This window comes from Uloborus diversus, chromosome 4 (assembly GCF_026930045.1).
Source record: "Uloborus diversus isolate 005 chromosome 4, Udiv.v.3.1, whole genome shotgun sequence".
Classification (NCBI taxonomy): Eukaryota; Metazoa; Arthropoda; class Arachnida; order Araneae; family Uloboridae; genus Uloborus; species Uloborus diversus.
In genome coordinates, this window is record NC_072734.1 from 23,596,220 (window position 1) to 23,874,306 (window position 278,087).

The 278,087-nt window shown below is 32.7% G+C and overlaps 5 protein-coding genes across 8 annotated transcripts in view; 3 read left to right on the top strand and 2 right to left on the bottom strand.

Annotated features, from left to right (window-relative positions):
* The window catches only part of LOC129219945 (ubiquitin carboxyl-terminal hydrolase 1-like), a 57,909-nt gene extending 27,362 nt beyond the window's left edge, over positions 1-30,547 (bottom strand). The window contains exons 1-6 of the mRNA XM_054854261.1: positions 30,384-30,547; positions 20,773-21,252; positions 18,464-18,520; positions 10,397-10,497; positions 2,607-3,043; positions 393-564 (exon numbers count right to left, since the gene is read on the bottom strand). Of these exons, the coding sequence (XP_054710236.1) occupies positions 393-564; positions 2,607-3,043; positions 10,397-10,497; positions 18,464-18,520; positions 20,773-21,192 (1,187 nt within the window). The 5' untranslated portion in view covers positions 21,193-21,252; positions 30,384-30,547. The remainder of the gene's footprint in view (positions 1-392; positions 565-2,606; positions 3,044-10,396; positions 10,498-18,463; positions 18,521-20,772; positions 21,253-30,383) is intronic.
* Positions 30,548-40,710: 10,163 nt separating this feature from the next.
* LOC129219746 (transcription factor CP2-like protein 1) lies at positions 40,711-121,533 on the bottom strand. 4 transcript variants are annotated; one of them, XM_054854038.1, is made up of 21 exons: positions 121,345-121,533; positions 110,786-110,886; positions 92,687-92,820; positions 90,257-90,319; positions 89,401-89,583; positions 88,300-88,541; positions 84,277-84,344; positions 84,086-84,191; positions 80,593-80,699; positions 77,770-77,916; positions 76,687-76,755; positions 76,495-76,536; positions 71,697-71,827; positions 69,144-69,270; positions 62,779-62,823; positions 62,566-62,668; positions 53,665-53,755; positions 52,278-52,327; positions 51,146-51,288; positions 48,970-49,024; positions 40,711-41,015 (listed from the first exon to the last, which is right to left on the bottom strand). In XM_054854038.1, the coding sequence occupies exons 3-21, from the start codon at positions 92,800-92,802 to the stop codon at positions 40,963-40,965; spliced, it is 1,941 nt and encodes a 646-aa protein (XP_054710013.1). In that variant the 5' UTR covers positions 92,803-92,820; positions 110,786-110,886; positions 121,345-121,533; the 3' UTR covers positions 40,711-40,962. The 4 variants fall into 4 exon arrangements, with proteins under 4 accessions (XP_054710013.1, XP_054710012.1, XP_054710015.1 ...); XM_054854037.1 differs by having other exon boundaries at positions 69,144-69,288; XM_054854040.1 differs by lacking the exon at positions 62,779-62,823.
* Positions 121,534-121,731: 198 nt separating this feature from the next.
* LOC129221653 (proliferation-associated protein 2G4-like) lies at positions 121,732-171,711 on the top strand. Its single transcript, XM_054856181.1, has 14 exons — positions 121,732-121,868; positions 124,352-124,480; positions 135,310-135,415; positions 138,286-138,355; positions 138,438-138,530; positions 144,674-144,737; positions 149,403-149,481; positions 149,611-149,689; positions 160,151-160,229; positions 163,275-163,326; positions 165,433-165,527; positions 167,298-167,425; positions 168,963-169,105; positions 171,013-171,711. Exons 1-13 carry the CDS (start codon positions 121,781-121,783, stop codon positions 169,098-169,100), a joined length of 1,200 nt encoding a protein of 399 aa, XP_054712156.1. The 5' UTR covers positions 121,732-121,780; the 3' UTR covers positions 169,101-169,105; positions 171,013-171,711.
* Positions 171,712-191,009: 19,298 nt separating this feature from the next.
* LOC129219949 (uncharacterized) lies at positions 191,010-196,112 on the top strand. Its single transcript, XM_054854264.1, has 2 exons — positions 191,010-191,804; positions 192,720-196,112. Exons 1-2 carry the CDS (start codon positions 191,010-191,012, stop codon positions 196,110-196,112), a joined length of 4,188 nt encoding a protein of 1,395 aa, XP_054710239.1.
* A 47,962-nt stretch (positions 196,113-244,074) lies between these two features.
* LOC129220116 (acetoacetyl-CoA synthetase-like) lies at positions 244,075-278,052 on the top strand (the record flags this gene model as incomplete). Its single annotated transcript, XM_054854458.1, is given in 15 exon segments — positions 244,075-244,133; positions 250,806-250,930; positions 252,047-252,150; positions 258,425-258,542; positions 259,073-259,183; positions 260,858-260,955; positions 265,330-265,444; positions 266,616-266,697; positions 267,821-267,959; positions 270,370-270,447; positions 271,408-271,588; positions 272,402-272,521; positions 272,849-272,962; positions 275,954-276,079; positions 277,983-278,052. Coding segments are annotated over 14 exon segments (1,568 nt in total), but the record flags the coding sequence as incomplete, so codon positions are not given.
* Between the last annotated feature and the right edge of the window lie 35 nt (positions 278,053-278,087).

A 278,087-nucleotide genomic window follows, 5' to 3' on the forward strand; every position in this document is an offset into this window, starting at 1 on the left:
TCCAGCAATCAGATTAAAAATATCTACTTATTTATTCTTGTTTTGTACAAATTAGTGCTTGAGTGGTCAACTACTGGCAGGCGGTCAACCACTGGCGAATCACCTTACCTGATATGAAAACTCATCAAAAGAAACCAATGGGTTAAAGTAAAAAAAGGGAATTTTTATTAGATGGAAAAAACAAAAACACTTAAGTCGTGTACAGACACTTAAACGAAAACCTGAACTTAAGAGCAGCTTGGATTAAATATTAACTTGATTTTTCAAAAACGGACAAGCAAATAAAATTTAAAAGGAGAGACAGAGGAATTTAATGTATTGTTCATAAGAATCTCTAAACTTATTTAGATCAATAATTAAACTTGAACTGCATTAGGAATGTAAAGTTATACCTAGAGCAACTGGAATCAGTCAGATGTAATAAAAGCACAGGAGGTGTTGAAATTACTTCTGAGCTCATCTTGGTTTCATTTTTACGACAACATTCATCACAATTAACTTTATTTTCATCCCTCATGACACTATGACAATGCTGTGCCAGGCAATTTCTAAGATCAACAGTATCTAAATTTAAAAAATACACATATATTAGAGATGTACTAAACCCTTTTATACACAAGCATTATAATGAGAAAACATATTAAGAAGCATCATATGTTTATTTGCTTAATATTTAACTAAATCAAGTTTTATTAAATTTAAATAAACTATTCATACTTCACACCAGCAAATTCATTATGTTAATATTGATGATTGCACAAAAAGTTGAGAATTTGCAAATTCCAATTCTCAGGTAGAATCTCATCTATATCTAAAAACTACACAATCAATCAACTTAACCGAAACAAAGTTAAATAAAAAAAATAATAAACATTCAATTATCATTGCTTTTTTTCCTTTTTCAACTTTGTTTGAAAAATGAAATTACTTACATTGAAGAATTATACAAACCCACAGCTATATCTACTGTATTTATTTTTATTCTAACTGCGAATATCATTTCTTACAAAACAGTATAGCGTTTTCCTTCAAATTTTGAATTCCTGAAGATAACAATAACATCAAAATTCTTCACATCTGAAAGTGCCAAACTCTATATCCAACATATTATAGAAGTTAAAAAAATATGAATTCAAGAAGTGTTACTTAAAATGCGAGTATATGAGTACATCCATCTATTCTGTTGAGTTGTTAAAAAGACATCAAACCAGTTGATGAAAAGACATCACATGGGTGAAGTTATGTCCGAATACACATCAGTTTTTCCTTCATTTAATAGACAAGTCATCTTTTATACTGCTCATGCTATAATGACCTTAAAGCAGCACCCCCTCATCTCAATAACCTGTAGTGACAAAAATGAGTAGAGTATACAAAGGATATCCAATTTCATTGGCCATATAGATTTCAAGAGAACTGTTTTGTAAAACCCTTTCCGAAACAAAAACCTGGTTACGGCTCTGTTGGAGTGTGACACTCAAAATGAATTAAAATATATGACAGCAACAATATTAATTCAAGTACATGATAACAATAATAAAAATAATAAAAAGATGCTAAAAAAATTGATTCTTCCCAAATTTTAGAATGATTTTTACTTAAGTCAATTTTAAATTGAGCAGGAACCTCATGAACATTTATGCATCTAAATGTGAAATTCCTGCTCAGTGAATAACATTTTTATAAAAGCTCAGAGGAAAAAAACAATTACAAGTATACCCTTCCAAAGTTTGATAAAGTCGACTCTCGATAACTCTAAGCCCTGTAACTCGAATATCCTTTAATCTCCAAGTTTTCATTTGGTCCCAAAATTACTTAGTGTTTCCTAAACAAAGTTGTCTTTATATCTCGAAGTTTTTACGAGAGTTTCATTTCCATTTTATGCATAAAAATACAATCAAAATAAGAAAGAAGAGAAAAAACGTTTTCCTCCCTGTAACACATTGCTTTGCTTATCAGCTTGTATGAGGGGTATAATTTATTTACAATAGTGCTCCTTGATGCACAGTATTGGGAGATTACGTGAGAAGTAGCCGACTAGGCTATTTTTTGCCATGGCTGTAAACCTAAAATTTTATTGCTGGCGAAGTTTTGAGAGAGACCTAAAAGTTTGGCAAAAATATAAAAAAGTCGCCCTTATTTTCTGGATGACTCAAATTATTGCTTTTTGGACAAAAGAACGTTTTTTTTAATCAAGAGAAAAAAATTCTGACTACGACAAATAAACTTAATGACGTTTTAAATTGCGACAAAAAAAAAAAAAAAAAAAAAAAAAGTAAGCAGTCAAAAATAACTTTTTTTTCTGAAGTATCTTTAGTACAATTTATTCTCTGTAAAGATGTTTTTATGTAGAGCTAATGATTAATTTTATCTAAACTTGTGTTATAGTCTATCCGTTATGCACTATTCCTGGAGAATGAAATAAAAATTATTGTTGAGAAGGCTGGGATAGGAACTTCCAATAACTCGAACTACTGATTACTCGAAGGTTTTGGCCAGTCCTTTGAGACTTCGAGTTATCGAGAGTTGCCTGTATTTAAATAAACAGTAAAAAAGAAATTTTAAATTAAGATTTAAAAGAATAAACATTGGAAGAATTGCATTACCTTCCGTATCAGAGTCATGAGCAAATGGAAATCCCAAGTCATAAAAAATATCTTCTTTTTCTCGTCGAGACTCACATTCCAAACATTTTGCAGTGATACGAAGTTTGCCTTTAAATCCAAGAGTCAAGTCTTCGACATTCCCTACACTTGGCTCACAAACTAACCTTGGAGACTTAGGCGACCTTCCAACTGCTTTCCTTTTAGTAAGAATATTTTTTTGCTTCACAACTTGCTCTATGGTAGCTAGTTCTTCCATTAAATTGTTTTCAATTTCTTGGCACAGAGTCGTGACATGACAGTCTAAAACTTTTTCTTTGCTAGAGTTGTCCCTTATTTTTTTAATTGTTTTGCAACTAGATGCAAAACTAGATATTACAGTTAGTAAGAATTCGTGAGCATCATGTTGTTCACCTTCTTCAAACAGCAGACATATTTCTCTGAAAATTATTATAATGTATGTCAAAGACAAATAGTAATATGATGGAATTTTAATTTCTTGTCCAAAGCACAATGGAATTTTAATTTCTTGTCCAAAACACAATGAAATTCATATTTCTTAATAAAAGCAAGATTTACCAGATTTTATTCCTTCTGTTGGAACACAAACATTTTTAAGTAAAATAAATATCTTTGTTCATAAAAAATAAAAAGAAGAAATAACAACATTAAATGGCACAGATTGTAGATTACTGCAGACATGTGTTGCAGCCTGAGATAACTCCTTTTTCAATGCAAAAGAAATGATCTTATGGATATCCATTGTTATTTCTTCCTTTACCAAACAATCTTGTTAATCGTGGTTAATCTCATATTTAACACTAATTTAAAGTACTATCTCTAATCTAAAGTAATATGTTTAAATTAGAAGAATATATATATATTCAATGGATTTTTGCTTAAACTGAACTTAGAATTGTGCCTGTTGAAAGACAGGGTTTGAGATTGAAATCAATACTAAGCACGCTTTAAGCACCTTTTTTAAAAAATTAGCACATATGGGTCATTCTCCAGAAAACGTAACTTTTGAACGCAAATATTTTTCATTTTCGAAACCTTTTGTTTTCTTTTTTTTTTTCATTCTTACATGAAAGTTTTACCTACTAGAAGTAACCATAAACAACGGCGCAGTTAAGTTCCAATTATTTTACTCATAAATAAAAAAAATTTAAAAAATGCCTTGTTCACGGAAATAAAAAAAAAACTTAATATTTAAAAATATAGACCAATTTAAAATCAAAGTAGTAATTTTGTTAATTGTGTAAATAATCAGCTATTTTAATGATTAATGGGAACATAATATTATGCTCCCATAATTAAAGTACAGCTTAATTAGTAGTTTCAAAGATATGTTAAAAATAGTATTTAGTAAATTTGAGGCAATTTATAATTTTGGTAGAATGCCTATTATTGATGTAAGGTCTGTCACGCAGGTGAGGAATTTTCCATTAATATAGGCCTAATAGATACCTTTTTCAGGGAAATTTTTTTTTTCTTCGTAGCTACAATCTGCACATGTTAAGCATATGAAAACATGCTCACTTCTTTTTTTTACTTTAATTTACGACCCTGAAATTCAAGTTCACGGAGGTGAGAAATCGGAGTAACCACACTAAGTTTTTAATGCAAAATCTATCTTCTTGTTTTTTGAAAAAATCTCACAACTTCTTTATGGCTGGTAAATAAACAAGGAGGCTCCCTTGTATCACGGAAAATAAAATTTGATGTCATTACTGCCACATGTTAACAAGGACGGATCCAGAATGTAATCAAGGAGAGGGCGATTGATTTCAGATACTTGCCCTTTTATTAATTCCCAAACCTCTGCCCCCTAACAACAAGGAAAATCGTCTCAAAATACTATTTTTTTTCTTTTTGGAACTTCCCTTTATGAAAATTTTTGGAGGAGTGCACCGAACTCATTCCTTACCTTAACATCAATAAAGGTGTCGTAAAATTGCTTTTTTTTTGACCTCAAATTAAAAAACTTTTCAGAGGATAGCCCCAAGACTCATCTAAGTTTGTCTAAAATTGAGCTTTTGGAATTTTGAAAAACTTCCTGTAAAAAGTTCCGATCCCTATCACTGAAGTGTTAAGAGATGTGCTACAGATGCATTTTCAAATCTACAATATTCTGAAAAGAATAAGAGAGGGAGAGCAAATGTTTTTCCGTAACATTATTGAAGATCGTCTAAAATTATGTTTTTGGGACTTAAGTATCGAAAATATGGCGAGGGAGAGTTCCTGCATCCCGGCTCAAGGAGGGGGGCGATTGCCCCCATCGCCCTCCTTTGTATCTGTCCTTGCATGTTAATGAGGTATGGCATTTTGTGTTTAGGTAATTGAGGTGAGACTTTATTGTGTGACATGATTCCTTGTTATACTAAAACGAACTAAAACACAATATTAAAAAAATTAAATATACTTAAATAATTAATATTTGAGATACTTGTGAAAGGAATACTATATAAATAGGTATATACTTTTAATTAAACAAGTTATTATGGAACATAAACAGTCACACAAGGTGTGTGATGTTGCCAGGGAGGTGAGAATTCACATGTTGTGAACCAAAAATATACTAAAATAAAAATTATCATTAAAAAACTGTTGATAGGTTTAAATAGATATATTTTTGATGAAATTAAAAACCATTGTTAAATGAATTGTTCTTTAATGTTTTTACTGTAAAAGGTGTGTGACAGAAAAGTTACACTTTTTGAAGAATGACCCATAAATACAAAATGCAAGCTATTCCATAAATTCTATTATATACTGTTTAGTCTTGCACAAAATACACTTTAACGTGAACTAGTTTAAACCCATGGTTGGCAAGTTTTTGACAGTTTTTGGAGTTTAAACCATGGTTTAGGACTGTCCCATCAAAAATGTCAAGTACCAATTTTCTACACATTACAATATTTAAATTAGTAAGAAAAATGTATTTATAATTAAATTTAAATAAAGAACTATATTCAACCTCACATTATCTTTATGCAACTAGAAAAGAGAACAATTTTGAAGTAAAATGCAAAAACAGTTATCATTGTCATTTTAGTACTTAAATGTAAGATTAAGGTCATAAGATTTTGAGCAAATGAAACTCCATAACTGAAAAGAAAGTAACTAATAAAAATCTGAGAAAGTCCCCTGCCCCCAACTCACTAAAACATAAGAAATTTAGTTGAATACTTGGTTTATAAACTGAATACTGAGTTCAGACCAAATTTTAGGAACACAGTATGTTGGTATCATAGCTAGATAATACAGAGGCATACGCACCTGCCGTACATGGACACATTTGCTGTAAGATATGTGAATTGCCTGATTTTTGTTAACTAATATCAATATTAAACATTGATTAACTTCACAATATGTTGAAAATAATGCAAATATTCATGTAATATATATAGTTGTTCTTTACATTCGTAATTCATGTCAAAACGAATGTAGTTATACATATTAACTATACTAAAAATGCATGCTAACTAGGAGTTGCTAAATATTAAGAAAAAAAACTGCAAAATTTTTGTGCACAGGCATGTAAATCTTGGATATTTGAATTCTATTATGTTACCTTAATTTTTATTAATAAAGAGGCTTGCTAATAACAAACACGAAAATTAAATTTTATCCTAATGTAGGAAAACTTACTAGTTCATACCTCATATGTTTCTTCAGTAAGCTCTCATTCACTCCTGAAGGTTTTTAACAGGTTTTTGTCAGTTTAAACCAGTATTACACTCTTAACACATCAAAAAACCATTAAACATGATTAGTTAAAAACATCAAAATTTTTTAGCTTGCAATCAGAAGAAGAGGGAAATGATTAGAATCCAATTACAAATTAGTCTCCTTGTATTTTATGTTATTCCCTAATTTTTTAATGTTTGCTTTAATCAAGGGTGACAGTGGTCTCAGGTAAAAATTTCTGAAGACAATGAAAATTTCTGAAACTATGTGAAAGCTCCCCCCCCCCCCCCTCCGTGTAAAAACTCATCAAATATGCATTTACAAAAAACATTATTACAAAAAACCTTTGAAATCATTGAAAGAAAAAAAAATATTTTAAAATGTTCTTTTTTCATAATTTTTCAGTTTCAGAATGTGTTGTCAGCCCACAATTTATTCGTCTATCTTCCAAAAATAAATAATCTGAACCTGTCCTGATCGGCTTTAGTTCAGATAATTGGATAAGCAGCATTTGTGGTGCATCTTGACAACACTAAAACAGCTGAAATATACTCTTTTATGAAATAAATTTTTTTAACACAGCAATTTTTTTTTTTTTTTTTCCAAATTCAGTAGTTGATAAGATTTTAAAAAATATTGTGCACGCATAATTTTCTTTCACTCTATCCAGTGTAAGACTGGCAGCTACTAGAGCAGACATTTTGATTAGATTTTCGGGTATTTTTGAACTGTTAACTTCAATCCAGGACAGTATGAGGGGATAACTGTTTAAATTGTCAAAAATACTGATTTTACTGATAAAATTTATCAAATACTGACCATATACTGACTAAAATTTAAAAAAATTAACAAACTTTGGCATAACAAAAAAGAGTATCATACTTAGTGATATAGATCCTAGCTTTGTTTGTAATGCGCAGCAACAAAATGAACAGCTAATTTAATGAATGGTGGCTAAATTAATGAATGGTTAAAATGACGTGGTGACAAATGGCTGTCAACAATATTTAGTACTGAGAAAAGTGGAACTTGGCTGGACCGGATGAATAAAAATTTTACTGGCATGATTTAAAAGGCGAATGAAAACATTTTTTTTTGTACACAGGAAAGATGCAGAATAAGTAATGACTTCAAATGCTTATGGATTCTAGCAAGAAAATTATATGAAAATGGAAGTCACTATTTTTCAAACAGAGAATTGATTTTTTTCACAGAAATAAACACTAAAAAGTGCAAATAAATGGACTTTTCTTATGCTGATTCATAAGAATGAAACTTTGAATTGGAAGGGGGGAGTTTATGGTTTCCATCTGTCCTGATTTTTGAGGCCACATTCCATAATACTTTTAGAGGTATTATATATATATATATATATATATATATATATATATATATATATATATATATATATATATATATATAAATAAAATAATAATAAAAGTGAAAAATATTGAAAAGACCACACCAAGAGCCCATAGATGCGCAACGCAGCAAAACTAAAAAGCCAAGTAAATATAAAATTAAGCAAACAGAATTACAAATATTAAACAAATTATAAATAACAAATGATGATAAAAAGGAAAAATGCAAACAGCTATTAAGTAGGAATAGAAAAAGAGTGAATCCAGAGCTCATCAGCCGTGGAGGATTCATTAATTATGGTCAAAAGACCAAAATTTTAACTATAAACTAAAAGAGAATGTTTAAGCTCCAGTACATGTAATATAGAGTAACAATGGGCAAACGCACCACTTGCTAAGCTAAAAACAATAAACTAGAGCTCAAACCTATATATATATATATATATATATATATATATATATATATATATATATATATATATATATATATATATATATATATATATATATATATATATATAATAAAAGTGAAAAATATTGAAAAGATCACACCAAGAGCCCATAGATGCGCAACGCAGCAAAACTAAAAAGCCAAGTAAATATAAGATTAAGCAAACAGAATTACAAATAACATGTTTTCTTCAAATTAATGGCATAGCAATGGGAGCTAATTTTAGCTCTACATTAGCCAACCTTTTTCTTTTATATTATGAACGAAAATATTTAATTGACAATCCTTCCTCTACACCTCTTTGTTGCAGATACATTGATGACCTTTTGTGTATAAATTTTCCTAATTTTTCTGAACTCAGCAAAACTATTTATCATAGTTCATTAATGCTCGAAAAGACCAATTCTAATCATAATAGCTTTAATTTCTTGGATATCAACATACAAATTGACTCAAATTGTTCCACTACAATCTATGATAAAAGACGTGAATTCAATTTCACAGTTAACAGTTTACAAGATTTTTCCTCCTGCCTAAGTAAAAAGGTTTTTATTGGCATTATTGTTTCGCAAGCTATCAGAATTAAAAGAATTTGCAATACCATTTCTGCATTTAAGCAAGAAATTTCAGTACTCAAAAACTTACTTTTTAATAATAACTTCCCTAAAAATCTAGTTGAAAACATCTGCTTAAGTATAGCCTTCGATGAACATTTCGCTTCTTTTGAAACTGTTTAACTGTGTAAATGTATGATACAACCGTGACAAACCATTTTTTTATGAATCACCGTGGTGGATGAATTTTACACGTGCGAAACAGGTGACTCGGTATGTCTATGGACCAATTTCCGGATATGTTTTTAATGTTTTGTTGACAAATGGATTGGCTTTTTTATCAGGCTGAACAATGGACAGGATTTGTTTACGCGGATTTCAAGGTAAGACAATTTTGTTATTGGCAGGTACTGTCCCGTGGAAGGCTAATTATCGGAACTTGTTTTCCCAATTAGTCGAGGCGAAACCCCCTGCTTTTAGTTTTAGGTTTGAGCTCTAGTTTATTGTTTTTAGCTTAGCAAGTGGTGCGTTTGCCCATCGTTACTCTATATTACATGTACTGGAGCTTAAACATTCTCTTCTAGTTTATAGTTAAAATTTTGGTCTTTTGATCATAATTAATGAATCCTCCACGGCTGATGAGCTCTGGATTCACTCTTTTTCTATTCCTACTTAATAGCTGTTTGCATTTTTCCTTTTTATCATCATTTGTTATTTATAATTTGTTTAATATTTGTAATTCTGTTTGCTTAATCTAATATATATATATATATATATATATATATATATATATAAACAGTAAAGTTTTGCTAACATCTAAAACTATAGCATCATTTTACAAAAAAAAAAAAAAATCAGTTACAGAGAGTTGCTGCCCAAAAACACTCCTCCCTTGAGATCCCCCCCCCCCCCAAAGTTGTTTGGTGCACCACTTGCCTATGCTAAAAAATGTCAAAATTCTGGGATACCCAATTTTTCTTTTCTAAATAAATTTAACACATGATGCAGGGGTGTCCACCCCCCTAGGATCAAGGGCACACCCCTTCTAAATATTGCAAAGAACTTCCCCCACAAGAAGTACCCTTCAAAACAACCCCCATAGCCCCCCATTCTAAATGGCACCCCTGCATGATTTTTTTTCTAATAAATTAACCTTACCTTGTGCTTTACGTACTTTATTTTTGTGTACAGTAAAACCTGTGAAGTTGACCACATTTGTAAGTTGACCACCTGTCTAAGTTGACCGCTTTTTCAGGCACGGAATTAGCCCTTCTCATGTAAATCAGCTTCTGTGTAAGTTGACCACCTGTTTAAGTTGACCACTAAAGTAGTGCACCGCAAGTGGTCAACTTATGCAGGTTTCACTGTATACACATATGAAATTGAATATCTTATCATCAGACAAGCTCTACGATCACGTTGATCCTCTTTAGAGAGTCCAATAAACAATCCAAAGTGTGAACTGGAGAAGCCTGATGACTTAGGCACTTGGTGCAGGTAGCAAAAAGTTTTCCTGCCCTCATAGAAAGTGAGGCACTTAATGTGACCACTAGCAAGTCCTGAGAGAGCAGTTCCGGGTACGTCTGTCATAGGGGAGGCCAAGGGACAAACCCGGTTTTGATCCCTTGTACCAATCATGGGTGGGAGGTGTTTTCCACTCCTCCAAGATTTTTCATTTTTCTCGGGAGTATAACTCCATAAAGGTAAGTGAGGATGTAGGATAATAATACTTACCTCAAACTTAAAATGAAAGCCTTAAGAGGTTTAGGAATCACACGAATTTCACGTCTCTTGTTTTTCAGCATACTTTCTCTTCTTTTCATGGCTACGTAGAGCTGGAAAAAATAACAAGCTACCGTTATATCTAATTCGATATTACTTAAGTAAGAGCAAAGATAATAAATCTTTTCAATGATAATATACCTCTAAGCAAAATTTATTTTCCAAAATTTTACAAGGACTTTCAAATACAAAATAGGATATCAATTTCAGAAATGCATGTAAAATGAAAAAGCTTACAACCCAAATAACATATTTTCCCCCCATACTATGTATAAATATTTAAAAAGGTAAATGTTTTAATAAGAAAGTTAAGAAAAATATTTAACTTCATTTTGTCCTAGTTACTAAGAGAAATATTGTGAAACAAAAACATTCTCTACATATCGTAGCATGTGTCAACATCTGGCCAATGTAGAAATTTCTACATTGTGATGTATCACTAATGTTACATCCTGAAGTTGCAATGCATCATGATGTATTTCAAGTAGTTAAAATTAAAAACATATTATAATATTATCACTTTTAATATAAATAAGATGAATGCATAATTTCATACTTAACTCATAAATTATTAAAAAATAAAGAAGTAGTAAAACTATTTTTATTCATTTAAATGATAGTTAGTAACAGTAGAAAAATTCTAATTATTTTTTATAAATATTAGCTGTACTTGAAAATGGCTTGTTTAAATTTCACAAACATAAATGTAAGACACATAAAAGATATTTATTTACACACAGATACTCTCGCACTAGCAAGCAAAAATTCAGGAGTTAAAGCACAAATTACCAATAAATATTGCAGACATGTATTTTGCAGTTACAAGGAACCAATTTTTTAATGCAAAAATAGTTGAGCCTGCGGATGGAATGCAAAACTTTGGTTTTATAAGCTCATGTCTTTCTGCATTCTTCTAGTAACTAAAGATACGTCTTCAATTTTTTGTTAATTTGCTCTTTCAACATTTTTTTGTATTATTATCTTTTAATTTGTGAACCATAAAAAAAAATTTTTTTTTTAAATCTCACTTTCAGGGAAATTTTTTAAAAAAGAGATTTGTGATTAAAATTAGGAAAACAATATATTTTTTGCTATGAGCTTAAAAAAATTGCATTCCTGCATGTTTCGAAGAGGTAAAGAAAGACCTTTGGTTGTTTATAAGGCTTCCATCAAAGCTAAAACCTCACCTCTTGCTGAAGGAAGACACATAACGCTTGAGAACGAAGATAGCTTATGGCTAATACAGGGGTGCCTAAATGCGCGGCATGGCGGGGGGGGGGGGGGATCATCAAAGTGCAGGCTGAACCATTTAAATCTTTAGCAGGGCTGTTTTTAGAGGGGTTTTTTTTCTTTTTTTTGGGGGGGGGGTGCTCTTGGGAGAAGAGGGCTTTTCCCCCATTAAGGCAGATTGTGGTTTTATAATCCAGCAAAATTTGTGGCATCCAAATAATCACATAGTGCCTAGGGGAAGGAAAGGGATCATAGATCCATGTCCCCAACACTGGTGCTTTGATTAATTTTTCAGTGCGGTATTGATGTATTGGTTTACAGAAGAATCGATGAAGATGAGAGATCTGCACTGATGTTTGGTGATGCATTTCCCAGCCCAAATATATATATACAGTCGGACCTCCATATATCGAACTTCCACATATCGAAATTTTCTATATATCGAAATTCCAGCACGTTTCCATGTTCATTAGATAGAAAAATTGTTTCTATATATCGAAAAAATCTCTATATATCGAAATTTTTCTCGAGACATTCGTAGATTTTTTTTTTCCACTTTAAACTGTTTGTCTCATGAAAAATGAAGGTTAGAGGAGAATATTATGTTTACTAAAGGTTGATATGAAACTTATATGGAATCTGGGGCTGAGAGGTGTGTAGATATGTCGTTGTTCCGTTCTGGAGTTCTAAAATTCCGTCAAGTTCATTTCAAATCTTATTACCAGTAACACTGTAAAATCAGTTTCAAGTTATCCCTTTTGTCTGTTGATTATCATTTTTAGTCTTTTAACTTCAGTAAAAATCATTCAGGTTAAGTAGATTGTGGTTTTTTTCTTTTTCTCTCGATCACATTGTCAAAACGAAAATAGCCTAATGTTGCGGATCAAGTTGAATTGACGAAAAATGAAGATGTGTGACGACGCAAAAGTATAATTTCTGTTAATTTTTCAATTCTTAACTTTTAATCTGATGCTCGTATAAATTAGAAATTGGATTTCATACACGAAAATGAGCTTTAATTTTAATGTTTTAGGAGATTTTTATGATAAAAACAGATTGTTTCTATACATCGAATTTTTTTCCGGCAATTTGCTACTTCGATATATGGAGGTCCGACTGTATATATATATATATATATATATATATATATATATATATATATATATATATATATATATATACTAGAGGACCCGACAGACGTTGTTCTGTTCAAACTTTGTAAATTGAAAAGTTAAAAAAATTCAATAAACTATCAAGTGTTTGAACCGTTCTGTTGAAAGAAATTTCAGTGACTAAAAGTACTTCTTTTGACTGAAGGAAACAACAACATTGTTTGCTATTTGCCTCTATCAGCAAGGCCATGGCCGAAGTACATTAGCCCTTGGTCTTTGGCGTCCAAAAATTTGGCGACAATTGGGAAAATTGCTAAGACTCCTAGTTTTCAAACTCTTCCCGCAATTTCTACATTGTCTGGGGGAATTATCATAACGTAGATCGTAAAATATACAGAATTCGCGAAAACATTTCCCCATTGCTTAAATTCCGTGGCGCCAAGTTTGTGGACCTTTAAGGAATTAAAATGAAGCGAAGCTAAAAGGCGTAACCATGGCAAAGCGAAACAAAACATCAGTAATTTTGATGGAGATTAGATTTATTCGAACTTTATTTTTAACAGTTTGTAACATTTTTCCTTTGGAGATAGAAGGTTGCTTTTTCGACCAAAGGTCAAGATATTTCTGGAGTAAAAAATGTTGCTTTTTCCAACGGTGTCAAAAAGAAAACTGTGGGACAATTCCTTCACTTTTTATTGATAGATTTAATGAAGAAAGTATTGCCAAAATTTCAGCTAAGCCTAAAAAAGTTCATGATTAAAAGGCAAATTGCTCTTGTCGTAAGGAAGTTAAAGCATTGAAAACGGAAACTCGGAAAATTCTACCCTTTTCAACGATATAAAATATTAGAGACGTACCGAGTACTCGGTAACTACTCGGTACTCGGCCAATTTTCCGAGTACTCGGTCAAATTCTGATCAGATACTCGGCCAATACCGAGTAGTTGCAAAAAATTGAATATTGTACTAAAATTTATAGAAAAAAGAGCAAGCATTATATTCTGCAAACATTTACAATTAAAATTTATAAGTCAAATTTTAAATTTTAAGAATAATGAAGTTTGTAATGCTTCAATGGAATAAATCTTTATTTTAATGTCCTCAAAGTTGATAAAAATTATTTATGTAAAATTATGCAAAAAAAAGTATAGAAAATATGGAATTTTTATGTTAAAAATGGATTTTTGTTACAAACAAAAATTAATTATAAAAAATTATGAAAATAACTTTGCTTAAAAAATAAAAGGAAATAAAACAACGATAAAAGCACAGTGCAGGAACACTGCAGACATGTGTTTTGGCATTGCAAGGAATTCCTTTTTCAATGCACAACATGGGAGCTCGTGGATTTAAAGGCATCCGACAAAAGTCAGATTTTTTTGTCGAATGTCTTAATATTCTTTAGCTCACATGTTATGCACTGAAAAAGATGTTCCTTGTAACGGGAGGGGGGGGGGGCAGTAACACATGTCTGCAGTAATCCTGCACATTTGTTGTATTAAAATTATTTATGTTTTGCGGACTAAAACTATAACTGATTGGTATAAATTTGTTTTAATTCCAACTTGATTAATCATACCTTTTATTTATTTATTTTTAATTTTAAAAATAATTTTTTTGTAAAACTTTTGACACAAACAAAATTGTTTATATAATGCGTAAATTGAATTTCAGCAGGAATTTAGTTTTAAAAACTGTTATATGGACAAGGAGGTCTATACTACTATTCCAATAATTTCAAAATTCATCACAAGTGTGTCGGGGGTTCTTCATAAAACATAATTGGTACTTGGTAACTCGGCCGAGTAGTGAAAGGCCGAGTACTCGGTAACTCGGTACTCGGCTGAGTAGTAAAAGGCCGAGTACTTGGTACTCGGCGAAAGTGCTACTCGGTACGTTGCTATAAAATATTAATATGTGTAAGTAATTTTTCACCCCTTTAATAGCCTATAAAAGGCAATTTACGTGGAATTTGGGTAAATTGGAATAAAAAAGAACTATTTATTGGATTTTTTTCGAATTATAGCCTATGTTACTGAGTAAGAAGGCACCATTCATACAGTGAAAGAATTTTTCAAAAAATTGCAATAGTTCCAGAGATTACCTTGAACATATAAACACACAAAAATTCGTCTTCTCTTTTTATAATATATATATATATATGCTCTGGGTCCCGTTTAAATGAATACCGTCGGTTCTAAGAAATATTATTCGATTAAGCAGGGTATTTTATTAAGCGGAAAAATTTTCTTTAGCTTCCCCAATAGACAGCATTAGTCTGAAAACGTAAGAATAATCCCACCAAAAACATTCTGTAAAAAACTAGCCAAGTCTCGATGGAGCTGCTTGTTTATCTCTAAAAAGTAGTGAAATCTAGACAAAGTCATGACAAGTCTAAGGTTCCTTACTGCGATTTCTTTATTATTATAGTTAATGTTGTGTGACTTGGCCGTTAGACATTCTTTATACCTTAATGGGTACAGGTCAATTTTGTTTACACGTTTTCCAAGTGGCAATTTTCCATCGTCAATGGGTAGTGGTTCTGGCGAAAGATTGGTGCAATGGTGTCACGGAGCACCTGGTTTTGTACCCTTGTGTACCCTTTAACGGCCAAGTCACACAACATTAACTATAATAATAAAGAAATCGCAGTAAGGAACCTTAGACTTGTCATGACTTTGTCTAGATTTCACTACTTTTTAGAGATAAACAAGCAGCTCCATCGAGACTTGGCTAGTTTTTTACAGAATGTTTTTGGTGGGATTTCACTTCTTTTTGTAGAAACATTTAATTTGTGTAATGTTCGAGTAGACTAAAGTTAGGCTAGATTAAGTTAGAAGATGGTGTCCTACTACGTTGGACTTTTGCAATGACAGTTGATTTTTTTATGTACCAATAGTAGAAGCGGGCATTACCATATCTCTAATACACCTGAGGGTGCTTCATCAGATACTTCAGCTTTCGATTTTTGACATCAAATGAAGTGGCCCGCCAAGTTGAATATTTTTTGTTAAGGTTGTATGTTGATCTCTAATAGATTGGTTGGGCTCTTGTGTTTTCTAATCAGGGTCACTTCAGATCTTCAATTAGCGTAGTTTTTATAGTTTTCCCTTTATGTGGCCATCAAACCCTAACTCTGTACCAAATTTCATCTCTCTGAGTTTATGGGAAGTACTAGTTCTATTTTGATGATCATGAGTGAGTGAGTGAGTCATAAATGCGAAACTTTGCTTTCGCTTAACTTCGGAACTAAATGACCTACAGATTTGAAATTTCGGATTTTAAGTATGTGATTATAGCTTACTGGATGACGAAAATTTCTGCGTTCTAGTCTCATCAGAAGGTTCTCAAATAGGGGCCTGAAAATGCGGCGAAATGGTTCCAGTAAAGGATGGTACGGCAGTGTTTGCTTCGCGCTCGACTTGGCGGGGGCAGTGCCGTGCCCCCAAATAAATCAATAGAAAATAATGTTAATGGTAAAGTTTTTGGAAATAAGATGAGTAAGCAACAAAATAAATACATGAGAAAATTACAAAAAAGTAACTTACAATCTGAGTTATAAAATTTTTGTATATTTGGTGCCTCTTTTCATTACATTACTTTTTGAAATGGTCAATAATAGTGGATTGATTTTGCTTGCTGAAGAGCTTTTAAAAACACTTTCCCAACTTTTCTTTTTACTCTTTGTTTTTCATGTTTTACATTTAATAATCATCAATTTGTTACTGTCTGCAATGTTTATATTTCTTTGTTATTTAATTATCGTATGTGCTATTTATTGCTTTTTTTTTTTTTTTGCAATGGCAATGACAAAAGAAATTAGAATAGTGGAAATGTTTTTATGGAGTGTGAATAATGTTTATCTCACCCTCTGTTGGCAGAAAATATTATTTTTATTGTAATGATAATAACTGTTCATACTTAATTTGTTTTTATTTTATTTAAAAAACTTCTTAGCAAAAATATTCGCAAAAGCTGACTAATATTATTGAATTAATCGGGGATCTTTTACGCTACGTCTATGGGGAAATATTTGGTTCTGGAAGGTTCTATTCCTATAAGCGGGGTATTCGTTTATCTGTTACCCCATCAAGCAGTGCTGACAGTGTTTATTATTATATTTATTTTAAGTGTTTAAAATACAATTAACATTTAAACTAAGCATGAAGTACTTTTTTATTTGCACAGGTGTCTTAAAATACTGGCACATTTTTATTTGATTAACAGAACTTGAAAGTAATGACTCAACATCATTTGCTAGTTCACAAAACAACAATACCTCTTTTTTGCTCTAAAGTGCATCAGATGACATCAAGCGTTTTTCTGACATCTATTGAAGGAGGGAAATTTGGCACTGCGGTTTTCTCATTTTCTAAGACTGGTTCGTACATTTCTTGGACTAACATATAACTTTGGAATTAACTATGTATTTTGCAATTTACTCTTAAACAGATGCTCTCCAAAATCTTGATTTTGTAAAACAGAAATAATGACTTTGTTAAAGGATGGTTTTAACATATTATGATATTGTATGATTCTGTTCTTTTAGAACTGATAGTAAAAAGCCATCGGTTTTATAATCCAATGATTTTGAAAGTAGCAGTTACTATACAACAGACTCCCGATTATCCGCGGAATAGGGTGCCATAGTAACTGCAGATAAACTAATTTCCAGTTAATCTGCAAATTAAATAAAGTGTGCGCAATAGCTCAAAAAGATCTATAACACTGGCCAAAGATCTCAGCCAAAATTGAGTGTAAAAAATTCAATTGAAAGCTACAAAAGGAGCACTCACTATTGCAAACTGATTAAACACATATACTCGAGAAAAATGAGCAAGCAAAAGTGCAAAAGATCAAGCTAGGTTACACCAAAAAAGCAAAAGGGAGGGGACATGAATTTTTTAAACTAGTCTGGTCACTCATTTATGCATGTCAATAGTGTAGATCTAAAAATTCGTCAGTGGGGTAGATCCAAAAATCTGTAAGTAGGGTAGAACTAAAAGCCAGTAAGTAGTGAAGTTCCAAAGCAGTATGATGTAAATTTAAAAATCAGGTTTCAACTTATCAGGTAACTTTAAAAGGTTTTATGTCATTGGAAGGGAGGGGGAAGAGAACAATTGGAATGTCTAAAAACAAATTTTTTACTTTTTCAGTAAAAATGCGTGATTTTATCTACATTCCGTTAATCATTGTTGGAAAAAAAATTAAGTGTGGAAGGATATTTGGGAGTTTACTGTATATCTGTTCTGCAACGTGGAACTATGAACTTCATTATTCACTGTGTAGTCAAATAAATGCAAAGATGGAGAATATGTTAAAATGTTTGAACTAGGTTTGGCATAAATTCCAGTACTCTGGGTAAATATTAAAGGAAAAAATCACGAAACAAAGAAAAAAATATGTATATGAGTGACTTTTCTTCAAATTTTGATGTTAAGTAAGAATTAAGAATTTTCTAAAAAATATAATGCAAATACAGATGAGGAAATCTTAAACTAAAGGGTTTATTCGAGAGAAATTGAGGTTTAGAAAATTGTTTGCGTGCTTCAACAATCCTCATTCAACAAATAAAATTTGAACAAAAAAAGTTTAAAAAGTAAATACTGTCAAAAACAACGATTTCACATTTTAAGGTGAAAATTAATTCTAAAACTGCAACGATAAATTATACTCACATCATGCAAATGGTCAAAGAATATGATTTCTTTTATTTCATTTTCAAAGGCTGAAAGCTGAAAATATAAATAATTTTTTTTAAAAATCCATCATTTTACATTGGTTTTCACATTTAGGTGGTGCAACATGTCAAATAGATAATACAAGTGAGGAAAAAGATAGATAGAAAATTGAAATTACTTGTGTGTCATCAACATCATTAACAAACAAGTTTTATCACTAAGTTTAAAATATTTTTTGTAATACCCCCCCCCCAAAAAAAAAAGGGTGGGAGGTGGGATGTAAAACCAATAGCAAAAATTGACAGCAGTTTTTCACATAAAAACAATTTAGTCTACTTTTCTTTATTGTACAATTTCATTTTATAAAATTCATATATAGCTAATTACTGGCTATTTTATTTATAGACATTTTCTCTACACATTATTACTTTCTCTGAAGTTTTGAAATTGAGGTATTATATTTATATTTTTTCAAAACAGAATACAATATTTAAACTTATTTGAATTCCCAATCCTGTGAATCAGAGCATATATTTTTTCTTAGGAATTTAAACATATTTTATCTTGTTACAATATTTAGAAAAATGGTAAATTAAAAAGTTTAATTTAAAAAAAAGGATCTTTTTATAGCAGAATATAGCTCAAAACTATTTTGCACAATCTTGATTTCTCCCTAGTACAAGGGCATGACTGAATGTATGAATCTTAAGAGACTTTCTTGTTGAAGGAGAACTCTTTTTAGCATTTCCAGGAGAAGCAGGTAGAAAAAGAAAATAATTTTCCGCATAGCAAGCATTTATGCTGTAGGCATAAGTGGATTTTGTAAGAAAAGCAGCAGGTTTAGCTGATATTCCACAAAAATCAATGAAATGCAGAAATAGGAAAACATGGAAATATGAGGCTAAAGTCAGGTCCCAGCAAAGGATGTTTAGTCCTGCATTTATTTATTACTTTTTGCTTTAAAAAATTCTTCTTCTGGTTCAACTTTATGCACATCATATCATTATTATTATGTCAAAAAAAAAAAAAAAAAAAAAAACAGGGTTTAAAATACTTGAAGAATTCAGTACTATTACGTCCAAGTTTTAAATGAGATTCAAGTTAAGTCCCACCAAACCACATAAAGAATTATTCATTAGTTTTAGAAATATCAACAAAACTTGTCAATCAAAGTAGTTTTGTCCTTGCGAGGATTTTCTAGTTAGTGTTATTTGATATTAAAGTTACAATATGCTTTACCCAAGTGAATCATAATCAGTTAAATATAAACCACATTTTTAATTAGTTACTGGTTTCTCTGAGATAAAAGTATGCAGTTTCTGTTGCATGTAGGAACGGAACTACATGGGCTTGCTTCTATCTTGTTTGTACAAAAATAATAGTTTACAAGATCCACAGTGAATTTTAGCATACCAAGGGCTTGGAATACTCATCTGCACATCTGCACTTACAAACAAATAGGAACTACAGAAAACTAGTGTTTGCTGAAAGTTTTGAGAGTAAAACACCAAAAAGCAAGACAATTCTTTTCAGTTGAAATATTTTGTTTTCTGTTATATAATGCCAAGCCCCAAGGTATGCTCTTAAAGTTGCCCTGGTTAAAAAAAAAGAAAAAACATTAGCAGTTTCAGCACTCTTATGTAATAAGTTTATTACATTCATAACAGCATAGCTTGACATGACACATGACATTCTAGCACAGCGTTTCTCAACCCTTTTTCCTCTGTAAACCAACAAAACTTTGAAAAAAAAAATTAAAATTAGGAATGTTGATTACAAAATTACTGTAAAAAATGTTAGTACAGTTATTTTTTGAACAAGGAAATTTTGTTTTACTCAAACAAGTCAAAACCAGTGGTTGAAAATCCCTGTTGCAGAAAATATGTCAGAGAATGCGCCTTTTTTAATTTAGTAAAACAAAATCTTTTTTAGAATAATTTCTTAATAGGGGTACTCGCATGGCTTTGCCCGTAGTAGAAAATTAAAAGGTCATTTGGTTTGCTCGTATATTTACAAATAATGGATGATGAATTTCTCGCCATTTTGCTTGCCCATGTTATGGTAATTTACTTGTCCAAGGCATGTTATGATAATTTGCTCGTAAAATGGTCTTAAAATTAGAATAGAAAAAGAACAAAATAGAATTTTCGAAAAATTGCTTCGAAGTGCTCCCCCCCTATGCTACAAACTAATTCTATGCAAAATTTCAAGAAAATCTGCCAAACGATCTAGAGGCTATGTGTGTAACAGACATCCAGAGACACAGACGTTTAGCTTTATATATATTATTAATGAAGAATACATACCTTTTCAGACTGACGGCCAATTTCAATCAACTGATGTAGGGACATTAAAAAATTAGGTGTGAATCTGAGCACTTGCAAAACACTATTGATGAAGCATGTATTTCCACAATTAGGCAAACCTAGAAATGAGTTTGAAGATACCAACAGATTGTCTGATACTGCATTATTCTGAGTCAAAGGCACTTCATTGCTTTCAGTTTTAACAGCTTCAGGAGGAACAGTTCTTGAGCTCAAAGTGTTCTCGAGGCACTCAGTTGCATAGCCAGAATCAAATGATTGTGATGCAGGCTCTACTTTGACATTATTGCGCGGGGGACAAAGGGTGGCCCTCTTTAAAGAAAGTCGACTACGCTTGGGCACTGGACTCCCCAGTTGAGCATTGTTGACAAGTTCAGTATGAAAGCTTCCTAGCTGAATCATGGTTGCACAATTGAAATGAAGGACTATTTTTTAATAGGTCAAATTTCATCACAAGAGAAGCTGGAAAAAATATAAAATAATAATAATAAATAAGAAACAAATTGCTTAATTCACAAAAAACACAAGCTATAATAAATACATATCATTTCAGTATACCTTTTCCCTTTGTATCAAACAGATTTGGTACTAATTTGGTTTTGAAATGGTGTGAAACAAATCAGAAATTTGGGGGGGAAAAAGTCCCCTTCTCTTCTAAAGGGGTTTTAATTCCATTTGAAAATTTTTTAACTTTCTGGCACGAAATGTATTATATTCTGAAATTTATAATATTTACATTCCAATGCCCTTTTTGTTTAAATATTTTTAATGCGGAGTATCCCACATGAAAACGCTAATTTTTATAATAATTTTCCAGTACACCAAAGTAATAGTAGTTAGAGTTCGACCATTGTTGTAATTTGGCAATCAACCAAGAATACAAGAGTACATTTGAATGAATCTAGCAGGGGAGAAAGGGAAAAAGTAATGGGATTTTGATGCACATGTTTTATAATGTCACTAGGGCCTTATTAGTTCTTTAAAATAAAATAAGGGGAAACAAAAAATTTTCAATTGAAACAACAAAAAGAAAAGCAAATATGTTCATTTTGTCCGGAAATGTAAAAGCAAAGTCAACGTTATACAGTCAATGCTTGTTATAACGTCATGCCGCAGGCCCTACCATTGCAATTTTTTTAGAAGTGGGGAGGGGGGGGGAGGCTCTTGTTCAGAGAGTGTTTTATGACATTTGAGAAGATGCACCCTTGCTCTAGAACGGGATGGGTGGCCCTGGAAACAGTGGTTAAAAAAAAATTCTGGAAAAAATAGAAAAGTTGATTTTTAGGGAATAATTGCATTAAAACTATATTTCCCTCAAAAACATAAAAATTGTTGAACATTTTAAGATATACGCAATTTATGCTTTTTCTTTTTAACAAAACAATGTTTAAAACTTTTACTTTTTAAAGTCAGCTTTCTCAGTTCAAAACACCAAATAATATCGAAATTAGTTGAATGGCCAATCAACCATGATTTTGAGTAATATTTTTTGTAAATTGCTGAATCAAGTTTTATGAGATTTTAAACAGTATTTAATGAGAAAAGTAGCAAATAATACTTTGATGTGCAGGGAAATTTAACTATCTTACAGTTTACAAAACCAAAGTTAGTGATTTCATGTGGGACACTGAACACAAAAAACTACTGACTAAGATGCTGTATATCCCCCTCTTGGCAATTTCTGCCAAATATTGAAGTTTTTTTTTTCTCTTTTTTGCCAGACATGATTATTTTAAACATGATTACCCTGGTACAGTGAAACCTGTGTAAGTTGACCACTCGCGGTGCAGTACTTTGGCGGTCAACTTAGACAGGTGGTCAACTTATAAAGGGCAGTAATAAATCTTATACATATAAAATCTGAGTATCTATCTATCTATGTCCAAGTTTCTTCTCCCGAACGACAGTGAACTGACCATCGAACCAGGTATCGATGGATTCATCATCTTCCCGTCTTTCTGTTTGGGTCTTTAACATAATCCTCCGATAATAATTAGCGGAGATATCAATTAAAAGCTATTAATTATGATGCTTGGATTTCGACATAAGATCCCTAATTTTTGAAGGCTTTCCTTCATTCAAATTATTATTCAGTGTTTCAACTCAACTTTCCGTAACAATGCTTTTATTAAAATTTGTAGCGTGAAGAAAATCCTTGAAAAGAAACATCTATTGCCATTTTTTTCTCGAACATGAAGAAATAAAATTTGGCTTTTGTTTTAAGGCTTTTCCTGTAATCGGAAGATTTAAAATGTTTAATTTTTGGTTATTTTTCCGCAATTTGCCGCAAAATTTTACTGATATTTTTTTTTTTTTTTTTTGTTCAAGCCTGATTGTTGAACACGCGTCACTTCACATAACTTTTATTTCCGAGGTAGACCGTGCAAAGCCGGGCGACGCAGCTAGTTTTTTTTTATTATCTGTCATTTCTTGCACCATGTATTCATTTTTTGAGGAATTCACCCTTACTCTTTCTGTTCAACTCACTTTCATTGTTTAACATTATTGAAAGTGAAACAATAATTAAAAATACTATTCAAATAATTTGTTAGTTTTTCCTTGTTTTTAACTATATTAGACACTTAATTTCTATGCCAGCTAATATTCTCTGGCTTTTTTCATTTTTAATATTTCATTAATCTCAAGTTTTTTATTAATCTCAAGTTCAGCTAACTTCCTTTTTAAAGCATTTTTATGTAAAACTTAAAGCACAAAGAACAACAAGCTCGACTCTCCCAGTTCATAAAGGCAAAATCAAAATGCCCTAGAGAGCAAAAATAGAGCAGTAAAAATGTAAAATAGTAGACTTATAGTTTAATTGTTTATATAATTTACATCATGATAATTTTATGTTTGCGATTGGTTTTGAGGATGTTTTTTTCCTTAAAATATCACAACTTGAATGGATTTGCTCTTTTTTGGTATAGTGTGAGAAAAATTTATGCTCAGTGAAATAAATTTAAAAAAAAAAATATTTCTATTGGTATATATTTATTTACTGAACTGTTCTAGAAAGTTGAATGTTTCTTCTTTGTATCCAAACAGTTTCTAGTTTTTGGCACTTTTAAGTGTATAGTTGCAATGTTTTTTGTTGTGGTTGTATGTTGTTAAAACAACATACAACTTCTGTATTTTGTGTTCTCAAATATTTATTGATCATGAATTTTTATCTCAATCTTTCCTGTTGGCACCGAAAGCATTGGAATGCAAGTATTATAAATTACTAAACACAAAGTTTTTGCTAGTGAAAATAAACGATGCTTTGGGCTTTCCCCCAAAAATTTCCAATTTTTTTCCCAACTATTCCTATTTTTAATCTTTAGTGGCAAGAGTATTTTGAATTAAATTTTAGCCTTGTGGAAAATGAAAAAAAAAAAAGAGAAAAAAAAAACATAACAATAATAAACAAATTAATAAAAAATAAATTCCAAAAGTATTCTGAATGTTTTTTTTTAATCCAAAATGTTAAACATTTCAAATATTAAAAATCAGAACTAGTGAAACCTGTGTATAACGATACTGTCTGTAACATTTTTTTTTTTTTTTTTTTGGCCAGAGCAAAAAGTTCCTCGTGAATAATCAAACTGTCTATATCAATAACCTGTCTATTACGATATTTTTTTAAGGTCCCAACAGTATCGTTGTAGACAGGTTTTACTGTAAATGTTTCTCTTCTCTTCCTGATGCTTATAGGAAAAAGATTCTTAAAAATCAATATGACTGGAATCATTGGGCTAGATCAAAATTATAGGTTAAAAGAAACAAAAGATGATGTCATTTGTACTGAAAGGTATAAACAAGGGTTAGCAAGTTTTTTGATCGTCGGAAGTTTAATCCGGTTTTAACCACGTTTTTTACCATCAGGACAAAAACCCCTTTTTGATAAGGTTTTTGACAATATTGTTAAAAACCTTAATTCCTGTCCAAAACCGACTTGAGTTTGATATTGATTCCACAAATACATTAAAAAATTCATCGTAGTTTTATAGTTTTTGATTTCAGACACTAGAACAAATTTTTGGTGTTTTCGAATTCTGAAATGATGTGCAATGAACAATCCCTAGCATAATTTTGATTCAACAGGCTGCTGGTCTGTAAAAAAAAGAGAGAGAGAGAGAGAGAGAAATAAATGAAAGAGCTATTATAATTAATTGTAAATTGCTAATAAACTTAATGACTATTAATTCCTTTAACTTTCCAACCCTGTAAGAAGATTGCTCATTTATCCAGTACACTTTTAAACTTACAGACTTAATAGAATAGACATCTTTATCAGAGACAGTTACTTGCTTCATTTAATCTCATTTTCCCTTGGAGCATGCGGTAGAAAACAGGGGTCTGTCCCAGGGTTGGCCAGATTGGACCCAATGGGTTTTTTTGAAAAAACCCACTTAAAAAAAAACCATTATTTAGCCCACTTTTGGGTTTTTTAAAATTTTCTAAGTTGTTTTCAAAAAAATTAATTAATTTAAATACTTTCACAATTTAAACTTCTTTTTTATTTGTTCTTCACCACAGACAATGAACATAAAAAAATGAATTTCGAGTTTTAATAGTATTTCTTAACTCTTAGAAGCATTAAAAAAATACTTCAAATAAATATATTTAACTTTTTTCTTTCACTGGTCTCAATAAATAGCTCAAATTATCTTGACTAAGTCCTGTCACTTCAGATTTTCTCAATATTTGTAGATTGTACAGAGGAAACTACTCTAGCTAAAAGGCTTTCATGTGAATTATTTTCTGCAAACCAACACGTCACAAATCTCGAATAAACAAGGTATATTTTTTTAAAGAAATTAACAGATTTTACAAACGGTCGGATAGAAAACAGAATAGGATGTACAGCATTTTTTTCATTATCTTACGAAAAAGTTTAATATTTCTTACTCCATACACAGAAATAGAAAAACAGGCAACATAAAATTCAAAGAAATGTCTTGATTAAGCTGGAATTCAGTAAAAAGGGATTTAAACTACTTGAGGTTTCTACAGTAGTTTTGCATAACAAAATGAAATACAATAAAGTAAAATGCAAAAAAAAAAAAAAAAAAATGTAGGTAGCAATTAAAAACAAACAAACAAACAATAGATTTTATCACTCGAGAAGTAAATTTGCCTTAACTGTTGGTAGTTATGGAAACTAAAAAACCTGAAACTTCACCATTCGTGGGTTTTTGTCATCTTTTATACTTTTCCTCAGAAAACGCTGAATTTTCCAGCTTTTTTTCCCCCCCAAGACAATTTTTGTGCTTTGTTTATATACTTACGCTACAATATCAGGGTTGGCAAAAACCTGGGTTTTTTTTAAAAAGCCCATGGACCCAGGGTTTTTTTTAAATAAAACCCAAAAAAACCCAACCGAAGTTGGGGTTTTTTAAAGGAAATGTGGGTTTTTTTGTCTTTTTTTAGGGAAAATGTGGGGTACTTGTAGCATATTGTAGCGTAAGTATATGGACAAAATGCAAAAATTGTCTTCGGGTGAAAAAAGACGAAAAACCCAAGAATAGTGAAGTTTCAGATTTTTTAATTTTCATTATTAACAACAGTTAAGGCAAAGTTATTTCTCGAGTGATAAAATCTATTGTTCGTTTTAATTACTACATTTTTTTTTTTTTTGCATTTTACTTTATTGTATTTCATTTTGTTATGCAAAACTACAGTAGAACCTCAAGTGGTTTAAATCTCTTTTTACTGAATTCCAGCTTAATCAAGACATTTCTTTGAATTTATGTTGCCTGTTTTTCTGTTTCTATGTACAGAGTAAGAAATATTAAACTTTTTCGTAAAATAATGAAAATACTGTACCTGTTCTGTTTCTGTCAACCGTTTGAAAAATCTGTTTATTTCTGAAAAATATACCTTGTGTTTATTCGAGATTTTTGACGTGTCGGTTAGCAGAAAATAATTGACATGAAAGCCTTTTAACTAGATTAGTTTCCTCTGTACGATCTACAAATATTGAGAAAATCAGATATGACAGAACTTGATCAATATAATTTGAGTTATTTATTAACCAGTTAAAGAAAAAAAGTTAAGTACATTTATTTAAAATCTTTGAAGTATTTTTTTAATGCCGTTAAGAGTTAAGAATACTATTAAAGTTCAAAATTCATTTTTACGTTCATTGTCTGTGGCGAAGAACAAATAAAAAAGAAGTTTAAATTGTGAAAGTATTTAAATTAATTTTTTAAAAATTTCTCAGAACATTTAAAAAACCCAATAGTGGGTTAAATAATGGGTTTTTTTTAAATGGGTTTTTTCAAAAAAACCCAATGGATCCAACCCAATTGGGTCCAATTCGGCCAACCCTGTACAATATGCTACAAGTACCCCATATTTTCCCTAAAAAAAGAAAAAAAAACCACATTTCTTTTAAAAAAACCCAGCTTCAGTTGGGTTTTTTTTGGTTTTATTTAAAAAAACCCAAAAAAACCCTGGGTCCATGGCCTTTTTTTTAAAAAACCCGGGTTTTTTGCCAACCCTGGTCTGTCCAGAATTTTTCACAGGGTCCGTTTTTTTGTGAAAAATCAAATAATTTTGCAAAAAAAAAAAAGGTTTTTTTTGTTTTAAAACGAAATTTTATAGAATTTAGAGAGTGCACAAACTGCATCATTTAAACTTAAGTTGAGTGTTTTCCTCTTCTATGTCGAGAATATCATTCTGGGAGGGTGTTTTTCTAGTATTTTGCAGGGGGGGGGGGGGGCATCGCTCTCTCAAGTAGTAATATTTATCTACCATTCTACATTATGTTAAATTATACTAGAAATATTTCTGTACACTATTTAAAATAATTGTAACAAAAAAAAAAAAAAAAATGCAGACAAGGGGGTTCAGCATTTAACTTTTTGACCCAAGACACTCCTAAAAAAGCACAGAATTTCTTTTAAAATTTATAAATTCCGTGATTTCAACAAAAATAAAAAGAGATTTTCTTTGTTTACCTCTTAACAAAGCGTACTAAAACATCAAAAATTCAAAAAATCGGATTCCCATAGCGGATGCAAAGAGATCGCAATTCTCAAAATGAAGGTATCAAAAGCATAAAAACAGCTTGTAAAAGAAATATTTTTGATAAAATTATTTTTAAATTGCATTCTAGAGTCTTATGATTAACATATCATTAATATCCGTAGACACAGTTGAAGCAAAGAAGAAAAAAAATTAATAAATAAATAAACCATTGATTCAGCATTTTAATTTTTGACTTATAAAAGAAAATGGAATTTTGCTTTAAAAACTTAAAATGAGAGTTCTAGCAAAAATAAAGAGACTTTTCATTTATTTGCATCCTAATAAAGTGAAGTTATCTTGAAAAAAGAACAAAATAACAGTTAAACATTGCACCGCAAATATGGACAAGCTGGTAAAATGATGAGAATATTTTCTAATCAAGCCATTATAAAGGTTTAACGCCAGATGCTAAATTGCAATAATTTTGAAGTTGGTAACCCCCTCTGCAGTTCTAAGTTTATTTCTCTGATATAAATTATTATTATTATTACTTATTAAATCATGAGCAGGAAGAAAAGTACTTACCAACACCCTTTCAGAAAAGTTTACAACAACACCGCTGCTAATTAGCTGTGATAAACAAACGAACAAAATTATTTAAAACCAAACTTATTTTCAGCTGTTAATTTCTTTCCAAGAAACAAGCAAGCATTATATTTATTTGGCAGTAGCAATTATTTATCGCTTGCAGGAGCATCACAAGAGTGCTGATTTTTTTTTCTGTGCAAAATTAGCTGATTTTGTACAAGCCGATCCCTCTCATTTGACTTTAAAAAAGGTCCCAAAAACTATTGGTTTAATATGCGTTATTTTGCTTTCAGATTTGCTTTTTCAATAAACAATTTGTGACAGATCCATTCTTGTTTATCAGAATTTTGTGAAGGGTCTGTTTTGGTTGATCGGGATTTTGTGAAAGGTCTGTTTTGGTTGATCGGACTTTTGTGAAGAGTCCATTAACGGACTCAAATATCCTCTGGCCAGACCCCTGGAAAAGTACCAATTTTGTATACCAAGTTTATTTCCAAAACACAGCTCTTGTTGGATGTCTTTTCGTTCATAAGCTCATTACTTTTTGCATTGAAAAAGGCGCCCTGTAATGCCGAAACACGTGTCTACATTAATCTGCAATTTGTGCTTTTTGGACGTTATATCTTATTTACTGTTCAGCACAAAGGTATTTACTTATCTTATCATTTTTTGTGTTTAGTGTTGTGTTTTCTAGTTTTTATTACATAGTCATCTATATAATTTTGCTGAAGACAAACTCTTTAAAGACCCACATCTTTTGATGAAAGACATTCATTTTCTTCAACAAATATTTTTTCACTTCTAGATTTACAAAAGAAAATAAATCACTAACTATATTTAACTGACTTATAATTAATCATTGTCTGCCAATCAATTTAGTATTGCTTTTACTCAAAAGAAAAAGGACATATCACATAAGTAATTACACATAGAAAGATTTTTAGACATACAAAATTACTTGTAACTAATTGTTAGTTATTAAAAAGTTTAAACAGAACCACTTTAAAAACTGGATTAAAGTTTTAATGTTTGCAACTATTTTTGCGGCACACAAATTAGTTTCATTCTAATGATTTTTTTTTCAAGTAAATTATGATGAAATCATGTTTCAGGATGAGGAATCTCATATATTTATAAAAAATGTCAATAATGGATGTATTTGAGTTTTCAATTTTTGTGCTTTATAACGTTGGATTACTGATTTTTAGAATTTTCAGCACAAAGGTATTTATTCATTATTCATTAAAAGAACTTACTTCAGGTGAAGAGTTCAATTAACTTCATTCTTTATTAAAACCATTTAAAAAAATTCAGTTACTCACTTACAAAACTTACTCAGCATTGAAAAAATAGCAATAAAATTTGTTTGATCTAACTGTACCAAGTGATTTTGTTATAAGATTTGCAGAACTTGTTATTTGATGGCTATAAATTAAAATGAAAAATATCAATAATATTAAAATTATTGAGCCTCGCGGTCCAACAAGCCCCATCCTCCCCCTACTTTCTTAAGTTATCAGTGAAATAAATAAATACCAGTTGAGTACAATAATGTGATGATTTAAGTTGGATATAAATTTCTTTGTATAACAGTTTTACTAAAATTAATAGACACATCAGACAAGATTTATTGCTTAATATCAGAAACTATACATTTTAGTAAAACCAAAATTAAATTACAGAATGTCAATGACAATAACTTTGAGCTTTCTTTACTTTGCATTCAGCACAATGAAATCCTAATACTTTTCAGCTAACTAAACGTTAGATAATTTACTGCTGTAACTCCAAGAGTTTAAAAATTAACTAAATACACAAATATACAGTATTTTTTAAGAAAGTAATACATTTTTCATGAAACATTTAATATGACAATTATAACGAATGATCAAAATAATATAACATACACACGAGCAGGCATGCAGTAAAGTGCACAATTAAACAGCAAAATAGTAATTATAATGTGTTTTAATTGAAAAATAAACAAACCAAATTAAGAATTCAATAAAAGTAAAATATCGAAACGTCGCGATTAGTCCATTACAACTTACATTATAATGAATTCAAACACTATAGCGAGTCACGATGTTGAAAACCAAATCAAAGAGAGATCATCTTCTAATACGGAACTTATTTAACCATCACTTGAAGAATGACAAAGAAACAATAACAAAAAACTTTCTACTTTAAAACTGCCCGCTTTTTACTCTATCTCCTCACCAGCCTCCATTCTTCACAATGAACAACAATATATTCCGTTGCCAAACGATTTTATCAAAACTTTCAAGTAAGAGCACTGAGGCATATAAACGTCTGGAGTGCTGCTGAAAATTTTTCATTCTTTTTTTTTTACTTACATAGAATGTAATCAGTTTCACATGCGCAGTCGCAAGTGATCTAAGCCCCTTTGTCCCCGAGAAACCACAAAAGAGACTTAAAACTATTTCACATCATTATTTTTTTTTATTTAAATGCAGGCTCGTAGGAAGGACATGAATCAATCTTATTCGCAACTCCAACGAACTATAGGGGGGCATGCAGTCACTGTCTAATGGCCGACTTAAAAACTAAAACAAACGCATATGGTAACGAAGAAAATGCTAAAAGTGTTGTGATTTTTGTTCGTATGTATGATATTTTTCGCTTTATTCTTTTTAAATTAATTTTCAAAGTCTTGTGGATATTCTGGCCCACGTAGAAAGAAATGAGAATTCAAGAAGCACTACTAAATGTCAAAGATTAATGCAAACTACGTAGTTCGTAGTTCTAAGCAGCTATTTCCACGATGTTGAATTCGATATTTATCAATTCTTGATAAAACTAAATAATAATTGTGGCCTGACAAGAACAACAATTAATGCTAGGAAATTCAATATGACATTACAAATTATTATCGAAAGAAGATTATACTTCTTTGCCTTGCTTGGCTAGCGCCTATTGTTTTGCATTTGTTGCTGAGTTATTTCTCTCGAATTCCCGAATCGGTTAATTTAAAATTTTTCTGTTTCGATTTTTCTAATTTCTGAGTTACGATTTAATTATGTCAAGTTATGCAAATCATCTACAGAATTCTTACGGATATATGGTGGTAGTTTTCTTTTCAGTTGATTGACCATTATTTCTTTTTACTTATCGAATTCTGTAATCTTACTACCATTTTATTCCACTCATGATAAAAATTAAAAATGGTTTAACTAAAAACGCGAAATCTCGCCAAGAACTACTTTGCACGCACAATACTAAAACTATATACCCTAAACAAATTTGGCGAAACCTTTCAGCTGAGAATAAAAGGAATAAAGTAAATTCTTTCTCGGTGAAACATTTTTCATTTTGTTCTACGATAATATATTCAAGAAAATATTTTGCATACCGTCCATTTCAACTAAATGCTGCTGTAAAAGATGGTTAATTAATTTAAGAAAATATTTTGCATACCGTCCATTTCAACTAAATGCTGCTGTAAAAGATGGTTAGTTAGATTAATTTAAGATTAAAAAAACTCATATTCTTACAATTTCACACAAAACAATAAAATTTTTTATCTTGTATAACGTTATCCAAGTTTGTTAATCCAGTTTTCGCTTTCACCATTTTCAATCAACTCATATTTTAGAAGGAAATAAGGAAAACTAACATTATTTTGAGAAGCTCGAGAATACTACTAAGGGACGAATTAATTTCTGTAGCTGAAAGCAAACTAAGACTCATCGATTGCGTTAATAAATACTCAGAACAAACTGCCTGTGTTTACGTCAACAGACACACGTGGAACGCAACGTGGCAATGTTTTAGTTTCATCGGCAGTTTTGTAAATCACCGCTAGGTAGCGTATTCGAGCGCTGGAGTTCCGAATTATTTCCTTCTGCTGAAGGGAAGAGGATTAACGTGCTCCGTAGTTTTAATATTTATAAAATAAAGTTTAAAGAAAGGGGGGGGGGGATGGTGGATGTTGTTGATGCCCCTAAAATTATGGTGCTCAGAGGACCTCCTCCTGCGACAATCAGGTTTATTTTCTTATCAAAGATCAGTAGGATCGCTAGAAATCGATCGGATTTGCTTTTTTTCCCCTCAGCATAGGTCCGGATCTCCGAATTTTACGAGATGAAGGCACTTGAATTCTGCATTTTCCTTCAAGTTTCTGATGGAGTTTTAACTATTAAAAGAAGAAGAGAGAAAGAAAGAATTTTATCGGAACAATAATAATATAACCGCAAATTTATCTCAGTCTTCACAATTTTAGACATTTTTTCACGAGGAGAATTCGTGGATCAAATTCACACCGAAATTTAGAAAATTTTATTTATTGAAAGCTTTTTCGGACGTCCATGCCCGACGAGAGGCCCCCGTTAGCCTGGTCAGAAACCAGGGGCCCGTCCCTTGAGAGGGCCTGGCTCCAGGTCCCGATCACGATATCGAGGGGCCCTAGGCCAAATACTTTTTGGGGCCACCTGTATTCAAACTTTATACCTTTAGCCGTAGCTTAAAACAATTTTAACCATAAACAAAAGTAATTTCTGCCATTTGGGTGCCCTAGGTCAGGCTCAGGGCCTAGTTGGCCTTTCAGTAATCAGACCCTGCCTGGCTCGGAATCACAGAAGTATAAGAAGGTCCGAATCTGTGTACCCGCAAGTTTCTAAAGGACTCAGCCGCTCAAGAAATTGAAAAAAAAGAATAAAGCATAGAACTAAGACTTATGCAATGTTGGCCTCTGGGGAGGGGCCAAATGGATTTTGTTGCAGGGGGCCTCGAAATTTATAAATTCGGACCCGAGTAAAAGTTTGACTTGTTGGCGGGAGGAGCCCCTGTGACCATAATGACAAGGGGATCGCACTTGGTAGCCCTGTGGGCGACACTGTTGGTCTTATATAAATCTTTGGTAACATTAGAAGGGGGGGGGGGAGGTTTTAAAGATTACATGGGGAAGTTTTTTGATATTGAAATCTAAGATGGCATTTTAGTCAGTCTATTAAAGTCTAATTTGAGGATGGGGGGGGGGTGCACCTGGAGAAATTTTCAAAACTGACATAAAATAATGCATTTTTTGGACTTTTTTTGGGGGGACCACGAAGAGAAAGGAAGTTCGGTGCTTCACCCCCTCCCCTCCCAAAACTTTTTTGCAATTAGTCAATTTTAGGCTATCTTTTGGAGACATACGGGGGTCGGAGGGAAATTTATAGAAGAGTTGTTTGCATATTGGTAAAGTACACAGAACATTTATTTTAAATCCGAAATTGAAGTGTTTTTTTAACTCTCAATTTAGAGCTATGTAATGACAGGGGCGCCGACTTGCAAAAATTATTGGGGGGGGGGGACGGACATCACCGGGGGTTTAGGGTGTTGTGTAATCCCTCAGAGGTCCCCCACCCCAAATAAAGGTCAGATTTTTGTACCTTGAAAATGCCCTATTTTCTAGTGTGCATAATTTTAACAAATAAACAGTATGTGACACGGCGTTTTCGAAGTAAAAGAATCTAAAAATTGGTTTACAAATTTTCTGGTTCAACTTTTAAATCATATCACTTGACTTAGTAAGAGATTTTTTTGTTCTGTTTTATGGGGAGCCGCACAGTGCGTAGCCAAGCATTGATATTATAAGGTAGGAAGGACACTTGTCTTGAATGGAAAGGCACTTCCAGAGACGCCGACTTTTTAAAAAATGGGGGGGGGGGGAACCAGGGGAAACTTTCTAAATTTGAAATGAAAAATAGTGAGTTTTAAATTTCCTTTTAAGCATTTTAAAGTCATATAATCAACATTAGAGCCCCAAAAATTCGAAAAGCCTGACACATATTTTTTGGCTTTGAAAAAAAGGAAAAAATAAATACAAACACGCACAATATTTTCGTAAAAAGATAATTTAATTTACGCATGTTTTTTTAAGACCAGTTGTGTTTTCATTAGTTATACCGGCTAACATATTCAAGTGTAAATGCAGTTTCTCAATATCTAGGTCATTTTTGAAAACTCAATTAATTTTTCATAATTTGTTTCACCTCTGTCGAATAAAAGCAAGCACTTTTGTTCAAATGCAATGATCCGTGTGAGTCCAGTTGATGTAAACTGCCCAATAATGCAAGATTGCACTATTTCACAAACCTCAATGTAAAGTGTCTTTGGGATTTTTAAGCATGCGGTGAGCTGGCTTCGTTGTTTCCATACTTTGGTGTACGTCGATTCCGAGGAAGCGAAGGATCATCATTTTGTGAAGATTTTTCTTTTAAACACAATTTTCAAAGTATTCAAAACTACCACGCCTCCCATTTAATACATAGCAACACTTAGAAGAGCTCGCCACAGCACTGCCCACCGGCAACAGACTTGACCCGTAAGTTCGCGCACTGGGACAAATTCTAAGTGTGCTTGCAGCACTATAACACCATCATTATTCATACTACTCGTTTTCAGTTAACCTGCTTACTACCATAATAATTATGTTTTAACTCATTACTGAATGTATTTTACAAGGTAAACTATCTTCAAACAAGGAAAATAAAAGACAAATTTATGAGTTTAGAAAGCATAATATAACGAATACTTTTCTTGATTTATTGGGGGCTCTCTGCCCCCTCAAAAATATTTTTGAGGGGGCTCGGGCCCCCTCATACCTCATGGAGTCGCCGCCACTGTGTAATGACGATAAAGGAATAATTAAGATTTGGTACTCTTTCCAGAAAATTTTCAACCTGTAAGTTTTAAGGACGGAATTTTAGGTTAATTTTGGTAACGGATAAAGGAAAAAGGAGGAAAATGTTCACTATTTTTTTTTTTTTTTTTTTTTGCATCTCAAGTCAATTTTAGGCTCTCTTTGGGAAAGATTTTGGGGTCTCTTCAGCCATGGCAGTGCCCAAGAGTGGAGTTCTAGCGACTAAACTCCTCCCATTGTAAAAAAAATGAATAACTAAATTAATTTTTTGAACGTGTATTGCTACAGTGCTCTTCCTCTTTTAATATTTTCCATTTTGAACATTAATCTGAACTGTAGGACTGTCATGTTTCTCGTTCCTTTGCTAAATACAGTTTTGTTTGATACACTCAATAATAAAAGAATGGCTGAATACTCAAGCAATACTGAGCATTCTGAGAAAAATATTACGATTGCTGCAAGAGGGATTTAGATAAATTTAGTGCTTTACATAAAATATATCTACATGAAACAGCAAAAAAAAAAAAAAAAAAAAAAAAAAAAAAATACATATATATATATATATATATATATATATATATATTATTTGGTATAAAATTTCAAGATAGATTCAATTCCTGTTTAATATTATTTGATAGAATAAAACTTTCTGTGCTGTAAAAAGAATGTGGGTGGATGATTCCTGCAGTGGGGGCGATGCTGGAAAAAATGTGTGCAACAAGGAGACTTATTCATAGGCGGATTTAGGTCGAAATATTTGGGGGTGCAACAATAACAGGGATCTGGGGGGGGGGGGGGTATTCCTGGAATAACAAGACAGAAATCAGGGCGAAATCAGAAAATAATTTTAGGGCGGGACACACTTTTAAATCTAAACAAGAAGTACCGTCTAGAACTATACGAGCCTACTTTTCCGTATACCCATACTACTTTCTAGTACCTGATCAATATTCTCAAAAATAGCTAAAATCGCAAATTGTTTCAAACATATTTTTTTCTATTTTCTAGGAATAAAGTATTCCTCACACATCTAAAAAAATTAGACGCGTAAATAAAAAAAAAAGCAGCACCTTTTAAACAAAGCAGCTAATACACTTTTTTCCCTTAAAAAAATTCTTTAACAGCTTTCAAAACGAAAAAATAATAATTAAAATTAATAAGCTTATTAAAATAAATAACATCATATCAAAAAAAAAAATCGTTTATTTTTCCCTTGTTGCCAAAAATATTTTTTTAAATGAATTAATGCACTTACCAAAATAAATAAAAACAATAAAATGTCAACTTAAAGAATAATTTTTCATTGTCAAAAAAACAAAACAAAAAAAAAGGAAAAAAAATCGTCTGCGCAAATCGTTATGTAGAATCGAGTTTATTCGCCGAAAACTGAATTCGGAACTCCAGCGCTCGAATACGCTACCTTGCGGTGATTTACAAAACTGCAAATGAAACTAAAACATTGCCACGTTGCGTAACAACGTGTGTCTGTTGACGTAAACACAGGCAGTTTGTTCTGAGTATTTATTAACGCAATCGATGTATCTTAGTTTGCTTTCAGCTACAGAAATTAATTCGTCCCTTAGTAGTATTCTCGAGATTCTCAAAATAATGTTAGTTTTCATTATTTCCTTAATAATTGGTGACAGCGAAAATTCTGGATTAACAAACTTGGATAACGTTATACAAGGTAAAAAAATTTATTGTTTTGTATGAATTTGTAAGAATATGGGTTTTATTTTAATCTTAAATTAATTAAACTTGCCATATTTTACAGCAGCATTTAGTTTGAATGGACAGTATGCAAAATATTTTCTTGAATATATTATAGTAGAACAAAATGAATAACCGAGAAAGAATTTACTTTATTCCTTTTATTCTCAGCTGAAAGGTTTTGCCAAATTTGTTTAGAGTTATAGTTTTTGTATAGTGCGAGCAAAGTAGCCTTGGCGAGATTTCGCGTTTTTAGTTAAACCATTTTTAATTTTTATCATGAGTGGAATAAAATGGTAGTAAGATTACAGAATTCGATAAGTGAAAGGAAATAATGGTCAATCAACTGAAAAGAAAACTACCACCATATATCCGTGAGAATTTTGTTGATGATTTGCATAACATGACACAATTAAATCGTAACTCAGAAATTAGAAAAATCGAAACAGAAAATTTTTAAATGAACCGATTCGGGAATTCGAGAGAAATAACTCAGCTACAAATGGAAAAAAAAATAAGCGCTAGCCAAGCAAGGCAAAAAAGTATCATCTTCTTTCGATAACAATTTGTAATGTCACATTGAATTTTCTAGCATTAATTGTTATTCTTGTCAGGCCACAATTATTATTTAGTTTTATCAAGAATTGATAAATATCGAATTCAACATCGTGGAAATAGCTGCTTAGAACTACGAACTACGTAGTTTGCATTAATCTTTGACGTTTAGTAATGCTTCTTGAATTCTCATTTCTTTCTACGTGGGCCAGAATATCCACAAGACTTTGAAAATTAATTTAAAAAGAATAAAGCGAAAAAATCATACGTACGAACAAAAATCACAACACTTTTAGCATTTTCTTCATTACCATGTGCGTTTGTTTTAGTTTTCAATTCCGCCATTAGACAGTGACTTCAGTGTCCCCTATAGTTCGTTGGAGTTGCGAATACCTAAATTAAAACTTTAGCGTGAAAATAAAAACAAATCATATCAACAATAATTATTTCATAGTTAAAACCATAGCTGCGGAGTCGGAGTCGATCTCATTTCGGGATAAAGGAGTCGGAGACGAATGTCCAAGAATCGGAGTCGGTCATTTGTACTCCGTGTATAAATTTTTGCCAAAGCTACAAAGTCGGAGTCGAAGTCAGGGAGTCGGAGTTCGATTAATTCTCGGGCACAGGAGTCGGAGTCAGGTGCCTCTAAATTCTCGGAGTCGGAGTCTGGAGTTTGGCGTCAAGAGCTATTTCCAACAAAATTTGTTTGAAATAAATCCGCCTTCAAGTACGGAATCTACATTGACTTTCAGTTTCCCCGTAGGCGCTAATGTTAAGTTTTTTTGAACTGTTCAAAATTGAATAAAAAATAGCTCAAATCAAAAAGTGAAATATGGGGATGAGGTGTTCTCGCCGAGATCTTTCGAACAAAAAAAAGTTTGTTCGAATTGGACTATTCATTCAAAAGTTATTAGGGGGGGGGGGGACCGATAGACAGACCGACAGACATTTTCCCCCATCTCAATACCCTACTTTCCAATTTTTAATTTTTCGATATTTATTTAATTATTTTATTATTTTTGATTTTTTTTTTTTTTGTTTTTCGCGACATTTTTAAGATGCATTAAGCCTTCTTTCATGCTTTTTTCTCTTTTTTCTGACTTTTACTGGGAAAGTAGGCTAAAAACGCGATGTAAACCATATTTAGTAAGATTAGAGCAATTTATAACATTTCAAACTGCAGAAAAAGTCTTAAACGAAAGTCGATATTAGAAGCAATGGGTGAATCCAGCTACTGGTTTGGAATGGGGTTCGTGCCCCAGAAAAAATTTGAAATAGTTTTGAAAACGCAGTTTTAGTTCTTGGTGATATTTTACGGGCAAGAAAGGTACGTGTTGCTCCAAGGCTATTTTTAGAAATTTTAGTCTTATAAATGTGATTATAGTCCATATTTATAGTTTGGGTTAAAAATAAGACTCATTGACTGTCTCCAATCGATTTTTTGAAAAGCAGATAGAAATACGTACCCCACTCCCCTCGCCCACGCTACCTCTTCAACTTTTCATAATTGAAGTTCCAAAAATACTACGGAGGACAATTTATGATGCTGTTACCGGACTGGGTGTTCTGGAGCTCTTCCCTGGAAATTTTTCGAAATTGAAGTCCTAAAAATGAAGTTATTCTACAATACTCCATGGTATTAAAAAAAAGGATTCTCCCACTTAAATATTTCGAAATAGTAGTTTTCAAAGCCAAAATATTTTTTCTTTGATGATATTAGAGAAAGGGGGTCGGAGGCACTTGTTCGAATATTTTCCAAAATTAAAGTCTTAAACACATGAGTGTAAGACCATATTTGGTAACGTTAGGGACACTGCAGTTTTTCAAAACTGAAGCTCTAAAAACGCAATTTTAAACGATTTTCGATGTATTTAGGTGATTAGAAGATCTTCTTTGGAAATGTTGCGAAAGTGAACCCCAAGAAACGAAATTTGAGGTAATCTGTAATAACTTTGGCTGCAGAAAGGGCTTTGGAGAAGAAAAATTTTGAGGACTAATAGAAAAAATGAAAACGAAATAAAAAAAATGATAAAAAAGGGAAGGAGGAGATATGAAAGAACAGGATCGTGCGAGGAGGGGGGAGGAGGCACACAATTCGCCGCCAATAATCTGAAGCTGTTGAAAAATTTGTCAATATTTCTTTTTGAAAGAAATTAAGATTTTTTCCCATCATTCTTTTGTTTTCGTAAAATAACTGCGTTTTCCCAAAATTAGATCTTTTCTTCTCTTTAATAATAAATAATATTTTTAAAAAAACCATCTACTCAGCATTTTGTGGGGAGGGTTACCAGTCTTGTGCCCACTCCCCCCTGGATACACCACTGCAGCAAAATGTCCGGGAGTCCTCCTTTAAAAATTTTTGTAAATTTACCTTTAAAATGTTGGTTTTCGGTTGATTTCGGTGTAGATTTTATTGATAAAGTTTTTTGCAATAGCCAAGTTTTTTTTTTGGACTTTATTAGCCATTGTTGTTTCAAAATAGAAGAATTGGTATTGATATACAAATAAATACCCAATTACAGTACTTGCAATTATTCTATACAATAACACAGCACTGAACAATGAATTGTTTGAGAAGTTTCTGTATTTGCATGAAATTATTTATTAGTTTTTTTTTCAAATGGATAACATTACTTTAATTCTTAATATGAGCACATATATGTTTTTCTTGCACTAGCAACGTGTGGTGATACACTGGATTCAAGTAAATTTACTAGTATAGCAGCTACGAATCCCCCCCCCAAACTGCGTTTCTGAGTGAAATATACAAAACTAATTTTTTTCAAAACCCAACCAAAAATTTTGGGGGTGCGGCACCCCCCCTGGCACCCCCGTAAATCCGCCTATGGACTTATTGAAAACTAACTTTGAAGGAGATCGCATAATGAAACAAAATCAGACCAGGAACTCAGGGTTGTCCTGATGGGAGGTCAATGTGACCTCCCAAAAAAATTTCTTACTTGCCAATTTTGTCTGGAAATTCAAGCAAGTTTGAAACCTCACAGCAAATTTACATTCTTAAAAAAATAATGGTGAATAATGTCAAATCTCATTAAGTGCAGGTATGTAGGAGTATTCAAATTTTATCATTCACTAAAGCTAGGAGTTTCATTTGTCAAGTTAAGAATACCCCTCCCCCCTAAATGTGAGGTCGAGGTGTCTCAGCAGGTGCTTTTGAAAGGTCGAAGAGAAAGGTCTTAGAATATCTGTTTGATTCTCAAATATGCCTAAAGTATTATTTTAATTCCATTACAATGCATTACTATCGTGAAGTTTCTTTGCAGGCAGAAAGTTTATATGCATAATGTATTCAAATGTCTGAATATAGGAACTTCAAAAACAAGTTTCAATAAACAAGTAAAACATTTTTTACATAATGTATAAAAATGTTCGAATTAAAGAACTTCAAAAAAGAAATTATTTTATTTTAAGCTAAAGAAATAAATGACTTCAAAATATAACCACAATAAAAATCATTTATTGGTCAACCACATAGTCTTTCTATGTGTAACAGTATAGTGTGATGTATTAAAAAACAAATGCAAACAATAAGTTCGAGGAAAAAAGGCAGTATAAAAATCTATGATGTCTTGAAATATTTTCAAGTAATTGAACATTTCCGTAAATGCTATGTACAGAATTTGTGGATGTTTCCATAAAATAAAGATGATGGATGCCTCCAATATACACATGATGAATAAAGATCTTGTCATTCTATGTTATTGCTCTCTATATGGCTTCAGTAAAAGAATATATTTATCAACAGAATGATCTGAAAAAAAAAAAAAAATTAATTTGAATTTTTGTCATCTTGAATTCAAATTATGTTTTTCGCAATCACGAGCGTGTGTGTATGAATGCGTGTGTGTTTGTGTAGGCGCATGAGTGTGCGTTTGTGTAGGTGCAAGTGTGTGGGTGCGTGTTGTGTATGCAATGCTGTGTGTGTACACGCATGTGTGTAGGCGTTCATGCGTGGTGTATGTAGGCATATGTGTTTGTCTTTGTTTGCAGGCACGAGTGTGTGTGTGTAGGAGTGTGTGTTTGTGTCTGTGCGCAGGCATGAGTGTGTGTAGGTGTGTGAATGTATGCGTGTGTGTGTGTAGGATATGGATGCAACCTGGAGACTTCGCAAGAGGAGCAGCATTGTGAGGCCAGTCGACGAGACGGTGGTGCTGCAGAGGGAGGTGGTGGGAAATAAAATCATAGAATTCAAAACAGTCAAATGAGAACAATAAGCAATCGTGATTGCTCAAAAAAAAAGTAATGATAAAATTAGTTTGATTATGTGAGAAACATAAAAAATTAAATGTAACAGAAATTTTTAAAGAAAACTACAATTAGAAATCGCAAAAACATTGCTAAATCTTTGGAAGTACGAAAAATTTTAAGGATCAGGCAAATAACTTCCCACAATTTGCAAGAAATTCACTGCATTTTGAAGCCAGCGTCTAACAGCTCACAGCGTTTCTAAGCCATTTTTGGCTTTACAAGGTTGGCATCACTACCTCGGTATTTTTGAGATGTTCACCGTGCAATGAAGCCAATAGAGAAGTTCGCCTCGTTTCGAAGTCACTTCAAAATTTGGTCTCCAACCACTCACCGCATTTTGGAGTTATTCATTGTGGCTTCAAAAGATAGGTTTTTTAGAGGTATACACTGCGCTTTGAAGCCAGTGAAATTTGCAGCGTTTTAAGCCCAATATCCTTAAAAAAAGTTTCAATGAGAGATTTTTTTTATGCTTTATTAATCTTTTATGGTTTATTTTGTGCCGTTTTAAAGTGATGTATGTTTTTGAAACAAAGTTCAGCATTTCAGTTTTTTTCTTGCCAATGTTTTATGAAATTTTCTAAAAAAATGACAAAAATTCTTATGCAGAAAATATCACAAAAGTTTGGATACTTTGGAATATTTTAATTTATGTTTTCAATAAAAGAGAAAATGTTGTCTAGTTAACCACAGTTACTTATAAAGACATTGCTAGTGAAAGTAACCTTTACAGTAAATTTTTGAGAGAAAAAAAAGAAAGTGGTTTTCAAATAGATTTTTGGTACATATTTTCCTGTTTATTTCAAAGTAAATAAAATGTAAAACATTTTAAAAGAAGATTCTTTGAAAAAATATTTTTATTAGTTCAATTTGTACGACAGAACTAATTTTTTTCTAAACACATTCTCGTTCCATCTGAACTATTAAATTTCGGTTTAATCGTATATCTGTTACCGTTAAAGTATATAATGCAGTTATTTTATAGAATATCTAGTTATTCCATGAAATAACTGATCGTGTTCGTTAAAGTGTGTAATGTGTTATTAATTTGACATTTTAATAGTTATTCTATGAAATAACTAGGTATTCTATAAATTAACTAATGAGAGACAGTTAAAGTATAAAATGAACAATTTATATAAAATGAAATAACTAGGTATTCTATAAATAAACCAATGATAGACAAAATGAAAAAGAAGCAATTTATCTAATTTATGCAGCATATAAATGGTATTTATGGAAGCGTACCATAAAATCATTTGTTACAACAAGGATTACTAAAATGATACTTGGAATTAGAATTTCTATAACAAAAACATTTTTTGTTGACACACTAGGTTTTATGTGAGCATTTTTAAATCCCTGACCAGTACCTAAACTTTGAGCTGTGGCAATCGACCGGATATAGATTATTTTATACTTTAACGGGCTGCTGATCGTTATTCTATGAAATAATTAGTTAAATCTTGAAATACAAGAGATTTTTACACTTTAACGGACACAATCAGTTATTCCATGAAATAACTAGGTATTCTATAAAATAATGGATTTCATACTTCAACGGTAACATATCCACTATTTTGCGGAATTGCCAAATTTAAGTTTCTCAAAATTTGGCTAGGTCATAGATAGCCTAAAAAGAGCAGTTTATCAAAAAACAAAAACTTAATGAATAAACAAAATTACGTTGCTTATAGTTATAATTATACTGGTGTTAGTTTAGAATCAAAGCAGCACTTAGAAAAAATAGCGCAAAACCTATCCAACTATATTGGTGATTTAAAAAGCAAGACTTTTTTTCACTTGTATATGGAATTGCATGTTATCAACTGTTAAAATAATTATTACATTCATTATTTTTCCTTTTTAGGATAGTTATTTCTAAATTCGTTGCAAAACTTTTCAATTTTTCCTAGAATTGAAAACTTGATTTGATTGTTATTTTTTTCCGATGCTCAGGGTCGATCCTAGGATGTCGGCCACCCACATGCAATGCTGCCCCTCTAGAGCGTTTTGACTAATACTTAACGTCTGACCATATTCCTTCTAATTTCTGTATCAAGTTCTAATTTTTTTTTTTTTAAAGAAGAATGAATTTATAAAAAGTAAAAGCGTTTTATAGAAAATATTAGTCTTTGGGTACACTTTATATCTTTGAAAAAATTTATAGATACCAAGAATTACTAGTTGTAAGAACATATTTTAGTCTGTCATCGGGGGAGTTGGGGGGGGTGGGAGATTTACCCAGAAAAGTTTTGAGATTATCGTAGGAAAAAAAATTAAACTTTGGTTGTGTTAGGTTGCAAGGAGAAAAGAGTTGAGGTTACTCAAGGTCCAAGGAGAAATGTTCAAAATTGATTTAGGAGCTTTTTTGAAACTCTTAGGGGAAAGTAATGTTGAGGTTCTCCATTATGAAATTCTATTAAAGTTGAAGTCAATTTGAGGCTATTTTTTGGGACCTTAGCTTAGGAAGTATCGTAGTTTTCGCCAAAATTTTTCCAAAAACGAAGTTTTAAACACGCATTTTTGGGCTATCTTTGTTGACATTACGAGAGAGAAGGAGATAAGCTCATTTTTTACCAAAAAATATCGAAATGAAAGTCTAAGACACAAATTTAGGCTGCCTTTGGCAACGGTAGGAGAACTGGCGGCTTTCCTCCAGAAATTCCTCGGCGCTGTAGTAGAGCCGTAGTTTTAGAAACACATTATTTGGCTACATTTGGTAACACTAGGGGAAGCGTCAGGAAGCTTTCAACCGAAATGTTTTTCGGAACTGAAAAGTTTTATGCTATTTTTGGGAAAGAAGGGTTTGGAGGCACCCAGGCAGATATTTTTTGAAGTGCAATTTCAGACTATCTTTGGTGAAGTTAGGGAAAAGATAGTCTGAAAGGGAAGTTTTGGTGGATGGTTCTGAATATTCTTCGACATTAAAGCTGAAAAGTACAATTATAGACTACCATCGGTGACGTTAGAGGGATGCCCAACTTTGGTAAAAGTTACATAAGCCAGTCCGTTCTTCTGAAATTTTTAGAAATTGAAGTTCCAAAAGGTAACTTTAGGCATTGTTTGATAACGTAGGAGGTTCTGTCCGTTTAAAACGAAAATTTAAGCTTTCCATGATTACGTTGATAGAAAGGGAGGATCCGGGCACACTTTCCCCAAAGTTCTTTGAAATTGATCAATCAAATGAAGCATGTATGTAAAGAGTAGATATTAATGGACAATAGACCAACATGCTGTGCACTAATGTTCTATTATTCTTAAAGTGTGCTATGATATGGGGAAATTGGGACTTACTCTGATTTTTCAATAAACATTTAAAATTCATCATGTTTATTCGACTTAAAATAAGTTATAGTAAAAAATTCTCCAGGAATTTTGCTTCATTAATAGAACTAAATGCAACCTGCGGCCGCTCCTTACTTTCGGTGGCTCGATATCGAAGCACTAGCTGCACGTCTGCTGGGATCGGCCCTGCAGATGCTTCTTCTTCACACAGGATTGCATAGGTACATTTCAATTCATAAACGCAAATAGGCCCAGAAATTAAAAAAAAAGTAACAAAATCATAAAGATGGGTGCTTCACATACACGAGAGAGAGGAGGGAGTTTTACAGAAATTTTTTTAATTAAACCAACAAACCACTTTGTTTTACTATAAACTACAACTGAGTATAACTGCAAAGACAATATTTATTTATTACTGTAGAAAATATTGTCTCTAAAGTCATGTTTAGTTGTAGTTCGTAATATGCTAAAAACCCAAGCTTTGCCTTCAGTTTACATGCCAGGTCTACGGAACCTCGCTGATGAAATTAATTTACTTCATCTACCAATCTATTGATAATCTTAGCTTCAATTAGAGGACATCTGCCTCTAGCTCAGTTATTGCCTATTCCTGAATGACGAGTCCAAAGAAGGACGAAAGTGCAATCTCAGGATGTGACAAATGGGCTGTCGGTATATTGTATTTAGTTTCCCCTTTGCCTTGTTTTAGGGATTGACGTGTGCTGCTGAACAAGCTTTTCCTTCAGATCCTCCTACTGCTAAGCTTTTCCTTCAGTTTAAGCACGACGTCTATGGACTCTGGCTAGTGAGATTAATTTACTTTATCTAACAATTTGTTTAGCACTTTCAGCTTCAATGAGATGACATCTGGCTCCAGTTCGGTTATTGCCTATCCCAGATAAATGAGTCCAAATAACGACGATAGTACAGTTTTTGGATGGGAAAACCAGGCAATCGGTACATTGCATTTAGTTCCCCGTTAGTCCTGAATTAGGGACAGTGAATTACTGCTCAATATCCAAGCTTTTCCTTCAGTTTATGCACCATGTCTACAGACTCTTGATGGTGAGATAAATTTAATTTATCGACCATTTTGTTGGCACTTTCAGCTTCAATGAGATGGCATCTGCCTCCAGTTCGCTTATTGATTTATTCCAGAAAGATGAGTTCAAACAAGGATGATAGCGCAGTCACTAGATGGGACAACCGGGCTGTTGGTGTATTGCATTAAGTTCTCCCTTCACCCTGGATTAGGGACTAACTTGCTACTTAACACCCAAGTTTTGCTTTTATTTTACGAGTTGAAGAGCACCATGGCTGGGGACTCTCGCTGTTGAGATAAATTAACTTCATCTATCAGTTTATTGCCACTCTCAGCTTCAATGAGGTGACATATGCCCGCAGTTTGGTTAATCCTTAATCCAGACTGATGAGACTAAGCAAGGACGAAAATGCAGTCTCTGTATGGGACAACAGGGCTTTAGATATATTGCATGTAGTTCTGACTTAGCTCTGGCTTAGAAGCGGTAAGTTACTGCTTAACACTAGAGCGACTGACATTTTCTGTATACCTAGAAAGACTGAAAGGGCCAGTGTGGCCCCTACCCATTTTTGGGGTGAATTGTTTTAAAAATTCTTCCTGAGAGAGTCATATGCCTAATGCACCTTCTGCAAAACAAAATTGAAATGCAAAAACAATTATTAATTTCAAAATTTATGTGTACATGGTTTTAAAATAAAAGAATTTTAAAGTCTGTAAAAAAAAAAAATCCTTCGTGTAATCGGAAGTGACAGAGAATAATACCATGGCAATAAAGCAAATTTGATTTTCAGTCAAAATTCAATTTTAGCAATTAAATAAAAAACGCCAAGTGATAACTTTTATGATTTTTTCAACATTAATTTAAAAAACAAAGATTTTTTTTTTGAAATCGTGATAACAGTATGCTAATTACTTCAAGACAATGAGTAAAGGCAAGGGAGCCAAGTCATTAATGACGGCTCCTTTGCCTGTAGGGTTGTTCATTTTATGTAGCATGGAATGCGTAAAAGGAAAATTCAAGCTAGGTAAAATAAACAACTTTACAGACACAGACGCAATATTAGGAAGCTCATCCTAAGATTGAATACTTTGATCTTGAGGAAAAAAGATGCACAAATATGCGGCACTGTGTAATCGCACCTCATTAATTTTACATTTTTTAAAACAAATAATTGGCAGAAAATTTGTAGGGAATCGAAAAAATTCATTTTGCACGGGAAAAAAATCATTTGATCATTTTTCCCTGATTTTTTGTTATTTTTTCAAAATTCCCTGATATTTCCCTGATTTTTCCCGGAGTGATAAAGTTCCCTGACTTTTCCCTGATCTTCCTGATCTGTCTCCCCCCTGTAATATCTTCACCTTTAAAATAAAAGTGCCATGAGAGCAGTGAGCAGCGAATTAATGGTGTCTCACTGTTCCTGCCTCAGTGTTTACTCATTGAAAAATATAAACTTTATGGCTGCTCGTCTCATACAATGAAAATTAACTTCATTGTACTGCTAAAAATATTGTTAGTTAATAGGTTGTTACATTAATAGCACCAGTCTGTAAAGTTAATCTAACAGTTCAGAGACAGTGTAACAAACAATGGGGATATTTTACTTTGATGGGTTCAAACTATGATGGCATAGTTATTTTTCTTACATGATACTTGAAACGAAAACTTTTAAAAATATTACTGTTCACAGTACGTCAACCTGAATTTTTAAAAGTTTTACCTGACTGAAAATATCTAAACATATAATATATTGCTGTTGTCTCACTGTATCCACTTCTCCCCTACATAGACTCTATACCGAGGGCAAAAAGTCCACCAACATTTAACGCTGTTGTAATGGGTAGGATTGACCGTATGTTTCCAGAGCTACATCCTTGCAGGAGCGTGCACAGCGAAGAGGGGGGGCCAGAATTGAAGGGGGCCCAATATTTTTAAAACTAGGCGTGAAATATAGGGGTAAACAACATGGAGGGGGGCCTGGAAACATGATTTGTGGCGGCCCCCGAAATTTCTGTGCACGCCCCTGCTTTCATGTTGTCGTCGAATTAATAGCTCTAGTACAACACAAATAAATTAATAGACCTCACCCTTTGTGCGATATCAATTTAAATCTTATGTCACTGGTACTATTTATGTTCGGTGTTCATTGTTAATGAATCACGCTATAATGAGACAAATTGCTCCTTTTTTCGGTTGAAATTTATTCTTCGGAACAACTGGCCCTAGAGAAAAGGGAAACAACTAGTCTCAAAAGCAATGTCTTTTAAAAAGTAAATTGTAGCAGAGTAGTATATTGGATCCGTAATCTATCTATTTATGAGTATAAAAATGGAGATTTATTTGTGTGTATGTGTTTGTATGCTTCTTATACTTATACAAATCAACAGTTTACGTCGGATTTGTTCCAAATTTTGCACAGGGGTCCTTTCGATTTTAGAAAATCACATAGGGTAGTTTTTGTCCCGCTATGGGGCAAAACGCCTCTTAGATAGGGCTAAGACACTATTTTCACATAAATTCCCTAATATGGGGATGAAAAAATACTTGCACATACTAACATTATGTGTCCATCGAAAGTGTTTCTTCAATCGAATTTCAAATTTAAAATAAAACAAGGCTGTAAAATCATCAGAAGGAAAGTTTAAGGCACATTTAAGCCTAATGGAGCAGAATTTTTTTTTCCAAAATTTTTTTGTTTGTGCGACCTCATTTTAAATTAGCGTAAATAAAACCATTCAGAAGGTTGCCACTTTTTCCTCTCGACTGTGATTAAATAAAATTTTGTTTTTGTTTTGGGATAAAAATTTCCCCTTTTGATTATTATTTCACATTTTTTTAAAAAAGGATTTTAGTTGCATTTATGGAGGGTTGGGTTTAATTTATTCAGGAATTTTTGATTTGCCATTTTCTTTTGTTAAGAATGATTATTTTGACTGGAAAATTTAGAGATTTTTTTAAAAATCCAATTGAAGCCTGATTTTTGAACATGCATCACTTGACATAACTTTTATTTTTGAGGTAGACCATGCAAAGCCGGCAAGGCAGCTAGTATTATATAAATCTTTTACTCTCTTATCTTATCATGAACAACTTAGACTGATAAACAATACTACATTTATTGAGACTTACCATGTAATAAAAGTTCTATGATGAATAAGGAATCTTCTTTAATGTTTGCTACAACCTGTGAAGTAGAAGGAAAAAAAAAGTAATAAGTAACAAATCAAAAAACATTTTTTTTTTTTGACAAGTATGTTTGGGATATTATATTTATGTTCTTGTTGAAATATCAATGTCAAGTTCAAATGCAAATCAACTAATGTTATGTTATTATGTCTCTTTAAAAAAAATCACAAGATGTGACACAAGGACTTTTACTTTTTATTCTGTTACATTAAAACTATAATATTGTGGGATGTAGTGTCAGGAGAAGCTCCCTAGCTTGGGGGCCCTCCAAAATTATTTTTTTTCCTAAACATTTTGTATCTAGTGTAAGTTTAAAAACTAAATTATTATTGCTGGCTCTCTTTTAACAAGGTTTATGAGTTCAGTGGAAAACTAATTCTCTTCCAATGGAGTGAAAAAACTATCATAAGTGACATTTAGCGTTGAATGAGACCACTCAAATGTCACTCCATGTTAGTACGGAGCTCACTATGAGTGCTTAAATAAGACATTTGTTTTGGTTCTGTTGATTTACAATATTTTTAGATGTTTGAATCTTTTGTAACTATTTATTTAAGTAAGTTTCAAATTACAATTATATTACAGTGACATTATCATATATATATAATATATATATATATTTTTACACCCTTGGCTTACTGCAGCTCATAGCCCTGCAAATGTCAATGGGGTCAACCTGAAAAAAAAAAAATAAATAAATGGTGCAGATTGCACCTTTTTTTGAGGGGGGGGGGAGGTTTTTTTTTTGGATGTTAAGTCCTTTTTCTTGGAGGATGGGAACCTCTGCAGTGACAAAAAGATGTGCGATTCAGAATGTTCTTTGGATCTGCAAATCAAGGGGGTCCCCACAAGTTTGTTGTGCTTATAGTCCCAAAATTTCTAAATCAGGCCCTGCTTCTTATAGTTTTTAAAATCTTATTATACAGCGAAATCATGTTGTAAGAGAACCTGTATTCAAATCAGAGAAATAGCTAAGGTTTTTTTTTTTTTTTGAGCAATGACGAATCGCTATTTATTCTCACTTAACCCTTTTTGATGCTCTTTTGATTTTTCAGAATACCATGGCGATTAGAATAAGTCTAGCTCCTTGTTTCTAACATATATTTAGAAAGACTTATTTTTGTTGTCATGTTTACAAATTGTCTGCAGTTTGCTTTTGTTCAAAACTTAAAAACTCGAGCAGATTTTATTTTATTTTCTTTTTCCAAAAAATCACGACTTTTTTTTTGGAAAAACACCTCTTTAAATAAATTTAATTACCAAATTTTCATTTAAATATAAAGATTCCAGATTACTAATTTCCATCATAATTCCACCATTTGATAAGAAATAAAAATACGTAACGGTATACACTGTAAATATAATCTTTATGATAAGTTCACAGGAACAACCTAGCCATAATAACTACATCTTGATTACCGCATCCTAATGATCGTTTCTTTTTTTATGGATATGCCTTGTTTAACCTAATCTAGATAATCACCAGTTATAATAAGACGGGTGCAGATTACTTCTTCATTTCCATTCCATTCCATTTGTAGAAACAAGAAACCTCACAAGTAGGGTCCTATTGCGAATCGTGGTTACGAAAACCATAATTTGAACTCAAGGCGTAAAAATTCAAATGAATGCCAGTGGCTGGTTGCTGGCGTTTTTTTTTTTATTTAAGCATTAAAATAATTTTTTAGAGAAGTGAACTTCATTTTGGAGGAGCAAAATATGTAAATTAGTTAAGACCATAATAACTACTAATTCCACAATAAGAACTGGGATGAAGTGGAAGATGGCAGGAAGGAAGATATGCGTACTATTTTGCTTTTTAAAGCTAATGATTTCGGATATTTTGTAGTTATCAAAATAACAAAACATTCGAATGCACATTTCTAAAATTCCAAATGCTTTTCTGCACATTATGCCAGTTTCTTATTTAAAATACGAAAAGTGGATACATGTATGACCAAATTTTTGAGACACATTTCTGATTTTCTATGCATAAAGACATTAACAGAGGCATTGATAATATATGATCCAAATCACTTAAAAGGTTTAAAGGGTTTGTAAAAATAAATACTAATTAATGTCACAAGAAATATAAATTTTAAATAGAAAGAAATAAAACCTCATCTGTGACGGTGTAGCTTGAAGATGCTCCAGTGCGAATTCTCAAATCATGTATATTTTCTACAGGGATATGGAAAAGATGAGACAGCTTGGCTATTAAGTACGATGCGCACAATTCATGTAAATATACAGCTTTAAAAACTGCAAAAATGATAATCTATTAAAAACATTACATCAGAGTACACTGAGACACACATATGTGGTAAATGAAAATATTATCTTGCTTTTATTAAGTTTAAGCATAAATGTGAAACTCAATACGAAATTTTGCATATTGTTAAGAGTTCGCGATACAACTTCAAATTTTCTTGAATGACGACACAGTTCTTGAGAAATCACAGGAGATTTATTTATAGCTATGTACAGGAAGCATAGTTACTGCTAGATTAACTAAAACTGCTAAATTAACCATAGCAATTAGGTAAATATTGATTACTACCGTAAACTCAATGGTCAACCACGTATTTACATCAAAATACGCAAAAAAAACACGGCGCAAGGCTAAAATGCACTTTTCAAAGCAAGAACTAAAACGAGACTGATCCGTTGGCCGTGGCTTTTTATAAATCTCAAAAGAGAAGTTTCCACAAAATTCGAAATGCTTCTTGATTTTCTTTCTTTTATTCATTCACAAACCTTATCGCTCAGAAATGGGGGACCGTATACTTCAGTCGAATGTTAGGGGGGTTGCATGTACATTACAAGAAACTATTTACAGGTTACGTTACTAAAATAATTTTAGATGAAAGATAATGGAATAAACGCCAAATTTAGCTAGATTATAACAAATTAATCACAAAAATAATTACTATTTACAGAACTTGTAACAATATTTATATTAAAATACCGTAATTTTAAGAAGTTGAAGCTTTACATATTTTTTTACAATAGTCAGAGAAGATATGAGTCAGAAAGTGAATTATTTTAGGATAATGAATGTTGGTGATCTTAAATTTAGTGTACAAGGCTAGGCAGCCCAACATACAACTAACCTTATACACATTAAGGCTGATTTCAAAAGTAGTCCATATTATTTTAAATTTGATTTTTAACAGCAGTTTTAACTGGATTCAAATATATGTACAAAAAATGGTGCTAAATTTTAAACTTTAGTATTAAAAGAAACATACCATCCTCATTAGGTAGTCTCGCAAATAAAACCTTTTTTGCTAAAACTGGCCTGAAAATAAAATAAATAAATATGTATAGAATAAAAATAAGGATAAAGCAATACAATGACATTATGAAAAGTAACGTTCACTTAACTTACACACAATGTGTGTAGCTATGAAAAATATTTGTTATTAGCATACTAAAATGACAAATAACAAAAGAAAATTAGCTTACCAATTGTTCTTTTAAGATTAAAACAGAAATAAAAGTATTTCTTAAACCTTTTGATTAAAAAAAAAGTGCAACTTATTTCTTCAAGAAAATTTTGCATACTAACCAAAAGTAAATAAACAAAATAAATAAATAAAAACAATAATAATGAGAAAAAAAAACATGCAAAGTGCACAAAATATTCGAAAAACACTAAAAATAAAGTTACAAATCACGTAGTGGTTTTACAACTTGATCAAAAGGTTCATTTTAAATCTACATTTTGAACAAATTCAAAATGAAAAATGAAATTTATCTGATATTGTCTCTCTGGGGCAAAATAGATACTTTATTTTTCATTAGTAAAAATACACAGTAAACAAAATTCTTTACATATTTTAAGAACTATTTGTTATTTATAATATTTTTTTTTGAAAATAGTAAAAACCTATCCAATTTTTGCAAAAAAATCAGCACCCTTAAACACTTGGCAAAAATTTACTTATTATTTATCTTTATCGGGCGTTCTCTTGATAAAATACTAGCTGCCAAGTTACCAATTGTTGTATTAACTGTAAAAAAAGGGTTTTCTCTAGAGCCGTTTCATCATAAAACATCATTCAGATGAACATAAAATTTTTATGAATCAATAATTTAGTGAACTGCATGTTCTAACACAGTGGTCGGCAACCTAAATTGACTGAAGATCTACTTTCAAAGTTTAATGTGAGCACAAGATCGACTTATGTGAGGGAGGTTTTTGATGGGTACACTTGAGACTAAAACGGATGTTTTGCATACAGGGTTAAGTTGAGACTATGTTGAGTCCAAATTGTAAATCATCTCTTATAAAAAATAATTTGATACTTATTAGGGCGTTGTTTTAAATTGCAAAAATAATGTTTTTTAACTAATATCAGAATATTTTCAGAAACAAGTATAAAATTTGCTTTGAAACTGATGAAATTGTGACTAAAAAAATTCTAATGACTATAAAAAGTCTGGAAAATTTTCAAATAACTTTTGATTTAGACATTAAACCAAATTTTTTTTTCTCCATAAATTAATGTTTAATAATTCTAGTCAGAGAAAAAGCAGTACTCAAAAATTGCCGCGATCGACTTATAACAGGCTCGAGATCGAGGGGTTGCCTACTGCTGTTTTAACACATATTTCTTGTACAGATATACATACCTGCAGTGAAGGGAATTATATAATCTTACACCATCAGTAAGACCACAAATTTTGATGCAATCATCTTGGCATAGCCTTAGCATGTCAAGACCTAAAATGAAATTTAACCAAATAATGTCAACATAAAGCATTAGTTTTCACACAGACACACACACACACACAAAAAAAAAAAAAAAAAAAAAAAAAAAAAGAAGGAAAGTAAGATCAGAAAAAATGCAACTATGAAATTTTAAAATATGTCCAAACTATAATTGTTTAAAAAAAGATGATACATACAAATTATTCATAATGTGAAATACAGCACACCATTGTGAAGACAGGGGTACCCACCTAGAGGGGGGGGGGTCGTGGTGCAACCTGCACCATTGAAATTTTTAAGGGAGGAGTGTTTTAAGGGGTATTTTTCTCATTTTTGGGGGGCTCTTGTTTTTTTTGTAGGAGGGGGGGGGGCATCTTTGTGATGTTGAGGGGGGACCTTAGAAGGAGTGGGCACCCCTGGTGAAAAACTAGATTTTTTAAGGGGGGCAGTCATGGCAGCTAATGTCTAAATCAAAAGTTATTTGAAAATTTTCCAGACTTTTTATAGTCATTAGTGAATTAAGCTTTGTTGTTTTGCTAATTTTACGCTCCGTGTTTTTTAATGATATTAGCAGTAAATTTTTGTTAATTATATTTTTTTCTGATGTAATCTGATGAAGCTTCCAATGAGGAACATGCAGGTATCTTTTTCTATGAATTTTGCTCAATTTTAAAGAAAGTACGTAATTTTGGAAAAAACACATTGAAGTTTGTATGATATTATATGATCGATAAATTTAAACTTACAATGACTTAGCTTCATGTCAAATGTGCTAATATCATTTGAAATTGACTTTTGCATTAAGCTTCTGGACTCACAAATTTACTTTGTGAAACTTTAATGTGTCTTAACTGTTTTTTCACATAACGAACTTTCATATTTTTACTTCTGTATGAACATTTCAAATTGAAATACTTCGTTCCAAAGATTGGCGGATTTTTCTTTTCATTGTTGGCGATATTTCTGCTTTTGCCTTAGCTTATGCAATTGCAGTATTTAATGAAAACAAATTTAAAGTACAACAATGGAAAGTGATTTTGAATTTCAGAAATCGCCATTAATTTCAACTGCAGCACTAGTACCTACTGTTAATGAGACGAAAATTCAAGCAATTGATTTAACATCTTCAGAAAATGATTCCTCGTGTGATAATGTGAATGAAACATTTTCTCAAAGAAATATAGCAGATTTGTTTGGCATTCAGCCAGCAGATAAAGTAGTTTTGAGACCAACTATTAAACACACTTCTAATGAATTAATTGATTGCATTAAATATATTATTAATGCCAAAACTAATGCAAACAAGAGATACTTCTTTAAGGAAGAATGCAGATCTTTTATTATAAATATATTAACAATTCTGCAGTCAAGAATTATTGACTCGGATAATATTTCCTGTCAAGATCTTATTTCATCTATAGCACAAAATAATAATTTGTCACCTTCTTCACTTATTACTAAACTGACAGGAAATGAAGATTTTTCCTTGAAAGGAGTTGCTATATCTGACTTTGACACTTTAAAAATTAAAAAACAGTATAAAGACGTAGGAACTCAAGAAGATCGAACTACCACAAACCTATTGTACACTACTATGAAAACTACCTCAACTTACAAAGATGCAGAAAACCAGGTAGGAATTGAAGAAGATAATATTTTCAACCTTCAGAATACTAATCATGTTATTTTCCCTACGCATTCCTCTGATGGATTAGACTTTCAAAATGAAATTTACGAAGTAGTCGACACTTCTCCAACACAGAGTGAGCTTGATACACCTCTAAAAGCTCATCTTCAAAATGACAACACTAAATTTTCTCCTGTTCATTCACTTAATAGTTTTTCTAAAACGTTTACAGAATTTAAACCTACCGATAATCAAACGGCTTCTCCTTTATATAAACATTCGTATGCTGATGTAATGAAGAAAAATCCAAAATTATATACCGTCTTAGTCTACCCTCTTCGTGAAAATACTTCTTCTTTCGATTTAAAATTACTTTTGAAAAAAGAATACAATCCAGCAAGCGACAACATACGTATTCACAAGTTACGTGTTATTAGGAATGGAGGTCTGGCTATAGATCTTTACAATAAAATAGACAAAGAAAAACTACAAAAAGCTCTCTTAACAATACCTAACATACAGCTTAATACGAGAATTAAAACTACAACTACAATAAACCCAAAGATTTTAATTCAAGGATTACCTAAAGAAACAACAACTGAACACATAAACCACATTATTTTTGAAAATACAGGAAAAAATTTAAACTTCAAAATTAATTTCAATTACAAAACAAGAAACGGTCGACAGAATTTTGTAATAGAGTGCGAACCTTTCACATTTAACATACTCATGAAATGCAAATTTTTACAAAATGAATGGGAAACTTACAAATTGAGAGAATATATTAATGTAAAAAGGTGTTATTTTTGCCAAGCATTTGGACACTTGTCTAGCAAATGCCAAAGTAATTTGCAAAAATGCACTTTCTGTTCTGGAAATCACCCTCAACATGAATGCAAAAGCAATTTCACGAAATGCGCAAATTGCGTTAAATCTCTTCCAAGCTCTTCGCCTTTATATTTGATTGATCACTCTGCTTCTGACTCATCTTGTCCATATTATCTTTCTGTTCTTCAAAAGTTGAAATCGAATATCAATTATGACGAATAATACTGTGTTTTCTATTAACTTTCCTTCCTCTCTTCATCATTTGTCTCATCCGAAATTGTTTACTTCATCTTCAATTTTTAATTCTTCTAATATTCAGTTCTCAAAGTATTCTTTTAACTCTTTGAATTGTATTCAAATAAATTTAGGCAAAAGAAGCATCGCTACTAGTTCTTTAAAATTTTTATCTACTCAAATGTTACCGAAGTTTTTCCTTATTCAAGAACCATATTTAAAAAACGATCAAATACCAGAACAACCTAGTAATTGGAAAAATTTTTATTCTTTAAGTAAAAAAGCTGCTGTTATAAGTACTGACTCAAATATAATAGTTTCTCAAATAGACCAAAAAGAAAACCATGTAGCAATATCAGCTGATTTCAAGGAAGATTCAATTGTTATTATTTCAGTTTATATAACACCAACAGAAGATGTTAGAATCCCTCTACGTAATCTCGAAAGTCTTTTGAGAAATATTTCAAATAAAAATATTATAATTATGGGTGATTTCAATAGTAGAAGTAAATCTTGGGGATATGCTGGTGAAGATCCAAGAGGAAGAAGAGTAATAAATTTTTACCAAGCAAATGACTTGCAATTAATAAATAGTTCATATGACTCACCAACTTTTGAACATGAAAATGGAAATGGCTGGCCTGACTTAACATTTATTAAAGGAAATTTAATTCAAAATGATAATTACCAGTGGAATGTTATAGATGATGTAGATTCCCTAAGTGACCATAAATTTATTTCACTTAAATTCCAAAAAGAGCTTTCGACTTATGCAATTAAACGCTATAAAATCACATCTAAAGGAATTAAAAACTTTGAAAAAGAGATTTCAGAAAAATTAACACCATTCATTAATTCTTGCGAGAATATTTTAACACCATTTGAACTTAATAAATTCTCAAATAATTTTATTACTACTATTCAGAATTGTTGCAACAATTCGTTTAAAATTAAAGATATTTCAAACAAATTTGAAGTAAAATGGTGGAATAATGATCTACAAAAAGAAAAAACAAATCTTAATAGATTAAAAAGAAAATTGAAGAAGCAGCCAACACCAGAAGAAAATGTTAGAGTCAAAATTGAATACAAAAAAGCCAGAGCCCAATATTTCCGAAACATCAAAAAACAAAAGACAGAAAGTTGGCGCAATTTTTGCAAGCAAGCATCTGATCCATTTGGTAAAGCTTATAAATCCTGTTTTGAAAAAATTAAGCGTCCAACTACTTTGCCAATTTTTAATGACGGAGCTACGCAAAAAGAAAATTTGGAATTCATTTTAAATGAACTTTATCCAATACCGCAAAGAAATCCATTATCTAACTGCCAGATCTCAACAACTACATATTCATCTTTCAATGATCTTTCAAATGTTGAACCAGAAATTTCAATTGAAGAAATTAAAAATTCTTTGAATTCTTGTAATAGTAAAAAAGCCCCCGGATTAGATTCAATAGATTACGCAATAGTTAAACTAATCTTTGAAAAACTACCACAACTACTACATTGCTTTTATAACAAATGCCTCAAGCTTTCTTATTTTCCAGATGTTTTTAAAATTGGAAAATTGATTTTATTTCTCAAACAAGGTAAAGATATTAAAGATGTTTTTTCATATCGTCCTATAACACTTTTACCAACATTAGGAAAACTTTTAGAAAGAATAGTTGTTAAAAGAGTTCAATTTTATTACCAAAATTTTTCTCCAAAAAATCAATTTGGATTCAAAAAAGGATATTCAACAGAGGATGCTTTACAAAATATTTGGGAAAATCTTCTTGATTATAATATAACAGGTCATAAATTAATAATTTCCTTAGACATTCAAAGAGCTTTTGATAGCATTCCACATCCACAACTCCATAACAAAATTTCTCAATTACAGTGTCCTAATATTTTGAAAAAATTCCTTCACAGTCTGCTTGAAAACAGAAAATTAATAATGGATTCTAATAATGAATTTGTAATTCATAATCAAATGATAGGCGTCCCACAAGGATCTTGCAGCGGTCCGTTTTTGTGGTCATTAATAGCAGAAGATATTCTACACACTTCAATGCCAAGAGGAGTTTTTATTCAAGCATTTGCAGATGACTTTGTGATTGGCGTTGTTAAAGAAACAATAAAGAGCATGGGAGATGAAGCAAACTCAGCTTTAATACAATTCAAAAAATGGGCAGATTATTATAATTTGAAAGTCTCAACAGATAAATCAAGTTTATTACTTTTTAGAAGAAAAACTAAGAATCAAAATATTAAATATGGGACTGAAAAAATTAAAAGAGTAAGGACTTTAAAGTATCTAGGAATCATTCTTGATGAAAACCTTTCATTCTTACCACATATACAACACCTAAAGACCAAATCAACCAATTATTTACAACATTTAAGACGCCTGGCAGGAAAATATTGGGGCTACAATATTCGTTTCAGAGCTCGCTTATATGATTCTGTTTTTCTCAGAATAATAGCTTATGCATCTCCAATTTGGGCAAGCAATCCAACTACAAGATTGAATTTAAATCTTTTGAAATTACAACGTCCTTTGTTATTACATTTAACAGGAGCTTATGCAACAACAGCAAATAGTTCTTTACAAATAATCACCGGTATACCTCCTTTAGATATTCAAATTTCCTACGAAGCAAAAATGGGAACATTACTCAGACTTAATAAGGACGTTGTCACATGTTTTGGAATTCTTCGAGCGTCTTCCTTTGAAAAGAAAATCAAAACAATTTTATTTCATCCCAGTGTTTCCTTAACATCTTCATTACAAATAAACTCACCAAATTTGGAAAATTCAAGCACTAATATTTCTTCCTTCCGTTACTTCACAGATGGCTCGAAAACAAAACAAGCTACAACGGCAGCTTTCCTTATTTTAAATAACACAACTCCAACTGACGAAACCACATTTCTTCTAAATGTCTCCAACTCTATTTTTCAAGCAGAAGCGTTAGCAATAAAAGAAGCAATAGATCATGCTGTAACCCACAATAACTTACCATCAATTATGTACAGTGACAGTCAATCAGTCATTAAATCAATTGGTAATCTAAACCCAACAAACTCTTTAATAGCTGAAATCCAACAACAACTAATAAATCATGATAATATCAAAATTTCTTGGATTAAAGGTCATTCAACCTCTGCTGGAAACAATAGAGCCGATTTTCTCGCAAACCAAACAGCAAATGGACTCTTAGTACCAACAAAACAGCATCCTTTGCCATTTCCAAGAAGTTTTGCAAAGCATAAATTATTACAAGATCTACTGACTGATTGGCAAGAACGATGGGAACAAGACATAACAGGAAGACTAATCTACAAAATCCGTCCGAAAGTTAAACTTACTCCTTTGAATTTAAATAGACATGAAATTTTTTTCTTTACTGGCCATGGCCCTTTCCCTTCATACTTGAAAAGATTCCATATTAGAAATAGTGACCTCTGCAGATGCAAATCAATTGGAAATCCTCAACATTACATACAACATTGCATTCACACTTCTTCATTCCATCTTCGTTCTTCTGGCAATTGGACTCAAGACTTAAAAAACTATTATTCGTTTCCTGCAGCAAAAAAGAAAATTACAGATCTTATTACATTTCTAATTGACCACGAACATTTTCTCTTTGGATAATTTTTTTTTTTTTACTTACTTACTTTTTTTTTTTTAATATATAGGCATTAAGCATTTTAATTATTTTTTTAAAATTATTATTTTTATTATTTATTTATTAATTTTTTATTATTTATTTATTAATTTTTTATTATTATTATTATTTTTTTTCTTTTTTTTTTAATTCATATAATTATTTTTTTTTTAAATATTTTTATTTTATTTATTTATTTATTTTTTTTTTTCTTTCATCTATTTTTATTTATTTATTTATTTTTATTTATCTTAATGTAAATATTTATATATATTCTTTCTTATTGAACAAAATTATTTTCTTCTGTATATATCAAAATTTATTGTTTATCAGTGTGGAGTATTGTTAAATTTTCTCGTACGTCATCCCATAATTTGTGAAATTTAACATTGTTGAATGTGTACAAAAGGATGACGTATTTAATAAAAAAAAAAAAAAAAAAAAGTGCCTAACAAGTTCTTACATTAGTATACTTGGATGTTTAATATAGCTTGAACTTGAAGCTAAGGGTTCTGAAGAGAGCAGGAGGAGGGTAACCCCAATCCCTTGGTGTGCTCCAGTAAAAATAAATAGCAAAAATATTACAGTTTAGATATATGCACACTAAACTGCTAAAAAAAAAAAAAAAAAAAAAAAAAACTGCCATTAAATTCACAAAATTTTACTGGGCCCAATATTGAGGAAGGCAGGTCCTTGAATAAATACTGGATTTATTGTAATATTTCTTGATACTATTAGAACTTGATTGAACATATTTTTATTTTTGATCAAACTGCCTGGTTCTTATCTTTTCAGAGGATTCTAGGCCCTTGGAAAGGCAAAAGATATTAAAAAATCAAAAAGAAATTATTTTACCCATTTGGTTTGTTTCAGGAGACAAGGTGCCTGCATCATAAGGGAACGATTGTAAAAAATAAAAAAACCTCTTTTCCAATATTATTTAGGGGAAAGTGGGGTAAAACTTGGAAGTCGGGAGCAAACCGGGTACTCCCTTCTAGCCCCTGTAAGCACTGCAATCACGTGGACAAGAGAGGAATTACCTTCCATCTTGATGAAAAAGCAGTGACCATTAAATTAGAACGCACTAGACTCGCTTCTTTTGTTCATGTGAAGGAAATTCTGTTTCAATGGTTTTTGCTTAAAATTTTTGAACAAAACTAGACCGATTATACTACAATCCTATTTCTGCAACAGTAAATGCATATAGCTCTCTTTGTACAACATTTAATTACCTTCATTATCATTCTAAGTAATTGTTTGTAACGTTCCATACGGTTATATGATGGCATTTTTTATGAAAGCTGTATGTGCGGGGCAAAACCAGGTACTACTCCCATATAAGGGAAAAGGAAAAACTGCCATTTTGATGGGCTCCCCATACAAGCTTTATCTTCAGGCAACATTAGAAGAAAAGAAAAAGAAAAATGATGGAAAGAAGACCAAAGATGGACAGAAGAAAAAAAACCCTGAAAAAAAGATAAATGAATCAAAGAAAGGGCAACATTATAAAGATGCCAAAAAGGAACAGACAGAAAATAAGTGTCCAAGAAAAGAAAAACCGAAGGAGAAAATGAAGGATGAGTCCAGTGAAGAGAAGGACAGTACTGCCTGCATTTACTGCAATGAGCTTTATTCCAACTCCAAGGGTGGTGAGGGATAGATCCAGTGCATCCAATGTCATCGTTGGACCCCATGAAAGCTGCTCTGGGGCCGAAGAGGAAGATAACTATTGTACTTGTGACAATAGGCCTTATATTACAGCAAAAAATTAAAGGTAAAGACAATTAAATTTACTGTCAACTCATCAATATGCATCTTTTATACTTATTCTAATATGTTATGACCATAGTTAACACATGTCATTAAATAAAACTAGAATTTTGTGGAAACTTTTTAAAAAGTTTATTTTTCCATAGCAATAACATGTCTACCCAGTTTTACCCCACTAGTGGGGCAAAGTCGGGTAAAATGACTTTTTTTACAAAAAAATTAATGAAAATTAAAAAACAAAAACACTTATGGTTTTGAAACTGTGGTTGCATTAGTGGGTAAGTAGTGCATACTTTTGCAAAAAAAAATTTCCTTTATGCTAAAAACTGATTTCTGGAAGCCTGCAAACCTTAGGGTCCCGGTTTTACCCTACTTTCCCCTATACATATATAAATGTTGAAATTAAAAAAAAATATCCATAAAATCATTTAATAATTTTGTTGTTGACTTTAAGTCAACTAATAAGCTGATTTGCTTTTTTCTCAAGACACATCTAATTTTTTTTTAAATTGACTTTAAGTCAAACTAATAAGTTGATTTGCTTTTTTCTCAGACACTTGATGATGTCCGTAACATTTTGATGAAAAAGCTTTTCCCTCACTTTTGTGTGCGCCTGTTCTTTTCTTTTTCAAAACCCTTTTACCTCAAAAAAAAAAAAAAAAAAAAAATGCTTTGAAAAAATTAACAGTATCATTAATTACCATTATAGCTAGCAAATGTTTCAACAAAGTCAGAAAAATTATTCTGTTTCAGCCATGTTGCAGTATCTGCAAGAGTTGATTCAACCTTCAAGTCCTCTTTGATCTATCAAAACAAAAAAAGTAAAGATAAATGCAAAGAATAATGCTAAAATTATTTGAAATGCTGAAATTTTTACACAATAATTCACTTTGGCACATGACAAAGTCACTTACCACTTTTTTCAATACACCAATTGATTCAGGTAATAGATCCTGTTCCTGAGAAACAGGATAAATTGTTAACTGAACAAAATTTCAGAATTAAAAGTACTCAATCGAAACACATATGAGGTAGTGAGAAGCAAAGGGATGTAAGTGGGCTATTTAAAGTTTTGAGTAAATCGCGTCCAAAGTTCAGATCCTAAGTAAGCTTTAATCAAAAATTTTTCTAAATCATGCTGTACAGCAGCACCAACCAGGTCTACTAGTACTATCCCTTGCCCCAAGACGGAGGAGAGGTTCCTCTACCATTTGTTCTAGTTATCTCTAAATTTTTAAATTTGTCACTTACATTCCTTTGCTCCTCACTGCCTCATATTTGAACATTTTAAATTATACTTTAAATAGAAATGTTTTCTTCATGCATTACCTACTTTTACTCTTGTCCAGCAAGATTTTCTCTATAAAATTCCATTTGTTAAATTAATCAAATAGGATGAAATATTATTTTAAGAAGCTTTATAAGAAGGCATTGGAAGGAAACATTAAAGATAGTCTGGCATTAAAAATATAAGAAACCAACTAATTGTAAATAATGTACTGTATGATATCAGTAGTGAGGTCATTATATTGAAAACATGAGTATTAGCTTTCAATAGAAAGAGTAATTTTATGCAAAGAAATACCTTCAAAAATCATTTTAAAATACAAAATTATGCAGAAACTTAACCAAGGTGTACCATATTTACTTTGGTTTTTCAATTTAATCATATTCATCAGCGCAAACTTTAAGTGATCATTCTTCATTTAAAGTGAACCTTGGAAATGGTTTTGAATGATTAAGCTTTGAAAAGAAATTATAAAAGCAAATTATATAATTAGCTTCATGTAATGTAAATTACATAATTTGCTTCATGTAGTTTAATTTATCATATCTAAAATCAGCGACGCCCCATTTGGAGGTCACAGGACATAACTGTGACTCCCCCAAACAAAAAAAAAATTCTTAGTCGGAATATTCTTCAAATGACACCACAATTTGGAAGATACAAGTGCAGAACAACATTTTTTTAATTGTCTATAATATATCTTCTCACTAAATATAGGTATGTGCTATATATGAATGATAGTATTTTATTATTCAGTAAAATTCATTTGCTCTGTTTCATTTGGCAAATTCAGTGTTTTCTCCTTTGTTACTATTATGTCACTAAATATTTCTTGAAAGTACAATAAAAAACTTTCTTTTATATAAGATATACAAAAATAAATAATTTTTAAGGTTCCAATAGAACATTATCAAAGAAGGTCTTTAGTCAATTTGTTCCACAGCAGTTTTCTTTTTGTACAACACTTGAATACTAGTAACGTTCATACAGCACATGGCAAAAAACTAACATGCTAAGAAACCACATGCAATAACTTCTACAATTAATAGTAGAGGCAAAAATTCTTATAAGTTCAAAAGGGGCTGCTTGGTTAGATGAGGTTCAGATTATTTATACTGTACTCTCATTTGAACAAGATACATAACAACAGGTGTTTTAAGAAACTAGTTAATAAACTAGAAATAAAGCGGTTTTCTTATTCAAATCTTTAAAAGTACATAAAAGATAAAAAGCACTAAAAAAAATTAAGATAGAAATTTTACTTCTGATTGAAAAATAATTTGAATAGTTATAGCTTAATTTGTGAAGTGCCACATTTATGATGGATTGTCATTCAAATACTAATTTTCTGCATTTTGTTACTACTGATAAAGTGAAATATAAAAACAAGAAATTCTCATGAGCTTGTAATTCTGTCTGTTTTCTTGCTACACAATAAACATATTCGGATTTTTTTTTCTTTTCGGGCGGGGATGGGGGATCTTTTGTTCTTTCTTTCTATTTATCTTTTTTGTTTTGTTACACATGCAGTAAATATAGGGAATCTATTAGATTAAATATTAGTAATCATGAATCACTTACAATTATTGTGTCTCCTAGTGTCAATAGAAGACAGTTACTAAAAAAATAAACAATATTTATTTTATTTTCATCTTTTAATAAATATATTTGTGGAGGAAATGTTGTCTCACAAGATTGAGAGGAATTGGGCATCACTGGCAATGAATTTTGAAGTGAAATATAAAACGTGAGCAATTAAAATTTTGATCTCACATTTTAGGGCTTCATAGGAGAACTTTGCAAACTACAGACTACATGAATAATTCATTTTCAACATAAAATATTTTCCATGTTTATTACTTAAGATACAATTACAAGTTCTTAAACCAAATGTCAAAAATTCTTCCACAAGCCATCAAACATTTATGTATCTATTTTTCTCCCCATAGAACAGTACATACAGTCGAACCTTGTTATCATGACATTCTTGGGACTGTCAACAAAGTGTCCTCATAGTTGGAAGCGACGGCGTAACCGGAATAGTTTTAAAAATTCATAATTAAACATTAGTTAACCATAAAATTAGACTTAACTAATGTAAATTTGAATTATTGGTGAATATAGCAAAAATTATTCAAAAAAAAAAAAAAAAACCTCTTCTCACTTATTATTTTTTCTTTTTTTTCAATTCTACAATACTTTCCAATAAAATGTTTGATAAATTTTTGAATCACATTTTTCACACTCCTTCTTCCACAAAATTACCAGCAGGAAAGAAACCAATTCAAAACACTTCACTTTTGCCCGCAATTTGATTAGATTTTGCCGGCTAAGCCCCACCTTTCGAAGGTGAAAAAACCCTTTCTAATTCTTTTATCCACTAAGAGTTGTGTGTCCCTTTTCAATCTAATGAGGAACCCCTTATCTCTTTTTCTATCATGGGAGAAGCTTGTTGTGACCCCCTACAGCTTAACGTAGCTATGGTCTTTCTCTTGTCTTGCTGTTTCCCTCGTACAGTATTGCAATCTACCTTTCTATTGTCCCTCATTGTGTCAAAATCTGAAACCTGTACCTTTCAGAACTTATTTACTCGCCCCCCACCATTCTCGAGGTGTCATGTCTGGTCAAATCTCTAGTCAGAGTCCGAAATTCCTACAACAAACCTTTCTAGATGTCTTCATTATTTTACTGAAAATTTTCAATTGCAAAGAAATATTTGATCCAGTCTGCGCAGCTCGAAGCGTCGTCATAACCAAAGTTGCACACAAAGAACTGTCATAAAATCCGGAGACACTTAACATGAAAATTATATGGCATAAGTTCGGTACTTTGAAAAAGTGACGTGACATCCGAAGTGTCATGAAATCCGGGTGTCACAATAACAAGGTTTGACTGTATTAGTAATGAGTGAGTAAAACATTATATTAACTTTCAAAAATTATTTCAGAATGAAATGCATTTATTGTTTTTATTTATTAATGCAATCTTTCACACCAATGTATAGAAAAAAATGAGAAAAATTTGCATCATCCATTGTAAATTTTATTATTAATTTTAAATTTCTGCATCCAAAGTCAAAGTAGGCAAATAAATTGTTATGTTTTTCAAGCAAAGGCAAATAAATTGTTATCTTTTTGAAATGCACTTTATTATGCAACAAAGCTTTCAAAATAGCATTAGCAAACAGCTTTTAAAAATAATGAGCTCTAGTTTTATGAACAGAAATCTAGTATATACTACCTATAAATAACAGTATATACTAGACCCAAAAGGGATCTGCAAGGTAGACCAGCATTAGATCAGTCAGACAAACTTTCAATGAAATACATTAAAAATTTAAGTCCTGCAGAACAATTTATCATAAAATAGTTAATTATTTTTATCAGCAAAAATATTTTTGCAGCTTTAGATTTAATTTTTTTTTTTCTTTTTATTTCAACAATCAAATTTTCATTAACGTCAAATTAGAAAACTTTTTAATACGAAAAAACAAAATCAATTTCTTGCTTTTTACAAATTTAATACTTTTTTTTATAAATATTTTTAAAACTAACTTTATAAAAAATTAAACATGAGATTCACCATTATGTACTAAAATGCAATTTAAAACACACACACGATAACTTGCATCATGATTTTGAATGAATTGCTCTTATAACCATTTTTTTTTTACACAGCTTACTAAAGTCAAATTCTAGATTTTTTTAAAACAGCATATTAAAGCCAAATTTTAGGTTTTTATTCCACTGGTTTCTTATTTGAATATGTATTTTCTATCTCTTTGATTCTCAAAAGTAATCTTGACATAGAGAACATCTTCAATTGAATATCATAAAACTAGGCACAGCGGAGAGGGGGGGGGGATTTTCCTTTCCCCCTAGAGCCCCTTAAGTTTTAAGCCATACTGCAAGTTTTAGTATGGTAATATTTTAACATTTAAAACTGCTATGATTGTTTGACATTTCATCATCATGCATAAACTTTTAAGAAAATTTACTTATAACTTGTTTGAAAGTAAATTCGAATGATGTATGCCACTGTCATTCTAAAAGTTATGATGGGCTCACTGAAAAATAGTCACATACATGCAAGGACTGTCAAACTCATGCAAGGAGAGAGTGGTACTCTTCTAGCAGAAAACTTGGGCTGCTGGTCTAATCAGCAAATTGGAAATCGACTTACACCACTACCATTCTCACCTCAATGGTCGGTTCGGTCAGTGGACAACTTTCATGAGCTCCAAGTAGGCAATCTATTTTAGCATCTTTTTGCGTAATTGGTACACTAACCACAGCACCTAAGGATGAAGTCTAATCCATGCTTAACCTAATTTGTAAACTGTTTCACTTCTGCTTCTATCATTCTAGTATCTCCAAACATAACAACACTAATTAAAACTAACAAAATTTAAACTTACAGAGCCAAATTTTAACAAGCAACCTTGACATTTTAATTACTATTTTTACACATCTAAATTTATGTGGTTTCTGTAGGACATTCAAAGCAGCTGCTAAGTTTTTATCTCCTTTCTTAGGATTCTCAGTAGTTAGTAATACACTGATTTTACATCACTTTATTCTGCACACCACAATGCTGAGTAGCATTTCTCTGAATATGAAGGAAATTCAAAAACTGCCATATTCTTTATGTTATGATAATCAATTTTTAAAGAACAGACAATTTTTGTAGATGGAACCCAAGAAAAAATTCTTTTCAGTTAATTTTTTTAACTATGAAATTTCAAGAAGTTTTAGTACAATCTCAGGTACCAAATTTATCATGGTATCAGAACTCCCATTACTTGTAGCTCCGTGTTAACCATAGCAGTATGAACTGAACTGTGTGAACACCATGCGTTCATTAAATAAAGTGCAATAAACACAAGGGAAATAAAGTGAGTAGAGGCACATATATCATTTGGTAATTAAAATGAAGTAATCTTAAGTAGAAGCATTTCTGCACTCTTTTTGCTTAATACAGATTTTAAATGGAAAACCAAACAAGTTAATGTAGTTCTACAAATAATAAAATGTTAATTTAATATTTTTTAAGATGCAAAAGCACACATACAATCAAACCATGCTAACATGAAATTAGTATTTGGAACCACCAAACTTAATAGCAGTATTATATTAAGTATTGCACTAAACATTAAGTCAACAAATTAATTTGTAAAGCAAAAGAAATATTTAATCAGATGAGACAATATATATATATATATATATATATATATATATATATATATATATATATAATGAGATTAAAATTTAGTAACTCATGAAACAATTATGAATCGTTTTATATATGAGGGATTCTCAGCAAGGAGGAGGAGGGTAATTCTGAAAGAGAATGAAAAAACTACAATGTGAATTTGATTGAAATAACTGTATTTCCTTGAAAAATTTTCACAATAATATGTGAATAAAGTTGAGCACAACATCCTAATGACGGATATTTAGACAAAAAATGAAATAAATTTGAAAAAAAAAAAAAACAGCAAACTTTGCTTGTTTGATAAACTAGAATTAGAATTAAAATTATAACTAGAATTCATAAAATAGATTGGGGAGGGGGGAGGGGGCATGAAAAATATTTCTGGATTTTGTAATTAAGTGGGATAAAATTTCTCTACACTGTGAGCAAACTAAATTGCATTAAAAGTTAAAATTTCAAAAAAAAAAAAAAAAAAGAAAAAAATTAGTCTAACAACACATTTTATACTATTTTAAAAGCTGATACAGCATGAGTTCATGTAAATCAGCAAAGCAAAGTAAGAAATGTTTTGCAAAAATGTGAATTTTTAGAAACGCTTCTCATTAATAACTCAAATTAAATGTAGCATGAAGAATCAACAGATGTTATAAACCAGTTAACAAGAAAAAAAATGTTGGTTCATAAAATTTCATATTAATAAGGTTCAACTGCAAGTGCATGTTAAGATAAAACGTTTCTCAAGTTATCTAATGGTAAAGTACAATAAAACATACAGACCTGTTTCACAGAAACAGTAACAGGTATTTCAACACTTTCAATGGATGGAGATTTTTCACGAGAGTGATTGGAATGATCTGATAAATCAAGAGATTCACTTTTACGTCTTTCATTTCTTGAACAGCGTCTGTAAGCATACATTAAACTACTTTGATAAGCAACATTTTGATAATTGTGGGTTTCCATAAAAATATTTAAATATAACTGCAACTAATAATAATAAACATTTTGTTTTATTTCAATCATTTTTGCTTAAATTGTACTTATTTATTTGTTGACTAGAAGTAGGCCATGTAATATCTTCTTAAAGAACAACAAAACTAACGAGCTGATGTGTGTGTATCACATGCCTTCCTTTTACTCCAATTTAAAGATAATAGTGCCTCGGAGAACAAACACTTTAAATACTTTCATTCCAAGTGTGTTGCGAACCGAAGCAAAGAAAATATTTTATACAGATAAATTTTCCCGATATTGGCAGTTTTAATGTGATTCAATTGTTAACTTCCTAAATATGGCCAAATTGAAACCAAATTAAAAAAAAATAAAAATAAAAATGCCAAATTCGTCGCCAAGTTGGCGACAAAACTTGACGACCAAAAGCTTGGCAATATATTGCCAAGTGTTTGCCAAATTATAGCACTGCTTGAGTTTACATTGAAATTAACAATGATTTTACCCCAGAAAGGTACGAAAGTCCCCCTTTGGAACATCCGAATGCGATCAAAAGAGAAGGTGCACAACTAGACCCCACTTGGAGTCTATGTGCCAAATTTCAACTTTCTAGGACATACCGTTCTTGAGTTATGCGAGACACATAAGCACATACATACGTACATACAGACGTTACGAGAAAACTCGTTGTAATAAATTCGGGGATCGTCAAAATGGATTCTTCAGGTGTCTATATGTTCTTAAGCATGTATCCACTTGTGATCGGGACGGAAAAAGAATCAATATTCATTCGGGGTTCAGCAAAATGGAAATTAAGGCCGATTTTTGAGTGAAAATATTTTTGCGAATACAATACTTCCTTTTTCGTAAAAGGAAGTAAAAATCAGTATAGTAGAAAACAAATAAAATTGTTATGGCAATCATTAGTTGTGAAATATTATTCGAAGGCATTATAAATTTTATTGCTATACTGTGGTGTAGAGCATAAAAGTAATATGGTACAAGACCCCAATTTCGGAATCCTGAAACTTGGAAGACCTAAAACTTGACATTCTTTTCCTTAAATAATTAAAAATCCTAAAACTAAAAATTAAAAAAATAATAATAAATAAATAAATAAATAATAATAATGTTTTCTTTTTCACTGTTCAAAATTGTTAATGTTTGACAATTACTTGTTGAAAACACAGTATTTTCAGTTCAGCTTTTGAAAAATGTTTTTTCGATGCCACATGTTATGCGAAAATAAGTGTTTTGCTGTAATTGTGCAGCAGGACAAATGATTGACTTCGATTCTGGGATATTCAACTCCGATTCCTTTATCCCACAATGAGATTGACTCCGACTCCACAGCTATGGTTTTAACTGTGAAATAATTATTGTTAATATGACTTGTTTTTATTTTCACGCTAAAGTTTTAATTTAGGTATTCAGTTTTCGGTGGATAAACTCGAAGTCATTTATGTTTCTACATAACGATATGCGCAGAAGATTTTTTTTTTGACAGTGAAAATTTATTTTGCTAAGTGCATTAATTCATTTAAAAAATTATTTTTGGCAACAGGGGAAAAAGAAACAATTTTTTTTGATATGATGTATTTATTTTAATACGCTTTATTAATTTTAATTATTATTTTTTTGTTCTGAAAGCTGTTAAAGAATTTTTTTAATGGAAAAAAGTGTATTAGCTGCTTTTTTTAAAAGGTGCTGCTATTTCATTTGTTCGTTTATTTATTTATTTATTTTTATGCATCTAATTTTTTAGATGAGTGAGGAATATTTTATTATTAGAAATCAACTTAAAATATTAAAAAAATATGTTTGAAACAATTTGTGATTTTAGCTATTTTTGAGAATATTCATCAGGTACTAGAAAGTAGTATGGGTATACGGGAAAGTAGGCTCGTTTAGTTCTAGACGAAACTTCTTGTTTAGAAAGTCTTTTTTTTGGTTGTAATCTTGTCACAAAAATCTTCACAAGTTAATCTGAAATCAATTTTATGTGTCAATGTTACAAATGACAAAGTAATTATCCAAAATAATCCTTCTCAGTTAATTATTTTCAGACTTTTCTGGTCATCTGTAATCAATTTTATCATTTACTGGGGCCTGAAGTAAACTGGCCAGGATGTCCTACACTGGCAAGCATACTTTTAGTGCACAAGCTGTCATGCAGATGAGTTCAAACATATTGAATAAAGTCTTAATAGGTTTACTTCCTTAGTATTAATGATTAAAGAGCATATTGTGTAAAGGGACATGAGTAGGTGATACAGCAATCATACTCTATTAAAGAGTACAAATATAAACATCATATAAAGGAAGGCTGAAGACCATTGGTTTGCAGAAATGAATTAAAAAATCTTTATTCATACTTACGACTGAGAAGGAATAATTTTACTTTCTGGACTTGAGATTTTAGGTGAAAATGATTTTGTTGATGCTGTTTGTGAGGAAGGAGTTGTGGGAGTCAATGATGGCATAGTGATATAAAGTGAATCTGGGGGACACTAAAAAGTAAATAAATAAACATAGCATAAATACAGTACACAAAAAAAGTTTATAGAACAACAGGGAAAAAAAACATAATATAGAAAAAAAATTACTTTTCAGTATTTACAATTTATATATTATCTCTTTATATTAAAAAAAAGGTCAAAGAAAATTTTGAAAGGAAGTCTGTGGCGGGCCTGCGTCCATGAGTCTCCTTAGCACCTACAGCCTTGAAATTTTGTACAAAATTACTTCGAGTCCCAATGGTTTGCACCTGGATTTTTTTTTTTCAATTTCGAATTAAGTTTTTTTGTAATTAATTTTTTAAGCTCAAATTTCGCATAAATTGCCTATTAAAGGGGTGAAAAATTACTTGCCCATATTAACATTATATATCCTTAAAACGGGCAGAATTTTCTGCATTCTACACAATTTGTTTCAATGCTCTAACTTAAATACGTCGGGAGTTATTTGCGTTTTTAGCTTGAACATTTTTAAGCTTAGCTGAAATTTAGGCACTACTTTCTTCATTAAATCTATCAGTAAAAAGTGAAGGAATTGTCCCATAGTTTTCTTTTCGACACCACTGGAAAGAGCATCGTTTTTTACTCCAGATCTAACTCAACCTATGTTCGAAAAACTTAGCTTTTATCTCCAAAGGGAAAAAAGTTACTAGCAGTTTTAATAAAGTTCGAAAAATCTAATTTTCATTCAAATTATTATGTTTTACTTGGCGTTGCCATAGTTACGTCCTTTAGATTTATTTTTTCTTCTTTCTTATTCACAAATTTGAAGGGTTTCAATTTTAATGGAAAATCTTAGGCTCAACTCAGTGGCAGTTCATGGGAGGGGCCAGAAAGGGCATGGGCCCCCCTCACTTTTTTTAGACAATAATTCATTTTGTTCTATTTATTTTCCCTTTTTTGTGTGTGTACATGCTTGAAATTTAAAAAAAAATTGGATTTTACCCTATTTTTTGGGGTATAATCCGTGGATTATCTGTCAAAAAAGTGTAAAATTAATGAGGTGCGGATTATACGCTGTCGAGGATTATCTGTGTGTGGTGTGTGTGTTTTTTCCTTAACACCAACGCATTGAACCTCAATATTTACAGCATTATTCACCCTACCTGTAAATCTTACACGATTCAGGCTATGTAAAATAAAAAACATACAGTAAAGGAAGAAGACTTCATTTCCACAAGATTCGACCGTTTGCTTCTTTCTTGACACTTTGTCTTCAAATAATTAGCATACCATAATGACAATTTGGGGAACAAATCATTATGTTTTAAATTATTTTTATATTAGTTTTTAATATTACCTTAAAAGTTATTACTTTGCATTTTAAATTTAGTTGCTAAAATTGTATGTTAAATCAAAACTTCATTTTTTTGCATCGCATTATCTGCGGATCGTATGAAGATTTTTTTTCCCTTCATACCAGCTTTAGAACTTCAATTTTGAAAACAACTCCAGAGGAGAGTACCAGAACCCCTTCCCGTAAGTCTTCAAACTTCGTCTTCAATTGCGTTTCTGGAACTGCAATTTCAAAAAATTAGAGGGAGGAGGAGGATTTATTTTTCAAAAAAAAAAAAAGACTGAGGAAGCCCCGGAGCTCCATCCCTTACCCTAATGTTAATAAATATGGCCTGCAAGCGCGTTTTAAGGCTTCAATTTCTACAAATTTCCGTAGAGTCTCCTGTACCGTTCTTCCCCCTAAAATCACCAAAGACAGTATAAAATTGCGTTTTTAAAGCTATAAGTTTCAAGATTGAGAGATTTGATGAGCAAATCAAATCAATCAAATTGACGAGATTTTTTTCCTATTATGCCCCTCTCCCCCCAAATGTGACAAGTTATCAATAATTAGAAGAAAAGAGTTCGATATTTTTTTCTTTGTCTGCATAAAAATTCTGAATCTAGTCCATGAGCACCAGCAGATTCACACGCAAAAGGGTAAACCCGCATGTAAAATGCTAAGAATTTTTTTTACCAGTTTTCCGTTTTTTAAAATTATGTTTATCTATTTTTAATTTATTTATTTTAAAGCGAATACTGAAATGTATTTTTATCCTTGTTAAAGTTAATTAATTTATAATTTTTACGTATGTCACAATATTTTTGCACTTTTGTAATTTGGCCTTGCTTGAAATAAAATGAATTTTACTCATTTGAAATGATTAGTTATTAAAAGATTAAAAATAATATTACTATTAAAAATATTAGATAAATTTTGCTTTTTAAAATGTGTTTATTTATTTTGAAAAGCCAGGAGATGAAAGTGCCACCCTTGCAGCCCCTTAGTGGTGCTGCAAGGGACGCGTGCTGCAGAGCCAAAAAGCATTCTGGACATAAAAAAGTGAGATTATTAATTTTCGTGATGTATTTTGTAGTTTTTCCCTATTTGATGCATTAAATTTTTTTTTTTTGAAAGCAGGGGTGAAAGTGCACCACTCTGCCGGCAATCATGGACATGAACATGATATTAATAGCTTTTGTGATCTACTTAGTACTTTAATATTTTTTAGCTTGTCCTGTTTCTAAAATAAAATAAAATTGATTTATTTAACACAGTTATTTTAAGAAAGTTTAAATATTTAAAAACCGTTAAAAAAACTTTTCTTTTCAAAAACAGGAGGTGGGGGGGGCACCGATGATCTAGCTCTCTCACTTTTTCAAGGCACGAACTGCCACTGGCTCAATTCAATTCAAGCCCTGAGCTAAAGATTCTTTAGTAAAGAGCAAAATATATTACTAGAGACCACGAATATGAAAGCGACTTTTCAAACGTACAACAACTGCGGTTTTGCAATGCTCAGGAGCCTCTCAGCTCTTATCGATCTGCAAGTTAGTACAAATTATTTTGAAACCCGGGGAAGGGTGCTTTTTGTTCCAAAGGGAGCTCATAATGCGTTTTTAATCTGTTCCTTTCTAATTGACAATTTAAATCTTTAAGAATCAAATAAGATTGCGAAGCAATCTTTGGGGTTGGTGAGTGTTAACAAGCAGAGGGCAGAAAGTCCCTAGTAAGGTAAAAAGTTCTAATAAAAGTATTAACTTTGTTATAAATAACCATGGCCCCACTAGACAGCGCTGACGCTTAACGGGCGTTGACAGTTTATGACTTTTCTGTGTTGAACTGATGCAGCTCAGGCATCTACTAATCAATGTCAATGTTTCAAAGTTTGTTTAGTTTTGATTGGATGTAGCTTGCGCTGAGTGGAAGCCCTGCAACCACCAATCAAAGGAAACAAAATGGAAACGGGTTTTCTGCAGTGCCTTCTTTGTTGCCATGAGTTTTAGCAATTGTCACTGCCTAAAAGAGTTAAATGAAACTTATGTATGATTCAATATGAAGTTTGAAATCACTAAAAAATAGTCATGTTTTAAAAAGAGCTCACAAATCAATTTAGCCATCTTGCCTTCTCTCTGGATAGTTTGTTCAGTTTTATCATTGCCGCACAAGTATGAGCATGCATGGTGGAAGACAGTGGAGACGTGAATCACTCCAGAATTTTTTATTTTTAAATATAGTTCCTGTAGCCTGTTATTTTGACGAGGGAATATTGTCACCATTTTTTTTCTTTAGAATATTACATGTACATCAAAACCAGTGTCAGAATTACAAGATTAAATCAGTCATGTGTGCCAGTTTTATCAATGACATTGGTTTTTTGCGCCACGTATTTGGATGCCTCTTGGACGGTGGCTTGAGACTTGAGGTTTTCTGGGGTTACTTTTGCTCACCTTGCTCAAATGCGTGCAAGTTTTCTGTTAGTTGGATTTGATGATTTTACCAGAGCTTAACAAGTTTGTTGTTTTAGAATTTCTAGATGTCAATATCATATATTTTTCGTCTGTTTTCAAACTGGCTATGCAATAAGCGAATAGTTTTAAACAAGGAGTCATATGAAGAATCCTATGCGTTTTTGTATGTTCTTTCTGGTAGATAGTGGAGTTGAAATGTGTGGACTGATTTATAGGAAGTAGTGACAACATTTTTTAAAGTGATTTTTTAAATTTTTGAACACAATTTTATGCTGTGACAAATTTTCTGTGATGTCTTTGTGTAATGACTGGGGAGTTACAATCTGAATTACTTTAGGTTTTGAATGAAATACTTTCTGATGAATATTTTTTATGTTTAAAGATTCAATATGAAATATACATGTTTAACAAAATATGTTGTTTATTTTGTTAAACATGTGTAAGAATTCTTTCTCTCTGGTGAACCATATGTCATTTAATTTCTGTTGGCCTTAGATAATCCAACTTTTGTTCTTCCGAACTCCAGGTTTTTATGTTACTGGCCAACAGTAAATCCTACAATAAAGACACACTGAGCAATTTATATATTTTAAAAAATTACTAATGGCAGTATATTGATGTATTTTAATACTAAAAATGGGATGTAAAAAGTAACATCAGTGTAGCCTACAAAGAGTTTTGAATTTGTTTGACCTTAAGAAGTTGCAGAATTATATACTGTAATTAGAAACAAAATAGCATGAGATGTTAATCAGATCATAGAAGAAAGTTATTTGAGCAGCTACCCTCTTTAGTTATGTTAATTGAGGTTGTTACATATCTTACTTTTATAACTAAGAACAATTACATTTTAATTACAAAATGGATTAACATTGCTGAAATCAAAATATCATACATTAAACACTTTTACATACCTCAGAAAGTACTGTACAATCATACGAAGTTTTATACTTGTCCTGAAACAAAAAACATAAAAATTTATTTGAACAACATAGAATTTACATTTAATATATTCATTTAAAGAAAGAATAATACAGAATCAGCAACAGCTTTTAAGTTAATTTGAAGTGTCTAATAATGCAAACAGCTATATTAAAACAACAAACCTGCTCAATTTGTGGCCTTTTACTCATTTTTTCCCTGTCAGTTTTGTGCTTTCTATCGGCACCTTTTGGCTGTAAAATAAATATTGAAAAAATATTACACACTAAGTTAAGTGCAATTCAAGTAATGAATTGAGTGCAGCAAATGTTGGATAAATTTCTCTCAGAAAATTGACTGAAATAAATAATGATATATTGACTGATGTAAAATATATTAAGGGTGATATGCTAAAATAAAATTATAGTTAATAATTATTTTACTGCTAATTGTATACCATCAGTTGTGATCTGCAGCATACAATTTTGATTTGAAACAAGTTCCCGATTTTAGATTTTAAAATTTATTTGTTTGATATTCTTTTAAGCAAAACTGTCATCCTTTTTGTCATGAAAATTTAACAATTAAAAAAAAAAAAAAAAAAAAAAAAAAAAAAAAAAACATACATGTTAACTTATATGTAGAACTTAATCATTTAATGCAAAGCTATATTTTCCCATTATTATTTTTTTTTTTTAAGAAGTAAATAAATTACCTCTCATTGGAGTAAAACTAGAAACGTAGTCAAACAACCTTAGATACCACTTCTTTATTTCAATTCCACAGCATATTTTAATGTCTCAGCATATTTTAATATATCAACATGCATAAAAACTTTGAAGATTTTAGAAAGATACATCATATTAAAAACTGAATGATTACAAAAAAAAAAAAGGTTCAAAATTGCTGCATAACGAATTCAAAATTTTGTGCAAGAGCAAAACTTAATTATATTGAAAACTATTGTGTAAGGTTTTATTAAACAGCATTTTAAAAAGTTTAAACATTTGAAATTGAAAAAAAAATCTGTTAAAATGAAGTCTAATTGGATAGAACTAATCTGAACAAACACATATGATGAATTCAATTTAGAAAAAAAAAAAAAAAAAGAGAGAGAGAGAGACAGAAATTCATGTTTATTTTAAAGCTTTTTTTTTAAACTTTATAATGAAAAAAAGTTTCAGTATATTTGAACAAAATGAAAAGTTAGATTGAAGAAGGCATAAATAAAATTTATATTTTAAACAAATTTAAATATGTTGAATCACCTTGAAGACTTTCACTTGACATGATGCCACATGAAGTCTTAGCGTGTAGTTTTCGGAGTGAGAGAAGGTTTCAATCTGAATTCGAAATGGTGCACCTTTTTCTCCTCCATGTTTCTTAGGAGTGAATTCTGTACTAATGCAGTTTAACTAAAATTGAGAAATAAATACAAGACACTTAATAAGGGTGAAAAAACTAATGATTTCTTAAAAAGAAAAACAAATTGAATTTCTTTGATTTAAATCAGTTTTCTTTTAAACTTAAATAACCTTGAAATTGATATTTTAAAAATTACAAAGAAATTATATTTCATGCATTACATCACCAAAAAACATCGGAAATATTTTTTTGATTAAAATTATACATTTCTTAAACAAATTAAATCAGATTAAGGGGGTATTCTTGTATAGAGGCTCAATTTTGAGGTGATTTTAAGGGCGTTAAAAAAAAAAGTAACCAATTTTCCTATAAACTTCTTATCATTTTTTTATGGATACTTGAGAAGTATAAAAATGTATAACAGAGGGAAAAATGTTTAAAATAGAAAGCAGTAGAGGCCGGCAAAGTGGGGACTCAAAAAAATAAAGGTGTCTACTTGTTGACAAGGTTCCAATCCTCCTGTTGATCTGAAACATGAAATTAAGGTTGATTCTTATTAAAGAAGGATGTAGAATTATCTGAACGTACTTGATTTGGAAAAAAGTTTTTTTGCACAAAATGGAATCTTTTTGAAAAAAAAAAAAAAAAACGTCATTTTGGCTCTTTTTTTCAATTTAGGTAATTTTTTAAAAATAGTTTAAAAAAAAAATACAAAAACCCCTACGTGGAGACAATTTTGATAGCACCAAATTTCAAATAAATCGGTGCACTAGAAGTTGAGATACCTTGTCAACCATATTGAAAAGAGTAGTTTTGAGAAAAAAGAGTTTAAAATTTGCAGTTGAATTTTGGGCAGTCTGAGTGGTTTAATGGTATGCTATACTTATATTTTCTGAACAGCCACCCCTGCCTTATACCTTGTTCCTTCCTATACCTCAAAAGATACATTTTTGGCAGATCTTTCAGCAGGCATGTGCGGGAGCTCAAGCGAGTGCCCAAGCAGTTGTAATCTCCAATTTTCTTCATATTATTACTTATACTTTATAATATTTGCTTGTAGTATATCTGTGTTTTCTGAGTCAAGTGTGTTAATTCTAGCAAATGTCATGTTGAACAGAACATTTTTTATGCAGCAAAACAAATATGTAGTACAAAAACTTTAATTACAAAAATACATTAGAAATGCATATTAGCAAAACGTTAAGAAAACAAATAATGACTGAAACTGGGGTCGAAAATATACGGCGTTATAAGAAATTGCTAAAATACCACCAAGCTTAGAGGTTTTAGAAGCAAATACTGCATTTTATTTAACAGTTCATTTATAAATGAATTCCACTCTTCGTTCATTAACAGTAAAATATTCCATTACAGAATCTAAAAACGTGTTGGGCAATTTTTTTTAAAAAAAGAGTATATTCTGAAGATGTATTTCTAATAATTATAGCTAAAGCATGAGCAACAACAAGAGGGGGGAGGGGGGGGGGCTATGTGGCACTGACTATGACACTGAAACTTTAACCTTGTAGTGCTTTAAAGTCATTAGTTCTCATTCGGAAGGTGTGCCTGCGCCACCACTTATGGGGGGGGGGGGAAACCCTTCTAAAGTATTTGTATAATAAGATCAAATATCATTATTCTGCAATAAAGAATAGCGCTATTGATCATCTTAAAACAATAGATACTCTAGCGACTGAAAGCCATGGCCAATTACCATACTTAAGACAAAAACATTCGACATCAAAATGACAACAGCAAGATGAAGCACGGTTAAAAAAAATAAAATGATTTTTTTGAAAAGATATGAAGAACTTAAAACAAATGTCAGTCTAAAACATTTCATCTTTTATCAAACGTTGTTTAAAATTATTCTTCAAAATCCAAAAAAAAAAAAGACGTGATTTTTTTTTAAGCCGTCCAATTTCAAAAAAGGCCAAATTTCTTGAATTTAGCTCCAAAAAAGCCAATCTGGCAACTCTGCTTCCCCATGCGGAGAAATGCTTGCTTGGTTTTGTATCTGAAGAAGTGCCAACAACGGTCTCTTATCATTGGATAGGAGTGATGGCGTCACTGTATTGTCATGACAACGCCCCTTCACTTCTTGCTGCGCTTGGGCTGCAGCGTGGATTAAAGAAAATCTCAAGTCAGCCTATCAAGCCACTTAGTGTTAAATTCAGCTCTGATCTCATTTTAAAAAACAAGAAAATAATCCATTATTAGTATTTTTAATGCACAAGGATCATATAAAGATTTTTATCAAAGGAATAACATTAAAAGCAAAATAGTTATGTAGATAAAATTCACTACGAAGTGCCCACTCATTTTTGAGCTTCCTGGTGGAACCCGCCCCCCCCCCCACTGGATAACTCTGCCCCTGCATTAATAATTTTTATATGTCTTAGAAAAAATAAATAAACAAAAATAAGTTTTATTAGGGGAGAAAAAAGAACTTCAAAGAACTGCTTGTCCCTGAAAGAAAAACATGACTAAAATAAACCATTGTTTATGACTGCTTTCAGCAACAAATGTTGATCAGATTCAAATTCCAAGGCAAAAAATTGAAACAAGAGGGGAAAAATATAATTTGATAAAAACTTACAACAAGTAGAAAAAAAATTATGCAAATCAACCAAATTTGTTATTTCTGATGTAACACAGAAACTGATTATGACATTAAATTCAAGTTTGAGAATTTAATGACAAAAAAAAAAAAAAATATTATTTACCCTAATAAAAACTCCAGTTTCATTTGTTGGATCCCATAAAAATTCACAAATGTGGATATTGTTTGGATCGTTCAAAACTTCATACACACCATAGGACAAAGGAATATCTGGAAATATTTAAAACATTTTATTAGACAAATGTGAATTAAAACTATTCAAAAATATTATCTTAATTAGTTACTTAGTTACTTCATCAAATAACAAATATTTTTTAATGAGAGAACAAACTTGTTAAAGACACAAAAGGTGCATATAAATAAAGATTAGAAGTAGAATATCAATTCTATACCAGAAGCACCTTAAAATTAAGAGGCTAAAATGATATAAAACACTTACATTGTTGATAAAAATATTATTTACATGATAGAGTATTTGTGAAACATAAATTGTCTAACAATTTTGTGACAGAAAACTTTACACTTAAAATACAAACTATATGAAATGTTAAATAATGAAATAGAATGTTTTCTTTAAATTTTAATTAAAGAAAGGATTTCATGTGACAATTTGCTATCCTCATTGAAATTTGTAGGGAGACGGTGTTTCTAAAGCTATTTTTTCATTTACTTGGTGGTAGAGCCTCATTCATGGGAGTGTTGCTCTGTAGTATTTGTGGGGTTACACTATCACTCATGGGAGGATGAGAATACAGTGATCTCTCGCTTATACCCGACCTCTGTTATATGTGTTTTTCTCACGGGCCCGGCGAGCAATATAGGAAAACAATGTAAACTCTTGTTCATTTATATGTGAAACCTAAAATGCACCTTTCACTTATGCGCGATAAATTTTTTTCAAGTTTCCGTTAAATTGCTTATCCACACTTTGCTTATCAGAAGATTTGTACCCTTCTTGATCTGTCTGTTCCAATTTTCAAAATGTTTTCAAGAATGCGTTTTGTTTCTCACAAGTGTGCAATTGGGTGTGCAATGAGTCTTGTGATTGACATCGAGAGGGGAGAACGGGTTACATACGAAAAGGTTGACGTCCCTAAAAGTTGTGGTCAAGTGGAAAGCATTGACATAGCCTATCAAGGATCTTTTGTGCCTCATACACAGGGGCGGCAAATAGGGGGAGCAAGAGGGGGCGGTTGCACCGCCAAATATTTTGTGCAGAATATTAAGAAATCGGGAAATTCAATTTACATAACGAGCGAATCAGTGATCATATGAAATAGAAAAAAAAAATCTGCAGATGATCTTTAGTAAAAGTTGATGAAACTCGAAACCTGTCCAAACACGAGCAAATGTTTTTGGCTATAAGGGTAATAACTTAGAAATTCATGAATCATTTTCAGAACTTCTAGAATAAAAAACAGATGGAGAATAAGTTTGTTTCAACTAAAGAAGAAATTTCCTCATATGGGTTAAATGCTTCAAACTCTTAAGTTCAGTGTTAAGATGATGCTTCTGCTTCTAATGTTCAAAGGCAGTGCAGAGGTGTGACTGGCCTGATTTTTACAAGAAGTTCTTTGGTATTTTGAGTTCATTGTTGCGCTTATATTATAAATGTACATTCAGTTAGGGAGTGAATATTGATTTCTTCTGTTAAGAGGCATATTTGGGCAATTCAATACATTCTATACTTTTATGGAAACTTCTTACAAAAGACACGCTATTTTTGAAAAAAATTCGTGCATCAACAAATACTTTTCCTGAGTGCTCTTTAACCGAGAGGTACAAAATGGTCTTCAAAAGTTAAAGCTAGAATTCTTGATTGAGCTCCTATTATAAGAACTTCTTGTCAATTTGGAATTATTGGACCTATTAAAAAAAAATATTTTAAAAAGTGACAAAAATCACATGATGATGTAAAGTTATGATTGGCTCAATATTTTGTATCAAATAATAGATTCATTCAGTTTCTAATGAAATTAACACAAGATTTAGTGATAAATCTAAATTCAATATTATATGTGCAGGCTATTGAACAAGATAAATAAAATATTTCAGTTACACGTAAAAGTTGTTGAACGAAGCAAAAAGAATTGTTTTGTGAAGAGAAAGTGTACTTCAATGATGAAAAATGAAGACTAGAGCACAAATTTTAAACTTGCGTGGGTTTTTTTAAAGAGAAAAATTTTAAAGATGCGTTTTCTAACATAACTTTGTAGCTTCAATTATTTTTCACCGATTCCAATCAACTCAGGTAATTATGAAAGATCATTTTCGTGTCTAAGAAGGTTAGAGTTTTTTTTTCTTTTTTTTCGTTGCATGATGGGACAAGCAAGACTTTCATCTTCAGCTATACTGCCAAGAGCATGCCACTGGATATTGATGGAATATAGTACCAAGATTTCCTTTTCTTCTGGATTCCAAAAATCGTGCATTAAAAATTTACTTCAGAAACGGTAGTATCAAGATCTTTTCTGTTAGTTTACTATAAAATAAATTAAAAGTGTGGAAATTAAAATTTGAATTTCTTTAATGACTTTACTTAAAAAAAAATGTACTCTTATTTATTCCATACTGAGAAAATTCATGTTTAAAAAACTCGACCCCCCAAATTAAATGTAGAAATGCCGCCCCTGCTCATAGACTATGACACTGATCATACGACAGTTTTTAGGTTTACATACTGTACAATGTATAAAAAATGACGAAACGTACAACTTCAATTTTTACATTTTTATTAAATTACAATGCATAAATGGAAATTATGTGTGTATTTATTCATTAGTATCAGTAGTGTACTATTAGTATTATTATAAATGTTGACAGCTTACTGCATTTAAACTTATTTTGGGGGTTTTTCACTTCTGCATGAAAATTTCGTTGTTCCCTTTGGTCGTGTGTAAGTACGAGGTTACTGTACCTGTAAACAAACACATAAACATGCAGTATAAGCAGTACTGTAGTTGGGGAGGGGGTTACACAGAGGGATGTCGTCCCCCAAAATATTTGATTTTTTATTGTAAAAAAGAAAAAAAAAATTCAAACGCAATATAAATTAGTTTTAACACACCTTTTTTTTTTTTTGGTAGGTCATGACAAAGCTCAAGGTGAGTTTCTCCAAATATTGTTTCCTAACTACAGCACTGAGTATAAAATTAAACTTTTTTTTAGGGTGAGGAGTAACTGTTACTGCCATGGGCAGGTAAAGGACAATATCTGCAGAAATGAGTTTATGAGATATTTGAAGAAATGCATTTTGAATTCCAAACTAACAATAGAGAAATGTTAAAGTTTGATGCTTTTTTCATGCTTCATTTTCAGCAGAAATTAAATAAGCAAGCCTGTACAGAAAAGTTTAAGCTGCAATAGATAATTAAAAAAAAAAAAAAAAACGAAAAAGAAAAGAAAAGAAAAATTGCAGATACTGTCCTTCAGCTTCCCATGGTAGATTATTCGAATAATGATGAGCATGATACACATAAAATAAATATCAACCAGTGGTATCTAGCTGAAGAAACAGGTGGATAAATTTTAAACTTAAAAAAAAAAATGTTGGAGAAGCTGTCTGTGGACTACACCAGTTATTAATAGAATCATACCAATTTCCAATATTCTTTCTCCACATCTTTGACTTTGCCACTGAGAAATTTGTTCTTTCTCAGAATATTGAAGCCTCCTCTCATGGAATCCGACACGAATGACGCTCTAAAAAAGAATATATTATAATAGAAAGATTTAGATTTGAAAATGGTTTTGAATTTATAAATAACAAAACTTTAGCAAAACTTACTTTTAACATTTTACCCTGCATTTCTGTAAGATCTCCCAATTTTTTTAGCTTTATTTCATATGATTGACCTAAAAGTCAAATTTCATGATTAAATTGAATAAGCATTTTTTTTTCTAAAGTAAGCACTGTCCGACTGTCATGAGGAAAGCCTTCACCGAAATGTTTTGGACTGTCTGTTGCTATAACAACGAGGCATGTCTCATTTTCCCAAGGAAGGCGTAATGTTGGAAAATCTCGCACGACTGCACAAGGCGAGAGGACGAGTGGCGAAATAGTGTTTCTATGGCAGTAGACAGGCTGAGACTTAACGGCGGGAGCTTTTCTCGTGAAAGACAGACAGTACATACACAGTAAAACAGGGTATCAAACGTAAATGAAAAAACTTATAACATGGATAAAAAAATTCAAAATTTTTATCTTAGTGTAATTTTTATGAATAACAAAAATTCTATTTTTGCTCCTGATGTGATATATTTCCTATCACAAACTAGTCACATTACAGGTAAAGAAACAATTTAATTTTTGGCAGTATGACTTAGTGCTCCATTCAAGAATTTTGAACAAAAAAGATTGAATATGAGAAGAAATGCGAAGATATTATTATATTATTAAGCAGTGTTATATCTGTTCAATGCTATTCACACTTGTTTGCTCAGAGAAGTATTGAAAAGGAAATGTTGAAGATTACCCCAAAAAAGAAATAAAGAAAAATTCACAAGTGTTGGTTTTTAATGAGCTCTATGGGTAAAGTCAAACAACATACCAAAAGTTCTCTTACACATACTGTCTGACCACGGATTGTATGGAAAGACAAACATCCGTTTTACAGTCGGAAATGGACGAATCTATTATTTTTTTACCGATGTCGGCTTTTGCAGAAGCAGAGTCTCATTCAAAAAAGCGGAATACGCCATCAAATTTTTACTTTCCCCCCTTATTCACATAGATTCGTCTTTTCTGGACGTTTGAAAATTCCATGCAATGTGTGGTTGGACAGTACATTAACTCCTTTTTTTAAAAATATATAAGGTACTTTTTGGTATTTTAAACTTCTTACTTCTGGGCTTGTAATACAGTAGTTCTGGCAAGATTTTGCCAAGTATAAAGATTCAGATACAGTCACCTGGTCAATATACTGCAAATATTGTATGGTGAAAGGGTCATTGAAGATGAATAAATTAAGGGCTATCTGCTAGAGTTAACAGTTTATCAAACTAATAATAATATGATCAGGCACATCAATACAATCATGATAAGCCTGCCACAACACAATATCCACATTTGTGACCCATCAGTGGGTCACGCTGGACTTTCTTAATAGACATGCATGTCCACTGGTGGGTTACCTACAGTTAGTAGAGCATTGCATAGTCGCTGAAAGAATGCGTGTGCACCGGACGCACTTTATATCATAGCTATGGCTACATGAGTAGTGTATCTATGTCTATGTACTAGTTAAATGGTTTGTTGATCTGATAATTTAGTTATGAATCAACTCTGTGTGAGTATAGATAAAGGGAAACAACAAACTAAATATAATACTAAATATAAATACACAAAACACATTAATACATTGAAGTATAAAGAGTGCAAGGAAACAACATTTTTAAAAAATACAGACAGACTTTGTGTTGTCGCAAACATATTATTTAAAACAACCATTGCAGGATGGCACAGGCAACATATTGGGGCATGAGTTCACACTTTATTTCACACAGACGTATAGAGCACATTTAGGCTTATACTTTCCCTTAATCATAAAATCAGAGTTTCCACTGAATTCTAGGGAAAAAGTTCAACGTATTTTCCAGCTATGAGCGTGCAGCATTACAAACAAAGAGCAAACACTGATACAGTTAAATTCTGTTACGAGGAACATCAAAAGACCACTAAGTCTTTTCATTGCAATGGAAATGGAGCTAAGTAATGGCAATTAAAACACGACAGACCATTGATTTCTTCAAAATGCATATTTTGTTGTTGTATTGTTACTCGCTGGAATGAGATTTTACTGTGTAGCAGGAAATAGGAACATCAATATCCTGATAATTTCATCCCAGAAATATGTAAGTAAAAATAAGGGTAAGAAAAGAAGAATTCATTAAAAATGATATAGTATAGCAAATGAAGATAATTATAAAAATAATAAATAAAATTTTTTAATTAAAAACTCAAAAGCTAAGCAGAAAAAAAAATTGAATTTTGACATCTTGAATTCAAATTATGTTTTCCGCAATCACGAGTGTGTGTGTGTATGTACACGTGTGTATTGGTGTCTGTGTGCAGGCATGAGTAAGTCGGCATGTGCGTATGTGTATTTGCGTCTGTGTGCATGCATGAGCGTGTATGTTTGTGTGTGTGTATGCATAGTCGGTATGTGTGTATATGTATTTGTGTCTGTGTGCATGCATGAGTGTGTGTGTGTATGTTTGTGTGTGTGCATGCATGAGTAAGTGGGTATGTGTGTGTGTTTGCATCTGTGTGCGTACATTTGTGTTTGTGTCTGTGTGCAGGCATGAGTAAGTGGGTATAATTGTGTGTCTTTGCGTCTGAGTGCATGCATGAGTGTGTGTGTAGGTGTTGTGTATGCATGCGTGTGTAGGATATGAATGCAACCTGGAGACAGTTTTGGCTACAGGAGCAGCATCATGAAGGCTGGTCGATGGTGGTGCTGCAGAGAGAGGCAGGGGGAAAATAAAATCACATAGGAATTCAAAACAGTCAAATGAGAACAATAAGCAACGTGATTGCTCACAATGATTGCTGTGCTGCATAAAATTAAAGATGCATGCAAAAAAAAAAAAAAAAAGATTCCAATTTTTGATTGAATGATAGACATTTTAGTTTAAAAAATAAAATAAATAAAAAAAATTTTAAAGTAACCCCCCCCCCCCTCTTTTTTTTTGTCAAAAATGTATATAAGCATCAAATTTTGTAACGTCTGCTAACTTTACTGTCATAAGTTTCATTTTATCTTTGCATCAAATTAATTTGTAATGCTACATTGCTGTATTTGTTTGACACTTTTTCTTTTCCCTGTACATTCTTGTATTTTTCTTTAGCTTGTGATATCTCAAACATATTTAGTATAACATTTAAGACTTTATCATTAAAATGTACACCATCATATTCTATCTACAAGCTAATCAAAGAATCAAAGAATTAGAAATATATTTTTAATAATAGAAATCCCTTTTCTACAGTTGCATTGCCATGTGACACAGTTTCTCAAAGATCCAAACCTGAAAATTTTTTTAACTTTAAAACATTATAAACTAAGTTTTTCATTACAAAATTAATGAAGCTGTTCTTTGTATTCAGTCTGACATTTTGCAAGAAAACTCTAGAATTGACTTTTGTGTCTTATGAGAATGAGTAGAAGAAACAAGCTTCCTCAGTTTAAGTCACGAATAGTGCTGTTTCATTTTTAGAGCTTTGACCTTCTATCTTAGAGATAGTTATAGTGATTGGCAGTTTATGGAGAAAAGGAAAACTTAAAATTCTCTGCACTTTCCAGTTTTTTTAAGGAAACTTTCAAATCTCCTGGGTTTTCTAGGTTTTTTTTTTTTTTTTTTGTAACTTTCAAATTTGTTGTTTCCCCCCATATTTTCCAGGTTTTTTGGGGGCACAACAGCCCTGTTTATACTTTTCTTGAGTGTTAAAGGCAAGAATTTCAGTGGCATAAGACTAAAAAGTTTACATCAGTAGAAAATGTTGAAAAAATATTCTTAGAAAATATTTAACTTGCCAATAATAAAGAAATCTTAAGTGGAGTATAACATTTTTTAAAAATAAAGACACACATAAATGCTTGAATTGAAAACCTTTAAGATAATGAATGTTATTAAAGGATATAATGGGCTCTTAATTAAAATTCATTATATTTGAAAGTATATGTTAGTTTACTTGACATAATATATTTTTTTATGTTAAATACCAGATAAAACCAATAGAATATTTAAAACCTTTTCCAGAGCAATGAGAACGAAAAAAAAAAAAAAAAAACACTAATAATGAAATCACCTTGGTTAAGATAGGTCATAGTTTCTTCATTTATCTTAGTTGCAATGGAAGTTGCTGCGCCAAGAACGTACTGAAATCCTGTATTCTTGAAATTTGGGGGTACATCTCTGATGACAAATGGAGGTGGGGAATCAGATATTTGTAACATCTGGCTTAACATACTAGGACTAAGTACAGAAACAGTTGTAAGTGAAGGTGAACCAGTTGTTCTGAGATCAGGAACGGAAGAACTATGACGGCATCTAAAAGTAAGATCTAAGTTAATAGAATGTTAATAATAACAATAAATGCATGAATAATAAGAAATATTGGCAGTATAGTAAATAATATTCATACAAAATTGTGTACCACCTATTTCTTCTCTCAAATTTCAATCCAAATTTTATTCGCTGTTTTAAAATTAACCTAAATGCATGATATTGAGATTAACTGCAATTTTTGGGTGTTTCAATTAAGAAATCACATATTTGTTTTATTTCATATTTTTTTAGAGCAAATCAAGCTTGTAAAAATAGTCTTTAAAATAAAAAAAAGTTTTTATATTTTATTTTGAAATTTGAGGGGAAACTTTTTAAAATGTAAAACATATTTATCTCTTATCTACCCTTACTGCAGTCCAGAGAAAAGAAAAAAAATTAAAAAATAATATTTTAAGCTTTTACTTTTTTACTTTCAAGTTTTTTTTAAAGAAATATTTACATCAAATTTCAGAGCGTGTTTGAATTCCCAAATCCCCTCACTGCACCTCCCTTTAGCTCCCAATTAAAACTTATTACTGATAGCTTTTCCATTATTCACTAAATAATAATAAACAATAAATAAAAATTAAAATAACAAATTAATAATGGCAAAAAGTTATCATCAGGAAGTTTGCATTTTTCATAAAATTGACATAAATACTTAAGATTTTGAATGTTTATACATTTTAAATTCCAAAGATTAAAATGTTAGTTTTATATTCGATTAAAAGATAAAGACAACTTGGAGAACGAATATTTAATGGGTCATATATGAGACATAGGCAGGTGAAATGCAGTTATGACTCAGTTAATTAATTGAAAATGAAGAAATAATAAACAACACTAAATGTAATTCTTTTACCTTGAACTCTGTGAACTATCGCTATTCTCTTTATCTTCACTACTAACACAAAAGCGTTTAATGGCACTTGTGACATCCTCATCAGCACTCAGAGCTAAACGCGTTTTCTTCGCTTGTGCAGAATACGACGCTCTAAGTGGCTCAACAGGAGGAAATTCATTTTCATGTGTTGGTGAAGTATCCCTATAAAATAAAAATAACAGCAAAAAATAAAAGAACTGAGCCTTATTATCAATATATTATCATTATTATAATCATTATTCATTAGTATTATTGGACCTCAATATAAGGTTACTTTGCATATAAGGTCACTTTCCTTTACTTCATTGGATAGGAATTCCATGATATGAATTATCGGACATATGGTTAGGTCTTGAATAAACGTAATTGCTTATAACGTCACTTTTTGTCTGACTTTTTTTGTGTGATTTCAATGTCGCAGAGATTCAATTTCAAGAATTTTCCGTGCCTACAATTTTTAATCAGTGAAAAATTATTACAAGGTGGATATAATGAGTGATACTGAAGTTTTGACAACTTTCACTCAAGAGTATAAATGGCATAAGACATTTTTTTAAATGAAAAGAAAGACCTGAATATTTTTTGCAGAAATGATGAAACCATAGAAAAAGTTATTCAAAAATTGGAAAAACTGTGGCAATTCTACATTATAGATTGTTTTGACTAAGGAAAGTTGTACATGAATACTTTGCGTGAGCATACTTATGTACAAATTTATTCTTAAATAAAAATTAAAGAAACAACAAATTAAAAATGAAAAGTAAAAGATATTTTGACTACTTTAAAGCATAAATATCCATTGCTTGCAATTTTTAAAAATCAATTCAAAACTTACCCATTTTCATGTGAACCAGCATAATCAGAAGATACACTTTGGATTAATGAATGCAAAGGAGCACTAAAAATATTGAAACTACTTTAACCAACATTAATTTAACATTGAAGTGAAAAAAATAACACACACACATATAAATGAATATGAACAATGCTTTACATTTTAGACAGAGAGATAACATTTAAAAATGAGTATGTGGTACAAATAGTATTTTATCAAACTTTAACTCAATTTTCCCTCACCTAATAATTTAAGTACAGTATTACCCCGCATGCCGGAAAAAAGCGAGGTTGACCAGCATGCCGGGAAATTCGAATTTTCTGGTTTGCCGGATACTTTGAGGTTTATTTTGCAACAAAACAAAAGCAAATTTCCCCATTAAGTTCCAATTGTCTATTGCATATGATATGCGCTTTTTATTTATGGTAGGTCATTATTAATGGATTTAATTATATGCCAATAAAGTAATCAATTCAGAAGCAATCATTGTTACTATGATTCATTCATAATTTTTTTGAATAAATTATTTCAGGTTCCTTTTGACAGGTGAGTTTAGTTTTTATTTATTGAATAGTTACAGTAAATTCTTTAGCACTGGCTTAGGGGCGGTAATTTACTGCTTAAATGTTTGCTTGGTTTTAATTTAATTTTTATAAAGTAATTCATTATTTAAGAGTATTTTTCTTGTCAAAATAACAAATGACATTGTTAGTTAATATTTTTACAAAATTAAACTTTATTAATACTAATCCAATATGTATAGAACATATATTTTTTATAGTATTATTATTTTTTTCCTTAACTTCGATATTTCCGGCATGCCGGAAAGGATCAGGTTGGTGTTATTGAAAATCTGGTGATATCCGAATTTTGCGGCATGCCGGATAATGCTGGGTAATATGGTAACATGTTTGACAGACAATAAGATAAAAAAAACACCACATAACATCAAGTTTAATAACATTGCAAGTAATTTTTGGACACAACATTGAAATTGAATAATTCTATGAGATTACATTTTTTAATTACAACTATACTGGTATGCTAAGCACAAAAGTCGTATCTGCAGCCGAGTACAAACGAGAAAACACTGTTTAAAGTTTTACACCTAAATGTATTTAATTCAGACTCAATTTTTTAAGAATGTATCCCATTGAAAAATGACCATAAAACATTGTATTTAGGTGAAATATGTGACAAAGAGCCACCTGGTGGTCATAACTCAATTTTGATTTTTAAAAAATTGCATATAGAAATTTTTTGTGCTTAGCATGGCAGTATACTTTCTGGGATTTCTTTTCATTCATAAGCTCATTTCTTTAGCATTGAAAAAGGCATTCCTTTTAATACCGAAAAACGTGTCTGAAGTAATTTGTGCTTTTTGATGCTCTTTTTCTTATTCTACTTTTTAGTAAAGATATTTATTTATCTTATCAATTACATTGACTTCCATGTCCATACTGTGATTAGTTTTTTTGAAATACACCAACATATACACATTAGTGGACTTATAAAAAAAACCACCTTCTATTGTAATAATTTCTTAACAGCTACATAATTTGAACATTGACAACTGCAAATTAATTTTGGACATTTAATTATTTTCCCCTGCAGCCAGCCAAGAGTTTTTTTTTTTTTTTTTGAATTATTTAATAACTTTCAAATGAAGGTTGGATAAATATTTTCCTAAAAGAAACAGGCCACCAACAGTTTCATCAAGTATCACAATAAGAAAATAAGAAACAGATAACTTGCAGGCAGGCATATTAGACACAATTGAATTATTATTTACCGATCAACAAAGCTCCTTTAGTTGAGGGGATGGGGGGGGGGGGGGTGAACTGTAACAATGAGAAACTGCATGAAAAAGCAAATGGAACCACAACTAAAAAAATATTTAGCTGTGAAGATGTGCAGACACATCAGTCATTTTAACATAAGCAAGGTCATTGGATGCCATTTATGATAAGAGCAAACAGAAATCAAAGTTTTGTAAAAAGAAAAATGGAGTAAAATTATAAAAACATACTTTTAAGGATTTACAGTTAAGAAAAAACTTTTTGAGGAAAATGAGATCAATTCCAGGCCTGAGTATTGATTTTCAACAAGACAGTTTGTTTAATATCTTCTTCGCTTCTTTGATAATATTTTTTTAATTAAAAAAAAAAGGAAGCAATTTTCTGAAAAAGTGCATTTTAGGACTTTAATTTTGGTGCACAGAATATACAGGCCCTGGATACAGGGGAAGGTACTGAAGGTACCTTGAATACAAGGTTTGCAACTATATATTGAATTTGTACACTTTGCCCTCAACCCCATTCCTAATGGGAAAACCTGAAAAGCCTGCTATCTACAATTGATACACATGCAATAAAACATGATTAATTTCAATAACACACTTTACAATGTGTAAATTTTTATATTTCTTACCTCATATCATAATTTTCTGTGCCAAGTTCAATACCTAAACAGGAAAGGCTACCCTCAAAATCAGCGGCCAAAGCTACATCAATAGCATCGCCAGACCAGCTCTGAACAGTTGACATTACTTGGCTATAATATGCCTAATAATAAAATTTGAAAATATAACATGCAAAATATGTGAAAAATACTTCACAATGTCTAGTTATCAGTACAGTTGCCATCAAAGCTATTTTGAGAAGTACTTAAACAGAAAACTTTTACCAACATTTACAAAGAAAAAAGATATTTAGCATGGAAAAATAAAAAACATAATTATTCATTAAGCATACAGGGACTAAAATTCCAAATTTTCAATTTAGCTTTTGTAGTGGACACTCCATTTCAAGCTTTATGTATTCTTGCCAGTGTTGGGCATCCATTATTTTTTTAATTACCTTGTTAATTAAAAAGTAATTGCTATTAAATTACAACTAAATTAATCACAATTAAACTATTAATTGCACTTTGCAGTTAATTTAATTGCGATGTTAATAGTTTCTCGCAATTAAAATTATAATTAATTTTTTAAATTGTTTTATGGAACAGTTAAAACTAACAATAAACTTTATGTATCAATAGGTACAGTACAGGGTACAGAGTCTAAAGTATTATTCGATTTCATATTTTTGTTCAGTGCTGATTGCTTGCTCACTGCGTGAACTAATCTCGTCTTGGCAAGCTTTTTCCACAAGCAAATGTTTGTGTTTTAATTAAGTGTTTGGAGCTTGTGTAAATCTTTGTATTAGTTTAACCCATTACAGGGGAGATGGGAAAGAAGGACATAACAGGGGACAAGAGGTCTCAGAGACCAGTCTCTTTAAAAAAAAAAAATTATGTAATTTAGATACATTTCTGTAATTTCTCTCAAATGTTCTTTCACTTTTTATCAGTATGGGAAAAAATATATTTGAATTTTTAATTGAAATATACTTTTTCTGAGGAAATTTTGCAGGAGCCATAAGATTTTTTGACAAAAGTCATAAGTTGCAGTAAATAATTTATTACATACTTATAATAAAGTTACTGTTGTGTCAGTATATGCTATGCTTGCAATTCTTCGTTTAGTAATTTTCATTCCTTTTTGTGTTTTTCCATGTCAACAAAAATGATTTAAAAGTAACTTTGAAATCCCCTGGCTGTGAAATGCCTTTTTTCTTCTTCTTTTTTTCCCCTTTTCATTTTTCTTTTTTGACGTCATAAAAACTCTTGAACCTGTGAAGTATTATGGTGCAAAACGCAAATTCATAAGACAATTTATTGGTTTTCTATGAATTTTTTAAATGTGTCAAGGATGTTTTGGACACCCTGTATTACTCCCAAAGTTTTAGGAGAGGCTACAAATATTGAAAAAATTCGAGATTTAAAATTCCCTGATTTCTGTATTTTATTGATGTCCTAAACATCCTTAATTAATTCTTTAGAATAATTTTATTTTCTAAAATGTTTATTAACTTAAGGCACTGCTGAAAATATAAATGATAATTTTTATGAGTCTCTTGAATCAACTCAGATGCAAAGGACTTAAAATTTTCAAATCGAATGAGAGAGCCAAAATTAAAAATATATAAGTCCACAACTACACAATTATACATATAAGGAGGTTGAAAATCATGCTAAACACAAAATTATAAATGTACAAATGGTGAAATAACGTCGTAAAGAAAAACGAGGGAGTTTTTTGTAGAAGCAGATGCAGATTTTGAAATGTGTGACAAATCGGGACTGAAGGGTAAAAACGTAAGAAACGGCTATGATGCGTAAATTTTGCGCTTAATTTGTAGAATTTGATAAATATGCAAGTTCTGGAACCCAAATTCTATGATCAGATGTTAGTTTCCATGACTTTTGAGCATTTTTTGTAGAAAATCATGACTTTCCATGATCAGTTTCGATCATAGTCAAAATACATGACTTCCACGACTTTCCCTGACTCTCTATACGTGCGGATACCCTGGATTTGGTACTTTTGTTAAAAATTGTAATAGCTTGAGAAAGAAATTCAAATCCAATAATTTTAGTACCAATTTCAAGCTATTAATATGACAAACATAAATCCAGCGCTGAAATAAAGTTAAGTGTATATTTTAATACACATTTTTACATGGGAAATGAAAAATATCATGTTCAGAATTCACACAAATATTGTTGGAATATTTATTCACCAAGAAGACCATTAGCTGTTCTCTATTCCAAATACTTTACTTATGTATTAGGCTTTGGATTTATATCCTTTGCACCCCCTCCCCCTCCGGTAAAAAGTTGATATATCAAAAATATTGATATCTGGAGATTCAAATCTCATGTTAACCTGGAAATTAGAAAAAAATACTATTTTAGTAGGGTTGTGAGCATTTGGAACAGTTTACCAGGAGAGGTTATAATGAGCAAAGGGGTTGGTAGCTTTAAGCGGGACATTGATCTTCATTGGGAATTAAACTGACTAGGACCAATTTAGCTGGGCCCAGAGCCTACTGCTGGTTATCACATTTGTATTTGATTTATTATTATTAATTTTTTAAAAATATTATTATCATTATTATCATTACTTTTTCAGCAAAAAATGGAAATGCTTGACTTCATTTTCGTAATTTAGCTAGCACTTTCGAGTTTTGCAAAAAAAAAGGACTGTAGCAGAAACCCTGCAATCCTGCAACATGTATCAGTAAAGTTCTACACATCCATGCTTTTTAAATGGTGTTGTACGAATTTCTTTAAAGATGAACTGTTTTATGAAAAGATTTAAAACAATTCCTTTAAATGTTGCTGATAACTTGATAATTGAAAATCAATTGATGCCTCAAAGCAGAATACTTGATGATGTTCAGCAACGTAAAATCATTTGACCAAAATTGTTCAGCAACTACGTCAAGCATTTTATACATAAGCAACCAAGGTGACCTTTCACATGAATCGGGAGCCCTAAATCAAAATATTTCATACAGTTTTTTTTTTTTTTCAGTGCTTAAAACTTCTTAGTTGCTATGCATTTCTGTAGAATCTAAACCAATTGAGATTCTTGAAAAATATTTTACACGCTTTCTAAAATGCATGGAAAGAGCAAAGATGTAAAATTTTATTAAAATCTAAACCTAGGTGCCAAATTCGCTTTTTTTTTTTTGGTTAAATTTACATGGCATGAAGGAGCAATTACAATAATGTTAATAAAAAATAAATTACTAAAATAATAAAATTAGTTCAGTTAAGGTAGCATATAGTAAAACACTTCAAAACTCCCTAGGTAATTGAAATATTTTCAGGATGCAAAAGGATTGAAATCTCAAACAAGCTCACTTCACACAACTTTTATTTTCGAGGTAGATCGTGCGAAGCCGGGCGACGAACTGTTTATTTTGAGTTCTTAAGATCTTTGAGTTAAAGAAGCTACTACTTATGATTACGTAACATTGGATAAGAAAGTTATAAAATATATTCCAATATTCCTCTTTTAGGCATTTATTATATTCATGCATTTGCACATATTCTCATCTGTAAATATACATTCAAATTCATTTGTCTGTTTTCAGTATTTATGAGTCTAAACACTTATATTGAGACGCATTTCTGCCAAGGTAGGAAGTAAAAATTTCATATTACAAAAAATGGCTTTTCTTGAGTTCTAAAGAGATATACAGTCGGATCCCGACTTACGCGAGGGATGCGTTCCAAGACTCCTCGCGTAAGACGAAATTTCGCATTGTGGGAAAGTGTTGTGTACGTTAATTTTTTATTAACATACACGACACTTTCCCACCCCCCAATTAACATGTATGTTAATTTTTTATTAACATACCCAATCATTTTAGACATTTCCAAACACCTTTTAAACTGTTTTAGACCATTTTGTAACTATATATTACCGTTTCTTACATAAAGAGCTGAAGTTTTACAACATTTTTAAAAAAGCTGCATTATTCAACATAAAATACTGTGACGATGCACAAAATCAATGTTCAAAGGGAGAGAGAGACGTAAAAATAAAGCATACAGTATGTAGTAATAATAAAGTACTGCACTGTAAGAGTACTACACATTAGATACAATAAGTTAAATTTATAACTTAAAAATTGAAGATGGTGGTTTATGATGCCCAATCTGATCGTCATTCTAATATATTTTAAATACAGTAGCTTCGCATTTACTTTCACAACATTTACATCTATGGTAACACCTTTCGTTCAGGGTCTTTATAATCTACAATGCAAGAGCAGATTCCAATTTCATATTGTTTGCATTTTGCTTAAACACTACTCTGCGAGCTTCATATTGAAATTGAGGTCTGGACTAATACGGATCGCCTTCTCTTGACTTTTAATTATACGTATGAAAGATTCGCTCAACCTAACCGTTGGGTTACTTTCGACACACTTTAAGTTGTTCAAGCGTATCAAGAATCTTTAACTTTTCTTAAATTGTCGCAAACTTTCGCTTTTTGTTTCCATCTTCAAACTTTAGATGAAACAGCTTGCCTAGGTGCTACAATATTTCATCACCTACACCTTTTATATTTAGAATAAATAAATGAAAAATATGAAGAGTGATGATACACTAATAAAGCTATGTTTATAGTGCGGTGTGTGAGAACTTGCACAGTCAGTGATGCTGAAATGATGAAAGTACATTCACGAAGTCAATGTTTAGTAGTCAATAACAAAGCCGAAACTTAGCATCATGATTCATTTCAAAATATTTTTGTGTTGAGAGCAAGAAATTCACTTTAGTTTTAAAATTCGTTGCTCCTGAAAAACTCGCGTTGTAGCCATTTCGCGTAAGTCGGATCACATTGCAGCGGGAGTTGACTGTATTGCAAAGTGTTTTCGCCAAGACAGATAGGCATTTTATCGCCAAAGTGATATATTTTGCTGAAAACAAATGCATGGGTCTAGTACAAACTGTTTTTTTACCCTTAAAGGATTAATTTATTGTCTTGCATATAACAGATGCAATATAATTTAGGATTGAATCGCAGCCATTTTGGAAAATGTAAATCACCTTCAAAAAAAAAAAAAAAACAGCTGCTAAGTTTGTCTTGCACCAGATTCATAGTTACTGTCGGAAATTTCTTTAAAAGACCAGAACAGGCCCATTGTTTAAGCGCTTTAAAGAAGGGACGGTCTTTAGATTACGTTTATAATACACTTAAAAAAAAAACACGTAGTATATATATATATATATATATATACACCTTTAGTTACTTCTAGGCCCTTACATATTACTCAGCCAATCCTGAACTTTCAGCAGGAAGATTTCAAATACTCTTAGAAATGTTTCCATTTTTCGCTAAGTGTTTGCCACTAATCATAAATACAAAATAATCATTGCGCTTAATTCGCAAAGCCTCAAATATCAAAATACATTTGATAAATTTGGCCATTCTCTGGCGATTGTATGGTATGGGTCCTTTCGCGATAAATAATGGATTTTGATTTATTACCCTTACATTTTAATGCTGCTTTCAATTGCATATATAAAAGAGGAAATTTAAAAAAATGAATTTTTTAGAACACTTATTTGACGGGCAGTATTACGATAACATGGTCGTGACGAGTGTTCAAAATCTTGGCGCTACACCCATTATAAAAGTTGCATTAAAATGTAAAAATTCCGCCAAATTAATTTTTTAAAAAAATTATTAAATTCTATAAGGTAAAAATTGATCCGCCAAATTAGTAAAACAATACGCTCAAATAACATTAAAGCTACTATTAATACATAAATTATCCAATCTTTTTTTAATCTCTAGTCTTGCCAGACGACTGACTACATTAGCGCAATGCCGAATTATTTTTTATGAAACGTTTAATTAATTTATTTTTTGTGTGTGTGTTTTTAAGGATTAAAGATGTTAATTAGGATTTTGTGGGATTAATGTTCATATTTTAATGGCAACAATGTAGAATATTGTTCTTTTTTAAATTTGTTTTTTTATGTTATCTGACCTTTTACTGATGAAGGTTTTTGAAAATCATGACGGAGATTTTCAGAGGGAGGTCGATGTTATTTGAAAACGCTGTTATCACCATTCTAATAGAAACTTTAGGGAATGTTCCTCTTTATGAAACGTGAAGTTTTTTGTACTATTGTCCTCATTGAAATAGGAACTTAAAAAAGAAAAAACTGTTGTGCTCACTCTGATTTTAATGGTATATTTTTACCCTGAACTTTTTAGTATTTCAAACAGGGCCGTTGACGTTGTTTAGAAACAGTTGATTTCCTTATGATGGGAATTTTAAAGATTTGATGTTCTCACTTTAAAGGGACATTATTTGAAAATCAGTATTTGTAGTAACTGTTGACCCTATTTTGGGATGATTGCCATTTTATGCATGATTCTCCTTATTTATTCAGGAGGGACATGCGTCACCTGAGCTCTGCTCCTTTCTTCAGCAAGAAGCATATGCAATAATCAGATAGCTGGCGTAGCACTGGACACTTGACGGGGATCGAGATTATAAGGGAAATGTTTGGCTTTATTTAAGAATAGTTGACCTCACTCGAATGAGAATTTTTAAGAATTATCCTTACTAACTTATTTACTACTTCTATACGTTTTTCTGATTTATGTTGTGTAATATTTTGTGTGTCTTCCAGTTTTGAAGACATTTCATTTACCCCCCCCCCCCCCATTCCCTGGTTTTCAGTTTTAATCATACCTTTTGATATATTGAGGGGGGGGGGGAGGATAAATTTTGAAATATCAGCAAAACCCATTTTCAGTAATTATTTGATCTCTGCCTGCAGGGGCGGCATTTCAGATTTCATTTGGGGGGGTCGAGTTTCTTGAACATGAATTTTCTTCAGTACAGTATAAAATACAGATTGGTCAGCAGGAAGTGATGATAAAATGATTTTTATGTTAAGAATAATTAGGTTTGTTAATAACAAGAAAAACTTTTGAAACCGAAACTTTAAATTTATTTGTAATTAGTTGTCTCACAAAATATCTTGGTACTAGTTTTTATTTTTTAATTAAGTTTTAATCTGCTAGTTTTGGAGTCAAGAAGAACAGAAAATTTGGTAACAATACTTAATCAATATCCAGTATTTTTCTTTATTGCTAGTATAGCTAAAAATGAAGGTCTTGCTTGCCTCATTGTGCTTTGAAGGTAATTCTCTAACCTCCAGAGTCACAAAAGTCATCTTTCAAATGACTGATTTGCTTGAAACAGTCAAAAAACAATGGAGGCAAGAAATTTGTGTTAAAAAACACATTACTTTAAAATTCCTCTCTTTGAAATATAGAAGAAAGCATAGTGACAATTCACGAAACAATTCCTCTTCCCTCATGCTATAAATTTAACTTAAAAGTGTAATATTTCCTTTTTCGTTTTCTATAACCAATCTACATTGTATTGAACTTAAAGACCAATAATAAATGTAAAGTAAGACCAAACAACGTTAGAAGAAGCACAAATTTGCAAATAATGGCAGACACGTGTTTCGGCGTTACAGGGAACGCCTTTTTAAATGCAAAAAATAATGAGCTTATGGATGATTATTGATTTAATATTTTGACTACATCTTCATGAGGGTTTTGCCATCTATTGGCATACAGTAAAAAATGTTCAGAAATGTTCTGTCACAAAGTTCTACACTTCGTTAAAGTATGCATTAGTGCGAAAATTACTAAGAGTTTCAATTGTCAGTCCTCGAGCTAAGATTAGCAGGTTAAAATTTTTATGATCTTTGTAGCATTGTTCAAAAAAAGTTCCGCAGTATAAAAAGTAAACAAAAATTCAAACAAAGTCATAGGGTTGGTTGGGGGAAGTGGGTCACCCCCCTAAAACTGAAATATGGATAAAGTTTTCAAACTTGTTTGTGCTGATCATGTTTAATTTCATCACTGTGATTTGTTTTGCACATACTATTTGGGTTTTGTGTTTTTCTACATAGCATTTAGTAAAAAAAAAAAACATTTTTGCGAGTTCAAGCAACATTTTTCAAAGAAGTGTTTCCAGGTTAGTCTTTATTATTTTTTGGTGATAATTAATTATTTACATATAGTTTAACTAAAAGTTCATACAGCAACAGGAATTTTAGTATAAAATTTTATTACTAAGTGTTTAAGAGGAGGGGTCCCACTTACCCCGTAAATTTCTGCTATAAGGGTTAAGTGGGTCCCCTAAAATAATGTGGATTTCAAAATCAAAAGCAACTCTGATTAAATATTTCTATTAGTAAAATAAGAGACAACTATGATGACTTTGTAGGAGCTGATAGTTCAGCCACAATAACTGCTAAAGCTGATGGTCATGTATTTGTGAAACATACATGAAAGAAAACCATTAAGATTTAAGTAGGTCTAATGTTGGAAGTTGATGATACAAATTAAAAAATACTGTTGAATTTTCAAGATTGAATAAAAATAGTGGCAATTTTTATTGGCATAGTGCAGATGATGTTGGAATAATTACTGAGGATGAAGTGATACTGGTTCTTCCTTAGCTAACTTTCTACAGACGCAGCTATTCAATATTTCCAATTTCCTTTTCAACTTATAGTTTTGGCTAATTTACTCAAATTGATCTTAATTAACTATTTTATATTCATTGAACACAGTTTTATATGCAAAAGTAAAATATATACCGATAGGCTTTCAATAAATTTCGCAAATGAAATTGTATCGTTTTTCGCTTTAAAATTTTCCGTGATACAGATTTAAGAGAAAGAAATATCTCATAAATGGATGCATTTACAAAAAAAAGAACTCACACTAAAATTTTTCATACTTTATCATGTAAGACCTCCTCACCCCTTTTATAGATACGCTTCATTTAAATTTAAATAAAAGGGGGTAACTCACTTACCCCTTACTATGGGGTAAGTGGAACACCAATCCGATTTTTTAAAACATATAATCGTTAAGAATATTTAAAGCATTATTTTAGAAAATAATGATGAACTTTTGTTTATTAAAAGTGTCCAAGATAAAATAAGACAATAATTTTTTTTTGTTTCAAAACTTTTATTTAAGGTTTCAAAAACGAACTATTATCAAAAGGGGTCCCACTTACCCCAACCAACCCTACAGATTAAAATGACATCAGATTTTCTATCGTTGCAAAGGTGGTCGCTTTAAAGTAATTCTTTCAGGGGACTTTTATAGATCTAACCCTCGAATACCATCTTGTGTCACTCAGAGATTGTCAAGTAAAGAGCCCCAAGATATATTTGTTGATATGAAAGTATTTTTTGATGAGGGATAATTTTCAAAAATAGCATATCTTTACAAAAGTTTCTACGAAAGCATATAGTGCATCGAGTTACTAAATATGTTTCTGGTTCAAGGGTTCAATGAACACTTGCTAGCTAAACATTAAGTTATAATATAAGCATAAAAGTTTATGTAAAATGACATGGAGTTTACGCAATAAAATTGCGCTGTCTCAACACTGAGCGGGCATCTCATACAAGATGCACCATCATAACATAGAGTACACAATTTTGAAATATTTAACCCATGTGAAGAGATTACTTCTTTAGTTAAGACAAACAATTATTCTCCATCTGTTTTTTCTGTTCTTAAATGCAAGCAAATAATTTTCTAAGTTATCTAAATTGAATTTACCCATTTTTTATTATTCTTAGTGAAAAATTTGGGGGTGCAACCGCCCCCTCTCGCCCCTCCTATTTGCCGCCCCTGCCTACCTGTGTTGACCATTAACCTGAATCAATTGAAAAAAATCTACATCAACGTGAGCGAAGCCGCATGTAAAAGCTAGTACTAAAATATTACTTGTTAAAACTTACTGTCAAAATTTTGTAAAATGGTCTCAAGAAAATTATTTTGTGCTTACTTTTTATGTCATAGAAAGCAAAATTCATTTTTAGCTCAAAAATGTAAACATATATTGTTTTTTTTTTTTTTAAATTGACTATCCTTATTCATTTCTTGCATCAATTTAAAAATCATTAAAATATTTTACACTAGCTGCATTCCCCGGTTCTGCCCGGTCCACTTTCAAAATAAAAATTGTGTCAAGTGATGTATATTCAACAATCAAGCTTAAATAAATAAATATTAAAAAAAACATCATGCAAAATTGTTTTCCGTCTCTAACAATGACGATAGACATTAAAATACTTTCAAGAAATTGAAATTAAATCGAGAAAGATGGATTTAAAAAGCGTAACCATGGAAACACAAAATAAAATAAGTTGAAGGAATTAAAATGCAAAAGAAAATGGTTAACAATTTGAATGGAAATGAGATTTTTTGAACTTGATTTAAAAAGGATTGTAACTTTTTTTCCTTTTGAGATAGCTTATTTTTTCGTACATAAGTTGAGATAGATCTGGAGTAAAAAATGTCACTTTCTGCAATGGTGTCAAAAAGAAAACTAGGATAATTCCTTCACTTTTATTGATATATTTAATGAAGAAAGTAGTGCCTAAATTTCAGTTAAGCCTAAAAAAAATTTAGCTAAAAATGCAAATAACTCCTGCTGTAATTAAGTTAAGAGCATTGAAACAAATTGGGTAGAACTCGGAAAATTCTACCCTTTCCAACGATATGTAATATTAATATGTGAAAGTAATTTTTCACCCCCATATTTGGGAATTCATGTGAAAATTGGGCCTAAATTGGAATAAAAAAGAACTACTCATCGAATTTTTTTCGAACCGGTCTGCAAAATTTTGCGGTGATAAAAGAAAAATACTATGAAAATTTCAGAGCAATCGGCTGGGTAGTCCTCGAGTTTTGCATGTTCAAACAAAGAGACGCTTTTTGGAGACTTCATTTTATATTATGTAGAGATATTTTTAAAAAATCATGATTATAAATATAATTAACCAAGTAATTTTGCTTTAGCTTAAATTTACATTAAACATTGTTTGCAGAAATATTAAAACATTTTCATAGAAAGAAAAAGAAAAAAACAAAAATCAAAAGAAAAATCAAAACCATCTCAAAAAGTAAACGTGTATTCTGATTTTTTTTAAACTGACAATCCAAATTCATTTCTTTGCACCAATTCAAAAATCATTAAAATACTGTATATAGTTTTAGATATTTTTAAAAATTCATAACATGAATATATATATATAAAAGTAATTTTGCTTTACTTTAGATTTACATTGAATATAGTTTGCACAAAAATTAAAACATTTTCATAAATTTATTCCTTTATAAACAACCATTAGAAAAAAGTTAACAGACTCAAACTCAAAAAAAAAAAAAAAAAAAAAAAAACATTTGATGGAATTTTATTAAATACTGGCTTAAAATATGGTTTTAAAAACTAAACAGTTCTTTCTTTTTTCTTCTAAAATTTAGTGCATTCTTTAAAAGAAAGAGAAACAAAATTTCACAATATTTAAAAGATAATTACTTAAATTACTTCAGATTCCTTTTTTATTTAATCACAATATCTCCTTCAAAACATTTAATTAAAACCTTTTTATTAAATGTAATAAATTATGAATTTTCATTATTATTATTATTATTTTTTATTTTTTTAATTTACGCCCACCAACGTCCTCTCAGACATAAGGCTCCTTGCAGTCCAATACAACAAAGATGCAGTAGCAGAGTGGGGAAGCTCCCTGAAGACGACATCCTTCAGCACGTCGAGAAGAACGGGGCAATCAAAAAGATGCTCCCCTGTCATGAATTTTCATTATAAACTACTTGGTACCACAGATAAAAATGAATGCTGTAAACTTTTTTTAAACTCGAAAATAATGCATAAAGTCCATTTGGATGAATTTTTTTCCTGGGAGTCCTGCGGTGTTCAGTTTCAGACGATAAGAATTTTACTAACGTAACGTTACATAAAACTAATTTTACTGTCTTTTTTTTGGCTCTATTAACGTACGTAATCACTTCATTCACCTTTTTTTTCACTGGGTACATTAAAATATATTCTAAATCAAAAATTGGAAAAAATTAACCCCCTCACCCCCAAAAAAGACTTGTCTACAACATTAATTTTTCATGCAAACGTCTACTTTGCTGAGTAATAACATCAGTGACACACTTTGAATCTATTTGATTTAAAATGTCCTTTACTGGTGTAGAGGACTTATTATTTTTGCATATTCAGTCGAATTTGCATGTAATTTTACTTTATCCTGAAAAGTTTAGCCACCGAGTGAGTGGCAACAGCAAAAACATTTATTTATAAGCGAGTCGCTTATTTGCTAGATTCTGTCTCCTACTTGCATTCCTGCTGGTTGCAGGATGTACGACGTCTATGTTTTTAAATTGTAAATAAAAGAGTTTTATTTTATGCTCAAGTATTTTTCATCTGTTCGCGGCCAATCGACCTCACGACAGTGGTGACCTGTTATAGGACTGAATGCGGACAACCAACGTGAGTGATTTTACATTTTGTTTGTCTTGGTTACTAGTAGTAAAATGACTGAATCCAAAGTAGAGACTAGCGTTGATAGGATTGGTATGAAAATGCCGATTTTTTCGCCTTTAAATGTCAAACTGTATTTTGCTCAACTAGAAGCAAATTTTTCGATAGCAAATATAACGACTGAGCAAACGAAATATAGCCATTTAATTGCTTCCATTGATTCCGAGTATTTAACTTATGTTTCGGAAATAGTTTATTCGCCGCCAGCGGAAAATCCGTATACTAAGTTAAAAGAAAAATTAATTGAACAGTTTGAGCATTCTGAAAATAAGAAAATTAAAACCTTGTTACAAGACTTAACTCTAGGAGATAAAAAACCTTCACAGCTTTTGCATGATATGCGGGAATTAAGTAATCATAAACTGGATGATAGTTTTTTGAAAAATTTATGGTTAAGTCACCTTCCTTCAAATATGCAGGCTATCCTCGCAATTAGTGCTGAAAGTTTATCGCAGTTAGCTCTTATGGCTGATAAAATTTCTGAGATAGTGACTCTTCCATCAGTATCTGTGGTGAATTCTCCCTCCTCGCAAGCTGAAAATTCTAGAATTTCTCGTTTGGAAAACCTAATTGAGGGTTTAACTGAGCAGGTTCAGAAATTATCTGTTCGCGGATCCCGGAGTAAAATTCGGAGGTTTTCTAAATCTCGGTCAAGAAGTAAAAGTTTTTATCGTAGCTCGGATAATTCTCAAAATTGTTGCTGGTACCATAAGACTTTTTCGGATAATGCAACAAAGTGTAGACCCCCATGTAGTTATAACCAGAAAAAAAACGAGTAAAGCTGTCAGTTGATGCGGCGTCAACCGTACAGAAATATTTAAATCGCCGACTTTTCATAAATGATGTAAATACAGGTTCAAGTTTTCTAATTGATACGGGTAGTGATGTCAGCTGCGTGCCTCGATTTCATTTTAAAAGTCATAAAGAAAGCAATCTTGTTCTTTCCGCTGCGAATAATTCAAATATTAAGACTTACGGCACAAAATTGCTAGCTGTAGATTTTGGGTTACGAAGGAAATTCACATGGCATTTTATAATTGCAGATGTCAGTAAACCAATAATTGGTGCTGATTTTTTGGAAAACTATGGCCTAATTGTTGACATTAAACGAAAATCTCTTATTGACCCACTCGCATCGCTAACCTCAAATGGTCGTACTTTAAATTCTTCGATACCGGCAATAAAAAGTATTTCTGGAAGTTCTAAATTTCATAAATTGTTGTATGAATTTAAAATTATTACTCAGCCCGCTGCAGGGTTGCAAAGTGAAATAAAGCATAATACATTGCATTATATTCAAACAACTGGTCCCCCGGTGCAAGCGCGAGCACGCCGTTTACATCCAGCTCAACTTAAAATTGCGAAAAAGGAATTTGAGTATATGTTAGAGCGTGGCATTTGCAGACCTTCTCGTAGCAATTGGTCCAGCCCTCTACATATGGTTCCAAAAAAGTCCGGGGACTGGCGTCCGACTGGGGATTACAGGTTGTTAAATAAAATAACGCGTCAGGATAGATACCCTGTTCCATATTTAAAAGATTTTGCACAGCAACTTCATGGTACAAAAATATTTTCTAAACTTGATTTGTTAAAAGCGTACCACCACATCCCGGTAAATCCGGAAGATGTATGCAAAACTGCTATTATAACTCCGTTCGGATTATTTGAATTTCCGTACATGAATTTCGGATTATCGGGGGCCAGTCAGACATTCATGCGATTTATGCACGAAGTGGTGCGTGGCCTTAATTTCTGCTTTGTATATTTGGATGATGTTTTGGTGGCTAGTGCAGATCAAAAAGAACATGAAAAACACCTCAGAATTCTTTTTCAACGTTTCAAAGATTACGGGATAAAAATTAATGTTGCAAAATGCGTATTTGGGGTATCACAGGTAGATTTTCTAGGGCATTCAATAAATGAATCTGGTTTCAAACCTTTACCGGATCGCGTCAAAGCAATTTCAGAATTTAAATTGCCAAAAACAGTAAAGAGTTTGCGAGCTTTTCTTGGAATGTTGAATTTTTATCATAGTTTCTTGCCAAAAATTGCAGGCATACAAATTCCTTTAAATGAATATTTAAAAGGGAAAAATAAGAAAGCTAAAACTGAAATTAGTTTATCAGAAGAAGCGATTGCAGCTTTTAACAAATGTAAGGAGTTGTTGGCTAGTGCTACGCTTTTACATTACCCGTCAATAGATGCAAAATTAGCATTAGTAACAGATTGTAGGGATTTTGCAATGGGTGCGGCTCTGCATGAGGTAACTCCCCAAGGTCTCAAACCATTAGGTTTCTTTTCGCGTAAAATAACTTCAACGCAACAAAAGTATTCAACCTATGATCGAGAACTATTAGCGGTATATAGCGCAATAATACATTTCAGATATATGTTAGAAGCACGCCCATTTGTGATCTATACAGATCACAAACCTCTCACTTTCGCGTTTAGTCAGAAAAGCGATGCAAAAGCTTCCCCCCGGCGTTTACGCCAACTTGATTTCATTTCACAATTTTCTACAGACATTCGTTTCATCGAAGGAAAAGAAAATATCGTAACAGATACGCTTTCACGCATCGAAGAAATTTCCATCCCCTCTACTGTTGATATGGAATCGCTAGCGAAAGCACAGTTGGAAGATTCGGAGCTTTTAAAAAAATTGAATGACGCAAGTGAAAGCCGATCGCTGCAAATTAAAAAATTTCCAGTTCCGAATTCGGATAAATTTTTACTTTGTGATATTTCAACTTCAAACATTCGACCTATTGTTCCCGACTCTTTTCGTAAAAAGGTATTTGATTCGTATCATAATTTGTCTCATCCTGGTATACGCGCTACGACAAAATTAATAGCAGCAAAATATGTTTGGCTAGGTATGAAAGCAGACATAAAATTATATTGTCAGGCTTGTTTAGAATGTCAGCGAACTAAGGTTCACCGGCATACAAAATCCCCATATGGCAACTTCCCACTTCCTGACGGAAGATTTAAACATATTCATGTCGATTTGATAGGGCCCTTATCAATTTGTCGGGGATATACTTATTGCGTGACAATTGTTGATCGCTTTACGCGTTGGCCGGAGGTTACTCCGATAGCAGATATATCCGCAGAAACGGTAGCTAAAGCTATATATTTTTCTTGGATTGCTCGTTTCGGTGTTCCTTCAGTCATTTCTAGTGACCAGGGCAGACAATTTGAATCCTCGCTCTTTAAGTCATTTGCAAATTTGTTTGGAATTAAACTAAGTAGAACGTCAGCTTATAATCCGAAATGCAATGGCATGATTGAAAGACTGCATCGTCCTTTAAAACAAGCCATCAGTTGTGTTTCAAGTGCGGCATGGGTAGATGCCCTACCCTCAGTGCTTCTCGGATTGAGAACAGTCTACAGGGAAGATTTAGCGTCTTCAGTCGCCGAGCTCGTCTACGGTGAGACACTTCGTTTGCCTGGAGATTTCGTCATGGAATCGAAGCTGCCGATTCTGAGTCCGACTTTTCTGCAGAATCTGCAAGGGATAATTGGATCGCTTCGTCCGACCCCAGCGTCACGACATGGTATTCCTAGCGTTTTCATCCCCAAGGATTTGGACTCGTGTACCCACGTCTTTTTGCGACATGACGCGGTGCGACGACCTCTACAACCGCAGTATGACGGACCTTTCCCAGTGGTGAAACGGATGGTCAAGGACTTTGTAATATCCATGAAAGGTTTGGATAAGACTGTTTCTATCGACAGGTTAAAGCCGGCATATTTACTTAACCAGGATTTGTGCCCGGATATTTCAACTCAGAATCCTGTTCCAGTGACGACGCGTTCTGGACGACAAGTTCGCTTTCCGGATAGATTCGTCTCTCCCTAACTGTTCGAGACTCAGAGGGGAGTATTGTAGAGGACTTATTATTTTTGCATATTCAGTCGAATTTGCATGTAATTTTACTTTATCCTGAAAAGTTTAGCCACCGAGTGAGTGGCAACAGCAAAAACATTTATTTATAAGCGAGTCGCTTATTTGCTAGATTCTGTCTCCTACTTGCATTCCTGCTGGTTGCAGGATGTACGACGTCTATGTTTTTAAATTGTAAATAAAAGAGTTTTATTTTATGCTCAAGTATTTTTCATCTGTTCGCGGCCAATCGACCTCACGACACTGGCATCAACATGAAGGTCTCTAAATTTTCATGGGAAATGCTTCATCTTAGTTTGCTTTTGATGAATTTGAAAGTAGAATAGCTCAGTTTACAGGATACTTGTGTCACAGGCATAGATAGTAAATATTTGTACACTTGACCTAGTACAGAAAGAGCTCCACCGAACATATTACATCCATCTATTTTTTCCACATTTAAACTGTCAATATTTTCTATTCTTTCAAATCCTAATTTAAAAAAAATAATGGGAAATGAACTGCTGTCTTTGAAAAGTTCATCAATAATCCTAGTTAATTACCTCCCTTCAAAAATCAGTTATTATTGGAAAACAAAAACATAAAAACTATTCTTTTCCCATTTTCTTTAAGTTGAAGAATTACTGGCTAATATTGCTACATTATTTAGCTTTCAAATTATCCGTAATATCGATTTTCCGTTACACCAACCTTTGATACTTTTGAGAACGATTTGTCCGTCCCGTCATCCTCTAGAGGCATGCAATGGACCAAAAAAGGTTAGGAACCACTATTTTAAGGTTTTACACGGTTTGTACCTGTGTAAATTTGAACTTTAATACACGAAAACAAATTAATTTGAAGTAATCGCAATTTCAAGTTCATATTATTTAAAGTGCTGAAAAGAACGAAATTTCAGCAAACAATGATGATTAAAAATAGTAAACTTACGGCGAAACATTTCTCGTCAATTTTGATTCAAAACAGACGTAATTCCACGCTGTATAACAAATAACTCGTTATTTTTCTCTGAGATAAAATTGCGAAGAATGAGATTACCTAATTGGTTGAAAAAGACATGGGTACGTCTATTACATACAAAGTGGTGGGAAACTTAACAATAAACATAAAGAAAAGAGAGGAAGAAAAAAACTTCCTTAGCAGGTGTTTTGCAGGTTACCAGTCGGTATACATCCTATTTTTTGGAACGAGTCATTCTCTTATGAAGGAAAGGGATCAATGTAATCTCTTCCAGACAGCTTTAAATGGTCATAAAAAACATCCCCACCCCCAATATACTGCTCCTTATAACAGAATTCCAGGAAACATCAATTTCCAACAGAGATAGCGAGAGATAACACCTGCTCTTTAGCGCTTACAGCTTCACTTTAGTTGAACTTTATCACGAAGGACCATCCCACAGTCATTGTTTCCTTCCTTCCCAACAAGATACGGCAATAATTCCGGAAAAAAAGAGTGACCACTGGAAGAGGAAAACCATCTATCAACATCCTCTTCCCCCCAATTACAGTTCTGACTGACTCTAGAAACACGAGAACCGCCCCCAGCTAAAATATATGTATTTCTTCGTAATAAAATTGAGGAAAACGGTATGTACACATTGAAAAAAAGAAAACAGCCCAAGTTAGGTACGGCCCATGTGGAACTTCCACATCTCCCCACATGGCCAATCTGCTCCTGTTATCTGGAGTGTTATTAGAAACTAACTATAATCAGTTCATTTCTCTTCAAATTTCAGGCTTTAAATAACAATTATTCAAAATCTGACAACTTATGAAATAAAAAAAAACTTACCAGTCTAGTGAGTTTTAATTAGATGACGCCTTCAAATCATAATATTTCATTTCATGTCAGAGTACAATCAGTTAAATGGATTTTCCTTGTAGCTTTTAAATCTGTAAATATTTAAAAGATTATATTAAAAATTATTTTTTAAAACAATATAGAGCTGCTTAACTTTATATACAAAAATCTTCTGTGCGGACGTTTATCACCATAAGGCTTTTAAACAGCTGGACCGATTTTTATAAAATTTTTGGTGTGTAATTAAGTTGTGGCAAGCACGGTTTCGAAGTGTGATGGAAAGAATTGGAAACGTTTCTGTTAATGAATTAATTAACTAGGGTTTGCACAGCCGTCGAAATTCGACCACATTCATTACTGAATATTTGAAAAAACTTATTTGAATTTCCCTATTTCTAACATTTTAATTTTTACTCTTATACATTTGTTTAGTGTACATCTGGGAATATACCATAACAGCAATAATTTATTCCAATTTTGCTTTCTGTATGTGACATATCATAGCCTATTAATTTCACTTTTGTGCCCCCCCCCCCCAAAAAAAACACACACAAAAGAACCAAAGCTTTTTGTATGTCAATCTCAAGATAAATGAATGAAAGGGAAAATTTCTATTATTGGGAAATTTGCATGGTTGTCAAATTCTTGGTGTGAATAATTTTATTTTTTATACCATGTTCGCTTGTGATAACACTATGCAAATACAGTAAAATCCCTTTAATGCGGACACTAACGGGACAAATTTTTTTGCTCGCAATAGAGAGGTGTCCGCATAAGAGGGGTCTTTGAGGGGTGTTCTTTAGGAGGGGTTTCACTGTATATATATTGTGAACTCTTTTTGAATGTATGCAAAGGGAAAGCATTTCTTGCACTGGCATTGGTGCCAAAAAATTGATGCCAATGAATAAAGATCGCCAATTTCTCAATTATCGAAATCTTCCCGAATGAAATGATACCGCAAAACTCAGTTTATACGTAAACTTCTGTGTAAAAAACCTTCGTATAAAAAGTCGGCTATCATTAAGTTGCCTTGATCTTTGGCATTTGAGGTATAAAATTTCAAACGATCAAATGAACCAACCCTACTTGCTGCATAAAAAATTGTCCATTCGAAAACACTGGATGCTGCAATAACAGTACAATTTTTAAAAGTTTGTCTTAATGATTTTTTTATGGTCAAGGTCAGTGTATAGCTGATGTTGCACTATTTTTCGACATCTTTGACCTCCTTCCCCCTTTATCGCAAAGTTTCACTATTCACCATATCCTTCCTCTCTTTGTTTATCAAAAACAGTGTGACAAATGCCATTAATAAAAAAACGCTAGACGTAAATAAATATTTTCTTACTATTTGTTTATGTATGCAAAGGAAAGACAATTGTCGCACTGGCATTGCTACCAAAAATTTGATATGCCAAAGATCACCAATTTCCCAGAAAAATCGATATCTTGCTGAATGAATTGATACCGCAAAACTCAGTTTACATGTAAAACCGCTGTATAAACAAATTTTATTTCTTAATACTCAAGCGAGAAATGGCAACACACTATATTATTCAGCAATTTCTTCATGCTATGTCATGTGATAAAGTAAATAAAATGAATTTTAGCTTTCTTATAATTACTTCTAGTTTTTTTCTAGTCAATTTAGCGGATTCTTGTTTCGAATGATAAAAGTGGGTTGAATGTGTATTTTTTACGATCTTTCCAATCATACCAAGCTTGAAGCACTAAAATTCATTTTTGATGTAAAAAGAGCAGTTTAAAAAATCAATTAAAACTTAATGTTTTACTCTTCCAACAATGAAAAAGAGTGAAAATTAAAAATTTTTGCGTTTTGCTAAATATAAAACATTTAAACTTCTTTTCAAGTGGATTTAGGTTATTGGATCTTGGGCGCCCTGACCATTTCATCGTTTTGAGTATTTTTTAAAGACCTTTCCAACTATATCAAATTCGAAAACATTTGACTATCCATTCGCGTAGGAAGAGTCATTTAGTTTGAAAATGCATTTTTAATTAACTCCGTTAATTAGCGTCTGATTTCATAAATTTTTATTAATGGCACTAAAACTTAGAAATAGCTAAAAAAGAATGAATAAAATCGGTTCAAATAGAACAGAAAATGGTACCAAAAGAAAATGGATTGCCTATTAATATATAAATATAAAGATGTATCTCAGCTCACTGTTCCTTTGAGAAAAACAAAAATATGAGTCCACTTACAACGGTAAAGTCTGTCTCAATTCTAAAACTTAAAATCTTCACAAATCATATTTTGGAAACAGAAAAAGTAAGTTTTAACCTAAAGCCTAAAAACATAAAATTTTTCTCAGCCCCTCCTCTAAAATTACACTATGGGCAGTCATGGATATATAACTTCAGAGTTTTTTTCTTTGTGGCATGAAATCCACAATGACTTTCATAAGTTGTACGAATTTTCAGCCCTCCACTGTACCCATTTTCTCATTTATTTTGAAAAAAATTTGAACTATTTTTACAATTGCAAATAATAACTGAAAAAACACACAAAATGATTAGTATTCAAATGCATAGGCGGATTTAAGACTGAGTTCCTGGGGGGGCAGGATTTTTTTCCCAGCAACATTTTGAATTGTCCCCCCCCCCCCCGCCCCCCATGTTTTGATCTGTTTTCCTGTGATGCATAAGGCTATACTTTACTTTTGTGTGTGTGTGTGTGTCGTTTTCATTAAAGTGTGTTTTCATGCTGTCCTTTTTCAATTGACCTTAAGAGAGGTGACTGGTATCAAGAGAGTGACGCAAGACTCCCTTTTAAGTAGGATATAGAATAACTCCAATTTTAGGGGTCCGGGGGTTTCTCCCCCGGAGGAAATTTTGCAAAATGGATATGAAGTTCTGCATTTTGAAGCATCATAAGGGTTAATTGGATATACAAAAATCTCAGGGAAAAAATAGACAAATAACTTTTCTAAAAAAGTTTTATGATTTAAATGTGCTTTGTGATGAAAGTTAATACTTTAAAAGAAATGCTGTACAGATTTAGAAAATATGTAACATGAGAGTAACATACTACTTATTAGAACAATTCATAATTTATACACTTGATAAAAAATAAAATAGAAGCACACTTTGCTTAGGAGTCTCAAAGACTTGTCTAATTATTTTCAAGATTTGGTTGGTTACATTTGGTGTTTTAGCAAAAGAGCCCTAGTAGGCTATGCTGCGCCAATTCTTTTCAAGAATTTTAGAATATTTAATGGTTTAAGGCACCTCATTTGCACTTTCCAGTCTCTGAAATTGAGTACTAGATTATACAGTTGCACAGTATTATTCAAACTTTGTAAAAAAAAAAAAAAACAGTTAAGTTTAAAAGAAAAAAATAAACTATAGAATTTTTTTATTACAATAACCTTTTTTTTTTTTAAATTATAAGCAGTGCAGAAAACAAAAAGGAATAGAGGTAGTGTATCATTTTTTTCTGGGCTAAACAGATTAACAATATGCAGTAGAAGCAAGATAAAAGCAATCAATACAAAAGAATTTCCAAAATACCATAAATTCCATAAATTGATTTAATAAATAGCAAGAGATAAAACATGTGAGTCACAAAAAGTTATTTCAAGTAATATGTTAAAAACATAAGAATCATGATTTTTACACTTTTGATGCAGGATGTAGCAAGGTGCTGAATTTGACATATTTCGGCACTCCTCCCCCTACCATTTGTTAGAAATTTTAAAATTTAAGGTTTGTAGCCACACGTTTCCAAATATTCACGGCTTTCAAGCACTTGAAGTTGAGATTAGTTTTTTCAAGCACTTTCCATTTTTTAAGGAACAAATCATGCAATTTTTTGCGAACTACTGACCCACTTCAAAGCAGTGGTCCAAAGCTGTAGCTTGTTTATCTTATAGGCAAATCCGGCCCTATATGTAATTCCCTCTTACCTGCAGATTTTTGTAATTTTTACGAAAATTCGTCAGCTTTTACGATTAAAGGATTTTTACAATTTTACCAATCTGAACTTGTGAATCAAGAAGGTTCTTCAAAATCTTTCGTCTGTAACAACACAAAATATCTAGTTTTTGAAGTGACGCAAATTGAAAATAAACATTCTGAAGAAAAAGAAAACAAATCATAACAAGTAGAACGGGGGGTGCCCTTTGTTTTAGGTTCTAATTTAAAAGTAATCGTCAATTATTATAAGTGTTGCAGCTGAATGAATAGCTCATTTAGCCTGTATTTTCATTTATATACTTGCCCAAACGGTTTTCAGTCCAAAATAGTGAATTTAGGCATATTTTCAGCACCCCAGTGACAGCTGTACTATTTGTATTTAATGTTCTTTTTTTTGAGCAATCACGATTGCTTATTGCTTTCATTTGACTGTTTTTGGCGTGCTATCATTTTTCCCACCGGCGCGGCGCCACCCTCTGCCATTATCACCCATTGCGTCGGCTGGCCTCACGATGCTGCTCCTCTAGCGAAAACCGTCTCCTGGTTGCATCCATATCCTACACACACACGCATACATACACATACCAACACACACGCACACACAAACACATACACAAACACCACCATACACACATACCCCTACACACATACACAAACACATACACACACGCATGCATACAGACACCTACACACATACATACATACACCCCCACACACACATTCATACACAGAACTACCCACACACATGCCTACACGCACATACACATACCCCTATACACAAGCACACATATCCCCCCCCACACACGAACACACACGCCTACATACACACACTCGTGATTGCGAAAAACATAATTTGAATTCAAGATATCAAAATTTGAATTAATTTTTTTTTCTTTTCTCCCATCAGAAAAGGACATTCGCTATTCTCTTCATTTTCATTGTATTATGTACTCAAAAAAGAAAAAAATAATCATTTTTTTTTGTTTTAAGATTTTGGAAGATGTGTTGTTACTATTTCAAGTCCTCCCAAAACTGGGGGGCATTGCCCCTATGCCCCCCCCCTCCTATAAGTCCACCCATGCCCTTATGAACTAGTCAAAAAAGAAAAATAATGTTTTTAAAATTTTTTTTTGGAAGATGTGTTGTTATTATATAAAGTCCTCCAAAAACTGGGGGGAGGGGCATTGCCCCCCTCTTTCCCCCTTAAATCCGCCCATGTTCAAATGAATGGTTTCAATGGTTTAAAAATTGAAATCCTTGGTTATAAATTGAGTAATTTCTTAGCCTTGGATGTGACCCTCTTCCTGAGTGCAATGGTAGTCCAATTTTTATTGCAGGATACCTTCCGAGAGTTTTTACATTAATTTTATGGCTTTAAAGGTGTTATATGTGTTAGGTTTCAATTATATTAAACAATCACCTTCATGTGAACCAAAAGGTATTTTTGCCGGGACAGTGGAAAAAACCATGGCAAAAATAGAAAAAAACATCAAAAATGTAAAAAAATGGCAAAAACCTAATGGCAAATAAAGTAACATTATATTGTTAATCAAGAAATAGTGACAATATAATATAAATAATGCACTTTAATATTTTAGTTAGAGACGTACCGAGTAGCACTTTGGCCGAGTATCCGAGTACTCGGCCTTTCATTACTCGGCCGAGTACCGAGTTACCGAGTACTCGGCCGAGTTACCAAGTACAAATTATGTTTTAAGAAGAACTACAAACACACATGTGATGAATTTTGAACTTATTGGAATAGTAATATAGACCTCTCTGTTCATATAATAGTTTTTAAAACTAAATTCTTGCTGAAATTTAATTATGCATTATTTAAAAAAAAATTTTATGTCAAAAATTTTAAAAAAAGAATAAGTTTAAAATTAAAAATAAATAAATAAAAGGTATGATTAATGAAGTTGGAATTAAAACAAATTATACCAATCTATTATAGTTCTAGTCTGCCAAACTAAATAAAGCAAATAAAACAAATGTGCAGGAACACTGCAGACATTTGTTTCTGTGTTACAAGGAACATCTTTTTTAGTGCATAAAATGCGAGTTAAAGGATGTAAAGACATTCGACAAAAAAAAATCCGACTTTTGTCAGATGCCTTTAAAACCACGAGCTCACATTTTGTGCATTGAAAAAGGAATTCCTTGTAATGCCAAAACACATGTCTGCACTGTGCTCTTAACGTTATTTCATTTCCTTTTATTTTTTAAGCAAAGGTATTTTTATATTTCTTATAACTAATTTTTGCTTGTAGCAAAAATCCATTTTTAATATAAAAATTCCATATTTTCTATACTTATGTTTTTTGTACAATTTTTAATAAATAAGTTTTATTTACTTATTCCATTGAAGCATTACAAACTTTATTATTCCCAAAATTTAAATTTGACTTGTAAATGATTGCAGGATATTATATATGCTTGAGCTTTTTTATAAATTTTAATATCTGTCTTGGACAATATTCAATTTTTCGCAACTACTCGGTATTGGCCGAGTATCTGATCAAAATTTGGCCGAGTACCGAGTACTCGGCAAATGGGCCGAATAGGACGAGTACCGAGTAGTTACCGAGTACTCGGTACGTCTCTAATTTTAGTTATGTCTCTCCATGTTACTTCTAATTTATAAGGTGAAAAATAAATAAAAAACAAATGTTGGGATTGCAAAACTTAAGATTTTAAATGTTTGCTAAAACAATTTTTTCAGAATGAGCCAATTCCTTCAATGCTAAAACAAAGAATGTTTACTTAAGCTTAGTAAATTAATAAAAAGATCGAATTCTAATTTTATATATATATATTTAATTAATCACTTTTTTTTTTTTTTTGATCCCACTAAAATTTTTAAGCTATTTCATCAATAACAGAATATTTACTTGAATATAGAAAAATATTAACTTTTCCTCACTAAAGATATAATGCATTTTTTCTCACTTACTGGGAAAATGGATAGCCAAGAGAAGAATTTAAAAAGAAGAAAAAAAAAGCTGATCAATATGTGCATTCTATATTTACTCTACTTTTTAGTAATACTAGCTCACTCTACAGAAAATGGCAAAGCCTTTTATCAATTATCAGTAAGATGTTACCCCTGTGGGTTTAATGCCAATGTGTTGTTTGGTGTGATAACCCAGATGAATTCTTTGGTATGAGGAAGGAAGTGATTATGAAGATTGTATAGACTATATGATGATTTAAGTGATATTTCAATCTAAAGGAATGTGTATTTTGCTTTTTAATTACTTTTATTTTATAGTTGCATCTTGATTAAGTATATTTTATATAGATATTTAGTATTCTGTAAAAAATGCTATAATAAATAAGCTAATTACATTTTCATTGTAAGTTAATTATTTGTCTTAGATGTTACAAACTGAAATTTTATGTTAATGTTTAAAAATTTAAAAGTAAAAATGCTCCATAGCTTTAAAAGTAAGTTAAACCTTAAATTTTTTTAAACTATAAAAGTAATTAAATTAAAATTTTATCAAAATCTTTTCATGCTTTTACTTTTATATAAAAGGGAAAAAAAACTGTCCATAAGTTGTTAACATAAAATCTATTTTTGCCACTTTGGCAAAAACTGGCAAAAACCTATTTTTGCCGGGCAGTAAACATTGGTTTTTTCCGCCTCCGGCAAAAACTTGCCAACCCTGATGTGAACAAATTTTTACATTACTATTTTCATCAGAATTTCAGTTTTGACAACACTCTGTGCACATTAGTTGACGTTTGTTCGGTTGTTGTTAAGTTAAATGTTTGTAATGTCTCAGTAAATTTCAGAAATGGTTGACTCTCTCTTTAACTACTTCCAAGGGATCCCAAAAAATCGTCCTTTAGTAGAATGTGTCCTTAAATAGAATGCTTTCAAAGCTACAGTGGAGCATCTGGGACCGTGAAAAGCCATCTTTGAATAGAAAAAATGGTTAAATAGAGCGCCGTCAAAGAGAGTCAACTGATCTTACTTAAGAAAATCTTTTCTTAAAAATCAATAGGATTAAAAAAATTTAACTCAGTTTCAGGATCCTCTTATCAAGAGGGAAAAATAATTTTTGAAAGAATGAAGGTGTCAGTCAAAAAATTTAGTTGTGCTGATTGAGAAAACAAAACACCATAAAAATTTGACAATAACTTTATCTGCATCTTGAAGTTCCATTCAGCGTCTACTTCTCAAAGCAATTACCTCTATTATTTAAACATCTATTGAGGTGTAATTAGTGATGTGGATCGGGTAAATACCCAGCGGGTAGGTAAATATTTTTTCGGTATTTACCCAAGGCCTGGGTAAATACCCAAAAACTGGGTATTTTACAAAAAAATGCAAAAAGTGAATGGGAATTTTTTTTTGAAATCTTAATATGAAATAATTATTAAAACTGATACATACATATGTATTACAGTTTATAATATTTTTAATTGAAAGACTTGATGAAATTATGAAAGAAACATATCATGAACCAAAGAATCTTCCTTTTCAATGTCATAATTGGAGAAGTATAAGCAATTCAATGATGAACTCCAGGATTTCAAAATCACAATCTAGGTTAGTCATATCCAAAATGAAAAAACAAAAGGAAGCATGAGGGATGTTTGGAAGAATAAACAGAGAAGTTATTAAGACTATGATGTTATTTATTTTATTGCTGTTTAAGTGATAACGTGGCAAATATAGAAATAGTTTTCACATTAATAAGCAAAAAAAAAAAAAAAAAAACATCAAAATATTGCTTTTTGTTGCCTTGCTCATTTGCATTTGCTCCCCGGTACTTCATGATGAAAATTTATTCAAACTATTTTTAATACACCCAATTAGTGATGTAGGGTGGGAAGATAAATTTTTTTTTTGGTATTTATCCGAAGGCAGGGTAAATCCCCTAGAAATTGCGCATTTTGCAAAAAAAATTTAGGTGGTATATCAAAAGGTATTTTTTTTAACATAAATAAAAAAAAAAGGAATGATTAAAAATATAAAAATTTATGTATTATAATTTTTTAATTAAAGGCTTAGTTAAATCTAAGGCTTAATGATAAAATGATATGCAGAATACGCCTGAACACTTGAACTAGGTTTGAAGGAAATTTCTGTAAAAGATATAGGTAAATAAATAGTAATAATAAATTGAGCAACATTTCGTCACATTTTGATGTCATGCAGGGACAAATTACTGGGTTATAAAAGACTAGGACCTTATTTTTCTTTTTTTTTTTGTAACCAGTTAAGCTTTTTACTTTTTGTAGAATGGCTTTTTTATATCTGAAATTTGGCTATCAACATTGATTGGACATATCCAACACATTTAATGTGAATATCATATTTGATTGCTAAGTTGTACCACACAACAATTCTTTAAATATGTGATCAAAATACAAGTTTTGGGCAAAAATGTATTGCTTTGTATATGGTTGGTTATTTATATACATATTGGAATACATATAGAAAACTATTTTAGTTGAATATAAATTTTTTAAATAAATACCCGGGTAAATACCCATTTTGGGTATTTACCCGGGTATATACCCTGGGTATTTACCCCTAAAAATAAATACCCGGGAATTTTACATCACTAGGTGTAATGCACATTTTTCAAAGCCGTTTGCAGAGATCTATCCAATGGTGGATAACCATTCTAGGGTTGCAGTTTTCACCTCTTCATCAGAGTGGTGTTGCTGCTCTGAAAGTTCTTCCTTCATGAGACCAAAAACATGAAACTCCTGAGGGGCTGTCCATAAATTAACATTGCAAACATACACTGCTGGCCTCTGGGAGATTGTGTTGCCAGGAGGGGGAGGGGGGGGGGGGCAAAATTCATAGATCCCAGCCTGTGTATGACCCCCAAGGTAAGAGACCTAGGTAAAAATAGGGTCACCTCATAGTTTTAGTGCAAACTTTTTCAGAAGACAGCACATTTGTTATGCTGCATACAGTGGTCTTCCATGGTAACATAAGAGCACAAAGCCTTCCGAAATGAAAGAAAAACTTTCAAGGCATAGCAACTCAAAATTGATTATTGGGTATTCAACGGATTTTCTTTCCAGAAGGCATCGAGAACTGGTACTACAGCTCAACAAATACTTAAATAAGGGAGATAGTTGCGTTGAAAACAAGATTTTGATTGGAACTTAAGTTATGAATAAATTTATACCTATGTTTAAAAATGTCTACCCTAATTTGTTAGTTTTTTTTTTCTCTTTCTTTCAGCAGTGCAATTAACTTTTTGACTGATCTGCACAAATAACTGCACACAAAAATAATTGCCACTTCTGAGATTAAATGAGAAGATTCTTTTTTTGAGCATAAATGATACACAAGTTCTTAAGTAACAATGTTTTAAGAAGTGCAGAAATAAACGACATTGGGTAGCTTATTTGCAGATCTTAAATTTTATTTAATGTTTATAATATGCACCATACACACAAGAAAGATTGGAAAGAAAAGATACTTCAAAAGTACAAATTTTTCATTGCAGAAAAAAGATTATCATCAAAAAATATGTTCAACATCTGAGAATTTTTTTCAATATTTCTTTATCAAATTTACTAAATGGTTAACTACATGCATAAGGTAAACAAATCACTATATATCAATTACTTACTGTTTTGAGATTCGAATTCAACTTGGTTTTGAGAATAAATGCAACCACAAATTACTGATGATTATCTTCGTTCATACCCATGTGAAATGCCTCAAGTAAAAGGAAATTAATATAATAAATTTTTAAACTTATGAAAGATTGTGGGACCTTTAACAGCACACCATAACAACAAACATGACTTTATACAAACATTGCGCCATCTCAAGTGCAGAATGCAAACTAATAAAGTTTCTATTTTGTTGCTTTTTTTTTCTTTTTTTTACAATTCCGTTGATTGAAATTTACTTTGAAATAATCTTTGTCCAAAGTAAAGTTATTAAACTGTTGATTGAAAGGAAAAACTTAGAAATTTTTTAATTCAACAAAATGTGCAATAATTGGGGAGGTGGTATTTGGCAACGTCAATTCGAAATTCATTCGTGGTTTCGTGTTGAAAATGGCGGACAAAGATGAGACCGAAGAGCCTACAATCGCTCAAGATTTGGTTGTTACCAAATATAAAATGGCTGCAGAAATGGTTAATAGTACGTAAAACAAATGTTATATGATTCATATGTTAGAAAAATATTTTTGAGCACTGGTATTCAATTCTCAGACGTTGCCGGCCATTCCGTAAACGCTGTGCCATGTGCTCATTTGTACATTGTACTGCTGTCAACAAACATTTATATTTCGATTTTTTTGCAGTAATTCAATTAAAATATTTCCAATTGAAATAAATTGATGTTGAATGTGCACCTGATTTTTGTTTTAACAACAATTCAACTAGAAATAGTGGTTAAAAACTAAAATGTTACACTTCAATATTGCCTTACCTTTTGTAAGCTGGTTTACCCACTTTCTCATAAAGTGGATACAATTAGTATATACACAAGAAAAGTCGCATTTTACTTCCAATTTTGTATGCTTAAATCCAGTTATTTAGAGAAAGCTTTAAAAAGTTCATTTTATACAGAAATTATAATAAAATTCAGAACTTCCAATTGATTGCTAACCATGTGTTGTGTTTTTGTAAGTTAAAATAATTGGGAAAGGGAGGGTAGTTTTGTTATTACTGGTACGTCTTTTTTTGTAAAAATACATGCGAGATTTCAGAATTGGTTTGAAAGATTTTCAGCTACCCATACCCTTTTAAAATCTGGCAAAGTCATATTGTTATGAATCGTTGCTGTTTAAAGACTTGATCCAAGAAGTTCAGCCGCTATTCATAGTTATAATTCATGTGAGCGAAACCTCCTGTTTGCTTGGCTTCACATAATACCTATACATAGGCTTGCCAGGCGTCCTCATTTTCAGAAAAAATCCCAGGGTCTCGGCATGTTTACTTCAGGTCCCAGTAAAAGAAATTTGACTACAGATGACCAAAGAAGACTAAAAATAATTAACTGAAGGATCATTTGAAATAAGTCATTTCTGTATCTCAGAGCCAGAATGACGTAAGTCTGAAAAATGCAATTTTCTGTTTATTACTGCATTGTATGTAAATCTTATTCCACATAAGCCATGCAAACGTACTTCTAAAAAAAAAAAAATCCTCTAAATTTTTATCAGTGTTTAAAGAGCGTGCGTCTTATCCTATGCATGAGCCACAGTTTTTCATCTCCTGTAAAATAGTGATTACTTGACTTACGTTAGTCTGCTCTGAGGTACAGATTTGCAACTTTGACCTGTAAAATTAATATCTAATTAGCTTGTGAGCATTTTTACAACAAGATTAGAACCAAAAAAAATTTCTAAAAAAAGTTCTATCCAATGCAAAGAACATATAAACATTGTTCAAATTTTTAAGACTCCTGGTTTAGGCTCATAATTAGTAACTATTTGTTCATAGCGTTGAGAATGAACTACGCTCTAAAACACTCTAAAAAACAACCTGGGGTGTTCACCCCTTTGAATTCTCGTTACGCTGGGTAGAGGGAGGGGGTATTCTTGGGGTGCCCCGGTTGAAATCTGGCAAGCCATCTTTGTCCCGATTTGCATGTTTCCATTCCCTTTGAACTTTAAATTATTCTTGCTCCAGTTGAATAATAATGATCAATTAACTTTTTTGTTTCTGACATGGTCACTGTGATAATTGGTTAGTGTTAATATTCGCCTGTTGTGAAAAATTATGCAGCAATTATTATTGATACTAACCAAATTTGATCGCGTGAGCATACCCAATTCATACTACATTCATTCCAAGGGAGAAGTTTTCCAGAAAACTTAAGAAATAGTTATAGGAGAATGTCCTGCCCCTTAGAAATTCCATGCCGGGTGCCTAGCTGCTTTCAGATTTATTCAGAAATGAAAAGCTTGATGGTCTCACTCTCGTGCCTCACATTAAACATTTGTGGAAGATGTCACCTGACAACAATGCATGAATTTTCTTCGTAATAAGTATTCAACATAAGAAACTAAGAAAAGAAATGTATTATATTTTATTTTTCCTGGAAGGGGCTGTTTAAGATGTTGCCGATTGCTGTGGTGTTTGAATTTTTGTTTTAAATTTAATAAGAAAAGTGGAAAGTCATTTATAAGATTGACAGCATTTGAATATTTAATAAATTATGTATTTATTTTGAAAAAGTTTTTGTTTTGTTCATATTGAAGTGTATTGTTGTAAAAATTAAAATTGATGAATGCAATTTGTAAAAATATTTTTCGGAACTACTTTGATATACCCCCCAAATCGGAAATTTGGCGACTTTTTTTCTCGCCAAGCAAAATACCTTACGATTCTGGAAATTGTTGCCACAAAACTTTTTAAAAAAACTCAAAAAGAGGTACAAAATACAAGAAAATACTAAATTTGGCAACAGCAATAACCTAAAAGCTGAAAAAAACCTAAATTGGCAACACCAAAGTAAGAAACAGCAACCCTAAAAAGTCCGTAGGGAGTGCTAGATTTGGCGCGTAATTTTGGGGGGGGGGGTATATCAAAGTTATACCTATTTTTCATTTGAGCAGACATTTAGCAATGAATGTTTTGTGGTTCATGATGTTTAAAACATTTTTCTATTTTTAGGGGTTCTTAATCAGTTAATTAAAAAGTGCGTACCTGGAGCAAGTGTGATATCAATATGTGAAAATGGAGACGAACTACTTACGGAAGAAACTGGAAAAGTCTTTAAAAGGGAGAAAGAATTAAAGAAAGGTAAACATGATTGTTGTACATTAATATCATTTGCTTTCTTTTAAATCTCAACGAATTAGATTATATTCTCAATGCATAGTATATGGAATGAAATCTCCTTCACATATTTAAATATATTAATGCCTCAAAGCAAGAGGGGGAGATTGTCCTGCCCTAGATCATGGTTGGGTATTGGAGGGGAAGAGTTCGATATCGTAGACATTTGGCTACTTTTTCAAAGTTCGCCAAATTTTTTGGCGCCAAACCCTATGGGTTTTTTTTTTTGGACTTCCGGTGTAAACAAAGCGAAAACGTATGTTTTTTTTTACTCACTCTTCGGGAAAATGCAATCAAATGGGGATTTTGACACTTCAGAAGTGAATTTTTTTTGCAAAAAAAAAGATTTTTTAATGAGAAAGTCGAAACTTTTCAAAATTGCCTTTTTTTAAAAAACCAATATAGCTATGTCAATATTACAATTTTAATCAATGAAATAATTGGTAAAATGGGTTCAGTTGGGAATTAATCCAACAAGCATACACTTTTCATTTAAAAAAATCTTGAAAAATAGCTAATTTGCTCACTTTTTTGGAAGTTGCACATAAAAGGGAAGAGTAAGTAAAAAAACACTTTTTCTCTTTGTTTACACAGAAGAGAAAAAAAAAACAAAAAAACCTCTTGGGTTTAACGCCAAAAAATTTGGCAAACTTTAAAGCTAGGGATTCGGTTGGGTTAGCTAATCAGAGTATTTCAAGCTAACCGTATCCAGTTCACGGGACGAGGACCCACCCCAGCGGTGTGAACCATATTTTTATAGCATCACAAATTATGAAATAAATGAAAAAAATAATAAACCTCGTGCAAAAGTAAATAATACCAAAGAAATAACCTATTATTTTAACAAATCGGCATGGTAAAACATTGCATTTAGCCTAAAACCACGCGATCAAAAAAATAAATATCCATTTTAATCAGCACAAATCATGAAATAAATGACATTAAAATAATAAACCTGGTGCAAAATGAAATAATACCAAAGAAATAACCACCTATTATTTTAACAAATCGGCATGGTAAAACAATGTATTTAGCCTAAAACCACGCGGTCAAAAAACTAAATATCCATTTTAATCAGACAAATCATGGAATAAATGACATTAAAATAATAAACCTGTCGCTAAAGAAATAATACCAAAGAAATAACCTATTATTTTAACAAATCGGCATGGTAAAGCAATGCATTTAGCCTAAAACCACGCCGTTAAAAAACTAAATATCCATTTTAATCAGCACAAATCATGAAATAAATGAAGTAATAAATAATAAACCTGGTGCAATGGAAAATAATACCAAAGAAATAACTCATTATTTTAACAAATCGGCATGGTAAAACAATGCATTTAGCCTAAAACCACGCGGTTAGAAAACTAAATATCCATTTCAATCAACACAAATCATAAAATAAATGACATAAAAATAATTGACTTGCAGACCCCGAAGAGTTCCTATTTTTCCTACTTTTTAGAGCTCTCTCCTTATTTTCCTACTTTTTCCTTTTTTTTCCTACTTTTTCTTTCTTTAGTATAGTACTTCCAATTGTGCATTGATTCTTATTTTTACAATGCCGCGCCGATAATTTTCTGCATGTTTTGATTTTGAAAAGTAAAAGGAACAAGCGGATCCTTAGCTTTTCATTGAATGACTAGACTATAGTAATTTCTGGAAGGAACGCCGCGGCGTTTGTGTGTTTAAAAATTTAAATTTTCGTAAGTGACTTTTTTTGCTGTTGCGGCGTTTATGATCGACTTTTCTTTTTATCGCCCTGACTTCAGTCCTACTGTATTAACGAAACTAAAAAAAATAGATGCTGGCACATTCTGATGCAATTATATATTATTTACCCATCAATTAGAAGCTTTAATTACAGTAAACGGCTGACTGTTCAAAAAATGCGGGAAAAACCGAATTTCCTATTCGCCAATTTTTTGTATGATTACAAGTGAAATGGAGCTCTATTTAAACAGAAAGGCAATGTAAAACCTTAAAAGGACATAAGGAAGCAAAAACTGGAAAACTTGTATACTGTACATATTTTATTGATGTTAGTACAACATAAAAGCGACATCTAACAGAAATTCGCAAACACGGACCACTTAAAAAATAATCGCGGAAACTTTTTTCGTACATAAATATGATTATTGTTCATTCTAAATCGTAAACATGATTATAAAATTTATAAAATTTCATTTTGTCTCCTTGCAAAGAGTGTATTTGCAAAAAAAAAAAAAATAAATAAATAAATAAATAAATAAAGCGGCAAAACCTGGATGGGCAAAACGTTCCAGATTTTTGGAGAAAAATCGGAAATCAATTTAAATGCAATATTTCGTTTTTATTTCTTCTCATTTTTAAAAGTTGGGGGATAGAGCTACAAATTAATATGTATTTTTTTTCTTTTTAATGGGTATTTTCTACTCTAATATATCATCAATATCGAGGAGTTGCTCATCATTTTTATGTGCTGTGTTTCTGGCAATGCGACATTTCTGAGCATTTAAAATTTTTTTGACAGACTCTTAACTTTTTTCGGGGTGCGGCAATTATACCGATGCGGCGTATTTACTGTAAGTTATTGTACTTATTGCGCCTGATCAAAGGGAGGGGGGAGAAAGAGATATATGCAGGCATTTGATGCCAAGTGCTTCCCCCCCCCCCCTCTCAATTTCGTGAACAATTTCCGAATGAATATTTTTGTTGTATGGTGAGGATTGAGATAAACTATTTGCCTTCCCTTTTATGTACATAGAAACATTAGTAACTGATCTTTGTCTTTGATAAAAATGTTATGTTTACCATGCATGGATGTTTCCTTTTATATTCGTGCCAAAAAATTTCGGAACAAGAAGGAGGTAAAAATCATCAAACCATTAAAACAATATTCGTTTTTATTGCTTGATTAAAATTAGAACTGACTCATCACTTTGATTCCCCCCCCCCCAACCCCCCCCCCCCCCCGGAGGTGGCTAGCGAAGGATGTATACTGAATGCAAATTTTATCTGCAAACAAAAAAAAACGCACAAACATGTATAGCTAAGCATTAATTTTCCAAAGCCAGGGAGGGGAGAAATTAACCCCCATAAATGACGTGCCTGAAACAAAAATGTATGTTGAATGCTAAAAATACATAACATAGTACGAACCCTTTAGTTGACTTATTTCGTTATTTAGTTTAATTATTTTGTTATAAATTTTATGCCCCATATTTAAGAACACATTTATTTTAGTTCTGTATTTTCAGTCGTTTTCCTTTTTTTTTTTCAAATTCAAACATCTGCCTCTGATTATGCAAGAATGCATGTCAACTGCTGATTATTTTTGACTAAAACTAATTTAATATTTGCTTTGCTTTTGTATCATAGTTTATGATAACAGGAGCTGAAAGTGATAGTATTTTTAAATGATAAATGGATGCTCTTGAAGGAATGTTTTCGTTTTTGACAAAACAAATCTGAAACAAAAATGGTTTTATTGAACCAAAATAGGAGTTTTATTATTATTTATTTATTTATTTATTTATTTGTGATCGCTATATTGCATTTTATTCTTTCACACTTAAAAATTTTATTACTGTATTGGTGAAAGGTGTTTCTTTGTTTAGATTTTATTTTCATATTTTTGTAATTACTATCTTTGTTTCCACTAGTTTATTTTCCATACTAATGATTGTCAGTCGTCTTGACGTGTGTGTAGTCCTATCTCACACTAGTGATTTTTTTCCTACTTTTCCTACTTTTTTAATTTTTGATTCCTTATTTCCTACTTTTTCCCCTCAAAAAACCACTTCGGGGTCTGGACCTGGTGCAAAAGTAAATAATACTAAAGAAATAACCTATTATTTTAACAAATCGGCATGGTAAAACCATGCATCTAGCCTAAAACCGTGCGGTTAAATTGGAAACCATAAAATGGAATTAAATATGGACATTTAAAGCAACAAAGTAATAAAATTCGGTGCAAGAGAACATAAATCGAGTAAAATTATTGTTTATGAAAACAAAAAAACACGTTTAAGACCAGTTAAGATCGGTTTTGCACGTGCTGCAGAGCACGTGCATTGAAATAATGATAAAATGATTGAAAAAAATGCAGGTTAAACCAAAATGCAGCGCAAATAAAAATTTTATGAAAATGATACAAATTGTTTAAAAAAAATAATAATAAAAAACAGTAGTACTCACGGCTTTTGTGGCAAAATATGTAGAGCATGATTGCGCGTTGCACATCACTAAAACGGTTAGCGAGCTGGGGGGTGGAGAGGAGAGGAAGGAAGGGGTGCGGGTGCAGTCCGAATAGGGAGAGTAGGGTTGCCGTAGAAAGAGGAGCGGGGTTGTCGTCAAAGGCAGTTTATCGCCAAAAATTTGGCGACGGTTTAAATATCTACGATATCGAAAAATAACCTATTGGAGTGTCCAAAAATGGTTTAGGACAGGACAGATGTTTTTTATCGACTGAAACTGTCCTAAACTGCTAAAGTTAAAGGAGTATAATCTAATCAATTCGTATTTACTGCAATATTTGTAATGCATCAATATATATATTAATAAGGTTTGATTAATGAGTATTTAAGGGGAGTCAGTACCCTAAATACTTTCAAAAATTTGATTTCTTGATTTTTATATGTTTTGAAGCTCTATTTCAATACCTTTTTAATGATACAAATTTCTTGATCGTGCTCATATTAGAAGTAAGTTAAAATAAGCTTTAAAAAAAATTAAACGCATGTTGATAAGGTATGATTTTCCCCTTCAAATTGCAATATCTCGAAATGGTATTTTTGAAACTAAATGTTCCTTTCTCTCAGAAACTAAATTGTCTTAGGCTTTGAAATTTTTACCACCTATTCCATACATCTAATTGCATATACTGAAGTAAAATCTTTCTCATATTCCAAAAATATTTTTTATAGAGCTGATTTCGTGTTACAAAATTACATTTTTTGAAAAAAAAATACAGTGACTTACGCATTAGAATTAAAAAAAAAAAAAAAAAAAAAAAAAAAAACTAAGCTTCCTTTCTGTAAAATGTTACTTCAGTATAGAGAAAACTGTCTACTTAAGGTACAGAAAAAATTTCATAAATGTATCTTAAACAGATTTTCAGAAAAAGGTACATGAACTTGTGCAAATCAACATTGACGGTAGGGTCAGGTGGGGTGAAATGGGGCGGATTTTGTCTATTTTTTAAAATGATGCCATTTGCAAACCCATAAACTTTTTTTTGTACTTTTTTTAAAATTTCTTCTTTACGTCTGTTTCTTTCCCTTTAATTTAAGCTGCTTCTCATTGAAAATTGTTGTCATTGACAATCTGAAAATTGCAATTAAAGTATCTGACCCATTCCACCCCACGGTGGGGTGAAATGGGTTTTAATGGGGTGAAATGGGTCATTGCAATAGAAACATACAATAACTAAGAAATTATTACCAAAACACGTTAAATAGCTGAGAGAAATTGTTTCCAAAGAACCATTTATTTATTTTAACATATTCAACACCAAAATATTTTGAACTAAAACTCAAAAGTATAATGTCCGCAACAATCAAATTCTGCTCTTTCAATGTCTTCAGAAGTGGACATCTAGAAACAATGTCTGTATCTTCCTACTCAGGAAAGATGTAGTATTTGCCTGAGTTGGCTTTTTGTAGAAAATTTACTCTGTTGTAATCTTGGTCATTAACTTTGTGTCAAGTGATCAACAAACTCTTTTGATGATTTCTTGCCCGTGTATTGGACAAGAACCCACTTCCCAGGTGTTAGTTCTTGCATAAGTAACTCGGACATTTCTTCATCCAAGAGTTGGGTTTCATTCGGTTCCTGCTTTTTAGAAGGTATCCAGGCTCTTGCTTTCATGAGCAATTCTTGTTTTCTCTTACATAAGTGGCATGCCGTTTTTTTTTTTTTTTTTCAAAATTCCTGGCTCACTCTTATACCTCAAAACTCAAATTTTGAATTGGTAGCCAATGGCTACCAGATCCTCACAAAATGGTAGCCAAATCTCAAAAAATGATAGCCAAACTTTATTTTAATTTAAATTATTTAATTTATTTTAATCCGTTTATTTATTTAGTATTTGTGCATATGTCATTGGCGTAGCAAAGAACGTTTCTTATAAAATAATAATTAAAAATAAATAAGTAAATAAAAAATATTAAAAAAAATAAATAAAATAAAATAAAAACGAGCTAAAAATAAAAAAGGAAAAGAGGGTTGAGGAAAAATTTTGGAGGGGGGGGGGAATTGAACTTCGGGGGAACGGGCACCCCTGCCCAGATATTATTTAACACATCTTTTGCAAACTATAATCTGCATTAATTTATCTTTAAGCAAAACACATCAGGATAAAAAAAATAAATAAATAAATAAGATTATTATTATTTTTTTTTTCAGCTTTCAAAACTTCTAGAAACATCACAGCTTTCAACCAAAACACGAGTTAGTTCCTTGATAAAGAAAACAACAAAATACCAAAAAAAAACTTGAACAGACTGTAAAACCTAAACCATTTGCGATTCTACAAAAATATTTTTTTGTTTTTACAAATGCATGCAGAATTTTATAAAAATCGAAGCCAGAGTGTCAAAAAATGAATAAATAAAAGAAAGGTAAACAATATAAAACAAAACGAAAAAAAAATAAAAAGTGAAATAAAACATCCAGCAGAAGAAAAAAAAGGGTTTCAGCCGTATTCTTTCCACCTTCTCTAGATGCAGGAATGCCATTTTTTTATTATTTATGTGTTTTATAAATACGATTGTACTTCTCTTTATTTATTTTGTAACACACATTTTCCTCTTCTAAATGGTGAAAATGGACAATCTACAACGTGGCGCCATTTTGAAAACGCGAGACGCCATTTTGAAAATTTACCGCGAAACTTAAAAATAACTTTTTTAAGGAGAAATAAAGTAAATAAACGGATATGTCCTCTCCTCCAGTAGGTTTTTTTATTTTAAAAAGAAAAAAGGAAAAACTAACAATATGATTAAAACAAAAAATCAAAAATCTTGCAAAAAAACTTTTTTTTTCATCGATATAGTTTTTACCTTGTCTCCGTGCATTTTGATTCAAAGGCGCCATTTTTGTTTATTCATATGTAAACCAAATGTACAAGATTAATTCTTTTTATTTTGGAAAGGACATTTTTGTCTTAAGTGGTAAAATAAACAATAACAAAGTGACGCCATTTTGAAAACGCGTAGTTTAAAAATACCACAAAACGAAGAAATAGCCATTTGTTAAGGAGAAATAAAGTTGAAAAATGAATTTAAGATCAAAAAAGCGTAATTTACTAAATTGGTGTATGAAATTTGTCTATTTTTACGATCGCGTGTAAAGAAAGCCAAGTTTTCAAAATAGCAAGTTTTGTAACGAATTTGCCATCGTGATTGCGATTTTTGTTTTCTATTCAGAACAAGAACACATATTGCGATTTTTGTTTTCTATTCAGAACAAGAACACATAGCACAATTAGCCACAATTGGACAATACTCCCCCCCCCCTTCCCTCCTTCATCCCTGGCGATCCGATAGACAAACTTTTAGTGGACAAAAGAATTTGGGGAAAGGTCATATATCAAGACTATAGGTCAGGGAAGGTTGCATTGGCGAATGGTAGCCACATTGGCGACTGAAGTGAAAATAATGGTCGCCAAAATTTGAAAATTGGTCGCATTTGGCGACTGGCGACCGCGAGTTTTGAGCTTTACTCACTCTATGCCAAGAGTGCCACAATTGCATTTTTCAGACTTAGTCTTTATAAATACCTTAGCAACAATGATTGTATCTTTCTATGAAATGGGGAATCGCACTTTGTAGAGCTGAAGCAATATATTTTTCTTCTTCACTTAGCGTTGTACGTCTAACCAACCTTTTCGACTTTGTGCGCCGGAGACCCATCTCCTCGATCTTTCTCTTGGCATATTATATTTCCTTGCAGCTGCAGGAATTGCTAAATCATAGTCTGAATTTTTCTTTTCCCTTTTTCTTACATACACCCCAGGCATTTTCATTGAATAAATAAAAAATTTGAATTAGGAAAGAGTAGGTAGGTAATAGGTTGTAAATATGGATGGCAAGTTTAGCTTTTAAATTCTACACATTAATAATACATACTTTATTTTTGTTACATGTAAAAATCTTCTAAATTTCCATTTAAGACCTATTTATGGATTTTGAAAGTCAATATACTTTCATTATGAATTAAAATTCGCTAAGCCTAACTCTGCCCCATTTCACCCCACCACATGAAAATAGCAACAAAAAAAGAAAGAATTGATACTTTTTCTACCCGTTTTTTGCAAATTGCAGATGAAAGTCTGTTCTAACTGATAACACTTGAGAATTTCAATTGAAAAAAAATGTATAGCAAGATTTTAAGAAGTTTGTCAGGCTTCCTAAAAATTCACATGTGATTTAAGAAACAAAATGTCAGTGTAGTGCTCCCAACAATTTACACAGAAACTTTTAAAAAATCAGAATTGTAGCCAAAAAGCCCCTCATAACTTGTGTAAAGTTTGAGAAAAATTCAGCCAGACCAAAAATTTTTATAAATAAAAATACACAGCATGACCCATTTCACCCCACCTGGCGAGGGTACTGACTCCCCTTGATATTTTCTTCAAATGTTCATTTAAAAAATATTTTACCGAAAAAAATTACCAATAACTTTTTAACTAATAATAACTTTGAAACTAACAATTTCATGAAAACCTCCTTATGTAACAGTTAGTAGAGTTATGAAAGGAAATTAACAACACTACCAAGACAACTAATTTCAGTTCCATTTATAACTCAAAGGAATGTTATTTAATGTGAAATATTTAGGTGCAAAAAAAAAGGGAAAAAAAAGCGTTTTTAAAAAGGTTTTTGCAAATAAGTTTTACATGTTTCAACAAAAATTATTTTTAAATTTTTGAAAAAAAAAAAACAAAAAAAAAAAAAAGATCATTAAACACTTATATTATAAAACTTGTGTTATTCTTTTTTAGTTTATATTTTTAAATACATTCTGTAACTGCAAAAGAATTGTAATTTATTGCATTTAAGTCAATTATTGCACTATATTTTGAACACTTTCACACTTCTGCACACAAGCATAAATGTCAAAAAATTTGGTTTATGGGAAAAAAAAACCCTTCTGCATACAAATTAAAATTTAATTTCTACATAACAAGATTAAAATCAGCTGCATAAATAAGTTACATACGTATTCATAATTGAATGTTCACATTGAATATATATATTAAATAGTCAAAAAATAATTCTGACACATTTTGTTCAATTTTTGATGTTTTCTCACAAAATATGTTTTTTCAAAAAATAATTTTGAATACTTTTGGACACAACGGTTTTGAGCAGGATGGTAAAAACCTTGCCAATCCTGCTTTAATTTGCACACATAGTTAAATTTGCTAACTATTACCAAAACTCATGCATACAGATTGAAATTTTAATTAAGAATTAATTTCTATGTAACTAGATTATAATCAGCTGCATAAGTAAGATGAATGTTCTCATTGAATAAATGTTCAATATAAAAACATTACTTGGATACATTTTATTCTGTTTTTGATGTATTCTCACAGAATATAATTTTTCTAAAAAGTTTTGGACAGGACAGTAATAACCAGGGTTTATACTGTGTTACAAAAACAAATCTTACCTTATTGAATAGTTACCTTAATTATAAATCAAGAAATACAAAAATTTTTCTTAGGAGAACCAATAATATAGAATACCAAACTAAATAAATCAACTGCACATGCTCTAAAGATACTAATTTTGAATTAACTGGGGTCTAGACAAATAAGTCAGAGGCCAAAGGTTTGGTCAAAGGTTAAAACATTAGTGCTGTCATCTACATGCATTCCAGAATTACATTTGTGCTTAATTTAAAAAGATGTTGCGGGTGTAACTTTAACTAAATGTCACACCCGCAACGCTTAATAACTCCAATTAAAACATTAATTAATTTTTTTTCTGTTTGTTATTCAAAGTACTTTAGTAAACTATTTTAGAATACAAAGTTTCAAAACTTTTAGGCAAATAAATTTTTCTGTGGAAATATAAATGCATTTTTTTGTTGCGGGTGTGACACAATAATTAAGAATAATTAAATATGCTTACCTTTTGTAGTGAAGATTAGTAGACATTTCTCTTCAGGAAAAAACTGTTGCTAATGAATGTCAGATTATGTGTGAAACTTTATAGATTTCTAGAATTATTTGTTCAGCTGTAATAGACCATGCAACATAAGCAGTTTTGGTGCAGTCTAGTTCGCACTGATATAGTTCCACTTTAGTAATTAAAATAAGAATGTTAATGACATAAATGAAATTTTTTTTCAATAAAATATGAAATAGTATACTTTTAACAGTGTGTATGCAAAATTTCAACCATATTGAATGAAATTTGAATTTTCATCCTCATGTCCACTTTTTTTTGGATTGGGCGAATACACACGTTAAGCATACCTCCCAATAGCAAGTGACCTTTAAACCAGCTACACCGAGTTTGATTCATTTCCAAATGCGGAAACTTGTAAATTTCGAGCAATAAAATTATGTGGGGTGTCAAACACCGCCTTGCGCATCGTCGCGGGTTAAGCAGTGTTATTTTTGTTGAGTCTATTGAAAAGGGAGATCAGGCAGATATGCATGATTCTATTAACTGACTATATTTTATTTGATTTAATAACTAACAACATTGTTCAACACTTATTTTCTCATTTGATTCTATTATTATTTATGTTTTTTCTGAAGCTCAATTTAAAAATAATCTCTCTTTTTTTAGGAATTGCTTTTCCAACTTGTGTATCTGTGAATAATTGCATTTGCCATTTTTCTCCACTTAAAAGTGAACCTGATTATATATTATCTGATGGTGATATGGTAAAATTGTAAGTATCAATTTTTTCTTTTGTTTTTTATGTATACAATTTGAAATCAAATGTCATTATGTGTTAATGTTTTTTCTGTGAGGAATTGTACGCTAAAGCAGTTCAAGTTTTTTTGACATTAAACCTTTTTTTTTTTTTAAAAAAAAAGCAACAACCAACAATCCTATATTTTCTTGTTCATCTGCCAACTTTTGTGCACAATGTGCAGAGTTCACGCTGTTTAGCTGCATTTACACACAATTCCTGTTTTTTTTTTTTTTAATCTCAAAATCTGTTTACATCTTAAGAATTCATTCATCATAGTATGCTGTGTCATTCTGCCTTTAGGACATCAATGATTTTGCGTTGATTAAAATTTTCTAACAATGACAGATTTAGAGAAGGGGGACACTGTTGCATGCACTTTAAGAAACCAAAATTTTTTAAATTACTTATGGTACCTACCTACTGACATAAATTTAATTTACTTGCTTATTATTTTCATACTTACTTAAATTCTTTATTAGTAAAAGTATGCTTATAGGGGAGAGATACTTCTAAAATTTGTTACAAATTCAATTAAAATTTTTTTTTTTTTTTGAATTATCAGGAATATTTAGATACAAAATTAAAAGTTCAAAACTGATATATGTTGCAAATGTATAGTAAAGTCCCTTATTAATAAAATTAAGGGATTAATTTAATAAATATTAAATTAATCCCTTTCAGTGCTCACAATTTATTGATAATTCAGCGTTTTCATTTCCAGGTCCAGTGTAGTGTTTTTTCTAAAAATATGTTGTTAAATTTTTTTATAAATTTGGTTTAAAAGATGAAAATATCTTATCAAGTATGATTATTCTCCCCCCCTCCCCCCCCCCCCAATTTCCTGAAATAGTTGTACATTGTAAGTGAGCTGGGCTGACGTTTGCAGCCCTTTATCTTTTAATGGTACAGTTTAATCAAAAAGTACTAAATGCACGTATGATTGATTTTTTTTTTTCTGGAAAGTGAGCTGAAGCCTACTCTTTTATGCGATCAAAGTTATAGAACTATTCATCATGTTAAGAAACAAGTACCTTTGCATAATTAAATGAGAGCAAATTTTGCAAACATATATTTTGAGGTTTTAAGAAACTAATTTTTCAATGCACAAAAATGTGAATTTATGGATGTAAAGTCATGCAGCAAAAACTTTCCAAAGAAAGTAAATTCATTCAGAAATTTTATTTGTTGGTTCGTTCGAGTTTGGTCAAGGGGTCAACGTGTGAATTAGGTAGTGAATTTCTAGGGTGGCCCAGTAAAGAATGAAGAAATGAATATTTTGCCCCCCTCCCCCCTTTAATTCACTGCTTGGCTTGTCATATTTACCCTTCCAGCTGACGAGTGTATCTGAGAGATACACTACATTCAGAACTTATTTTGTTTTGTAGCTTTATGCCAGTTAACGCTACTAGGTCTAATTTCAGCAGTTCTTTCCCTTCCCCTAAACCTAGATCTATTTTTAGTCATCCTTTGAATTTTTTTTCATAGTGTCAGAATCTGGGTTTGCCGATATATATTAGTCAATATACAGTAAAATCCCTCTAATGCAGACATTGACAGGACAAATTTTATTGTCCGCAATGAAGGGGAATCCGCAGGACAGTGGTTTAATAATGTTATTTGCCTTGGAATCGGGGAATTAAAAAATGTCCGCATAAGAGTGGTGCCCACCTTTGAGCGGTGTCCGTTAGGAGGGGTTTTTTACTGTATATCCGTTTATTTTGAAAATATGATATTTTGATATTTTCAATATTTTTTCAACTATGGTATTTTCAATGTAAAAAGTCTATTGCTCATAGTAATATTGTTCATTTATTATTAAAAATAACCACTAAGTTATGTAATATATTTGTATGATGTATAATACATTATTAGTATAACAAAATATATAATCCTTTTTTACTTGTATTTTATATTCATAAAATTATTAGTAATGTAACAATTTTAACTCACATTAAAAGTGCTTAATTAAATATTAAACATTGTTCAGAAAAAAAGATATCTCATGACTGTCCACTAACTAATGCATATTATTTATCTTTGAATCATATAACTGTAAAAGTAGCTAACAGAAGAAAAATGAGTAAAACAGCTAATGCTAAAGTAACTCCGTTAAAATTGTTAAAAATAAAAAATGAAATATTAGATATAAATAATGAAAGAAACATTAATTTTAAGTCTATGTATTGCAATTATAATATAAGAAGAAAAAGAGTGATTTAAGGATGCATTTTCTATTCTAAAGACATAAGTTAATTGAAAATATCGGATATATGTATCAAAATATCTAACATTTTCGAAAATACCATGATATTTTCGAACCCTGGCAGAATCAGCCTACATGTTTGCTGTTTCTGCTCTGAGCGTTGCAATTGTTTAATTTAACATGCTTTTTTGTTATTTTAATTTACTTTGTTTTTTTACCTTCATATTACCTTTAGTCTTTTATTCGAAATGTGAATAAATGAGTCAAATTATCGACAATTTTTTTAAATTCTATTTTGAAGCATATTTTAATTATTCTTTGGTCATTGTTTTAGTTTTTTAAGGCAGATTGTTTCTGTGTTTTTTGAAACAGTTGTACTTATTAACTCTTAGCTTATTAAAACATATTTTTTGACATTGAACCTCTTCAATATATATATGTTACAATAGTGTATCAGAGAAATATTTGTGACCTTTCATGTTGACATCAAACCCGCGCCTGCTGAAAAGTTAAAGCTATTCCTCAAAATATTTTCTTGAATCTTGAATGATAATTATGTTATCTGACAATATGTTCTGCCATAGCAGTATATATATATATTAGTTCAAAAATTATATTAATGTTTTATTGTTTATTTTAGAGATTTGGGTGCTCATATTGATGGGTTCATTGCTGTTGTGGCCCATACATTAGTTGTTGGTGCATCTAAGGTACTCTTCTGTGATTTATTTTGTTTGAAACTATCTAAGTGTCAAGTATATTTAACACTTACATTAAAATGCCTTGTTTCAGGAGAACAAAGTAACAGGTCGAAAAGCAGATGTAATTCATGCTGCATATTTTGCTGCAGAAGCTGCCCTAAGGCTTGTTAAACCTGGAGGTGATGTAAGTGATTTTTCTTTTAATTGCATAAGTTACTTAGAAAGTCTGTCTAAACTAGTTAAATTTCATTTTACTTTTTTCACCAAGACCTTTTCTGTTATTCATTTTAAAAAACTGCTCCATTTTTGATGTAATTGAACTTGGTTAATACAAAATTTGACAAATACACCCAAACCTGTTTTTATGCAGTGGATAGGGACCACATTAAAAAAATTGTTCAAAACTTCACAAGTAGCTAGAAAAAGTTGTTTTTGCAACACAGTTAAAAAGTATATTTTTTACGCAGTGGATAGGGGCCGCATAAAAAAAGTCATATAGAAAGCGACCCCAAAAATAAACAACTAGAAATTGCTTCTTTAAACAAAATAAAAATAAACAAAGGAGTGATAATTGTTGGCCTAGAGCCATTATTTTTTGTTCCTGGAGAAAATTTCTAAAGTTTTAGAAGGTTTATAAAAGTTTCCAAAACTTACTTCCTTCTTTTTTTGAACTTAGAATGTCATCTCGTTATTTAACCAGTGCACGAATCGTTCCCCAGAGTCAGTACTCCCTGCATGTGTTTGTTGACCCGCCACGATGAAGTGACAACATAGTAAAAACGTTGAAAAAATTTTTGCTGTATGCATGTCGGAAAGAATTTTAAAGATTTGAGTTTTAAATGGTAAACTGTGTTGAGTTGTTTCATCAGTATAATTTATGCATGCTCTTTGATATGCATCACGCCATCGCGTAAGGGGATTGGGAATGCTATTTAAGTGTGAACTCTCAATCAATCAATTTTTTACCATGTTGTGACTGCAGTCTGATGTTTTGCTGATGTGCTGAGATTGTGCCTGGGAGCTGAGTGATCCAGATTAGATGTTCCATGTTGTATAGTGGATTCTTTTTGAAAGATGTAGGAAGTTTTCGTTGAGCCCAGCTAGAAATGCGGGCATGTTCCAGTAGTTACCTTCAGATGTCTTTTTAAGTGAGGGATTTTCTTTCTAAAAGTGAGAGTTTAAATCAAGTCGTTTTTGCTGATAAAAGGCCTAGCAAGCAGGACCATTGAAGATTCATGCTCGAGAGCTGGATTGGATGTCCGTTAGATTTTTTCATTGGATGGATGGTTCCTGTTGTCCAGGAGGACAGGTTTCTTTTTTGAATTCAGCATGGTGGCATGGAATGGCCTAGTGATGGGCGATGTTGCAGATTTTAACATCGCGATACATCGCCAGTAAACATCGCGATATTTCGATGTATTTTCTTTTCATTAAATCAAGGATGTCCACGAAGGGGGAGGGGGTGGGGTAAGGCGCAAGGCCTGCAAAAGCATGAGCCACATAAAAACACAAAAGATTCATTTTAATTTCATATTTTGGAAGACATTCCCCATTTCAAACAATGACCCTTGTCCACTGCGCATTTTTTGTGCGGGGGGGGGGGGGAGTCAGAGAAGGGGTTTGACTGAAAGAAAGAAGTAGCAAGGTCAAGGTGAAGGGGAAACGTTTTGATTAGAGGATTCAGAGTCTTGGTTGTTTCTTTTCTTTTTTCTTTTGAGTGGAGAAGGAAAAACTAAAAAAAGGAAAGACTAAAAAGTTTGTGTCCTAGAATTTCGGGGGGTATTTGTCCCGACGGTCCCCACCCTGTCTACGGCCCTGCCATCGACATAATATCACGATGCTTCGCCATTGGCTGCGAGAAGCAATGCTTCGACTTCAGTCGCCGAGTCATCATAAGCCGCGATGTATTCTCAAAGGCAGTTCTTCCGACGCATTGTGACACATCGCGGTGTATCAGCGAGTAGTCTTGCCGAGTCATCCGCGATGTATCGGCGAAGGCAGTTCTTCCGACGCATCGCGGTGTATCAGCGAGTAGTCTCGCCGAGTCATCTGCGATGTATCGGCGAAGGCAGTTCTTCCGACGTATCGTGACGCATCGCGGTGTATCAGCGAGCCGGGGAGAATCGCGAAGGCCCCGAGCGCAATCTCGCCGAATCATTATGAGGCCGTTCTTCCTTCCGATGCATCGCGGTGTTTCAACGAACGCGGTCTTTCGCAAGCATCGTGGTTCGCTCAGACGTTCTGATGCCATTGGAAACATCGCGGCGCATCACGATGTATCGTGATACATCGCGTTTCACCGGGAATCGCGGTGTATCGGAAGAACAGTAAATATAAACACCGGCGTGGCGATGATTGCTTGACACCAGTGTTTTGCGATGTATTGCCCAGCCCTAGTATGAGATCCAAATTAGTGGATCGCGCCTCCACATGTTGTGCCAACTTTTAAGGAAGGAATAGCTTGTTTGGTATGAATTTTCAACTCATTCAGCTGAACTATTCTGTTTTTGGCATAGGACTCAAAGTGGTACTTGTATTAAACTAGTCATGTGAATTTTACTGGAACTTTAACTATACTATTTTAAGAAATGTTTCCTACTGATATATTTGGGGGGATTTTTTTTAAGTCAGTTGTTGGGGAATGGGAATTTTTATTTACACTTGTTAATAATTCCATGTTTTGATATATTTATTGTTCAATAAAATGCTTATTTAATTGTTAAATATGTGTTTGTAAATCCTTTCGTCCTGAGCAGATCATTCCACAAATATTCAGTTGGGCTTGCTTGCTTAAAACCTGCTTTTAGTTCTTTGAACTTCGTTTTGATTGAGCTATCAGATTAAATACCCAACAATAATGTTGCTGAATTGTCCGACAAAATTTCCCAAATAAGACATTTTGGGGAAGTCACAGTGACCTCCTATTGGGATGTCCCTGTCGTCACTTGAAGGTACTACCTTGCACTCATTTAACAAATAATTTCGTCAAATGAGTCTTGGTCTAATTGAAATTTTCATACACCACAACCCCCCCCCCCCCCACACAAAAACAGGTTTGAGTGTATCTATGAATTTATTAGTAACAACTGTGAATAAGTGATGTTGATGTTATAAAAAAACATATGAATGCTTTGCTGTGTTCAAAAAAAAAAAAACCCTTAATATTGCTAAGTTGAATGTGGATAAAATTGAAAAAGGAAGATGATAATCAACAGTTGCAGAGTAGGTTGTATTCCACCATGAAATATGCATAATTTTATCTCCAAGTGAATTCAAATAACCGCAGGTAAACAAGTGTATGGGCTTTTTATCTGTGGAATAGATTTAACATTTTCTTTTCCATACAAAATGCGCCTTTAAAAAAAAAAAAACGGCATTCAAACACTGAAATTTTTAGTGAATAAATTTAGAAAATTTGTTCATCTTAGTCGAGCGTTCGATTTAATTTATGTATTGTGCTTTAAATCTTTAATGTAATAAATGAGAGGTTAGCTATCAAAACCAGATTATTGCATATTTTTCTGAAATCCACTTTCTTGCATATTTTGAAAGTTTAGAGGGTTCTTCATAACCTGACGAAGGGGTATAGCTCAAATCCAGCTAATTCAAACCCAAAATTAGATGAAAAGGTTTGCTGTTTGGATCAAGTCTAGCTCATTCCAATCTTTTGCCATCTCCCGCCAGGAGCTCTCACATCCACCTTTTTCCTTTCTCTTCTTGCTTTCTGCATTTTCTTTACACTATTATTTTTCTTTGATAAATTAAAAAAAAAATCTGTTGCAATTTGTTTTTTTTTTTTTTTCACATTGTACCAAAATTAATGTCTCAATTGTGAAATTGCAAATCATTTGAAAAAGTTAAGTGAATATCATTTATTTAAAACTCTTAAAGACACAAACTAGTAAACTTTTACACAGTTATATGATTCAGACATAAAAAATGCATTAGGCAGTGCACAGTCATAAGACACTTTCTTTTTTTCTAACTAGTGTTTAATAGTTAATTAGGCACTTGTAACATGAGTTAAAATTGTTACGTTACTAATACTTTTATGAAAATGAAATAAAAAAGGAATATTGTATTACTTTGTTGTATTAATGCATACATAACTTTTTGTTATTTTGAATAGTAAATGAACAATATTACTATGATTGATATAATTTTTATATTGAAAATACCATTGTTGAAAATAGTGTTCACTCTAGAAAAAAAAAAGGGCAAGGTGCTGGCCTTTGAAAGGGGCACTTTTTTAAAAAAGGGCATTATTTCAATGCAGTGTCCCCCCCACCCAAGACCGATGATGCACCATTCAAAAAGTACTCAGTGCCCTCCCCCCCCCCAAAAAAAAAAAATTAAGAGGAGAATTAACACTTAAAACACCTTTCGAAAATTCAAACAGTCTAGTCTGCACCATGAGGCCCCCCCCCCCCCCCCCCCTTGATCGCCGTCACCACTGACTTTAGTATTAAATATGATTTCTTCCAGAAAATACACTTGTCTTCAGAATAGGGTCAGCTCACCCCCCCCCCACACACACACAAATGCCAGCTAAGCTAAGCACATTCTCCACACTTCATAGGAACATTTAGTTAATGATGAAACTTGGCTTTGGGGTGTTTTTCAACAATTTTCATGCCATAATTTTAACTACCTAAAAGAGTAAAAAAAAAAATCCTAGGCATTTCAAAACTTTTTGAATTTCAATTTAAGAACAACAGTATTTAATTACTTATCTCCCCTTCCTACCAAAAAAACTGCATAGTAACAGACATTGTGCCATTAAGTATTTTAGTAGACATCAAAATCATGATGAGTGTATAATCTCCTTTTTTAAATATATTACACTTCAAATAAAATAATTAACTTAAAATACTGTGTGCAGTGCTTTAAAAATGCAGCGATAGAAAGTTGCAAAACTGAAAAGACTTTATTTAAGCTCTATATCCTATTCTTGGAGTTGTTCAAATTCATAACACAAATGTTTTGGCAGATGTATGCGCTCCTAAATGCAATGCATAAGCAGCTTGGGCCAAGCTAAGATTTTTATCTCAGACAATTTGTAAAAATTTAATATGTAAGCATTTTAATTTTGTGATTTTTTAAAAAATCAATTGTATAATATTTTTAAAAGAAAAAGAAACAGTGCAAGGCCATTTTAATTAGAAAAAAGCACAAGTATGTCAAAAGTACGCTTTTTATTCTGTCAGTAAGTGTTTTAAATAATCTGTTATATGAATCACACATATACAAAGATAATAAAAATACTTAGCAAAAAGGAAAGAATTGAATGAACGTCCTGTCAATGCGATATGTTTCCATTTCAAACAGTTTTTTAGGGGAGATGGGGGTTAAAAATCCAAGATATTAAAAAAATACCCTTGCATTATAGCCCAGTAAGCTTTGTACTATGTTCCTTTTAGGAAACAATCAGAAAGTTAACTTTCCAGAAACAGATGTGAAAAGATTGCTACACAATCATGAGCAACACGCTAAAATGAGCTAAGCCTAACTTCCACATGGAAATGAACACAAAGGGCTGAAATGTTAGAAAATTGTCCTATTCCCTCTCTCATTGTTGATTCTCAGAAGATCCAGGATGGGAAGAAATGAAACAAAGATTTCTCCCTTCCCAGAAGACCCTACTCCTTCCCACAACCTTTCAAAAACCCACCCTCAGTAGAAGAAAGAACATGGCTTTGTTTCCTACTGATAAGCCTGATTGACTTCTGAGAATCTCATCCCCTCTTTGCCTAGGTATTTGCTTCCCCTTTTGTTTATGGGGCGGTTTTCAAGGTAAAATTCTAGGAACAAGGATAAGACATGGGCATTTTTGCAGACGATTGCTGGACAAATAAAATTGCCCCGATATTGCGACAGGTCGAAACGATGGTTGAGGCATCTTTTTAAAAACACAGGGTGCAAATTTCTTATTTTTGAAAGGGGCGAGGCGCATTTCGCGATCTAAAAGATGGGCAGGGCGCATTCTGCTGATATGGAAAAAGGCAGGGCGCTGCGCCCTTCAAAAATGGCCTAGCGGGAACACTAGTTGAAAAAATGAATATCGAAAAATATCATGATATATATTGGCGACCCCTGCCGATATATATCAAAATATCGGATATTTTTGATATTTTCGAACCTTGATTTCATCAATATACTGAGTTCTGTTATGTTATTAATTTATATTAATAAAATCTCTCTCTCTCTCTCTCTGTTATTTCTTATTTAACATCGCTTTTATTCTCTTTTTTAAAGGGCATCTGAACTATTAGAATATTGTATTAAGTATTAGTTTAATTATTTACAATTATTATTCTTTTATTTTAGAATAATTCAGTCACTGACACAATACAAAAAGTTGCAGAGTCATTTAAATGCAAACCTGTTGAAGGTGAGTTAAAACTTAATTTTATTTTGTTCAGTTTATGTAATAAGTATCCTTTATTGCAGCGGTTTTTATAGTAAATTTCTCAACTAGTTACATATTCAATGGAGTAAAATGCTCCATGCATAATTTATTTTCCTAATTAAAGTAGGAGTAAAAATGGCTCATCAATGATATTAATTATATACACTTTCATACTTGCTAAATAAATCAGTGGCTCTTGATCCCTTTTCAATACTAAAGACCACTTGGTATCCAAATCCTAAGCGGACTGCATATGATAAAATTGTACTTTTACAACAATTATATTAGGTTTCATTAAATGAATACATAAGTCTGTCTGCATTCATTTTCTCCCCTCTAATCCAAGATTATATTTTCACTTGCTATTTGTGGACCACATAAAAATTAGAACATGTAATATAGTGCTACAAGAGAAGGGATTCGGGTGAAGTGTGACCCTCTATGACAAACAAAGGGAGGGTGACAAATTTATGCCGAAAAAAGTAACAGTGTTGCAGCTGTTAGATTACTTTATTGCATATGCAAGTTTGTTTTCATTTATAGAGTAGAACCTCGTTCATTTGAACACGATTAACATGAACTACTGCTAGAGCAAACTGTATTTGTGATCTCCATCCTACTGTTGGCTATTTATTGTTGTTCGGATAAGACAAACTGATTTTAAAGGTGACTTTGAGTTTGCAGGGGTCTGTCCAGGATTTTTCACAGGGTCCGTTTTTTGTGAAAAATCAAGTAATTTTGTAAAAATAGAATTAATTTTGTGAAAAATCAAAAAATTTCGCAAAAAAAAAAAAAAAATTTGTTAAAACGAAATTTTAGAATTTAGAGATGGCACAAACTGCATCAATTAAACTAAAAGTTGAGTGTTTTCTTCTTCTATGACGAAAAAATCATTCTGGATTTTTTTTTTTTTGATATTTGGCGGGGGGGGGGGGGGGGGGGGGTGCATCGCTCTTTCAAGTATCAGTATTTATCTACCATTCTGCATTATGTTAAATTTTATACTAAATATATTTCTGTACAATATTTAAAATAATTGTAACAAAAATATAAATAAATAAAACAAAATTCAGAATAGGGTTTAGCATTCAACATTTTGACCCAAGACACTCTTAAAAAGCACAGAATTTCGTTTAAAACTTATAAATTCCGTGATTTTAACAAAAATAAAAAGATATTTCAATTGTTTACCTCTTAACAAAGCGTAATAATCATCAAAAATTCGAAAAATCGGATTCCCATAGCGGATGCAAAGAGATCGCAATTCTCAAAGTGAAGGCATCAAAAGTATAAAAACGGCTTGTAAAAGAAATATTTTTGATAAAATTATTTTAAAATTGCATTTTAGAGTCCTATGATAACATATCATTAATATCTGTGGACACAGTTGACCGAAAAAAAAACTAAAAAAAAAATAAATAAATAAATAAAATAAACCATCTATTCAGCATTTTAATTTTTGACTCATAACAGAAAATGAAATTTTGCTTTAAAAACTTGAAATGAGAGTTCTAACAGAAATAAAGAGACTTTTCATTTATTTGAATCTAATAAAGCGAAGTTAGCTTAAAAAAAGAACAAAATATGATTCTCATATCGGATGTTAAAAGATTGCATTTTTCAAAATGCAGACATCTAAAGAAAAAAAAAACGGTAATTAAAAGTTTATTTAAAGTTAATCATCCTTGTTAGCATCGAAAAATCAAAACCCATATAATTTTCTCCCAAAATAACAATTAAACATCACACTGCACCGTAAAAACGCAAATATTGACAAGCCAACAAAATGATGAGAATATTTTCCAATCAAGTCATTATAAAGGTTCAACACCAGCAGACGCTAAGTGGTGATAGTTTTCAAGTTGGTAACCCTATCTGAAGCGATCATATTTTTTCCTCACCCTTACTATCCCTTTGCAGTTCTAAGTTCATTTCGCAGATATATATTATTATTGTTTATTAAATCATGAGCAGAGAAAAAAAGGTTACCAATGCCTTTTCAGAAAAGTTTACATCAACACCGCTGCTAATTAGCTGTGATAAAACAAACAATCATTATATTTATTTGGCAGTAGCAATTATTTATCGCTTGCAGGAGCAGGAGCATCGCAAGAGTGCCGATTTTTTTTTTTTTTTTTTTTTTTTTTTTTTCAAAATTAGCCGATTTTGTATAAGCTGATCTCTCTAATTTGACTTTAAAAAAGGTTCCAAAAATTATCGGTTTATACACAGAAATATGCGTTATTTTGCTTTCAGATTTGCTCTTTCAATAAACAATTTGTGACCGATCGGATCTTGTTTATCAGAATTTTGTGAAGGGTCCGTTTTGTTTGATCGGGATTTTGTGAAAGGTCCGTTTTGGTTGATCGGATTTTTGTGAAGGGTCCGTTAACGGACCCAAATATCCTCTGGCCAGACCCTTGGTTTGTTTTAATGTGGTTTGACTGTATTATGTAATTGCATCTATGTTTAAAATATTAATCCAGAAGAGCATGTTTTAATTTATTTTATTCTGTATGTATTTTATCTCATTTAGTTATTTAGTTTGTGCCTGTGTGTATTTGTCATTGACGTAGAACATAACTTCTATTATAATAATAGTAATTAAGCATAAATATATTTTTTTAAATAAGCGCAATTCAACGGGTAACTGACTGACATTCACAGAGCAAAACAATAAGTATTTCAAAATATAAGCCACAAAATTTTGATTTTATAAAGGATATTTTCTTATTGTACTTTTTACGCTGAATTTCATGGTATAATTGAATTTCCAAAATACATATTGGGTGATTTTAGAAAAATTGTTGAAAGCATGGTAACTGACTGACATGAATGCAACCTGTGTGAAAAGTAATACTGATTCGATAGGAGATTTTTCTAAAATGTAATTTTTATTAAATTCTACTCAAAATCAAAGAACAATGAATAAACTTTTGGCCTATCGCATTTTAGTTGCAAAATCTTGCTACAATACAGAATTACAGTACTTAGAGTAGCTTGGTAACTTTGCAGCACTTCCTTTGATTTTTTTTTTGGTAGCATCTATAAGTGTTTTTGACAGAATGTCTAACAGCCTTAAAATTTGTAAATAAAGCTCTACACAAAAAGCAATTAAAATAAGATTTCATTTTTTTCTATCGATAACCTCTTTTCTCTCATAGTTTTTTTTTAATTGCTAGAGGATTTGAAAATCTCTTTTTTTTCCCCTTCGGTATTTTAAAATGGATCACATTCTTGTAAAATTATTGAGCTCTGAAAAGTATACTATTTCTATTTCCTCTACATCATCTTAGCCACTCATATGATTGAACAAGTCTTTTTTTCAAGAATTTCAGCCTTTCCCCTATTATCATCTATCACTTACTACAAAATATTGTAGATCACAAGAAACTCCATAGAAATGTTCTTTATTAGCAGTCACTTCCCATATTTCTGTATTTCGTTTCCCCCTGTGAATGTTGTGGTATGGTAAATTTGTCTTTTGGCTGTATTGGGGGGAAAGGGGAGCAGTAAAATAATTTCCTCTTGTTTTGAATAGATGTATTTTTGGAATAGCAGGCAATTATCTTCGAAATTTAGACCCAAGCATTACTAAATTCTGTAAAAATTAATAATAAAATCAATAAAATATGTTGCCTGTTGTCATTCTTAAAAATTAAAAGTGTTAGGTTGTTTGATATCACTTAAAAGGCTAAAAATAAAATAATTTTGTTTTCAGGAGCATTATATTAAATACATTGCAGCCATTTTAAAGTTAAACAGAATGTCAGTTACAGTATCAAGTCAGTCAGTTACCGAGGAATTTTCGGTGTTCCGGATGCAAACTTCCAATTCTACTTATTCAACATTTAAATACTCCTGATGTAGGCAGTGAATTTTGGAAAATGGAAAATTTCCACCAATAATTTTCATGCTGAAGGGGAAAAGTTGATTTTTTATGGTGACTGACTGACACTAAACTGTTTTAAGAATGTGTCTGAATGAAACACTATAAAGATATTTTTTGGTCCAAACTTCCAGTATAAAACTATATTATGAGTATAACAAAATATACTAACTCTTTCCCTTTTAGTTAAATTTTTTTTTAGGAAAAAGGTTGATTACTGCAGACCAAATTTGTGCCGAAAAATCTGGATAAGACATAGACATTTGTTGCAGCTTATTTTCAATACGAAAAGTTATAAATTAAAAGTTAACTTGGTACACTTTAAAAATATATATTTTAAGCTTTTAAATGATATACAATACTTATAGTTTTGTTGATATTGAAATTTTGGTGCTCAGGTTAACCTTTTTTTGTGAAATTGCCCATAAATAAAATAAATGAGAGTTAAAAAAGAGAAAGAGGGTTGAGAAAAACTTTTTTTTTGGGAGGACACTCCTGGTGTGATATTTTTTTATGAACGGGGAACAATATTTATGTTTTGTTAGCTTTAAAGCAAATAAATGTGTAAAACCCACATTTAAGGGAAAAGTAGTTGCTCTATTGTTTACCTTGACCTAGTTACCAGAAGTCATTCTATTGTATCGCAATTCATCAGCTCACCCTTTCCTTTATATATTTAATTAAGGTTTTCTTTGCTAGATTAGTACAAAGATTGCTTATCTTTGAATAATATTTTAATTGATATTATAAATTTCCAGGTATGCTTTCACATCAGTTAAAACAATTTAGAATAGATGGTGAAAAATCAATAATTCAAAATCCAACAGAAGCTCAAAGGTAGTTATGAATTTTGTTATTTAAAAAAAATAAAAAATAAAAATAAATAAACCACCAAAGTTTAAGTTTTGTGCTGTGTAACTAAGTTGTTCATCTTGTATTTACTTGTATTGTTATTTATTTACATAGAAAAGAGCATGAAAAATGTGAATTTGAATTGCATGAAGTTTATGCAATTGACGTTCTTGTTAGCACTGGAGAAGGAAAGGTAAGTTTGGATTTATGTTATTTAGCAAAAAAACTTAATTTTAGAGAATGAAACTTAATTTTTAGGACTCTATTAGCAGCAAGCCAAAAATATTGATTTAAGAATGAGTTGGAATAATTCTGTTGTTCTGAGACGATTCTTTGAAAGACAGTTTTTACTATTTAATTTCTTTGTTTTATTCTTAAAAACACCACAAAATATAACTTTTAAAAAAAACAAAGAGAAAGAAAGCAAACAAATAAATATATCGTCGTCTTCTCAGAGCAACACTAAGATGTCCTGCTATTGCTCTGAGGCTATTATATATATATATATATATATATATATATATATATATATATATATATATCAATTTATGTGTGTATGTATATATATATGTGTATGTATATATATATATATATTAGGGTGGTCTTTATTTTTGAAGTTGTAGATATTTTACACGACGCCCCCTCAATTTGTTCCATTATACAAACAAATGATCCATGCAAAATTTTAAGTCAATCCATGATTATTAACACGTGCCCCTAGTGCACCCTTTTTTGAGTTTCGAAGAAAAAATTGCGGATTTTCTCATTTTTATGTAAAAATATTCCTAGGTTTCATATTTAAAGTAATTTTGAACCTCAATAGATGTTGCTACTTCCACACCAACCATTCTCTAACTTTCATTCTGTAAAATTTTTCAAATTACATAGGGTACATGTACACCAATGGCCCTGGGACAGGCATACCGCTATTCGCACTCGTTTCAAACCAACATTTTTTTAGGGGAACATTTTTTTCCACCAAGATGGACACAAGGGTTTCTAAAGGCCATTAATGAATGGCTTACGCCATTAATGAATGATTTTTGACAACAAATTGCCTCCTCCAGGCTTTGGGGGTGTTGATTTAGAAAATTTTCTGTGTATGTAATAGGTGTGGCATATAGGGTCACTAGGTTTCCATGCTATAAATATAAGTAATGACAATTATATTTTAATTCGCTGTTCTTTAGTTATATACTTAAATGTTTATGCATTCTTATAATTTAAATTTTGAAAAATCCTCGATTACCCAACAATAAAAATAAACTCTATTTTCCATATCTAAAATATAAATTTAAAAAAAATCCAGATCGGAATTATGTAAAAATCTATACTTTAAACTGTCTTCTATTTCAGTACATAGTCCTTTATTATCATCAAATTCCTCTTGCAATTCACGAGATTTAGAAACCGAAATGGGTATGTATCCTAACCTGTTGAACCTTTTTTTCTATATCTGGTTTACCACAACGCAAAAAATCATGACAACTACTGATATCTGCTCGCATTTCATCAATGTTAGACAAATGCCATATTAGGGACAAAGATGCTGTTCATTTATTAACAGCCTATGTAGATGCAGTAAATTTAAATCCAAATAACCTTATGATCAATCGTACATCCCTTAAGAGAGCAAGAGAAAATCTTCGAGAGGTGTAATCAGATTTCATGAATTTAAATTTAAATTTTTTAGTTATTCCCTGGGATACAAAGCTACATCCATATGTAACTGGAAAAAAATGCCGATAGGCTTACCATGATAGCTTCAGGTCCCAAAGTTGAACAGCTACTCAGAATTTCTGAGATATTTCTTCAGTTGTATATGATATCTTAGATGATTGCTCTTTATTGCTAACTGTCCAAACTGTAGTGTTTTATACAGCGGCTTACAATACCGGCCGTATAAATTGTGTATGTAATTTTTTAGAGCAAATGCTGAACGATGATATATTGCATTTGTATTGCTATCATCATGCACTTGAAATCGTACTGCAGAGAGTCTTTAAAGAAGTTCTTGCCTTTCTTAGTTCTAGACTCGATATTCCATTATTTAAGCGCTTGAAAATTCAAAAACTGCACATACCACTTAATTTCTAAAAGAAGAATTTGATGACATATTATTGTTCGTAGAAAGCGGAATTAAGAAATATTACAGAGAATTCTCATAACGTGTAATAATATTTCTTGGTGAAGTCCTCCCTCCTACAGCGATATGTTTTCGGCAACCTGGAGCATATCTGTGAGCCAGATGGGTGGCAAAAGGAATTTATTGTTTGAATATTTATATATTTAGGAAACAATTTAAATTGACCTTACATGAAGAGAGTGCCCGTAAATGCTGTTTTACAGTTAAATGTTGTATGAAGATATAGTTTATCGCAGCAACCCATTCTAGGCCTTTTAAATTATTATAAAGTCTAGTGTCTAAAAAACCTGCAGCGTACAAAATGATGACAAACATGCAGCAGAAGCAGTGATTGAAAAATTCCTAAATCACTTATGGTACTTAGGGGATGAACTAGTAGCTTTGTCCGTATTGGATGAAGGAATTAACTTTGAAGATAGGAAAAGATTTCTTCAAAAAAATGCTTGCTGAATAGGAAAACGTGTCTGATGACTGTATAAAAAATTTCAGATAACAGTAGATGTGATTTGGAATACTTTCTTTGTAAAGATCTTCCTCTTTATAGAATCAATTACAATTGAATAAAACTGTTTGATAAGTTACAAACACAAAAAGATGTTTTCCTATTTGATCCTGATTCATGGCAAAATGAAGGAAGCTGTTTAAAGGGAAGAGATATCCTTAAAATGATGAAAGTTGTGAATGATACAACTGAAAGAGGAGCACAATTAATCGAAGAATTTCACATTCAATTTACCAAATATGAGTCACAAAAGCAATTTAGTATTTTACAGACAGTCCAAGACTATCGGGGAAAAAAATGCACACGATTGATATACATTGAGAAAAGCGTAAGATTACGGTAAAGTTTCTATAGCACTATTCCATTCTTATTCAATTTAAAATCTTTAGACGATATGAAGTAATTAAGAAGATTAATTTTAGCGCTACCCTCGCTGTAAAAATATAATGCAAACATAGGAGAAACGAGGTACGTGGGTCTGAAGTAAAAACTTGAAGATTTGGGAGAAAATTATCAAAAGTGCTAAAGTTCAACGGCCTAGGGGCACGTGTTATTATTGACCGATCGAGTTCAAATTTTGCACCGATTACTTTTTATTATAGTGTCACAAAACTAGGGGGCGTCACTTGTTGAATTCCGAAATTTTTTTTATCCCATATAAATAAGGACCACCCTAATATATATATATATATATATATATATATATATATATATATATATATATACACACACATACATATATCCTAATATATAAAAATCTTTTCTACTGACTATTGTCACCATAAGGCTTTTAAGCGGCTGGACTAATTTTGATCAAATTTTTTATGTGTAATTAAGTTGTGGCAAGCATGGTTTCGAAGCGCAATGGATCGAATCGGAAACTTTTTGAAAATTGATTAATTCGAACATTGGATGGCTATATCTCCCAAAATGATTCATATTTATTTTAACCTACCTATTGTTGAGCGAGAACTGAAATAAATATTTAACCTTTTGCCAAAGGGGACAATGAGAAAGCCAACTCTGCTTTTTTGTAATGAAATTTCCATTTGTGACATGTCAATTTAGACTAGATAAAACGTAGAGAGAGAGAGAATGAAGCCTTCATTTCTTGAAAGCAACGATTTTAGATCCTGTGATATATAAGTAAAGTACTGGAAGGTTCACGCAAAACGTGTTTTCTGTCGTCGCAGTTGAACTATGTGACTGGATCGGTGCTTTAGGTTTTCCTAACTAAATGATCAGAAAATGCGTTACCTTGCAAATTTGTTTCTCGACTCAAAACCATCTGAGTTTTGGCACCAATGTCAAGAATACTTTAAGGATTATCAAGGAAAAGATGATGGAATTTAAAGACAAAACAAATTTTATTTTCGTCCAGATAAATTACAACAGTGTAGTTCTGTACACAAAAGATCCGTGTAGTAGAAGATCTTTATCTTTGGTGGAAAGAACAAATTAGGCTACATATGAAGTTTGAAAAGTTTTCGTTCAAAAGATCGGACCATTAATGGGCCGGAGTTAGCTTCGCTCACTGATCGGCTGGATTACAGTAACGTGGTGGCTTGGTGACTTTGGATATAAACAATAGAGTTGCGTGTTCATTTGTTTACATTTTAAAGCTACTGTTAATGTAGTTTATTGTATTTTTTGTTTGTTTGGCAAAATATTTCAAATTTCAAAGAATTGTTTTTTGTTTTTAAAGAGTATTTAGTCATTTTAGTTGAATGTTTATTTTACATGAAATTTCCTTTCACGCTTTCAATGCTACATAAAAAAAACAACCATACAGGCAAAGAGGAAGCCCTCATTAGTGCCTAGCTCCTTTGCCTTTATTCCATTGTCTTGTTTTATCGAACTGTAATCACGATTTCAAGAAGAAATCTTTGGTTTTTAAATTAATACTGATAAAAGCTTAAAAGTTATTACTTCTTTACGTTCTTAGTTTAATTGCTAAAATTGAACTTTCAATTTAAAAAAAAAACTTTGTTTTTTGTTATACTATTTTTTGTCGCCGCAGATTATAAAGGTTTTCCTTTCTTCAGACTTAAATGATTCTTTTATTTTATAACCAAATTGTATTCTTTTATATATTTTGAAATTAACAAATTGCTTTTTTTTTCTGTTTTTTTTTCTTGCATTTCAGAGTATGTTTTGTTACAAAAGCAATCTAAGATTTATTTTCATTACATACTGAAATTTACATTTGAAATAGAGTTAACTTGTGTACTTAAGTAAATATCTTTTTTTTTTAATTGTTAAAATGTCATTCATTAAAACCTATGTTCTTGATTAGAGAAAAGCTCCCTGTGAATGGATGTCAAATGGTTTCATCTGTTTTGCATAAATATGTCAATTAGTTGTGTAAGAATAACTACATTACTTCTATTCTTTCACTATTACTTGTTATTCTTGCAACAATTATTATACTGTTTGAAAACTTAGTTCAAAATAATTTCAATTACTTTTTAGTTCTACCATAAACACACATGTGTTTAAAAAGCCATTCTACAAAAAGTGAAAAGCTTAACTGGTTACAAAAAAAAAAAAAAAAAGCAAACAACAATTTTTTAAGGTCCTAGTCTTTTTTAAACCAGTAATACGTCTCTGCATGAACATCAAAATGTAACGAAATGTCGCTCAATGTATTATTACTATTTATTTACGTAAATCTTTTCAGAAATTTCCTCCTAACCTAGTTCAAGTGTTTCAGGCATATTCTGCATCTCATTTTTTCATTATGCCTTAGATTTCATTAAGCCTTTAATTAAAAAAATTATGATACATAAATTTTTATATTTTTAATCTGTCAATTTACGGTTTATGTTTTAAAAAGAAAATCATCATCTTTTGATACCACCTATTTTTTTTTTTTTTTTCAAAATGCGCAATTTACTAGTGGATTTATCCTGCCTTGGGATAAATACCCAAAAAAATATTTACCTTCCCACCCTACATCACTAATTGCATGTATTAAAAATAGTTTGAATAAATTTTCATCATGAAGTACCCGGGGAGCAAATGCAAATGAGCAAGGCAACGGAAAACAATATTTTGATTTTTTTTTCTTGCTTATTAATGTGAAAACTGTTTCCATATTTGCCACGTTATCACTAAAACAGCAATAAAATAAATAACATCATAGTCTTAATAACTTCTCAGTTATTCTTCCAAACATCCCTCATGCTTCTCTTTTTTTTTTTTTTTTTCTTTTCATTTTGGATATGACTAACCTAGATTGATTTTGAAATCCTGAAGTTTATCATTGAATCGCTTATACTTCTCCAATTATAACATTGAAAAGAAAGATTCTTTGGTTCACACAATTTGTTTCATAATTTCATCAAGTCTTTCAATAAAAAATATTATAAATAGTGTAATACATATTTATGTATCAGTTTTACCAATTATTTCATATCTAGATTTAAAAAAAAAAAAATTCCCATTCACTCTTTGCAATTTTTTTTTTTTTTTGGAAAATTCCAAGTTTTGGGTATTTACCCGATCCACATCACTAATCATGTTTATAAACGATATCCTTTCAATCGTTTTGTTCTTTTTCATATGGCAGACGTTTGCAGCGGGATTTCTGATTGTTCTAGATGGGTAGTTAATTTTTTACACTTAAAATCTGAGGACTCTTTTTATCCTTTGAGTATGGCTGAAGGAACAAACCATCAAGTACAGGAGAAAAAATAGCTAATAAAACAACTGCTCAGTGGGCATTAGATAAATCAAGTTGTGATTAATACTATACGCATTCTGACACCAAGTAGCTTAAATTATTTTCTTCTTACTTATTTTTTTCAACAAAACGGTTCAAACGTTTGATAGTTTATTGAAAATTTTTAACTTTTCAATTTGCAAAGTTTGAACAGAACAACGTCTGTCGGGTCCTCTAGTATATATATCCATTTTTAATTTACTTCCTTATTGCAAATATAATTGCAGTTTCATAGACCTCAAGGTTCAGAAAATTTTCAAGTGGCCAATGGCCAATAGGCTCAAAAAGCTTGGTGGCCACCAGTTTTACCGGGTTTCGAAAACAGCGCTGTAGTACAAGAATGGGGGGTGGAGGAGGGGGGATTTCGACTTGTATTTTTTGAAACAAATATTGTGAAAGTGATGCTAAAGGAATGCTAACAAGAAATATAAATTATATTAATCATGGAAACATAAGAGGCATAGGATGAAGGTTGGGAGCTCCTGAAGCAAATGGTTCATTCCACCCATTTTAAAGTTTCATAAAAAAAAATCATTAAGCCAAAAATAAAGTAGTGTACACAGTATCATGGTCCCACAGTGAAAAAAAAAATTTTTTGGCATAAAAATATTTAACTACAGACCTCCTCCAGTAATATACAATTTGGCATTTACCAAGAATATATTTCCAAAAAAAAAAAAAAAATCATTCTTTTTGCATTATTTGAACTAAGAGAATGACCAAACATGGCGACTACGTTCAATACGCAGCGTCGCCATGTTAAGGATGACCATGAAGGGAAAACAATCAAAGGACTGGCTATTTGGCTTATATTTTAATCTGATGCAATTGAAGATTTAAAAAATTACAAATATATTTTTTTATTCCTTTTTTTAATGATGTTGGATTTATAATGAAATACAGGATTTATGGGAAAACATGGAACTTTGGACTATGGCCAAAGGAATGATAAAACAGGGTGCGGGGGGGGGGGGGCTTTGTGCAGTCAAAAACAAGTTGCCTTTTTAAGTTTTAAATTAATTAATTTTTTTTTCTTCCTATTTTGACGATTTTCAGAATAAAGACTGTTTGAGTTAATTGGGAATCAAATAGGATCGGAACGACCTTCGAGGATTTATGTAAAAAAACATACATAATGGTGTGTTTTTTTAAAGAGCCAAATTTGCATAATATTTTCATACTTTCAGAACAAGATTTAAAGCAAAACATAAAACTGTTTTAGAAAAAGAATTTGAAAAAAGTACAGGGTTCATACACTTTTGGTTAAAAAAAATTCCCTTACTTTTCCAGGTTATTTTTTTAGAAAATTCCAGGTTACTCGCTTCACTCAAAATTAAATTTAAGTAACAATATTTTCAAAATAGTCAAAATTGTTCAAAGTAGCAATGTGTAAGAACTGAAACTTTTTCCACTTGTAAAAAAAAAAAAAAAAAACCTTGGTTTTTTTAAAAAAAATTTCTGTCACAAGTAAAAAAAAAAAAAAAATTCTGTCACAAGTTTAAAAAAAAAACATTTCGTTAAAAATTGTTTTCATTTGTTAACTATTTGTTAAAAACAATGTACTTTCAACTTATTTTAACGTTTCTCTGATGCCACATGTCATGCATATTAGCGTTTTGCTGTAATCAGCAGCAATCTTTCTCCGCTTTTGGTTTACGATTCTTTTTATTTTCCTATTAGTATGTAACACAAAACATATTGAGCAAAGTACAAAGCTATTTTTCAGTATAAATATGATTAACTTGTTGCATCGATGGGCATACCATACAATGCATTCTATCAAAAGTCAACATCCGTCAATCATAAGCCAATGCCAATAATCAGTTGTTTTTTTTTTCCTTTTGCATATAAAGGATGCTTGCATTAAAATTAAAAATTTTTCTTTTTTGCACATTTACTTTCAGTAAACATTGCTTTCAATAGACATTGAGATAAACATCTAATTATGTTTTTGTAAATTTTTGTCTATTTCCATCTCGCAAATGACCAAATATGGCGACTAAGTAAAAATTTAAGACAATGAGTAGACTTTTGAATTTGTAACATAAAAGTAGTTACAAATAATAATTTATTTTTAAAAAACTACAATTATAAGACAAAATAGTCAGTTTTTAGCACATAAGCGTCTAAATCAAATTAGAATAAAAAAAAAAATTCTGGAGATAAAATTTTGCATTTTTCCAGAAAATAATTACGAATTACTCGGAAAAAAAGGGCACATTTTGCGTTGTTATCAATAGTTTGCATTGCAATAAATATCCAATGCTATTTCCGAAACTTAGGCACTTAAAAGGTTTTGTGTACTGCCATCTTTGGAATGACCAAATATGGCGGCTGCGACAAAAATTAAGAAATATTTTTTTGAATTTGTAGCATGAAAAACAATTTAAAAATAATAAATCTTCATGAAACTACACTTCAGTTGAAATGTTTTTTAGCACATTTGCGTCCAGGGCAATGAGGATAAGATTAAGTTTTAAGAACAAAAATTTTCATTTCTCAAGAAAATTACATATTTAAAATAAAAAATAAAAAAAAAACAACTTGCAGCACATTTTGCGTTGTTTTCATTAGTTTACAGTTAAAGAAAACATCCAATTCTGCTTTGTTTTTTGGAATCTTAGGTATTTAAGCATCGTGTCTACTTCCATCTTATGAATGATCCGAACATGGCGACTACGTTTCATTCGTAGCTGAAAAGACTTTTCGATTAAAAAACGATTTTCTCAATTGACCCTACCGTCCGCAGGCTTGTGCTTTAGAAGAAGGAAAATGTTCTTCTCCCGTTAAAATTTGTGCATAATTCCTGTTCACCCTAGGAAATTTTTTCTTTGGAACTATTGAGGGGCAAAAATGGCCTCCGCGGAATTTTTTTTTTGGTTCGCCTTTTTTATTTTATTGCCAGCGTCATTTTGCCTCAAAACATTTTTACATTTTTTTTTCAGGAAACATCGATAAAAACGAAGATTAGAACTCAAGGTTCAAAATTCAATGGAAAAATTTTTTTTTGGGGGCAAAATTTGAAGTTTTCCTGACTTTTCCCAGACAATTCCAGGTTTTCCTGGAGCGTACGAACCCTGTAATTTAATAACCATATTTTCCTGTGTATTATCGGCGGGCGGCCTATAATCTGCAGGTTCTAAAATGGGCCTGCAGAAAAAAAAAGCTTCGTATAATCCCAGGTGTATAATACGATGTAAAAAAATAATGATAGGTAAATTAATGATAGGTAGCCAAAGAAAAAGTTGGGAAAAATTGTGCAGTTGTAAAATATTCCATGTATATATATATATATAGATAGATATAGATATATATAGATATAGATATAAAATAAGCAAACCAAATTCCAAATATTAAACAAATTATATAAAAATGATGATAAAAAGGAAAATTGCAAATAGCTATTAAATAGGAAAAGAAGTATGAATCCAGAGCTCATCAGCCGTGGAGGATTCATTAAATATGGTCAAAAGACCAAAATTTTTTATCTATGAACTAAAAGAGAATGTTTAAGCTCCAGTACATGCAATGTAGAGTAACATTGGGCAAATGCACCACATGCTAAATTATAAGCAATAAACAAGAGCTCATACATATATATATATATATATATATATATATATATATATATATATATTATATAAAATATACATACATACATACATATATATATATATATATATATATATATTATATATATATATATTATAATATATAATCAGAAATATTTTATTTTGGTCAGACAGTAGATGTAGAACAAATAATAAGTCACTTTTGTGATTGAAAACTGTGTCAATAGTATATGTGACCGTCATAAGTTTTTTTTTAAAATCAATATTGGAAGAAAATAACATTTTTAGAGTTAGGTTACTTTTCAAAGTAGCTGCTCAATGAAAGTTTACGTAATTACCCATGGAGAGTTCTGCAGCATTAAATGCTGGGTGTTGCAAGAGATGGTTCGGAGTTCATTACATGTGCAGGAGGACCAGGGACATGCAAAGAAATTTTGGGGCCCGTCGCAAAAGACTTTTCTGCCCCCCCCCCCACTCCATATTGTTTACCCCGATATTTCAAGCCAAGTTTAAAAAATATTGGCCCCCTTCAGGCTCGGGCAACAGGTGTCCCTTCTCTCCCCCCCCCCCCCCGTATGCCCCTGAGAAGGTCACAAATGTATGAGGAACATATTGTTTTTACTTACATGTAGATTTGGAATTTTCTGTATGACAGAATATTAAGTTTTTATTTATTTTTATTTTATTTTATTTTTTTATTTATTTTTGCAGGGAGAGAAATGGATACAAGGACAACAGTTTTCAAAAAAACTGATGAAGTGTATCAACTTAAGATGAAAGCATCTAGAGGTATCTCTTATGATTTATGTTCAGATAATTTTAAATATCTTGTTACATATATAAATGATGGTACATTGATGAATTTGTGCTACAATGTGATCTAATTTATGTAAAATGGATGTTATGCTCGACTATTAGAAAGATTGAAATTTAGAATACATTTCGTAAAGCTGTTCATCGCAACCCTTTTTTTTTGTGCAAATCTCTTCTTTTATTTAGTTATTCATTACTTATTGACTTAGGAAATCACAACAGCTATTTTTTTTTCAAATGCTTGATAGTTACATTTAGACCCAGATAACTTTGACGGAACATGTGAATGCTGTTCGCAGAAAATTTTCTAAGTTGCAGACATTTTTGATATTTTTTAAACAAATTTCTCTTTAGTTATTCCACTTTCGGCAAGAAACAAATATTGGTTGCCAATTTTGAGGTTCCCCGATTAATAATATTGAAAAAAGAGCAAATATATTTGAAAAAAGCATGGTGGTTTCATTGTAATACAGGGCAATTCCACGAAAAGTGGTCCTGACCCACCAAAATTTTTTTTTACATAATATAGAAACAAACCTCATTTTTTGACAAAAAAAAAAAAAATTACACTTTTCAATTCTAGCATCAATTTTAAGTTTAAAATGTTTTTATATTGGATTTTTGCCTTATTTGATAACATTTATATGGAGTAAAAAAAACATGTTGTTAGTGAAATAAATGTAAGAGCCATTTTTTTTTTACTTAATCACTCATTTTTTTGTGTGTGAAAAACTATCAAATATCATGAACACAAATGATTTATTATAATTATGTCTCATTTTTTATTAATAAGGATTTCGATAAGTTTTTAACCCCCCAAAATATGCAGGTCACTTTTCATTGGTCACACAGGTAACGCAAAAGGAACAAAAGTTTTCCTCCAAGGTCAAATTGGGGGACTAGAAGAAAAATATCTTGTATCATAAATTGACTTGATACATAATACCTGTAACCAGACTTTCATCTTCAAACATTCGATAGAAAATTTTTAACGAGGCTTTTTGAAATATGTTACACACGTAACGCTCTCGAATGGTTTTCATTATAAAACCATTTTATAAAATTAAGTATAGTCAAAAGTTCTCAAATGCTCCATACAATGTTTCCTCGTTCAATCAAATGGAGAAAACTAAAGCATTGACATACTTTCACCTAAATACATTGCTTTCAAAAGTTTAACTTTTTAAGAATGGGCCCAATTTTATCATGTTCAACAAAAACGGTAAAAACCCGTGCGTTTATAATGACAGACTTAATTCTTTAAATTTACAAAATCGGAAAAGTATCGAATGTGCAAGTTTCGTGACCCCCCCACCCCCTGTACCTCTTTCAAACCCCCAGGGGTTCGCAAACCACCAGTTGGGAAACAATGCAGTTGACAATCAATTAGAAACCTGCAAAATCATTTAAATTCGCTGATAGCTTTAAATTTTATCTAGGTCTGGTTGCATGAAAGATTGTTATTAGTTATGCCACATCTGATATTTTTGGAATTTAGCCAACTTATTTGACACGAGATAAGATAACTAAAGTGCAAATATGAATAACAAAACCGAAATTTTTTAAAAAATGATATAAATTTAGTATTCTAGAATCATTTTACAAGCTTAGCAACTCTCATATGTATTTAAAAGTGTACACAGGAAGGCACCAATTTAACTTTCAAAGCTAAGAGCTAGTTTTTATAAGAACTGGGCAGAAATGGGTGTTTGGATATACACGAATTTTGATTTTGTTCAAATTTTTATGGTGGATTCTTTTAAAGATTTTAAAAGACACATATTTTTTATTTTTCCTCCAAAAAAAACTTTTTGGGGACCTATAAAAATTTGTAAAAGTAGAGCCCGACGTAGAGGTTTTTCCAAATTAGAATTTTTTTTTAATTTGATGATTTCTGTGCATTGAGCATCCGCCAGAAAAATTCTTGTGTTGACAATATGACATTTATTACCTAAATTGAAATATATTGTAAATTTTGTGACTGACCTTCAGTGGACCCTGGCAGGGGCGGCTAAACTGGGCCGAAGAGTAAAAATGTGTCATGTTTGAGGCCTCCTGGTTCCATTCACTGAGGCTCCACCATTGTTTTTGTACTTAATTTGTGTAATAATATATATAAATTATTCAATACCCTCATTAGTTGCTTGACTCATCCTCTGCGCTGCCGAAAATTGGCGATCTGGACACCTGCATTTCAAACTAGAGTATGTATATTTTTACAAACAAGTGACAGAACTATGGGCAAATTATTTTCAAGAACACAATATGCATTTCAAAAGAGTGAAATGAACTATTCAGTTTTCAGTTCAATCAACATATCCGGGTTTAAACTTTCCCCCAGGAACTTCCAGATACTATATAAAAAACTAATATAATCAAAAATTTACCACAACAGAGTTATAAACTTGCATAATTATGCTTACTCACATACTTAATAATATTATAACTGGAAGCAAAGTGGAAAAAAAAAGGTTATTGCGGTAAAAACGTAAGTTATTTGTAACACTCTTTTGAAGGTGTTTTAGGCATATTTTCAAATATTTTAATTGAGATAGCTTTTTTTTGTTTGATAATTACTTATTTTCTACCATTTTAGACTGAGATAAAGGCTTATGAAAACTGCACTTTTTAGCATTTTTCGATACAAAAACCGCCAATTTTTGGCACCACAGAGGGTGAGTCAAGCAACTAATGAGGGTATTGAATATTCTATATAGAATTAGTTCTATATTAGCTACCAGTTTGTTTAGTACTCTTGGCTTCCTTAAGAGGTTTTCCATCTCCAGCTCAGTCACTTTCCTATGCCGGACTGATGAGTGCTAATAAGCATGAAACTGCAGTCCTCGGCTGGAAATGACTGAGCTGGTGGTGTATTTCATGCCTTAATAAGCATGTATAGTGTTTAGATTAAGAGGGTTTAGTTTTTAATGACCTTTAAAATATCACTGCTGTATACAGAACTTTATTTATTTTTAAATCAAGATATTTTAAGCCATTGTTTTGTTTTTTCTTATTATATAGCATTCTTTAGTGAAGTTGATAAAAGGTTTGGAAGCATGCCATTTACTTTGAGGTAAGTCGATTCTATCAATCAAGATTAAAACTAATAAGTTATTGGTCATGAAGCATATGAAATATTAAATTCAATTAATATCTTACAATTTCAATGACTTATTTTTTTTTAAATCATTTTCTCTAAATTTAAGTTTATGACAACAATTACATTTTGTTCATATATTATTTATTTTTATTTATTTATTTATTGCCCTTTTTTTTTTTGAACTTGTTCTTACACCAAAGGGATTTTTTTATTAATACAGTATAACCCTAATTTAACGATTGTCAAGGGACTGGAAATTATTTTCGTTAAATCAATGATATTGTAAAATCGAAGAGCACATACATTCAATGCAGTCAAATCTGGACCAGTGAAATGTATCATTAAATTGGTGAAATCGGATTGTAATGGGTATTAGTAAGGGAGGGAAAAAAAAACCCCACATTGTTAATTATAATAATAAATTAATTGCAATTCTGCTGTCAGCAATGCTGTATAATTGGAAATGTTCAGCGAAATTTCTTTTGCCTGAATCAAAATAGTGTTGAATAACATAACGGTTTAATTTATTTATTTCTAGGTTCTGTAATATTTATTCTCATGATAATTTTTAGGAACTGATGTCCTTTTTTCCAAAAAAAAAAAAAAAACATTTTAGGAAGTACACCCAAACCTCTTTTTATGCAGAAAATAGGAACCGCATAAAAAAAATCACATAATTTTTTTTTTTTTTTTTTCTCCAAACCTTCACAAGTAGCTTTAAAAAGTTGTTTTCGCAACGCAGTTAAAAAAAAAAAAATGGACGTAGAAAATAACCCAAAAACTTACAAAATTGTAATATTTAAATGCAATCAAAATAAACTAAGTGATAATTTTTGCCAAATATTTGGACAAAATTTCCCAAATAAGGAAATTTTTTATAAGGTCACAGTGACTTCTCATTAGGATGCCTATGTCATCACTTGGAAGATACTACCTTTGCACTCGTTTTAAAAATAATTTCTTCAATTGAGTCCTAATCCGATTGAAATTTCAATATACCGCCCAACAAAAATCCCCCCCCCCCCCATTAAGAACAGGTTTGGGTGTACTGTGTTTTAGGAATTGCTGAAATGGATTGGACTTTGTTCAGTTCAACTCATCTTCAATTCTTCTAGACAGTCTTTGCAACCAACTTTTAAGCTTTTATCACAAACAGCTATTTCTTAAAGGAAACTTCATTTTATAGATTTAGCTTTCACTTAAGAACTGGAGCACTTTGTACAAGTGGTTTTTTGTTTTTCTAAAACATTTTTAAAATGAAAATTAAAAATTTTTGCTTTTCTTATACAAAAAAAAAAAGGTACAAAATGACTTATTGTTTAATATTAGTAAAACTTCTAACAAGCGTGAAGGTTTTCCACAGAAATCCACTTTTTAAGGCTCCCTATCTTTTTCAAGATTACCTTTGAGAAATCATAACTAAAAATATTTAGGAGAAGGCTTTAAAATATTTTTAGTAATTTAAAAGAAGTTTCATCATTTTGAACACACATAAGAAAAATAAATTTGCTTTAGAAACAGGCCAACATCAAACAGGTGCGTTGCTGTGTTTGAGGTTCCAATTTTGCATCCTGTGAAAGTTATTTTAGCATATGCTACCTTTAATCTGCTCATGTTAGTTTTTATTTAATAATTTATTCAATGTGCCGTTTTCTTTGTTAATATTAAACAATTGGTAATTTTTAATTTGTCTCGTAAATTTGTTTTGTTTGCATTTAAAAGTATTTGTAATGCATTTAATAAAATCCTGATTTTTGTATCTTAACTCTTACTGTGCTTGTTCTTATTTCCGTAATTTTCAATCTATGTAGATAAAAGCTTTTTTTTTTTAAAACTGGTTCTTTCATCCCTGTTAATACCACCCATACTCATTAACGATTCCAATAATTCTTGCAATAAAAAAATGGTTATTTGCAACTCTGAAACACATTCATGCAGTTTTTATTAGAACTTTATGTCTAGTAGTTTCAAGTAAACTATTGAGTTCCTTTTATAGATTGTAAAAATGTGTTCTACTTTTATGTCTTATTTTTTCTTCATACTCTTGTCATTGTTTTCTAATATCATTTTTCTTCATAGGTCAGTTGAAGATGAGAAAAAAGCCCGAATGGGTGTTGTTGAATGTGTTAATCATAAATTGGTAGAACCCTTCACTGTATTATATGAAAAAGAAGGTAATTAATGGTTTTTAATCATATGTAAGAGCCAGTTTTTATACGAGTCAGCCAGGTTAGATATATGCCTTTTTTGATTTCGCTAAAAATTTCACAGTGTATTCTTCGAATGATTTTAAAAGACACATATTTTGTCCCACAAAAATTCCGAAAGTTGGTCCTGACCTAAGGTTTTTCTCAAATAGACTTTTTAAATATTCAATTATCTCTGTGCATTGAGTATCAGCAAAAGTAACCTTTGTTATTACAACATGACATTTAGTACCTCAAATGAAATGTATCGTAAATTTTATGGCTGACCTTCAGTGACCCTGGCAGGGGTAGCTAAGAAAGTGATGTGACATGTTTGAGACCTTTGGTTCCATGCACTGAGGCTCCATCATGGTTTTTGTACGTAATTTGCACAATAATATATATGAATTATTCAACACCCTCATTAGTTGCATGGCTCACCCTCTGCACTGCCAAAAAATGGCAGTTTTTGTATGGTGGAGTCTCAGTTCATGGAACCAGGAGGCCTCAAACATAACACATTTTAACTTTATTCAGCCCAGTTTAGCCACCCCTGCCAGGATCTACTGAAGGTCATCCACAAAATTTACGATATATTTTAATTCAAGTACTAAATGTAATATTGTCAACACAAGGTTTTTTGGCATATTTTAAACTCTGATTTGGAAAAACCTCAAGGTCTTTATGAATTTTTACAGATCCCAAAAATTTTTTTTAGAGGAACAGAAAAGATACGTGTCTTCTAAAATCTTAAAAAGAATTCGCCATAAAAATTTGAGCAAAATCAAAAATGGTGTATACCCGAACACCCATTTCTGCCCAGTTCTTATAAGAGGTTGGCATGATCTCATATCTGCCAATTTTTCTGGAATAAATGTAATGAGTGTTCCAAATTGTAATAAAGTTTCCCCCAAGTCTACAAAAAATATGAGAATGCTCCGTTTTTAAGTAAATTTCATGTAAACAGACAATCCCTTAAATCTTCAATGTATTGAGATGAAGTGAGTTTTTATTTTTGGAAAATAAATCAAAATATTATACTCTATTAAAAGAAATGGTCAAAATTATTTTTCTTTCAATTTTAATGAAATATGAAGTTGCCAATGCTTTTATATTGTGACTAGTAGCTGATGAGACATTTATATCATGATCATATCTTGTGTGTGTGTGTGTTTTTAAATATGGTGTAAATGGCTATTTTGTTGACTTTCTCTGTTTCAATATTAAACTGAAGAAATCCTGTTTAACATGATATCAGAACAAAAAATCATTTGACCCTTTGTTGCTAATGGCATTTAAGAGGATTTGTGTACCAAGTAATTTTTTTTTTTAAATTTTCAATGTAATATTGTGCTGTAAAAAATAGTTCGTGTACAAACTTGAAAATTTAGTTTTTTGTGCATAAATTTACATAAAACAAAAACTATTCCTTAAAATAAAGTTTGATTTTCAAATACCTTTTTGCCACGCTTTGTTGGTTGTCTTTCCACTTTTGATGTTATTGTTTGCATTAGTTAGCAGCATCTCTTATTGTTGATCCTTTCTTCCTGTGGTGATGCAATAACACCCAGATCTCAAGTTTTTACAACCGTGTATGAAAAATACAAATCAGCATTGCTACTAAACATTTAACAAAACATATAAATTCAAAATTTAAACTAAAAAAAAAAACTTTTCTTTGCCAGTCCTTTTACTTAATGTGTTATGTGTGTTTTAATTCAATAAAAATTAATGTTTTTGTTTTAATTTTTATTTCAGCTGAATATGTCGCACAATTTAAATTTACTGTTTTATTAATGCCCTCTGGATCCCACAAAATAACTTCTGGTCCAATAGATTTAGATTTATATGAAACAACAATGGAAGTTGGCGATGATTCACTGAAAGTAAGTACTTAAAACTTGTGCTTTTTCGCTTGGTTTTCTTTTTTTTTTTTTTTTTGAAGAGATACTTGAAGTACTTAGATTGAAATTTGGGTTAGAATTCTGCTGTTAAACAAGCTTCTGAGTAATAACGTTTTTTTTTAATGTTTTTTTTTTTTTGTTTCAAGTAATGTAAGAAAATGTTTAATAGAGGAGGACTAGTCTAGTGAACATAACTTAAACAACAGTGTTTAAAGTACATTTTGTTTATAAACATTTTTAATTTTAATAAATTAATGAAACAATCACACTGCATTGATTTTCATTTAAAGTATACCCAACCATGTTAAATGTTTCTTTTTTTTTTTTTGCAAAACAAGAATAATGTGTCACCAATAAAGTTCTTGCCTTACTAATAGACTAGATTTTAGTTATTTTTCTCAATTACATCTCGGTTCAAAATATATCTGACAAAATTGAGAGAGCTCTTCAATACACATAATGTAATTTTCCTGTTGTATTGAGTGTTTTAAAGCAGCGTAAATGAATCTTACCTTTTTCTTACATAGATGAAGAAAAATATTTCCTTGAAAACTTTTTTCACTTTTTCTCAATTTATTTCTTTGTTGAAAAATTTGTTCAGATTCTATCCAGAACAGCTCAATCAACAAGTAATGATTTCTAGTTCCAGAAAGGATACACAATCGAACCCCAATTTTAAATTGAACACTTCATATGTTATCCCACTTCCAAAGTCATAATCAGCTGGTCTGTGAAAATTGCTATATTGCTCTGCTAAGTGCAAGTCTTATCTGCATCTGAGTTCAAAGCCTCCATGTATTTGATATGGATGCAACTTCTTCAGAATTTTTTAAAGAATATTTCCAATTCTCATGACCATAAAACAATGTATTTAGGTAAAATGAACTGTGACAAAGAATCATAAATGAAATGTGACAAAGAATCACTTGGTGACCATAACTCAGTTTTGGTAGATAGTGCAGACATGACTTCTGTGCTTAGCATGGCAGTATACTGGTAATTTTTAAGTATTCTGGCTTTAATGTGAGCCTTTTTCATAAAATCAGCTGAGTACATTTTCCTTTAAATAGATCAAGCTCATATTTCCAATACAAAGTTCACAAAACCTTTCTCTAAAAGTCTTTCTCTCCCCCCCCCCCCCCGAGATGAATTTGATTCTTAGTTTTTTGAAGCCACTTTGGCATTCTTTTTTTTTTTCGTCTTCTTTGTGAAAGTATAAAAACTAAAGCCATTTTTATTTTTGAATGCATACAAAAAAAAAAAAAAAAAAAATTACAACAAAAAAAAAACAGCATAGAGCTTGTTATAAATAAATATGTGTAGAAAAACATGCAAACATTAGTCTTCCATTCTTGTATTGTGGAAGAGTGTCAGTTTCCAAACGATATCCTTAGATTTTTACCCCCATCTCCCGATTTTACGATTTTACATTTTCCCGCTTATATTTTTTTATCACTTGTCTGATACGAAATTAAAAATGTTTTTGGCATTTATTTATTGAATTTTTCTCTTACTACAGAGTCTTCTAAATCGTTCAGTTGCACCAAAATCTCAAAAAAAGAAGAAGAAACGAGCTGAAAAAGCTATTGCTAATTCGTTAGGAAAGGAAAACAAAGAAGATGAAAAACCTGATGCAGAACCAGTAAAAGTAGAGTAAAAATGGTATGTATCGAAAGCTTTCCAGTACTCTGTAGTCCTGTTGTTTTTGAACAAGTGTGATGAAAGTAAAGAAATATCTGATCTAGTGTATTGTGTTGATCTAGTGTAGTGTGTGTTGTTTATTAAGGGGGGGGGCACTGTAAATTGTTTTAATTATACAGTTATTGTTTTTAGTAATGCTAAAAAAAATAAATGTTATTTTCTGAATAAATGTTGTTAATTTGTGTTTAAAATGAGCATGTTGTCACCTCAAGGCAACAATAAGATATCGTACTGTTATTCCTGAGATTAGATGTCTTACTATTGCTCTGAGACGACGATGTGTTCTTTTTTCCCCGGTAGATCACACGTTTTCAAACTTCCTAGTCTACTGTAGTAACTGTTCGTAGGTCTTCAGACTTCAGGTTTTTAAAGTTTCATAATAGACCCAACTGATTCATAGGAGTTTTACAAAAGTATTCCAACTTGAATTTGCACCAATAAAGCAGCTTTCATACGTCGTCCGTACGGCCCGTGGGCTTTGCTTTCTTCTCTCTAAAACCAGTTTTTGGTTGGCATTGCATGACAGCAAGCCGTATTTTACGGGACCCATCAACGTGACAAGAAGCTAGATATCTGACATCCATAGAGTTGAGAGTTGTATTTCATTGGTCTCCACAAGATAAGCGCTCTCTCTCTATTGGTTGAGAGTACTAACGCGCTTTACTGGCATTCGCAATGTATGAATGCTTCTCCCTTTTCAGAAAGCGTTTGTCTGTCCATTTTATGTGGCGAACGTGATGCGCGGACGATGTCTGAATTACGTTTAACATGTTCCTTTTGCACTGAGCTCCCCAAAAAGAGATAAACATTATCAAAACTTAGAACTGCAGTCCTGAACTTGCCCAAATTTAGCTGCTCTGTGGCTCGCTATCTGATACCACAAAGTTTGACTGTAATTGAATTTGCTCTTTTGAGTTCAATGCATGCATCAAACGCTGCTCCAATTCTGTGTTTTTTGTCTCCTAGTAAAAGAATTTCAAAGCATGAAGTGTTATGAGAAAAAGATTTAACAAGTGATAAATATTCTTCATGCAAGTTCAAGTTGGTAATTCAAGATAAATCGGAAGACTGTAGGGAATATTTGTGACTGTAAGTGACGACCAAAGCCAATTTTGACCTTGTTTCTACATACGTGTGTGTTTTATCAAACATTAGTGTGAGGAGTTGCTGCCTACCGCCACCTACCCAAGCTCTTGGACATTTTATTATCCATGAGTTTTTAAAATAAACTTTACCTTGTAACACTGTCTGTTTTTCTAGAGGTTTAGCAGCAAATGTGTTTGGGGGGGAGGGGGGTAGAGGAGTTCTTTTTTGGACATCAGGTTCATTTTTTCTGTACATAAGAATAATTTCCATTTTCTCAACATTGAATTCATTCAAATTTATAAAAATCGATGGTTGTTGATAAGGTCTCTTCGCAAATATACTTTTCAAACCACTATACATTTTAATTTAATCTTTGCCTAATTGAAATATAAATTATGTTTGATAAAATCAGGTTTTGCTTATCTAACCATCTGACCTTATGCATGGTGTAAGACATAAGTCAACTTATCAAGCCACGATTGCTATGCCGTAGAAAAAACTGCTGTAGGAAATTTTGGTATATCTTTGAAAGCCTAGAAAGCACTATTTCAAAAATTATTTGAAAGATGATTGCAACTGTTAAACTGGGGAAGCTTATTTTGTACCATTCATGCTCAGAATGCTAGAAAGTCCAATCTAAAGTTTTGTGCAGCAATATCATTATCTTTTTTTTGACCTTGGATTTTTGCTTCCTTTTGCACTATGAAAATGGTTTCAATTATGTGTAAAAACTTCTTTTTATTTCTAAATTTGTATTAACAAAAAAGCTTTTAATTTTACAGGTTTAATGAAGAGGGGAGTTTTAAGCTTGAGCTTGACAAAGTTCCTGGATTGAAAAATGGCACCAACTTTTGTAAAAAATTGATCAGCAAAAGAATTTTGTTGTACAGAACTTTTTACTTAGAACACTGCCATACTGTTGTGCTGCAATGAACTCATTACAAGCACGGGTCTTAAAACTGTATTTTTGGTAATGTTTTTAAAATTTTATTGTTAAAAGTACAAAGTAATTTACACCTAAACCTTGTTCTTTTTTTTAAAATTAAATCTCAAATGTAAATCTAAAAAACTTCTATTAGAGTAAAATTTTGTAAGAGGTTGGTGCCAAATTCTGCTGGGAGCAGTGTGTGAATGTAATTAAAATCCCTTTTTCCTACAAAGCATTTGTTTCTTATTTGTAGTGTACTTGTTACATTGAATGTATTTGTACAGTCTATGAAAACTGTAGCAGAATTGTTTTTAGATGTAACAAATGAATTCATACACAGGATTGATAATGCATTTTTAAAAATTGGGGATACATGTTAAAACACAATGAATCTTTGTTGTTGTTTTCAATTATTTCAGATGAACAATATTTTAACAGGTTTGAAAAATTGGAGTTATTTTAAAATGAAAAGGAATATAAACAAAATTTAAAGGATATGAATTATGTTAATTCCAAACATCATCAATATCACAAGTATTATTAACATGTTGAATCAACATAATAAATAATTTTATCTAATTTCATTGTTGTATCTTTTTTGTCTTGAGTTTTTGCCCTCTTTCTGCTTACCAGATTTTGAATAATGCAAAGCATGCCATTTTGGTATAGTAATTCCAGGGTTTGTATTAAACCTGAAAAAATAATTTTGAAATATTGTTTTGCCGTAAAATGTTGCCTCTGTTAGGTCTGCTTCACATTTAAATTTAAATAAAAAGAACAAAATCAAATTTTAAAAATAATGCTTTGATGTACCCTCCCCAATCGTTCAAATTACTTGAAAAAAAATCAACTTGTCAAATTTAAAAAAAAAAAAAGCTTTTTTGAATGATCTTAAACCTACACAAAATACAAACTACTCTTCCTTATTTATTTTTCAAGAAGATTTTATGAAATAAAATTTTCAATCCTATTACAGTGAAAGGGGGAAAAGTATTTATATAACACGGTGGCGACAGATCAGGGAACTTTATTAATAAGGGAAAAGTCAGGGAAATATCAGGGAGTTTTGAAAAAATAACAAAAAAATCAGGGAAAATTGATTTTATGAAGAAAAAAAAAAATTTCGGTCAAAAAAAAAAAAAAAACAGTAAAATTAATGAGGTGCGATTATACACTGCCTCATATTTGTGCATCTTTTTTCCTCAACGTCAAAGTATTGAATCTTACTTATTAACCATAGGATTTACTGCCTAAGATTGATTCTGTGTCTGTTAGGTTGTTTATTTTACCTAGCTTGAAATTTCCTTTAACGCTTTCAATGCCTGCTACGTAAAATAAACAACCATACAGGCAAAGACGAAGCCTTCATTAATGCCTTAGCTCCTTTGCCTTTATTCCATTGTCTCGAAGTAATTAGCGTACTGTAATCACGATTTCAAGAAGAAATCTTTGGCTTTTGAATTAATACTATAAAAGCTTAAAAGTTATTACTTCTTTCCGTTTTTAATTTAATTGCTAAAATTGAACTTTCAATAAAAAAACTTGGTTTTTTGCTGTTATACTATTTGTTGTCACTGCAGATTATAAAGGTTTTCTTCAGACTTAAGTGATTCTTTAATTTTATAACCAAGTTGTATTCTTCTTTTATATAATTTGAAATTGATTAATTGCTTTTTTTTCTTTATTTTTCTTGCTTTTCAAAGTTGTTTGTTACAAAAGCAATCTAAGGTTTTTTTCGTTACATACTAAAATTATTTGAAATAGAGTTAACTTGTGTACTTAAGCAAATATCTTAATTTTTTTATTGTTAAAATGCTGTATTCATTCATTAAAACCTATGTTCTTGATTAGAGTAAAGCTCCCTATGAATAGATGTCAAATGGTTTCATCTGTTTTGCATAAATATGTCAGTTAGTTATATAAGAATAACTACATTACTTATGTTCTTTCACTATTACTTGTTATTCTTGCAACAATTATTAAAATGTTTGAAAACTTAGTTCAAAATAATATTGATTACTTTTTAGTTCTATCATAAATAAACATATGTTTTTAAGAGTAATTTTAATAGTTTCTTAAAATTCTTATGCTACGTGGTTTTCTAGAAGTAAACCACTGGAAGTAAAGTTTTTTTTTTCTTTTTTTTTTTAAATTTTCTATAATCTATGGTTTTGTACGGTTTTTTCCCAAAACAATTGACTTGATATGTTTTTTTAAAACCATTTTATTAAAAAAGTAGCATCTTTTTAAAATATATATTTAGTTAAGCAACTTAACACAACTTATAACCTTTAAAATACTGCATTTTATACAAACATACAATGGATTTCAAGTGGAGCAAAGAAAGGAAACCATTATCATTGGTAAAGTAAATCAGGGAAATTTGGTGAACTTAATCTGGGAAATCAGGGAACTTTTTTTCACAGTTCCTGTCGCCACCCTGTATAAATAGCTTGCATGACCATACCTTAGATTAGTAGAAATAACAAAAATAGAAATACTGTCAAACCCCACTATAACCAGGGTTGCCACGCACCGGGAAAACCTGGAATTGTCAGGGAAAATGAAAATGGCCGAAAATCAGGGAAATGTCAGGGAAAATGAAAAATTGCATATTTCCGATCGTTCTTAGCGCGGCCTGCGGTCTATGACGTCAGAAAAAAACTTTCTGCCTTGTTTTTTTTCGCCGCCATTCCCGTCCCATTCGTCGTTTTGTCATTCCCCTCTTTCTTCTTCCCCCTGCAGTTCTTTTTTTCAACAACTCTGCCATTGGCACGTGCGCCGTAGCAGTCGGCGTGCACCATAGCAGTCAGCGGCGGACATGCGCAGAAGGTACTTCTTTTCTTCCTCGTTTGAGCGGGCTCTGTTAAAGCGCTGCTTGTTTACATCAGCAGTTCTGAAGTTGTTATGATGCACAGCACGTTGTTTTGTCTGGGAGTGCCGACTGAAGTTTTTAATGAGCTGCAATAATCTTTTCATATTTTATATTATTTCTTTAAATTAATTAATGAAATCGTATTATTCTAAACAATTTTGTTCTGTAAATTTAGTTCATTAGACAATTTTAAACTTAGAAAGTTTCTTTTTTACAGAAGTATCGCTAATCTTTTAGTATTTTGGTAGTGATCTTTTAAGACTTCCAATGCGCTTCTTTCTTTCAAAATAAAAGTAATCCGATTAAAAAAAAATCTGCACATCAGAGAAGTTTCTGATCAATGCTCAAACTTTAACTTTATGACAGGGTGCCCACAGGAGTGATTATGGCGCAAGTTGCGCCATCAAATTTTTTTTTTGGGGGGGGGGATTTTTTAATTATTTATTTTACTTTATTTTTATTCAAATTATTTACTCATATTATTTTACTTTATTATTTTCATCTGTGCGTGTGTATTTTATTGGGGAGCGAGCACACTTTTTTTTCAAAACAATAATAATTAAAAATAAATAAATAGGTAAAAAAAATTAAAAAGAGGGTTAAAAATAAAAAAAGCGCTAAGGCGTTCAGAAATATTGGGGGGGGGGGTTGTGCTATTGAACTTTGGGGGGGGAGCACCCCTGTTTTATGAGCAACAAACAGGGGAAATATGTGAAGCTAAAAGGTGCATGATTTTTTTACAGGCCAAAGTCTAAAAGCGCTTTGAGTTCAATGGATTGGAGGGGTAGAAAGCAATAATTGAAAAAGTTTAGGTTTCATAAGTTTTTAGTTCAGATTATTTCAGCAATTAACTTTATTTTTGTGATACAGATGTCACAACTGCTAATTCTGCAGTTCTTTCACTTGATGTAAGGCAGTGGCTCCTCGCTATTGAAAATTAGATATGCTACATTTACATTAATTGTTTATTACAGTGATTTGCTTCACTTGTGTTAGTACATTAGGGTAGTTCAAAAATACACTTAAAAAAAAAGGTTTCTCCTAGAAAACAGGACACCACTCAATGTTTTTAGACTTGTGGATAGTAAAATACTGGAGGAATTTTAACTTCCTATTCCAACTGAAAGATGGTGCTCGACCCCCTCCCTCAAACTTCATAAGTATGAGGAGGGTGTTAAAAAAATTCATTGAACTGAAAAAACAATGTTACATACTATAATCTACACGAGTTATATGCATATTCATTGCAATAAAATAATTACTTAACCCAAAAAAAAGCTGGGGAAATTAAATGTTTCTAAATTTGACTTTTTCTATGCTAGAGCTAATGTTAAATGGAGGGGTCATTGAGCACCCTCTTAAAATTTGAGCAAGAATCTAAAACTTTTACAGCACAATACTATTAGTAAGTCTAAAAAAAATAAGGGGTGTCTTGGACTCGAGCCGAGAGAGAAAAAAAAATTGAACCACCTTTAGTACATATTTTTGATTATTTCAGCTTGAGTAAATTAAATTTGGTAGCCATTGTTTGTAAAGTTTGAAAATGAGGTAAGTTTTATCAAAATTTGAGATGTATATATTAATGTTGCAAAATGAAGGTGGAGATTGATAACCTGGAATTTTTCGCAAAACCATCTGGAAAACCTGGAAATGTCAGGGAATTTCATTCTTGAACTTCCGTGGCAACCCTGTATAACAAACCCTTGGTAGACTGGCTTATGAAATAGCCATAACCGAGGGTTCGCTACATCCAATTTTTCGAAAGTAAGGCCTCACTTGTTAAGAAACTTCTGTAATGAATATCTTTATCACCCGATATTTCTATTAGTGAAAAGGATAACGTGAAATTAAATTTTAGTATTAACTATTGTATTCAGTAATTACAGGGTGCGGAAAAAGTTCCCACAATTTTGTTTAAAACGTTTTTTTTTTTTTTTTTTTGGCGTTAAAATCGTACGTTGGCGATTTATTTGGCACATAGTGTTTATTGGCATTAAAAGTATTTGAGATTTAATCATTTGTTCTTTGTTAGTTCATTGAGTTAGTGAGCTATGAATCATGAAAATGTGCATGTTACTGTCGTTGAATTACAGAAGGGAATGAAAACAGCCGATATTATTCGAACGACTGGATTCAAGAGTAAAACAGTCTATGACGCTGTGAAACGCTACAAGGAGGCTGGAGAGACTGCCGACCGTCCACGGAGTGGTCGTCCAACCACTACAACGACTCCAGCGAATGTGCAGAAAATCCGCTGTCGCAATCCAGAGCGCTCAATGCGAAAGATGACCAAAGAACTGGAGATCAGCGAAAAAAGCGTCCGAACCGTCATGAAAAACAAGTTGGGACTTCGTTCTTACAAGATCAATCGCCTCCACTTCCTCAATGACACAATGAAGCAGAAGAGATTGATAAAAGCTCGACGGATGCTTGGCTTGAGCGCTGGTGTTCGCCTTTAGAAGGTTCTCTTTACCGATGAGAAGATCTTCACCATCGAGCCCACACATAACCATCAAACTCATCGCCAACTGCTTAAGAAGGGTCAGAAGAAGATCGCTGCTGCAAAAATCATCGAACACAGTCACTTTTCAGCCCCTGTAATGGTCTGGGATGGTATTTGTGCCACTGGGAAGACTCCGCTTGTTTTCAGTGACAGAAAAGTCAAAATTAATGCTGCAAGCTATCGGCAGCGGGTTTTATGCGATGTAATGAGGCCATGGGTAACAGAACACTTTGGCCAAGATGGATTCACACTCCAACAAAACTGGGCTCCTGCGCATTCGGCCCTATCGACGATTGATATCTGCAAAGATCTGCTCCCAGGTTTTGGGGCAAGAATGTTTGGCTCCCTAACTCACCGGACCTTAATCCGGATGGATTACTCGGTGTGGTCAATCTTGGAGGAAAAAATCTCGGGAAAACGATACACCACGGTCGACATGCTCAAAACGGCTCTGAGGCGTGCCTGGAATGAGATAACGGTGGATGCGTGCGCGAGCATCGTCGGCAATTTCAGACTGCGGCTCTGTAAATGTATTGGAGCCCAAGGAGCCATTTTTGAACAATTGTTAACAATTTTTTTGTTTAATGTTATTATTATTGTTTCAATAAAGAGTTTTTATTGCTTTAACTTGTTGATTTGTTGAATTATGTATTAGTTACAGCCTATTGAAATATCTAATAAAATTGTGGGAACTTTTTCCGCACCCTGTAAAGTACTGAAATGTATCTTTCTTTTATCCATACTATGAGAAGGGAAATGTTATTATTGGCTGTAAGCTTTTATGTATGTTTCGTTGGTTTTTCTGTCAACTATTGTAAACAAATCTAGAACTTGTTTGTCTAATTTCTGTAGTTAAAAAGGTCGCTCGAAACCGCTACCTTAGAATTACATTTCTGCCAGATAGTCACTACAATAAGTTTATAAAGGAAAAAATCTTCGCAAATTGAGAATAAACTTTCGCTGCTTTCTAATTTCAGAATAAATTTAACTTAATCCCCTACATATTTTTTTTTCCTTGCCTAATTTAGCTATGATGAGTGAAGTTCACAATACAATACTATCAGAAGAACAGTAAGTGAGGAGCGTGGTTTGGACCAAAGTATTCTGGTGAAAAAGGGGGTAACTATAGTAGAAGATGGCTACAGCCATTTTAGAGCAGGGTTCGTACGCCCTTGAAAAACCTTGAAAAGTGCTTGAAAAAAAAAGTTCATTTTCAAGTGCTTGAAAACCTGGAAAAAGTTTTAAAACCTTGAAAAAGTTTCTTATTGCTTAAATTCTCTCGAAAATCATCGGATTGTGCGTACAAGTTTTAAAAAGTATTTCACCAATGCAATTTTCTGAACATGTGTTCAATATGCAACATCGTGAAAAATTGCTTTCATGTTTGGGATTTCAATCCTTTTGCATCTTGTAAATATTTTGATGTTTTTTACAACCGAAAGATATTTTGACATATGGTACCTTAGATTACATCATTTTTTGTTTTATTTCATTAGTTAACAAATGAATTAATTTGGAAACCATGACAGCATTGAACTTACTCGGATTTCGTCGAAAATTGTTCATGTGTTTGAAATTTCAATCTTTTTGCATCCTGCAAATATTTAAATATTTTGACTAATCAAATGTTATTTTCGCATATGCTACCTTAGATTAGTACTTTTTTGTTCAAATTTAATAATAATTAAAAAAATATATATTTTATGGGAAACATGCCAACGTTGAACGAACTCAGTCTTCGCGAAAAATTGCTTCTCGTGTTTGAAATTTCAATCTTTTTGCATCTTGCAAATATTTAAATATATTGACTAATCGGATGTTATTTTCACATATGCTACCTTACATTAGCATATTTTATGTTTAATTTTAGTTCAATATAAATTTATTTTATGGGAAACATGACAACATTGAACTTAATTCGCGAACATTTGCTTCCCTTGTTTGAGATTTCAATCCTTTTGCATATTGTAAATATTTTTTATTATTTTTGGCAACTAGAAGTTATTTTGACACATGCTACATCAGATTAGCTTATTTTATTTTTTATTTTAATAACTAAAGAATTAATTACTTTGGTCTTGTTTAATTATAGGCTTATTTATTTTTGCAATTTTGAATTTAATTATCTTTAGCTAATTTTCGGTTATAACATATTTTTTGAAAAAAATTTAAATTTAAGCAATTGAGCACCTAACAAATTAACTTAGTTTGTATTTTAAATGTAAAGTTGAATAATATAATTTTATAAAGTTGAATTTATAAGTACATGTGTTTTCTTTATGTCTGCTAAAATAATTAAGGTGTGTAACAGGGGGTGGTTGTGTTATGATTATTCACTGGAAATCCAGTAGTGTTTGTTATGCTTTTACCTCCCTATATTTTCAATTTTCCCCTTTACTTCAAATTTTCAAAATTACTACTTTAGTAAGGTTGTGGGTACTTGGAACAGCTTACCGAAAATTGCTGTAATCAGCAAAGAGGTAAATAGCTTAAGGAGGGTCATTGATCTTCATTTGGGTCTGATAAATTGACTAGGACCAGCCTAGCTAGGCCCAGTGCTTGTTGCTGGTTATCAACAGATACTAGGCCTGGTATTTCTATGAAGAATATTTTGACTGAATAAACTTTTTTTACATAAGAAATGAATTGTATGCATATCAAAAGTTATTGTTGTACATATGTATCTTCAAGTAATAGGGGTGATTAGTTTAAAAAATTATCCCCCCCCCCCTTTGCCCCGATTTGCTCTTGAGAAAAAATCAGGTAATTTTTTATGAACTCGCAAATTACACCTGAATATAATTGCCTTTCTAAATTTAAATTCTTATTTCAACAATAACTCGTTTGTTCCCAAAATAAAACTTTGTCATAATATATGTCAACTTCTTGTGAATCTTTTCAGTTTCGAAATATGGTCCTATGAATCTGAAGTTGCACATTTATTAACTTTTACAAGTTATTCAGTGAAAGCTGAATAGGCTCAAGTTTACATTCAGAGTATTTTTCACTTCTTAAGCAGCTTTTGTATATTTTAAGTTGCGGAGACTGGACTGTGGACTTTCATAAACTTTTCTTATTTACTAATTTTTAAATTTACTCGAGGATAGTTGAAATGCCTTATTGGCTGAACAACTAATACATACATACACAAATTGATTTGCATACTTATGAATGATTTGCGAACCTCTAATGTTTTAGAACTTAACAGTGCAACCTGAAAATACTTTCTGGATGATGTTTTTGTCCTAACCGCCCTTATATTGTAATAAACCAACGTATTAATATTAGAAATAAGTATTGGAACTGGGGGGGGGGGGGAGTGACTTCAAAAACTCCTCTCTAGCAATGCCATTGAACTTTTGGTTTCTTCCCATAAAAGTTAAAACACTCATGAAAGGTTTTTTTTTCTTTTTTAACATTAATTTGCTGATTCTAGAAAATATGCATCTTTAAATGTGAAGATTGCAAAATTAAACCTCCTTGAATCTGCTTTTGTTTATGACCAAAGTTTTCAGACATTTTCTGAAAAACTTTTGACACAGTAGATCTTTCATCAAAGTGTCTCTTGTTGTAGGTAAAGCAATTTTGTTTTCCTATACTTCTTTGTATTATTGCCTTATTTCTATGCGTGTGTGTTCGTTTGCACTAAGTGAAATCTGCATACAATATTTTTAGTACAAATTCATATTGCCTTGAAAAGAATTTTTTTTGCCTTGAAAAGTACTTGAAAAGTGCTTGAATTTTTTTCTCCCTGAAGGGTATGAACCCTGATTTGGGATGCATTCCAAGCGTTTCAAAATACATTAAAAAACATAGCTCTTCAGTTGGGACCAATTAAAAGGTTCGCTACAACTGAGGGATCGTTATATCCCGTGTTCGCTATAGCGAGGTTTGACTGTTATGTACTTGAAGAATAACTTAAATCTAAAATTGTTTTTTTGTTTTTTTCTCTTATCAATTTTTGTTTATTCCTTTAATCATTATCTCTAATATATGCAAATCTTTAACATTTTTGTTACTAAGAAAGTTTGTTGTGAAACGACTTTTTATAACTTATATTGGGGTTATCGCACACGTTGCGCTCATCAAACGAGCACTTTGTTTAACAGAATAGTCTCGCTTATAAACCCAGTGACCAAGCTATGTCTATTTATAAAAGAGCAATTCCACGGGTAACTGACTGACAATCACAGAAAAGAAGGATAAGTATTTTGAAATGTAAGCCATTAAATATTAATTTAAAAAAATATATTTTTGCCTCGTTTATTGTACTTTTTAAGATGAATTTTATGGTTTAATTGAATTTCCAAAATACATATTGAGTGACTTTAGAAAAATTATTAAAAGCATGGTAACTGACTGACATGAATGCAACCTGTGTGAAAAGTAATACTGATTCAATAAGATATTTTTCTAAAAGTAAAAGGAATTTTTATTTAATTCAGATCAGGATCACGGAACAATGAATAAACTTTCGGCCTATGGCATTTGAGTAGGAAAATATTGCTACAATAAAGAATTACAGTAATTAGAATCGCTTGGTAGCTGACTTGACATTTCTGAAATTTTCTAAATATACTAATGTTCAAAATTAAGCAGCAAAACTTATAAACAAGTTTACATAATATTTAAGCAATGAAAATGCATTTGTTAAATTTAATATAGTGAACGCCTGTTAGTTGAATCAGTGGTTAATTGAATCAACCGCTTTACTGAATAGAATTTTAAAAAACAAAATCCGGCTTTATTGAATTAGCCACTTTATTGATTCAGCTGCTTTATGGAATCGGCGTTTTATCACGAATCATGTTTAGAACAAACTTGATTCGTGAAAGCGACGGCCACTGTATTACTAAAATAAATATTTGCATTATTTACGACAAGTTGGTTACTGACTGACATATTGGCAACTGAATGAATATTACAAACATGCAACACAAAATATCAATTAAAATATTTTTTCTCCTAGTTTGATTTTTTCAAGCTGAATTTAATATTATAATTGAATTTTTAAAATGCATTTTAAGATCATTATTTAAAAAATGTTAAAAGCATGGGGACTGACATGAATGCAACCTGCGGGAAAATTACTATAGATTGAATAAAAGATTCCCTTCTGAAAGCAAAAGGAATCATTCATGAATAATGAATAACCTTTTAGCATGTGGCATTGTATTTCAAAAATATTACTAAAATAACAAAATTACAGTGATAAAAACACCCTGGTGAGCTAACTGACAAATTTCCTATGTATCCTAGTATAAAAAAAATTCAGAATTTTGCAGTAAAACAAATAAGTGTACTCAAAAGCAGAGCTTTCTTTGCCATTAGGATAAGACCAGAGGTCCCTCAACCCAGCGGCGTAGCTAGGGTGGGGAGGTTCGCCCCGGGCGGCATATTTTAAGGGAGGCGATTCAGCACCTTTGATGTGCGAAAAAAAAAATCTAAATAAGGGAATCATACTTTAAATCTATCACTGGGGGCAAAAGAAAAAAAAAGCTCTTCGAAATGTAAGATTTTGTTGTGGCTACAACTGCACTTCTCGGTGTTCAAAGTTAAAATATTTCCGTAGCGAGCCCCTGAAACTTCATTCCCTTAACGTCCACTAAGACAGATTTAAGTTGTATTTTTAAAACATAAATATCAGAAAATATTCGAGAAAAGATCTTGACTTTTTAACGTCACCAAAAGCTAAAACTGACTTCAGTTTTTATGAAATTCGGGAGAAAACTCCATTCCCTCCAAATATCACTTAACTACGATTTTCGATGTAAATTTAGAATATTTCTCCGAGATGGAGGCCCTTAACATCCCCCCCCCCCTTTTTTTGTAGGAAGAATATGGATTAAATTAAGTTCCATTTTCTTTCTTAAATGAAGTTTTCAATTTGTTCAATAATTTTCGACGGTTTAATGTATTGGATATGTCTGAATGAAAGGGCGGCAAATAGAGGAGCCGCCCCGGTCTACAGAATCTGTAGCTACGCCACTGCCTCATCCTATGAGCAGGGCCGCGCCAAGCCTGATCGGCGCCGTCGTGCAAATATTTTTGAGCGCCTTTATGCTCTAGTGTTCGGGGAAAATATAGTTAACAACTGGAAAGAGAATTTGTAAACATATATATATAATGGAGAAAAATACGTTTGGCGTTTAATTTATTTAAAAAATAATGAGTGAATATTTAATTTTGAAATATGGTGCACGATTTTACTTCATATCTCGAAATTATTAAGAGTTCAGAAGCTCCTCTGATATGCTAATAATGCATTTTAGAAAAAGAGAAATGTTTGAAATATCAAAGTTTAAGCCATTGTGAGTATCTATCTAATCTCTTAAGGGATAAATAATTAATAAAACAGTTATACCTGTCAAAATATGACAGCAGGAGCAAAGGCGCAACTACAAAATAGTTTTAGAGGGGCACATTGAAAAAAAAATTCTCTTTTAAAATTTTGGAAATCTGTACTTTTAAAGAGCAATTTTAGTCGGTCTTTGGTGGTGTTATGGGGGAAAACGGTACAAGGGGCTCCGCGGAAATTTGTAGAAGTTGAAGCCTTAAAACGCGATTATAGGCCATATTTATTGACGTTTGAATAAGAGGTGGAACTCTGAGATTCTATCCGTTATTTTTTTTTCTTGTAAAACAGACAGAAATCAATTCCTTCTCTCCCCTTTAATTTTTTGAAATTGAACTTCCAAAACCGCAATTGTAGACAACTTTGAAGATTTTTACGGGAAGGAGATTTTGGAGCTCCCCCTGAAATTTTTTTTTCAAAATTAAAGCCTTCAAAACATAAGCACAATATTCTATGATATTAGGAGAAGAAGCTCAGAGGCTATTTCACTTAAATTTTACGTAAGTCATGTTTTAAAAACTTAATTTTAATGATATGTATTAAAGGAAAGCAGTTCGAAGGCCCTTGTCGGAATGTTTACTGAAATTGAGGTCTTAAAAACGCAATTGTAAGATCATATTTGGTAACATTAGGGCCGGCAATCTTTCGAAACTGAGGCTCCAAAAACGCAATTTTAGGAGATTTTCGAATGCAGTTTCAAGCGATGTTGTTTGGTATTCTAGGACTTATTCCCTGCAAATTTCGCGAAATTGAAGGTTTGGAAACGAAATTTGAGATGCTCCGTAATGCTTTTGGCGCAGGGAGAGGTATAGAATTGGATTAGTAGCATTTTGAAGACAATCTTACTTTCAGATGAACTAAAAAAAAGAAAAATAATAAGGAACAAAGAAAAGAAATATATAGGATGAAAGGCGGAGTAGCTGGGAGCAATTAGCTGTAACTACTGAAAATTTTTAATTCAAAGATTTCTTTTTGAAAGAAACTTATAAATTTTCCCCCAGCATCATTATTTTTTTCGTATCAAAATCACTTTGTTTTAATAAGACGCGTTTTTTTTCTTCAATAATAATGTATATTTTTGAAAAACATTCAACTCAGCATTCTGCAGGTGCGTAAATTATAAAACAACATATTCACTGCAAGAACCAATATGGGGAATAGCAAATTTCTTGCGCTTCGTATGCTCAACCTTGTTAAATTATGGACATACCAAAATAGCATTCATGGCTCCACATATGAAGAAAAATGCTCATGTATGCATAAATTAGCATCATGTGTTTTCAGTGTAAAAGTTTGCGCTTTTGAATAGCACGTTTAGACACAACAAGGCAATATTTTTCCTTTTAGAAAGGCAGCGAGGAGGATTGCTTGTTTTAATGAGCAGTATAATTGCACCATCACTATTAGAAAAAAATTAAAAGATCAATTTTATCTATTTATTTTATTTATTTTTTTTTTTGGTTGGATATTTTTTCTACTCATTTGGAACATTTTGATTCGTAGTGCTCGGCGCCTTTTTGACTCTGGCGCCGTCGTGCATCGCACGACCTTGCACATAGGGACGGCGCGGCCCTGCCTATGAGGACCCCCCAAAATAATTACACCCTATAGAAATTTACTACAAAATATAGTTTTAATATGCTAATTATGATGTTCAAGTGCGGATTCCGGAAAGGGTAAAAGGGTCAGCTGTCCCCCCTGTGACAAAAACTGCAATATAATTTTTATTAAACTTCAAATGTTTAGATTTAAAAAAACAGCGATGGAATCAATGTTAACCTTCTTTTTTTTTTTTTTGCTTAGTTCTGTCTGGTGTTTCCTTTCAACTTCTAAATTCAAAGAATTGACTGGGTTCCTTTTCTGCGCTATTGCTATTTTGAGTTTTGTTAATTTTCAAAAGAACAATCATCTCTAATGAGCTTAACGCTTTTTCAGACCACTCTCCCACCTCAATTCACATGTCGTTTCGAGATCAGCCTGTTTGCCTAAAGAAATATGACTTTTGAGGAAATATGATCCATGGTGCATGTTCCCCCATTGAAAAATTTAAAACAGAAATGTAGTTTGAAAGGGCTTTGATCTCAATCGGGGGGGGGGGATGCTTTGTAGTATGAGAGGGGTGCCATAGGGGGATGGGCACCCTTGCGTAACTGCTATCTTTTTACGTAGGAGGTATCAAGCGCGGATCCAATGGGGGGGTCATGGGGGTTATGACCCCCCCTTAGCCAGACCAAACATTACACAACAGGGCCTTTTTAATCTTCCTGTTACTGAATTTTTCGAAGGAGAAATTGAGGACCACCCAGTTTGTGAACAAATTTAAATTATATCCAAGCACAAAATTATGGGGGGGGGAGGGCAAGTGTGGGTCAAGGGGGAGGTCATGGGGTCATGACCTCCCCCCCTAGCTAGACCAAACATAACCCAACAGAGCCTTTTTAATCTTCCAGTTACAGATTTTTTCGAAAGAGAAATTGAGGATCATCCACTTTATGAACAAATTTAAATTATATCCAAGTGCAAAATTAAGGGGGGAGGGGCAAGTGTGGATCCATGGGGGGGGGCATGGGGATCATGAGCCTACTCCCGTCAACCAGACCAAACATTACCCACCAGATAATTTTTAATCTTCCAGTTACAGATTTTTTTCGAAGGAGAAATTGAGGATCACCCAATTTGTGTACAAATTTAAATTATATCCAAGCGCAAAAATAGGGGGTGGGGGTAGCGTTTTTGTATTTAAATTAGAAAGATTTACGTGCTGAGAGCTCTGGCTTTAAGCAGTTTGATGCAGCATATTGCAGTTATATATAGACTGCAATGCATATCTCAACACAAAATACCTGGTACCTCTAAAAAACGAGACAATATAGAGGCTTCGCTTTAAAAAAAAAGTAAAGAGGGGGTGGGGCAGGGGTTAAAGTAATTTTTGTTGGATATTTATAAACAAATTCTGGCAAATAGGTTTTTCTTTAAAAACCTGGAATTACTTCTTGGATTTTTTTTATTATTATTATTATTTTTTTTAAGAGGAATATATTGTTTGAACAGATCATTGCTAAACCTCTATTGCGGTTACATCTATATTTGCACATAAACAAATAATATTCGTGAAAGAGTTGTTTTGCGGAAAATAAATTTCTTTAAGTGTGCGTAAAACAGTGAAACCTCGCTTAACTTACACCCCTCGTTTCGGAGTTTTTTTTTTTTTTCCCTCCATTTTCTAGGATTAAAACATTAAATTTCCCTTTATTAAAGTGGAGACTCTCAAACTCGGTCACGGATACAACTTTTCTTGTAAAAAGGATTTTTACTCTCATTAAAACGGACACTCTTCGACAATTTTGGCGAAATGTGGTTAGTTTTCAATTTTAAAGCATTTTTGCCGCAAACTCTGCTAGCAGGTACTAATAACGAAGTTTTGCACAAAGTGGGGGATTTTTATAAAGGACTTTTGCCAGACATCATCGCTGCAAGTTGAATATCAACTGTGGGTTGCGAAGTGGACACGGGAAAAGAATCAAAATCCAGTTCAAGATTTCCCTCCATGTATCATAAAACTTATCGAAGAATGTGACAAGGACATGTATCCTGCTGGAATAAATTGCCTTCTTCGACTCATAGCTACATTGCCAGTTAGTATTGCCACAAGTGAGCGAACCTTCTCGACATTGCGGTGTTTAAAAACTTGGTTAAGAGCCTCAATGTGTGAGGAACGCCTTGTGGGACTTTCTCTCTTAAATGTCCACAGAGACAGTAATGTAAACATTGACTACATAATCACTAGATTCGGCAAGAATCGACAACTACTTTGAAAGAAATAATTTCTACATAAAATAAAATATAATACAATACTACTAATGTAAATATATTATAAACTAAATACAATAAAACTTACACGTTATGAAGGTATGATTTTCTTAGTTACATAATATTTTATAGTTAACACATAAATTAATTTATAAAAACTCAAATGAAGTATGGGTATAATTAAAAACCTTACCCTCATGTTATAATCATTATGACAATGGTTCTAATTGAAACCGCTTATTTTATAGCATCTCGGTGAAATTATACAGGGTTTTTAATAGGGGAATGTGGGGCAAAGTGAAATAGTTAACATGACTGAGCTTTTTCAAAATGAACAAATTGGAAATTTGTTTTGAAAATTACAGTACATAAAGAAAAAACATTGTATTTGATAACAAAACTTGCATTAAAACCTTATTTTTGATTTTTGGCAGTAAAATTTTTTCTTCAAATAAAAAAGTGGAAAATGTTAACTTTTTTTTCCATGGGGCAAAGAGAAAATTGAAATATTTTTCGAATGAAATATGTTCCATTCGATTGTGAAAAATATTTTTGATCAAATGACTAAGTAAATAAAACGTGGGTGACAGAAGAAGTCAAAAAGGAAGTTAAACTTTGTCTTGTTAGAAAATGTGTGGAAGAAAACCGTTCAGAAATACTAAAATAATGTTTGGAGGGGACCCCGGAAATTGAAAAGCGATCACCTTCACCAATGTTATTTTTCGTAACAAAGTTTTCAAGAATTTATTTTCAAATGTTTTTTAGGATCCCTTAAGGTTAATTTAACTACGTTTTAATGCATAAAAATAACTATGTAGTAAGATGTGTCATGTGTAGTCTATTCCAGTCAAGAAAAAATTACCTCCGAAAATCTAATCGTATGATAATACAAGCAATTTTTAAAAAATGATACTCAAATTGTAATATTTTGTTGTAACTCAAAAATTATTTTCATATTATCGAATGATGAATTGGGACCTTCCAATATTCGGTGCAGTATTTATTTAGTTAATATTTACTTTACTTGTGTTTTTAATATTTCTCACAATTAGTCAAAGTCACTCATTCAATCATCTAATAGGTAATAAAGGTGTTCCGTATCTCGAGATCCAGTCTTGGACTAGAGTCTCTGCTACGGTGGTAGCCTCTTGATCTGGAATGGGATATGCTTCCGGCCATTTGGTGAAGTAGTCGATGGAAACAAGAATGTATTTGTTCCCATCAGCAGTTCTTGGTAGAGGACCCAGGATGTCGATCCCAATTCGTTCGAAAGGAGCTCCAACGTTGTACAGATGTAGCTTCCATCTGCTTCTCTTCTTCGGTCCTTTACGAGCAGCACAGGCGTCACAAGAATGGCACCACTTCTCCACGTCATCCTTCGCCTTGCTCCAGAAGAAGCGCTCCCGAACTTTATTGAGGGTTTTCAAGACACCAAAATTTCCTCCAGTCGCACGACTATGTATTTCTTTCAGAACATCTGAAATCCTTGATCGGGGAAGTAGTAACTGCCACCTAGACGTTTTGCCGTTGACAGATTCCCATTTTCGGTGTAGCACGCCGTTCCGTAAATGGAGCGAGTTCCATAAAGCCCAGTATCTTTTTGTTGCAGGACTGAAGATGGAAACGTCCTGCCAGCTAGGGCGCCGACTGTCACTTTCCATGAACTCCAAAATTGGTTTTATGTCGGGGTCTTCAAGTTGATCTTTTCGAACTTGGTCGTCACTCCATGGATCAGGTTCTGATGATATTGGAGTCACTGTCACCTGATAGGCGGAAGGGCTAGTCGTTCTATACTGTTTCTCGATTCGGGAACAATAGTGGCTGTTAAATCCCTTGCATATATTAAAGTAGAGGGCGCGTTGGCAGTGTGCGTCAAGTAGGTGCGCACACGTGCCCCTATGTCATAAAAACTGATTTTGATTATTTTGCTTAGTTGGTTGTTAGTTGTTGTCAGTTGTATTTTCTGTTAATGGTTAGGGCGGTGTTTTCAGTTTTATGATTTTATATTTACACGTTTTTAATAAATGTATTGTATTGTTCGAAATGAGTTTATTGCCTATTGAAATACAGTCCACATAACCATAGGCGGATTTAGGTCGAAAGTTTTGGGGGTGCAACAATAATGGGGATCTGGAAGGGGGGAGGTATTCCCGGAATAACAAGGCAGTGGCGAAATCAGAAAGTAATTTTAGGGCGGGGCGCATTTTTAAGTCCAAAAAACGCGATGTAAAACATATTTAGTAATATTAGGGGATTGTCAATTCTTAACATTTCAAACTGCAGAAAGTCTTCAACGAAAGTCGATGTTGTTAGAAACAATGGGTGAATCCAGCTTCTAGTTTGGAACGGCATTTACGCCCCAGAAAAAATTGCAACAGTAGTTTTGAAAACGCAGTTTTACAGTTTTTGGTGATATTTTAGGGGCAAGAAAGGTACGTGGGGCTCCAAGGCTATTTTTAGAAATTTAAGTCTTATAAATGTGATTATAGTTCATATTTATAGTTTGGGTTAGGAATGATACTTATGGACTGTCTCCAATCGATTTTTTGAAAAACAGATAGAATACGTCCCCCCCCCCCAAACTACCTCTTTAATTTTTCCTAATTGGAGTTCCAAAATGGAGGCAAGGCACTTAGTATGCAGTCCTTGACATAAATACAGTTGTAGTCAGTTGTGACTCAGAATCGGAATCGGAAGTTCCAAAAACGCTATGGTGGACAAGTTTTGATGCTGTTACCGGACGGGGTGTTCTGGAGCTCTCCCCTGGAAAATTTTCGAAATTGAAGTTCTAAAAATGAAGTTCTTATGTAATACTCCATGGTATTAAAAAAAGGATTCTCCCACTAAATATTACGAAATAGTAATTTTCAAAACCAAAATATTAATAATCTTGATAATATTAGAGAAAAGGGGTCGGAGGCCGTTGTTTGAATATTTTCCAAAATTACAGTCTTAAACACTTGAGTGTAAGACCATATTTGGTAACGTTAGGGACACTGCAGTTTTTCAAAACTGAAGCTCCAAAAAGGCAATTTTAAATGATTTTCAATATTTTTATGTGATTAGAGGATCTTTCTTGGAAATTTTGCGAAAGTGAAGCCCAATAAACGAAATTTGAGATGCTCTGTAATAACTTTGGCTGGAGAGAGGCTTCGGAGAAGAAAAATTTTGAGGACTATTAGGAAAAATGAAAACGAAATAGAAAAAATGAAAACAAAATTAATAAAAAGAAAAAAAAGGGAGGAGTTATGAAAGAAAGAGGATTGTGCGAGGAGGGGAGGGGGGGGCACACAATTCGTTTAAAGATTTTTTTCCAACATTCTTTTTTTTTCTTAAAGTAACTGCGCTTTCCCAAAATGAGATCTTTTCTTCCATTCAATAATAAAGAATATTTTTTAAAAACATCAACTCAGCATTTTGTGGGGAGGGTCACCAGTCTCGTGCCCCCTCCCCCTGGATGCTGCATGGCAGGCAGGGCCTGATTACTGAATAAACCAACTAGGCTGTGACCTAGGCTATAATTACTTCAATATAATACTAATTCAAATGGCTATAATTACTTCAGTCTATGGCTAAAATTGTTTCAGCAAATAGCTCAGGTTATGAAGTTTAAATACAGGGCCCCTCGATGTCTTAATCGGGCCCTGACTGCAGCAAAATGTCCGGGAGTCCTCCTTCAAAAATTTTTGAAAATTTACCTTAAAAATGTTAGTTGATTTCGGAGTAGATTTCATTGATAAAGTTTGTTACAACAGTCATGTTTTTTTTTTTTTTTTTGGGACTTTATTAGCCATAGTTGTTTCAAAATAGAGGAATTGGTATTGATATACGAATTAATACCCAATTACAGAACAGGCAATTATTCTATACAATAACACAGCACTAAAGAATAAATTGTTTGAGAAATTTCTTTATTTGCATGAAATTATTTATTAGGGTTTTTTTTCCAAATGGATAAAATTACTTTAATTCTTAATATGAAAGCACAGTTATGTTTTCCTTGCACTAGCGAAGTGTGGTGATACACTGGATTCAAGTACATTTGTTTGTATAGCAGCTATGAATTTCTTTTCCCCAACTGCGTTTCTGAGTGAAATATACTAAATTATTATTTTTTTTGAAAACCCAACCGAAAATTTTGGGGGTGCGGTGCACCCCCTCGCACCCCCGTAAATCCGCCTATGCACATAACCTACACAAGAGCATCGTACAGTTTGGTCCGTGCGACCAGGATTGAATTACATTGGAACTGAATTGTGTTTCAGTTGTGACCTGTTTTTGAAATTTGAAAGAAATTGGAAATTTGCAATGACGGAACCTGCAACGAAAGTTTCTGATTTAACAATACTGAATAGAAAACGAGGAGCCATCAAAGGCCAAATTACTAGGATTGAAAATTGTGTCAATGTTGAAACTCCGCCCGATTCGAAAGTGTTAGAATTGAAATTGTCTTCATTGAACAACTTGAAGGAAAAGATAAATTCCTTACGAAATGAAAGTTTTTGTAGTCTTCCAAATGACAAAGACGTGGAAGATTTTGAAGGAACCTTAACAGAGGTCGAGGATTATCTAGAAGAAACTGAAGTAAGTATCTTCAATTTGTTAAAGATTCAAAATACTTCAAGTAGTAAGGCTGAAAAAGCTAATAGCGAATCAATCGCGAATGCTAAAATCAAGCTACCAAGTATTTCCTTACCGCATTTTTCGGGGAAATATACCGAATGGTTAACATTTAAATCGCAATTTATTACTTTAATTGATAGTAATAAACAACTGTCGGATTCCCAAAAACTGTTTTATTTGCAGTCGGCGTTGACAGGAACGGCGAAACAACTGCAAAATATTGATGATTCATATTCTTCTCTGTTTGAAGCATTAAAAAATAGATATGAAAATAAAAGATTGATTGTTCGAAGTCATATATCTGAAATATTAAATGCAAACAAATTAAAGTGTGAAAATCCTAAGGATTTGCGTTATTTAACGGATAATTTGCTTAATAATTTAAGAGGTTTAAAACAGTTAGATTTGAATATGAATGCTCTATCAGAAGCAATTTTAATGAATGTTATGCTGCAACGGCTTGATGAAGAATCAAGAAAGGTATTTGAAATGTCTTTGGATTGTAATAATCTGCCAAATTGGGAAAAATTCATTGAGTTTTTATTGAAACGTATTCAAGCGCTAGAGAATGTTCAACGTAGTGTTCCCGTTGCAAAATTTAAACAAGAATGTATACCTAAACAAAAAAGTTTCGTGTTGCAAAATAACAATTTTGTTTGTCCTGTATGTAATGAGAATCATTTAACTTATAAATGTAAGAAATTTCTAGATTTACCTGTCCAAGAAAGATTAAATTTAGTTCGTAAATTGCAATTATGCTTTAATTGTTTAAGTAAACATAGAAGGTCAGAATGTTCTAGGTTAGATTATAAATGCCGAATTTGTTCGAATTCTCACCATTCTATGCTTCACGGAGCTAATTTCGCAAAGGTAGATTTTGATAAAAGTAAGAATCCCAAAACGTTTGTGAATAATTCCCGACATAACGTAAATTCGCGTTCAGAGCAATTTAGTACAGTAAAGGCATTAGAATCCGAGGAACAGGTTTCGAATGAAGAAAATAAAATCGGTTCATGCGGGAATAGTAGTCGGGATTCGCAGAACTGTTTTACTCAATGGGGAAGTCAGTCAAATGTTCTGTTATCGACTGCAGTTATTTATGCGAAAACTGCAGACGATTCCTTTTTGCCCTTTCTTACAATTTTAGACACAGGATCTGAAATTTGTGCCTGCACACAGGAAGTTGCAGACTTGTTAAAATTAAAGGGTCAGTCGGTTAACTTTCTAATTACGGGATTGAATGGAGCGGGTTTAAAAGTTAAAAAAGAAATAAATGTGCTTATTTCAAATAAAAGTAAGAGCTTTCAGAAAACTATTAAAATGCTGGTAATACCCAAAATTACGGATTTGACCCCATCCAAACATCTTGATATTTCCAACCTTAAACTTCCACAGCATTTAATGTATGCTAATCCTAACTTTTTCAAACCGCAGCGCGCTCAAATTTTGTTGGGTGGCAATGTATTTTATGAGTTATTGCGAACGGGACAAATTAAAGTGAAAGACAGTTCGGTAATTTTGCAGAATTCAGTATTCGGCTGGATTGCTACGGGAACACTTAACTATAGGGAAAACAGAAATTTTAAATGTTACGTAGTAGAGGATAAAACTGAAGCAGCTTTAAAGCAATTTTGGACTCTTGAATCTTTCGGCATTAAAGACGATTCAAAACGCTCAGATGAAGACGCCGCTTTAGAAGTTTTTAATAAAACGGTACGCTATAACAACGAACGATATGAAGTTAGTTTTCCTTGGAAGAAAAATTGGAAGGAATTAAATGACAATTTTGAGGTAGCAGAAAGGCGGTTTCAAGGTTTAGTCAAGAAAATGAAACGCGATAAGACTTTGTATATTCAATACAGTGAAATTTTGAAAGAATATTTAGCGAACGGAATAATTGAAGAAGTCAAGGAACCTGAAAAACGCATTGATAGACCTGTTTTTTATCTTCCTCACCATGCAGTATTCAAGCAACAAAGTGTTTATACTAAATGTAGGATAGTTTTTGATGCTAGTTCAAACGACGTTGGACAACTGTCACTAAATGACTGTCTTTGGTCTGGTATAAACTTGAACCCGCATATTTTTCCACTGTTGATTTACTTTAGAATCAACAAGATTGCTATGTTATCTGATATAGAGCGTGCGTTTTTGCAAATATCTCTAAACGAGTTTGATAGAGATGTGGTTAGATTCCTTTTTGTTAAACATGATCCTAACAAGAATGACAATGTAGAAGTAGTAGTTTATCGTTTTTTACGTCTGACATTCGGAATAAATGTGAGCCCTTTTTTGCTGTCTGCAACCATTAAAGAACACATCAAAAAGTACGAAGAAGCCTATCCCGTTACTACTGAAGTACTCAATACCTGTTTTTACGTTGATGACCTTGTTACTGGTGCAGACAATATAAAGGATGCTTTAAAAATTTCTATCGAAGCAAATAACATAATGAAAAAAGCTAGTATGAATCTCCGCAAATGGATTTCGAATGATGAAGTGTTGATGAAAATGTGGGAAGAACGAGAATTTAATATTTTACCGAGTAATCTCTCAAATAACTGTAACGAACCAAGTAAGGTTCTCGGACTGCCGTGGGACATTAAGGAAGATATTTTCGCTATAGAAGTAAAGGATTTGCTTGAATTTATCAAGACCGGAAAGAATACAAAACGATTTGTGCTGCAAGTAGCAGGTAGAATATTCGATCCTCTAGGATTTGTGACACCATACACCATCAGAATTAAGTGCCTGTTTCAAGAATTATGGATTCGAAAAATTTCCTGGGACGCTGAGCTGCCAGATGACATTTTAAAAATCTGGAATCGCTGGTGCTTTGAACTTCCTACATTGTTAAAACTCCAAATTCCCAGAAACGTCCTTGATTGTGCAGAACTTTCAAGTTGTGACATAGAATTGCATACCTTTTCGGACGCCAGTCCTAAAGCTTACGGTGCCGTCGTGTTTGTACTGATAAGATCTGATGACAAAGTTATTGTGAAATTTCTTACATCTAAAAGCCGTGTGGCTCCGTTAAAAAGGATTACTCTTCCAAGAATGGAGTTGCTAGGAGCTTTACTTGCTGCTAGATTAGCAAATGAAGTTGCAAATGTGTTGAAGCGGAAAATATCCCCTCCTATGTACTTTTGGACAGATTCTCAAATAGCACTATACTGGATTAGAGGTTCAGCTTTGAAGTGGAAAACCTTCGTCTGCAACCGTGTGAGGGAAATTCAGGAACTTACAGACCCCGATAAATGGTTCTTTTGCGTAAGTCGCGACAACCCATCTGATGCTTTGACGAGAGGTATCAGTATCGATCAGCTGTTAGAAAACACAGCTTGGTGGTATGGCCCTACATTTCTGAAATCCGTGAACATTTATTCTACTGATCATCTTTCAGTGGTTCCCGAAGAGGGAGCAATCGATAAAGAACTAAAATCGTACTTAAAAACTGAACCAAATGAACATTTAATGAACTTGATTGCGAGAAATGAAAATTCTGTTTTTGATTGCATATTTAATAAGTCAAATAATTATATGAAACTTATTCGTATTGTAAGTTTTCTTTATAGGTTTATTTATAATTGTAAAAATCCAAAGTCCAAGAAAATAGGTCCTTTGTCTATTGATGAATCTGCTAATGCAGAAAATTGGTTAATACGTTCTCTCCAGGAAGGTGAGTTTTCTGATGAGTTTAAAAGGTTAACAAATGGTAAACAAGTTCACAGCAGAAGTAAACTTTCCTCTTTAAATGTGTTTTTGGATAAAAATAAAGTAATGAGAGTAGGGGGGAGACTGTCCCACGCAGATTTATCTTATACAACCAAACATCCTATGGTTTTACCTGCAAAACATCCTTTAACAAGTATAATTTTAAGAAATGTTCATCTTAAATATCTTCACGTAGGTCCCCAAGCTCTTTTACATCAAGTTAGACAAAAATTTTGGCCGCTAAATGGCAGGAATAGCTGTAGGAAAATTGTTCGTAACTGTGTGATCTGTTTCAAAAACAGACCTGTTACTGTTAGTCAAATCATGGCTGAATTGCCTAAAGACCGCGTAAATCCTAGTTATCCCTTTTTTGTCACTGGGATAGATTTTTGTGGTCCTTTCTTTATCAAATTTAAAAACCAAAGGAAGGGTGTATTAAATAAAGTGTATGTTGTTGTTTATGTTTGTCTAAGTACTAAAGCAATACACCTGGACTTTGTAACTGATATGACTACACAGGCTTTTATAGCAAGTTTGAAACGTTTTTTCGGCAGGCGAGGAAAATGTTCAAAAATCATTACTGATAATGCTAAAACGTTCGTTGGTGCCAATGTCGAAATCAAGCGATTGCAGAAAATGGTTAGAATTCCCGATGAAATTTTGTCAAATTATTTTCTAACAGAAGGTATTCAGTGGAATTTCATTCCTCCTAGATCGCCCAATTTTGGTGGCATATGGGAGGCCGGGGTGAAATCGTTCAAATTCCATTTAAAAAGAGTGATTGGCAGTCAAAATTTAACTTTAGAAGAATTTATTACAATTTTGTCAGAAATCGAAGGTGTTTTAAATTCCCGGCCTCTCATACCAATGTCATCAGAAATGGACAATTTTGAAATATTAACACCAGGTCACTTTATTATTGGCAGACCTATCACTACCCTTAGTGAACCACAATTGATTGATGTTAAGGAAAACACCCTTTCTAAGTGGCAAAGGATTACCAAATTTAGTCAACAAATTTGGAAGTTATGGAAAAGGGAATACTTAACCCATTTACAACAGAGAAATAAATAGAGATTTAGCAAATATGATGTTAAAACAGGGACTCTTGTTCTCATTCGAGAAGAAAACTTGCCATCGACAAAATGGTGTGTTGGCAGAATTATTGAAACGAACATCGGTCGTGATAATAGAGTTCGAGTAGTAAGGTTATGTTTGCTAAGTGGAAGCACACTAATAAGAAATGTTAGAGATGTTTGCATTCTTCCAGTTGAAGAAACTGTTTAATTTTTATATATAGTTTTGCAACTAGGATGTTTACTATTTTTGTGCTTGAATAAGTAATGTATTATTTGTTCTGTTACCAACTGTTATTTTGAACTTTATTTGTTTTGAATGTTATATTGAAATAGTAATTTCAATCGCGGGGGAGTGTTAAATCCCTTGCATATATTAAAGTAGAGGGCGCGTTGGCAGTGTGCGTCAAGTAGGTGCGCACACGTGCCCCTATGTCATAAAAACTGATTTTGATTATTTTGCTTAGTTGGTTGTTAGTTGTTGTCAGTTGTATTTTCTGTTAATGGTTAGGGCGGTGTTTTCAGTTTTATGATTTTATATTTACACGTTTTTAATAAATGTATTGTATTGTTCGAAATGAGTTTATTGCCTATTGAAATACAGTCCACATAACCTACACAAGAGCATCGTACAGTGGCAGTTCTCAGGACAGGGTCTCCTTGATAAAGCGTCAGCATTACCGTGAGATAACCCTTTTCGGTGCTTGATCTCCATGTCATACTCCTGGAGCCGCTGTATCCACCTGGCTATCTGGCCTTCTGGATTCTTGAAGTTCAAAAGCCATGTTAACGAAGCATGATCTGTCCGAAGCAGAAATTTTCGGCCGTAGAGATAATGATGGAAGTGTTCTACAGCTTTCACTATGGCCAGTAACTCCTTTCTGGTGACGCAGTAATTTCGCTCCGACTTTGATAAGCACGGACATGTTCATTTCCGTCAATTTCTTGGGATAAAACAGCTCCGATGCCCTCGTTGCTCGCATCAGTGTCCAGGATGAAGGACTTTTCAGGCTGAGGATAGGCGAGGATAGGCGTTGATGTTAAAGCCTCCTTCAGTCGTAGAAATGCATCTTCGCATTCTTTGGACCATTCAAACTTTTGCTTGCTCTCCGTCAGCTTATGCAAAGGTCGTGCAATGTTGGAAAAACCCTTTACAAACTTCCTGTAGTACGTGCAGAGCCCCAGGAAACTTCGCAGCTGATAAATGTTTTCGGGACGACTCCAACTCTTGACTGCAGATACCTTTTCTGGATCGGTTTGTACACCTTCAGAAGAGATGATTTGACCAAGGTAGTTCACTTCCTGGCGGAACAAATTACATTTGGACGGGCTTAGCTTCAGATTGGCTTCCTTAAGCTTCTGCAGCACTTTCCAAAGATTTGCCAGATGTTCTTCGAAACTGCGTCCCACGATGATGATATCGTCTAAGTAGACCAGACAGGATTCGTAGGAAAGTCCTCTTAACACTGTCTCCATAAGACGCTCGAACGTAGCTGGTGCATTGCAGAGGCCGAAGGGCATCACTTTGAACTGCCATAAGCCTTGTCCAGTTGTAAACGCTGTCTTCTCTCGGTCATCAGGGTGTACCTCAACCTGCCAGTAGCCGCTCTTCAAGTCCAGGGTCGAAAACCACTTGTGTCCGGAAAGAGTGTCCAAGGTGTCGTCTATCCGTGGAAGAGGGTAACTGTCTTTCTTGGTGATTTCATTCAGCCATCGGTAATCGACACAAAATCTGGTGGAGCCATCTTTCTTTCGGACCAAGACGATGGGAGACGCCCAAGGACTGGATGAGGGTTCGATTACATCATTCTCCTTCATCTCTTTCAGGAGGGTCTCAACCTCTTCCTTCATGGCGAACGGTAGTCGTCTTGGATGCTGTTTAATAGGGAGGTGTTCTCCAGTGTAGATCCTATGCTGCGTTAAATTCGTCCGGCCCACATCCTCCGATGTAGATGAAAACAGATGCTTGAAGTCGTCCACCAATTGTTCCGCAGCAGTTCTTTGATCTTTCGATAATGGCGCACTCCCAATTAACTTCGATGTCAAGGACTCAGAAGACACAGTCTCGGGGGAATTGATTCTTCTAATGATGCAGTTTACTGGAGTACAAGTTGCCAACACTTCACCTTTTCGGATATTCCTTGGCCTTTCACTCACGTTGGCGACTCTCACAGGAATTACATCCTTAGAAAGGTCCACAAGCGTAGATGCTACCAGCACTCCTTTTAGATTATTGTTTAGGTTAGGGTATTCAACGAGTCCAAATCGAAAACTATTGCTTTCTTCAATGGAGCCAGATATTAATGATTCTGACTTTGGGGGAATCGATAAATCTGTTTGGGCTATTATTTGATGAGCGGATTTTACATCACTTTCTGCGGGGAAAACGGCTATGTCTTCTCTCATCGAGTGCAGCTCATTAGTCTTGAAGTCGAGGTTGAAGTCATACTTCTTTAAAAAGTCCAATCCGAGAATGAAGCATGGGCGTCGTGGCCGGGGGGGTCCAAGGGGTCCGGACCCCCCCAATATTTGAGGACCGGACACCCTCAATATTTGAAAATCGGACTCCTTCGATAATTGTCAAGATGAAATTCATTATTTTGGGAAAATTATTTTTGCTTTGAAGACTTTAAACAGTTGCATAATACATAATTTACCATGTATAACTCATATCAAATAAAACGAAATGAACATCGAAAAAAAAAAGAATTAAAAAAAAACAAAATAGGTGAGGTGTATAGTGAACGGAAAGTTGGAAAGTGAACTCCAATGACAAATCATTGCTCTGCTCTCTACGCACACTAACTTCAGTGGAGGATGTTAGAAAGGGGACACCTTCTCCCTAGTGCAATGTCAACCATCCATAGTCGTGTCGCCGGCCTCCCCAGCTTGAAAGTTATTCCAGCGTATTTGCTGCTATTTAGGAGGAAACAACGGGACAACTTTGAGATACTGAAACTAGATGTACAACTCCCCCCTCCCTCTTTTTTTTACGACTCTCGTGCTAATAAGTCAACAGAAGTCAGATGGGGATCTAAATTTTTGCCCCTTTCTTTCTCGTTTCTTGGCGCTTCCAGGTTTCTGTTTCGAGTTTTGTGGTGTTTGTTTCTCCGATTCGATTCAACTTATAGCGACCCCAATGTTACACAAACAAAATGAGACACCAGCCCTCTTTGGCGGTTTTTTGCAGCTGGCAACAACACCCTAGCCAAAGGATGCACAAAAGTTTAGAAGACCACTTAGCTGGTCAAAGGTTAAGTTTGGGGTAGAAAGGGAAAGGACGTATCATGTGTTTGACATTATTCAACACGTGGCATCAAAGAACCTTACCGAAGCGCGGTTTCTCAAATGTGTTTGTGGCATCTCAAATTTGACCGAAAAAGCGTTACGTGACAGATAAAAAAGAGGAGGAGTCTAAAAATTAACGTGCAGTTTCAAAAGCAGTTTCAAAAGCCAGCATAACGATGGATACCGTGATGTCACTTCTGATAGACAAACGATAAAAGAAGCGCAAGATGACCAGAAAAAAAAAGAAGAATAAATAAAAAGAGCTTTCCTATTGGGAAACGTTCCGACAAAAATAAAGATAATTTCATGTGGTCTTTTGGTCTCCTTGAGAGTAGGTGACCTAAAGAGCGCTCCTGTTTTGGTAAAAATACTTTTTTTACATGGTGGCTTGAAAAGGAAAAATGTAGCAAACTTTCTACATCAAATGAACCTGAACAATTTTTAACTACTGAGTTATCATCAACATCCACGGAACCGTCTTCAAAAAGTCAAAAGACAGTGATACGTAAGTACCATTCTGTTTAGTGTAATACATGCAGGGGCTCAACGATTTTATACTATTCAGATAGGGTTACTTCTCGATTTTCCGAAAGAAATTCCAAATTACCCACATCACTACATCTAATGAGAATATCTTTTTAATGCAATATTTCACAAAAAACTACTCGAAATTTGAAGACTCGTCAGACAAAATTTTCTGGGGGGTATGCTTTACAGTCAATATTTTGACATTATGAGTCCTATCGGAGCTAAATGTGTTCAACTTTCTCTCTCTTTTTTTTTGAAATGTTTCATCTTTTATAAATTTTAATGGAATAAATAATACTCCTTTTAGTTATTAAAGCTTAACAGAAAATTATCCATTAATAATCCTGCTTTACTGAACAAATTTTATTGGAAAAACCATTTTAAAACTTACTGTCACGTGTCAGAAAAAAGTAGTTCATTTCACTATCTCTTTCCCATCGTCCGCTGATCAGAATTCAATTATACACCAAATGCTGTTTGTTCTCTGTGTAGGCCAGTACTTTTCAATAAGTCGGGTGTGCCTCTGTTAAATAAATTGCTTTGGGACTCATATTTCGTAAATTAGTTGTGAAATTCTTCGATTAATTGTGCTCCTCTTTCAGTTGTATCATTCACAATTTTCAGTATTTTAACAATCTCTCTTCCCTAAATAGCTTAAACATTTTGCCGTGAATCAAGATCAAATAGGAAAAAATCTTTTAGTATTTGCAACTTATGAAAGAATTTTATTGACTCGTAATTGATTCTATAAAAAGAAAGATCTTTACTAAGAAAGTATTCTAAATCATCTACTGTTATCTGAAATTTGTTAAACAGTCATCAGACACGTCTTCCTTATCACAAGCATTTTTTGGACTAGTCTTTTCCTATCTTCAAAGTTAATTCCTTCATCCAATACGGACAAAGCTACTAGTTTATCCCCTAAATACCATAAGTGATTTATGAATTTTCCAATCACTGCTTCTGCTGTATGTTTGTCGGTATTTTGTACGCTGCTAGTTTTTCAGACATATTATATTATTCAAAGGAGCCTTGATTGGGAAGCTGCGAAAAACCATACATTCATACAGCATTTAATTGCAAAACAGCTTTGTAAAACAGCATTGAAGGGCTTTCTTTTCATGTAAGGTCAATTTAAATTGTTTCCTAAATATAAAAATTTTCAAACAAAAATTCCTTTTGCCACCCATGCGGCTCAGAGATAACCTCCAAGTTGCCGAAAACGTATCCCTGTAGGAGGAAATTGCCCAGGAAATATTATTACAAGTTATGAGAATTCTCTGTAATCTTTCTCAATTCCGCTTTTTACGTACAATAATATGTCATCCACTTCGTCTTTTAGAACTTAAGTGGTATATGTACTTGGTTGAAATGTTATAAGTTCTGAATGATGGAGATCTTTCCACAAAATTTTGAAGCGCTTAAATAATTGAATATCTGATCTAGAACTAAGAAAGGCAAGAACTTCTTTAAGGACACACTCTGCAGTACGATTTCAAGTGCATGATGATGGCAATTCAAATGTAATGTATCACCGTTCAGTTTTTGCTCTAAAAAATTGCATGCACAATTTATACGGTTGGTATTGCAAGTCATTGTATCAAACACTACTGCTAGAACAGTTAGCAATAAAGAGCTATCATCTAAGATATCATATACAACTGAAGACATATCCAAGGAATTCCGAGTAGCTGTTGAATATTAAGACCTGAAGCTATCCCGGAAATCCTGTCGGCGTTCTTTTTCCAGTTACATCTGGATGTAGCTTTGTATCCCAGTGAATAACTACAAAATCTAAATTTAAATTCATGAAGTTTAATTTTACCTCTCGAAGATTTTCTTTTGCTCTCTTAAGGAATGTACGATTGATCATTAGTTCACTTGGATTTAAATTTACTGCACTACATAGGCTGTAAATAAATGAACAACATCTTACCCCTAATATGGCATTTGTCTAACAGTGATGAAAAGCGAGCAAATAAAAATAGTTGTCAAGCTTTTTTGCATTGTGTTAGACCAGCTGTAGAAAGCAAAAGTTCAACAGGTTAGGATAGATACCCATTTCGGTTTCTAAATCTTGTGAATCGCAAGAATTTGAAGATAATAAAGGACTGTGTACTGAAATAGAAGAAAATTAATTTAAAGTATTGTATAAATTTCTACATTGTTCCGATCTGGATATTTTTTTTTAAATTTAATATTTTAGCTATGGAAAATCTTAATATATAAAAATCAATGTCCTGAAATAATATATATATATATATATATATATATATATATATATATATATATATATATATATATATATATATATATATATATATATATATATATATATCAACGCACAGCCAATACTGCTGAAACCTCACACTTGAAATTTGGCAAGTATGTCCACATGATTGCGAAAGGATTTTTCGAAATCTCAATTAGTTCGGGAGAAATTAATTAAAACCCCTTAATTTCTGCGAAATTAAAACCTGTCATTGAAATTTAAATCCCTTATTTTCGAAGGCTTTCCTCCATTCAAATCATTATTTAGTACTTCATCTCAACTTTTGGTCGATAGCGAACTATAAATTTGATATTGTTTTTGTTTCTCACGTGATTCTTCGAGGCTTTTCTCAAGTCAAATCATAATGTTTCTGTCTATTACTTTCATTTTTTCAAAACTAGAAACGAAGTTTTTAAGAACATTATCACAGGCGGACTATCCTTTTGAATTTAGAAGAGTGCAGTTTCCTGTTAAAGTTTGCTTTGCAATAACCATTAATAAGTTACAAGGAGAGACATTAAAAATAGCAGGGATCGATTTAAGAGAAGACTTTTTTTCACACAGCCAATGTTATGTAGCTTGCTCCAAAGTCAGTTCATCAAGCAGCTTAATAATTTTAGCACCAGAAAAGAAAACTAAAAATGTTGTATACAAAGAAGTTCTTGCTTAAACATAGGTATATCAATAAAATGTGGATGGCCTGTGTTTGCAAAGATAATCAATCAATACTTTAAAAGGATCGTTAATAACAGTTAAAGATCGGTTAAGGACAAGGGCTTATATACAAGGAGTCCAGGGGCCCCAGGATCCTCCCCAAATTAGAAAAAGTTATAGGTAATAAGTAATTATTGTAGGGGATTTTCGAAACTAGGTGCACCAAGCACTGTTAACCCCTGCTAATTCCATTACCGGAGCAATGCCGGGTACGGGAATGCTAGTACAGTATATTTTTATAAAATATACTGTACTAGCTAGCAGTAATCGAGGATTTTCCGAAATTTATATTTTAAAAATTTAAAATTGCATAAGCATTTAGGTATGTTTATAACTAAAGAACAGCGAATTAAAATATAATTGCAGTTACTTATATTCATAGAATTGAAACCTTGCGACTCTATTTGACACATCTATTACATACACAGGGAATTTTGTAAATCAACACCCCCAAAGCCTGGAGGAGGCAATTTGTTGTTGTCAAAGGTCGTTCATTAATGGAGTAGGTCATTCATTAATGGACTATAGAATTCCTTGTGTCCATATTGATGGGAAGAAACATTCCCCTGCCGCTTGGTTGGAACAAGCTCAGAAGAGCGGTACGCTCGACCCAAGGCCATTGGTGTACATTTTATTCTCTGTAATATGTTAAATTTTACAGAATGAAAGTAAGAAACTGGTCGGTCTGGAAGTAGCAGCAGCTATTGAAGTTCAAAATTACCCTAACAACACAAGGATATCCTTAGGGACTCCTGCGGATATCATTTTCAGGATGATCTGACATCCGCTGGCAGTCCGATAATGCTCCTACACCTGTCGTAACTTTGTCAAAAAGTACACTCCTGTTGTCATCCACAAGACATCCTGCATCTGACACATGTTGGATAGTAATAGGACAATTTTAGGATGCACGGAACACCTCTTTTTCCGAAAAATATCCTTAAGGATGTCTTTTGGACAATTTTAATCCAGAAATAATCCCAGCGGTATCTTATAATACAGTTTCTGGATGACTATTGATCCAAAAACTCTCCTACTGATACCTTGTAATACAGCTTCTGGATAATCCAGAAAGTTTCCTATACGAATCTTATAATATAGTTTCTGGACAATCATTTTCATCCTAGTCCAGAAACGATCCTATTGGTATCTTATTATACAGTTTCTGGATGACTGTTGATCCAGAAACTGTCCCACTGATAACTTGATGTCAATCAACATATTTAACAACAAGTAATTACAATGTTAGCAAATATTTTTAAACAGCACATAATTAAGATATTAGTAAGTACAGTGAATGTCAAAAAAATTTACTTACTTTTTTTCATGCCCAACTGAAGTAGTAGATACCAGCAAAGTTTCAACATTGAAGAGAATTTAATTACAATTTCTCATCAAAGTCGTAGCTCAACTAGTATTGTTCTTTGCTTTCTCTTCTTCATGGTTTCTTCAAAACGATGAAGAAACATAGTGTTTATCCTATTTTCTTTACTTAACAATTCATCAGTAAAAAAAAACACTCACCCAAACAAATGTAAACTTAAGAAATATCCGTCCGCAAGAAAATACAAATTCATAACAAATCTAAAAAAGGTTCCAAACTGAAAAATAGTAGTTTATTCTCCATTAAACAATAAAACCAAAGCAAATAAGTAATTTTTAACTAACTTTCAGACATCTTGGATTTCAACGGATCGCGGTCACCACGTGCAGTCAAAAATGCGGAGATCGGAAATGGCGTTGCAATAACTAATACACGCATGCGCGAAAACTCGCTCGTTCCAGGAGCACTCCGGAGAAAGAGTGTTATGGGAGTATTCCTGCCACTGTTACCCGTTGGACTCCTAAAGGAGTCAGTTGTAGGATGGTCCTATCATTGGAGCTTTGGGATTAATTTCGGTCATCCAGAGGAAGGCTGTGGTTGTCTGGGTACTTTAAAAATAAAACGCTAGAATATTTTTGCATAAAAATGAGAAAATCCGCAAATTTTTTCTTCGAAACTCAAAGGGGGCCCTAGGGGCATGTGTTAATATTCATGGATTGATTTTAAATTTTGCAAGGATCATTTATTTGTACAATGGAACAAATTGAGGGGGCGTCGAGTTAAATTTCTGCAACTTCAAAAATAAGGACCACCCTAATATATATATATATATATATATATATATATATATATATATATATATATATATATATATATATATATATATATATATACGAATTTTTCTTAATGTGACTTGAAAATGATAGAGTCAGAATGGTCCCCCCCAATAAATTTCAGCTGACGACGCCAATGGAATGAAAGGGTCCGTGATAGCAGCAACGAATGCCGTATGATGGTAAGTGGCATTTCCAAACACAATTTCTAAGTTTACTTTACCTTCAATCTCGATCTTGTCACCTGTCACAGTTTGGAGGGTAACGCAGGGCGGCGTCCATAGAATGTTGAGTCCAAATTGACGAGTCACATCTGTTCTACTGATTGTAACATTGGCTCCAGTGTCAATTATCAGTTCGCAGGGAAACCCGTTTACGTATGCGTAAACAAACAGTCCATTACTGCCGCCACTCGTCGATGAAATCTGGAAAACTTTAAGATGGGGCTCATTCCAATTTGGCGACCTCCGCCCCGCGAGATTGCTATGGCTTAGTTTTCCTGGACCTGAGAGGGAGAGGCGTTCTTCCCTCCGGTTTCTTGGCGAACTTCACAGTTTCTTCGCAAGTGACCCTCGCCGGCACATTTCCAGCACTTAAGTGGTTGTCGATTTTGGTCCTTGGGAGCCGAAATCCTTTTGAGGGTTCCTGCAATTTCTTTTATTTGCTTTTCCAGTTTAGCAAAGAGTGACGAAACCGGATCAGGCTCATCAGTTTTCACGCCGCGGATTGAATGGCGATCCTTGCGGGTTGCTTGCTGGGCGGCCTCCAACTTCATCGCATACACAGCAGAATTCAGGTCTTTGACATCCGCCATCCGTAGAGCTTTCTGGATTTCCGGATCTCGAACCCCGTCGATGTAGTAGTTGGAGTGCCAAGTTGTCTCGAACATCCGCAGGACAGTCGCAAAAAGCAAGATGAGACAGTCTCTCGACGTCAGCCGCTAGCTCTTGCAGGGTTTCCCCGGTTTTCTGGAAACGGGACTTCGACTGGAGTCGGCTGAAATCTTTCTGGCACTTCTCACCGAAGCGAAGCTCCAACGCAGATGTGAGGGCGGCGAAATCCAGGCGCTGGCTGTCCGGAAGGGTCTGGAGAATGTCCGCTGCGTCACCTCTCAGGGATGCTGCAAGATGACAGACCTTGGTAGCAGAGTCCCATCCGTTCGCTTCCGCCACTATCATGATTTGGGTCTTGTACACCTGCCACGAACTTTTCCCATCAAATGTGGCCAGTTTAATGGACGGTCGAGCAACAGATGTGGGAGCGCCAAACTGTACAGAGCTGCTTTCCGCGGTCGCCAATCTCCTTTCCACGTCCTTAATTACTTCTTCCTTAAATGAAGTCAATTTCTTGTCTTCTTCTTCCAACTTATTTTCCATATTGGCGAGGTGAGGTTCCAACTGGCCCAAACTGTCAAACATATCAAGATAAGCTTGTCACGTGGTGAACACCTCCCTCCTAATAAAGAGATCTGAAAGTCGGAGCCACTCCATCGCCATCTTTGCCCACTGTCTAAAATAAACTGTTTTGGCGATCCCTAAATATCGATAAATGCCAATACATGGTGGAAGGATTGCTTGCCATGGGGAATACAAGAGGGAGCATGTTGTGTTATCTACTCCTATTGTCGAGGGGTGGTGAGAAAGGGGGAAAAGACTCGTATTACTATGGCGAAAATTTCGCGTGTTTTACTTTTCTCGCTCAAATTGATAATGAAAGTATTTATTGCCTACATAGGAAACAAAAAAAAAAAAAAAAATGCACAACACAGTTACATTTTAAGCTTAAAATTTCCAAACTATAAACTAATTACATAATTAATGTCTTAAGTGAATTAAAATTATTTTAGTGACAAATGAATGATCAACTAATTATAAATGCTTTTTTTTTTTTTTTTTTTCAATAAAACACAATGATTTTCCCATGGAGAAGTTTACAAAATTATCGAAATTATCAAAACTTTGCAGTCTATGTCCAGATTATAAAATTAGATTACAGCACAATGAAAAAAAGCAGCAAGAGATGAACAAGGATAAATAAAGGAAAAACATAAATGAAAAACTTATTTTGAATGAAGTTACCAGAATGGGGATAAAAATAAAATAAAACTAACAAACTTTAGATTAGTTTTTAAAAAAGCAATCCCGTGTAAATAAATGTTAAATAGCATAAAATTCTGAACAACTTCTTGAAAACCTATCCACACAGTTCTTTGAATTTTGATGATTCATTCTTTCTTTCTTTATTATTATTATTATTTTAGAGATGCACGGAATACAGTCGAACCTCCATATATCGTACTTCCACATATCGAAATTTTCTATATATCGAAATCCTAGCAAATTTCTATGTTCATTACATAGAGAAATTGTTTCTATATATCGAAAAAATCTCTATATATCGAATTTTTTTTCGAGACATTCGTAGATTTTTTTCCTTTTTAGACTGTTAGTCTCATGCAAAATAAAGGTTAGGGGAGAAAATTATGTTCACTAAAGGTTGCTACGAAACTCATAAGGAATTTGGGGTTGAGGGTTGTGTAGATAGGTCGTTGTTTCGTTCTGGAGTTCTTAAATCCCATCATATTTATTTTAAATATCTTAGTTGCAACCAGTAACATTGTAAAATCAGTTTCATGTCATCCCTTTTGTCTGTTGATTATCGTTCCTAATCGTTTTAGCTGCAGTAAAAAGCATTCAAGTTAAGTAGATTAATTATTTACTTTTCTCTCAATTTGTCAAAACGAAAACCCCCTAATGTTGCGGACCAAGTTGAATTGCCGAAGAATGAAGAAGTATGAAGATGCAAAAATGTAATTTCTGTTATTTTTTTAATTATTAACTTTCATTTCATCCGATGCTCGTATCAATTAGAAATTAGGTTTCATACACGAAAATTAGCTTTAATTTTAATGGTTTAGGAGATTTTTAGGATAAAATAAGGTCGTTTCTATATATCGAATTTTTTTCCGGCAATTTGCTACTTCGATATATGGAGGTCCGACTATTCGGTATAATGTATATCGGCAGACAAACCGATTATTTGTTTTGGCAGAGTAGGGGAATGTGGGGCAAAGTGAAATGGTTAAGCTGACTGAGCTTTTTCAAAATGAACAAATTGGAAATTTGTTTTGAAAATTACAGTACATGAAAGAACATTGTATTTTATAATAAAACGTGCATTGAAATAGTATTTTTCATTTTCGGCGGTGAATTTTCGCTTTCAAAAAAAAAAAAAAAAAAGGAAAAATTTCACTTTATTTTTTCATGGGGAAGGTGAAAAATGAAATAAGTTTGAAATGAAATATTTTATATTCGATTATAAAAAATATTTTTGGTCAAAGGAATCAGTAAATAAAAGGTTGAATGAATAAATGAAAAGATGTTGAAAGAAATAAACGAATAATTAATTAAATAAATTAATTAATGCGTGGGTACAAATAAACGAATGAGTAAAACAGTGAATGAATAAGAAAATAAGTGTATGAATGAATAAATAATTGAATTACTAAATTAAGGTATGTTAATAAAGTAATTGAAGTATAATTTAAGATTTATGGGGGAAATTTTCCAGAAAAAAGTATTTATTGTTTTTATAAACTCTGAAATTAACTTAAGGAGTCACCCACCAGATGAATGTCACCCGGGGCTGACCACCCCTTCTCAAGAAAGGTTTTTTTGACTTAGAAAAAAGGTTTTTTTTTTTTCTCTCAAGTACAGTTTCAAAAACTAAAAGCAAACGATTTGGTCAACATCTATATGTTATACATTAAAGGAGAGCAAATTAATTCTTTTCAATTATTTTAAAGCGTGGGATTTTAAAGTATTCTTACTTATAAAATCCAACTATTGGAAAACTTGGTATTCAAGTTTAGTTTCTAACGTTGTATGCATCTTAGGTTAGCAATAAAATACAATGCTAAATTTTAATAAAAAGGAATTAGTATTTCAACCTATGTTTTGAAATTTTCCCCCTTCCCATTAGGGGGAGTGGATTGAAAAAAATAAATAAATAGGAAAAAAAATCTAGGAGTCGGAGTTGGCCATTTTCCCTCCGACTCCGCAGCCCTGGTTCAAACGAACCTTTTGAAAGCGATGTCAAAAATCGCTTTTGAAAAATGCGATTAATAACAGATTTTTTTTTAAAAATACTAAGTACTTTTCATAATGCACTCAAAAAGACAAAATAACCTTTTCCGGGTCAGAAAAGACAATTTAAGTATCCGTGTAGTTTTCAATTATTCCAAGAAAAAGGCTTCACAAATGAAGAAAAGTACGGCTCAAGTCATCTAGAGAATGTTTAATCATTTTCTAGTTTTTAATCATAAATTTGAGGGTTGAAACATGCATATTTTTCTTAATGGAAAAGTTTGATTTGAAACGACTTGAGCGCACTTTTCTTCGTTAGTGAAGCCTTTTTCTTGAAATAATTGAAAATTACAGGAATACTTTGTCCTCTCTTATATAATTGCCTTTCTGAACAAAAAAAGTTTTTTTTTTTTTTTGTCCTTTTGAGTGCATCATATGAAGTGCTTAGTATTTTTCAAAAAAAAAAAAAAAAATCCGTTATTTTGAAGATTTTCGTTTTTAAACAAAATTTTTATTTAGCGTTAAGTTGTACCTTAAGATTAAACAAATCATTTAGTGAAATTCCGAAGCTTCGAAGTTAGCTGAGATATAAGCAAAAGAATGGCTCACAACATACGTTTTGTGATAAAGAATCTAATATGTCTCTTTATTTAGCCCTGTTATCTATTATTGGCATGGATGAGGATAAAAACCCTAAAAAAGCAACGACAATGAATAAATTTCATTCTTGCTCCATTGAAGTCTTTGATTCAAAATAGTCATTCTGATTTCGATTAACAATACTATTGCAAGGCAATAAAATTTGTAAGAATGGGTTTTATATTCAAACATTTAACGGGGAAATAACATGAAGTTTGATGTTTTCCATCCTAACCGAAAAAATAATTTTGTTTTAGAATTTTAATTTTTCAGCGTTTAGCTGTACCATTAAATTAAGCAAATCATTAAAAGAAATCCCGAAATCCGTAAGTGGTTTAATTGCTGAGATATAAGCGAAAGCAGGCCTCAGATTTTTTCGTGACAACCAGGCCAAGTAATAAAAGTGCTTAATAAAAATGGGGGTTATTTATCCAATCTTCAATTTAAATATGCTGGAATTGGTTACTTGAAATTTGATGATGTTGCTAAAAAAATAAGTTTTAACATACTTTTTTGTGTATTTCCTGAAAATAATTGAACTCAGCGATCATGACCAGTTTTAGTTTTTAGTATGGCCCTGGCCTATAGCTCAGGGGCGTGCACAGGGCGGAGGGGACTCGAGATTTTTAAAAGGGGGGTTCAAATATATTTAGCACCGTAGGAGTTAACAATATGGAAGGGCGACCGTAAAAGTCATGTGCGACGGACCCAAAAATTTCTGTGTATGCCTCAACCATTACTAAGCTAGAGTGACCATGGTCAAACCAGTGCATTTCAATTTATGTCAGAAAAATGTATGAATCTTTGTTGAAAATGAATGAAAATTTCACAGCTATAAGAGTGCAAAGTTCTAACACCATGAGAATTAATTTTTACCAAGAACCAGAACTGTAACATCACAGTTCAAAAACAATCTAAGTGAAAAAAAAAACCCTAAACCATGCCCATAGTTAGTTATTTAATGTAACGCAATTCTCCTGATTTTTTTTTCATTTTTATTTTGTCTATTATATCCTAGTAATGACCTCTCCGAAAGTGGAAGCTGAAGCTGCTTTGATGTGTGGGAGAGAGTGTTTTGTTTGAAAAAAGTTACTATATGTTTAAAAAAAATGGCATTTGAACCCATGCACTCCACCAATTTTTGTTCTTGCGCTAAAATATAAATAAAATTATTGAGGTTCATACAATGTAAGTGCGGCTTACTAAACGCTTGTGTTTATAAATTAATACGAGTTGTAAACTTGTCTCCACATTCTACAAAAAGTACAATACAATTTTTTTAAGATCATTTTTTTCTTTTTACTGATTTTTTTAAAAAAGACAAACGCAAATGAGACTTTTGCAGGGGTGTCCATCTCTAAATGCACAAGTATTCTCTACTCCATTCAAAAGTGAATATTTTGATCCGATCGGCTATTAATACTGAACTTTATTTGGAGCATAGAAGCATATGAGATGAGAAACGCGGTTTTCGAGATGAAAATATATTTTAAAGTTAGTTGGCAAAGTCGTCAAATACGTCCCCCCTCCCTCCTCACCCGCTGAATTTTGTTTAAATGCACAACTGATTATGTGCAAAATACTAATTATCAATTATTACAAACTAATTATCAATTATTACAGCTGTTATTCAGAAAAATTTAGAGAAAATAGCTTCCAAGTTCCTGATAAATCATTCAATGAACGATAAAATTAGCTATTTTAAAAAAGCGATTATTTGCTCTTTTTTAATAAAATATTATTAATCGGTTTTAAAGAAGTGGATTATTATTTAAATTGGCATTTGATTTTTTAGTTTGAAGAAATAATTAATAAAGTCATTATACTTAATTTTTCAGTTGAAAATAAACTATAAATGTTTATTATTTTCCATAGAATTAATTAATATTTTACTACTAGGGTGTTTTTTAAATTAATTGGAGACGCCGGTTTTCCCTGGAAGTGGATGCCTGAGTCGAATGTTATTTTCTGTCTGCTACCCTGACGATTGCTCTCAATGAACTTTCCCATTTTGCATAGGCACGTGCAACCAGTTTCACCACGTGGAACTTTTCAAAAGACCCCCCCCCCTAATCCCGAATGGTGCTAGCCCAGTTGCTCTCTTCTCCACCACTTTGAACTTTTCAATGGCAACCCACGCTCTGAACCCCGAATGGTGATAAAAATTGCGCCAAGCTAAGGCGCCAGATTTTTAAGCTTAGAAATTTACTCTTGAAAACAGCCTTGAATGTCCGAGCACCTAAGCCCCTCCCTTCAAACCCTACGTAGAATTGGAAGACACCCGATTGGTCAATCGTGTTTCCGGTCAGTTGGGCAGAGCCCCCCGTGGAGAAATTTTTGAACCAAATGGGAAAACACCATTGGCGATGCGCTCTTCCACAGTATCAAATTTTTCTTCCAGAGCATCGACTTTATCTCCCATGGCGGTTAGTTGATTCTCCATCATGGTTTTCATCGACGTTAGGTCACTTTTCATTTCATCGTGACTTGTAGTAATTTTAGCAGTTAAATCACTATTTAACAGTTCTTGGTTAGTCGCTAATTCATTTTTCAATTGTTCTTGATTAGCCCCAATGTCATTTTTTAATTGTTCTTGATTTGCAGTAAAACTTGCAGTCAAATCACTTTTCACAGAGGTGATTGCGTCAAGAAGTTGTTTTAATTGTTCATCCATTGCGCGAGTATCACCATAAAAACAAAGTCCAAATTTAAAAAGTCTTTATGAAAAAAATGTCCAAAGTCACACTTACTCCAAGAAAGTCCAGAAGTAGCCCCACGTTGGGCGCCAAATTGTAACGGATTCGGTGAGGCTTCCAACTTCTCGAAAGGACGACACAGTTCTTGATTAAAAACACAGAGAATTTATTTACACTATGTACAGGAAAGATCGTCAACAACTGCTAAATTATTCATCAGCAATTAAGCAATTATCACACAACACCGTAAACTCAACGTTTACACACGTATTTACTTCCAAATACGAAAACAACACAGCGAAATGCCTCGCAATAAACAGAGCTAATACACTCTCAGAACAAATTCTCAATCGAAACTCTCCTTTTTATCACGCAGGACGCTTTTATAAACATCGAAGAAGTTTCCACAACATTCTTGCTGCTTCTGGAAATGCGTAGACCGTTATCAAATTTTATCAATGAAAAGAAAAGGAAATAGGGGATCGTATACTTTAGCCGAATGAAAAGGGGCTGTATATTCATTACGGGAGACTATTTACAGGTTACGTTACTACAATAATTACTATTTACAGGATTTGTAACGCTACGAACTGCTGTCGTTTAGTAACATGAATTGAAGTTATAATCATTAAAATGAATGTACATTCAGTTGGTATATAGCCTTCTTTTTTAAAAAAATTGGTTACGAGTCTTTTTTTAGGACATAATATATATATATATATATATATATATATATATATATATATATATATATATATATATATATATATATATATATATATATATATATATATATATTAATAAGAAAAAAAAATGTTACGAATAAAACATAATTTTATGAGGAAAAATCTTTAAATTAAAAATTTAACAGCTGATGTTGATCAGCTAATTACTTCCCGCCTATCGAATTCATTTTCCTCTTTTGTAGTCAACCTGAAAAGAAGAAAGTTGAGCTTCCAAAGCTTCTCCCCCCCCCCTGTTGAAATTGAAATTCATTACTGATAGTCTCAAATTTTGTTTTCGAGGCCCCAATTTTAAAAATGTTTCCGGAAGAAAGGCTCCGAACTCCGCCATCCAACAACATCAAAGATAATATAAATTGCGATTTTGGGGCTTGAATTTCGAAAAATTATTAGACCCCTAAATTAACAAATATGGCCTTAAACTGCGTTTTTAAGACTCCAAATCCAGAAATTCCTGGGGAAGGACCCTCTAATATCCATTAAAGCAACAAGCTAAAAGTAGCTTGTTATAAACTGTCGTTAAATTTAAGAAGGGGAATAAATTTCACAACCCTGACCTTTTACCTCTATCATCGTTGGAGAATTTCGTTTTAAGAATTTCGATTTCGAAAAACTCCCGGATTGTCTACAATTTCGTTTTGGATCGATTCGAAAAATCGATCCGTGACATATTTTGAGACCCATTATTTTCTTCAACGTCAACAAATGTTTTCAAATTCAGAAATCAGGCCATGATAATCGCGTTTTCAAGGCCTCAATTCCGAAAACTTTCTGGAAAGGACCCGTACCTTTCCTCCCCTTAACATTACTGAATATCATCTAAAACTGTATTTAGAATTCAATTTTGGAAATTTTCTGTGGAAGAACCCTCTGAGGCACGTTTTCATATTCGAGTAAACAGAGACCCCTGTCTATAACTAGAAAGTTTATCCCTTTAATATACACTCAGTCGCAAAAAAAAAAAATATATGCACCTAGAAGAATTAGAGCCACAATCATGAAACTCGGCACAAATGCAGTTTGGTGGCCGATATGCGAATGATTAAAATTTCAGCGCCAATGAAACAAGGCTAAGCGCGGTATGAGCATGTGAGTTGCACAGGTGGGAGAGTTTAAAAGCATGAGTACTTGTGCTGTAGGGCTATTCAATCGAATCTGTTGGCTTCGGTAAACTGTATTGTGACTTAAGATGCCTCTAAGACGTAACTGGCGGCAGTACGAACAGCTGACGGAGTTTGATAGGGACCGTATAATAGGCTTCAGAGAAGCAGGTTGGTCAAACAGGAGTATCGGCCACCACCTCGGTTGGAGTGATGTGGTAGTTGCTCGGTAATGGCAACAGTGGATCTCGGAAGAGAGAGTCTACCGTCGCGGAAGGTCAGGGCGTCACAGGGACACAAATGAGCGCGAGCATTGCGCAACCAGAAGAGCGGCCACGTCGGCACCGACTACGTCGTTAGCATCAATTCAACGCGACTTACCCCGTTCCAAGCATCCGGTGGTATCAAGGAAAACCATTAGGAGACGACTGACCGAAGTTGGCTTAAAGAGCCGACGTCCATTAAGATGCTTGCCCCTGACCCCACATCACAGGCAGTGTCAACTGGATTTTTGCCGACCTCGGGCAGCTTGGAGTGTGACAGACTGGAGGCGTGTGATATTCAGCGATGAATCTCGATGCAGTCTCAGTGCTGATGATCACCGTACATGTGTGTGGAGCAGCACCGGCCAGCGCTCCGATCCGGCATTCGTTGTCGAGCGTTATACAGCCATTTCAACAGGTATGACAGACTAAGGAGCGATTTCTTGGGACACACGATCACGTCTAGTTGTTCTCCAAGGCACTTTGACAGCTCGCAGATACGTAGACAGCATTTTAACGCCGATTGTTTTGCCCATGCTATCAAGTCGCCCAGGTGCTATTTATCAGCAAGACAATGCTCGTCCACACACTGCGCGACTCTCTCAACATTGTCTTCAGGGATATGACGTATTCCCATAGCCTGCCAGGTCACCAAACCTTTCGCCAATAGAGCATGTCTGCGACGTGCTGGGAAGGCAACTGCAGCCATCCCGGGATACAGGGGAATCAACGACGCAGTTGCAAAGATTATGGCATGTTCTTATGCAGGGGGTCATAAGTGACCTAATTCATTCGATGCCACATCGTGTTTCGGCTTGTATTGCTTCCAGAGGTGGCTTTAGTACTTATTGATTTGAAACCTTTTGCATGCTGTAACTGCTTAATAATCTTTTATTCTGAATTTTTAATCATCTTCTTATCTCCTTATACACAACAGGCCTGCCAAGTTTCATGAGTGTAGCTCAATTTCTTCTGGGTGCATATATTTTTTTGCGATATATATATATATATATATATATATATATATATATATATATATATATATATATATATATATATATATATATATATATATATATATATATATATATATATATATATATATATTCATACATATGAAAAAAAAGCCCCTCCTCCCCAAGAAACTATTTTCTGGTTGTACCACTGCCACATTCGCCCCCAGATTCAAATCTTGGATTCGCCACTGAGTGTATTTAGATTTATTATACAACAATTGTTTGGAAGTACTTTGAAATGTAAGTAAATATAGTATGGTATATACGTATAAATATATAGATTTATTGTAATTATTTATTATAATTATTTTGCACTATCTTGTTAATAGAATGCTTTGTTAAGATTTGTTAGCGATCGACTTTTCTTGTTGCTCTTGCTGTTGTAAAAACGATCCGTTCACTAACGCTTCGCAAAATGAAATTTGTTGCTGTTTATAATTATTACACAAAAGGGTGCAGTGGTGTCCTCAGGTGTGGGTTGACAGAGCTGCAACCAATAAAATTAGTTTATGGGTATGCCACTGGAACATGCAACATGCTATTTATTAAACTTCTTTTCTTAGTCTGGTATTCATTTCCAATTTGGAAACATTGAACATTCTTTTCTCATTTCATAACTGTAGGTTAAAAAAGTGGAGGGAAATTGCAAAACTGCATCAAATAAGGAGTCTTGTGATTAAACTAAGTAATAAAATATGCTTACTAGTTAATACTATCTTTTTTAAAACTTTTTACATTTTAATATGGCTTCGCTAACAGAAAATAAAAATTTAAATTTTGAAAAATTGCTACATTGATGTACCTGAGCTGAATAATGTTCATGTGCAGGAAGAGTGGGGACTTTAAAATAGAAAAAAAAAAATCAGTTGAAGTATGAGTTATTCAGTATGAGTTTTTATATATATCAGGGGCGATTGGATAATACATTAGGGGGGGAGGAGTGACTAATGAAAATAAAGTTTTCAAAAAATTTAAAAAATAAGCATGGTATTTTGTAGTAAGTTACCGCCTTAAGCCAGGGCTAAGGCAAAAATACTTAAAATACACCACCAACTCAGTTATTCCATCCGAGGACCGCATTTTCGTGCTTTTTAACACTCATCAGCCCGGAATAGGAATCACATGAGCTGGTGGCGAAAATCTTCTTAAGTGAGCCAAGAGAGCCAAACAAACTAAGCATGGTGTTTTTTCTTTCTTTTTGTTTTCGAATAATGTGTATCATTTTGAGTTTGCATGAAAGTTACAAGTGTTTCGAGTACCATGAAGAAAAAATTAAATAAAAAAGGGGAAGAATTTCTATTAATATTTTGGATTCATTATCCGAATTAAACCCTTCAACTTTTGATTTGTTTGAGGACTCGTGAAGTATTTTCAGTAGCCATTTAGGTCCTGAATTGTACTTTTTCCTTATAAAAGAAAGGTGACAGCATCAAAATGGCCCCTCTTTTTACCAGTGTTCGTACCGAGTATAATGAAATACAGAAATTGCATTTGTAAATCAAATTTAAAGACAATAATGGATTTGTTTGTTAATTAGGCTGTTCAAAATTCGCGCATAAATAAGAATGTTTGCGGGTTTTCCCTCGAAAATTTTTGTTAGGAATGCATTTTTAAACTATTTGGTGGAATAGAAGAAAAGTAAGTTTTGAGATCTCTCTCCGGAGTTTTTTTGAAATTTAAGGGTATATTTTCGAAAGCACAGCTGTTTGCTATTTTTGGTGGCTTGAAGGAAGAGGATGATATTCAGGAGTTCTCCCCAGTCGTTTTTTGATATTAGAACTTCAAAAACGCAATTTTAGATATCTTTAGTGATGCTAAAAACCAGGAGGTTCGGGGGCTTTCCCCCGGAAAATATTTCGGACTTGAATTCCATAAATCTCAATTGTAGGTCACCTTTGATGACGTAGCAAAAGACATGGGGTTCAGAATTTTTCCTCAGAAATGTTTCGATGTAGAAGTTCTAAACACGTAGTTTTAGGTGATTTTTGAATTATGTTGAAAGAAAGCCGAGGAAAGAATGAACATGGCGGCTGAAATTTTTCGAAATTGAAGTCCTGAAAATAAAGTTATAAGTCATCTTTTAGGACGTAGGGGGAAGGAACAGAGAACGGAACTTTCTATATCGCAAATTGTTCGAAATTGAAGCCTTGAAATGCGATGGTTGGCCATCTTTGGTAGCGTTAAGGGAAGAAATGGATCCAGGAGCTATTCCTCAACTTTTCGATATTGACGCTTCAAAAACGCAATGCTAGTGGATTTTCATTGATGCTAGGGGAAGGGCCGGGATCAGGGTAGCTCTCTCTCGGATTTTTTTCGGAATTGAAGTTCTAGAAACGAAATTGAAGGCTCTCTAACGATATTTTCGATTTTAAAAAAAATTATGATTCCGGCGATTTTTTCTAAATTGAAGCTCCAAAAAACTTTTGACGATCTTCGATGACATTGGAGAGAGGGGTTCAGGACTTTCCCCTGGAAACGTTTTGAATTAAAGTCATGAAAATACAGTTGTAGGCGATTTTTTGGGATATGTTGGGGGGAGGGGAGTTCCCGGAAATTTTTCAGTATTAAAAACTTTGTATACAATGTGTGTATACAATATACAGAAAGAGAGAGAAGAGGAAGAGGATTCAGCTTATGGTTTAAAAAGGAGTCCTTAGTCATTACTAAATCAAAGTATTCACTCAGTAATAGGAAGTTCAGGGGTTTCTAATCCGGAAATTTTCTATTTTGCAGCCTTAAATATGCATTTTAATGATTTTTGGCAATGCTAGGAGAAGAAAAGGTTTTGGGCTGTACTCCGCCGTTTATTTTTCGAAATTGAAACTTTACAAAAGTAGTTGTTGTCTGATTATATTAGAGAGTTAGGAGGTTCTTCCCCGGAAATGTTCGAAATTGTAGCTCTAAATAAGCAGTTTTAGAAGAACTTTGGTGATGTTAGAAGAGGAAAAATTCGTGGCCCACTTACGGAAATGTTTTGAATTTGTAGTCTTAAAACCGCCATCAAGATGATCTTTTGTAAAATAAGAGAAAATGAAATTTGATGGAAAACCTGAATTTTGATGAAATTTTAAGTAGCTTAGCAAGAAAAAATACATTGTTGAAATCTCTCATTGTTTAATGTGCTGACCCTTTTATCCCCCTTTCCTTCCTAAAAATCATTAATTGTAAGTAAATGTAGCAATTTTTCTCATATTAGGCGACTTTTTATCTTTATTTCTATGCAAACGAATTTATCACTGATCGTTTTACTATATTATCATTCATTATATTTTTACTTTGAAATAGCAATAAACCGCTATGAAAATTAGTAACACGGAGCTTTTCTCATTATTTGCAGTTGCTCTATACTAGGGCTTCTCAAACTTTATAGTCAGTTGACCCCTCTCATTGAATAATATTTAGAACAAAACCCTTGTCATTAGGGTGTATAGATACAGTGGTGGTAAACAAAATTGCATCACCCGCGCCGCAAAGGAGAAGAATATCACCCCGACTGCATTAACACACAGTCAAGCATCCCGTATCCCAGATGATTTGGGGAATTATTTCTGATCAAGGAGTTGGTGGGTTTCACTTTGTGCAAGGAACAGTAAACGCTCAGGTGTATATTGGCATTTTGGAAGAGAAATTGCTTCCTACTATCTAGGATCACTTTACTTCTGTTCCAAACGTCTTTTTCCAGGATGCTTCTCCGTGCCATAGCGCAAAACTGGTAAGTAACAATTTAAAAACCTTTATCCTGCCATTAGACTTAAATTGACACGGGGTTAAGTAATTTTTTTCCTCTAAACTCACACGCAGGTTCAGAAATTGAAAAATGAGCATGGGGTCAGCAGTTTGCCTTGGCCCGGAAACAGCCCCGACCTACATAAACAATTATCGGATTCCTGCAGTTAAATGTTTATTTCATAAGTTTTGCAGAATTTCACATACATTCATCGTTAATCGGTCGACCAAAACTTCTCACATAATCCCATTGTTGTGAAAATGCGAGGGGGATGTAATTTTTTTTTTACCAGCACTGTATTTGTGGTTAGTAGTTAATAGGGTGTCGAAAATCATACATAACACAAAGAGAAGAAACAAAACCATTCCTGATAATTTTATTGTCTATTTCTCACTAACATGAGACTAATGGAATATCTGAAATTTCATTTCCAGATCTTTAATTTCGCGAAATTTGCAGGTGAAGCCCCCAAATACTCAACGACATTGAAAATTGCTTAAAATTGCATTTTTAGATTTTGAATCTTCGAAAATTTACTCGCCCTACTACTATTACAAAATATAGTCTTACATCGTGATTTAGACTTGAAGACCATCAGAAATTGCGTTTTCTAAAATTTCAATTTCGAAAAATTACCGAAAAAGAGCCTCTGAACCATAATTGCCAAATATTAACCGTTTAATCTATTTCCGGGCCGTGGTAGCCTGATCGGTAAGGCATTGGACTCGGGACCGGAGGGCCTCGGGTTCGATCCTTGCTGGTCGAAGACCCACCGTCGTCATTAAAGGGGACTGGGCGACGTTAAATATGCTCGTGGTCACAATGTCCTCCAAGTGAAACGATACCTCTGGGCGTGCTAGCACCAGGTAGCTATTAGCTCTTGGACTAGTTCTAAATTCTCATTAACTGCTCGATCCGGTGATGGTGCTGCCATCTATCGGTATATAAAAAAACAATGGAGGCAAGGCACTTAGTATGCAGTCCTCGACATAAATGCAGTTGAAGTCAGTTGTGACTCTTGAATAGAATAGAATAGAATAATCTATTTCCGATTACACTTGGCTAGAAAAAATTTGGATGAATTAGCCAAACCTAAATAAGTTTGGCTAAATAGCAATAAATGTAAAATTCAAAGTCTCCTCCTTGGATCCGCCACTGCTATTTGCAAGCAACACAGCAGATCTTTCTCGAATTATCTAAGAAGCTACTGAATATCTTGTTACAGCAAGCTTTGACCTCACAGATAACGAATAATTGTTGAGTCAGACGAAAATGAGACAATCGCCCCCAACATCAGTGCTTGAATTTTTGTGGAACACAGAACAGACGTTCTTTTCTGTGTTCTAGAATATATAGATTTTTCTCGTGCTGCTTTCAGTAGATGAAAGTATCTTTTCTGCAGAAGTCGAGATATTTGATATATTGGGAATTTTTGTGTCGGGGACGACTTCTTTAAAACCTATGGTGCAAGAGAGTTAGAGGTTGAAAACAGGTTGGAGTGAAATCCTATTACATGCAATTCAGAGAAAATTTAAAATCTTAATTGATGACTTGAAGTCAAGATCAAATTTTTGGATGTCTGCAAATAAGTGACTGCACGTCGTTTGTGATACTGGAGGTAGCATACAATACTTAATGTGATCAGACGTCCCGATTTTGCCGGGACAGTCTCGCTTTATGTCTCACAATCCCGCTGGCCGAATGTACCACTAAAGTCCCGCTTTTCTGTTTAAGTTCCACCAAATGGGGCAGATGTTTCTTTCGTTTGAATTTGTGTGATAAAAGTAGGCTTGCCAGATTTCTGAAATGTTCAACCGGGACATCAGAAGTGGGACCCCCCCCCCCTGTGTCGCAGGTATTCAGAAGGGTGCACTTTCTTGATTGGTTTTTAGGTTATTATTTTAGTGGATAGTTTCTTCTCAATGCTATGAATAAATGGTTACTAACTATGAATCGAAACCAGAGGGGAACTAAAACCCATGAAACAAGCAAATAAATTTAATTATTTTATTTCTTACTTCAGTAGAAACTATATGAATGAGGGAAAAAAATTGAAATATATTTTCATGTATTTTCAACTGACCAGAACGTTTTTCGTTTTTAATCTTGTTGTAAAAATCTTCACAAGCTAATATTTAATTAATTTTTATGTTAATGTTACAAATGACAAATTAATTATACAAATACAAATACAAATGTGACGACCAGCAACAGGCTCTGGGCCCAGCTAGGCTGGTGATAGTCAATTAATTAGTCCCCAATGAAGATCAATGGCCCTCTTAAAGCATCCACTCCCTTGCTCATTACCGCCTCTTCCGGTAAGCTATTCCAAGTGCCCACGACCCTGCTAAAGTAGTAGTTTTTCCTGATTTCCAAGTTAGCCTGAGATTTAAATAGCGTAAAACAATGACCCCTTGTCCTGTTTTCAGTGCTAAACTTCAGCCCCGTAACATCTTTCATTTTGATAAATTTAAATAACTGAATCATGTCCCCTCTGAATCTCCTTTGCTGCAGGCTATACATGTTAAGCCTATTAAGTCTGGTATCATAATCTAACTCTGAGAGTCCCCTTACTAATTTAGTTACCCTTCTTTGAACCCTTTCCAATACAAAAATATCTTTTTTCGGATAAGGCGACCAAAACTGTATAGCATACTCCAAATGAGGTCTTACTAAACTCCTATATAAAGGCAGAAGAACTTTCTTAGATTTGTTTGAAATAGATCTATTGATAAACCCAAGCATTTTGTTGGCTTTGTTACTAGCAATACTGCACTGTTGACTGAACTTGAAGTCCTGATTTATAAAGATACCCAGATCCATAACATTTTTTGCCTGATTTATGACTGAACCCTGTAAACGATATCTCATACGCTTATTTCTATGATCTAAGTGTAGCACTTGACGTCCCTACATTAACTGCCATACCCCATTTATCTGCCCACTTAGTAATATGATCTAAATCCTCTTGCAGCTGTTTTACTTGTTCTTCATTTTCGACAATCCCTATAACTTTTACATCGTCAGCAAAACAATTCATGCTTCCAGAAATATGTTCATTGATGTCATTCATAAATATAATAAACAAAAGAGGCCCTAAAACTGATCCCTGAGGAACCCCACTTTAAACATCACTCCAATTAGAATGATTTCCTCTCACAACTACTCTTTGCTTCCTACCAGTGAGCCAATTTCTAACCCAAAGTAAAGTTTTTCCTCCTATTCCCATGTCAGCTAACTTGCTGAGAAGAGCAACATGCGGTACCTTGTCAAAAGCTTTTTGAAAATCAATATAAACAACATCCACACATTTTTTGTTATCTAAAGCTGAGGTAACCTATCCCCTAAATAATCCTTCAGATTCTTATTTTTAGACTTTTGTGGTCATATTTTTATCAAATTTATCATTTTCCGGGACATGAAGTAAACCGGCCGGGACACCGGAGTTTTGTCTGAAATCCGGGACTGTTCCGGTCAAACCGGGACGTCTGGCAAGCCCTAAAAGGACTCTATTACTTCTTTCTGCAAAGAAATTGCTAGGTCCCTATCTTCATCGAATTATCACTCAATAATATGAAAATAATTTTTAAAAGGTCGTTATTCACAAACTAAGGAACTTTTTTGATTTTAAGCAATGTGTTAGAAACTGTGCTACAAATTTGCTTCGGGAGTTCTGTACCTGATAGCCAAAATAACGTGCGTCACATAATCACTACTTTGTAGGAGAGCGTAAAAAGTTTGGCACATTCAAAGGTTGGTACTCGCGCTCTAAAAAGACATTTTTCAAAATAATTACTTTGTTATGGCTCAATATGGAATAACATTGTACATACAATGCAGTAATAACTCGAAAATCACTATCTTAGGACTTGCGCTTGTCTTACTCTGATTAGAAAACCACACCATAGTGTGTGTGCAAAAGAAAAAAAAAATAATTTGAATTTTGACATCTTGAATTCAAATTATGTTTTTCGCAATCACGAGTGTGTGTATGTAGGGATGTGTGTTTGTGTGTGGGGGGTATGTGTGTTGTGTGTAGGGGTATGTGTATGTGTGTGTAGGCATGTGTGTTTGTGTCTGTGTTCAGGCATACGTGTGTGAGAAGTTGTGTGTATGAATGTGTGTGTATGTGGGGAGGGGTATGTGTGTGTAAGCATATGTGTTTGTGTCTGTGTGCAGGCATGAATGTGTGGGTAGTTGTTTGTATGTGTGTGTGTAGGTGTTTGTGTGTGTGTGTGCATGTGTAGGTGTCTGTATGTAATTGTGTGTATGTGTATGTGTTTGTGTGTATATGTGTGTGTGCGTGTGTGTGTGTAGTTGTGTATGTATGCGCGTTTGTGTAGGACATGGATGCAACTTGGAGACGGCTTTCGCTATAGGGGCAGCCTCGTGAGGAGCCGTTCGACGGTGATGGTGCGGAGGGTGGCGGTGGGAAAATAAAATCAAAGGACATCAAAACAGTCAAGTGAGAACAATAAGCAATCGTGATTGCTCAAAAAAAAAAAATAAAATAAAATAAAATAAATAAATAAAAATAATTAAATAAATAAAAATATAAATAAATAAATAAATAAAAATATAAATAAATAAATAAATAAAAATATAAATAAATAAATAAATAAAAATATAAATAAATAAATAAAAATATAAATAAATAAATAAATAAAAATATAAATAAATAAATAAATAAATAAGTAAATAAGTAGCAAGCAGGGCCAGAACCAGAAAATAATTTCGGGGAGGGTTTAAAAACTTTCATGCTCAGCTTACGAACGATGAAGAAAGTTGTGCTAATGTTCAATTCGTCGGGTTTTCTTTTATGAAGCGTTTAAGCCCAAAAATCTCGATAACGGGGTAAGAGGGCAAATAATTTTTGCATCAAAAACATGTCCCAAGATTCTCTTTCCATTGCTACTTTTTCGAATTTTTCCCATTATTACACTATTCTGGTTCCCTGGTGAGGTAAAGAATTTATCTTAAACTATTACATAAAAGCCAAAAAAAGTCTCACGTTTCACATACAATCAAAACAAAAACGCTCCTTTTTGCTCCACATTTTTTATCTGACTGAATGGCAACATTAAATCATAAGATAATCGCTAATTGATATTTTATTGAAATTCAAGGAAACTGGGTCTGCTCAACAATGACTTTGTGATTTTGTTTTTTAAATCACCTGATCATATCAATCAAGATATGAGATTTTTACAACAATATTGAAATCATCGTCATCTCATTCAATTATGCAGCTAATCAAAACCAGATTATTTCTGAGGACTTGCTTTTTACGTCTGTTTCAATATTCGTATCTATCACTTACAATCATTATAATCCCTTCGATATTTTAGATTGGTGATATGATTAGGAATAGAGTGGGTACTGTCGTTATTTTTAACGATCCGTTCATTAGAGGAACGTGCAAACATTTTTATAATTATAATACGTTATATCAGGGATTTCCGAACTGGGTGCCACATGAAGAGGTGAGGGGTGCCGTGAAGTGTTCATGGTAACAACAATATGTAATAAAACTAGAATAGGGTGCCGCGAGAAAATTCTAATTTTTCAAAGGGTGCCGCGAATCGTTAAAGCTTGGGTACCCCTCTGCTTTAGAGGGATTCAGAAGGGGATTCGTACCTATTTCTCAAGAAAAAAACGTGTCTTGGGAAAGCGAAGTTATTTTTTTAAAAAATGTAAAGCAAATAATCTGGGGGGCGGGGGGAATCTCAATACTTTCAAAACGAAAACTTTAAATTAAAAATGTTTAACAGATGCATATTATTGCTTAGCAAATTTAGCCCTTGTATATCTTTCACTATTCCCCCCCCCCTCTTTTTTAGACAATACGAAAATAAGGGTCTTCAAAATGTTTCTCTCCATAACTCTCGTCCCCTGCAAGAAATTTAAAATCAGTTTTAGATGTTTGGTTAGAGTAATATTGGAAATTTGATGTCCTAAAAACGCGTTTATTTAGGCGTTTTTCGGACATCAATTTCAAAACATTACTGAAGGAGAGTCCTGAGGAGCCATCATCCTTACTACCAAAAATAGACTGAAATCGTGTCTTTAAAATTTCAATTTTGAAAAATTTCGGACGGAGATTCTTAACCTCTCTTTACCTCTAAACGTCTCCATTCTCTAAAGATAACCTGAAAGTGCCTTTTACCTTTCAGCTGAGGATTCTCGTACTCTTTCTTTCCAAAGGTCGCCTAATGTTGGGAAAAAATCTGAATTGCTTTGGAAAAGAACCTTAAAATAAAAAATTTCAAAAGTTGCTGACTATTAGTCAGGTAATTACTTCAAACACCTTTTATTTCTTTCATCCCCCCGCCCCATTTTTTTCTCTTTCCTAGTCAGTCTAAAAATAGAAGAGTCTTCAAAATGCTACACTTCGCAAGCCCCCCCCCCCCTCCCAAAGAAAAACCCCTAAAAGAGCGTCTCAAATCGCGTTTTCATGGTTCGTCATTCCACCTGAAGTTATTGCTAGAAAAGGTATCAAACAAATCACCCCAATAATGCAAAGTGGGTAAAACGTAGGAAACAACTTCTTGCTGCAATTATTTCTGCTGTAAATGCAATTGGAAACTGTTCCCCGTTTTCCTCAGTAAAGTTTTTCAAAGATCATATGTGATTATGTGGAAGGACATAACCGGCTTGTGCAGAGGAGCAAGGGGGGCAACCGCCGCCTCACTTTTAAAAGTAAAATGCTTTGCCAGTTCACTTTTCTCAGATAAAAATTAATTGTTAAATTTAACACTGTTTTGAATACGTACAAAGGGATGGCGTATTAAATAAACTCAAACTTAATGGTCGATCGCAAACTGAGTGTTGATCCATTCATGTGTTTAAAGAAAGAAGAACTGACTTAAAGGGTGTGTTTTATACTTTCCCCTGTTATTATTTGAAAAAAAATAAACTAGAGCTTTGAACTGGGAGGGAGTTACCAGTGGCCATCTGTCCCGATTTTTGAAGCCGTGTCCCGATTGTTTTTGGAGTTAATTGATTATGACGTTAAAATTCAACCCAGGGGCGGATCTAGAGGGGGGCCATGGGGGCCATGGCCCCTCCCAAAGCCTTGTGATTGTATTAATGTTTTTAAGAAAAAAAAAGAAAAATATTATAAGAAGATAACAAAATTTAACACATGTGTTTGACTGAAAAAGAAGTATAGGACTTAATTTGGAGATAAATTATATCCCTATCCTAAAAACAAAACTTTTATTTCCAAATTTTTTCTCCAACTTTTACATCATTTCTTGATTTCAACTACAGACACTTGGACAATCTCTAAATGCTGCTGTTCTCAGAGTATACCTATTGTTCGCAAGACCAAAGAGAGCCTAAATTTTCGATTTTATGGCTTTATTTCGAAATTAGGGAGAGAACTTCCTTTTCCCATGCGTTTTCACAAATGCCTTGATATGTAGCAAAAAATTGCATTTCAAGTCTTTTATTTGGAAAAAATGTCAACGGAAACTAGCTTATCCAGCACTTATCACTTAACTTGCTAAAATGCAACATTACAAACGATTTTTGAAAGGTCTCCCTCCCTTCTTAGTTTATATCGTGACGATAGCTTTAAAAGGAGGTTTTTGGAGGAGCTCACGAATCTTCCATCCCTTTTCTAAAATACGTATAAATATAGTCTCAAAGGCAAAATATTTCTAGGAAGGAAGGATTCCAAGCACTTTCACACTTCCTTTAATGTTAGCAGACATTACCTAAAGGTGCATTTTTAGGCTGGCCAGCTGAAGAGTTAGAGAAGAGCACCCCTCCTCTTCTAACTTCTCAATGTATAATGACAGAATATTTTGGTTTCTTAGCTTTATTTTCAAGAAGTATTTTGGAGGCGGCGCCCGAAACCTGACTTTTCTCCGTACATCATCAAAAATAGACGAAATGCGTTTTTAGTTTCCTAATTTTCAAAAATTACTCGGAAATTTAAATTTTTAAACATTTTTGAAGAAGATCCCTAAATCCACCCTCTCACCTAATGTCTCGATACCCCGAAAATTGAGTTTTTAAAACTTCATTTTAATAAAATTTTTGGGGAGTTCAGAATTTGTTCAAAACTTTCGGATAACCCCTCCCAAAACAATCGGCTGGATCCGCCACTGATCAACCGTCCAGTTTTTAAAGCTTCAAGGGCACAGCCTACCTAAATTAGCTTCCCCCGCACCTCCTTTGACCCCACCCCTTTTTTTGGTGCACCAGTCTCCTATGTACAGTGTGGCGCAAAAGTTTAAGCACAACCGAAATCTTTTGATAAAAAGAAAAGTATACACCAAATAGCTTTCAAATTTTTACTGTATTTAGACAATCAGCTTACAAATTTATGTTTCGAATTTGGAAACAACTTAGAGAAATTAAAATAAAATTTCATAACAAAATCAAAATTTTGCTGTCGCAAAAGTTTAGGCACAAAAACGAAATACATTTAAGAAAGCATAAAAAGTCTTTTAATAGTCTATGGTGTTACCATTGCATTTGCTGAGCTCGAATACGCGGTTTTCCATTGATAGCACGAGATTATGGAAGGTTTCGAGAGTGAATCTGTACCAAGCTTCCTCGATAACTGATTTAAGCACTTGTACAGAGTATATTGCTTCCCATTCTGGTATACGTCACTTGAGAGATTTCCTCAGATGTTTTCTATTGGATTGAGATTTGGACTGAGTGCTGGCCAGCTCATTACACTGATATTTTGAGACGCAACCCACTCTTTTGTGCTACGAGAAGTGTGTATTGGAGCGTTGTCTTGCTGGAAAGTTCAATTAAGACCACCTAGGATTTCACCAAACGATAATAAATGCTCGCTTAGAGTACTTTGACACACTTCTGAACAGGGTTGCCAGGCGTCCCGGATTTCAAGGGACAGTCCCGTATTTTGAAAAATTGTCCCGCGTCCCCGGGAACTTCCATACGGGACGGCTAAAGTCCCGTATTCTAGCTGATAACAATATTTTACAGAAAGAGACCTTATTTTAATGGAACAAAATTAAGTAAAACGAAAAATTAATAATGAGCAATAAGAAAATCATGTGGCAACAAACGCAAAAATTGTTTTCGTTTTGATTTGGTTCGTATGGTTTTGTTTTGGCGACAGACCATGAGGAGCCGCAGGGGTGCCCACCCAGGGAGGAGGGGGTCATGGCGCAGACTGCGGGGGGGGGGGGGTTGAGGGGTTCTTTTCTCATTTTGGGGGCGGTAGTGTCTCCACAATATTGAAGGGGTGCACCCTTGCTTTTTGAGGGGGGGGGCACCCCTGAGGAGCCGAATGGTTGCTTCTTCTTTCCTCATTGACTAATATTGGAAATATATCTCTGCGCATACGTCGTCATGCGCAATGAAAACGATTTTTTATACTTTGTTAGGCGACATTTTGTGAAGTTGAGTTAGAATTTGTTGAGATTGAATTTGCAGCGACGTCTCAAAAATATCTCCCCATTCCCCTTTTCACACCTAGACGCCTGTCCCGTATTTACTGTTCTTAAATCTGGCAACCCTGCTTCTGAATTTAGTCTGCCCTTCATAAAGCTAAGAGAAGTTTATCCGTTGAGGCAAAAAGTGCCTCCTACCATGAGCGAGCCATCACCTTGTTAGGTACTGAATATGCACTTCGGATCTTTCCTTTAACTTTTGTTTTTTGATAAATTCTGATTCGGTTATTCGTCTGCGTATGGTGTCAAGTGATATTTTTGATTCAAGACGAGTTTTTATCTGATTAAGAGACAAATTTCCAGTTAGAATCATACTTTTAATTCTTTTATTCTCACGAAAGGTAGTGTTTTTTGGCTTCCCTGATCGATACACAGGTTTGAATTGTTTTCCGCCATTTGAGAACATTATAAATACCACATTTAAATCGATTTAAAATCACTGAAATTTCCATAACGGATTTACCTTCAGCTTTCAGCTTTAAGAGTTTCGCAACTTCTTCAGGCGAGAACTGCAGAGACTTGGGCATATTGATAACACGTCAAGCCATTGCTACACTTTAAAATTCGTTGAAACAAACCGCACTGGTCCTTCACGCATTACGTTTCAAGAGATATTTGCATAAAATCTGATTTGTGCATAAATTTTTGCGGCAGCCAAAAAATGTCGATTGTACTCTCTGATTTTCGTTACAGTTATATTTTTCAAAATTTCAGACACATATTAAGGATCATACTAGCCATCTATAGTAAAAATTTGAAAGCATTCCGTTGAATAGTTTTTATTTTATTCAAAAATTTGCATTGTGTCTAAACTTTTGCGCCGCACTGTAAAAGGGGAACTGCCTGATGGAAGCATCGGAGCTGCAAATCTAAGTTGTTGATTATCACCTCAAATATCCTTAAATATTATTTCTGTAGCCTGTTTTTTGTTCCTACGCGAGATCTTCCTCAATTCTTAATCGATTTCTTCTATTTACACCTCATTTTAAAGTTTATCGTGCAGGCTAATGACGAAAAATAGACATACGGTCTAAAAATTGTTTTTTTTTTCCCGTCAAAAAAAAAAAAACTGTTTTAAAGCCCCGGGGGGGGGCTGAGGTTTTCGGTTAAATTTATAAGTTTAACTTGCGGTGGACCGACAACGCTGAATAGCTCGATCGGCAGAGCGTTCGAATGGTAACCAGAAGAACGAGTGTTTGGGGTTGGCCCGAACGACCTTCATCAAAAAATTAGTCAAATATCGCTCTTTGCATGAACACTTGAAACCAATAAATAACACAAGTGAGATAATAAAAGAAATGTGATGGAAAGCTCCTTTCTGGAACGAAAACTTGGTGCAACCTGTAGCTAAATTGATTCTTAATTCTATGTTTTTTTTTTTTTTTTTTTTTTTTTTGTTTTTGTTTTTAAAGCTTTGTCCCCGGTCAGAAAACTAAAGCATAATGTCAGCGAAAACATAAGTACCAGGTATTAGATTTCAGACTGAAATGGAATAACTTTTTGCTCGGAAAAAAAATCATATACTGAAATGTAGATTCTTCTAATGACAGTTTTTGATCTTTGTACAAGTAAAAAATTACTACCCCTAATTGAAATTACGCTTTTCATTTAGTTAACCTATCTTTATAAACTTTATATATTATTTCTGTAGCCTGTTTTTTTTTTTATCACTATGCGAGATCGTCCTCTATTCTTGATCAATTTCCTTGATCTACCCTTCATTTTAAAGCTTATCGGGCAGGCTAATGACGAAATATAGACCCACGTTCTAAAAATTGTTTTCTTTTTTTTCTGTCAAAAAAAAAAAAAAAAAGGTTAAAAGCACTGGACTGAGTTTTTCGGTTACATTTATAAATTTAATTTGCGCGGTAACCGGCAGAGCTGAATAGCTCAATCGGTAAAGCATTCGGCTGGTAATCTGTTGAATGAGTGTTCGGGTCTGCCCCGGACGATCTGCCGGAATCGAAAAAGTTGACCAATAAATCACGCACTGCGTGTACACTTCACATATAATAAATAGCGCAAGTAAGGAAATAAAATAAATCAGACTTGAATAAAATAAAAGCTTGATGCGATCTGTAGCTAAATTGACTATGAATTGTAGGGTTGTATTTATTTATTTTTTTAAGCATTGGTTCCGCTCAGAAAACCAAAGCTTTATGTCAGCATAAATAAGAGTAAAGGTTTTAGATCAAGGGTTCAGGTTTAAGATTTCAGACTTCAAGGGAATCCTTTTTTGCGATGAAAAATATTTTTCTTTGCATGCGTAAATGCAGATTTTTCTAATGACGGTTTTCGACATTTTGTAATAATAAAAAAATTTACTACTGCTAATTTAAATTACACTTTTCATTTAATTAACCTATAAATATTTATTAAAATACGAAGGAAATCAAAAAAAAAAAAAAATCCATTTCATGAGTAAGATATCTTTTTTTTTTCTTATGCTTTCGGCAAAATAAAAGCAGTCATATTTTGACTACATTCGAAAAACTACGATTAAAATAGCATTTAGTTCAACAGATTTTGTATTTAACCGTTTGGTTAAATGGTAAGCACGTTGCTGCCTTCTAAGCCATAACTGTTCAATCAACCTGCTATGGCAAATGGTATAAATTTTCACAATTTAAACAATTCTCTTCAATACCTTATCTTCTATTTAATTTCTGTAGCCAGTTTTTTTGTCGCTACGCGAAATCACTTTCAGTTCTTAATCGAATTCAATGATTTAACCCTCATTTTGAACAATATCGTGCCGGCTAATGACGAAAAATAGACCCACAAGGCCTAAAAATTAGTTTTTTCTGTATTTTATTACAGGGGTTCCCACGGGGGGGAGGGGAAATATGGCATAAGTTGCGTCATCAAGATTTGGGGGGGGGGGGAATTTTCCCAAAAGTTTTGTTTTTCTTTAGAACATGAAATTTTTGATTTTTGAAAGGAAAAAAAATTAAACTTATTCAACAAGAAATAGATGCATAAATAATCCTTTTTTCACGTACTCTTTCCAAAATGTAATGACCGAGTCTCTGTTTCAATAAAGGGAACATCAGTGACGGGATGGAGTCGGTGTCCGTTTCAAAGCTGGGTCAGACGATTTGCTTTCTTTTTAATTTATTATAAATTTTCTGGAAGTAGCACAATTCTGCATGATGAATGTGTGGCAGTTACGAAAGTGAGAGGGATCAAAAATGAATAAAATAAGAAAAATTTCCCTCTCCTTTATTTATTGTTTGTAATAATTCTGACCACTATGTTCAAGTCTTTCCTTGATTCATTTGCACCTTGACAACCGTTAAGAACTAGTTTTGAAGTTTGCGAATAACATAATTTTAATCTGTCCAATCGACAATTACTATATTTTCTTCATAAACTAACTTAAGTTTATGTAGAATTTTTCATTTCACTTTACTATCATCTTCTCTACCATTTTTAAACTGATTGTTTCGATTTATCTTTAGATGATTTTTATTAAAACTTTCAGTGTTGTTGGTTTTCGCTGATGGAACCTGAACAGTCTTTTCTTAAGGTGTTTTAATTGTTTTTCGTAAATCATTTTTACTTCCTTCTATATCTGATATGCATAAAAGAATATTTGATTCGTTAAAATTCTCGAGTTCTGATTTTAGATGTGTGCTGAATAGCTGAATCCATTTTTGAGGATTTCCGAAAATTATTTGTCACAGAGTATCTGTGTGGGATCCAACTTTTTTGCTATGCAACTTAAATTTTGGAAAACTTCCAGGAGAGCACCCCGACTGTAACGCCCGAATAACACCATCTTTATCATCAAGAGTCACCTAAAACTGCGTTTCTAGAACTGCAATTTTGAAAAATTTATAGGAGAAAACCCCTGATTCCCCCCTCTCTCCTTAACACAATCAAAGACAATCCAAAAATTGCGTTTCTGGAGTATCAATTTCGAAAAACTGCCTGTTGAATGGCACTGGAACTCACCTTCCACTAACATTATCCAAATCTATCAAAACTGCGTTTTTAAAGCTACAAGTTCGAAAATTTGAGTGGAGCGCCCCTCCTCCCCTACTTTCGTCAACATTATTAAAACATCGTGTTAAATTTGGTTTTCAGGGCTTCAATTTCGAGAAAATTCCGGGAGAGCTTCCGAAAACTCGTTTTCTTAACGTCACAAAGGTCGGCTACAATTGTAATTTTAGAGGATCAATATCAGAAAACTACCTGTCCTCTAACCATAGATAGCCTAAAATAGCGTTTTTAAGATATTAATCACGAAAATTTTCCGGGGGCGAGCCCCCGAATCTCCTTCTTTCCTTACATTACCACAGATAATCGAGAACTGCGCTTTTAGAACTACAATTTTGAAAACTCATCGGAGGAGAGCCCCTGAATCCGTCCGCTCTCCCTAACACAACGGTAGACTATCTACAATTGCGTTTTTGAAGTTTCAATATTGAAAAATTACCGGGAAGGGACCACTGAACCTTTTATCTCCCTAACATCACCAGAGATCGTCTAAAACATTGATTTTAAAACTACATTTTCGAAAATTTTCCTATGGAGAAACCATTGGACCCCCTAGCTAAGTATTTCCGTTTCAAGGTTCATATTGTACACACAGGGCCGGCTCTAGTAGTTCAGTCGCCCTAGGTGATATTGACAAGTGCCGTAACCCCCCTCCCATTGAATAATTAATATGAATATAAAAAAATAATAATGTATTAATAAAATAAAAATAATATTAAAAGAGCTTAAAATAAAAGTGAGTTTCTAGTTAAATTCCAAACTGGGTTTTGTATATCTAAGCACTGGTACACACTTTAAATTATCTTTTTCGACATTTAAGTACTGCATCTTATGGCACTGAAACATACATTAATATTTTAAAAAGACGTTTAAAAGACGCAGTTTGCCGCCTCTAAAATTAAATTGAATTTCTTGTTAAATTACGAACTATGTTTTGCATATCCAAGCACTTGAACGCACTCTAAACTACTATTTTTTGTTAGCATTTGAAGCAGTAAATCTTATAAAACTGAAACAAATATTTATACTTAAAAAAAAGTGTTTCAATTTCGAAATTTGCAGCCCCTAAAATCTGCCGCCATAGGCTGCCGCATAGGTCACCTACCCTAGGACCGGGCCTGTGTATACATCTAGTAATGACTTCATCCCAAACCAGAAAGTTGAATTCACTCTCCCTGTAATTATTCATACGTTTTAAATTTTTAGAGAATTGAAGGCCGCACAAAATGATTTGAAGCGCAGTGCGGAGTTCCGCACGGGTCAACTAGTTTGTACTTTATTTCAAATACTTTCTGAAGCATGCCAAAACATAAATCTTTGCCTAACCCTCCCAACGTGCACCTTCTAGTGGGGCACTTTGGGACGAAGTCCAGGTGTCCTATAAATATATTTTTAAAAAATTTCTATAATACCTTCATATTTTTAATAGCGAATTCACTGATAGAGTAACGTCATCAAAATATCTCTCTTACGTCATCAAAAATGAAACTCGCGCTGCGGCATGATAATTTGATAATATTTTTTGGCAATGTTTGACATGCAGGGAAATGCTTTATTTTGACAAGGCTGAACTGGATCCAGTAACTAAACTGTTTTATTGGTAAGAATTTTTTTTAGGAAAATGAAGAAACCAAAAAATGGTCAACAATGACCGCTACCTACTAGATTTGACGGTTAATCCACTGGATTTAGGGTTAAAATTTCAACTATCAAAATATCACCAAACAGGCAATTGCTTCATTCAAATGTAGAAGCAATTTTTACTCGTCTTACCCTGACGGGAGATTTTCTAGTCTCTACATAGTATAAAATGAAGTGTCCAAAAAGCGTCTGTTTGTTTGAACTCGCAAAACTCGAGAACTACCCGGCCGATTTCGCTGAAATTTTCACAATTTGTTCCTTTAGGTTCTGAGAAGGTTTGCAGACCAGTTCGAAAACAATCGATGAATAGTTCTTTTTTTATTCCAATTTAGGCCCAATTTTCACATAAATTCCCGAATATGGGGGTGAAAAATTACTCGCAGTTAGTAATATTATATATCGTTGGAAAGGGAAGAATTTTCCGCGTTCTACGCAATTTGTTCCAACGCTCTTGTCCTACAGTTTTCTTTTTGACACCATTGAAAAAAGCTACCTTTTTTACTCCAGATCTAACTCGACCCATGGTCGGAAGTTTAACACTCTATCTCCATTAGAAAAAAAGTTACAAGCGAATGAAATGAAGTTCAAAAATCTGTTCTCTATTCAAGTTTTTAACCATTTTATTTTGCGTTTCCACGGTAACGCTTTTTGAATCCATTATTTGCATCTTTCTCATTTTCAATTCTGAAACTTATTTTATTTTGTGTTTCTATGGTTACACTTTTTAAATCCATCTTTCTCATTTTATTTTAATTTCTTAAAAGTATTTTAATATCTGTCGTCATTGTTTGGAGGGGAAATTTTGCATGATGATTTTTTGCTTTTATTTATGCCTGATTGTTGAATATACGTCACTTGACACAATATTCGTTTTCAAAATAGACCGGGCAAAGCCGGGCAACGCAGCTAGTATATATATAAAAGCGAAAGTAGTTGAATTATGCTCGTAAAATTTAAAAGAACAACAGGCAAAATTTTAACAATAAATGAACAAAATTCATTTTTTTTTAATAAAGGGAGGAAGAAATTGTGTCAATGAGAGACACTATATGCTCATATTTTAATTTATCTTTAATACGCTAGCAAAAGTACGTAAACTTTAAGTTGTGAATTAGTGTATGATAAATTATAATTATCAGTGCAATATCACAAATCATAATCAGTATTAGAGAAGAATTAACAATCGGGAAAGAAAATTTAGTAAACATATAAAATTTGAAATTTAAAAGTCTCAATGTAATTTTAAACTCTCCGACCTCAGCCCTTTTGAAAATTGCTTCACTTTCATTGCTATTTCAGCGAACTATTGATTAAATTTATGTCTTCCGTTATGTAAGTAGTAAATATTCTTTTTCAATGCGTATCGCGGAAGCCTGGAATGTGCTGTTCTCACATCAACAAAATATCTGTGTTTCAGTTTATCGAAACTGGAGATAAATATTTTTTTCTGTTTCCTTTTTGGTTTCCAGCGAGGCGTAAAAGCTTCATCTCTTTTCTCTTCTATGTAAACACATTTGAAAAATCAGTGCTAGTTTGTTCGTAAAAGTTGTAAGTAGCTTGCGCTCTATTTAATTAACATTTTTAATCAGGAAGATGGTGATAATTGAAAAAAAACCCATTAATCAGTTAATGGATTGCATATATTAGGGGATTACATATTATATGTTGCATATTAATGGATTACATATTATATATAGGGTAAACTAACCAGTGAATGAATAGCTAAGCTCAATTTCATTTTAAGAAAATCAAAACATTTTTTAAAAAACTGTAGTATTTGGTACATGGCAGTGAAAACATTTTAATTGATTTACAGTAAAGGGAAAAAAAAGAAAAAAAAATCTGTATCCCTTGCAAAAATTCCCATTTTAAAGCATTTCTCGAGAAATAAGAGAACAATTGTTCTGCAACTTTTATCATATAAAACGTGTGCTTCAGCTGACATTTTTCAATAAATACTAAATCCTCATGAATTTAAGGGACCAGCAACAAATTGAAGAAACCAAAGAAGTTTTTTTGATCATACTTCATCATAAATATTTTGGAATACGCTGCAAATTTCAGAAGTTAGTTTACTTGCTATGATACTGTGTGCAATAATTTATAGATTTTCGTGAAAGTATTACATATATTCCCAAAAATAAAAGCATTTCTTTCGAAAACATCAATTTTGTTCGTATGTTTTTGGCTCATAAAAGTTTTCCGTCATACCTTACCAAACTTTTTGACAGCGTACAAGATAATCATTATACAATACTAAAATTTGATATTAAAATTTTGAAAATTTGCCGAATTACAAGCATTTGAAGCAATTAATTTCTCATGGCACAAGCGCGAAAACAAAGTTGTAGCTTCCAACATTTCGTAGCCAAATAGATCTGGCAACTTATAATAAAAACCCAGTAAATTAGTTAAAAATGTAAAACAATATCGGCGACCTAATGAGCCGAATTTCAATCGTTCTTGGATAGACTGAGAATCTTTTACAAATAATCTGTTTTCATTTTCTTTTAAGAAATGTATTAAAGGAAGCTACTACGGCCATTTGATACAAGATATTAATGAAATGTTGTGGGAACAAGAAGAACAATCTTCCTCGACTTTGTGTTCTCGCGAAAGTTAAAATGATTAAATATTAATTAATATTTTTCATAAAAGAAGGAGTGGTTTTTGTTATTTTTCAGTTTCCATAAAAGTTTTATTGAGTGTACGCCCTTTGCCCCCCCCCCCGGTTCCCTGAAATGATTGGCCTGTTTAAAATGTACGTTTTTTTTTATCGATAAACTGAACATTATAAAATGTATGATAGTGAAGGCGTCATTCTTCGATATTTTCTTCTGTGAATGATCGATAATCAAGAAATAATTGAAAGAAAACTCTTATTAACAGAAAAATTAATTTTAGATTGATTTTATTCTACAGCGTTTTTTTTTTAAATATTATTATTATTATTATTATTAATCAAGAAAAGATTTTGACCTCCCATTTAGAACGAGAATATAGTAAAAGTTAAATACTGGAATGCTGCTGCAACACTGACTCCTAGAAATAGCATATACTTGGCGAAAACAGGATAATAAAAAATGACGACAGAATTGAACAATGTTTTCAAAATGCTTGCTCTGCTTTTCTTTAACTTTGAAACGTATCGGTTTATTCCAAACTTTTATTACAAAGAATGTTATCTCGCCTTTCACTTTTTCGAGAAATCATTTCACTGATTGATGCGAAATAATGTTATCATGACTCTCACTTTTTTGAATAATCATTTTGTTTCTGTAGTGCTTTCGTCATGTGTATACCTCACCCACAAGGTCACAATAGTGGAAAAACGTCACAAACTAAGTAAGGTGACCAGAATTTTTTTCCCTCAAAACGGGACGCTTTAGAATTTTAGGCAACAGTATGCTTTAAAAAATAAATATTAAACTTTTTTTTGAACAGTTTGTGCTTATTAGAAATAGAAATGAACAGATTAAAAAGAAGAACGGTACCTCAGATTTCAATAGACAAACTTAAAATTTGTCAAAAATTGCTGATCTGTGAGAGAACTGCGCCAATTTTCAACAGTTTTAAAAGCTTCAATTGTAAAAACACACAGTATGATAACAATTTTCAACACACAGATCTACTTATCGTGTGGTTATATGCTTACTTTGCTCGATTGGTTGCTGTTATTGTTTCACTAATGTGACTAACTTGATCGCTCCTCTATGTTTTGTCACATGTGCTCAAGTTTCTTAAACTTTTTTTCTTGAATTTGTTAGAGTAGGTCGCTTACTTTTGGAAAACGGGATATTTCTGCGTCCCGACACAGTGTGCTGGGACAGCGGGATAGGCTGTCTGAAAACGGGACTCACGGGCTGTTCAGCTATCGGCCGTCCGTCACGTCCGCACCGACTTTTTCCACCCGAAGCAGGTTTTCTTTGCTGGTTGCCATGACAGCAAGCCATCTTGGACGGGACCCATTTCAATTAGAAGAACCTTGATATCTGGCGGCCGTCAAAAATAAAAGTAGGACAGCCTATAAGCATCAAGGAGCAGTACAAGGCGCCTTATTTTTGTCGTGCTTTGTGATTTGTGCACTAGTTTGTGTTTTTTTTTAATCCTTGATTTTATTTTGAGCAATCACGATTGCTTATTGCTTTCATTTGACTGTTTTTGACGTTCCTTTGATTTTTCCCACCAGCACCCTCCGCAGCATCACCGTCAACCGGGTCCTCACAATGCTGCACCTCTAGCGAAAACCGTCTCCAGGTTTCGTCAATATCCTACACTTACACGCATACATACACGCACCTACACACATATACATATATACACCTACACACACATACATACACCTACACACATACACAAACACATACACACTCACATACACACAACTACCCACACACTCATGCCTGCACACAGACACAAACACATATGCCTACACACACATACACATGCCCCTCACACGCACCTACACACATACACACAACTACCCACACACTCATGCCTGCACACAGACACAAACACACATGCCTACACACACACACACACATACCCCCACACACAAACACATACGCTTACATATACACACACACTCGTGATTGCGGAAAACATAATTTGAATTCAAGATGACAAAATTCAAATAAATTTTTTATTTATTGAGATGACTGAAACTAACGTTCGTTTTAGGGAGGACGGACGGCCGACGGGATGGACGGCCAATAAGGGAACAGCGCTTGACCTGTTCAAAATGGGACGTACCATTAGGTATAACCCTAACTCACTGAATTGTTTCGTAATCGTTGAGATTTGCAATACATACTGCTGTTAAAGTGTATAATTCAGTTGTTTCATAAAGAGCTAGGTATTTCATGAAAAACTAAACAAAACAGTTAAAGTATATAAACTTATTGAATTCTAAGATTTAATTCCTCGGTATTGTATAAAATAACGATTACTTGATCATTAAAGTACTACGGCATTTAGACAGTTCTTTGATCTGGTTCAAGCTTCTTTTAGTTAATTTTGACTCGATTAGAGCTGCATTGCAGTGATGTGTGTATGCGTCTGTAATGTTTCATTCCGTTATTTTTAGCCATAAAATTTTGGCGGTGTATTTTTTTTTTTTTTTTTTTCTGTTTAACCAATGCTGTATGATTTTCCCCAGTCGGGCCAAAACTGGAAACTGCCGCCCTTACCCATTTTTTACCCCCCTCCCCTTTTCAAGTTTTATGTGGAGATTCAATGAAAAAAGCACATAAATCGGGTGAATTTACTGCCCGTAGAAGCTGCTACCCGGGGCAAAGGCCCCGGCATACTCCTCCTAGGTCTGGCACTATGTTTAGCGGTATTTAATTAATGTTAAAATATGAGCAATAATGAATTATTTTTTCAATTTTCCTCATTATTTATAAACTTATCATCCGCAAAAGGGATAAATATATTTTTCGAGAGATTTTTACTATTAATGATGAATTAATTTATAAAATACCTTTGAAATTAATTATTTTTCACAAAACGGTGTATCATTAGTTATTTCATGGAATAACTAGGTAAAGTATGCAATTTTTCATTCATTTTGTATTTTAACTCAAGCCTTACTCAAACCCCTGACTTTTCCATTTAGATACTGAGTGGAATAATATCAGCTCGTTTTAATACATGCATAGTCTTTTTGTGAAACACTGTAAATATTGAGGAACAGAACTTTTCAGTGTAACAGAACAATTTTTTTTCTCTTTCTTTTCTTTAAGCGTTGCACGACCAAGACTTCTGCACGAATGTACATGCAAAAATGTTTCAATCTTTGCTGCAATAAATAACTACTAGTATTTCATTGCATACCCTACTCTTAAAAGAAATTTTTTGTACTATCGGGCTCCCATAGAACGTCCTCTATTGCATGAATGATCCTGCAATGCTGTGTGATTCCAGTATTTCTAATCATTCTCTATTGCGTCACTTTCAGAGGCGGTGGTCGCGCTGCGAAACCACCAATTTATAATTTTTTTTCTCTTTTTTTTCCGAATGTTTTGAACCAAGATCGCTTGAGTCCTCTTCTTTTGAGTTCAATGAACAAAATGAGATGGCAGAATAACAAAAAAATATTTTTTTCGTAGGCTCAATTTCTTGTCAAAATTATCAAATTTTCAATTTTTCGTTTACCCTAAAATTGGAATTTTGTTTCAGATTTAAAATTTTTTAATTAGCGCTGAAAGAGTTAATCATTTTTCTTGATTTTACCTGAGGTACTCAATCATATTGTTCTAAATGATTCAAATTCATTTTTACATGTGTAAACATGTTTTTGTCCTTCCCCAGGTGGGGGGTGTGAACAAATGGGGACACCACCCCCAGCGAAAAAAGTTGCCAAAAAAATTTTTTTAACTGAAAAATCTATGTCTAGATGATCAAATAAACCTACTTGTGGTGTTTTTTCTTCATATTTCTCAAAAATTAATGATTCGCCCCTGAATTAATGATTCGAAATTTCCTTCGAGTCTTCATTTCTGCTATTACTGCGGAGTCAGAGTTGGAGCTTTAAAGTCGGAGTCGAATGGACTTTGGGGTAAAAGAAATGGAGTCTGAATCGTAGGCTCTAAAATTATAAGAGTCGGAGTCAGAGTTGGTCATCTTTCCCTCCAACTCCGCAGTCCTACCTTCTAGAGTACCCAAACATCTCTTGTCCACACCTAAGTTCATCCTTTTAAATTACTCTCCAATGTGTGTTTGTATGCAACAAAAGTCCTGAATGATTCGTTCTTGGCTGCAGGTATGACGTTTTTTCTTTTATGCATTTACAATGCACCCAAAGAATGTATTTCTGATGCAATAACTATCGTCGATGAAAATTATTTAAAAACTCAATCCACGCGGAAAGAATAGAATTCAGCAAAACCATCATTAACAACCATGGGCGTGCATGGGGGGGGGGGGAACACTTGTTAGCCCGGGCCCGAGCCTGAAGGGGGTCCAATATTTTTGAAACTCGGTGTGAAATATAGGGGTAAGTAATATGGAGGGGGGGGGGGCGGAAAAGTCATTTGTGACTGGCTCAAAAATTTCTGCACACGTCCCTGTTAACAACACTAACATTTATTGAAACAAAACGCAAAAAAGAATGAACAAAAGCAAGAATAAAACTAACGAACAATAAGAGCTTACTACAGATACTTACGAGGCATATACAATAAATTCCTAGACAACAGTGTTGTTATTGAAAGGAACTTGTTTTTCCACTACAGTTGTGGAGAAAAAGGGAAAAGTCTATAAAATGTATTAACATAGAGGTTCACATAGCGGGTGCAGCTGCACCCTAGCGTGCCGCAGAGAGAAAAGAGGAGTGTCGCAAAGTGTCCACGGTATCAATATACATAAAAAATTATGTATATTGATATCGTGCTATTACTGTAATATATACATAAAAAAGATGGATTAGGATACCGTGTCAAAGGGTACCGCAAGTCGCAAACGAAACAGGGGATCCCCTGTATTGACACATAAACCAATATGCAGGTCGGAGAAAATGGGGGCTGAATTGCTATATTTCTAAAAAATTTTAATTTGTAATAATTTTGTGAAGTAATTAAAGGCTGATTATTTTTTTAAACTGTTCTGCAAGTAATGTTGAGTAATTGAAGCACTTCTCGCACATGCGCTTGGAAACGAGATATAGATCGTGATAAGTCTTGGGGTTGATTGAGCGAATCAGCTCATTTGCATGGAGGAGACTGATTCGATAAGTAAGTAGTAAGATAAGTATGAAAATGAGAAAACATAAACATATTTACAGATAGGATGCTTACATAATTACAAGTAATACGTGAGAGATGATTTAGAAATCTGAGCAGTAAGGGGGGTAACCTGAAGTGGAGTACTTCAGGTTTGGCAAACTTTATAAAATTTATTTCAACTCTACACTGTACAAATATAGTATGGGTATGAATAATGTCACAAATTTTCTCAAAAAAAGTTGCTCCCCCCCCCTTTTTTTGTCACGAAGTGCCACACTTCACCTTACCCCCTTCCAGGGCTTAGTTTGTATAGGGGTTCGTGAATGTCCAGCTCCTGCTCTACTTTTTAATTTCACGTGATTTTTAACTTTTTGGATTTAATTCAAACTAATTAAGCACTAAAATATTACGAACTATAAGACTCCTGCACTTCTTTGGTTAAAAATAAAGCTTCCCTTCCTCTGGCCACATGTCATATTGTCTTTCATTCACATACTAGGGTGTTCCATCCCCTGCTCGCTTCACTCGTCAACCCTTATTCGCCGCCTGCGGTAGCTCACTGCTGCCGCGGCGCGTGACAATTGATGATTAGTGTGTCAGGACAATATTAGAACAGGAATTCCGACCCTTTAAGGGGGATGTGAGACGCAGACAGAGTGGAATAATTCCCCCTGGATGTCCTGTATCCAGTGGTACCATTATTGGCCTGGAAGGCATTGCCAGTCCGGCGGAAATAGTGTTGCACACAACACACGCACACATAAAGCGCACAGATTTTAATAGTATAGATTGTCATTACAAAATGCGAGATGTCACATTTCTTGTTATCCACTCCCTCCTCCTAGTCACAAACTGTCACACTTTCACGAACCGTCCCTCCCCCGTCTAAGCTTTACGTAATTTGTGCATTACCCCTATGTGTTGTTTTCTGTATCAAAAATGTATTAGCTTTTAAGATTGCACGACATAGAATATGTGTGAATGGAAACAAAGGCAATTTTTGTAGTATTGCTATAAGATATTACATATAATGTAACATTGGGATTATATATGGACCCTAAATCTTGTGCGCCCTCTAGTCCTGGACCTGGTTCAGGGCTAGAGGGCTCGGACACATGTGGTATGAACCCAAGGCACCAAATCTGCAACTAAAATAATAATTTTAAAAAATTGAGTAATTTTTATCGCACTATAGCAAGTTACAAGCATTAAATCTGGAAAAAAAATATCCTTAAAATTTCAATCTTTTTCAAAATTCCTGAACCCTACACAGGCATTATATTACCGCTTTTACTACATTCAAAAGTTATATAACAGATGATTTTGATATTTAAGTCTTATTGTAACCAGGCAATGTTAATATATTGCAATATCATCAGAATATTGTTTGCAGAAATATGTATCAAATTATTTTATGACTAATAGTATGGAGGCACCAAAAAATAATAATAATAATAATAATAATAATAATTAGAAAGAAAAGAAAAGTTCGGCCCCAGTGCCCTTAAAAATCATAGTCAGGACCTGGCCCACTTGGCTTATGCATTCAATAAGTATGCTGATAAGAGAGTGGGGTATGAATAAACTATCCTTCTTCTTAGAAAATAAGAAATGTTTGTGTTTCTCTCCTACTCTGTGGCGAAATTTTTAGGGCACGCCCTTAGTTCACCTGTCAATCGCCGAAAACGTCCACATGACGTAAGTGCAGGGACACGACCCCACACAAGCCTCATATAAATTCTTAAGCAATCCTGCTCATACGTAAATACTTATTGATAAAACTTATCGATCGGAATTTTCATCGGAGATAATGGGAAACTTCAGTGTCATATTTTTTCCGCTTTTTTTTTTATCGGTAATTTCTAGATTATTCCTTACCCCATAAAAGTGACATCACTGAAAATATGGGGTCACTTTATAAGCAACGCAAGGACTGAGGTTGTAAGACTAGCAAGAAAAACTTCTCTCGGTGGAACCAAAACAGGTAGGAAATATTTTGTACTGAAATTAACATTCGGTAATTTGTATGTATTCAAAACTCTTTTGATTCAGCGATAGAATTCACGAAAACAAATCAATAAACACCTCTCCTTACCTTGCAACGTTCTGATTTTTAACACGTTTTTAATAAGAGACTATGTCTTGTGGTGAGCGATCAACGTGAAACTACTTTGTCAATGATTGCGACGAGTTGAAATTTCTCCCAATCGAATTTAAGTTGGACACTAATGTTGACGAATTTGACGAATGAACTTCGAGGAAGTGTTATAAAGCTTGACCAAGGAGAGTTAGCGGATGTACCGGAAGCGGAAACAGATCACTTTATTTTGTGATAGGTAGTTTTTACTAGTCGCGCGTTCTCACTGATCTTACATATTACAAAATGAAGTGTTCTGTTTCCGCTTCCAATTCATCAACCATCTCTTTCTGGCACAGCTATATCAACAGGATGGTTTTTCTGACCTGTAGCAACAGAAATTAACGATTAGTTAAGACAGTGTGGTATGACCCTCGGCTCACCGATTCGTTCTCGTTGAACCTTGTCCTTCTTACTGGAAAAGTATTTTAATATAACATTTGGGGGAAAATCATTTGTTCTTCTTGCTGCTTTAATTTTTTTAAGAAAAACAATTTACGTTTTGCTTTTAGATAGCGAAATTTTCGTTGTCATAGATACAAATCGTCTGTTTGATTTTTCAGGGCTTAACTCAAGCAGACTTTACTTTTAAAAAAGTTTTTTTTGTGAGTAAAATTACGTTTTTTACGTGTTTACGTTACGTTTAAAACAACAACTTAAAAAGCAAAACTTCATCTAAATACAAAATTTCCAGATTCCAAATTCTCATCAGTTAAGATTGATAAGAAATAAAAATACATCACGGTACAAGCTGTAAATAACCTTTATGATAAGTGAACTAGTGGATATCGACCATAATAACTTCATCTTTATTACCGCATTCTAATCATCATTTCTTTTTTTTTTGGACGTGCCTCGTATTACCTATTCTAGAAAATCACTCGTCATAATATTGACGGTTACGTATATCTTGACCGTTTCCATTCCGTTTGTAGAAGCAAGAAACCCAACGAGTAGGGTCCTATCGCCATTCGTGACTGTGAAAAACATAATTTTAATTCAAGTCGTCAAAATTCAAATGATTTTTTAAAAAATAGTTTTTGAATTTTACGTCATCACCACTTTCACTCTTCATTTCCCTACACTGGCCTAGCTCGTATCTGGAAAACAGTGGGTCATTGCATTCATTTTTCGATTGTAAAATGAAGTTGCATTAAATTAGTGCTTTCAAGTTCTTTAAAAATAAATTTTATTGAAAGCTTTCGAACAAAATATATAATATGTTTTATTTCTAAATTGTCTGTGGCTCTCACATGCCTATCCTATGCTAAAGGTTTATTAACCCTGGGTAACTGAAGGTTAAATCGAACTGAGTTATGACATCTTTTTCCTGATTATGTAGTAGCCACAAAAGCAAGAAAAGTGACACCGCTTTGTTACCCAGATTTCGTGACTTGATATCTTACTATTACTTCTTGATTCTTTCTGGCGTTAATTAAGTATTACAAGGGTATATGTTAACTACTTACAAATGACTCTTTAACTGAAAACCTCTAGCATGTTATTAGTATTGCTGAAAATTTTTCCACTGGTTTTGAGAAACCGTTTTTAAATTTTACCAGAAGGTGATAGTTTCCCGGAACAATAGTGTTGGCTATTCGACGGCTAACAGCATTATGCGTACTCAATTTCTACATGTCTAATTTGTTAATTAATTAACGTTCAACTGTAATTGTTACATATTAGCGATACCCACACGGCTTTGCCCGTAGTAGAAAACTAAAAGGTCATTTGGTTCGCCTGTATGTTTACAAATAATGGATGGTGAATTTTTTGCCAATTTGCTATATTCATTTGCTCGTACACGTTATGATAATTTACTCGACCATGTTATGATAATTTACTCGCCATGTTATCATAATTTGCTGGATAAAATGTTCTTAAAATCGGAATCGAAGAAGAACAAAAACGAATTTTCGAAAAATCGTTTCGATTTGCTCAGGACTATGCTACGAACTAATTCTGTGCCAAATTTCATGAAAATCAGCCGAATGATCTAGGCACTATGCATGCAACAGACATACAGACATCCAGAGACACAGACTTTCAGCTTTATTATTAGTAAAGAAATAAATACATTTTGGTTCTGCCTTAGTATTAGTATTTTTTAAATCAACATCTTTCAATTTAATAGAAGGGAGATTAAAATTTCAAAACAAAAAAGGAAAGAAAGCGAAATGGCTGAGGTGTTTTGGGGTACAGAAGCTGATTGAGATCACACTTTATTTCAGAAATACTTTCTCTAAGATGCCTTAAATCTATTGGATATTTTTTTTAAATTTTCCCTACACCAATGACTTAAACTTGTTTCATACCCTTGCCAGGGGAGTTCATCACAGTGCCTTCTAGTATTTTTTCTTAAGTCAAACAAACGAAATATGTAGTCTTAAGTGGTCCAATGTTGCCCCAAATGACTAAAAATTTTAAAAAGTACGAACAGTCAAATGAAACTGAACTGTGTACAGTAGAACCTTGATGATCCGGCCCCGTTCATCCGGATCTCCGATTTATCCAGATCAAATTTGTACAGTTTAAAAAAAATATCTACTGATCTAATAATTTTAAGTTATGATTGCAAGAACAGAACTATAAATACGCCAAATACCCAGTTGATGTTTTGATTAACCGTACAACTCCTGCATAGAACGAACAATAAACTCACTTAACAAACAATATGGCGTACTTGGAGTGCCAGTCCGACACCACTGCAGCTATAAATGAGAGTAAAATTTTCAAGAAACGGTACTGTGTAGTTTTGTTATCAAGAATTTTTTTTTTTTTTTTTGCTGTAGTAAAAGATAAGTCGGTTTATTTAAGAACTAGGAAACGTACCCAGCGCTGCCTGGGTCAGTAATAATATTGAGAAACAATTTATACTTTCCTTTACTTATTTTTAGCTGTGCCCCGTGGTTTCTCTCGCGTTAATTTAACAATAATGTATTAAAAAACTATTTTAAGTACATCGCGCTATGATATAAAATTAGACCCCCTTGCCCATCAATGTTTCCGTCAAATAAAAAAATCGAATTTTTTTTTTTCAATTAAAAATAATTGAATATCCTTGATTTAAAATTTAATTTAATTTTATCGGTATTTTAAAATGAAATAGGACGTTGAAAATCCCGCCCACAGTCGGGTTCGAACCCGAGGCAGTAACGTTGCTGGCCGAACGCTTTACCGACTGAGCGCAATAAATAATGCATCATTAGATATTATTGATTTAATTTCAATTTATTGCTGCTCCTCGATCCAGTTCTATTAGTCATAGCGTGATGTTATATAGTCTATAGCCTTCCTCAATAAATGGATTATTCAACCCAAAAAGATTTTTTGAATTCAAACCAGTAGTTCCTGAAATTAGCGCGTTCAAACAAACAAACTCTTCAACTGTATATTATTAGTACAGATGTGTTTTGCTTATTACCTGGATTTTCCGGATTTTCGTTCATCTGGATTGCCTTTGATTACAGTTAGTTCGGATAAACAAGGTTGTACCGTATATTCAGTAAATTACCGCCCATTAGCCAGGGTTAAAGCAGAAATACGTGAAATACACCGCCAGCTCAGTCATGACTTTCAAGGTTGTACCGTATTTGATTATTTTTTCAAAAAAACAAAAAAAAAAACAAACAATCTCTGTATAATATGTCGAGGGAAACAAATACCTTGAAAACCATTTTATCATCCCCCAATTCATTAACTTTGAAATAACTAAATTGATACCCAGAAAAGGTATTCAAAAGCAACTGTGGCGCATATTGTGACGTTACGCTTATTGTTCAGGAAATGATTTCTCTGGCTAGAAGGATCATCTTGATCTCCCCGTTGTTTTCAGGTGCAGATAACAAATCGTGATAAGTCATAGAGTTTATTGAGCCAATAGCCGATTTACATATTTGAGAGGAGTGGCCACGTTGGGAACAGACTTGATAAGAATAAATGTGAGAAACAGTAAAATATAAAGCAAGGAAAAATATACAGTAAAACCTGTAAAGTTGACCACCTTTGTAAGTTGACCAACTGTCTAAGTTGACCGCTATTTTCAGGTACAGAATTAGATCTATATCATATATTTCAACCTTTATAAGTTGACCACTAAAGTAGTGCCCCACAAGTGGTCAACTTACACAGGTTTCACTGTACAAATTTTCAGATGAGAAAATACATATTTATTAGTACGATGTGACAGAGAAGTGTTATTTCCCTAGCGGCGCTTCGAACTTTCAAATCACTTCTGAGAACTGAAAACACTTTTTTGGTACTGCTTACATTTTTATCGTCTTATGTCTACCCTGTTCAGTAAACTTGACCTTATATCCTAGCTGTCAAAAAATGGGGACCTGTCAGTGGATCTTTTGTCCGTCGGACCTTACGTCCGCTGGATCTTATATCCACCGGATCTTCTGTCCCCCGGCTCTTCTGTCCGTCTAACCTTTCGGACATGGATCTTATGTCTGTGGACCATTTGGTTTTGGACCTTCTGTTAGGATCTCATCTTTGGGAACGCATTTAGGAATACTAACACATGGCCCTTCTTTTAGGACAATTTGTAGCACGCACCGACAGCGATTGATTGGGTTCATTGCAGCAAAATTTCTAGTAGTATCGTATTGAGAGATACGATTCTATTGACTGGTAGTTTAAGAAATTTTGTAAAATTATATTTTTGCGAAAGAATACGCTGAATCCATAAGTGTGTCAAAACGTGTTCCCAATCTGTTATGAAATCAGCGGTGCCCACCTAGTGGGGGGGGGGAGGGGGTCATAGCGCAGACTGCGCCATTGAAATTTTTAGGGGGTGGGTTTTTGGGGGGTATTTTTCACTTTTTAGGGGGCCTCTTGCTTTGGGGGGTCTTTGCGATATTTAGGGGGGGGGAAGTGAGCACCCCTGGTGAAATGTTTCTTTAATCTGTTCTCACATGTGTTCCCAAATCTAAACTCAACAAATATCCAGAGCGGGACGCATTCGGAACACATTTTAGTGCACTCTCAGGCAAATGGGACACTTTTTCTGAATTAAAGTGTTCCAAACGTGTTTCTAATATGTACTGAGATTTGCAGCGTCAAATTAAGTACTACACACTACCAGTTCATATTTCTTTTATTCCCCAAGATTCTTTTTCGTACCTAGGACATATGGTAATAAAATGCTTCGGAACTTATGCTTAATATTGTTATAAATATGTCCTGCAAAATTTTGCAAAGATTAGGAGATCATTGTGTCTCCTCGACAAACAAAACTTACTGGTTAAAACCTTTTCTAGTTGAGATTGTCTTTTGTCAATACAAGTTAAAACCATGAACCATGAGGAAGCAATAAACAATGGAATGCAAGTGGATGTTTTTAAAATTTGAATATAACGCTTGCAAGGTAAGTTTCCATTGAAAAGTTTATTTAAACCTTGCCGTATAGACCCTCCTTAAAAATCACCATCTCTTCTACCCTACCATCCCAAACCAAACTAGAGTTTCTAATTCATTTTTCCATAATTATCACCATATTTTAAGTTTTGACACTTGTGGCCTAGTGCTTCAAGATTCTCGGTTCTTCTCATCAGTTAGCATTTTTTACTACAATCTTTATTTGTAGGTTTTAGTTCAGTAAATAAGTTATGTACAATATGTGTTTTATTGTTTCCTAATTACTATAAAAGGAAATACTTAGGCGTTTCAAAAGTAAGGTAACAAGAGCTCTGATGAGTGTGCAGATTTTCTGTATGAATTATAAGCACGTTGAAGATAAAACAGACGATTAGAGTTTTCAAGCGGTACTGGGAGATGGAGCTGGCTGTCCACTAACAGGACAAAATGTCAGTAAGAAGGTGGTTGCGCAGACAGAAACATACCGCACCAATAGAACAAGTGGTATGATAAGGTTTTTGCGTTGGGAGGTATTGGACCACCCTCCTTACAGTCCCGACCTGGCACCAAGTGACTTCCATCTCTTTAGATATGTAAAGAAACACTTGGAGGTCCAGTATGGAAGAACTCATCTTCAAGAATGTAAAACCACATCAAGATGGCTTGCTGAACCGCAGCATCAGTTCTGAATTGCTGACTTCCCAAGAGCTTTTTTCAGAGGTCGAAAGAAATGGAAATCACTTGGTGCGAGATCGGCATCGTAAGGACGGTGGTTTACAAAGGACCTTACAACGCAACGGACCTTACAATGCAAAAACCTTATCATACTTCTTTCTTCATTGACGGGACATGTTTCCGTCAACACGGCATCTTCTAACTGACATCTTGTCCTGTTAGTGGACACCCAGCTCCATCCACCGGTACCGTTTGAAAATCTTCGTTTTCAGTGTGATTTTTATTCACAGATATTCTACACACCTGTCAGAGCTCTTATTACCTTAATTTTGCAACTTTTCTCGCAGAAAAAAAGTGAAGAAAAAGAACGCATTGAGTAATTTTCTGTGAGAATAGAATTTTCGGTCTGAACGGAAATAGTTTTCTGCTGCTGGAAAACTGCTTCTTGGCCGATGAAAATTGATTCTAATCTTATTCCTTTAGTTTTCAGAAAAAAATGGCTTACATTGAGACTTGGAATCCTCCGATATCATGGCAAGAGAAAGTTCCCGAAACTGAAGTGGAAAAATTCCAGAATTACTTGAAAGAGAAACATGGTCTACACTTTGGTAAGAAATGCTCAAAAATCTTTAGATGTTAGTAACATTAAAGCTTCAAGTAACCGCTTCAAGCCAGAGTTAAGCTAGAATTGCAAGCAGATACTGAACAGGTTATTGGCATCCAGAAACTACAGTATCGCCCTTGTTTTGTGCTCATTGTTCTGGAATGTTCACAATAAAACTGATGGCAAAAAGCCTAATACAGAAGTCGGGTATATTTTCATTCCGTGTGACGATTAAGGTGCTTTGTAATCAGTGATGTTATGGCTATACCAGCCTGATGATGTCAAAGGAACAAAAACTGCAGTCTCTGTAACAAGTTGTTTGATATTTGCTCGAAATTTGAATACTGTTTTGCAACAGGGTTTACAAGCTCTACATGTTAAACATTTTAATAGCTAATTTGTTGGTCTATTTAGTTAATATGAATATTAATTCAAAACAAAGTTGTTGAGCTTTGCGTGTTGAACATTTTGATGAACAGTAGATATGTCTATTTATTGAAAAATAAAATAGCACAAATGAACAATGCTTACAGAAAGTAATGCATTATTTTTTTCCAAGAAGCCATGTTTTAAATGAAATGTTAGTTGAATGAATACACGATTTAAAGTTAGGCAGTGCTGCAGTTGAGAAAAAAAATATTTTAGGGAACTCACCTTTTTACAGGGTAGGTGTCGTGGCAGATAGATTTTCGTTAGGACAAACAGTGTCCGTGTAGACACTTTAGCCAGGTTTAATTTTAAAGACCAAAATTAATTTTTTGACAAATGTGACTGGAAACCAATTTAGTGATTTATCATTACTTTTACAATAACAAATCGAATATTTCGGGGAACGCTGTCCCCCCGCGTTCTTCTCCAACTACAGCACTGAAGATATGTTAATAACTTAACATAGCAGAAACCATCTGTTGTCAATGAATCGTTTTAACATATGGTTACAGTTAAAACATACTTTATACTATGAAAGAATATTGTTTACATACATCGTCACCTCAGAGCAACAGAGTAAGACATCTAATCCCAGGAATAACAGAAAAATATCTTACTGTTACTTTGAGGCGACGATATATCTGCATATATTATGCCTTTTTTTTTTTACTAATAGCAAGTTTTATTGCAGAAAATTACTGGGAGCTGCATGATTGGTCGCTTAAAAATACTGATATCTTCTGGGGCGAACTGTGGCATTATTTGCAGATAATTGCATCGAAACCATATGAAAAGGTGAGAAAGATTAATTAATAAGTTCAGACTTTAGAATTTTTGCTGTGCAAATAATGAGGAAAATGTTCAGACTTGTGAAATAACACTATTTGCCATTCGATAAACCATAGTAGGCGCTGCAGTCTCTGACTAATGGTGGCTGAAAGAGGTAAAAGAAACTATTGGCCGTAACTTATAACCTGCAATTAAGCTTAGTGAATGACAGTATTTTTTCCTCATGTTTCTGGGTTTTTCTTCTTTTCTATTCTTTTGAAATTATACTACAATAAACTGTCTGAAACCTATATTTCATCACACATCTTTCTATAGGTTCTTATACACCACTGCAAGGTAGCACATTCAAGCTGTAGAATTGCGAATAGAATGACAAAGTAGCAGTACTTTTACCACGAAGTTTTATCTGGTGCATGTTGGCAACAGCAGAAAAAGTAGCATGCCTAAATATATATATATATATATATATAATTCTTAGAACTTAAAATAAAATATTCTACATTTAGACAGAGCAAATGCATCTAAAGTGTTAAATGTATATTATATACTAGTGGCACCCGCACGGCTTCGCCCGTAATAGAAAAATTAAAGGTCTTTTCGTTTGCCTGTATATTTACAAATAATGTATGGTGAATTTTCTCCCCAATTGGCTTGTACCGACGTTACAGTTCCACGTTATGATAATTTCGTATCTCGCCAATTGGCTTGTGCCCATGTTACGGTTCCACGTTATGATAATTTCTTAATTTATGATAGTTTTTTTTCTTAAAATTGGAATAAAAAAAGAACCACATCGAATTTTCGAAAAATCGCTTCGAGGTGCACACCCCCATGCTACATACTAACTTTGTGCCAAATTTCATGAAAATCAGCCGAACGATTTAGGCGCTATGCGCGTCACAGACATCCTACCGACATCCTACAGACATACAGACATCCAGACATCCTCCGGACAGAGAGAATTTCTGCTTTATTATTAGTAAAGATATATCTCATTTAAAGTCTCACTCGTAAGTGGCACACTAGCAAGTGTATGAAACAAAAACAAAAAGAAACACATAAGAATATAAATTGACAAACTATGCGAAGTTGAACAATATGAACAATATGAACTTTAGAATGGGCAGTAACTGCTACGTTATCAAAGAGCTGGAGCAGTTGGCATAATATATTAATTTTGCAGGTTTCTATAGAGGTCGGTAACGTACATGTCATAGTGCATTTGCATTCTTATCATATTATTAAGTATAATTTATTAAGTATTAACTTTTTATATATATATATATATATATATATATATATATATATATATATATATATATATATATATATATATATATATTATATATATATCTCATATATATATATATATTATATATATATCTCATATATATATATATATATATATATATATATATATATATATATATATATATATATATATATATATATATATATATATATATATATATATATATATATATATATATATATATATATATATATATATATATATATATATATATATATATATCTCATATATATATATATATGTATATATATATATATATAGTGTAGATTTTCTAACACATTCTCTTCCTTTTTCCCAGTGGATTAAGATTTTGTGATACTCTATGGCGGAAATGCACTATTGTTGGGACAAGCTTAACCTAGTAGCATTGCGAAAGCTACGCAAATCCCAATCACTCCATTACGACGCTGCCTCGTTAGGTTTGCCACAACTATAGATATCACCTTGTTGTCAAAGTGAAAGCCATAGCAACAGCTTATTGCAAAAGACGTGTTGTGTAGAGTCAATTGTACCTCTTAGACATTTCAAATTTTTGAAGAAGAATGCAGGACAAATTTCGTCAAAGAACCATTATGTATTGCATATTACCCTTGAGAAATTCCAAACATTCTTCCGTTCTACGAAAGGAAGATGTAAACTGCTGATTTATTTCTTTTCCTCTTATAAACTGATTGATATAATCAGCGATAATCACGATATTTTTTTTACAATTATCAATGGATGTTTCTAGCACAATCAGTAACATATGAGAAAAGGCAACATAGCGATAATGCCAGAAAAGTTTTATTATCTTCCATTACCAGAGATTTCAGATTTTCTCTTATCATTCTCCTTTGAGTGAGGATTGAGCGTTATCAAATCCAAGAACAAGCTTTAATTTTTTATTTGAAAGCGTTAAAAAAAAAAAATATCTCCATGTTATGTTGCTAATGGAACCGTCTGAGATAGTTTTCCCTGGAACTAAAGATAAAACCCGAGTTCACTTTTTCTGGAAAAGCGATTAAATAGTTCGCATCAGCAATATTTATCAACACAAAATTCTTCAAATCTCAATTTTATTTTCTTTTAATTTATTTTTCAAAATGCTTTTTTTTTTTTTTTTTTTGCTTTATGACTGATAAATGGAGTCACATGATTCATTAGTAGGTCTGAGCGACTTTTGAATTGAAAAATTATAATGCCATTCTTTAAAATAGACATTCGGTTTTTCCCATTTGAATGGGTTTAAAGCAGCAATAGAATTCGCAACTCCAGAGCTCAAATACGTTACCTTGTGGTGATTAATAATACTAAAGAAAAAGGTAAAAAAATCCATTCCACGTGTTTTCTTTGGAGTAAATTACAGGCTTCAGACAGTTTGTGGTGCAATGTAATTTCAGAAGAATAGAAAAGAAAGCTTGCCACAAACACGATGAAAAATTACTGTCATTTACTAAGCGTCAAAGCAAGTTAAAAGTTACGGCATTTGTTTGTTTTACCTTTTTCATCCGCAATTAGACAGTGGCTGCAACGCTCCTTATAGTTTATTGGAGTTGCGAATAAAAGTTGACTAAGTTCGAGTTCTGAAAAGTTTTGACCGTAGATGAAACTGTGACTTAATTACGAAATAGGGGGTCAGTAGTACAGGACGAAGTGAAATTCTTCAAGTACTTCCCAGCAGCCGTTGAAAAGATTTTTCCATATATTTTTTTCATACAATGCGTGTGATTTATTGTAATAAAGATAATTAATGTCAGGGGTGCTTAATTTAAGGTCATGGCACGTACTGCGCAATTGAAGTTTTTAGGGGGAAATTTTTAGGGGGGCTCTCGCTGTTGGGGGTCACGGAGAGAAGAGGATTGAGGATGTGCCGTTGCTGTTGGAAATAATGGGCACCTATGGTAATGTGTTTATCATTTTCTGTGTATGAATAATTTATATAATAAATATTTATTGCCGTAATAACGCAGGACAAAAACAGAAAGGCCGATCATTTTATATTCAGGTGTAACTAGTTTTCTCCACTTAAGTAAAACAATATTAGCATTGCATATCATTTTAACTTTTAGTGCATATTTGTATGTATAGTGTAATGAATTTTTAGGCCATATAATCCGGATTCTAAGTATAATAAAAAAAAGTTATCCTTAAAAATTTCAATTTCGAGAACAAATCTTGGGCTTGGGGCGTGCAAATGTCCCTTTGCCACTCCCCCCCCTCTTATAGGTACGCCACTGATGCACAATAATTTGCTCTATTGACGATCTTTAGAAAATTTTATCGTCATAAATTTAAAAAAATAGGTTTGTAATATTAAACACAATTTCAAAATGTTTCTTTTTAATTAATTTTGAAAATTTTGCCTTTTTGTTGACACATTACTGACGGACTGCGGACACGCAGTGTCTTTTACACACAAATTAGATCGCGCTCTCTCTCTATATATGTATAAAGATATTTTAAAATAATATCCTATTTTGAAATACCGAAACACCTTTACCGTAGATTTTTTTGTAGTCACTTTAGCACTATTCATTGGCAAGACCCGACAAAGCCCGGGGCCTATAAAAATACCTTAGTAACTAGTTCTTTCAGAACGAGAATCTTCCCAAAGCCATGGTGTACGGAATTTTTCTATAAACTCTAAAAAATAATTTGTCTGGCACCTAAATTTTTTTCTCGGTGCCTATTATTTTGCAGTTTTTGTTGGTCTCCGGTCGTACGTTTCAGAGACAAATAGCTCAGAAAAAGCTACAAAAAATTTCCACAAGTAGTTCGCGTCTTCCAGGCCTGCAGACAGGGTAGGGACCATCGGGACAAATCCTCCTCTGAAACTTTAAATTATCTCCAAAAAATAAAGAAACGAAGACAATCTAATCAAAACTCTTCCTTCGATTCCTCCTTCACTATCACTTGGTCTTGTTACAAATCTTCTTTCATTCAGACCTCTTCTTCTTTTCGCCCCTCCCTCCGCACCACCATACATTTCTTTCTTCTTTTTTTTTTTTGATTTCAAAAAGGCCTCATTTTTTTACACCTTGGTCCATTACTGATTGCTAATGACTCTTGTTACGGATAACAATTTAAAAACATTCTTTGATATACACTTCAACAAGAGACGTAACAGATTTGCATGATCAAAACTATCATTTTTAATCCTATCATACTTTTGATTACATGCTTAATTTTGTAGATTTTAAAAAAATAAGCCTTTAAGAATATTAATTTATTTTTGAGGTGGTGATTGTAGATTACTTTTCAACTGTGACTATTTTCACTTATTTGCGTGAAAGTTATTCTAAAAGCCCCTGACGCATGCATTTGTAATTGCAAACATGTAAAAAAAAACACTGTATCAAGTGTTATAGACCGTAAAAGCGTACGCAGTCCTCTTATTTTGTGAAGTAACTAACAAATGATTCCGATGGAATATAAATTAGTTATCAAATATTAATGAAGCAAATTAATTAAAATAATTATTTGATACGAATTTTTTAAATACATTTTGTTGTTTAATTTTTGCAAACAACACAATAAACATGTTTTTTAAATGCTATTTTCCCACTTGATTACATGTCCTCTGGAACCACCTTTGCTTGACCATGTCCCGCCCCGAAAAAATATCCTGGCTACTGCCTTGGCGTCTTCGTGGGCTAAGTTTGAAGTTACACGATGTAGCCCAGTAGCCATAAACATCAGACGTTGCGTCACATCCGGTAGTTCTGATTTTTGCTGAGTTGTTCATGATTTTGTTTCATTAAATAATCCAAGTTTTTGATCTCGAGCGCCGAACGCAAGCTTTTCATAAATCGAAAAAACGGTGAAAATTTAGGCTTTACTGTATAGTTTATTCCGATTTTTATCCTAAACAACTAGATTTTCAATAACACCTGCTATGAACGGTTTTGAAAGTGAACTAAGTTTGCTACAATATGAATCTAGAACTGTATCTTTAGACCAAATAGATTAGGAGAAAAAGCCTTTTAAAGTTTATCTCTTTTTTTTTCCGATCATCGCAAGTTTTTGTAATATTTTGTTGTTCTGAATGGCTTTATCTCGGAAACTATTGAGTCTAAAAAGATAGTTCTAGATTTATATTGTAGCACATTTAATCTACTTTTAAAACGTTCTGATTAGGTGTTTTTGAAAAACTAGTCGTTTAGAGTTAAACTCAGGGGAAAAAAACTACAGTTAAGCCTAAAATTTCACGGTGTTTTCGATTTTTGACTCGGTTGCGTTCTACGCTCCGTGGTCAAAAACTTAGATTATTTATCGGAACAATATCATGAACAAATTAGCAAAAAATCAGGAACACATTTTTTCAGGCGACAAAGTTGCTGGACTAATGAACATCTGTTTGTAACTTTAATTTCACGTTTTGTTCTATAAAATATGTTTAGGTTACGTTAGAGCCGCTATATATACAGGCCGACGCATCAGCTTAAGGTTAGCCATTTTCTATTCTATTCTATTCAAGAGTCACAACTGACTTCAACTGTATTTATGTCGAGGTCTGCATACTAGTGCCTTGCCTCCATTATTTTATATACCGATAGATGGCAGCACCATCACCGGATCGAACAGTTAATGAGAATTTAGAACTAGTCCAAGAGCTAATAGCTACCTGGTACTAGCACCCCCAGAGGTATCGTTTCACTTGGAGGACATTGAGACCACGAGCATATTTAACGTCGCCCATAGCCATTTTAGATCGGACATTTCATTGTTGCGGAGCTATTGTTACCACGCAAAGTTACGGGTTTTACCAAATTGGCCAAAAAAAAAAAAAAAAAAATATTTCACACACAATCCACATGCCGCTAATAATTACCCTCAGTGAAATATCACCAAACGCGATAACTTGCCTGAAAAGAAAACCACTCAAACTTGCGCTCCGATCCAAAATGGCTGATCTCAAACTCATGCGCCGGCTCTTATATATAGAGGCCTTAAGCGATAGCAGGATAATATATTTCATTTTAATTGCAGGTACGGGTGAAAACAGGACCACGTATCATTGATGCTAAGTGGTATGTAGGTGCCGAATTTAACTTTGCAGAAAACTTACTGCGGTACAGAAACGACAAGACAGCTATTGTTTATACGGGTAAGTTTCAAGAGGAGTAGAATAGTAGATTTATAGTTGTATTAATTGAGTCGAGAGCAATGGCACGGCGGAAGGAATGGGACAGCGCTGCATTTATGTCGAAATAAAAAGTGAAAAAATATGTCTAGCTTGTCTAGCATATGCTAGCTTCATTGAGCGAACTAGAACTAATTTTACATTTTTATTTCGGTGTCGATTCAGTGCTGTTCCATTCTTTCCGCCGTCCCATTTTCCCCACCTCTCCTTTATATTTTTCCTACAAGTATTCGTTTTAAACTTTTGATAAGTTGTTTTTTAGATAAATTTCACTAGTTATTGTTTGCATATTGCTACCTCTCAGGTAGCACACTCAACGTTTAAACTTTTCATAGTTTTCATAAACTTTTTAAGATGGTTATCACGATGTTAACAACCATTTTACAACTGTAATGAAAAGAAGTTTGCAACCTGGGCCAATTATTGATTTCTGTAAATATGTGATATGGCCATTTAAAATAAAATCATTTACTTAGCATGATGTTGTTTTTCAGATGAAACTGGTTACATAGAAAAAATAACCTTTGAAGAGTTATATAGAAAAGTTCAACTTTATGCAGCGGCTTTCAGGAAACATGGCTTGAAGAAAAACGACAGATTAGCATGTAAGTTTTAATTAATAACTTAACTGGAAGTGGGCTTTTAATGTTGGGCACCAGTTAGTGAATTTCGTGTTTTATTGTAATTAGGAAAATATTTTGAATATTATTTCCTATAAATAAATACTTATATGAAATAATGTGCAAAACATTAGGAAACTTTTTTTAATCTTTGAACGAAGCATCTGCCTGTTTGGAGATATTTTGGTAGTCAAAATTTCAACCCTAACTCCAGTGGATTAACCCTAAACTCCAGTAAATAGCGTTCGCTGTAGACCTTTTTTTTTTTCTTCATTCCCCAGAAATGAGTCTTACCAGTAAAACAGTTAAGTGACCGGAACCAGTTCAGCCTTATCACAATTAAGCCTTTTCCTTCATTGTAAATATTACCAAAACATATTCTCAAATTATCATACCGTGGCGCTAGTTTCATTGTTGGTAACGTCACGAGCGTTACTCGATCATTGGCTATTGCATATATGAGGATAACGTTTGTTAATTTCTACATGAAGTGAAATCCAAACCCAATGAAAGATTCATAAGGATTACGAATTTTGAAGCATTGATACTAAAATTACATTTAAAAATACCTCAGGAAAGAATTTTTTTTTCGTTACTTTATTTTCGATTCGATTTCGATTCACAACTGACTACAACTGTATTTATGTCGAGGACTGCATATTAAGTGCCTTGCCTCCATTATTTTTTTATACCGATAGATGGCAGCACCATCACCGGATCGAACAGTTAATGAGAATTTAGAACTGGACCAGGAGCTAATAGCTACCTGGTGCTAGCACCCCCAGAGGTGTCGTTTCACTTGGAGAACATTGAGTCCACGAGCATTTTAACGTCGCCCAGTTCCCTTTAATGACGACGGTTGATCTTCGACCTTCGAGGTTCGAACTCAGGACCCTCCGGCCACGAATCCGACACTCTACCGATCGGGCTACCACGGCCCCATTACTTTATTTTAGTACCTGCTTTTTTTTAAATCCAAACCCAATAAAAGATTCATTAGAGTTGCGGATTTTGAAACGTAGATACTAAAAATGCCACTGTAAACAATCCTTTTTCATCATTTTATTTTAAAAATTCCACTTTTAAAATCCAAATTCAATGAAAGATTCATTAAAGCTACGAATTTTTAAACGTAGATACTAAAAATACACTTTAAAAACCCCAGAAAACATATTGGTTTTCGTAATTTTGTTTTGATAACTGCATTTTTAAAACCCAAACCCAATGAAAGATTCATTTGGGTTACGAATTTTAAAACGTAGATACTAAAAATACGCATAAAAATGCAACAGAAAAGAACCTTCCTACGTCATTTTGTTTTAGTAACAGCGTTTTTAAGGCTGCAATTTATTTACTTGTTTTTTTTTAATTTTTTGCTTTTATTACTTCGAATACAGATTTGGAGTTCTCAACAAGGAAAAAAATCAGAAAACTTCTTGATTTTTAAAAGTTTTAGTTTTTTTCTTACATTTTCCGAAACTTAAAAAATTTACGAAGTACCTAGAATTTATTTTTTGAATTATGTTATAAGAAATACTGTTTGTATAGGGGAAAAAAAACCTATAGTGTTTTTTATTTGTTTTGCTGTTTGAAAGAAAATGTATTTTATTAGCTGTGAAAGCATTTGAATAGTAAAAGCATTTTTTTTTTACTTTTCAGGTCACATGTCAAACAGACCGGAAAACATATACGCTTTTCTAGCAGCAACTAGCATTGGAGCCGTTTTTGGAGGCATTCACTCGAACTATCCAGCAAAAGTAAGAATTCTTATTAGTAATTCAATAGTACTAACAAAGTAGGGAAAACGGTATAATTATTCGCCACTCAAGTTAACCCGTGACTGTATTTTAATTTAAAATCAGTTCCACATGAATAAAAAAAATGTTTTATGATAGTACATTGTAATTATGAATTCGTATTATTTTCAAACGCTTTTTGTATATTAAGCAGTAACTTTTCTCCCCCAAGTCAGAGCTACGGTAGAACTACATGCAATATATCGGCAACCCAGTTATCATATCCAGAGATTGCAGTTTCGTCCTAGTTTTTAGGTCTCTCGCTTGTGAGATAAATTTACTCTATCTACCAGTTTGTTGGCGCTCTCAGCTACAAAGAAATGACATCTGCCTCCAGTTCGGTTATAATCTATTCCAGACTGATGAGTCCATAACAAAACTCAAACAGCAGTCTCTGGATGTGATCACCACGCTGGCGGTCTATTGTACTTTTTGTATATGTTTTCGGAATTAAGTCAACACAAAAATACAGATGTCTAATACACAGTAATTGGTCACCGTGTTACAGTTATTGGCTATATTAAAAAAAAAAAAACCTTGAAAAAAAATAAATAACTGGAATCTAGAATGCTATTCCAGTTTTCAGTGATATCTCCACATGATTAGGTACCTTAGAACATTTTGACAGCCGAAATATCCACTTCGACGGTCCCTGAGTAAATTATGACGAGTTTCCTCGTAACGTCTGTACGTGCGTGCGCATGTACGTATGTGCATTGTGCATATGTGTGTACTTATACATATGTATGTACCTCGCATAACTCAATAATTGTATGCCGTAGAAGGTTGAAATTTCGTGTACAAAACTTCTCGTTTTGGTTGCAATCCGATGTCCCAAAAGAGATCGTGACACGTTTTTTGGAAAAACGACGTTAATGTCAACGCAGTATTGCCACCCCACACCGTCTGATTTAATTGGTTTATCAAGTTTTATTGCCACAGTGAATCGTGGTAAGTGGATCGATCACATAGACCCGCACAATTTCTGCATAGTACTGAAAGGAAGGTACACAATAGGGCCGTTTCCATGGACACTTACGACCCTGGAAAAAACCTGCTTTTCACCGCATTCCGGTTATTTGCGGGATATATGTGGATTTTTTTCTCCTCCTGCTCGCTTCTGGAAGTAAAGCGGAATTTTACCCAGAATGCATTACGCGAAACAAGTTCGTCTACTAGTTGCTAAGGATGCTGGGTAAAAACCGCTTTCCGTGGTACAATGGAAAACCTCTTTTTACGTGGAAACGGGGAATTTTTCAATCGGTTTTTTACGGAGCCGGAGCGGGCATTTACCGGGTCGAAAAGAGTATTATAAGAGTACCGTACCATCTTTTTGGATACACCGGATTTCCTCATTTCGGGGTACGTGGCCTTCCCTCAGTTCCTATTGGAGCTGTTCGTGACCAAATAACGACTCTAGACGTCATGGTTTCAGATATAAAATCTGGTTCTATGGTGCTTAATGCCTGCTTAATTTACCTCCCCGAAGCCACTGAACAGATACAGATCGGATCAAACATCCGTAAGGTGTGGAAAGTGGTGATATACGTAGGTCAGTCAGAAAGTTAGTTGCACTTCTTCGTAAATCTGTTCCGTCTAAGGCAATTTTGATCAAACTCTATGGCAATACTTCAGACATGTACCTTTATTGTGTGATGTACCGGCTTCTCCAGGACAAGTTCAGTTTTTCTGATTATCAGTCTCAAACATGTCTCGACAGCTGCAAGTAGCGTCCAAATTGGAAATGCTTGCAGTGTTTCAATTTTGAGGGCAAAAAGGTGCAACTGCGCTAAAATTTATGTGCAGTAGCATGAAGTGTATGGTGAAAATGCAATGTCACATTAAGGTATCGTGAAATGGTGCAACATGTTTAAGAATGGACGCACAGATATTGACGACGCTGAGTGGACTCAGCTGAGAAGTGTGGAATCATGTTCTCAAGCTACCTTAACTTTTCACCTCCTGACTTCGATGTTTTTGGTCCCATAAAACAAGAACTTTCAAAGCTATGATGCAATGCGATAGATGACGAAGTGAAAGATGCAACACAACAATGGTTATCGGACATCGGACGGGATTCCTTTGCAGATGGCATCGAAAAACTTGTACCACGCCTCGACAAATGCTTAAATAACGGAGGTGCTTACGTTAAAAAGTAGATTTTGAATAGAACTTTAAGATGCAAATAAAGTTATTGTAAAATTTTAATCATTTTTCTGTTTTCTTGAGCAGTGCAACTAACTTTTTGACTGACCCTCGTAGCATTACCCAGACGCACCACGTGGAGGTCCAGTACTAAAGTGGAAGGTCTTTCTGTACATTCCCTTTCTCTCTTTCTCTTTTGTGCATTTCCCCCTGCAAAATAAGTTTTCTTTTTCCTCTCCAGTATTGCGTGATCGTATAAGTATAACTGATATAAAACTAACTTACATATAAGATAAATAAATACCTTTATGCTGAAAAGTAAAGTAAGAAATAACAACGTCAAAGAGCACAAATTGCAGAGATTACTGTAAAAATCTGCAGTAATCTGCAATTACTGCAGTAATTACTACAATGAAATTACTGCATCAATCTGCAATTTGTGCTTTTCTTACTTTACTTCAATTTGCATAAACTTTAAAAACATCTTTTGTATTGAACCTAAATCTTAAATTAGCTAGATGACAGTTAAGTATTTAAATCCTTCTTAGTAAACACTTCACTATTTAAAAATATTTCTTTGATTATTCATTATGAAACAATACTTTTTATTGAAACAAATGTACTCAAAAAGAATGAAGTGCACCCGGAAAAGGAATTGTTTCCACGCTTAATCTCTTTTTATCAAAATGACCCTCAAAGATAATGATAAGAACTTGAAAAGATAAAATGAAAACCTAGATTGCATTTGATTTTTATCATTAACACGTTTTTGCTCATCACTCAATCATTTTAGGTCGAGAGATAAAGTTTTTTTATTTTTATTTTGATGCAATTTTGGCACGTGAGTTTTCGAAGGGAGTTACATACACTATTAAACTTGGTTGATGCAAAAAGAAAAGTCTTTCGCTTATATGAACTGTTTTTCAAAAAAAAAAAAAGTTAATAAATAAATACATAACATAAAAACCAAAGAACTAATAAAACGAAAAGAAATTCCTTTGGTAATGCAAAATTGTAAACGCAGTTAATAAAATGAAAGAAAAAACGTACAGCATCCAGCATTAATTTGAAATTTTAACATCTTGAATTCAAACTGTTTTTCGCAATCACGAATTGCGATTGAACTCTACCCGCTCAGGTTCTTGTTCTCAGACTGGAAATGGCTAAGAAATTCGTACCCGTCGTATAATGACTGATGATTTTCTGGAATGGATAATATGAAGCACATATACATAAAAAAACACTTTAGGATGCAGAGATAAAGATTTTATGGCCAATATCCACCACTACACTTATCCTAAAGGTTATTTACAGCGTATAACGTTATGTGTTTATATATATATTTTCAATCTTAAATGATGGGAACTAGTAATCTGGAAATTTTGTATTTAGATGAAATTTGCTTTTTAAGATCATCTATATACATGTTTCTCCTGAAAAAAAAGGGAATTTTGCACCCCCTCTCTTTTAAAAGTAAAATCTGCTTAAGTTAAGATTTGAATGAACACAAAAGATTTGTAACCTGGGCGACGAAAATTGGTCCTCTTGATAGCAATCAGTTGCTTCATCAAGTAAATTTTGAGTAGTCATCTCTCGCATTAATTTGATTGTAAAATAATTCAACACAATGGGGTCACTTCCAAAATTAAAAAAAAATTTTGAAAGAGCATGCTTAAAAACATAGGATTTGACCATTTTTTAAATAATTTATTTAAGTTTAATATTAAAAAAAAAACTTAAATCGGTGCGCTTTCATTGTTCACACTTCTGTCGTGTGACATCACAAATGATGAAATGCCATTCAATTTTGCCATTCACGTAACAAAATATTTAATTCGCATCTTTACTCACGTGTATTGGCAACGATATGGTTGATAGCAAGCGTAGAGCGCAATATTTAATTCGCTGCTTGATTATCATAACGTGGAACCTTAATAGAAAGATGCGCCAAATTGTATCATTTGTGACGTCATAAAGACCACGCCTTGTTTGAAAAATTGGACATTTAAAAAAAAATTAATTAATTAAAAAACTGTTGGGAAAATCAAAGTATTTTCTGAGTCCATTTAATTTTTTTGCTCATTCTATCCATTTCAACGACTAAAAGTAGTACTTTTGACTGAAGAAAACCACCGTGTTTTGAAAGTTTTTCAAGCACTAGTAACGTATTTTTTTCTCTCCTTTTTTCAGTCTGCTAAAGTAATTCTGGATTACATGGAACCAAAATTTCTTCTCGTCGAAGAGTCACATCAATTTGATGAACAAATTTTCGACATATTCTCTAACCTCGATCATCTTATTAAAGGTAAGTAAAATTAATAACGTGTAAAATGATGACATTGTAGTATAACTCCCGTGTAGTATCAAAGGAGAACTTAATTACTAGTTGAGATTGATAGTCATACTTTAGTTCAAATAAATTCGAAGAAAACATTTTACAATTAGAAGTTGTGATTAATCGAATTTCAGCAATTTGGTGGTCAGAAATAGTTTATAAGCAGCTTAAAATCAAAATTCCAGCTTTGCTCTAACTATAGAATGTTTTACAAACGCGCTTTAACAATTAAGCCCTCTGAAAACGAGGCACGGTTCAAAATGACGTCACTTGTAGCAATGTAGCATATAAGTAGCGCCACAATTCAAATCGAAGTTTAAGTAACTCTTGTGTTTTTCTCCCGAAGGTTTAAGAGTTTTTTTCTATTTATTGCTCCTTTTTAGAAAAAAAAAATACAAAAACTTGATTTTGGAACCATCGATAACCTTTTAAGGTTTCAAATGAAAATATATTTTAATAATTTTAGTGATAAAAGTTGTCGACGCTTTGAATTTCGAGAGACAAGGAATGTTAAATCAAAATAGTCATTTAGTTACAGTGTCCTATTTAGAGTTACTTTTATGCAATGTGTATTTTTGTCAATAATCGTCATGAGAAGTTCATTTTGTCTTAATTTGTATTTAAACTTGTTTAAATTCTTAAAAGTCGTTTTAGTTAATCAACAAAGATTCCACAAATTACCTTATGACTAACACTATTACATTGCATAAAGAACTAGTTAATACCTTTAGAAATCAAATATAATTACGGAAATTTGTATATAAGTAGTAAATGGTAGCAAGTTGTTTAGTAAAAAGTTTTGAATAGCAAGAAATTTACAGAATTAGAAAAAAAAAAAAAAACTATGGACTCACCCGCATCTAATATGTGAGAAAATGAGTCTTAACATCCAAAATTTGAAAAAAAAAAAAAAAAAAAACTACTGTAAAACTATACAGGGGAGTGATTTTTTTTAGATATATGAACACAAGTGTTATCTCACTTGAAACCAAAGCACCACTTTCTAAAACATTTAGCTTATTTTTGTCCTTCAACTATTGATGTTATGCTAATTAATACCATAAAGTAAATAAACTCAATGTTTTTAATTTAACAGTGAGTGGAATTACAATATTTTTATGTTATATTTTTGATTTCTTAGACTGTTCGTCATTGGAAAAAGTAGTGGTATTTCCGCGCACTGGTCAAAGACAGTCTAAAAATATTTCTCACATTAAAAATGGGTAAGTAAATTTATCAACAAATTAATAGTAATGCATGCATGCTTCTAAAAACAATTTTTCTTTTGGAAGTTCGGTTTTCATCGGTGTTGCTCTGTATTTTGCACGTTCATGTAAAAGTTTTACTTTTTGCTTTCCTTCCTATATGCGTTGGTTTTGCTCTCTATTAAGTTTGTCTTATGGAAAATTTTCCCTTTGCTTATCCTTCAGATTGGTATCGTCCGTCATGATCAGGATACAAAGAAGAGTTAATTTTTGTAAAATTCTCTTCAAAAATATAATTACATACTGTAGCGTTATTTACTTTTGTGTGACATGGATATTGGATAGCCAATTCATAAATGAAATACTTTTTTTACTAAACGATATCTGTTTATCATCAAAAATCCGTACAGTTTGAAAATCCGAACTGTCTATGGTTAATCAGTTCGGACTTGCGATGCATAGATTAACCGAAGTGATCGAGACCAGATCTCCTTGTGCAAATCGAAAATTCCGGATAAGAAATGCACATAAAAATGGCTGCCAAAAGCCAGCAGAAATTTTAACTCCTGCAAAATAGCAACTAATGTAATTTGCAAAATAACTAAATGTAATGTTTTTAAATCATATTGTAATTATAAATTATGAATTCGTTTAATAAATGTTACACAAGTCTAAAAATGCAATGTAAATTTAATACAATGTAACATAGGAAACTTTTATAGATTAAAGATGTAGTCAACAATAGTTTTGGTTCTTTAACTTTAAATTAACTGCGTAGTTTAAAAAAAAACTTTACTTTCATATTCGTTAATGTTCTAGTTTAATAATATTTTAAACATTAGATTCTGCTTAAGTGTTCTAATACTAGTTGATTGGTAGGTTAAATTTAAAAAAATAAATCAAAAAAGCTGAAAGGGGAGAAAAGCACGAAATTCATTTTGAATTCGTATTTTACTACCTCTCACAAAAAGATAAATGGAAAAATAAAATTAAGTCTTGATTAAAAGAAAAATGTAAAACACATGGTGTAGTATTACTATATCCTGTGTGAAATAATAATAAATATATATATATTTTAAATTGTAATTTCTTTTCAATTTAATCCAAGCACAACTTTTTATTAGTTAAAATTTCTTTTTAGCATTTATATAGATGCATTCCTCAAAATGAGCAGCATACCTCCTTTGCAATTTGCGCAGTTACCTCCAGATCATCCTGTCAGCATAGCTTTTACCTCTGGAACAACGGGAGTGCCGAAAGGGTTCGTACACGCGGCAAGTGTAAGTATATGGAGAAAATATTTTCTTAATTTAACCAGGGGTCGTGTTCTGGTATTGGGGAATCGACTCTACCGGCAGAAATATCAATGCACAATTCCTTCCTTTCTGGAAAGGGGTTATTTCCTTCAGTCAAAGGTAATACTTTTAGTCACTAAAATTGATAGAATAAGCGAAAAAAATAACATGGGCCCAGAAAATACTTTTATTTTCCCAACAGTTTTTTTTTTTAATTAATTTTTTAAAACGTCCGATTTTTAAAACAAGGCGTGGTCTTGATGACATCACAAATGATTCACTTTGCCGCATCTTTCTACTACGTTTCCACGTTATGATAATCAAGCAGCGAATTAAATATTGCGCTCCACGCTTGCTACCAACCATATCGTTGTCAATACACGTGAATAAAGATGCGAATAATATATTTTGTTCTCTGAATGGCAACACTGAATAGCATTTCATCATTTGTGATGTCATTGGCAGAAGCTTAAACAATGAAAGAGGTCCGATTTAAGTTTTTTTTTAAATATTGAACTTAAACAAATTATTTGAAAAATGGTCAGATCCGATGTTTTTAAGCACACCCTTTCAGAAAAAAATACTTTTAAAATTTTGGAAACGACCCCATTGTGCATTAAATCGTCTACTGGTAGAGTCGCTTTTCTAAGACTGTAGAAAAATGTCAGATTCCGACTTCAGAAATTTTGGAGCCTTCGACTCTGACTTCGAGTCTTTTATCCCAAAATCAGTCCGACTCCGAATTTCACTCCACAGCCCTGACAGAATTAAGGACTCGGGGGGTAATTGACCGACTACGACTCTTGAAATTTTAAAGCTTTCGATTCCCAACTCCGACTCCGCCGCCCTTGTTTTTAACATACCAGAACGCGACCCCAGTACTATTACTTGTTCACTTGTTTTATGTTATTCTCCACATAGTTTTTTTGCAATCCAAACTCGATACTCTGCATTCGTCTAGCTCAGGGGTTCCAAAAAATGGCTTCCGCGGCACCCTAGGGTGCCATAGATATAAGCGAGGGATGCCAAAAAGTGTCTGCGATATTAAATGTTTGTTGTACAACCCGGTTTCAGATATTTCCCTTTAGTAAAACAAAAGCACAAAATGCCATTCCTCCACTTAAAAAAAACTAAAAAAGTCTTTATTTCCTGAAACAAATAATAATTGGAATCCGTGTTTCTACAAATATTTTCTGTTTTTTTCCTCAAAATCATGCAAATACATGAACACAATGCTTGACTATCCATCCTTACTTACGTAGATACAGTTCTATTAAATAAGCAAATAAATCAGTTCATCCTATAGATTGGTTTGTAGGTAGACAGAGCTAGATGATAAAGATAGAGCGGAGATAAGTGATTGGGGTTTTGTGTGAAAATTTTAATTTTTCGAAAGGTGCCACGACCTGGAAACTTTTGGGAAACCCTGGTTCAACTGATACTAGAAAATTCATATTCATTGGTAGTGGCAAACGTTTGGAGGGTAAAATACCCTCTCGAGAAATTTTTTTGAAGAACTTTATGTTTGGAGGAAAGTTGCTCACGAGGGGAAATTGAAAATTTCTTCGAAGAACTTTTTTCTTGCTGGAACATTTAACGTGGGAAAAAAACTGACAGTGGAAAAATTCATTGCGAAGTTTTCGTTATGAGGGAAATTGATCGATGTAGAGAATTTGTATTAATATCACCAGCATAATTGTTTTCGAAATTATTTGTGGCAGAGTTAAACCCATTACAGAACTATTCGTATATAGTAGTAAAAGCATTCACAAAACCTTTCAGCGGAGAAGAAAATGAGTGTGGAAAATTCATCTCAAAATTTTTTGTCATGTTTATATACATGTAGTTTATATAAATATGGTTATATATATATCTACATACATATTTCATAACTGTTAATAGTTGGTATTAAATATTAGAAAGGGTATATAATAATTTTAAACATACGATACTAAGAAGAAAGCAATGTATAATATTTTTTTTACAAAACTGATATTTTCCTGAATTTAATAATTTACAGCTTCACAAAAATTGTCCCTTTTTTTCGTATTTATAACAACTAAATACAAAGTAATGACTTTACTTTGAAGAAATATTAGTATGTAGGATGCTAGGATTCCATAGAACCCGAACTTTGTCAAAAAAGTTCCATAAGGGTATATGAAGTTAGGAAAATGCTGACCTAAATAACTGTTAAACTGTGAAAGACATAAGAAGGATCAAACTTCCCTCATGATGGTCAACTCTCCCATGTTTCCTCTATGGATCTCTCATCAAAGTATTACCGACCCGGTTTAGCTTTTCTCAAAAATAGTAGTTTTATGTGTTCAAAAGTGAATTGCATGTCATGGTTGCAGTCATTTAAGCTTTCTTACATGTTTTTGTTCTGTTTCAGTCTCTGGTTTCTTTTACTCGAGACTTTGTGTTCAACTGGAATCTGAAGGAAGGAGACAGAATTATGTGCGATACACCAGTAAGTTCCCCTTAAGTATTTTTTTTTTTTTTTTTTGCTGAAATCACTGTTCCTCTCCAACTCAATATGATTTTAACTTGCATTTAGTATCTAAGAAAATGTATAGTTTCATCTTTATCAATGAAATATTCGCCTATGTGCCTGGTTAAAAATTATACAACAACTTTAAAGTCTCACAAATAACAATCATGTTTTTAAACACGTATTTCAGTGTTGTGAGCAGCTCCTCCCTCCCCCCCCCCCCTTTTTAGTGCCAAAAAAATTACCGTTAGGATGACAAGAAAGGGAAAAACAACGAAATGGCTTAAAACCGGGAGTAAGGATTTTCGATGTCATCCCTTTAAATTTCAAAGAGCAGTTGAACAGTACGACCAACTTTCCGCCCAGCCAACAATAGGTAAAAAAGACTACTTGTAACGATTTTTTTTTCCTAGGGCCGATTTTGTTTAAATTGTGGTTTGTTAGCTTTTTAATCAATGTAAACAGACGGAAAAAAAAGAAGAAGAAAGGAGGCGATTGACATTAGCATTAATTTACGCTACAAACTTGGCTAGATTTCTAGCAAAGAAAGTGCAGGAACGCTGTAGTTTCCTGAAAGTTTCCCCAGTCAGCTACTACCGCACTTAAACTGAACTCAGATCTCTTTCTTCGACAATAACTTTGACCTAACTTATTTTTATGTATAACTCACTTGAATTTTGCCTAAAATTTTAAAATTTGCATTAAATGGAAAAGAAGTCCTGCTAATAATACATGCAGTCTTTTTTAAAGCGAAATTGCTTGAACATAGTAGATGCTGGTGTACGTTAAATAAAGGAACTTTCTAATTCCAAAAGTAAATACGAAAGGGGAAAAAATCCTGAAAGTTTCCCTAGTCAGCTACCGCACTTAATCTAAACTCAGATCTCTTTCTTCCCCAATAACTTATGCGAAAGCTAATTGTAACTGTTTATCCCAAAGCCCGGCTGCAGCATGTGGGATCTCGAATTTCCAGTTCTTTGTCGAGGCGCATCTGTCCTGCTGTACCACGGATCTTTGACAAATATCAACTATTGGGATTTGGTGGGACAACATGAAGTCACATTCGCATTCCTCACGCCCATTGGCCTCATCTGGATGGAAGAGATGGGAATGTATCCAGGTAAGGATCATTTAATCTGGCCTTGGGCAGTTAAAAAAAAAACATTTAGAAAGTTAGACATTTTTGTTCTAGAGAGAATATTAACTCTGATCAATGTGTAACTAACAATAACAATGATGATAATGATTAGAATAAAAAAATAACAATAAAAAGAAAGATTCTTTTCTTTCGAGGATGAGCCGGACGCCGAAAGTGGCTAGTATCGTTTAAAAATCGACATTGACCCAATCATGTACAGGAAATCTAATCTTTACTTTTTTCTATTTTTGCAATATCATTCAAAATGCATTTTATGCTAACAATGTTTTGCAAATTTGCTTCATGGTTTGCATTCGCTAATTAAAAAAAAAAATGAGTGTTTATGCTTTGAATATAAAGACAATAAGGCGGAACAGAAAAAGTGCGCAAAACTGCTTCAAACATTAAAAATTTACCTTGACAAAGAAAAAAAAACCCTTAGAAAAAAAAGTTTATGCGAGTCTTGTAAAGTAAATTTGATTTATATCTGTTTCAAGCAAAAAAGTTCAGGCCTCAAAAGTCATGTACTGATGGCATTTACACTGCTTTATACTTATTTTTGAGAAAACTCTAATTCACTGGACTTTCAGTAGAAACTGACTTTTTCAGCTACTTTATTTAACAATTTGTTTTACTACTTATAGTATCTTTGTGATAAAAGTTAGTTTTCCTAGTACTCTTTTTTCATTAACTTCTATGTAGATATTAAGTCGCGTGGGATGTTTATAATATTATGAGAGAAATTGTGTTTTGTTTTGCGCATCATTAACATTTTATTATTTATTTGTCTTACAGGAGATAAAACAAGTCTAGACAAGCTGAAAGCAGTTGGTTTATCTACTTCTACTGCATTTCAATCTCACTTTGATTATCTTAAAAGAGTGAAAGAAGATCTCTTCGTAGCAAATATCTATGGTAATTATGCATGCATTATAAATGACAAACAAAAGTTATTTTTGTTGGTTTTTAAATACTTGACATTATGAAAAATCAATCAAAATATCAAAGTTTTTTTTCTTTTTATTTTTGTTTAAATTTGTTTTTTACTTTTAGACAATACTAAGAAGTTTGTACTGTTTGAAATATGCTGCACTAGTGGCGTATAAATAATTATTTATATTATAAACGAAAAAAAAAGAATTGTGGTTGCTAGCTACAAATAATTCCCTTGCTTTGCTTGAAGCTTAGTTTGGAAGAATAAATAAATAAATAAAGCATGGCATTGTTTTACTTTTTACACAGGTACTACTGAAACTTTCGGAGATTTCATTGCTTTCAATTACAATGTACCTTACCATGCCCCCGAAGCTCAGATACCAGCCCTGGGTGTAGACATCCGATGCCTTGATTCAAATGGTTTGTACATTTTAAATAGTTGCTCATTTAAACAAATGCTTAGTTTATCATTTTTTATAGTTAAAAAACTGAATGCATTAGGCCTCCAGACACGAGGCGGTTAGCTGGATCAAGTTTTCACCTTTCAACTTGTTGACTTTCGTTTTTTCGTTGTGTTCACATGGGGGAACTTAGTTGAATCAATTTTTCTTCTGATAAGCCGAATTTATTGGGCAGGTGCTCTACAGCGTTGAATTGAGTTGACTCAACTTATTCATGTGTGGAGCGAACACTCGGCAATGTCTTGATGAGTTAAATCAACTAAAAAAAGTGATCTAACTAATCGGAATGAATACAGTTGCGGCACATGTGCCTGGCGTGCCTGATAAGTTGACTGTCGTGTGAAAGGTGCCGAGCGATTCCTTCACTTTTCTACCTGGTTACACTTCCTGATAACCACCCGCAGGAAAGTTGATTCAACTGAGTTGCCTCGTTGGGAAGAAGGCTTAGTACCTTCTTGAATCAATGAAACGACATCTTTTGACGGTAAGGAAAAAACATCCAGTTGTTTATTTTCTTGATGTGTAATTTTATTTTATTTTTTCTTTCTACATTTATTTATTATTCATTTATTTATGTTTTCATATTTTACTCTCTTCATTTCATTTATATTTCTTACATTTTACTCATGTATTTCCTATTCATACTGCGACTTTTGTCAATAACGAGATGGCTTGCGAAACTACAATAATTCTTTGAAGGAGGGGGCGGGGAATGAGTGTTTGTAACTCCCAAACATGTGGGAATGAATGCAAAACTCGAATACCATTCATTGAAAGCTTATCAAACTGATAATATCCATTGCTTTTTAGTACATGTTATCAGCTTTTTAACCTTTATGTAATACGGCTACTCGTGGAGAAGTTAAGATCAGGAATAGGAAAGATAAAGCTTTTAATCAGTGGAGAAAAAAGAAAGAAAATAAGAAGGAATCAAATGTATATATATTTTTTCATTTTAGAAGTCAAGAACTTCTTATGCAGGAACTTCTTGATTTGTTATATGACAATAAGCTTAACATTATTGAAATAAGGATTTTTTTCTGATCAGTAACTTACCAAGTTGCTTATTAAGCAAAAACCCATCTTAAACAAGTGTCACAGTACTTACAGATTTTTTAAAATATAATTTACACAATTGAAGACTAGCTAACTTGTCTAATTCAAATGAGGATAGTAATAACATAATAATATTTTATTGATCATCAAACAGGCGGCAAAGCCACCCAAGGCAGAAGACAATGTACAGACATAAGGCTATACAGCAGACAATTGACAGATTTAAAAAAAAAATTCAAATTCAATAACAGTCTAAAATATTTTTCAAATTTTTTTTTGAAGTTTTTAGCGTTAAAAATATCGATCTTGTTTTAGTATTTGTTATATATCTTTTAAAACTTGTAGAGCACATAACTGTCTATCACAGTATGTTTCTGTACTTAGTTTGGAGAAAATAGATTGAACTACACAGTTAAAAATTTTCTGGAAAATTTACGGTAATTGTTACTGGCATCCATATTGCCAGTAATTATTACCGTAAAAATCAAAAGTTACTGTAAAATTTTACGGTGTCCTCGGTAGGCCACAGCAACCAGTTGGATCTGGGATCGCTTATTTTTCCGGTATAAATTACCGTAAAAATCAGCGATGCGTTAAGTCTGCCATTTTACAGTAACAATTACCAGAAAATCTTCCTGAATTTTTAACAGTGTACCTTGCATTATACGTACGATACATGAAACTAATTTCAGTGAGAAGACAGAAGCATTTAATTTTATTATGAATCAGATTTTTGTAAAACATAAGTAGAAAATATTGGCGTCTGCTTTTAAGGAAGTTAATAGTTTTGAAATAAAGTTTGAAAATACTTTTGCAAGTATACTAGTTATTTTTTCTTGAAACTACATTTTACGTTTTAGTACAGATTCAAGTGAATACTTGCCAACTTATATTTATTTATACACTTGGACTCAATTTTTAGATAAATAGTTGAAAAGTTTGCTTCCTTTGTTGGTTATAAAACCATAGACAACTAAAAGACTGGAAGCGAGAGATTTGCTTTTTTGCTCAAACGCTACTGATATATGAGAGTGTATTGATTCAGCATCTACATTTTAGTAGCAGTTTTCTTAGCAGCCAATTGGACTGTCAATTTCTTTTGACATAATACTAAAGCCTTTTTTCCCTAAGTTAAATTTGATGGACTAAGCAACAAGCAAAGTAAGGTGCAAGAACAAGTTGATAAATCATTTTGGAAAAAAAAAAAAACATTATTTTCAATAATTCATTGAGAAGTTCCCCTGAAAAGCAGTTTTCTGAAAAATTTGTTACTTTCTAGCAAAAATGTAGGGTACTATGAAATTTTTAAACTTGTTTTTTACTTTACGTTAGAATTTCCCTGGTTCGTGTACTTCGGTAAAGTTATGTTCTGTGTATTCAATCTAAAATTAAACGTTTAAAAAGAAATTAAGTTCGAATTCGAATTTGACTGTTATTTGAAGAAAGCATATGTTATTCCAAAAAAAAAAAAAAATAGATCATAATATAATTTATTAGTGGTTATCAGAAAAGTACAAAATTTTAAAATCATGGTCAACAGATTTTTCTTCTAAAATTACAAAATCATTTTATGAAACTGATTTAGAAGTTCATTTACAATCATCAGATAATCATTTACTTTACAGGTTCGCGTACTTCTTTTACAGATATTTCCATATTTGGTCAAAGGGGAGGAATAGTAATTGCCTCACAATATCCCGCATTATTAAAAATAAAAGTATTTCGGGTTATGGTATAATTTATTAGTAGTTCTCAGAAAATTACAACATTGTAAATCATGGTCAACTGACCTTACTTCTAAAATTATAAATTCATTTTAAGCAATTGATTTCGAAGCTCATTTACAATCATCAAATAATCATTTATTTTACTGATTCTTCTATTCCTTTTACAGGTAATTCTGTAATTGGTCAAAGGGGCGAAATAGTAATTGCCTCACAGTATCCTGCATTCCCCACCAATATTTGGAAAGACCAAAATGATCAAAGATTGACAGACCTATACCTAGCGAAACACCCAGGTAATGGAAAATACAATTTTTACCAATAAAAATATTATTATGGTTATATGAATTTGTAATGTCTCATATTTAGTCAATTTCACATTTGACTAAATGTGAAATTAATTAAATTACATATTCTACTAATTTTTTTATCTATTTAAGGACGGTAATCGCGCGTAAAGGTACTGGATAGGTTTCAAGAAAATAATAACTCTGCCTACATGACGATTCAAGTTTATGCGAGGGTCGTTCGGAAAGTAAATTTCATTTTAAAATAAAAAAAAGAGCAAGCACAGATACAGCTAAGAAATTTGTCGCACAAAAATCTACCACCTTCTCAGTATTTTCCGACTAGCTCCCGTGATTTTTCAGGCATTAGCCATAGCGTGGTACAAGCTTTTATGGACCCTCTTTGCAGAATGTTGCAGCCTGTGTAGTCAGCTATGGGGTAACATGTTCTTTGAGCTCATCACCACTTTGGTACCGCCAACCACTTTAGATGCCGAAACAAATGAAAGTTACTGGGAGCAGTGTCGGGACTGCACGAAGGATGGACAAAAATTTCCCCCTGTAAGTGTCCTTATGATCGACTACATAGGCGGCAACATCCTACGAATAGGTTTTCAAAAACTTTTACTACCACGCTTTGACAAATGCTTGGAAAATTACGGGTGCTATGTCAAAAAGTACTGTAAAGGTGGTAGATTTTTGTGCGATAAAAGTTTTTCCTCCATCTCCAGTACTTGTTCTTTTTTACTTCCTTTTACAAAAAAGGAAGTATTGTATTCGCGAACAAATTTTCACTCAAAAATCGGCCTTAATTTCCATTTTTCTCATCCCCGAATAAATATTGAGTTTTTTTTCGACCCGACCACACGTGGATATATGCCTAGGAACCTACAGACACCTGAAATATCCATTTTGACGACCCCCGAGTTAATTACAACGAATTTTCTCGTGACCTCTGTATGTACGTATGTATGCATGTGCGTATGTGCGTATGTATCTCGCATAACTCAAAAACGGTATGTCCTAGAAAGTAGAAATTTGATACGTAGACTCCTAGTGGGGCCTAGTTGTGCTCTTCCCTTTTGGTTGCATTCGGATGTTCCTAAGGGGGGCTGTTGCCCCTTTTTGGGAGGAAATCATTGTTAATTTCGATATAAGCTCAAGTGGTGTTATAATTTGTCGGACACTTGGCGATGTATCGCCACTCTTTTGGTCTCCAAGTTTGGTCGCCAACTTGGCAACTTTTTTTTTCCAATTTTAAATTTGGTTTCCATTTGGCCACTGTTGGTGATATTTAGAGAGTAAACAATTGAACCACATTAAAATTGCCAATAATGGGGAAATGACATTAAATTGGAGTAAAAAGAAGTCATGTGATGCACACATCAGCTCGTTTCATTTCAAAATGGAACTTACTTTCCGAGCGGCCCTCGTAATATCCGTCATGTTTAGTAGAATATAAAAACATTTGAGAATTAAAACATTGGTAGTATTTTTTATGAATCAATTATGTCTTTATCCGTGGTTAAAAAATTATATTTATTTTTTAAAAGATGTACACACCATTATAGTAAGGTAATCGTTGCTGAAATTTTTGCCAGTTTCTTCTTTGTATTTTTAAAGGGCTCACGTCTAATGGGCAATTTAAAAATATGATATTTCGTTCCTGCTCTGGAAACTAGTTAAAACCATAAAATTCAAAAATGTAAAGAATCTCGAACTTTTCGTTTTTTTTTTTTTTTTTTTTTTTTTTTTTTTTTTTTTTTTAAACAAAAGACTATCTCTCAGTACAAGGCAAGTCATGACGAGATTTTTTTTTTTTTTTGGAAACCACACAACATAGATTTCAGCCTTCTGATTATGATGATTAAAATTTTCTGGTAGTTTTCACTAAAACTCTTTCCATTTGCAGGTGTCTGGACAGTAGGCGACATAGGCTGGTTCAATCCGAAGACGAAAGGTCTCATGGTCATCGGAAGAACGTAAGTTGTTCACAACTTAGTAAAGCCATTCTTTT

Excerpts from the sequence above, each read along its gene's own strand:
- LOC129219746 (XM_054854037.1), bottom strand. The coding sequence starts at position 92,802 with ATGTCAACTGTTCAGAGCTGGTCTGGCGATGCTATTGATGTAGCTTTG. Across the intron at positions 52,328-53,664 it reads TATAATTCCCTTCACTGCAG|GCCAGTTTTAGCAAAAAAGG; the intron begins GTATGTATATCT and ends TTTTATTTTCAG. Across the intron at positions 41,016-48,969 it reads CATAGAACTTTTATTACATG|ATCATTCTGTTGATAAATAT; the intron begins GTAAGTCTCAAT and ends TTTTTTTTTCAG.
- LOC129221653 (XM_054856181.1), top strand. The coding sequence starts at position 121,781 with ATGGCGGACAAAGATGAGACCGAAGAGCCTACAATCGCTCAAGATTTG. Across the intron at positions 160,230-163,274 it reads TAAGATGAAAGCATCTAGAG|CATTCTTTAGTGAAGTTGAT; the intron begins GTATCTCTTATG and ends CTTATTATATAG. Across the intron at positions 163,327-165,432 it reads AGCATGCCATTTACTTTGAG|GTCAGTTGAAGATGAGAAAA; the intron begins GTAAGTCGATTC and ends TTTTCTTCATAG.
- LOC129219949 (XM_054854264.1), top strand. The coding sequence starts at position 191,010 with ATGACGGAACCTGCAACGAAAGTTTCTGATTTAACAATACTGAATAGA. Across the intron at positions 191,805-192,719 it reads TTGATGAAGAATCAAGAAAG|CATTTAATGTATGCTAATCC; the intron begins GTATTTGAAATG and ends AAACTTCCACAG.